The 288,358-nt window shown below is 42.4% G+C and overlaps 8 protein-coding genes and 2 long non-coding RNA genes across 18 annotated transcripts; 4 read left to right on the top strand and 6 right to left on the bottom strand.

The window, feature by feature from the left end:
- Positions 1-31,437: 31,437 nt before the first annotated feature.
- On the bottom strand, positions 31,438-34,370 carry zfp36l2 (zinc finger protein 36, C3H type-like 2). Of its 2 annotated transcripts, none has more exons than XM_026190305.1 (2): positions 33,914-34,370; positions 31,438-33,714 (listed from the first exon to the last, which is right to left on the bottom strand). In XM_026190305.1, exons 1-2 carry the CDS (start codon positions 34,001-34,003, stop codon positions 32,503-32,505), a joined length of 1,302 nt encoding a protein of 433 aa, XP_026046090.1. In that variant the 5' UTR covers positions 34,004-34,370; the 3' UTR covers positions 31,438-32,502. The 2 variants fall into 2 exon arrangements, with proteins under 2 accessions (XP_026046090.1, XP_026046091.1); XM_026190306.1 differs by having other exon boundaries at positions 31,438-33,711; positions 33,914-34,367.
- A 2,304-nt stretch (positions 34,371-36,674) lies between these two features.
- thada (THADA armadillo repeat containing) lies at positions 36,675-155,024 on the bottom strand. The gene is made up of 38 exons (XM_026190295.1): positions 154,958-155,024; positions 154,606-154,688; positions 154,345-154,454; positions 153,864-153,994; positions 153,520-153,668; positions 153,385-153,417; positions 153,237-153,285; positions 152,849-153,042; positions 151,319-151,413; positions 148,913-149,136; positions 148,069-148,784; positions 147,736-147,890; positions 147,506-147,661; positions 147,265-147,372; positions 147,058-147,181; positions 145,664-145,809; positions 145,310-145,538; positions 145,093-145,228; positions 144,855-144,991; positions 144,548-144,679; positions 144,089-144,249; positions 132,091-132,200; positions 128,119-128,251; positions 125,965-126,087; positions 125,668-125,790; positions 125,389-125,480; positions 114,814-114,903; positions 107,742-107,873; positions 94,899-95,067; positions 79,591-79,694; positions 76,773-76,855; positions 61,072-61,451; positions 57,936-58,060; positions 55,244-55,316; positions 54,133-54,283; positions 53,897-54,019; positions 39,595-39,770; positions 36,675-37,321 (listed from the first exon to the last, which is right to left on the bottom strand). The coding sequence occupies exons 2-38, from the start codon at positions 154,676-154,678 to the stop codon at positions 36,998-37,000; spliced, it is 5,769 nt and encodes a 1,922-aa protein (XP_026046080.1). The 5' UTR covers positions 154,679-154,688; positions 154,958-155,024; the 3' UTR covers positions 36,675-36,997.
- plekhh2 (pleckstrin homology domain containing, family H (with MyTH4 domain) member 2) lies at positions 153,041-195,103 on the top strand. 8 transcript variants are annotated; one of them, XM_026190297.1, is made up of 31 exons: positions 153,041-153,098; positions 154,066-154,142; positions 158,768-158,908; positions 175,058-175,120; positions 175,206-175,355; positions 175,598-175,681; positions 175,810-175,891; positions 176,052-176,237; positions 177,777-178,702; positions 179,730-179,805; positions 179,901-179,995; positions 180,181-180,340; positions 182,374-182,510; positions 182,854-182,967; positions 183,150-183,236; positions 183,347-183,505; positions 183,612-183,692; positions 183,810-183,989; positions 184,258-184,366; positions 185,187-185,299; positions 185,422-185,601; positions 186,151-186,248; positions 186,596-186,773; positions 189,232-189,387; positions 189,475-189,572; positions 190,089-190,230; positions 190,498-190,634; positions 190,923-191,052; positions 191,359-191,445; positions 191,757-191,906; positions 193,631-195,103. In XM_026190297.1, exons 2-31 carry the CDS (start codon positions 154,134-154,136, stop codon positions 193,814-193,816), a joined length of 4,494 nt encoding a protein of 1,497 aa, XP_026046082.1. In that variant the 5' UTR covers positions 153,041-153,098; positions 154,066-154,133; the 3' UTR covers positions 193,817-195,103. The 8 variants fall into 8 exon arrangements, with proteins under 8 accessions (XP_026046082.1, XP_026046086.1, XP_026046087.1 ...); XM_026190301.1 differs by lacking the exon at positions 154,066-154,142 and having other exon boundaries at positions 153,079-153,098; XM_026190302.1 differs by lacking the exon at positions 154,066-154,142 and having other exon boundaries at positions 153,083-153,098; positions 158,780-158,908.
- A 1,974-nt stretch (positions 195,104-197,077) lies between these two features.
- On the bottom strand, positions 197,078-199,885 carry epcam (epithelial cell adhesion molecule). Its single transcript, XM_026191058.1, has 9 exons — positions 199,526-199,885; positions 198,828-198,935; positions 198,471-198,732; positions 198,316-198,381; positions 198,161-198,224; positions 197,971-198,069; positions 197,693-197,890; positions 197,565-197,606; positions 197,078-197,466 (listed from the first exon to the last, which is right to left on the bottom strand). Exons 1-9 carry the CDS (start codon positions 199,581-199,583, stop codon positions 197,443-197,445), a joined length of 921 nt encoding a protein of 306 aa, XP_026046843.1. The 5' UTR covers positions 199,584-199,885; the 3' UTR covers positions 197,078-197,442.
- A 16,093-nt stretch (positions 199,886-215,978) lies between these two features.
- Positions 215,979-219,308, top strand: LOC113035110 (uncharacterized). The gene is made up of 2 exons (XM_026190417.1): positions 215,979-216,990; positions 217,303-219,308. Exons 1-2 carry the CDS (start codon positions 216,729-216,731, stop codon positions 218,709-218,711), a joined length of 1,671 nt encoding a protein of 556 aa, XP_026046202.1. The 5' UTR covers positions 215,979-216,728; the 3' UTR covers positions 218,712-219,308.
- Positions 219,309-223,498: 4,190 nt separating this feature from the next.
- Positions 223,499-228,499, bottom strand: LOC113035381 (tumor-associated calcium signal transducer 2-like). The gene is made up of 8 exons (XM_026190921.1): positions 228,424-228,499; positions 227,875-227,982; positions 227,518-227,779; positions 227,363-227,428; positions 227,208-227,271; positions 227,018-227,116; positions 226,687-226,927; positions 223,499-223,518 (listed from the first exon to the last, which is right to left on the bottom strand). Exons 1-8 carry the CDS (start codon positions 228,482-228,484, stop codon positions 223,499-223,501), a joined length of 921 nt encoding a protein of 306 aa, XP_026046706.1. The 5' UTR covers positions 228,485-228,499.
- Positions 228,500-241,948: 13,449 nt separating this feature from the next.
- On the bottom strand, positions 241,949-243,484 carry LOC113035540 (uncharacterized). Its single transcript, XR_003274357.1, has 2 exons — positions 242,381-243,484; positions 241,949-242,170 (listed from the first exon to the last, which is right to left on the bottom strand). It is a non-coding gene; the product is annotated as an uncharacterized LOC113035540 (long non-coding RNA).
- Positions 243,485-244,625: 1,141 nt separating this feature from the next.
- Positions 244,626-245,118, bottom strand: LOC113035312 (uncharacterized). The gene is made up of 2 exons (XR_003274337.1): positions 244,916-245,118; positions 244,626-244,801 (listed from the first exon to the last, which is right to left on the bottom strand). It is a non-coding gene; the product is annotated as an uncharacterized LOC113035312 (long non-coding RNA).
- A 12,013-nt stretch (positions 245,119-257,131) lies between these two features.
- LOC113035576 (mucin-4) lies at positions 257,132-276,874 on the top strand. The gene is made up of 20 exons (XM_026191233.1): positions 257,132-257,165; positions 257,588-257,755; positions 257,961-258,140; positions 258,905-259,496; positions 259,627-259,776; positions 260,640-260,857; positions 261,334-261,409; positions 261,832-262,122; positions 262,447-262,683; positions 262,776-262,928; positions 263,180-263,358; positions 264,919-265,105; positions 265,202-265,321; positions 265,406-265,525; positions 267,781-267,801; positions 267,917-267,978; positions 268,077-268,263; positions 268,782-268,907; positions 269,125-269,263; positions 275,094-276,874. Exons 1-20 carry the CDS (start codon positions 257,139-257,141, stop codon positions 275,233-275,235), a joined length of 3,375 nt encoding a protein of 1,124 aa, XP_026047018.1. The 5' UTR covers positions 257,132-257,138; the 3' UTR covers positions 275,236-276,874.
- Positions 276,875-283,183: 6,309 nt separating this feature from the next.
- On the top strand, positions 283,184-287,176 carry calm2a (calmodulin 2a (phosphorylase kinase, delta)). Its single transcript, XM_026190255.1, has 6 exons — positions 283,184-283,289; positions 284,150-284,180; positions 285,190-285,333; positions 285,437-285,543; positions 285,626-285,761; positions 285,913-287,176. Exons 1-6 carry the CDS (start codon positions 283,287-283,289, stop codon positions 285,939-285,941), a joined length of 450 nt encoding a protein of 149 aa, XP_026046040.1. The 5' UTR covers positions 283,184-283,286; the 3' UTR covers positions 285,942-287,176.
- The last annotated feature ends 1,182 nt before the right edge of the window (positions 287,177-288,358 follow it).

Raw genomic sequence — 288,358 nt, forward strand, 5'->3', positions numbered from 1 at the left:
ACTTGATCTCCCTTGAAAATGATGGCTTAACTGCATCACAAAGTCAGGAGGACGATAGCATTTGATAGGAATTTGTCAGCTTGTCACAGTTAGAAAACAGAACACTGAGGAAAAGTTGAAGTAAGTATTCAGCAAAAGAAACATGAAGCAAAGAAGGTGAAGGGTAAAAGAATAAAAGGAACTACAACAGTTACCTGAAGCAAAATAAACTGGAACTTGAGAGGGTTGAGCGACATTTAGCTAGCAAGTACAGAAACCTGCTTGCTAATTAGCATAGAGTTGCCACATACATCTAAACAGATAGGTATAGTTAGCTGTATATAGCTTCTATTAAATTGTGTATCTGAAGCTTAAATATGAATTTGCATTTATCAAAGGAAAGTTAATTAGGTAGCTTTAAAGCTGTTGGCAGATTGCTATTGCTAGCTGTTAATGTCAATGTCATGTCTCAATAAAGTATCAGCAAGAAAGCAAATGAAACTTTTAATAAACGATGGCTGAAGTAGCTCAGCTAAAACATTTTGTTGAGCGACTGAAGTGTCTGTTTAACTGTTAACAAAAAAAAATAAATTATATAATGAAACTTGTATGTTTTGGATACTTACTAAAACAATATATGAAAGTAATGAGAAAGTGGCCACTTTCATGAGTAAATCATGTAAGCCTTATATGATTTACTCATGAAAGTGGCCACTTTCATGAGTTAAATCATATAAGTTTTTACTATTTCTTTTCCGTATGGGTATCATCAAATATAAACTGTGGATCCAGGGAACTTTTGGGGGATTTTTGTGATTTTAAAAAGACTAGCTAGCAGAGCAGCAGTGGCAGTAACGTAAGACCTTTAAACTCTTTAGATTTTTGAGCATTTTTATGAGTTTGAGAATTTCCCTCTCGGGAAGACAATACAGTTTTTTATTTATTGATATAGCACAGACGGTGTCATTTGAATGCTCCAGACCAGCAAAATACCTACATTTCTGGTTTCGTAGAAGTTCTCACACTTGCTGATGATCAGGTAATAAAGTGCGTCTGATTAACAACAGATGGCTGATACTTACCCTTCTACCCTCTCGGCTGATAATAATTAAGTTAGCTTTTTAGAAATGTTGAGTGGTTTCTTTGCCTCTGCTGTTTTTTTAACAGGTTTAGCATTTAATTCCATTTCTGACAAGAATGTAAGAAAACACAGCTGGCAGGTCCATTAGTAGCTTGACTCCATCAAGCCAGTTTAAGACTTTATATTTAAACAGTAATTAGGTTATTGCATATCCATCATTACTGTATTGGTCTGTTTTTAATCTTTGACTAAAAATAATTTTAGCTCTGCTTTTCTTCTAATTATTCTCTAACAGTGAGCTTTGTTCTGAAAAATTGGTTGTTTTTACTTTTTTTGTCATAGATGATAATTTACACTAGTTTTTTAATTAATTAACAAAGACACGTTTTGGAAATACATGTTTCTATTGAACAAAACAAGAAAAAAATCTCCCAGAAACCGTTCATTCCTGTGGGATGAATACCTAAAAAATCTCTGACCCAATAAAAACAAAGCTTCCATCCACCCTGAGTCATGAGTTTCCTGTGACAAGCTAAACAACACCACATGGATAAGTGGATAACAGGGATTGGGGCGCATTATAATGTAGTTTCTCATAGGATTTTTCAAAGGTTCCTGCATCAGCCTGTGGCACTGAAATCAACATTAATATGACTGTGTAGGATGACTCCTAGGCAATGTATTGTACACAACTAACCACGAAGCATACAATCTAGGTCACAAGGAAGTCCCGAGAAGGACCTAATGTTGTTTTCATTACTGTTTGGAGCTGTTTGGACCATAAACAAAAAAGACCCCAAAAAGGTATGAAATTATTATTATTACATTTCATCAAAAATCAGATTTAATTTCATAAAGTCCTCTGAGAAATCTTAAGCCATTTCCCAAAAGTCACAAAAGTTTCCTTGAGTTTGTACAATAATTGACAAAAAGACGTCAAAGAGTGATTCAATAAATCTAAATTAACTCAGCTAAAGGGTGGACTTTCCCTTTTTTTTTCTACCTCTCTCCACGTTTCTTTCCTCATGTGTGTGTCTCTGTCTCTAGCTCTCTCCTCTCTGCCCTCTTTTGTGTTTCCATGGTCTCATGATCGATCAGCACACACTGAGAGAAGAGGAGGGTGCAGTCAAGGTGGCTGTGACGTCAGATTCACTGAAGGTTGCTATGTCGACGGCGGGTGCGGCAGCAAAGTCAAGAGAGAAAGGGGTGGTGTGATATTTCCCATTGAACCAGTGTGTGTGTGTGTGTGTGTGTGTGTGTGTGTGTGTGTGTGTGTGTGGGGTGTGTGTGTGTGTGTGTGTGTGTGGGGAGGCGTGGGGAAGGGGTCATGTGGCTGTGTTTTTATTACAGTGCAGTGATGATCCGGTCATATGATGGTCAACACCTCAATACCACACATTACCCAGCTAGGTACATATAATCTAGTTTCAAGACAAACTGTATATTTACAGAGCAAACCATATGTAGAGCAGATGTTCTGAGAGGGAGACTGAACATGTGAAACGAGCAGCAATTCTTCCCTACATGTGCTTTCTGTTGAATGTAGCGTCACATCTAACCTTGAAAAGCGCTGAGATGGACATAATCCAGTACAAAGTCATCTGAAAAGTCGCACTTGGAAAATGTAAAACCTCGAGGCCCTCTTGTGCTCTTCTAAACATGACGGTGTTTGACAGCTACCCTCGACTGTCCTGGTTTTGTTGACTCCCATGTTGAAGCAAACATTGCTTTTCGCAAATACCGCCTGCCCCACTTCCACGAAACGCTATCATACGTGTGATAAAGTCCCGTGCCGCCATGTTTTCCCCCAAGGACAAGCAACGTCTGAGAGGTTTCAGGAAAGTCTGTAAAAGTTATGTGTGGAAAAAGATGTGTTTTTGCCGTGTAAAAGTGTGCATGCGTGTATGTGCGTGTGTGTGCACACTGAGGTACACTAATTACCATGTGCTGCGATCAGCTGTGGCCCCTGAGGCCTGCAGGGAGAATTCCTCTGTGGTCAGTCAACCCCAGTTGTCCTGTCTATCTCTTTCCCTCTCTTTTTGTCTCTGCCTTGCACACACACACACAAACACACAAATGCACATGGTGAACTCAGTCACCCCACTCATGCCACTCAGGCACGTCATGTAGAGGCCCCATAACAGAGCGACTGTGGGAGAGGAACATACATATACACTTAGACTGTCATTAAGTTCTGTGCTGAACAAGCATAGAAAGACATGAAACCCAGTATTGTGGGTAAAGAGCTGGAATCAAACTTTTGACTGTCTAGTAAAGTGACCTACATACAGTAGTGGCAGAGCGAAGTAGCTGTGCCAGAGGGCTTTAATTTGGATGTCTGCCAGGGAGTTCAGATAAGACAAGAATGAATAGCTGTATTACTACAATGGCTTAGTCTAGTGTCTCTCAGCTAGCTGCTTACCGTCAACTATGTTGATCGAATAGATAGTACATCAAAGCTGAAAAGAGACCAACACACAAGACAGTTAATCAGATCAGTACCATTCATTTTATAGACCAGGTCAAACCGCCGTCTAGAGAGGCAAAATCTGTTTTTTGGAGAAGTGACACAGTTGCTGCAGTCTAAATGGGAAACCCACACTAAGGGGAAATTATAGTTTCAAGGTGGCTGTCCATAGCTGCCCATCTACCAGGAGAGAGTGACAAATATATGTGGTTCAACCAATCTGTAGGCTACTCTTGCTTGTCTTGTTGTCCATTAGCTCTAGAGAAAGTTATATAACCATGTATAAAAATAATGACAACTTTCTGTACTTTTCATACTGTATTATTGTTGTTTTTGTTGCGAGTCTCCTATTCCTTGTAAACCCTACAGATTCTACCTTCTCTGTTCTGGCCTATTTATCAACCAATTATACCACGTGCATTTGGAATTTTCAAGTACTACATGGGACCACGTTTGTGTTCTCTGTAGGCTCTCTATAGGCAAATACATGTGCATATGGACATAATCATGATACCATAAATTAAGCATTAGAACTGTATTGACATGTAGGTTTGCACATCTTCCAATAAATTGCTACACCTATTTCCCATTTTTCTGGAAATGTATATTTAAAAAAATGAGGGGTCAAGAGTTTTGCATAGTACTGTAGTATAGAGTAAATGTGATAGGCTAAATAGATGTATGCATCTGCTGAGTGTGTTTACCCTGTGGGCGTTAGCTCCATTAGAGCCTGTATCTTATATCTTTAGCTGTCCTAGGGGAAAAGCAAATATATCTCAAAGCTTATTAAGCTTACTTTGCTGTGTCAGCTTGCACAGACATAGTTCAAGTTCATACATGTGTAGTGCGCATACGAAGGACACCAAATCACACCACAGGCATGTGCACAAACACCTACATTTCCACTCAGTCAGGGTCATCGGGACAAGAGATTAGCAGCTGTCATGGTTAAAAACATAAGCTCTGCAGTGGCCCAGCATAGTTAAATACTAGCATGAAGGAATCCAGGTAACCACACACTGACCTCCCAGACCTCTAACATACGTGCACCAACACACCGTGCCTCTTTGCCACCTGTTGGGAGTGACAGTGCCACGTCTTGACCCTAGCTGCTTTAACCTTACATAGCTCACCCTCTCGCACAAATAGCTTAGGTCTTTTAGTTAATGCTTGACGCCTACAGACAGACATTTAAAGCCTAAACAATGCAAAAAGGGAGTTATTTATGTGCGTTTTAATAATATCCACTTGTTAAGTGATGACACATCAACCCTGTTTGATGTGTCAGCTAGCTCTTACTATGTTCACTGTTGTCTTTTTAAGATGTTGAAACGCTAAGTATCTTACTTTATTGAATATAAATTAACTTCCTAAAAAAACAGTGGTTGTTCTCTGTCATTCTTACTTTTTATTAGTACTGTTCAGTAGGAAAATGGTGTATCATCTTTAGATGGAAGTTAGCAAGCTAACTTGTAACTAATTTTAAAAGAAATATCTAAAAGTGGCGCAATTGTTGTATTCATAAGTGACCAGGTTTATACGACGGACATGTGTGTCCATTTTAGGTAACATTGGTCTACAGTGTAAAATACAAACAACATAATAACACGCTAGCTAGCTAGCTGCATGATTCTAGCTAGCTAGCTAGCGTGCTAGGCTAAAATCTCTGATGTCAGCATTTCATACTTAAATCTAAAGTCACCTCATAGTTTGACACATATGTGGTTTCTTTCATAATAGAGCCTTATAATAAGTTCTTATACTAAGCAGTATGCTGTTGCCTTCATTGTTTTAGGCATATCTACTTTATAACCCATACAGACATACGACTGTTTTTCCCTTTTCTCCACTGCTTCCTTTAAACCCAGAATGGCTACACATCAGTGTTAAGATGATGTTTATGAAGTTGGTCCCTAGTGATTAGTTAGGGAAAATCAAATCAGCTGTTTCATGGAAACTGATTAAAATATTTGATATCAGGCTAATATCCTCTACATGGTAAATATGACAGGAAAACTAGCTACTTAAGACAAAAGACAGTTTAACCTGCATGATTCTCCCTTTGAGCAGTTTAATTTCTCTTTAAAATGAATATGAATTGCCCTATCTCTATCCCTCTCGTCCTCTTTCTACATTTCTTCCTTTCCTTCTGGTATTACAGCAAAGGAGGCTGAGGCAAGCCCTCCACAGCCGGAGGAAAACCACACAAAGCAAACACGTTCTCCCCGTCTCACACACTCAACCAAAACCAACAAAAACAGTCGTTTGAAAGTCACGCGCACTGAAAATCATCCATGCTCAAATAGTGTTCAAAAATAATAGGTAGTACTATGGCCATCCACCCTCAACCCATACGGCTCCAAAACTATATGGATGTCTGGCTTCAGTTTAACCAGTGGTAAAAACAGTCTTCCTGTATGTCAAAAGCATCTCTTTAAGAAAGGACGAGCCCTTCTGTGGTTATTCTTTTTTTTGGTTGACTAAAATAAAAATATTGTAACCTGTTAACCTTTCAGGATCAGAAAAGAATCAGTCTTTCCAAAGGACTGAAGAGCCATTTTCTTGTAGGACAGTCTTTTGTTCTGAGTGTAGGGATAGAATGGGAAAAAGAGAACAGACAGGGAAATATGATAGAGGGAGAACCCTGCACTGTGAGGAAACCCATGTGTTCCCCTGACTAGTGATGTACCGATAAAGACTAAATGGAAGTGGTGTTGTTTTCCTAGAACAGCAGAATGCGTGGTGATGTGGCCAGGCCCCAAGAGAGTTCAACTGAGCGACGCATTAAGGCGGGTTTATTTCCCATGACACCTCAGCAAAAGGGAGAAGCCTCAGTACACTCACAAGTGTGAATTCTTACAATGAATTTACTCATTCTGCAGTAACTTTATCTTAAACACATCTATATCTGCCAGTTGCGAAGACTTTATAGTTCTTTTCTAATTACTCCTTCTGCAGTCTTTACATACAGTCATAAAAAAAGAAAAACACCAAGCACAACATTTTGCTTCCATAGGAATTAAGCGGGTCTTAAAAAGTCATTGGTACTGCCCATAGATCTGGGAAGAAATCTAATCAATCCACACGAACAATGTCCTTTAGCCAGATTTAACCGGTTCAACTTTGGTGAAAACCTAACACGGCATATCAGCACAAACACTCATGACAACTGTCAAGCACAGTGTTGTAGGGGTAAGAATTTGGGTTTGTGTTGCAAGTACCAGAGTATCTTACAGTCATTGAGTAGACATGAACCAAAGTATTCTAGTGTCAAGTTAATGAAACCACAAGATGGCCTCAAATTTGAGGCCATCTGTCTGACAGATAATCTTTGCTGAAACTGGGTCATGAAACAGGACAACGATCCCAGGCACAGCAACAAGTCTACAACAGAATAGAGATGGACCGATCCGATATTACGTATCGGTATCGGTCCGATACTGACCTAAATTACTGGATCGGATATCGGAGAAAAATAAAAAATGTAATCCGATCCATTAAATATCACGAAAGCACCTCACAAAACTTGCAACACGCCGTAACTCGCCTCAGAACGTCGGAGCAGTATGCATCACGTGATAGAGCAGCTGTGGCATGCGGGACCTGTCGGTGGTCTGGATAGCATTTGGAGCTTCGCTAGCAACCTGGCATTTCATCTCCGACAAAGTTATCCCCGAGAGAAGTAAAGCAAGTGTGTAAGTCCATCTCTGAATGTTTGTAAAGCATTCCCACGTTAAGCTTAACGAGCGACTGCCTCTCCCTCTCCGGCTGCTACTTCAATCGTGAAACTGCTAATGATCAGCTGATCGGCTTTTCTGTTGTGAGTCTCTCTTGTTTGTTTTTGGTCCACTTTGCGCCAGAAAGAGCAAACCAGCGGCTGAACAACAGCAGCACGTTTAAGCTTGATAAGCTGTTGTTACAATTTATTTAATATTACTTTCTACACCAGGATCTTTTTCTACGTAGCTGACGGCTGGTAACTGTGCAGGGGCGGATCTAGCAAAGTTTAGCCAGGGGGGCCGATAGGGCATTAACTGGGAAAAGGGGGCACAAAGACATACTTTTCTTTCTTATTCTCATTTAAAATGTCTAGCTTTTAATAAATAATTATCTGACACCCAAAGTTTTAATTTGATGTAAAATGAATAGAAGTCAATTACTGTATATAGTGACTATTAAGTCTAATATATATACCCTAGTAAGCTATAGTACATTTTCCTTTGGGAAGGTACCATCTGTGCAGTCTGCAATTTTGTTGAAGAAAGATGTTGAATCTATTTAATATTTCTTGAAAAATAATTGATTTCTGTGCATTTTTTTTTCACACTTCATCAAATTAAGGTTGATTACGTTGATTAAGCATCATGAGGTGGAGCGTGAGGGGTGGTTCCCTATTTTTTATTTATTTATTTTTGTTGTTGCTGGGAGTTGGAACCCTATTAGTTAGGTTGCTTAATATTTACGCTAAGTACTCTTTAAAATACCAGAATAGGGAGGATGGTGTAGGTCTAAGTTTATTAGATTGATCAGTATTGCTGAACTATGAAATATTTTTTTTGTATACAGGTATAACAGAATAGCTTTAGTGTAGTTGTTGTTTTAAATTTGAGTATGAACTTGCAGACTTGCAAAATGCAGCAAGATATTTTAAAAAACAGTTTTGTTGATTAAAAAACACTATATCGGATTCATATCGGTATCGGCAGATATCCAAATTTATGATATCGGTATCGGTATCGGACATAAAAAAGTGGTATCGTGCCATCTCTACAACAGAATGGCTGAAAAAGAAAAGAATCAAGGTGTTGCAATGGCCCAGTCAAAGTCCAGACCTCAGCCTGAAATGCTAACATTATGTTAAGAGAGCTGTGTATAAACAAATGCCTGCAGACCTCAATGAACTAAAGAAACGTCGGCCAAAAAGTCCTCTACAATCAAATAAGAGACTGATTAAGTCAAACAGAAAACAATTACTTCAAGTTATTGCTGCTACTGAAACATGAGATCTACTTTTCCACACACTGCTTCTGCATTTTGATAAATACTGAGAGTGCAAGATGTGATGAGTTGTTGTTCATCTGAGGTTGTATTTACCTAATTAAAAGCAGATATTTTTATTAGGTTTGCATATGGAAACCTAAGAATTTTTAAAATGTATTTATTTTTACCATGCCTTTACTATTTCTCATTTAAAACACGTAATCTACTGCTAACATTACTTTAAACTCATCTACAACAACACAAAAACGTAAAACTTCCTTTACATTCACCCTTTACCTATTAGTGACAGAATTCTTTGCTATTTTCAATGGAACCCGAGCTGTAGGTAAGAACATGTGTGGGTTTTGTGTGGTTTGTATGAAATGACACTTTAAGGTCATGGTATGGAAAAGAACTTGATGTTCATCTTCATTTGAAACACACGATGACTGTGTGGTCAGCAGGCTTAAGGCAAAAATGAAAACAGCCAAACTTGTCACTTGATCCAGTCCTGCAGTGTGGCTAATAACGTCAGAGATAGAAACAGGCTATCACTACTTACTCCTTAAAATTAAAAAATTTCAGCAGATATTGTAATATTCCATCACATTGGTCTTTAAGTCCTACTGGACTCTCAGACTGAAGATGAAGACCCTTTTTATTCTTCCTCAGCAAAATGCCTTCGTTACCCACGATGCAACTTAACCACCAACAGCTCTGTTTTTTCCTGTATCAGTACAATTTTCCCAGCACCTCGTAAGCAGACTTTGTGTTTAAAAGTGACCCTTTAAGTCACATATTTAAAACTGCATTTTCTTGCTTTTGTTACATAGTACTGTGAGCTCAGTTTGGCCTATCTTTATTTTTAGGCGTCTTTATGGAAGTAATAAGTTCTTGACCTGGAATATGATGTCAGTGCCATAATGCCAAAAAATTGCAGTTCTCTAAAAAAGACTCCCCCCACCCCCAGGTTTCTTGCATTAAAGGGGAGTTTTTCGTTCCCACTGTCGCCAAGTACGTACTCGTAGTAGGCCGTTTGATTTTTGAGGTTTTCTCGTTATTATTCAAACGCCTTCATCTTAGAATATAAAGCACCTTCAGGTGACTGTTGTTGTCATTTGACTTTATAGAAGTAAAACTGGATTTAATAGTCATTTATCCATCATTATATACAGTCTATAATTCCAGATCAACTATGAACACTACTATTCACAATTATCTAAAGCTCTGTGACCACATGGGCTAAAACGTTCAGAGCAGAGGCCCTGGTTTGATTCTCGACTGACTAGATCTGCATGTTATCCCTGCACATTTCCTGTTCCTCTCCACTATTGCAACCAAATATAACTATCTTAATCTCCCCTAAAAGAAAATACATATAAACAGGGCACAGTACTTCTGAAAGGCCAACTCTAATTTTCTTTTGACTACGAAGAAAAAAAACATATCTTTGGCTTCATAACATTAAAATGTTGGCACAGAGTATTCTGATTATGCCTCGCTGGAGACAGGAAAATCTTTGATCTCGTGGCCTGTTGTAACAGAGTATGTTATCCATTGTGGGCAATTATTTGCAGCAACTTCCTTCTGATTGGAAACCCTGCAGCTGCCCAGAGCATGCTCCCATTCCCAGCAGAAACCAAACACACTCCAGCTGATAACTGTATCAGGAGCCCAGAGCAGATATGACTTTAACCCCACAGAGACCTGCAGGGGTCGTGCACTTGTGAGGGTCGGCTGGGGTGAGGGGATTGGAAAGCCGTCGGAGGTTAAAGGGTCACACTGATGGGTGCACGCAGTGATGCAAACTCTTCAAACACACACACACATGTGGATGAGAGGTTTCGACGCGACAGACAGATGTTGTGTCCAAATTCCAGCTGTTACGTACCTGGCTTCTTAGGCTTGATGCTGACACACTTGCATACTGATACTCACTCATTTGCACACTCACTGTCTCATCCATTTGTGACTCACCAGATTTATGTTGTTGCAAGACTTCAGCTTGTGTTTGTGTGTTTGTGTGGGGATGTGTTTACCATCTGGAGGAATGTACAGTATTTGGTAATGTGAAAAGCAGCCCTCAGTGGTCACAAGAGGTACAGACACACTCTGTTTTATTGGATGGACCATAGAGTCCTCTGTGTACACCCAGGGGCAGGAGTGAGGAATTTAAACGCTTTAACATGCTGCCACACTGTTGGGGATCTAACACTGTGTGTGTGTGTGTGTGTGTGTGTGTGTGTGTGTGTGTGTGTGTGTGTGTGTGTGTGTGTGTGTAAAGGGAATTCCAGCATGTACCTATCTATCTATGTTTGACTGTTAGCACGTTTCCCCGAATCAGACATAAAAAATACTTCTTGTGTCAAGAAATCTGTAAAAATAAATAATTAAGTAATAATAAAAACAATCTGCGCTTTAAATGTTCCTCTCCTGTTATTTCTTATCAGCCTTCACTGTTTCCAGGGCACATAAGTATTTCATCATGTGTACTGCTTATGTTTGCGCAGTGGGGCTTCTGGCATTAGTGAGTCAATAACTACAGTACTGTGTGTGTGTGTGTGTGTGTGTGTGTGTGTGTGTGTGTGTGTGTGTGTGTGTGTGTGGCGCAGTTTCAGTTCAAAGCACTGTGCTTGGCCTGTGGTTGTATTAAAGCTGGTTGAGAGCACCAACGTGGACACCTGTGTCTCCTATCGTGTTACATGCATGCATGGGAACACACACACACACACACACACACACACACACACACACACACACACACACACACACACACACACACACACACACACAGGATAATCTTTAAAGGTGAATATAGGTCAGTGCAGCAACCAGAGGTGGAGCGGCCCTTGACGTCAGATCCTAGTAAGCGTGTCACCCCATTGCTACAATGTCAAGTGCAGTTTCTTGCCCTCTTCCATGTGCAGTGTTGGGGAGTAACGGAATACATGTACCACCGTTACGTATTTAAAATACAAAATATGAGTAACTGTATTCCGTTACAGTTACCGTTTAAAAAGATGGTATTTAGAATACAGTTACTTTGTTGAAATAAATGGATTACACTGTTTCCTGGAATGGATTTCCTGTTTCATATTGTGGCGGGTCAGGACTGTTTGGGTTTTGTTTGACAGCTACGTTCTGTTGTTCCAGGCGGCAGCGTTACGGTTGCCATGGTTACAGGGTGACCCTCTCTCTCTGCGTGTTTCCTGGGTGAAAGAGGCCTTTTTGTTGTTGTTGTGCTAAGCTAATAGGCAGAATGTAGCATCATAGGCAGTGTAGTCCGTGCTGCAGGGAGAATGGACTGCCATACCCGTTATGTGTCTGTGAGCGAGGGAGGGAGAAAAAGGAAAAGTACGAGCTGTCATCGAGCAAAAACGGGAGCTGGAAGCATGTAAATATAATAATAACCACTTCAGCCAAGAAGAGTGCCTGACGAGCCCAGTTGTAAGTAAATTAAGACTCGACTGTACACTGTGTTCGTGTTTTCCTCCGAAACAATAAGTTCCGTTGGAGCAGCCTTTCAACGCCTCTCTCTGTCTCTCGCTAGCAAAGTTGACCCACACAACAAAGTAAAGCTATTTTTCGGCTATGAGCCGACAGGGACCCCGCCGTATTAGCCAGAGGTCCCTTTACTACAGTTCGGAGTCGCGGACCTTCAGTAACAGTAATAAATCACAGCAATAGTACATTCATGTAGTTGTAAACAGCATGATAATATATTAAGTAATCCAAAGTATTCAGAATACGTTACTCTCATTGAGTAACGTAACGGAATACGTTACAGAATACATTTTGGGGCATGTATTCTGTATTCTGTAATGGAATACATTTTAAAAGTAACCTTCCCAACACTGTCCATGTGCACCTGCTTGTTTTGCGATGGAGAGCGTGGCTAAATGTGGCACCAAGCTTTGGCGTCAGAGCAGATCCGAGGTAACTTCCTTACAATCCAATGCCAGACTTGATTTGACCATTTTCCCACCAAACCTGATTATATCACTCTACTTCCAGCGGTCACATGATCACATGAGTAACATTAATTCCAGGAAAACACAAGGCAACTGAATGTTTCCTGCATGATTTGATTGCTTGGTTGGAGGAAGGAAGAAAAAAAAACACATTTGAACAGAATTTATTAGCTTTAGGGCACTAAAGCTCTCCAGAGATAACAATAACATGACTTGGTATTTAGGACATTCCTAAAAAGTGCAGAGCAATATAGAGAGCCTCTGTGTTTTCTATTAGCAATGAATATAATTTGTCTAGGTACACTGTCATAGCGATATCCTAGATGCGATTCCTACTCCTGCATTTATTTTGTTTTTTGACAGGCTTCATTTTTCCTATTGTGTCTTTTTAACTACAGTGGGGCAAAAAAGTATTTAGTCAGCCACCGATTGTGCAAGTTCCCCCACTTAAAATGATGACAGAGGTCAGTAATTTGCACCAGAGGTACACTTCAACTGTGAGAGACAGAATGTGAAAAAAAAATCCATGAATTCACATGGTAGGATTTGTAAAGAATTTATTCGTAAATCAGGGTGGAAAATAAGTATTTGGTCACCTCAAACAAGGAAAATCTCTGGCTCTCACAGACCTGTAACGTCTTCTGTAAGAAGCTTTTCTGTCCCCCACTCGTTACCTGTATGAATGGCACCTGTTTGAACTCATCATCTGTATAAAAGACACCTGTCCACAGCCTCAAACAGTCAGACTCCAAACTCCGCCATGGCCAAGACCAAAGAGCTTTCGAAGGACACCAGGAAAAGTATTGTAGACCTGCACCAGACTGGGAAGAGTGAATCTACAATAGGCAAGCAGCTTGGTGTGAAAAAATCAACTGTGGGAGCAATCATCAGAAAATGGAAGACATACAAGACCACTGATAATCTCTCTCGATCTCGGGCTCCACGCAAGATCTCATCCCGTGGGGTCAAAATGATCATGAGAACGGTGAGCAAAGATCCCAGAACCACACGGGGGGACCTGGTGAAAGACCTGCAGTGAGCTGGGACCAAAGTAACAAAGGTCACCATCAGTAACACACTACAACGGCAGGGAATCAAATCCCGCAGTGCCAGACGTGTTGCGCTGCTGAAGCCAGTGCATGTCCAGGCCCGTCTGAAGTTTGCCAGAGAGCACATGGATGACACAGCAGAGGATTGGGAGAATGTCATGTGGTCAGATGAAACCAAAGTAGAACTTTTTGGTATAAACTCAACTCGTCGTGTTTGGAGGAAGAAGAATACTGAGTTGCATCCCAAGAACACCATACCTACTGTGAAGCATGGGGGTGGAAACATCATGCTATGGGGCTGTTTTTCTGCCAAGGGGACAGGACGACTGATCCGTGTTAAGGACAGAATGAATGGGGCCATGTATCGTGAGATTTTGAGCCAAAACCTCCTTCCATCAGTGAGAACTTTGAAGATGAAACGAGGCTGGGTCTTCCAACATGACAATGATCCAAAACACACCACCCGGGCAACAAAGGAGTGGCTCCGTAAGAAGCATTTGAAAGTCCTGGAGTGGCCTAGCCAGTCTCCAGACCTCAACCCCATAGAAAATCTGTGGCGGGAGTTGAAAGTCCGTGTTGCTCGGCGACAGCCCCAAAACATCACTGCTCTCGAGAAGATCTGCATGGAGGAATGGGCCAAAATACCAGCTACTGTGTGTGCAAACCTGGTAAAGACCTATAGTAAACGTTTGACCTCTGTTATTGCCAACAAAGGTTATGTTACAAAGTATTGAGTTGTATTTTTGTTATTGACCAAATACTTATTTTCCACCCTGATTTATGAATAAATTCTTTACAAATCCTACCATGTGGATTCATGGATTTTTTTTTCACATTCTGTCTCTCACAGTTGAAGTGTACCTCTGGTGCAAATTACTGACCTCTGTCATCATTTTAAGTGGGGGAACTTGCACAATCGGTGGCTGACTAAATACTTTTTTGCCCCACTGTAACTAAATTGTCATTATCAAAATGTTACTGGTGTTGGTTTCTTAAGGAGAAGTTTAGATCTGTGAAAGACTGGTGATCTTATTCCAAAGTACCCTCTCATATACATAACACATGGGAAAACAACTTTTAATGGGAAAGGAATGCAAGCTTAAAGTTTTATAGTGACCTGTAAAAGTTTGAAAGGACTATGAAAATATTTCTCTTTCTTTAAAAAGCACTTAAGACAACAGCCTAAATTGTGTTCAAAACCTGTGCATGGCTCCTCAGTAACTTTCCGTTTGAAATTTCAATCCAAATGATTTATACTGGTGCTCTCTGTGTGCCAGTGTCCAGAGGAGGGGTAGGGAATTAACTTTCCCAAGGGCCACATGAAAATCTGGGACCGTTGTGGAATAAACTGAAGTCAATTCAACTCTTTAGTAATTTGATTTTTTTATACAATACTACCAGTAAGAGTAGATGTTACAGTTTTGGCAATAAAAACTTGAAATGTCAAAATCTTATCACTATTTATTTTGCAAAAATAACTGAACTGTATGTACATTTTCTTACAATTTCAAAAGACTTAATTTTTTTTATTGCTGGTGCTATTTTGTATGTAGTTTCATGACTTTGTCTTGACTCCTCGTTTCAGTGAGAGTAGTCGAGTCTGTTGTGGGTTTGAGTGTGTGAGGTGGAAATGGGAAAGACAGTCACACCGACAGCAAAGGATCCAGCTTCTGAGAGCTCTTGGAAGAAACTCCGAACATCTTTCTTTGGTGTGGCCACAGTGATAGTTTCATATCTGTGTTCACTGCTACGCCAAATCAGTGGCGAATGAATGTGCAGTGAATGACCGTGTATTGTAATTAACACGTCAGTATCACGGAATGAAAAGCTGTCTAGTAACACGAGTCACGAGTCACTCTGCATTATTTATTCAGCAGAAAGTCTTCACACTTGGCTTAAATTCCTATGAGCACATCATCTCTTCTGTAAAGAGCTTTACAAGAAATTTTTTAAAAAAAAATCTGTAAAAACATCAGTAAATTTAAACCTCAGTACTGGAAACGACTTCTGCGAATATGGATTCACATGCCAAGATGTTTGACAAGGGATTAATACTGAGTCCAGAGAGCTGCTGAAACACTCTAACCGGTAATGAATGACTTCACAGATTTCTCTGGGAGTGAAAAAAAACTGTTTATCCAACACTTTTCTAATAAACAGCTGCAGATGAAAAGACTTAAATTGGAAGTTCTGGCTTGGTTGATGGTGCTGGGAAGCTGCAAAAACGTGTTTACACAGTGGCAGATTTGCTGCTTTACTGGCGGAGAGATCTCAGACCTCATTTCCTCTAGAGAGCAGGGGTCCTTGGGGATTTCTGTATAGCTATGGGGCAAAGAGGGTATAATGTTTTCCTATCTATATTATTCTAGTCAGCTATGGCTGTGAATGTTTCCATCTGGAAATGACCATTTGCCTGACGTTCTTGGCATGATACCGCTGCCTCTGCAGGTCTGACAAGCTTTAAGAATTTACATGTAAAGTTGCTATAATAAATATTTTATGATAATAACGTATGAATGCATCGAGCCTCAAGCTTGTTAGTGTTTGGCATTTTGAAGACAGAAGTAATATATTGGGAGGGCTCAAATTTTCAGCTAAAGCTAGCAAGCTTGAATAGACAAATGTAATGCACAGACTCACATATCTGATCATTATTAGTGCAAAGTAACAAACTGACAGAGTTTCTCTCACCTACAGTGAACATCTTGAAACTCATATTATTTCTGATATTGTTTTATTAAAGCTAAAAAACAACAACATGCCAATGAAAGAAGCCACGCCTGTAATTTTAATGTTCAAATGGGACATTTATAAGAAATTCAACAACCATACAACTGTTATGAAGAGGAAAACAAGCCAAGTGGGGTCAAATAGTTTTTTGTAGGCTGTAAGCGTTGTTAGGAAACACATGTAGTTTAAACACGGCCGCGCTTCGATTCTTGAGAACAGCATTTTGTTTCCTTTTATCTCAAAGTTACATGATTTTAAATTTGATTTGATTTGATTTGACTATCACTAACAGCCACCTTGATGTTAGTGATAGTGCTATGTAGCTGCACAGTTTAACACGGGGGTAAGTAAGTAAGTAAAAAAATCACATTTTTAATAAGAACTTTTTATTTTAATAGTACTAGATAAGACATTTATACAACAAAAATGATTAAAAAATAAGTAAAAGAAAAGAAAAATTACCCAAAAGCAAGTTTAAAAAGATAAAGAGGTCATACTATTTCATAAACATGTGACTGCTGAGTATAGCATCGTCAACACAACGCAATGGTATTTTCATGCCAGTGTATGTTCTACACCAAAGAGATGTCACTTCTTTCCACCTTTCTATGTAAAAATGCATCATTTGAAACATTCCTAACAACAAAATCTTCTTGTTATCTTTAAACCTTTAAAGCAGAGGTCCCCAATCCCAGTCCTCGAGGGCCGGTGTCCCTGCAGGTTTTAGGAAAATGTTCATTTTATTTTGCAATTTCTTTGGGTTTTATGAGGGTCAAAAAAAAATCACAGTGATGATGTAGAAGACTCCAAAAATTGAAATAAAAAAACTCATAAACTTGAGTTTAAAGGGTTAAAAAAAACTGAATATTTTATTCACAACACAAAGAACCTGTCAGATATTTAAACTGCATACCGCATCTTTTACAACAGCGTGACTTCACAGTAATTCAATTCAATTTTATTCACAAGAATCACAAGAACAGTTATGTTGTAAGATTTAAAGAGATACACAGAAAACAGAGAAAACCACAACAGTCAGATGGCCCCTTATGAGAAAATCCTTTGGCGATGGTGGGAAGGAAAAACTCCCTTTTAACAGGAAGAAACCTGAACAAGGCTCAGGGCGGGACAGCCTAAACAAAAAAATCTGGCAACCAATCTCCTCCGATCCCAGATGTGAACGTTGCACTGTCCCAAGTTTTTTCAGACGTGTTGCCACCATTAAATTAAAATTGAGTTCATATTTTCTTAAACCGTTGCATTTTCACAGATTAAACATTTCATGTTTTCTACGTTTTACTGTGAATAAAATATTGGTTCCTTAGATTTGCAAATCATTGCTTTCTATTATTTATGATAATGGTGTGCAGGGTGTGAGCGGAAGATTGAAATCATTATCAGACAGCTGTGAGAGGAAAACAGTGATCCGCAGTCATCTTGTTTCTCTGATGAGACACTCGTGACTTTGTGCAGGCCTCTTTCAGTAAATGCTGTTAAAGTTTTCCAACACAGCCTCTCTTGGAAACGAACGTTGCGTAAGGCCCGACGCTGGGTAAATAACTGATGTATAGTGACACAGACGCAGGAGAGGCAGACCGAGATTCAGGTCAGGCAGTCGAAACACCGAACAGCCTAATGACTCGCCATCCTCGCACACATTAATGCCATCAGTGCAAAGTGTGTCACCTGCACAGCGCGTCTGAACTAATCAGGTGGCACTGGTTTGTGGTTTAGGCTGTAATTCAGTTTCTACAAATAGATGTTTTTGTGCATGTGTGAAGCGTGCTCAGAGTCTTTGCTTTTTCTAACTTTATGATGGATTTTTATCACACATGACTAAAAAAAAAAAGAATGAATGAATCACAATGAGTGTAAAAAACATCCACTTTCCTTTGTTTCAGGACACATTTTTCTCTGATTAGTAACATCCACTTTCCTGTTTGGACTTGGGGTGATTTGAGGTCGCTGAGTGTGTGTTTATAAGGTGACTCAGCTTTTTAAATAAGAGATTATTGAGGGTAGTTCCACAAGCTCGCAGTAACAACAGAGGTATGTGCGTGAGTAGGGATGGGTATCGTTTAGGTTTTATCCGATACCGGTGCCAAATCGGTACTTTTGAAACGGTGCCGGTGCTTAAACGGTGCTCAAACCGGTGCTTAAAGAATGGAGAACACAAACTTTGTCCAAAAACCTCTCATGTTCAGCTGTTTTTTGTAAAAACATAACAATGTTAGCCTTTTCTGCAGCTATGTGGCATATATGGTATCACTCTTGGCTGGAAGCAGTGCTTAAACAATGGAAAAAACACAAACTTTGTCCTAAACCTCTGATGTTTAACTGTTTTCCACTTTTTCTTTGGTCATTTTAGCCTTTTTGGCCAGGGTGAAGGGAGTATCTGCCATCAAACAAGAGGACAGCCGCATGTAGCTATGATGATGTTTGCTAGTTCACCTTACATGCATTAATGTAATAACGTGGTTAGCCTACTCAACGTAAATTACACTCGAACAACATGAAGCTACTCACGCAGAGAAGAACGGCTGCTGCTGCATCATCATCATTTCTGCTACACTGGCAGGGCTAGGGGCCAGGACTCTATTCTTCGGGTTTTTGGGGGATGTTGCTCCGGGTCCGATAACTGGCAACCCACCCGACGTGCACGGTGTGAGGTCTCGCAGCAAGCTATCAAATACGGCGCATTTCTCGGGTTTTAAAAAAAAACGCTATGCGTCGCCAGGTGTTTCATCGGATTCTTGGTGTTACCTCCTTTGACAGTATCACAGTATCAGCTTAAAGCACTTGTTGCAGGCTGCTGAGTTTGCATATTTTGCTGTGAAGTACAGCCAGACTTTTGACCGCTTCGCCTTGGGCATTTTTAATCTGTAGCTCTGCTCTAAAAGAACGTACGTACCTGGCCCCGCCTACTATCCTCGGAAACGTAAAATGATTGGCTAGAAGTTTATCACAGCTCAGGAAAAAAAGCACCGAAATAAAGCACCGAAATGTGCGCTGCTTTTCGGTCTGGTTACTACCGTTTATGTCAGATGGCACCGGACACCGGTACCCATCCCTATGCGTGAGTGTATGTGTGCTGGTCACTGTGTACGTCCAATGCAAACAAACCCAAACAGAGAATATGCACTGGGGTGGATATGACTCATCTTTAAATACCAGATTTCTGTATTATTGGAGTGAAACGCACCATTGAGAAATGTTACTGGGTAAACTTCACAGGAAACAGCTGATGATGTTCGCTGACACCGTGGAGGTACGGCCGCATGGCGCTGACCTAAAACAAAAAATTAAGTAAAAATCCTCCTAAATGGCTGCACACAAGTTTCAGATTGATCATTCAAATAAACACAAGTTTGTTTATAAAATGAAATCTATCTTTATTTACAGTAAATAGAGGTGTGTGTGTGTGTCTAGTCCCAGGTGAAAAACACACACACATGCACACAGATGTATATACAGAGTGTGTAAATGAACGCAGGAGGTGTGTTTTCTCGCTCCCCAATGGTGTTTGAGTAAGCAAGCACACACATACGCGGGATTTGCACAGTTTGTGTGCATGTGTGTTGCTGCAGAGAGTGCCCACCTCTCTAGTGTATGAATGAGTGTCCTGAAAGTGCTAGATAAAGGTGGTCTGTGCTGTAGCTCTGCTTCTCTGACCCTTAAAAAGGAGGCATTGATGGGAGGACCGGCTCAGCTGGCTGCCGCAGATCCAGCATCCTCCTGTAATGTAAAGGCAGAGGATGTACGGATGCAGCACGGTGGAAACAGGTCGACACATCCGTGACACAATGACACTGTGAGGGAGGGATAGAACCACTGTGAGACCCGCAACAGTACCAGCTCTGGGAGGGGCGGCCATTTGTCACAACCAGTTGGCGTGTGAGGGGAAGCATTTCTAGAAAACAGGACTGTAGACTCATTTTTACATCATCGCTGCAAATCAGAACCTGATGATCAGTAATTTGGTCTCGATCAGTGAATCTGAACCCCGTGGTGAGTGCTATGGTAGTCGGGTATTTCTTATATTTAATGTTTGTGTAGTACTTGTGTCTTCTCAATAAGTGTGTGTTCTCTTTGAACCAAAGTAGCTGGATGCTACTGGTTACAAACAAAGGAGACAGCACGGATTATAAACTAGGAGGCCTCAAATTAGGTCCAGTGAAAACATCTGTAACATCTGTAAACCCAAATGAATTAAAGTGATTTTTAAAAACACATCTAAATAGGAGGATTTATCCAATGTGTGTGTGTATGTGTGCACTACATGATCATAGCTCGAAACATGCAGTAAAAGACCAGCAACAGTCCAGTCTTTATTGTGCAGGTCACACTGCCGCTTCTCGGGGGAGCACCCAGGTAGGTAGTTACCCTCAGGGAGTCCCCAGAACTGTTTGTTTTAAAAGTGGCAAATATTACCAGTTAGTTCTGGGACGCAGATCGCGATTGCATTGGCTGATTAGGGTGTTACCAAAATTTGATTTTCCCACGAGAAATGTACCTGATGAGGCAGGATTATCTGATCACAACAACTAATGCAACGGCCGTCGCGGGATATCGCTGGCCTCAACAAAGGTCGTCTTTCATCATCACGAGAGCATGATGAAACTTTCTGCCAACAGAAGAAGAAATGTGCGGTTATGTTGAGAAATGAAACGGGGCGATCTAATGAGCTCGGTGGGGGGAAAAAAACTGCGTTGAATTAGAAGGAGAAACAGAAACATCATTAGCGAACACACAAACGTTCATTTCCTTTGGCTGGCCAGCAGATTGTATCAACATACGGCTTTTGTTTGAAAGCCACAGATATGAAATATGGAGTGAGTAAGAGCACTGCATCTAGACCGAGAAGTACTAACCAACACCCCTCCTCCTCTTATACCACACACACACGTACACACACACACACATACACACACAGAGCAACACACTTTGCCTTACCAGAACCACATCCGGAGTGAGCGACCCTTAGCCCCCTTTAAATTTCTGCCAGATGCAGGTCACACCTCAAAGGTGCACTGAACTCTGTGCCTTGCTTGCATTATTTCAGCCAGCATTCATGTATTCATCCTGCCTGAAGGATATTAAATGATGCATGAGATTAACATGCAAAACATTATATATACTAATAGGTGCCTGAGGACACGGCCCCAGTGCTAAATGTTGATGGCAGGGTAAATAAAAAGCTAACAATGGCACAAAAGATCACCAAAGTGCCCAAATTTATGCCTTAATGTTGTCTGAAACTAATTTTCTGGCATATCCATCAAAACTTTCACTAACAATGTCTTGCTATGAATGGAACAGATCTGTGGATCATCAGAATCTGACAGGTTCATGGACTATAAATATATTTTCAAGCTAGTGCAATGAGTAGATGGTGATGCACTGATACTTTTTCCCATTAGCAAAAATCTAATTGATCAAACGCCTTTGATATTTAAACTTGGGTGAGATGGATGGTCAAACCAAGCTCAGACAATATTACCACTTATTTATCCTTCAGAGGTCTAATAATTCTAGTCTGAAAAATATGTTTTGGAGAATTTTAAGGATACTTTTGGAGGCAATGGTGGCACAATGTTGTGACAGTTAGCATTGCTGCTCACAGGAACAAGGTACTGGGTTCAAATCCATCAGCTGGCTTAAGCTTTTTTCTATGTGGATGTTCCCCCCATGTCTGCGTGGGGTCCTCTCCAGGTACTCCACCTTGCTCCCACAGTCCAAAGGCATGCATGGGTTAGGCTTACTGGTGATTTTAAATTAGCCATAGGTGTGAATGTGAGTGTGACCGGTTGTCTGTGCGTGTTAGCCCTGTGAAAGATTGGTGATCTGTCCAGGATGTATCTCATCCCAACCGTGAAAGTACCAAACGATACCAAGAACATACCAAACGAGCCGTACAGCGACACAAACGCAGCAAACAGCCTACTTTGCACCATGAAATATTACCTTACTAATGGAGAACAATGATTAGTACTCAAAACTGATCAGGACACACGAGCTATTTGTAGGGCAGGGATGTCAAATTCATTTTACATTGTGGGCCACATGCAGCCCACTTTGAACCCACTGTAAAATGCTGAAAGTTCTGTCATTTAATGGTTTATCTGCAGTATAAATGTGTATAGGGGAGGTCTTTTTCACTAGGAAATGCTGTAAAACCCATGAAAATACAGTTTAAAATTCCAGAATTTTTGCCCTCCTTCACTTATTCCAAAGCCATCCAGTGGAGTCTCAGACGGGCCAGCTCGTAGGCCTTATGTTTCACACTCCTGCTGCAGGGCAAGTCCCTCCTATATCCTCAGCTATAAGGTCATAACTATATTATAGTGTTTTTCCAGTCTGTATGATACTTTGTGACACAGTGCAGTATGAATATGGTGCTCATAAAGACTGATAGCGGGCCTTCTGTCTCGCTGCATAACAATCAAAGCCTGGCCGTGACCCTGGGTAATCAGTGAGCGACCGGGCTCATTCACAGCCTCAGCTACGCCATCCCCACACAGCCACTCTCTCAACACAGTTATGCTATTTGTACAGTATAAACATTTTGGATGATTATATGCAATTACCTAGTGCAGCGCGGACATCCACACATGGACTCGCACAAACCTGCACACACGCTGACCTCTGGGATTCTCTTCCATGCTGAAAAGTGTTTCCGGAGAAATAAGGCGGTAATGATAGAATTCAGGGTCACACTCGCTGCCAACATCCTGTCCAAATAAACAGTCCTATTAAATATTTTCGTGTCAGTCTCCCCACTTATTGCCATACTCTACAATCGGAGTCTGCGCTCTCAAAACCACAGCGCTGACCGTGAGGATTCGCTCACGTGTGGCTCTCTATGACACCAGCAGTCAAAGAGAACGACACCCAGAAAGTGTCAGCACGCTAGACGAGGGCGTACCGATCCAACTATCGATAGTATCGATAGCAATGCAAGTATTGCTACTGGATCGACCAAGCGCAACAGGACCGATGCTTTGTTTTTGTCCGCCAAGTTTGGGATTGTAGTCAGCGAAAGGTGTTAAATTAAGTTTTGTTTTAAATTTAGAAATGAAAAAATATACATCAAACATGCAGCATGAAAGCTGTCTAAACATTTTTATGCTGAAGTTCATGTCTGTTGTATTTCTAGCCTACAGCACATCATAGCCAAAGTCCTTTAGATACATATTTTTATTCCAGGTCTCCAAAAAGGTGTGTTTTGTTGTGTTGAATAAGCTTTATAACTTCAAAGTATCAGTATTGGTATCGGCAATACTGGTCCTGTATTTACTTGGTATTGGATACCAAGCATTCACGTCTTTACCCGGGCCCATCGCGCTGCCTCACAGAGAGCGTGCTCGGAGCCCAGGCACGCTCTGAGCACAGCCCTTTACAGAAGTGGTCAGGAAGTTACACTCTACACACTGCGTTTCTCAAACACATGGGCCTGAGGTTTTCACGCCTGCTCTGGCTCTCTTGTTTTTTTTTCACTTTGTGTGGGTTTCGCATCTTCTTTGCGTCAGGTAGAGGGGATATGGCACGTACAGAGCAGAGACAGCCATTGTTGCCCTCAGCTTCCTCTCTTACACATACTGCTGCTTGAATAACACATACTTTCTTTCAGAGCTGAAAAGGAGAAACCATGAGTAAGAAAACATCCCCCTTAACTTCTGCTTTAACTGATAATTGCTGCTCTAACTATGGCAAACCTTAGTCGGATATTGCAACATAACACAGACTGGTCATACTGCTACTTTATCACCCCGGTTAGCGTAGACAAACCTTAGCAGTGCATAAAGCCACCGTCCCCATAAAAAGCCAGTTCCTTTGTAGGTGATTGCTGGCGGACATCCGCCTGAACACGCGACCCTTATATTTACCACACCATCATATGTCTATAACGGTTCTTCGCTCACCTCATAGTTCATATATTTACCATTGGTTCACTTAACCTTTGCCTTGCCAGAGAGAAACAACGTCATGTAAAAAAGAACGCTTTCACGGGGCCTCTGTGCAGTTCTGTCAAAAACTAAGAAGAACCCAGGATTCAACAGAACTTGAAGTAATCATTTTGTGTTGGACTTCATCAGCTCCTCCCATCAGTGGAAATGTTTTACGAGGTTTCTTAGATCATTCAGATGTAGAGGCATTTGTTTATGCACAGCTCTCTTACGGTCCTGCTACAGCATTTCAGTCAGGTTGAGGTCTAGACTTTGACTGGACTGTTTTAACACTTTGATTTTCATTCTCGTGCCACATCTACATTTACAGTGCTGAGCAAAAGTCTTGAGCTACCCCATTCTTATGTTTTGCTAGGAAAAGAGATATAGGTGTAGTAATTTGTTGAGACGTGCAATATTTGGAAATGCAGGATAAACTGCAAAAACAGTTTGTACAATTCTAACGACCACCTCTGTTCTTCAGCACAGCCGGAACTCTCTTAGGCAAGATTTCCTTTAATTTCTTTAAGTCGTCTTCAGAAAAGTTCTCCAGGCTGCTTGAAGGACATTTAACACTCACTCAAAGTGCTTTATACAACATGCCTCATTCATCCAAGAAGTGTTTTATGCCTTAATGCTTTCTATCTAACATTCACAGATATTCACACACTGGTGAATGCAATTAAGTGCAATTTGGGGTTCAGTATCTTGCACAAGGATACTTTAGCATGCCGACTGCAGCAGCCAGGGATCAAACTACCCACCTTCCAGCTAGTAGATGACCTGATCTACCTCCTGATTTACCACTTTTTAAGGGCTACCTGCATTCATTACCAAGATATGCCAAGTTTTATGTCAATTTATGTCTTTCAACTGTGTTATCTCTGGCATCTTTTGTAGATTCTAGACTAAAGAAATGGAAGCAAAGTGTTTAAAGACACAATTTAAACTTAGTTCTTTGCTAAGCTGTTTGTTATGTGGCGACACAGCACTGGTTCATCCCTGAGTTAGGTGATTTTTTTATGTTTAAAGGATTCATAGGTCGGTATTAAGTGGCTAAATAACATTGCTTTGAAAATGGTCCAGTAGAAGGACTGCACAGCGTACACTAAACCTTTAGAACGCCTGGAGAACTGTTCCTCAAGGCCATGTAAAAAAAATTGCAACAAACTATGGATCCTTGGAAACAAAATACAAAGAAATGAGGAGTGGCCCATGACTTTTGCAAGGTACTGTGTATATCATTTAAGGTAGGACGTGAGTGCATAAGTCGAGGTATAAACAGGGGTTTTTATGTATACATCCTATAGTGAGGATTTTTGCACTGTAAGTAGTGGGCACTAAGCCATCTGGTATGTTTCCGCTGCAGATTACAGGCCAGCCAAGAATACTCAAGCCTCTGAGAAAAGCAGCCAATGACAGAATTAGAGCCAGACCAGGTTAGCATGTCTGTGGACCTCATTAACCATGCCACAGTGAAACGTCCGCCCACGTGTTCAACACGGGCTACTTGATTCTTGATATATCTGCACACAGACTGACTTGCCTGAGAAACTGTTCCCCGGGCCCTTTATGGTATTTACACCCTCTGGATTATTTACATTGGGGAAGAAATAAAGAAAACATGTTTTATGAGAATGTTCCAGCCGCAAAGACGTGATGTCAGTGCTGCAGCCTTGTGTACAGGATAAGGCGAGGCGCACAAACACATCTCCCATCTTTCTGTCGTTTGCAGAAAATTCAAAGCGAGGACCGACCGCCTCTCCACGACTTGGCCCAAAATGTGGACTCACAGACGGAGCTCAGAGCCGGAGGCCTGAACGAGAGCCAGGTGCTAGTGTTAGCAGACTGTGGAGAGACCAAGGGAAGTGCCTCATCCGACAAACACACACACAGCGAGAGCACCGAGAGAAGCAACGCGTCTTCATTGCTCATATACATACACACTCTCAATGTGGAGCCACAAGCTTTAGCAGTAAACACTCAGGCCTCTCACAGGATGCTCTGTAAATATTTGCAGCTCGGCATGCATTGAAGGGAGAAGGACACGGCAGACCAGGCAGAACATGACTGGCCTCAGCCAACTGCCTGCACCCAACACACTCCAGCACATCCCCAGGCTTGAAATGAACTCGACAAAAAAAAGAAGAAGCCCAAAACATGACCTTATTCAGCATCCGCACGCTACAGCCTACCTTGGTGATGTAAAGTGGGACCTTCTGTCAGTGGGTACAGAAAGGCGAGGGAAATATTTGCTTAAGCGGGTGGATTATTATGCCGCTGACATTATTACAGTGTTTATGCATAAAGTAACATAAAAATCTGCTATAGACACAAGCACACAGGCATTAATTACTAAATAAAGACGCAGAAATTTCCCTCAATTTTCTCCAAGATCCCCATGACTCAGTTCTTACTGGAGCCATCAAAGAATGTGAAAGGAAGGAATGTTTTGGGTTTTTTTACAGAAAAGAAACGTTTTAATGTAGCTGATTCATAAGAAGTGCGAAGCTATTTCAGCTTCAGAAGCAGGGCACACCATAAAGTAGTTTGAGAAGCACTGCCTTAAGTCTGATCTCACCTGAAAATGTAATCATTTACATAGACATGTGAGCAGCACTGTGCACCTGCAGGTTGTAACTTTGACGACCTTTACATGCGCTGGAGCTAAAAAGAAAAACAAAGTTATATAACAAGTCGGGGATTCACCATTTAGTCTGGGATTCTGTGTCAAAGTTAGAAAACTTCGTATAACTATTTTTATACAGCGCTGACTACTGATGCTAAAGTGAAATTAGCATCAGTAGCGCTTCAAAAGCGCTTCAAACTAACTACCGAAAGGACGGTGGCCTTGAGAGGTCAAACGGAGTAAAACTGCAGCAAATACAAAAAAATACAAAAGCAAAAGACACCCCTCGCCCATACAGCCCACACACGTTATTAGGGAGACAATAACGTGATGTTTTAACTACCGCGTGGTCGTGTCCCAGTGTTTTATTCACGGTGCCAGCTGACAGAAACATTTGCGGAGGGAGGCCGGGCGGTCAGGTTGTGCCGTAGGTTGTGACTTGTGCGGTAAATCTACGTCGTAACTGAAGATATAACGATTACCTGATGTGCACCTTCCAAGAAACGTAACTTCATTCAACGCAGCAGTTACGACGTAGATTTACTGCTGAAGTATAAATCCTCAGTAAGTGTTCAACATAGCTGCCCAGTAGTGAGACTTGCTTATGGAAGGAGTTTAATCAAACTAAAAGTACAGAAACTCGGTGGGAACACAGTTGCTGCGTGTGCAGCTGAATAAAAGCTGTTAGTTTACACCTTTGTACCATTCGCCCTCTTGAGATTAAAGCACTGAATTAAAACCACAAGCAAAAGTAAACCATGGCTCCCACACCAAACTGCCACTTCAGCACAGTTTAGAATATATAGCAGTTGCCAGCGGCTGTTTTCTTTTAGGAAAGTAAAAAGAAAAAGAAGAGCCCATCTCTTTATTACAAGTCAGTGTACCATCAAAATGATTCTGATGCTGTTATTTGAATGTAAAATAGTTACAGGCCACACAGGACTTCAGATCACTGACAGAATGGATCCCTTGTCTGTCTTGGCGGCCTTCCTGTTGCCTTAAAAAGGACTTGGATATCATCTGCCTTCATGTTACCTCAAGTTATGACCAAATAAACAACTCCAACTTCTGACTGGGCGCTTCTGGAAAGTGTGACAGCTCCCTGATCCTGAGCCACACCGTCAGCTGGGTGGAGCTTCATACCCTGTTGTGACACATGCACACATTGTTTCATTGTGAAACCAGAGTAGGGTCACAAAAAGTTGACAATCGCAGGTAATCGGTACAAAAAGGGGACTTTCGAGGGTTGATTTACACCCGTGTGACTCCGAGGCCCGGAGCTGGGTGGAGGATAGGGTGGTGGAGGGGAAGAGGATCCCTGCTAGAGTGAGAAATGTTTACTTTCACTTTAGTTATAAGTAGCAATTATAGCTCGTTAAATAAAGGAAACATTTTTTCCTTTAATCTTCTACTTTTACAGCTAAATCAACCTGCAGGGAAAATCTGGCCACATGGACGGTTAAGGTCTGATCAGAGTCTAATTAGAGCTTTGTGACATAAAAAATGATCAGAGCCTCTGCTTTCTGCTTTCTGTTTGGCAAGCTTCCACCCATCTGGCACCCATATATTCTACGACAAAAGTCTAAAAAGTTATACGCCATTACTGCTTGACCCCAGGTCTGGGCTTAGCATGCCAAAACAATACCAGGACGAGCGTACGGCTTCCCAGAGCGGCAGCGCGGAACACAAATAGCAACTTCTAGAAGCCACCGAGCCGCCTGTGTAGGGGAGAAGGGAAGCTGAAGGAGGAGGAAAAACAGCAGGACGAAGAAGAGGTGGAAATGGGTAGTGGCCAGGAAGCTGGACTCTTCCTGCCCTAATCACAAGTCAGAGAGTGTTTCCTTTCATTGTACAAGCTCCAGAACCCATTAGCTAGGCCGACCCCTACACACAAACACACTCTTACATACATACACATTCTTCATAGGAAAAGTTCATCTTACTCAGACATAACATATATGAACGGGAGTACATTCCCTCAATCTCTATATGTAGGTTTGTTGAGTGAAACTCAGCCACACAAACACACTCTGAGTCACAGGTACGCGATCCTACTTGGCAGGGCCGCAGCACATTGTGCAGCCCTTTGGCTCTGCTCTGATAAACACTTCATTATGAAATCCTGAGGACACAGTAAATATTTGCAGAGGCCCTTATCAGCCTGCCTTATCTTGGCGTGAACTCCAGGCACCGCATGACTCCCGGGCCCTGTATTTTCTTACTGCCTAAGAGCAATGCCACAGAGAGCTGCTCTTCTTTGAAAGCCTCCTAGAAACCCGCGCACCACGACAGCGGAGGCCAGCGCACGCCGGGGCTTTCGCCTCCGTCTAGACGTGAGCGAACGTGGCACTCTGATGAGAAGCCGGCGAGCCTGGATCAGTTTCTGAAGCTGGTGAATTGCAAAAGTTTACTAGCTCAGGTCACTGATAGAAGAAACACGTTTACAACTGCAGAGTTAATCAGTTATGGGCCGATGGCTGCTGCTGATACAATAATCTGTGACCTGAGAGCACGCCGATGTCACTCATACAGTTAAAGGGTAGCTATAGTGCTCATTTCAAACTCCATAGCTTGATTAATGGGCTATAATAGAGTTCTTAATGATCATACATTGGGCCTTAGTGTGTGTGTGTGTGTGTGTGGCAGAAAACGAGGAAAAGAATAAAAAGTCTCTGGAAAGTGCAACACAAGCACATTTATTTTTTTATTGAAGCAAGCCATGACTCGGGTAAAATCCTAGAGAACACTAAGGGTTAATGATTCACTCGTCATCCTCGCTGCTGCGCTCGCACTTGAGCATTTTCATTCCCCACAAAAAGATTTCCTCTCTAAACTTCTCACATGGTTTTGTTTAAATAACTGCCCGAGGCTCTAAAAAACAAAAACTACGATTAAGATCCGCTCAACAAAGAAAAAAAACAACAACACAAACTTGTTGATTCGTCTTCTTCCTCTGCATTTTTTAATCAGAATTACGAGCCCCAAGATTTAACTTGTGACTCTGGACTACACTCCCAGAACTAAATATCAGACCAGTACTTTTATTTTTGATGTCTTAAAGGAGACCTATTCTGTAATCGCTGTAAATCAGCTCAGTTTTTACAGTGCTGGTCAAACCTTTTGTATGTGAAGGGCAGCCAATCAGGATAAAGCTGGCTTAAAGAACTGGGGGAAACAGCTCGTTGGCAGATAGTCGGCGATTAGAGCCTCGGCCCAAAGCCAGTATGAAGCAAGAAAGCTAGTCCCAGATTAAAAACAAGGAGCTGGAAGTGAGCAGGATATCGTGCTTTAACTTTGTGTGGCACTTCTTCTGCAGTCTGAGGGTTGAGAGTGCCAGTCTATATCACGTATATCGACATAATAAAGATTGAAATCGTATCCTCCCACGGCCCAGTGCCTCTTAAGTTTTTCATTTTGAAAATTCATTACGCAACACCATCTCCAGTTTGTTCTGTACCCCTTTTCCATGTTTGCAGTGAACTTTAACAACCGTTGCAGAGAGCATTTACACATCCGGAGAAAGGGGGGGGCATCTCAGCAGCACTGGGGTAAAACTAGCTGGTCAGCGCTTTGACCGTGTGTGACATCATCATACATTTACAAGAAGTCAGAGTCTGAAACTTTTTCAAAAGATGTTTTTTTTTTTTTTTTTTATTGGGAGAACTACAAAAAAATGTACAGTACAAAGTTAACAGTCTCACACTCAATTTGTAGTGAACTGACCCCCCCCCAAAGAAAAGAACACAACTCTCGGTTGTCTTTTTGTCCGTCTTTTTTTTTCTCCATTTTTTTTTTTCTGTGTGTTACATTCAAAAAGCTTTACTTCTGATAAAGTAGTCAAAAGTACATAGTGCGCATCCCCCTGTACCTACTATGTACAATCCAAATGTGTCCATCCAACTTCCCTCTCCAGCAAACTCAACACTAGATTTCAATATTTTAAAAAAACCAAACAAAAACGAGGAATGGGGACTTTGAGAAAGTTTACAGTTGTGTTTTTTTTTTTTTCTCCTTTCTTTTTTTCCTGTCAGAGTGTCTGGAGTGGTAACAACCTCTAGAAAAAACAAAAATCCAACACTACATTCAGTTCCATCTGGATTTATAAAAAGATGCAATGTAGGAAAAATACTTTATTTGGTTAATTTTAAGGCATGTCAAGATTATGAACCCCATAGGCACTACACAATAATACTGGGGCACAAGGGATTGCTACATTCTTTAGCACGTGGCTGGAATCACAGTGTGACCTCGTGCAAACAGAAAATGAAAAAGGAAAAAAAAAAAAATACTTTTTGGTTAATTTATTGACTCGGATTCTTTGTCACTGAAGTCTGATCTAGATCAACGAAAAGAGGAACGAAGGTTTGGACGGTCTATGACAAACCATTGTTTATACATTCTACAGACACATCTAAATAAGGATCCTCAAAAAAGAAATTAAAAAAAAAAAAAAAGAAAGCCTTCTACAGCTCTGACACACAACCTCAGGAGCAAACAGCAATCACGCAAACTTTTAATAAACGTAAACAAGGAAACAAAATTAATGAAATAAATATCACATACGTTCTCTTAAATTAAGATTTTTTTTTTACTCATTTACAATAAAAATAACCAAGTGAAGTTACAAAAAAGGAGAAAAAACAATATATATATTACTGTGAAAAGAACATACACTCCACTTTATGCAGATTAATAATGGCGATCATAATTTAAACATAAAAGAATATAGATCTATTGCTTCATCATACTTGATAAATACAGTATGGACACAAATTACCAATGTAGCCTATACTTTTTTTCACAAGATAATAAATAAGTTAAATAGTCCATAGCCAGTTATGCACCGCTATGTAAATCACTCAAAAAAAGAAGAGAAAAAAAAAAAAGAAACAGCTAAAAAAATATATATTCAACCATCAGCAGTGATTTCCCCAAACAAGCCCAACTCAAGAGTGCTTTTTAACCAAGCAACAAACTACACTAACCAAACGAACCACTGGGTGGCGCTGGGTGAGAGACAGATCTGGAATGGAAGTTGAAGCTTTCAGAGAGGAAAGAAGAAGAGGATGAAAAAAAAAAATGTTACTTTAAGTCAAGGCATTTTCTTGGCAGGATGGGAGGAAATCTGAAACCGCTTACAGTCTCTTCTTCTTGTCAAGTCATGTTACACACACACACACACACGCACGCGCACACACACACACACACACACTTAATCCCAGGAAAAGTGTGGCTTGCCTGATAGAGCAACAATAAGGGAGAAGAGGGCTGCCATGAGCCCTTGGGCAAGGCACTGATGGAATGCCTTCTGTTTGCTATCTAAGTTTTATTACAGCTATATTACATATAAAGAAAAAAAATACTAGACTAATGCCAGGTCAAGGACACTTTAAACTGAAGCTTTATTGATCTCTGCGGGTGAGACTCTCCTCTTGCCCCCCTCCAGCGAGGTCGGAGCAGGGTCAGCACCTTTAGAGCTGGTAGAGATTTTAAAAGTCTTGCACGAAGGCACTTCAGCAGGGATGGATGCTGCTGAAATGAGGGCAGTGGGGTGGGATCCTGGGATCCTCTGCTTTGAAGGACAGTCTCTCACTCACTGACAACCCACCTCCCCTGACTCGTCCATCATAATCCATATGAAAAAAAAATAAAGAAAAAAGAAAAGTGTGATTAGTCATCTGAAATCGACAGCCTGCTGAAGATTGGCAAACGTCTTCCAGCGTCCAGACTCGGGGACTCGGAGCCGCTGAGGCTCCCGGAAGAGCTGAGGGACCCGCTCGCATAGCTCTCCCGGTCAGAGAGCGAGTCTGGCGGGCTAGGAGGAGGATCGAACACCGGCGACTCGTTGAGGCGGCGCAACGCCTGCAAGTGGCTCATGTTGTAGGTCGGCGGGGAAGGTGGGCACACGCTGCTCTGCACGTTCCCGTAGTAGGCACCGGCGGAGTGGTTGTTGGCGTAGCTGCTGCTGGTGTGCACAGTCAGCGGGGCCAGTAAGGCTTTTAGGTCCTGTCCGGGGAAAGAGAAGGCACTGTTGATGCACGGCACGGAGTTCGGAGACAGAACGTCGTCGTTGTAGTAGCTGTGGGCGGAGGTGCAGGAGGAGGCTGAGGTGGGAGGCGGAGGGGTCCGGGACGTCGGGCTGTCGAGCAAGGGAGACTCCAGTCCGTGGTGGGTGGAGAAGCCGGAGAAGCTGAGACTGTGGTGAAGCTTTGGTCTGTCCCTCTGGGTGTAGCCGAGCTGCTGCTGCGGCGGCAGGACCTCTCTCTGGCCGTAGCCGCAGAGCTCGCGAGCCGATCTGGGCTCCACCGTCTGCACGTTAGCGTTGGCGGGCGGAGCGGGCCGGCGCTCGTCGGCGTTGTGGATAAAGTGACAGCGGGGACCGTACGGGCAGAAGCCGATGGTGTGGAAGGTGCGGCACGGCTCAGTTTTGTATTTAGGGTGGCGGGACAAGCTCCTCAGCTCGTGGTAACCGTGAGCGAACTGACATTTTTCGCCGTACTTGCAGGAGCCGTTCTCCTCGAAGGGCCGACACAGCTCGGTCTTGTAGCGGGTGGAGTTGATCTGTGAGCCGGGCTTCTGCTGCAGCACGCCGCGCTCTCCGTTCTCGCTGTAAGCGCGGTCGCGAAACTTGTTCTCCTTGTTAATGAGGACCGTGGCGCTGCTGTTGCTGCTCGGCGTGTTCTCCTTGAGGCTGTCGTAGGTGCCCATGGAGAACTTGTTGCCGTTGTTCATCGCCTCCACGTTGCTGGTCGAGTTTCTGCGGTAAAATCCCGGCGTGAAGGCGCCGCCGGAGCCGGGAGCGCCAACCGGAGCTCCCACCGCCTTCTTGTCCAGCATGCTGTTGATGTGGAGGGCGTTCATGTTCATGCTTTTATCTTGCTGCTGGGAAGAAATGACACCAAGTTAGCGTCTCAGACAGTTAACTGCGTTACTGTTTTGAGCACATGGCATAAAGACTGCGCCTGCAGTATTTACAACTTGTTGCAGTCGAACACATGCAAACTGTGCACAAGTTAGTACGCCACTTCAAGCACAAAACTCATTCAGAACAAGAAAAGACTCTCAAAGCGTCAAACTTTACCTTATAAAGCATGTCCATGTCGTAGAAAGCTGACAAGACGGTCGCTGACATCTCTTTTGCCCAAACTTGCTGCCGCACTGACTCTTTCATGGAGGACCGAGCAGGATCCTTGAATGCGACGAGCAGTAGTTTGTGCCACGACTGGTTTTTGGTTGTGGAAAAAAAAATAAAACTTTTGAAAAGTTGCTTAAAAAGCTTCTGTGCAGGTTTAAGTCCGTGAAAGAAACAGGAGGGAGGGAAAGAGGGGGGTTAGGTTTGTGTTGTTGAGTTGTAGGTGGTTTTATTTCCTCCCCTTAAGAAGCGCTGAGCCAGAGTGCTTTGCTGGGAGCTCTAAGCCTTCGTATAAATGTTGCGTGGCCGGGGAGGGGCGAGCTCAAGTCGGCGCAAACTTTTTTCGAGGAGCCGCCTCCTCCCCGAGGAAAAAAAAAAACTTCCATTCACCGGTTGGCCGTCTATTCTTTAACACCACGCCTTGAAAATGAAATACAACTCCAGCCCAACCCCCCCTACAACCACCACCCTCTCACGCCCCCGAAACTTTTTTTTTATTTTTTTATTTAAATTTTTTTTAAATCACACAATTTTGTGGAAGCTGGTTTTGCTTTTTGGGCTCGTTGAGAAAGAATGTGGCACTCTACTATGAATGCGTGCCAGCCTGCAGCGCATTAGCGAAGCTCGCTGTCGTAAATAGAGGGAGGTTTTAAGGCTCCTGAAGTCCTGGGATTTGAACCGACAGTCTTCTTTTCTTGTGCACTTAGAAGCTGACACATGTATTTGTAATGGAAGGAAATTCAGCCTCTCCCTGCTTCTCTGCCTGTGGATGGGGTGAGACCACAAGTATGAGCGCAGAAAAGACCAGTCAGAGTGCAGCACAATTTTTAGACTCCACTGGTTGCATAATCCACAGTATCCACTCTACACACACACACACACACACACACACAGGTTCTATATGCCACCATGATCCACTTTAATCTTGTCACGACTAAACTTTTTTAAAAGTGTTGGCTTTCACCTTTGAAGCCGTCACTCCTAAAGCACAACGTGCAGAGTCATTACTGCAGTAAATAGATTTGTTTTGGTTCAGTCTTTTTAAAGCACTCCTCTAAGTTCCTCTAAAACTTGTTTTTCACCATCCTCCAACCTCAAGAAGGCCCAGACTGTGCAGGAATGTGGTTTTTGTGTGGAGCGACAGAGCAACACTGCCCCCTAGAGAGCAGCAGGGGGATCGGCGAAGGGGGAGGAGGACTGAGGCGCCACCTGCTGACCAGAGCTGGATAAGATTTTAGAGGTCCACCCAGGACAGTTAAACTGGAGCACTATCATACTTTTAACTGATTATTTTTTTTTTAATAAAAGCACAGCAATTCGTATTTCTGCACAAAGAGGTGAAAGTAAAGCTCCTGAGACGCAAAAAAAAAAAAAAATCATTTTTAACATGTTTTTGTCATTTTAACAAAACCTCCCTGCCTAACAATAAAAAGTCCCTTGGTTGTAAAGTCAAAGAGTGCAGTGTGGTTGCAATAAGTCCCCCCATCCTTGCAAGGATGGCAAAATGTTCACATGAAAATGTCAAACTCCTCAAGTCTGCTCTCTGGAGTTATGACAAGATTTTTAAAAAAAACCACAGTGGAAAGATTGCAGAGTTGGCAGCAGAGCACGGGAGCTCTATATCAGGCCTCCGAAAGGCAGATATTTCAGGCAGGAGGGTATTTAAAAAAAAAAAGAAGGAAAAAAGCAACACATATCACCAGAAATGACTGGTTTCTGCAACACTGGTTTTCCATATATTATTATAATTGGAAGAGTGATTCTAAAAGTTTTCCTTCTGTGACATGATTCAGTGTACTGTTAAGGGCTGAATGGTTTGGTTAGAGATGGAAGAAGGGCAAAAAAAAAAAAAAAAGGGAAAATAGCAACAAGCGAAAAACAAGTGACATAAGAGCTTGGAATCTACTACTACCAACCCTAAAATTAGGCTGAGGGCTGCCCCAGGACTATTTGCAAAGTTGTGATAAATAGTTTAATGTGAAGGACAGACACAGCGAGGCTCCTGAGAAATCCCTCGAACACATCCTCGTCCCGCAGAAACCGCTCTCCCTTTGCACGGCTCTGTTTTTATTGGGGGATGTCGAGGCGCTCCAAAACATTACGTCAGTTTTACTGTAACTGGGAACATGGCTACCAGGGAGAGAGGGAGAGAGAAGGGTCCAGCTGAATGAGGGGGCAGCATGGATCCACACACTCAGGGAGGACAGTAGCGTATTGTGCCTGCCTCCTAATTACATAACCGGGAAAACTAGAGGGAAGAATAAAAACGCAGTCCAATGGGAAGAGTCCTGCAGTAAATTAAATATCACAGGAAAATAACACCTCGTATAAACACACAGGAGTCAAAAGCGTACGCTGAAATACAACTCTGGTGACGTGTCAGCGCCGACACAATCGCCGCACTCAAGCCCGAAAAGCTTCAAGGCGCCCGAGTTGTTTTGTTCCAAATTAAAATTCCCTGGTGGACATGGAGAGCGCGGGACGCACTGCGAGCTCAATGCTGACACTGTTGGAAGTTTGTCGTGTGACACATTCCCGCTGATAAGAGAACAGTGCGCCGAGTGTTGTTTTCGCACAAGCCCGGCTTGAATTATTGTTATGGCTCCACAATTGCCAGAAATCTGCACACATGTTCACAAAGTGTTGTTATTATCATCTGCAGCCTCTTTAAAACCATCGTAGCATTTAGAAACAAACAAAGGGAAAAAAAAACAGGACATTATGTTGTATTTTTTCCCATTTTAGCAGTTGGGAACATTGGATTTAAAAAGTACACTAATAACGGAACAGTAATCATGCACTTATGACGCTTCTGGCAGTCAATGAGAGCAACATTTGTAAGACATGAAGTAAAAAACAAAAAACATCAGAGTTCCTTCATTCCCTCCACTTGATCATTAAAAGACTTCACCACAAAACCAGCCTGTGGTCTCCTGTGTCGGGCCATTAAAATCCATTTATGTGATAACTGAAATATTTGGAAGTCTTTTCCCATCGAAAATAAACAATTGGTGCAACTAAAACCGATCTCTTCTAGCTTCTCTGTCTCAGCCTGTCCAGCAACTCTAGAGCCAGAGCGGCCCTCTGCTGACGCAGCGTCAGCCGGGCATGCTCGATGGTGCAGCAGAACTGAGGCAGAGCTGGGAGGGAGTCCAGGGCCTGCTGGGAGCTGAGGGCCTTGCTTTGGGCCAGAGTGTGGATTTGGTTAACCTGGTCCAGCCCAGCAGATCCCGGTTCCTGAGTGTCCTTGAAGGTTAGGATGAGGGAGCCAAGGTGTCTGTGAAGCAGCTTCACCCACTGGATGGGCTCAGCCCATAGGTTTAGATCCCCTTTCTCGAACAGGAAGTCGTCATCGTCCTGGTCAAAAGCAAAATGGAAGTCACTTTACTGGAAGGGAATTTAAAGAGTTTGCTTTCCCCCCTCCCACACCTAGAGCTGGTTGTGTAATACCGATCCAGTTTCCACCAAATCATCAATGAAGAATCTCAATCTATAGCTGCTAAATGTTCCATCACCTTCACTAAATTCACAAAAATCACAACATCTATACTCACATATATGTATTTGTTTTTACTAAAAACAGTTCTGTGTTGTAAGTAAGCCTGTATCCACACAACTCTAGGCTTTTAAGAGCCCTAAAACAGAGACTTTTGTAAATGTTGTTGTACTTTAAAAGCTAGATTTTTGCTGACTTGTCACAATAACTCAAGATATGCTTTCTGCTGCCAGGAGAGACTAACTCTGAAGCTTTACTTTGAGAAAACAATCCCAGGCCTAAAACACTTGATAATAAATCTCCGTGGTTTAGTCACTATCATAAACTGTATATAGAAGACGGACACAGCTTCCAGGCCTGAAAAATGAAGTGCCCATCTGGAAGTGCTTCAGGCTCCTTAGGTTTCCAAAGTAAGTCAGATTATACTGCAAATCATTGTAAAACAAACCTAATACTCGCCTGGTCTATGACCTCTCTTAAACATTTTCCTTATGAGTTTGTGGCCTCAAATGCTAGTTTTTGAAACTATTCATCCAGTTAGTTTCAAGAATCCTGTTCTTGTTGCCAGGCAATCAGTAAAAATCAGAATCAGAATCCTTTATTGATCCCTAAAGGAAATTATGTTGGTTACGGTGCTCCAGTACAAACAGTAACAAAAACAGACAGTACAAGAAGTAAGAAATAGCACAATATATAGATATATATATAGATATATATATATATATATACACACACATATATATACGTATATACGTATACGCTAACGTGTTAGCGCAGTTAGCTCGTTAGCGCCGTGCTGCCCCACGCATGGGCAATCCGCACTAACTCGCTAACGGAGATTTGCCGCGTTAATGCGGTTATGGCGTTAATGCCATTTTAACGAGATTAATGCTGAAAGCACTAGTTTCTTTTAGTCTTATGAAACAAACAGATTCCATTTGTTTTGCGTAGCTATTTAAGTGTCTATTTAAGTGACTGTTGTTGTGACTTGGCGATACTGCTTGGATCACCTGGTTGTTGTGTTTGTGGGGTTCCAAACAGATGTGTTGCCAACAGACTGCCCCTCTGCTCGACAAACCATGCAACGTCAAAACTCCGTAATTAGCATTTCTAATTCCATTTAATGGCCATTATGAATGCAGATGCCAAAATACTAGCAAGTAGCTAAGAGATCGCTAATACGTCAATTGTGCTCTTTTAAGGTCACTCCAGGGCTCGTTGTGGTCCCAGCTGGAGTCAAATAAACGATATGATACAAATAAAGGATACCTTTTACGGTGGGCCTTTATTCAAGCTGACAAGTTGCTGCGATATGGTATCTACCTTGGTTTCTCACTCACATTCCACCCCCAGATTCTCATATCTGGTTTCAAAACATCGAGATGGCCACAGTTAAAACACTCAGTTTGAGGCTTCGGGAGAAGAGTTCATGAACTAACTGGTGGTGGCCCAGTCCATCTTTTATATACAGACTATGGTTGGTGGCCCAGTCCATCTTTTATATACAGTCTATGGTTAGTACGAGTCACAGCGTTCACATTAAACAGATTTATATGACTCAGTACCAAAAACTGGCAGCTCTAAGAACACAATACTTTGGGTTGTGTTTATCTAATCAACCAAAGCTCAAAAATACACGAGCAACTAAACAGATGGCTAAACCAAATGTGGGTACAGAGCAGAAACCTTGATTACTTAAAGAACTCAAATATATTGACTTCTTGTGAGAGCAGAACATGACAGCAAGAGCAAATTGTTCCTGATATTTCACACTTCACAGACACCACATTAACATGAATCAAACTGTGACTTCGTGTCAGTGTGTTAATATAGAACCTAATATATCCACTACACAGCAGTGTCAGCAATTTCTTTCACCCTAACACTTCACAAACAATCCTTGTGCAGCCATAGAAAGTGCAACCTTGAGACGCATCCGTTTACCTAATGAAAATCATTGCTAGCATATGTAGTCTACTGTCTAGCAAACACTTCCCACTGTTTTTTCGAACTGGTCGTGATGTTCTTTTACCACAGTGTTACAGTTCAAGTTGTCCATATGCATCTGCACTCAGGTCACAATGACAAATAAATGAAAATCATGTAAAATAAGAGTTGAGTGAACGACACTCACCAGACTAGAAGCTTCATTTACAGCTGCATCCTGGCTGTGCTCATCCTCCCCCAGCAGCCACTCTGTCAGAGCAAGGATGCCGGCTTGTACCTCCCCCCACATCTCGAACAGCCGACACAGGAGCCCGACGCCTGAATCCAGGGCCGCAGGCGGACATGTGAACACACCTGCCATGTCTGAGCACAGAAGAGAACAAACATTTAAAATCTATGCACACACTGTTTTACATATAAAACACATTTTATACAATCAAGCTCAAAAGGAGGCACAAGGTTACAGTTGGAAACAGGGAGGGATTTTACAAACTGAAATGGTAAGCAAGATGTGTGTGGTGCCAACAAGAAACTTTAAAACTAATGATTTACTACAAATGACATTGAAACATTCAAATGTAAATAATCTCTAAGCTAATAAACACTTTGATAATGTAGAACTTGGATGTAAAAATCACCTGCAAGGCTATAATACACACCTTTGTGCAAAAGTATATATTTTGTTATCAAACGAGGAAATAGATACAGAAACATCGAAGCATGTGCAGACATACATGGATATATATTATAGTTACAATGACCTTCAAAGTCGATATCTGGTATGAACACCTTTATTTTCCAACATAGTCTGAACTCTCTTGTAGGGCCGTGGTTTAATTCATTTGTTAAACACTTTTTAGACTAAACGTGTCATCGTATTAGAAAACTAACACTCTTTTTTGCCAATCAGCTAATTTAGCTACACAAGAAAGGTGATAATACTCTCAGTAGGAAAGAATTTAATGTTACTTTTATTACAGAGTAGCGTCAGGGTCACTGGCAGATGTGTTATGCTAATGGCATTAAAACAGACGGTGCATGTCCTCAGACGACCTCTTTTTAAATACTATATTAGCAGGCCAACGTTTTTTTGTCAGAATGCTACTTAAAGTTACTTAACACTTATATATGACAGCTGCTACATTTAAATATTTCATAATACCTAGTTTGTCTGTAAGAATTTACTATTTGCATTTAGGGCACATGGTTAATTATGTTAATGCTACGCTACTGAGGAGCTGGTGCATGTCTTTTAATTAAACATATCAAATCTAAACAGGTTATATCAGCAATCATGTTAGATTATGTTTATGTGCCCATGAGCTAAATTAGCTACACACCGTCTATGCACAGTTATTAAACATAAATTAGTGCTAAATATTTTATTACAAATTTACAAAATGTTGAACTAACCAGCTGGTACAAGTTGCTGTACTACCACATTTCAATCTGAATTCTTGTAACATGTGACAATCACTAATTGTAAATATATAAAAGTATTTATTGATGCATAATGTTCCGACTAGACATTTAAAGCTAATTCTTCTGTGTTACCAGTGACTCATGTTAATTGGCTGAAAAATGAGACGTGTTCTGCAGACGCTTTGAGTACCTCAACTGAAATCTTAGTCAAGTCGGTGCGTTTTAGCAGATGTATTAAAACTCCTGACAGGGAAAAGAGAAACCTGGTGTTCCCTATCAGGATAAGGGTTAAAAAAATATGGTGGACACACCTAGATTACTACAAGGAAAGCATGAGCCACATACGTATTATAGTATGTTTCTACGACACAGCAGCCCACAGACTGAGCCCATCGAGTGTCATGAAAGGAAAAACCATTACATGTAGTGGTGTGTCACTGAATCCAAAATAATTGAAACTTGAGCTGAAATTTAAAAAAAAAAAAAAAGACTATTTGTAAAATTCAGGCGTTCTACAAGGAAAAATGTGCACACGCATCTCGGCGTTATTCCAAATATGGTGGACGAGAATGACGCCAGGCAGGTTTTGGGCTTCATGACCACTTCATGAAATCATGTTTCCCACCTTGACCGGATTTCCCCCAGTGACCTCCTTGTGGGTTTGTAGCTGCTGGTGTTTGTGAAGTTGCGATGTTTCAATGACACTGTGTTCCAGACTGAGTGTGTGTGTGTGTCCTCTCTGGGTTTGGATGTACTTCTGGGAAACAAAACTATAACTCATACAACCAACCGCCATCAGGGTGTGTATGAGTAGATTCAAAAATATACTTGCACCAATCTGTGCACGCGCTCACACTTGAATTGCAGCACTGCTCCTAACACTCTTGCATGTTAAATTAAAGGACGGTCTCTGTCTGTAAGATGTGCAAATGCAATGTTCGTGTCTTGTTTTAGCAAAAAATGTATTTCTGGCTATTTGTAAGTCCTCGACAAATGGGCCATAACGCACACGTACCCACAGGCCGGCCTCTGATGAGGCCGCAGTGCTGCAAGACTTTAGAGGAAGTGGAAGTGCAAGGACACACACTTCAGAGGGAAAACATAACACATAACTTCATTTAACGGCTGCAGTTGTCCGTGCTGCAACTATCTGACGTGGCGGTTGAGTGTATTGTTCTCCCACCTTGACCATCCTCGCCGCAGCTGACACCAAGATAACACAGAGACTTCAAAAGGCTTTGAGAGCCACTAGCCAAAACATTACCACCAAGGAAAGAGAAGAGGAAAGGAGGGAGGGAGGAGGTATACGGACCCCTATGAGCACACATACAGTTTAAAACACACATGCAGGGTTGGGAACCCAGATTGTTTTTCATCTTCTGAGAGGAGGCGTAAAATCGCAGCAGAGCCCGGAGTCTGAGCGTGGAGGGAAACCCACTCTGTGAACATTAGAGCCTGCTGATTGTAGTGTATTAGAGGAGATTTAAGAGTTTAAGAGCATGAGTGACAAATTCCTTTCTTTACCAAGAAGCCGCCTCTCTCTGGGACAGCCCTGCCTCTGAAGTCAAGTCCCTTACAGCCCTCCCCCGGCATTAAGGAGACATAATAGGAAATTTTAGCTGCCGTTCAATTTATCTGCTTCTCTACGGCGGTTTCACACGTCGCTTAACCCGATTTCCCTCTCAAGCTTTTTTGGCGCAAAAATGCCCCTCTTTCTCAAGGGGATTGTCTTTCATTGCCATTACTGCCCAGTATGTTGGACGCAAGCATTTTAATCAGGTGGTGTCTGGTGTTGAAAGACTGCGAGGCAATTGGCAAATGACAATATCACTGGGTGGAAGAATGGGCTCGGGTAGGATGGGCTGAGAGTGTGAGAGCGAGAGAGGGAGGGAGGGAGTGCCCTGCAGTTGGCATCCACTGGCACACACTCCATCCTCTGGCACTCCTGTAGTACATTTGAGCTGGGCAGGGCAGCAGAGTGAGGGAAAAACTTAACCTTGGAAACAGTGTAACAGTCGCACCATTTCAAGCTTTTTAAACATTTGACCTTTTTGTTTTTTTGGACCTTCACTGAGATCTTTGGTTGCTTTGTTACAGACTGTGGTAACCATGGTTTTAGAAACTACTTCAAACGTAAATCTGATAGAAACAAAACAAACTCTTCACCAGGCATGTGATCTCTTCTTCTCTGGTGGGAAAGTGTACACAGCGGCACAGAAGAGATCTGATGTTGATCTCGTGAACTCATCGCTGCTACTTTTCTTCAGTGGAAGCAAAAGTTTGATACGATTAAAGACTCTGGAAAAACTGGAAGTATCCATCTTCCTTGACAAGGCAATCAAAACCATTACTTTATCCATGTCCATCACAGCATTTTATACTCATTTTTTAAAACTTTTAGCTAAAATACTACAACAGAGGGGGAAGAGTGGGCCCTCTGGTGTCCAACTCCAACCCGACCCTCTGGAAGGCTTTGGAAAACATGAAGGAGCGCATACATTATGAACTTTTAACTGCATTTTCATACGTTTTACAGCTTTTTCCATTGATAATGACAACCCTCATGAACCCTCTTCTATACAGAATTTTATATATATGTGTGTGTGTGTGTGTGTGTGTGTGTGTGTGTGTGTGTGTGTGTGTGTGTGTGTGTGTGTGTCACATCCTTCCTTTTCCTATATGAAGACACCTCAGGGATGCATGTTTAGCTAAATGTCTTTACAGTGACAGATAGGAGAGTCTCACTGGTCCATGATGTAAAAATACTTGTACTACTTTATTACATTTAGCATGCCACATGCTATGGCCTTGAACTACTGGTGTTATTTTACAAATTTGTTCCTTTACAATGACTTTACATTTATTTAGAACTCAGAGGCAACATTGGAGCTGACTTCAAAATGGCCACACATCCTCCTGTTTATATGGTCAAGCTTTATAGCAGAAATGAAGGGTTCTATAGCTAAATTTGCTCTTAATGTCAGCTACAAAGAGAGAAACGATTTATGTATTTAGACTCACCACCTAAACTTATGTTAAGGCTTAAAGTTTTCATCCTTGGAAGCACTTTAAACGCCTGATCTTTGGTAACTGAGTCACCAAACTTCAACTAAACTAAAATCTGTGCTCTAGTTTTGGTGAATAAGATTCTATATTTAGCATTAATTAGCGGGCATCTGTGCATTGCATCCATACAGTTTATGGAGGCCCATTGCTAACAGAGCTTAGCAGACAATACTGTGGATGCTCAGCCTCCTCCTTTAAATGTGGTCACGTCTGGCTGAAGTCACAGCTATGGTCATAAAGCTAAAGTGGAGGCTTAGCAAACTGTTTATGTGCATCTTTTATATACAGTCTATGGGTGTGAAAAACTGGCAGACTGGAACTCATTTTTGGAGTAATTCTTACTTCCCCCCTCATTTTATACCCACTCTCTCTACGGTGACCCTCCGAAGAAGGTAAACAACTCTAAAAAATGTTTTCACAGAAAAAGCGAGCTCTGTAAAAACAGTTTGACACAAAACTCAAGTAATCTGATCTTGCATCGTACGAATTCATTTCCTTCCTTGTTTCAGCCTTGCTTATCATAATAACCGTAGGGTCATAGTATGCTAATCGCTGTCTTCACATTACGTTCTGTTTTCATAGACTCGAACTAAACACAGGATGGCAAGGTCCCCGTAGAGAATCATCAGAGAAAAATCTGTTGAAAATTAAGAAAATGGATACATTTCCAAATGACTTGCTTTTGCAAGACTCAGTTTGGTAAAAAGCAGACATCTATTGATTATTATAAAGTAATTAATAGTAGTATGGTCCTGTTTGTCCTGCTGCAGCCACACAGTTCAATCATTACAGAGCTGAATGAAGAGGCAGCGATAAGACCTGTGTGTTTTAGTAAGAGCACAGGTCTGCACATTACAAACTGAGCCTCTGCAGCAGGTGAAGGGGTGTCAGGTCTCCCATTGTGGGGACATTGAGGGGCAGATGACAGGAATGGGGGTGATCAGTGGGCTGTCAGGGCAATGGGAGAAATCCTGGACACTTCCTGTCACATTCGCTTTGGTGGGAGTTCATTCCTTCAACTCAGCCGCCCACATCTGACAAATTTGTCTTAGACACCCACTCACTTGTACCTGGCCACATTCAGAGGATTTTTTCCTTTAGTTGATCTATCAGTGTTCACCTGAGCCTCATTAGAAATGGTCTCAGTGAACGGTGGCTGTCAGGAAGCCATTCTTAAGCTACGGAAAGGGGAGAAAAGGTTGAGTTTCGCCAAATTACACGAGAATTGGACTGAAAATCTTATGGAGAGATGAACCAAATCAGAAATATTTGGTCATTATTGTATAAAGAGGAGGTCAGGAGACAGAACAGTGAATGTCTACAGCCATCTGTAAAGCATGGTGGAGGTTCTGGGCTTTGGGTTGCATTTCAGGCTACGTCTACACTAATCTGCACAAGTTTGGAAACTGTGTTTTCGTCTAAAAACGCTGGTACATACTATTTTTTTAATCGTTTCCAAGAAGTTGCGGATCCACACTGAAACGGCTGAAAACGCTTATGTTCCTTACTGCGCATGCGTGACACATAAGACGATTCCTGCCTCATTTCTGTCTGCCGTTTACTTTCCGGCTCTTTGAAACGTCGCGGCAAATTGTCGAGGAAAAGCACCAAGTTTGTTAAATGGACTGAAAATGAGGTGGAGTTGTTGCTGTGAGTAACACAAAAGTACAAAGTGCAAAATCAAGCGAGAATATAGACTACAATGCCGTCCTGCATCTTAGCTGAATTGGTCACATGACTGCATCATATGACTAAAATGCATCATTGTTTTCTAAAGGCTCCGGGTTCACATTCCACACTGCGGCGAGAAACCGGCGTTTTCAAACGTGTCCACTTTGGAGAGCGTTTTCAAAAGCTCAGTTTTATTTGCCCAAAAACGGAGAGAAAAAGATGCGTTTTCAAACAAAAACATATTAGTGTGGACGTGGCCTCAGACAGTGGTGTTCAGGATCTCCTCAAAGTTGAAAAGTACCATCAGATTTTGATGCACCACACAGTACCATCTGGAAAACATCTTACCAATGCCCAATCACAGTGCCACTATCAGTCATGGCCTTAAGGTTATTGAAGCTGTGTTGGATCATCTTGGTAGAATTCAATGAAACAAAGAAGAGCTTTGAATGTCCTTCAAGAAGTCCAGAGAACTATTCCTTAAATCAATGACAAGAAAGCTGCCTAAGAGAGTTCAGGCTGTGCTGAACAATAAAGATGCTCCTGCCACATATTAACTTTCAAACTTGTGAGAGCACAAACTCTGTTTTTCCTGTATATCCATGTATGCTTGCACATGCAGAGTTTTGCAGAATATTGTAGACTTCATCAAGTACCAGAGTTCTTGCTGAAGATCTCTGTGTGAAACACACACACACACACACACACACACACACACACACACACACACACACACACACACACACACACACCTTGAGAAGAACAAGAAGTCTTTCTTGTTCACAGCGTGCGCTGCAGATGCTGCAGGAAGCAAAGGTGTGAGATAGTGAGAGAGGTGCAAAATAAAAACACTTTACAGCCCCGGCTTCCTCTGGTGTCAAGATCAAGAGAAACAACAACAACGACAACAGCGAGAAGAGGAAACCAGATAATAAACGTACGAAACCTAGTACGAAACCTCAGCAAGCATTAACACACATATTACGGTGTGGGAGTATTCTGGCAGCCTCATCATCGCAGTCTTGTGTTTATTCAGTCAAACACAAGTAAAAACCGCCTCACCAAGGGCCCAAACAGGCTCCTATCAGTCAATTATGGAAACCTCACCCCACCTATGTGTTTGTGAACTCTCAGCTTTCTTGTCGTTAAAAGCATGCAGTATAACTCATCTGCACAGATCTGTCTTTAAATAGCTTATGTTTGTTTTAACAGGCAAAAAGTAAATGCGTGGATTTCTGTACATGAGATAACACACAGATTACCGGCAAACGTCACAATTAGTCATTCTAGAGGTGATTTTATGTTCTGATCTGTGACTCACCTCCCAGTGGACACTAAATTCAGGTTTTAGTTCTACATTAAACAAAAAAAACTTTAAATGTGCATTAGTTTTAAAACTGATGGAGAAGTGCACTCCCTTCTAACAATTAGAAATGGCATTTTTATGTATTCTGCATGGTCCTGAAAAGCAAATATAAAGAGAATCCGGCTCTGAGTAAACACAGCCACAGATACTCCCGTAAGGGTTGGAGTAAACATTCGACTGACCCACTACTCCTCTCAGATCTAGGTCTGATTACAGATGTTTCACAATAAACGAGGATGCTTAATGAGGCCGATTTACTTCGATATGGTTAGATTGCGAAATACCTACGTTGACACGGTGCATTGCAGTTTTTATCTTAAGAGCACATCACAACCACTACTGTACACTGCAGTGAAAACACTGCACACAGACACACTGCACCAGAGCCTGCAGACACTAGTCATTACTGCAGACATGTGACTTTTTATTTCACACCACCCACCAAATGATTAAAATCTCATTCCCCAGGCTGTCGTTTCGAGTGAAAGACGGTGAAAGCAGCGAAAACACAAATTCTGTCTGTGTGTTTCCACTGGAGGGTGAAATAACTGCCTATTTATTCCAAAAGTAAAGGACCCAGCAGCAAGTCAAACCTTGAGTAATTCTCCTCTGCTTTCTGTGTGCTTTACAACAACGTCTGAGTGACACAAACCTCAGGTTTACTGCGCAACTAAGTGCTGTGCTGCAATAGGAAGAGGCCCATTTCACGAGCGAGCGTCCTTCGGCTCCACCGGGCCATTCGCTTCCGATCAACTGCATCATCCAGTGTAAACAAATGAAAGGCACCATTCTGAACAGCCCGTCGCTGTCTTTACAGTAAGCAAAATAGGTTACTCCAGGTTGTTTGTTTGAATATGGTTCACTGGGATTGGCCTTTAAAATACGGTCCTGTCAATGGAGTCTACTGTATAATGAAGGATAGAACAATTTGCAAAACTTGCATCGTTTTGAAAATCAGTTTGATGTTTCATGGAAAATGCTCAGTCATTTTCTGGTACAGAGCAGAACGAGAACACTGATACCAATCCTGATATCGTTGATGTAAACACAGCATCCGCTAGCAGCGGGTTACCTTGGAGCAGAGGTGTCGAACTCCAGGCCTTGAGTGCCGGTGTCCTGCAGGTTTTAGATGTGTCCTTGGTCCAACACAGCTGATTTAAATGGCTAAATGACCTCCTCAACATGTGTTGAAGTTCCCAAGACACCTGGTAATGAACTAATCATTTGATTCAGGTGTGCTGACCCAGGGTGATGTCTAAAACCTGCAGGACACTGTCCCTTGAGGCCTGGAGTCTCCACCCCTGCCTTAAAGCGAAGAACTGAAGTAGGCAGAACATCCTCCTCCCAGCCAAAACCCATTAATGTGAATAACTATTCAGAAACATTGGCCTCTAACCTTGACGTTAAGGCCGATGTCACAGAGTCAAAAGAGTCCACGATGTTTTAGTAGATCCACCTATGGTATGAATTTCAAAATCCTACGTCACCTTGTTCTCGAGTTATCACGGTTATAAACGTAAATGTCCACACCGAAGTCGCCGCCCGTCTGGTGGGGTGACCCCTCGTGAATACCCCCTGAAACTTGGTGGAGCTCCAGTAAAAGCAGGGCTCTCTACATTTTGATACAGACCCAAATCAACTTTTTAAAAATTGCAAGAAAGAGTGCCGTCTCAGAACTCTGCATGGGCATTTGATGGTATTTGACTATTCTTTGAAGCTAGTCGTGGCAAGCCTGTACCATTTAAGCTTTAACTTTTTAACAACTATTCAAGAATCATGACCAGCTCTGATAAGAATTTTTTTAGAAAATCTGCACATTTTTATATTAAAAATGAGCAAACTTACATTAAATATTTCATACGTAGATTGACCTGTGTGCTGAGCATTTCACTGTTAATCTGCGTGATACTAATCAGAATTCTAATCAAAGCCCTCTTATAGCCCATGTCACAAAGCCCAAATCATCTCAACCGCCCCATCCAAATCCATCTATGCTCTATATATAAAGTCTTCCCTCTGGTCCTGGCCTAAGTCCGTGACAGTGCTGGAGGTCCAGCGAGGACAAACAGAGTTTGATTTCAGACCTAATTAGTCTAGAGGTATTTGGAAGGTGGTGCCAGTTTGCCAGGGTGGGGGGGGGGTGGGGGACAGTTAGATTTGCTCTTCCTATCCAGGACAATGGTTGTGGGTCGCAGCTCAGGGAAGAAGTGAGAGTTTATTTGCCAAGTTTCACTATGAGCTCAACAATGTTCGATACATTTCAAGGAAAGTTTCACTAATGCTGGCTAACAGCAGCTAACGCCAGCGTTTATTAACAGAGAAGTTCAGAAAATCCTCACTGTGAGCTTCACTGACTCATCGACTTGTATCGAACTCCTTTCGCAAAGTTTTAGACGTCGCCACCCGGCACACTGACAGCAGACTAACGTCGCACACTCACTAAAGATGAACGCTCACTACTGTAGCTAAGATGCTGCACATGAATTGGGAGAAAACAGAAGTCAGTTGACCAGAATCTGTAATCTACTGATGTCTAATGGTGAGATTTTACACACGGTCCCTTTAAAGTGAATGGACACAAAGGCTTTATATGTCTAAAGATTTATAGTCTAAATCTGTAGGTACAAAGCAGTCAGAGTGGACCCTAATCTTTGTTAACAATAAAATCAGATCTGTTACCAAAAGTGAGACAACCACCACAGACAGAGCACAGACACAGTGTTTTTAATCTTTAAACTGCTTCCTTAAATTGGGAAAAGGTTTTTAACATTTCCTTATGTTGTGTGTGTTACGTGTTTGTGTGTGTTGTTGAACTGTTCTCTGTTCCCACATTTCTGCCTGTCCTCCATATCAAAGGGCCCGGAGTCACCGCCTCCATCTGAAGCAGCTCACACCTCAGATACTTGACTCTGCAGTGGCAGGTCATAAAACACACACTACCCTTCATGTAACACTGGATGGCCTGAAGGGAATGAGGAAGGCACAAATAGACACACACACACTCTCACAGACACAAACACAAACACAGTAAAGCTGGGTTTTTCCACTGGCACTGCACTATATACTGTGTGTATGGTGTGGAAAAGCATGCTGCACTATTCCTATGCTCTTGGCGCTCTGACCGCAGCGTTAAGGGTTGAGATATTATATTGGTCACCGAGCCAAAGGACTCGCTGCCAGCATCGGGTCTCTGGAGAGGCGGCAGAGAACTTCACCGTTTCAACAACATGTCACTTTGACATTAAAAGCTACCTTAAGCGCCATGGTCGTGTTGTACGTAAACAGTCTTTTAGCCACAGGTCTGTCATGTTTACACCAGCACTGAGGATGTGAGCATTTCCTGCGATATTCTCCTGAATCACAGGTGTCGCCACTCAGAGAAAACCTTCATATCAGTGCAGGTGAAGGAGAAGAAGAAGTCAAAGCCTTTGTGCAAGGTTACATATTCAGAGGCAGACGGAAACAACACCAGACTTTTGCCATTTTAGTTAAAAGACCAATCACAAATAAATCAAATGATAACACAACTTTAATTGGCCTCACAGCCTGCTGCAAAGTCAGCGGCTCAGGATTAATTTAGCACTCCAGGTTAATTCCTTCTTCTCATGTGACCTATACGGTCTACACACACACACACACACACACACACACACACACACACACACACACACACACACACAGTGCATGTGTTCTTCTGGTCATGATGACTTCATTAAATCGGCCTTGGTACTGCCAAAGCACCATGATGTTCTTCAAGCTAACTGCCGCAGATATAATTTTAGAACATTTCTAAGCTTTAAAAGAAGAAAGATGACATATTTTCCCAAGAAAGGAGTTTGAAAAAAAGATAATCAATGGGATGTGATTCTTTTTTGGTTTTCTGCCGTTTTTCATTGCACGAGGAATTCGACTTCCTTGGCCAAGTCGCCCAATCATCTGGTACAAGATCACCAATTTACCGTCTCATTTCTTCCCTTTGTGCGCTGCGTGCTGCATTCCTGCAGTGCGTACGACACGTGCTTGGATAAACTAGGAATTCAGTGCAATTTTCATGATCTTGGCGGTCAGAGCAGATTTTTTGAATGGCTTGGCTGGAGCGTGAAAGGTCACACAGTAGAGTGGAGGCAAACACTCACACTTGTTTTTGTTCCTTCCCCATCGTCCATGAGGAAATGTACGGTATTTTACGGTAAGTGCCAGACACAGTGCCTCGCCCACATGCAAAAAGCTGTCATCTCCAAATGAGCGCTGGACAGAGGAGAACCCCCCCCCCCCCCCCCCCCCACACACACACACACACTGGGACACCCACTCTGTAATTATGCCTATTGTGTTCCTTTCCTGTTGCACAGAAAGAAAAAATCTCCATCTCAGTCACGCTGTGCTGCTGACCTCCTATCTGAATTTTTTTTTAGCTTACAGCTTATCTGACCCAGTCTGGCCTTATATACATAAACACTTATAGCACACACACAGACACACACGCACGCACAGTGCCTTTGTATAAATACTGGTATCAAAACACTTCCAGGGATTTTGAGTTGTTTCCTTGGTACTGAGGTGGTGAAACAGGCTCAGCTTTTAAGGGAAAATTTGGATTTTTTGACTCTGTTTGCTTTTACGGCCACCAAATGAAATAAAAACAGCAAACTGAAATACAGAAAACCCCGTCCCTTATCAACCTTCGGCTAAACCACAGTTCGGGTTGAGTCTTCCCCCATGACTATGCCCCCCTCCCCCCACCAAATCTACAAACAGTGTTGCCATCAGACATTTTTTTTTTTTTTTTTTTTTAAATTGTTTTATTTTTTCAGGCTCTCGTTGTTACAAGATGCTATCAAAGAGGAAAGACACAATAAGGGTGGCTCCTGCAGGGAAGCTGGGAAAATACAGGAAGTGAGTGTTGTGAGGACAGGAAGTCACAGTAAAGCAGTTTGTGAGGGAGCAGCCAGCTGTCAGTCCTCTCAGATAAGCGAGGATAAGAGCGGCACTGGGGTGAATCGGTCTTACCGTTCAGTAAGGCCGGCCGTCGCACAAGTTCTTCAGAACGCAGCCCTCAGACATTCCAGAAACAATGACACATGACCACAAAAGACACACACACACGCACACAGTCCTAACTCTCGCAAGCTGTCAATCTTAGAATTAGCGCCCTTCGTTCCAGGAATGCTCCCCAACCCTTCGTGCAAAATGACGTCATCGGCCCTTTTTAACATTAGCATGTGTCTGTGGTGCTTTTTGTTAGTGTGTGTCTGTTTATATATACACATGCATTATGTATTATTGTTGGTTTGGTGTTAGGGCCCAGTAATTTAACTTTTATTTCATGTAGTCTGTAGCCAACACGGGCAAGCCCGGGCCATAAGAGAAATGTGGGTGTAAGCCAGGAGGCTCTGACTTGGTTTTATTCTTGGACTAGAGTAGCTTTGCATAATTCACAGTTCAAAATTAGCCTTATTTATCTCATAAGGGGTCCTGATGCAGACGTTTGTTTCATCTACTTTCTGAAATGAGCCGTTTCGACTCCCTCTTACATCCCTTCAGCCCAGCTTTGTTCTGACTGACTGTCAAAAACACCTTAACGGCAGGTGGGTAAGGTTTCTGTGCCTGAGATCGTGTTACGAAGATCCATTCTTAGTGACGACATCGAGAACCAGGAGTAGAAAAAAAACTGTGTCAAACAGAGTTCAGAGCTTTTAGCTCACGGGGACTTAAAACTGAACTTTCAATTACTGAGCTTTTAATGTGAGCAGTCACCATGGTAACAGATCTGATCCGGTCTGAACACCAAGACAGAAAAACATTGGCCAGTTTGATAAATTACTATAAAACAGAAATCATAGAAAAAAAAGAGACTTCAGAACTTGAATAAGAATAATTTGATCTTTAAGTTTCTTTCATTATCACAGCAACTGAAAGCAACTGAAAGCTGTCTCTATACTCTTTAGCACACTCAAACTAGAAGTGTCAACAGCATATCTACGGTAGCCCTGAAAGGCCAAATGCTCTCCAACAAGAAAAATACTCCCAAAGCACTCAAAACGCAACACATATGGAATAAAACACAACGGAAAGAAGAAAAAATGCCACAAAAACTCACAAAACCAAACTGAAGATAACATCAAACGTGTATCGACAGTATTATGTGAATGCCTGCACCTTGTTCTGCCGCACAACACGGAAGAATCCTCCCCTTCTTTAAGTGTCCGATCCTTCACGTGTTTTGGTTTCTTTCATTTCCGCCGTCATGTTGTTGTTTCTCCAAAAACACTTTCTTTTGTTTTATAAGTTTTGTTTTTTCCTAGTTCTACTGTGTTTTATTCGACTTCATTAATGTTGATTTTTTTCTATTTGTGTTGTATTTTGTGAAATTCGACAGGTTGTTGACGGGTTGTTTGTTGCAGTGAAAATAACCTCTCAGGGCCACCGTATATTTCAGCTTACTTACAGTACCTGTTTGACATAATATAAACTAAAAGCAGCTTAAAAACAAGAAAAAAGGCTCAAAGTGAACAACAGTATTTCTTGACCTGCAGCAGCTACACTGACCCACTGATGTCACTGCATGTGACATGTGTCCATGCTAACTGACTGTTAGCACGAATCCATCTATGAAGTTATTTGATAACTTCTGTTGTTTTTAGCAAAATTTATAAGAGGATTTTTAAAACGTAGATAAAGAACTGACAGATTTATTATGAATAACCATGCCATGACTCTGGATGGCTTTTAAATTACAGGAGGACCGGATAGGTCACAGAACAACAGCAGTTAAATGCGGCTGTAATTATTACTGGCCAGGGAGTTAAAAATAACCCACATACTCACTCTGCATGATACTGAAGTCACTAAGCACTGCAGGTAATAACAAAATCCACCCACCCAAGTTTTTAAATAGTGCTGGGTACACGTTTATATTAGTTAGTCTGCAAGGACATGCTTATGCACAGCTCTTAGCGTGTACCTGTACTGAGCAGACGAGCTGGCACGTTAAAGATGAAGTCAGACGCTGAATCTCGGACTTCTTGGTCTTCGTCCTGCAGCAGCACGAACAGACTCCTCCACAGTGAAACTGTCGTGAACAGACCTGCCACAGCACACACACACACGGACAGATAGATACTCATACACAAGGTCATCAGCCACAAGCAGCCTCTCACATCAAAGCAAACTTCAGGCTGTTACATTACTGAGGCTCACCCAGTGGCAGACGAGGGCTGGTCAGCAGGGTGGACGTACATTTGACCAGCACCTTTGCGGCCGCCAGCTTGACCTCCGCTGGTCGCTCCTCGCTGCAGCACGAGCACACCAACGCCCCCCACTGAGCGAAACAAGCCACTGCACTCAAACTCTAGATGGTAGATTAATTAGAAAAATACAGTTCAGCTATATATGAATGAGGAAGTTTAACCCACTTCTCACAGATGTATTTGCCACTTGAGCACAAATACAAATACAGTTGCACCAAAGAACAAAGTAAGAAAATGATAACGGCAAGCTTCACATTTTTGTCCACAGCAAGAACATATTTTTCATTCAGAGCATATGGTGGCTGGTGTATGCTTACTGTGAATACCTTGGGACATTGATAAAATAGAAAAGAAAGGATGTGCTATGCTAAAACCCCCCACAACAGTTCGTGAAAGATCTGAGAGCTAAAGAAGCTTTGTAATAATTCCCAGGGATCCAGAGTCTTGCAGAGTCCACAACGCTTGTCGTGGAATAGAGACGGGCATCGGTGCACACACGATGCTTAACCTGCACATCTGTGAAGGCACCATTAATGCTAAACAACATACAGATTATGCTAGTATCCAGATGGTGTCTCTTTCATGGAACACCTTTCTTATTTCAGCAAGGAAATGCCAAACCACATTCTGGTTGTATTCCAGTAAAACGGATAAAAAAAAGAACTGGTTCTAAACTGGTCTGCCTGCAATCTAAACTTGCTATGCACTGGTAACATTTTGGGCTTTATCAAACAATAACACAGCAGAGAGGTTGCACTGTAAGTAAATGGGAAAACATCCTATGTACTCATCTAATGCATCCAGAGTCTTGCTAAAAGAACGTATTTATGCAGATTAACCATTTTCATTTGGTGAAGCAATATAATGTAGTAGTTGAATGTTACCAATACTTCCCCCATATTGGGACCATTGATCTGTAGTAAAGGCATTAATCACTAAAGTAGCAGCTAGCTACAACTAAAAGGGACCAGGACAAGGCTGAAGGCTGGTGGTAACAACCTCCACCCCTCAGATTCTTTGCAGGATTACTACACAGCTGATGATGATGAGCTGGTCGTTACCTGCGGGTCAGAGTTCACCAGCTGAATCCCCAGTTGCGAGGCCAACGTCAGGGCAGCACAGTGGAGCTCCACGCTTGAAAACACAAAACCACATCAACTTCAAAACGGCCCATGCAAACAGTTTGCAGCTTTTACTCTAAAATATTTGTTAGATTTGCAGAAAATGTGACATTTTTTAGTTATTTTTATTTGAGTGAATCGGCCCTTAAATTTGAAACATTTGCACAGTGACAGCATAACGTGCTCCTCAGGTTGTTCTGTGGAAATCATTACCCAAGGCTGCGGCGCCGTCAGCCACACACACACACCTCTCAACTGTATTGACTTACAATCCACAAAAGAAGTGTGCTGGTACTCACCACTACATTATGGGTCACAATAGCCCGAGTGCTATTCAATCACACGGCAGACAAGGGCAACCAGCAACCCGATCTCATCCCTCCCCGGCTCTAATCATAACCCTGGGGCCACTCTGAAGGGAAAGTGGATCCCCGGGTCCAGAGATTGTGGCCAGGAAAAGGCTTTGCAGGGCTAAAAGCCTTTGTAATCCAATCCTTATTCAAGCCTGTATTCTCTTGTCAGGGGTGAGAAAAGTACAGCAGTGGCTTGTCAAGAAAAGGGGCATGTGTGTGTGTGCCAATGCATGTCAAAGGGGCTTAAGTACGAGCACATACACACGAATACTGGAAGAGAGTGTGCCAAAATTGGTTTGTGGTCAAATGCAGAGACGGGCCGGTGACTCATAATCTTTGACAAAAATAATGCTTTCAGCCTGACAGGTGTGAATAATCTAACGTAGGAATAATGGCGTGATGAAGGTCTTTGAGAGAGTACAGATATCAGCTTTCATCCACTTTTTTTTTAATAACGTTAAACTACTCGTCTCTCTGGCTTCGGGACACTTAAGTTATCAAAACACTTCAGCGGTACGCAGCTAACCACGCAAACATCCTGCAGAGAGGACCCTTCAGGTGCGCCCAGGTGCGGGGTTAAGGTGCAGCCAGTGAACCTGTGTGTCACTCCTTCATGGATTCCGGCTCCGAATGAGCCCCGACAACCTGACGGCGACAGCAGTGTGAGGGCTCTTTCACGAACCGGAGAGAGGAAGGGAAAAAAACAGAAAGAAGAAAAACAGAAAATGGAGGAGGAGGAGTGTGTGGTTGCATCTTTGCCCTGTAGTACATTCATGTCTCCATCCATCACATTTAAAAGCTGCCCTGGGATTTACTTGGGAACTGTTTTGACAGCAGGTTTTCAGTTAGGACTCACACAGTTGCCTCCCTTTATAACGAATGTAAGTTTGAGGGGGACCCAGCAGGGCCCGTATGAACGTAGAGAGTAGCTGTAGCTGTCTCCTGTATCAATAACATGTATGAACATAACTTAAGAATGGGAAACGCTGTTAATTATGCATTAAAAGTGGGATTTTGAGGGTTAGCAGCACTGTAAATTTCTGCAGTTCAACATTGTTTACGAGAATTTGAATGCAGCGCAGAAAACTTCTTGGAACTGCCGAGAATTGATGTGGAATTTCACACAGCTGAAAAGCTCCCCCGTTCACTCCCAGCCCCTCCAGGCCTAGATGAGGTTATAAGTGTTTTGAGTTACAGGACGCAGACTTCACAGGCTGTAAACAGCTGTGAACTCTGGGAAATCTGTGAGGTTCGTGGGTAATCACGGGGCTGAAACTCTCTACTTCAGACTCACTGTGACGATGTCAGAGATGGATGTCAGGGCGATGAAAACCACAAGAACCAGAACTTAGACACGACGTCTGAGTTCAAGGGTCAGGAGTAAATCTTTACGGATTCTGAACAGAAATCAAACGATACGCAGTGAAATAAATATGTCTTCAGGCCCTCTATCTTTACTCGGATGGACACAGGTCACCACGGTTTTCCGTGTTTTGCAGAAGGTCATAGTACCTGGCACCAGGTACTTTTTCCATACCTGCTCTGCCAGGGTTGTTAGACTGCATGCCACCGATTGGCTGGTCAGTAGCGTCACTCCACGAGTCATTAGAGTGTCTCATTTCCAAAAATCAAAACCGCCATTCTTGAAACTCGACAACGATGAAAATGGCTACAAAAAACAACGCAGTCTGACGAAAAGCCACAAGCTGAGCAGCAGGTATCTCGTCGCTGTTCGTGTCGCATATTAATTAAGTCATGGGATGCTCAGCAGCGCTGCTATGATGACAGCCACGTACATTAGGTAGTACTGGATTGTAATGGAAAACCAGTCGACCCAGCTGCTGCCGAACAAACAGCAGTCTTCTGGGCCAAATATTAGCAGGACGTCAAAAGCTGCTGCACGAGTTATCAGGTGTCTGTGACGACCATCTAAGGAGGAAACCTGCTAGCCAAGCTTGCTATAACCTTAATTCAATGTAATCTTATTTATAAAGCGCCAACAGCAACAATCAGTTCAAGAAGCTTTATATTAAAAGGTAAAAACCCTACAATAATGACCCCTTTATGAGTAAGCACGTGGCGACAGCGGGAAGGAAAAACTCCCTTTTAATAGGAAGAAACCTCCGACAGAACGAGACTCGGGGAACTATCCCGATCATCTGCTACAACCAGGTGGGACAGCTAATCACTTAGCACGTCTACCTCTTATCGAAATATGATCACTTCTGACATCACGGGGCGGTGTCCATCTTTTATATACAGTAGTTCTTTTTACTGACCTGTGAGCAGAGTTCTGAGCCAATGTTAGGAGGTGCAACAAAACCTCCTCCAGGGACAAAACCCTTGCACCATCCTTCCACGGAAGCTCGTCGCTGGAGCTCAGCACACACAAAACCTGCAGGACCTGAGAGGAGGAACGACATGACAGAGACAGCAGGAAGAGCGAGTAAGTAAGATACTTAAGCAAGATACACACTGATGTCATCAAATCATCCTTTTTCACCTCTCTGCCTCACGTACACACACAGTACCAGAGCTACTGGTGAGGGAAGTTGCTCAGCGTCATCCATCAGCAGAGCTTTGGTGTCCTCTCTGCAGTGCTGCTGGCAAGTTGGCCCAAGGGTATTTTTACCCTTCTAGTCAGAGCCTCCCTATGCACACCCTAACCACGGGTACACAGCTGCCACACACACACACACACACCACACACACACACGTGTGCGGGTGAGCACAGCAGGCACTAAGAGGTCTTGTGTCTACTTTTTGCATCTTAACCTTGTGCTTTTTACTGTGCCCAGTCACTCGTACAGAGAGGCAGGCAGCTCACTGAGCACGAGGCGGAAAAGACCTGTTTTTTTCCGCCGCGCTAGACGCCTGTTAAAACACACACATCCAGGCGAGAACACATGTTGACATTCCAGCTGCATATCTCAATGATTATTATTTCTTTCAAGGCTCCAACCTGTTATTAGAGCTTTAAAATAAAGCTCACTTTATAAGATCTGTGTGGGCAGAGGGCAGGGCGAGCGGGTGCATGCAGCATCTGTGTGTAAACATCTGCCTGCGTGCTGCACTTTATGCATGTGAGCACCGAAACATCGAGGGAGCGAGGGGGGCCCGTGAGGTTTCTACACCGTCATTCTGACTGATTGATCTGATACTAATCAATTACCAACAAACACTGATTACATCACGGCTGATCAGAGAGAAGTCACAAAGTTGCTGTTATTAATCCATTTGGCGAATTTAAAAGCTGTTTTTATTACAGCGTCAATGAAAATAACGTGGTGCAGGAGGGGAGAATAATACTGAAACATACAGATAATTATGAACTCTCTTTCATTCTGCGAAGCATCTTTGAGCTTTGTTTCATTTTATTGTAATTATGTTGCATCGTGAGACTTTAAACAGCTTTTTCTCAGAGGACATTCTTCATGCAGAGGATATCTGCATGAAGAATGTCACAAAAAGCTGATGAGACAGGATTTTTTTTATTCTTATGCAACAATTTATTACATTTTCCAGGTCCACAAATATTTTCCAACATAAATAAATCTGTATGTGAACGACTGACCTTGTTGGACCTTTAAAATCCGCTCTCATTGTAAGCACAAGGACACTTTGTTGAGATATCATTCATGCAATTTACTGCATGTTGCAATAATAGATTTTATTAACTTTACAGGTAAAAACACTGAGCTTAGCTTGCTGTGTTAGCACTGCAAAGTAGCAGAATGGTGAACACTGTGAGGCAGATCATTTGAAACTAAATCAGCGCCAATAGTGGACTTTGTCTCAACAAAAACGCAAATTACACTAAAATTAAATCAACCCAATTATGTAATGAAGTGGAAAATAGCTTGCTAGCATATCTGCCTTTATAGCAATGTTTTGCAGTCATTCAGTTACAGCATACTGCCCCCAAATGGCCTAAAAAGTCTATTTAGCTTTAAGCAAACTGCACACACACTGGCTCAAGAGCGCTAACCTATAAAAACAATGGCTCATAGTGTACACATAGATAATGATAATGACAGATAATAGTGTCCATATTTCAGACTCCTGTTAAAAAGTCACTTTGTGGCACAAAGTAGAGGCCAATACATACAACAGCTCATTTGTACTCGTCAGGGAGGTTGTGGTGGGCGTAGCCTATTCCATAGACAATATTTCATCAAGTCTATTGGTTCCTTTCAACTCCAGTGAGAGTCAGTAAATCACTGGCCAAGAAATGCCAAGACAGTGTCATTATTCATTTGGCCGCAGCATTTCTCTTTAACTGAAAAACTTCCAATATATATAATATAACCCCCCCCCCCCTTCTTTGCAGTACTAATGGGATTATTTTAGTTGTAATCACAGCCATCGAGTGTGTATTTTTCACTGTTCATCCACCCGTCTGTCTGCTAACCCCGACAGCTGCTCTGACCATCTCTGCTGCTTCAGACTTTTACGGCCCGCTTTAACAAGCTCCCGTCTTGCGACATACTCGGCTGCCCACATACTCAAATATACACAGTCACAGTAAAGCATGCCAGCCCAGGCGAACAGACTTTCATAGCTGTAACATGCAAATAAATAGTGACGCCCACCCTGCATGAACAGGCACATTTGTAGTTTCCTGCTATAGTCTGTCCTGCAGGTCTAAAGAACTGGACCAGAGTCCATATATCTGCACGAGTCCTGAAAAGAACACAACTTTCCCTCAGCAGCTTTCCCATAATGCTTCACTGCAGATTAGGCTGAGCTATGGCAACTGGCCCATTGGGTTGGTGCGTCTATGGCGCAGAGGAGGCTCCACTTAACAGGCCCGACACATTAAACGTTAACTGCTGGCCTGTAAAGCAAAGCCTGGAGTAGACACATGCCAGTCTGCAGCGCCGAAGTGCACAGCAGCGCCGAGTGCTGTCAGCTCTGCAGGGGTGTTAACGGCAGACGTGACAGAGCGGGTCCGCTGGCAGCCTGTCCTCTTTGGGAAGAAATACAACCTTCTGTCCCCAAACAGGAAATAGGTCGCATTTTCCTCTCCAAAACCTGTTAGCGAGGAAAGCTACCAAGCCTCTCAAGAGACAGTGTAAGTAAGTGAGCGAGTGAGTGAACCAGCTCACTGCAAGTGTGCTTGGCGTTTCCCCCTGTGGCCGATTAGCCTCTCACGCAAGGCTCTGAGAGATGGATTGGGATTTTAATCAGTTTGTAACCAGTGTCGCTGTGATTCAGGGAAACTGTGTCAGATAGAAAAAAGGAGCTCACCATTCTGTGATGTTAGAACTTTAAGATTATGCTGCTGCTGGCAGCAGGCGTCCACATATATATAAAACAACTAGACGTGTATACAGGCTCCCAAACAAAAAACACAAACAAATGAAACTCCTAGAATACGTTTGTGTAAATCTGTGTGTGTGCGTGTGGTCTCACCTTGGCCAAACACTGTGGGTGAGTCTCATGAAGAGCCAGACTGGTCAGGTTAGACTGGGTGGTCTCATCCAGCCACTCAGGCCTCCTCTTCCTTTCCTCCTCCTCTTCCTCCTCCAGCTTCCTCAGTAGCCCCTCTAATGCCAGCTCCCTCACCTCGTACTGCGGGCACTGCAGCAGATGGTCCAGGAGCTTGGTCTTCAGCTGGGGGCCGTCCCAGAGCTCAGGGAACTCCACACCGGCGCTGAGGCCCACCCGAGCCAGGCTGAGGAGGTACTGGGTGCTGCCAGGCCCAAAGGTGGCAGAGGAATTGCAGGAAGTGACCAGTTCTGAGGCCGTGAGGACGGACAGAGTCTTCTGACGGAGTGTGCCGACCTCTGAATCTGACAAACGCATGAAACATAATATTAGCTGACAGCAACAAACAAACAGTTATTTAAAAGTCATTTTTATTCCAAACTTACAAAGTCAAACTTTTTAGAAACACTGCCATGTAAATTAAAACCGGCCATGTTATCTTCTGCTAGCATTCATCTGATGATATCATACTACAACGCTTTGGTTTAGTGCCACAAACCCACACGGAGCAACCCATTAATAATGCCAGCTGGCTCCTAAATGACTAACCAGCAAACATTTCCCAAACAGCATGGTGTATGTACAAACAGGAATCAGATGAGAGATACAAGTTACTGGAAATACCAGTTTCAAATAGGCCTCCGGAGCTCTGTCACACCTCAAAGTTGCACAGCACTGATACAAAAATAGCCCATCGCACAACCTACAGTATGATTTTATTTCTCGTCTCCATTGCTGCCTCTGGTTCAGATCCAGTATTCCTTTGAAAAAGGCCAAGTTCCTCTTAGAAGGTAGATCTGGTTTCCAAGTGCCTCTTTATCCTACTTGGCACCAAGTAAGCATTAGCCACTTTCTACCAACATGCCTTTGCTGTGAGGGCTTGTTGCTATCAGCGGTCAAGCTAAAGCATTTTCATGAGTGTCTAATATGTAGGGCTGAACGATATATCGCATTTGCGATAATATCGCGACATGATCAAGTGCAATTTTCTAACCGCAAAGGCTGCGATTATACTCTGGACATGTCCAAATTCATGGGCTGCATCCTCCTGAGGCCGCATTTGTAGACCGATTACGTCACAGCGACGTGCCGAAGGCTGTCCAAATTACTACCATATCCCAGAATTCATAGCGCGGCCCAGCCAAACTCCAGTTTCTAGCAATGGCGGCCGCTACTAAGTTTTAAAATTACTCATACTAATCTTTCTGGGTCACAAAATAAACTTTTAAAATATTTTCAGGCGAGAAAGTAGTTGTGTAAACATCAAATATCTGCTCGGTTTATCAAGATATCCCATATTTGCAAAAGTGCTTCGACGTTTTCAGAGGCGTCTGCTACCCACCAGCTCGACAGCTAGCCGGGAGCTCGAGGGTTACTGATGCGGCCGAGAACGGCACAACTCCCGGCACATCATTTTCAGATCACCGCGGAGTTTCGCTGCTCGGGTTAAACGTAATATATAAGTCACTTAGACAACCTAAAAATGTTATTGTTGGGCTTTTTTCAGTGTTTTGTTTGTTCGTGAGTAAATCGGTTTGGCTGAGATTAAAGTTATTAGATTAGATAAAATAAAACTTTATTAATCCCCCGGGTGGGTTCCTCCTTGGTTTTCACACAGCTGACTAAACGTCAAACAGAAAACTTATTAAACAGAAGTATGAGACAGTCGAGAATTTACGCCAGTGTCTGGTTATATTTTAGATAGCAAGAAGCAGACGGCCGAGTTTATTAAACTCCACCGAGACAGCGGTGACGCTAATCAGAACTAGACCGTCCAATTTCACGCCTTTAAACTTTAAAGGCGTGTTTGTGTGTGTGTTTATACAATTGCTATTATGTTTGCACTTTATGTGTAATGTTACTGACTGCAGAGATCAGTAAGATGTGTGTATTTTTTATTTATTAGTTTTATTTATTTAATATTATTTTTTAATTGAATGACTGTCTAGTAGTTCACAGATGTCGAAAAACTGAGTGTGGTAAAGCCACTGATTTTGTTTATGTATATTTCTGCAATCTGCACATTGTACTGACTTTCATTTTAATGTTTACACCAGGGTTCCTTGTCAGCACTTTATGCTCAGATGTTTGTAAGCTAAAAATAAACTATTGTGTATGTTCAAATATACTGTTGTGATTGAAGAAGTTAAATAAAAATGTCAGTCATCAATTCATGCATCACCTCATGTCATCATAACAGAGGTCTGTCTTCCAGGAAAGAACAGTTTAAAATTAATGTAATATAGTATTGGCCATACTATATGATGTATTGCTTGTCTTTGTTTAATAATACAGAAGACAAAGACCTTAAAAAATAATCGCATATCGCATCGCAATCGCAATATTGGGGCAAAAAAATCGCAATTAGATTATTTTCCATAATCGTTCAGCCCTACTAATATGGTATTGATTGATTCATGACTTTTTGCGAGGTCACAGTCACATTATCACAGTGTCACAAAGCCTCATGGTAGTTGTAGTCTTGCTCCCAGTGCACACAAAGTGAGAATCTACAGGATAGATAACCCTCTTAAAGCAGCCCATTGGTCGAGTTCACACTCATGATCTTGTTCTCTTTAGAGCTGTGTTTTTCATAGTTCTGTTTGTTGACATCCTGTCAGTGTGTACTTGATGCTTGGGCTCTCCTTCCCAAAGGAAGACTGTTCAGTGACGTCAGAGATAACATACGAGGAGGACCGCGACACTAAAAGAATCCTGGATGGAAATTTACCGCAGAATTCTGAAAAACTATGATGGATGTCTCCCGACTCGGCCAACACCAAGAAATAAAAACTCTAATTTGCCTTTTCAGACACACCAACCTGGTCCTTGGAGTAACTCTGAATCACGACTGAAAGAGAGCAGGCGATACAAGTTTCCTCCAAAATGTGGCTCGCCTTATCCTTAGTTTTCCAGGCATACTGTATCTACCCTAGGATAGACCCACAACACGCTGGGAAGACTATGTATCTCACCTGGTTTGGGAACACCTTGAATGCAGGTGTACTTTGAATGTACCCCCCAAACTCTCCTTCTTCCCGTTATTATTTTCAGACACTACAATTTCTAAGCAGTTGTATTGCAGTCTGATTTCTTCACAAGCTAAACACACACACACACACACACACACACACACCCCTTTGTGATGTGAACAGATGCATACAACAGGCCAAGCTGAAGAAGCCAGTGTCGTCTGTTCCTGTCTATTTTGACTTTTATTGGAAAGACTGTGTCAGTGTCTGTTTGGAAAAGCCCATGGTTGTGCCAGCCCGGCCACCTGTGAACACGCACCCTCAAGGAGTGATGGACACACATGTGCACACATACGCGCACACTTCCTGTGAAATATAAGAAGAATCCAGAGGCGGGGCAGCAATATAGTAACCCGATGCCATGCTCACACTGTGCTCCTCCCTGCAGTACTGTTTCAAGACTCCACACAGACCCTGCTTTGACAGCCAACTCAATTAGTTTAACACACACACACACACACACACACACACACACACACAGAAAGCTTATGAAACCCAGCGCAACTCAATCTGGCCCCACAGCGCCACTCAAAATGTGGCTTGACAAAAGAGCGGGAAATGCCGCATTCCTCCAGAGATGGGCTGGGTTACCGTAGAGATGGCCAGGTTATTATGGAACCTGATCCTCAAAGGGGGGTCCGAGGCCAAATAAGCATAGCCTAATGGTTATAATGGCGGGGGTAAGGGCACAGTAATGACACCGATGATGAAGGGAGGAAAGAGAAGAGGATGACTGAAGGAGAAAGGGTGCGTGTCAAAAAGAAAACAGCTGTCGGTCAAGGTGGAACGAAGTGAAAAACTGTGTGTGTGCGTCAAAGGGTTTTAAAAACAGCATGTTGCCATTTGCTTGTCATATGCTGATACAGTCAACTATAATGCTCCGATCCTAGACAGACGACAACGCTACATGCACTCACGGCGAGCAACCTGAGACGCAAGAGGCACAAAAATATGTTGAGTGAAGGTCAGAAGAGAAGAAAAAGGAGAAACTGAAAAATCCCAAACCAGGGAGGAAAGGACAGAGCGAGAGAGGAAAAACATCATTAGTCAGGATGCAAAGCTGCTTTTTTATGATGGTCTTTATTAAAACTAGAGTGGCGGAGGAGGCAGGAGCAGCCAAGCGTTGCCCCAGTAAATGAAAGGCGTTCCTGTGAGGGCCATTTCACTGCGATTTTTCATGGCTGATCATAAATAGCCATTGTTCTCCCACAGCTGTGTTTATTTAAAATCGGTGTCTGCACTTGTGTCTCTTCATTACGCTCGTGTGCAAACCTGCAGCTGGACCGTGGCCAGACTCCATTAAGCCGTATTACCATGTGATATTTCGGGATGCTCTGGGATGCGGTCGGGCTCGTGTGACTGCAGCTTGAGAACGGGGTTAATAAACGACACGTAAATGCAGGTCTTAGCGAAGAGCTTTAGTGCAACGTGATGGTGAATTTCACACATTTACAAACTGCTCAAAAGAATGTAAACTACTTATGGAATTAACTGTGAATTTTTAGCCATATTAGCAGCATGGCTCTAATGATGGCGGCACCGATTGTTCAAGACGGAAATATAAAAAACTATTAAATGGAATGGGATGAACAATATGTTAGGTATTGTTAATCAAATGACCCGTGAGCTATTTTGCCATCAGATTAACTAATTGTAAATAATTTTAATCCCAAATTGAGACAAAACATCCCAAGTTTTGTCTCAACATCAGTTCAGAAGCCCGTGACCAGGGCAGATCCCAAGATTTTTAGAGCCCACCGGCCAGAAAATGTGCTGGGGCCCCCCCACTGCCTCAAACCACCATCTGAATATGTACCCAACCACCAAGTTCTTATTAGTCCTTTAACAACACTTCCTGTGCTAAAATAAGATTAAGCCCTTCTGCCGAAGTGATTAAACTCACCTTCATTGGGGATTTTTAAAAACCTTTTAACCCTTTTTGATAAATTATTACATTAATTTTCTGTTTATTGACTAACAGATTAAGTGAATAGTTAATGCAGCACTTTTAGCTGCTCCCTTACTCCAAAGGGGTTGCAGCCATGGATGGATCCCCATATTTTGACCTGACAAAGCCTGATGCAAAGCTCCAGGTCTGAGACCATCACAGAGTATGCTCCTATTCTTAAATCAGGGATCTTTTGCCTGTCAGTGATATTAGCATTAACCACGAACCACACAGCAATATTAGTAACTGATGCAGCGCTACTACTTTATTTAATTCAAATGCCATCCGCTCTACAGCTCTACAGATTTGTGCTGAATATTTGGCTCCAAGGAGCAACCTGATATCTCTAATAATCAAGGGAAGGCAAACAGTGGGGAAACGGCTCACCATCTCTCTTGTCTGAGCAGGACCACCAGAACAGTTCAATTTCTGGGCTCAGAGTGTGCAAAGACATATGAATAAAGAGAATGCTAACCACAGTAAAGCAAACATCGATCAAGGTCTGTGGTTATGCTGATTCCCCCTGCATATCTGTCATGTTTTAGTACATGAAATTCAAGACTTGAACAATCCTGTTTTACCCCGGTGGTATTAGCTTTTCATTGAAGACACCCAAATTTTCAAAGAGTACAAATACTCTGGAGTTCAAATTTTGGCAGTCCGTGAAAAACAACAGAGTGATTGCACACGCAGGAAAATCAAAAGCCTCGGCAGAGAGTGATGCTGCAGAGAACAGAGTTCATATGGTCTCAGACTTTGCTTATCCTGTGTGCACGCAGAAGAGAGGAACACAAGTGCTATATGTGTGATGGTCTGTTTTACACTAAAGGTCAAATATTTGAACTAAACGTAACCACAGCATCTGGTTTAGGTCAACCTGGGCCAACCTTGCAGTTTGTGGTTTATGGGAGGACGGGTACTGAATGGGTGCAGAGGGTCAGCATTCTGCTCCAGGAAACACTGAACTCAACAGCTACATCCAGCCCAACACCAGAATCGTTTTCACCACAGCTCATTTTTAGAAGTGTCACTGGGAAATATACACACTTTGAATATTATGCAATGCCCGAGATCATATGACGAAGGGTGGGTGAGTGTTCTATATAGTCGTTTAAGAGCTGTACCACAAAACTGGGAGAAGAGGCGTGCTGCTGCTCTATTAGCGCTTCCCATAGCCCACTAAAAGCTGGTTGTAAAGACGCTTTGCTGTGTCGAACTAGAGCTCTGGCAAGATGCGTGCACGTGCTCTCACACGCAAGCACACAGCTGGATTTCACATCAGTCTCCACCGTCATTACCCAAACTGTGAAAAACAAACCCCAGACGCTACGTGTGTGTGTGTGTGTGTCTGACAAGTGTGAGAGAGCGGGCCCTCTTATTAGCCTAAAACACCAGCCCCACATATACATCTGTCCTAAAAATAAAAGGACGCTAAAACAAAAAGAGCTTTAAATAATATTTCGGAAAAACACCCCAAAAAGACAAAACATGAAATACAATTTTAGATGAAAAGAGAAGCACTCAAATTGCTTTTTACAACCACTTTTGTTCAACATTTAAGTGCTTTGTGTCTAACACTCTCACTCCGATTAACACATTGGGATCAACTTGGGGATTGTCCAAGGATACTTAGGAATGCAGACTGGATCAAACCAGTTAGCTCCGACCTCTCATGTTTTCTCTACTGGCTGGTTTGCTAACCACAGACAAAACGGTGGGAAAAATTAACCAATGGTTCTCGAGTACGCTTTCTCTCACTTGCCGAGCAGGTCAGAAATCAGCAGAGATACCATATAAGCCACGCCCCTATTAAAAGCCACACACCATTTCGAAGGCTTTTATACATTTCTTTGATACAGAACGTAGGCCAGGTGACTGTGGTGGTGATCCTCGAGATCATTCAGCATTTCCCCAACCCTGCTGTATTTCACTGCAACTGCAGTCAGCCGTTCATCTTCTGCTGTGAGCTGGAGAGCTGCTTCAGGTGACCATACGCTGAGCTCACTGAACAAAATAAGGGCTACAGTTGGCAGCTACTGTCTAAGATGGTGGAGCTCATCTATCCTCCAAGTATTTAGTACTTTTATCTTACAGGTTTAAAATGCTCAATTTTTATTCCCTAAATCTTCGAGATCAATAGTCGTCAAGTCAAGTAGCCTCCTTTTTTTTCAAGCTCTTAAGACTACCATGACCTGGATGACTACAAATCTACACAGACTTGTAGAGAACTAGTTAATAAGCTTGTTTTTTTCTGAACAGCTAAACCACTGCTTACTAATGATCCCTAAGCTTATGAGCTGTGAGCAGTTTGATTCGTGCACCCCAGTTTTATGATTATAACGAGGTAAAACTCAGCATTTCACACAAAAACATTAACGATGAGGTCAGAACACTCAAATAAAATGGTAAATGGTAAAGTCCAAGACATCTGCAGAGTGGTGTGTTCTACAGTATTTCATAGGAGGAGGGTGAGCAAGTTATTCAGCTCTTGGCACTAGACTGCAGATGGTGCACAATTCCCTAGAAAAAAAAAAAATCTTAAGCTAAATGAGTGGAAGTATCCAAATATAGAGCCACACGGCTTACCAAGCTGTCACACATGAACATCAATCAGATGTGCTAAACCTTCTTGAAGCCTAATTATGACAACATGGTTTTTTGGATGCACTAAGAATAAACTTCCAAGGCTTTTTTCTTTTTAATACAGCACTCACACACCACACATGTATGGCATGTACAGCGAATGTGACAGGATGCTATAATGATTCCTCCTCTCCATAATGACTGGGAAGGGATTGCTTTGTAACTGCACTGTAGAAATCCATAATCTTCAGCTGTCTCATTCTGAAAAATGCATACTTTTTAAGTTACTATCTTATTAGTAGGTCGCTTCATTGTTTACAGATTTTTGGAAAGTGATGCGTTCGGGTGGCGGCATTCAGAGAAAAGCACAGTGAGCAGTCAGTCCTTGGAACAACCAGGATGAAGATAATCATTTGCTTTCATGAGAACTTCAAAAATCAAAGAAGCAGCAATGAATAGAGCTTGTAGTTGACTGCAGTGCTGTGCAAAAGTCCTGAGCCAACACTCATTTCTTTGTATTTCGATCGGAAAATAATTATTCTTCAGTACAGCCTGAACTCTCCCCAGGAAGCTTTGGAACGCTAACTTTTTTCCACTCGATAAAAGCTAACGTGAGGGTTCCCGGTGGTTAGGGCCAAATGCAACTGCATGGCAGGATGCAGTAAACGGACCAAACTTCAGTCAGAAGAACAACTGAGATAATCCATCCACGTACGAGGTTAGTCATTAATATACTGCTGCATAGTTACATCGTAAGGTTTTAAAAACTGAGCTTTAAAATGAACAGCGGTAATAAAAACCGTGAGAGGCCGACAGTGATCACTGCCTTCTTTTAGGGGCTTGTTCAGATTAAATAGAACAAGATGCAAAGCATTCAAACACGTTAAAAACACAATAGTCTTAATAAATGCAGAGTAGTTTGGACGCCGAAGCAGGATTCATACGTCGTCACTTAAAGACCGGATTCTGTTCTGTCGGGATGATCATACACTGCTTCAATAATGTTGCAGTCCAGGCTCTGGGGACGAAAACCCATAACTGATATTGTTCCATTGTGTGTTTTTCTATCCACGTATGCTTTTACTGCATTGGCAGAGTGTTTGGGGAGCAACCATTCCTTTAAAAATAGTCAGGTACAAGAAGTGGACAAATAAAATGATTAAAAAAATATAGTTCAAAAGCAAAACTTCCATATGGAGACTGGTTGTGTGAAAAAGTCTGGGTCCTTGGAAACAAACAGTGAGGGGTGGCTCGAGACTTTTGCACAGCACTGTAGATGTTGAAACATTGGTGCATCAGAAAAACCACTCAGTTAAACAAATCATTGATTTTAAAAAGCGCAACGACAGGTATCTGCTCTGAGAAGTTACGATGCCTCTCGCCACTAGCAGCATCACACCTCTGTGACGGGAAGTTTAGGTCTATATGTAAGGTGGATTGGCAGATGACAGCCGTGCTAACTAGTGCGTTTCTGCACTTTTTTGACCTAGAATAGCAGCTGTGCCGCAGTAAACTGTCATATAACCACTCAACCAGAGCGGTACCTAACCACACTCTCACAGGCCTGTAGACTCTGACCTACAAGGAAAGAAAGCTGCTGCTACTAGCACTGCTAAAGCTAGCCACACTCTTGAAACTGCATCCGCCAAATTAACGGCCACTAAAATATATCTGGAGACTCATTTTAGTATTTTGTACTTGTGCATCCACTTCAAGCCAGTCACTGCTAACCAGCTAGCCTTCCTGTTGTGTGTTTTCCAGAGGTGCTCTAGTGGGGGTCCCTGATAACTACTCTGTTTTTAATCACAAAGTAAGCCTACTTAGATAAAAAGAGGGAACCGTTACATGGTTATATTAAATAAATTATATATTTAAATAAGTCAGTTGTACGGGGCACATGCACACTCATGAAAAAGATCTTATGAACGATTCAGAGACAAATCACAGCAACATTTAAAGGATGCTTAAACTGTAGAAAGATCCAATTCCTGGTTGCAAATGGCTAAACGTGCAATATTTATATCAGGGATGTGAGACTGTACATTGAGGGCAGCACGGTGGCACTGTTGCCGCACAGCAAGCAGGTCCTGAGTTCAATTCCACCATCAGGCCGGGGTCTTTCTGTGTGGAGTTTGCATGTTCTCCCCGTGTTTGCGTGGGTTCCCTCCGGGTACTCCGGCTTCCTCCCGCAGTCCAAAGACATGCAGCTTGTGGGGATAGGTTAATTGGATAATCCAAATTGCCACTCGGTGTGAATGTGCGAGTGAATGTGAGCGCGAATGGCTGTCTGTCCCTGCGACAGACTGGCGACCTGTCCAGGGTGTACCCCGCCTCTCGCCCTATGACAGCTGGGATAGGCTCCAGCGCCCCCGCCATCCTGAAAAGGATAAGCAGAAGCGAATGGATGGACTGTACATTGTGAGCCACATACAGCCCACTTTGATCTTGAGTGGGCCGGACCAACAAAACTCCCCTTTCTGCCAGCGTAAAGAAGTTAAACTACACACGTAATCCTTGATCCTTCCTCCAAAGTTTTGCAGTGAGCCGGACTGGACTATTTGCCTGTTTGACAACCCTGATGTATATGAACAGGGGTCTATAAAACTGATTTTGACTTTTTTTCTTGACTTTTCCTCTAATTCTTTTCCTCCTTTTTTCAAGTTAAAAGACTAGAAAATTGAAGATCGTGTCTACAAACAGCACACGAAAACTGATGGGGCTGAAAAGAATTACAGTACGTGTTGCAGTTTACCAGAACAGAACAAATTAAGGCCAGACTCCGGTCTTAAGCGGCTGTTTCATCATCATCATCATGTGAAAGCACACTAATGAAAACAAGTTCATTTTTGTTTGATTTTTACCTCCTGTTAGTGTCCGGCTTCCACTCTCCTCTCTCTCTCCTGCTAAAGCTTTCAGTTTATTTTACTGGCAAGGCTGGAAAGCAAAGAAACAGCAGGCTGGCTGAGGTGGAGATGAAGCAATGGACAGAGGGTTTTTTTTATGAGTCAGCACAGATCAAAGAGCTGGAGCAGAGAAATGTGTGCACACTCATGAACAAAGAGCTGTGTTCAGAGCTGAGAGGAATTGGCTGGTAAATGCAAAGTTCCTACTTAATGCAGGGAGCCAGTTAAAAGAGGGGAGGGAAAAAAAGTAATATTGAAAAAGGGGATTGTTCACCTTCTTTTCCTCTGGTGCCAGGCGCTCTTAAGAGCCTGCTGCTTTCAAATGAACTTCCAAAACCTGTGGCTTTTTAAATCTGATTCAAGTGAGAAGTGCAATTACACAAGAGGAACAGGGGAAGTGATTAGAGGTGAGGAGCAGGAACAAAAAAGAAGGAGAAATAAAAAGGCCACCACCAGAGCGGGTGAAACCAAAGACAGACTTATGATAATAATCGAGGCATTAGAGGTGTGTAAGCTCCAGGCTGCTTATTTAGTTATGTAAGGAGGAGAGCCAAGTCAGGCCAATCTACAGGCTTGTTTGGAGAAATCCTCGGTATTTCCACTGTCAAGACCAACATGTGCTCAGCACATGGCCCACTGAAAACATCGGTGCCCTCCTCCCCTTTCCCTCTTTCCTCTCTGTACAGCACTCCTCCATAAACTGGGTCACAGACGCAACCCCACCATCTGTCACAGATCGCTCGCCTTCGGTTTCACATTCCTCCAGCGTGGAGACCCCGCAGGTCTGCGTGCGTGCGCACATGACCGCACAAGCGTGCACACGGACGCACCAGGAGGCTTCTCTGAACTACCCGATACACGAAGCAGACTCCTGTCAACAATAAGTCTAAATGGAGAGCGCAGTGGTGCACAGCCTCGCCAACAAAAGTTGCACGGTTGTCCGTTCAGATGATGAAAGCTCCGACGTCAAATTCGAAGCAAATGGACTGAAAGCAGCTGCTGCTTGCTGAGCTGGTGAAATGCCGGGCAACGCCGTGACAAGCAGCAAAACTCAAATATCCATCACTCTGTTCGACTAGAATACACCGAACCCAGAAAATATCTTTTAACAAAGAGATTTTACTTTAGTCAGCAAGAACGTTTAAATAAAAGGAAGCTGCAGAGGAAAGTTTAGGAAATTTGGTGGACAGGTGGAGCATGAGCGAGTGGGCAAATAGGAACACCAGATGTAGATCGTTTCATTTCAAGTTGTCAAAGTGGGGATTTTATCTTCTGGCTCCAATTTTTAGTGTTTCTAAGGCAAGCTGGAATGTTTTAAACAGCACAGCAACATTTATGGCCCGTTAGCTAACATGATTTTAGGTTAGTTATAGTTTATTTATTTATATCGCACATTTAATTACAACAGGAGCGTTGACCAAAGTGCTGTACAAGAATACAACATACCTAATAAAATAACTTTATTAGTATTGATGGCAAACACCAAATATGAATTAACAAATAACTCTCATGCTGTATTAAAAGTCAGTAAATAAAAATGTGTTTTAAGATAAGATTTAAAAAGATTGGCAGTAGGAGCCTGTCTGATGTATGGGGGTAAATTATTCCACAGCTTAGGCGCTACGACTGCAAACGCCCGATCGGTGAGGTGAGAGGACGTTAAAGAGAAATGATGTTCAACACTTTAACAGAGGGTAGGATTTTTGGTTTTGTACAATTTTAGAGTGAATAAAAGGAAAAAAAGCTCTTGTAAAATTCATTTGAGCTCTAAGATAACTCCTACAGAAGCGTCAGGACTATGTCCTGTTCACAGTCCTCTTTAGGGTGCCTAAAGAACACCACTTTATTAGGTACACGTTCTTGGTATTATGCTGAACCCACCGTTGTCTTGAGAACTGCCTGAATACTTTGTGTTGTCAATTCAACACATCCAGGATACCAATCTCCTGTTCCACCCCATCCCAAACGTGCTCTGTTGACAGTAGAGGCCATCTGAGTGCAGTGAATTCACTGAAATCTTAAAGAAACCAGTTTGAGATGATCTGAGGTTTATGATATGTTGCGTTATCCTGGTGGAAGCAGGAAGATGGATACACTGTGCTCATAAAGACATGAACATGTTGAGCAACAAAACTCAGATAGTGACTTAAATGACGCTCAGTTGGTGTTGAGGGGTCCAGAGTGTGAAGCACTACACCACCAGCAGCCCGAACTAATGATACAAGGCAGGACGGATCCATGATTTCATGCTGTTTACACAAAATGCTGACCCTACAAACCAAATACTGCACCAGAAATGGACTCGGAGCAGGTTTTTTCAAACCTTCTCATGTTTGGTGAACTCATGCTTCAAGGCTGTTTTGCACTTAGAGATGTTCTTCTGCATACTTTGGCTGCTGACATACTGCATCTGTGTATGTTTCTCCAGCTGCACACAAAAAGGCACTTCAGAGGGTCATTAATATGGCCCCAAAAATCACTGGACATCCTCTTCCCTCCCTGAAGGACCTGTACAGCACTCGCTGTCTCAGGGGGCCACGGGACTGCACACACCGAGGACACCGGGTGTTTCAGCTCCTGAGAGTCAGGCTGCTGAGGTCGTGGACAAACACACTGAAGGACAACTTTTACAACAGCCCTAATCAATGCTAACAGCTCACCTGATTGGCTACCTCCTTGGACTTTTGGGGGGGGCAATAACAATAATAATAATGTGCAATAAACACTCATTCTTTTATTCATTTATTAAGACATTCCTTTTTTTGCTCATACCTTTCTTGCACTTTAAAAAAAACCCACTTTAAGTTACTGTGTTGTGTTTAGTTGCGCGCAGTATTGATGTGGGACACTTTCGTTGTACTATTACCGTATTTTCCGCACTATAAGACGCACTTAAAAAACTTTTTTAAAAATCGACAGTCCGCCTTATGTAGAATAGAATAGCCTTTATTGTCATTGTACAGAGTACAACGAAACTGGAGTGCCACTCCCTTGGTGCAAGTTTCAATAATAAATATAAATGTAAAATATAAAAGGTACAAAAAAAACAATCGTAAGTACTCAAACAATAGTATGTACAATATATACAGGATAGCAGCATTAATATAATGACAGTATGAATAGCAGCATAATATAATGACAGTGACGGTATGGAATAGGTTCAGTTGTTTTTGTGCTTATTTACTACGGTGATAGCTCTGGGAAAGAAGCTATCCCTGAATCTGTTTGTCCTGGTTTTATGTGACCTCTACCGTCGGCCTGACGGTAATAGTTCAAACAGTTGGTTGCTGGGGTGAGAGTGGTCCTTGATGATATTGCCAGCTCTGCTGAGGTACCGAGAGTTTGCAGTGACCTCCAGGCTGGGCAGAGAGCAGCCAGTGATCTTCTGGGCTGTGTTGATGACCCTCTGCAGTACTTTCCTGACTGCAGCTGAGCACCCTGCATACCATGTTGTTATGCCGTACGTTAGGATGCTCTCTATGGTGGCTCTGTAAAATGTCACCAGCAGCCTCTCCTCCAGGTTGTTCCTCCTGAGCACTCTCAGAAAGTGGAGACGCTGCTGGGCCTTTTTAACCACCGCTGTAGTATTTGCAGTCCAGGAGAGGTCATCAGATATCTGCACGCCCAGAAACCTCATGGAGTGTACCCTCTCCACACAGCTCCCGTGAATGTAAAGTGGGGCCGGGTCTGCTCTGCCCTTCCTGAAGTCCAAGATAAGTTCTTTAGTTTTCGTGGTGTTCAGTTGGAGGTTGTTAACTGAACACCACTCAGTCAGTCTGTTGACCTCATCTCTGTAGTCCGACTCATCCCCCCTTGAGATGAGTCCAACCACTGTGGTGTCATCCGCGAACTTTATGATGGTGTTTGAGAGATGGGTAGGGGAGCAGTCGGATGTGTAGAGCGTAAACAGGAGGGGACTCAAAACACATCCTTGTGGAGACCCGGTGCTGAGTGTGATGGTGCTGGACCGGTGGGGGCCGAGTCTGACAGACTGTGGTCTATGTATGAATTCTGGTTGTGCTACTGACCTTGAATCGATTTTATGCGGTGCTCGAAAATCTGTCAAAAAATGTTTTGGTACGACTTTGGTAAGATACAAAGCTGCACCGGTTGATGTATTGCCGGAGCATTACGGCTGCCGTAGTCAGGAGCCTCGCGGAGAGATCTGGGTCCAAAACTCGGTCTTCTTCAGGTCCCACAGTCAAACGAACACTGCGGCATCACTGAGAGTTACAAACTGTCTAAATTATTTTATCTTTAATAAAATGAGCAGCGCTGCTGCTTTACCAGGTGTAACAATTATGTTTAACATCCAGGCATCCATGAAAACAGGATTTATTAAATTTAACAGAGTTAGAAGTTAGCAGGAAGTTAGCTCGCTAATTTCCACCTAAACATGATATACCATGTTCTGACTGGCTAGCTGGTATATAATGATGTGCTACGTTATCACTAGCAACGCAGCTATGTTAGCATAACATAAACACAGTAAAGCTGGAGAATGAATGCAAATGCTTGTTTTTGCTTAATGCGCCTTATGGTCCGAAAAATAAGGTATATTAGGTATGAGTGTGCACTGACAATAAAAAGTTATCTTTTTCTTACAAGTGGCTATTGTTGTCTTCATATCATGTCAAAGCAGTGTGCTCCTTCTCCTTTGACCTCAGTAATCAACAAGGCATTTTCATCCAGAGAAAATATCCAGAGAACTTTCTCTGTAATGATGCCTGTGTGAGGAAATCAGAGCAGATCTGCAGTTTCTGAAATGCTCCAATCAGCCGCTCTGTCCCCAACACCCATGTCACAATCAAAGTCACTTTGATCTCCTTTCTTCCCAATTCTGATGCTCAGTTTGAACTTCTGTCTTAACCATGTCTACTATTTTTGGTGTCATCTTTACAAGTTCAGTAACAAACACCTAAACCATCCTGATCCAGACTGGATCAAAGTGGATGATTAAAATACAGCTTTTTGGCTTCGATGATCAATCTAATCAGCTTGTGTTTTACACACAGACAAACCTTTTCATGTCACTGTATGTGTGTCACCACGTGGTTGTGGGTAGTGTGCAGGACTTGCATTTGTGTCACGCTCTGCATATTTCTGCAGGTCTTCATTAAAACTCCGGTGAAAAGTAGTGATCCCACAATTACTACTCACCTTCCAGAATGCTGATCTCAGGCCCGCACAGGCACACCAACACATCCACAAAGGCTCCTCTGGTCACCACACAACTGTTCTGTCTGAAAAGAGAGAAACACGAGGCCGTCTTTGATCCAGCACAGAAAATTGACTGAAATCGGTTGACCCTCAAAAGCCGTAGAAACATTTAGACACGTTGGGGGGAAAAACAGAGTTTGTGTTTAAGAGCTGTTAATAATGAAGGATCTCTATTATCAAGTAGGCTGCCTAAATGTTCCTAAACTGCTTATCGATTTAAAGAGATAACACTGCAGCCTCCAGTCACTGATCATCTGTTTCCCATTAAGATCACAGACGAAGATTTTCTTCACGAACCGGCTGATGCCTCACCACAAACTGTTGAATTAAGGCAATGGGCATGGCCAACTCGGTGCTGTAACTGAGTGTGGGCTCTGTGGCTCATGCTGCTTTTGCACAGCACTGTACGACCTTCTAACCAGGAGGTGGATAAAATCCATTTAAATACCTTTTTCCCAGCCATATCCAGTCTGCTCCCTACACAAATGTATGCAGCACAAAGTGTTTACATTCACTCAGTAGAGTGTCAAGCTTTAAGCTTTCAATTTAGTTGAGCAAATTAACAAACCTGCCAACATAAATATAACATATAAAGTCACAAAACGCCATAAAATTCAAACATAAGCTAAAGAAAAAACACACCCTGGACCTACAGTTCAACAGTCAAACAAGCGAAACATCTAAAAATTCACCAGATAAAATAAATCAGAGCAAAGGAAACAATCAGCTGAAATGACCACACGGTTGAGTAAACACCTCTCTGAGAGAGGCTTCAAAAACCGAACATTAGAAACAGCCCTGCATGATTTTTGTGTTGCACTGCAACAGCGCGAGTTAGGTGTTCCTAATAAACTGGAAACTTCATACACTGTAAACATCTGAAAGCAGTGGCAGCTTTGTCACATTGGTCACATCCACGGCCTTAATAATCGGGACCCGTCTTATCTGAAAGACCTTATAGTACCATATGCCCCAACACAGCACTTCACTATCAGACTGCTCGCTTCCTTGTTGATCGGTAACAAGTAAGGTCCTGAACGCCTCCTGGGTGAGGCGTTCAGGACCTGTAAACCTGGGATGAGCCCCTGGAGCTGGCTTTGGAGTGCGGAGGTGGCCGGGGAGAGTGAAGCCTGGGTTTCTCTGCTTGTACTGCTGCCCACGGATGGCAATAACAGATGGAGGCATGGATGGTGTTTGTTTTTCCTGCAAGTCCTGAGTGTCAGTGCAGGTCAACACAAGAAGGAAAACCAAAAAAAACCCAAAGCTGTTCATCAGCTAATCAGCAAAACATTTCATCTTTCCACGGAACGACACATAAACCACTTAATTGTACTGACACAGACAAACAGTTACTGTTATTAGTGGGTCAGTAGCTCATGGGATCAGACACTGAATGGCACAGTGATTTGTGTTCTCATTTTTGATGAATCCTGATGGCTGAGAATAGGCCAGAATCATATGAGTTGCCCCCAGCTCTGTCATCCTAGACGGGACTTATTTCCTGAATGTCACAGGAGTTTTCACACAAAGGCTTCAAAAAACGAACGACTTTGTGTTATTCTCTTTTTATTCCTGCCCTGCACATTAGTGAAGTAAAGCTCTCGCTGCTGTCATATTATTTGTAAATGTCGACCCAGTTTATGTGTGGCCGCTGCAAAGTGTGTGCGTTCTATCAAGATTGTGACCACAGCGCTGCAAGAGGCCACAAGTGTGTGTGCGAGTGTGTGCGAGAGAAAACAACAGAGACAGTGTGCGAGCTTGACGTCATGTTTTCATCACTCGGATATTAATAACGCGCACATGCCCCCACATCAGCCGCCTGCACGCTTAATACACGCACGATACTCGAGATGGAGCACGGTGTGTGTATGAGAGAGAGGAGCGACTGTTGGTTAACTAATGACAGATTCTGGCAGCGATGAGTCCTGTGAATGTGAGCTATCATCATCAAACACGCTGTAAGAAGTTGAATCGTTAGATCGCGATCCAAACTACACACTGGAGAAGGTCCTAACAGGCTGACGCCGGCCCTTCACGTCGCCAGAGTCATCGCTGCAGCGCGGACACCCTCGCGGAGCCAGAAAAAGTCCAAAATGACACAACACAAGGATCGGTGTGAGGCCAAAACCCAACACTGACTCAGACCAGACGAACAATGCATTCCATCCTTTTTGGAAGGCGGCTGCCTCAAATTAGTGGTGATCTGGATGAGTTTGGGAGGTTTTCTTTTCCCAAAAACAAAGATACTCTGACCTGTGATGTCCTTAGATCTGGGCGCCGGGCTCCCGGCGCCGGGCGATCAAACGAGCAGACTCTGGGTACGCTCTGGTGAGCAAGAATTCACCTCGTCATCTTAATAAAAGCTCATCAGTGTAACCAAGCAGAGCTAGTAGGGCTAGTGTTGCTAACTCAGTGGCGCTGTGTTATCTGCTGTAGGGCCTGAGCACAGGAGACCTAAACCTGACCTCACACAGAAGAGGAGGAGTTGGTGGGGGGAGGGTGGCAGGTAACTGTGCCCCAACTTGAGGCCTGGACTTTTAGCAGGAGGGCAAGAGGTAGAGGGAAAGTAGGGGGGGGACTGCATGCAGATGGGTCAGCAGGCAGTCTCTTTGAAATGGAAGCCGGGGCAGGACATGAAGCGGACAGGGCTGGGGAGGGGATGTACGGTGAGACAAGGAGCTATTCTTCTGGCGAGGGAGCTGGAAAAGAGGGATGGATGCTTATCTGTGTGTTTGTGTGTGGGCGTGTTTAGGATTACCGAGAAGCGAGCCACATGCGCTGACAGAGAGCTTCACCGATGCCGCTTCCTGCTGGCAGGGGTCTGTGTGAGTCAGTCTGGTAGGAGCGCAAGAGAAACAGCACCTGCAGACCGACACGTGCACACACACACAAATTGAAAAAGACAGAATGGATATTTATTATACAGGAGTCAGAGTCACAGAGAATTATCTACAAGCCTTACAGAAACAGACTAAACTCCACTCATCTTTACATCTTGGCAGAGTGATACATACACATACATGTTACTGATACTCTGTTGTTCGAGTGGTTTTTCCCCTCTTTTTCAACCACATTGTGTGGCAGAGATCTGATGCATGTAGACAGTAACTACTGAATCACAAGCTACAGTGTGTAAGTGTAGATAAAAGATTGACCTTGTAGGACGTGTTATCAGTGAAATGAATCGTGGTTTGCCTTAGGCTCTAAAGGGTAAGCCACGCAATGACATCACACCTTAAAGGGATAGTGTAACATGTTTGGGTTTGCACTCAGTCTTAATAGATTCATTATGAAATGAAGCATCAAACCACTACTGATGGGGATTTTCTACTGTTGGCTATATGACTGCATTTGGCAACAGGGTGAGCTCCTAAATGTTGGACTAAAGGGTGAGAAAACACTGTGCGCTGAATGAAACTTGCGAATCATCAGTAATTACAAGACAATAAATACGAATTCCCTGGAGGAAAATTTACTTGGACACCAACCACGTCTGGACTACAGCACAAATACTCCTCTTTGTCTGGAATTTAATGGTTTTTATGGTGCATTTACAAACCAATCATAAAAAGAAATCTTACATGGGAAATTATTGTTAGACGGGCTTTCTGTCTTGTTTTATTTATTACACTGAGCCAAACAGCCCGGGACGCGAACATGTTAATCCTACACAGCAACTCCACCAACCACTAGTTGCTCAACCTAAATGACAAGAAGATGGTCAGAGTTGTCCCTTTTGATGTTCCCTCTTCTCCAGTAAATACTCAAAGCACACTTTGAAAGGTCAACACGCTGCTTGCTCCAAAGGAGCATCTTTCCATCCTGGCGTGTGACCTCTGGTCTCTGGACAGGAAAGCAAGAAGTTTCCCGATGAAGATTTAATCATTCTTTTCACTTCGGCCGATTTGCCAATGAGAGACTGAGCCAGTCTGCAGCAGGTGGACTGGCGGTTGGGAGTATTCAGAGGCCAGGACACAGGCTGGCTGGCTGGTTGGGGTGTGTATTCTGGGCCTTGGTAAGTATACTCTTTAAGCTGGGGCCATGGCCACAGACCAGTAGGAAGCCATTCATTACGCTATGCAGGGAAGGCAACGTGGGGAAAACCAGGGCGACCACGTAGCACCAAGCCTGGCCGCTGAGTTCTGGCCTGCCCCATCTCATCTCCTGCAGTCTCCACGCCCAGGCAACACCCACTGGCTCACACAAACAGCTTCCACACCTCCAGATCCTTCTTCCTCTCGCTGTCAGCTCTCTCTCAGGGCTTTTCCACCTACGAGAAGCCAGAGCTGGAGCAGATTCCCAAACCAAATATTGAACATTTCCAAGTAATTTTGATTCCCATTATTTCAAACATAAGAATATGTCTTCATTTTCACTGCCAGTTCCAACAAGCTCGGCAAAGGAAGTCATTCTAAAAGTAACCTATCACCCTGTTTGCTCACGGCCATGGTGCCAGACTAAAATAATCTTGTTTACCTGCGTGGATGATGAAATGTTGAATCTATTCTGGTGGGGGTTTAAATCTAGAAACTTCATCAAGTGTCTTTTAAAACTTGCTGGTGCACAGCCATACAGGATATTACAAAATAGTTGAGTTCTAAAGAAAGCTTGTGGGTCTGACTTCTAACTCAATGGTGGCCTTGATTAGCTTACTGATATAAGAGCAGTTAATCATTTAACCACATTATTAAGATTTTATCACTTTGCTAAAATAAAAAAAGAAAGAAAAAGTGCAGATCAAAAAGTACTCCAGAGGTTTTTCGATATGCTTTGTGGTCTGTGCTGTTACTTCCAGTTTAGACAAGCACACGCCTGCTCATTAAAAGTTTGCTTGAGCAGCATCACCGGTTCCAGCACTGGTTCCAGTGTCCAAAGCAGGGAGCTCTGTCTTTTCTCCCTCTCTTGCTGCACTCCACAGTTACACCTCATCCACCGGGTTGGGAAGTCCCTGCATGGGAGGCTCAACCGGCTCAATCCAGCCCGGCACGGAGAAAACCGAAATATTTATAGAATTCCTCCTCCCAAAGACAGAGTGCAGAACTACACCCCACTGTGGGAGGAGATCCCGGGATAGGATCAAGCGTAAATGAATGGGAGACGATAAGACAGCAACACAGAGACCTTCTGCAGGCTTATTTTTGTTGATCAAATGTCCGATTTCTTCCCCCTTGACTGCCTAAATGTGGATTTCCTGCTTTCTTGCTACTTCTTCCACACTTGTAGGAAAATGATCATATGACTTGTGGTCAAATAAACTGGTTCCGACATGAAAAACAAAAGCAGTACTGTGTATTGTATGATTATAATGTATAAGATGCTTAAAGGAGCTTGCACTATTATATACTGACTTCCAGGAATCTTTTAAAACAACTAGGAGACAAGCGTATGTACTGTATACGTATGTATCAGCTCTTTGAATGCTGCAACAATAAAAAGAGATGAAGGTTGCAGACACAGACCGTATAAAACACAGCATGGCGTGTCATAACCTGCATTCTCTCTGAAGACCACTAGATGGCAGGTGCTGTGATTGCAAACAGACCTGTGATCCTATAGAAATGTACAGAATAATGGCTTTGTGTCTTGACCCCTTAAAACACATTCATGCTGAGGTTGTGACTGATGACACGTAATCCAATGAGCAGCCAGTTTCCCAGTCAGACCCATCCATCCTCCACACATCTGTTTTTTCTGAAACTGAGATGAGGCGATTGTGAAAACGTTTGTCTTCGTATATCTAGGTGCATCTTTTATACTGTATGGATACAGCTAGCTGGTTTAGCGCCCACTGTTTATTATTAAGGTAGAAAATAAATGCTACTGTAGTTATGCTTGCTCATTAAATATAAGTTAGACTTATGGGTCTCCTTAGGTGGTGAAGCAATTTCCACTTCGACATGATTTTCCAAGCAATAACAGATATGGTTAGCGGGTTAGCTGTGGCTGCATAGATCAGACAATGTTTGGTTCACATTATTAGCTGATAAACTCATATAAAAAATGGCCGGATACCAAATGAATTCTGGGAGTCTGGATAAATTAGCGGCTAAATCTTAACCACTTAAAACTGGCTTTTGCTATCTGACGGTCTTCTGTGTTAGCAGGCACACTGGAGTTAGCTAACATTAGCCAGAAGAAAGGCAGCTCCAGAGTGGATTTATTCTCAAGCATGCGCATCACATCCTTCAGATTTTCAGAGAAACATACTTCACATTCTTCAGATTAGATGTGACATGTTGTAAGTCCTTCAGACACTATTTGAGGGAATGGTGAGAGTTGGTAACATCGCTGGCAACAAAATACATTAAAATATGAAAAAAGTATCCAGTGTATGTGCTTCTATTTAAACATGGAGGTTTGCAAACATTGCAAATAATTGGCACAGCGGTCTAGTGGTCGCCTCACAGCCAGGAGGTTTTGGGTTTGCATGTGCCTGTGTGGGTTCTCTCTGGGTACTTAAACTTCCTCCCACAGTCCAAAGGCACACATGTTAGGTTTAGAGGCCATTCTAAAAGATCGGTAGATGTGAATGTTAGTGTGAAGGGTTGCAAGTCTGTCTTTGTTGAGCCCTGATTATACTGATTATACTGCGGACATGGACAGCTGGATACCCAACTGCCAATAAGTCATTCCTGTTATTCGTCTCTTTACTTCACTCCTTGAGGCACATTCATAGTTCGTGCATTGTAATGTAAATACTCTGCAGACGAGTCTACATGATCACAAAAAACATGCAGGAACGTGAACACAGACTCTCACGCTCACCGTATGATCGTGAAATTCACATCTCTTCACATCCCAGTGGAGCCGTGGATGCAGAAAGTATAATCGAGGCTTTAGTGCATTTATTCAAAACAGACATATTTATTATATCATATAAAAAGATATTTATCAATGCAGCTGTTTTAGATACTTTAGAACCTCATAGTGCAACCACGCGTCCCCCTATAGCTGTGGATTGGAACTTCAGACAAAAAAAATACAAGAAAAACTTGAATTATGAAAATATCAAACCCTCCTTGTATGCCTTGTTCTCTAAGCAGACATTTAACTGTTTGTGTGTGCCTTTTTGTGTGTTGCAACAAGCCTCATTCTGCTTTTGGGTCCGTTAAAAATAGTGGTGGTGGATGTGAGGTCCCTTCAGACTCTGTTATCAGGCTGCCCTGCCGTCCCTCCCACTGCCGCAACCACAGACTGACCACATGTTGTTGCAAGCGCACATGCGCGCACATGCACAAAGCAAGTGTAAGCGCAAATAATTGCACAGCAATCCGGGGCTCCGTCCAGTAAAACACATTCACAAAGAAACGCATAAATCGGCGTTCACATAAAAGCAGATAGAGGTTAGGCAGAGTGTGGACGCGCCCAATTAGACAAAAAGAGATCCAATAAAGACGAGCTAAATATAAAAAAAAACAAAAGAAACACAAACTTTCCCTTGCCCTGCACGGCCGTATTCTTGCACAAACAAAGCTTATAAATGCACTCCATGTGCATGACTATATCACTGTTAACAGTTATAACAGAGCATCGCAGCTGGCCTCCAGGGAGTTGTTTGTTATTTTATTATGTCCAGAGGCGGGTGTACATACTGGTACTAGCAGCATAGGGGGTGTGCATGTGTGAAGGATTGACACTCAGCTGTCGAATATCCTGCAGTAGTAAAACAGGAGCTCCCTGAACAAGAGGCCAGGGGTTAGTTTACTTTGTACATAACAGAAGTAAAGATCAATGATATGAGTGGACAGCAACTAATGACCATAAACATGAGACATTACATTTGTACTTGGGCAAAACTGACAACTTTAAAATGGCTGAATATATATATACATTTTTAATGGAAACTGTTCGACAATATGGATTGGAAATAAGTGGTAGACAAATCAATTCTGCAGAAGAAAGTCAGGACGTAAACATATGAAGTTTACAGGCATCCAACACTGGTAGGGAAATTGTCTCCAAATGTTGGACACAACACTAAGGCAGGACATCACGATATATCATGATGTGAAGACAGACTAAACATATTCCTAAATAAGGTTTTGGACAAATATAGTGAAGCTCATTATGAATCACATGAAGTCCTTTTGAATATACACTATTTTCTGCACTATAAGGCACACTTAAAATCCTTTAATTTTCTCAAAAATCGACAGTGCGCCTTATGTATGAATTCTGGTTGTGCTTACTGACAGCAAACCGATAGCAGCAACTTCGCTCATGCGCGATTCATTTGCAGTTTTTAACGGGTAGGGGTGAATATCTCCTGCTCTGACATCAGCTTGGGGCGACTGCTGCGTGAGGACTACCTGCCGCCTGTGAGCGTTTTCGCACAGGCGAGGTGCAGATTGAAGCAACCGCTGATTGTTGAGAGTAAGAGCGATACGTGCTTCCATGTGAATAAGTAGTCATAAGTCTCCAATAATGCCAGAAAAAGTCTCCAGATTTGTCGCTAGTCGCTTTTTAGAAAAAAAAAAAAAAGTCGCTAAGGCGGTGTGAAAACTTGCTAAATATAGCGACAAAGTCGCTAAGTTGGCAACACCGCCAAAACTCCGCTTCAGGTCCCAAAGTCAAACAAACACTACGGTACACTGAGAGTTAAAAACTGTCTAAATTATTTCACCTTTAATAAAATGATCAGCGTTGCTGATTTACCAGGTGTAACAATTAAGTTTAACATCCAGGAATCCATGAAAACGGAATTTATTAAATTTAACAGAGTTAGCAGGAAGTTAGCTCGCTAGTTTCCACCTAAACATGATATAGCATGTTCTGACAGAGATTTCTGTAAAAAATGAAAACGTACAGCTCTGCTATCACTTCCAACATAAATGAAGACAGAAAACTAAACAGCAGTGACGTTTGTAGGGTTACTGAAGTTGGGCTAGCTGGTATATAATGATGTGCTACGTGATCGCTAGCGACACAGCTATGTTAGCATAACAAACAGTGAAGCTGGAGGATGAATGCTAACTCTTTTCCACTCAATAAAAGTTAACGTGAGGGTTCCCGATGGTTAGGGACAAATGCAATCGCATGGCAGGATGCTGTAAACGGATCAAACTTCAGTCAGGAGAACAACTGAGATAATCCATCCACAATATGAGGTTAGTCATTAATATACTGCAACAGCACGGAAACAGAGCAGCTGCGAGATAATTCTACATTAATGAATCAATGTTACGGACGAGGAGGAAGCAAAAAGAATAAGTTGAGTAAAGTTTGCCTTATCTGACTGTTTTGTTTCACTTAATGCATCTTATAATCCGGTTCGCCTTATGGTCAGAAAAATACGGTATTCGATAAAGAGTGAACGGTTACAATATTAAATAATGCGATGTAATGCAACCACATTGCATAACCTAGAATTCATACAGCCATCAAACAAAGCCATCCATTGAGACGACTTGTGACTATAGGGGTTGCCAAATGAATAAATCCCTGATGTATGTTGACGTAGTGGGAAAAAATTAGATACAATAAAATGGGTTCAATATAAACCAACAAGGACATAAACCAAGAGTGGTTTATATCTACCACTGTAAGAAATGTTTTGGGCAGTTGCCCACTTTGCCCGGTTGGAACTGCCACCTGTATGTTGACAAAATAGCACAAAACGTCTGACACCAATACGAGACACCTGGGATTCCCACTGGACTGGATATATCTGATGGCATTTTAAAAGCAGGCTGACTGGGTGTGCAGGCGCACACATTCTTTCTCTGGTTCAGCCCAGAGGCTTTTCTCAGAAAGCCCAGGCAGATCGCTGGCTAAAGGCAGCAGTCGTCAGGCCAAAAGAAAATTATTTGAAGACAGCAGAGAAGAATGCACTGAGGAAAGCTACACCAACGCAACTGCTGCCAGAGACGAGGCTACAACGATACTCCGAATTCAAGAGCCTCCTCAGTCTCATTTAGCCTCTGTTGTGAAAATACACAAAGGATTACATGTGTCGAGTTGGCCCTTCTCAAACCACCACAGGCCGCAGCTTTATATGTCTGGCCTGTACCCGGCGCTGTGGGCCAGGGCTGCTGCTGGCGCGTGTCGAGAGTGGAGTCCAGTGTCGGGTTGGGTTAGTGCCGGTCTATCCGGTGGGCTTGTTAAGCTTGGTCCAGATTGTATCAACAGAGGTTTTGGGCAAGACGGGGTGACTGAAGTGAATCCAGTGGTTTTCAGAGATGTTTGATTACCGGGAAGGGGTCTCACCCAGGCCACGCAGAAGACAGCACTGCCCTAAGTGCAACCAATTAATCAGGCTGACCAAATCCGGATGACGTAGAGAGAATCAGGCCAGGACATTGAAGCCTGCCTCGGATGAGTTCTGACTTCTGAAAACGCTGCGTACAGTGTCGGTGTATATCTAGAACTGCAGTGCATGCATGAAAATGTCCTATTTCTATCACACTACTGTAATATATTCTGCACAGAACATGTTATAGTCAAATAAGCTTTCCATCTCGAGGGGAAAAAACAAAACAAAAACCCAGATCAGTCTGTGCCACTAAAAGTGTGTAAAAGGTGAAAATACTGTTGTAAATTGAGAAATATAGTATGGAAATTTAGGACAAAGGCAACTCTTTCAATTCAGTTTTATCTTATTTATATAGCAACAGCAGTCACCTCAAGCTCTTTATGTTGCGAAGTAAAAGTGCTTAATAGGGTTGGGCGATTGGACGAATATATCGACAATCGACGATAGGCTGAGCCCATCGTTGATCGTTTTTACAGGGGCGATTTATTTATTTATTTGCCCATGAGCAAGTTTGCTAATAACAATGGAGCTAATAGAAGCAGTCAACAGGGGGGGGGGAAATAAAAAATTAGTAGCGCTGTTTTAACAGCACTCTCTTTCATCTGCGAGCACATGCCCCCTCCTCAGAGTGCGCCCAAATGCTTGTTGATGGAGCTGCAGAAGCTGGTGATAGCCTAGCATACTCAGCCGGATGGTGGACACGTGCATGCTCATGCAAGTTAGTCATGTTTGGGTACTTTGCTCGCACTATACGTCTGCACAAGCGGCACACCGCTTTCATCCTAAATTGGTGACTTTATATTTTTTTGTTTTTTTTAGTGCTGTCAGCGTTAACGCACCATCATGACGACTAACACGATTAACAATTAACCCACCTGGAGCGCAGACTGAGTCAAAATCCCTGAAATGTCTCCGTCACCGCATTTCGGCAGTTTATCCAAAGTTTGTTTATTCTGCGCTCCAGATTAGTTGAGCGCGTAAAATTTTTTAATCACGTTAATCGTTATGACTGCGCTGACAGCCCTAATTTTTCTGGGAAATTAGTTTATCCATGTTTGGACTTCTGTGTTGTAAACGTGCAAATCAGTCCGTGCATGATTACACTGCTGCGGCCATCAAAAAGTCTGCGCATGCGTGAATATATCGCCCATCGTGGATTATTGGACTGATGTCGGTTGGACAATTTTTACATATCGCCCAACCCTAGTGCCTACAATAATATATACAAGAACCCAATATTCAGATGCCACTGTGAGCAAGCACTTGGTGACAGTGGGAAGGAAAAACTCTATTTTAACAGAAAGAAGCCTTACGCAGAACCAGGATCAGCGAAGGCCGGCCTTCAAGGGACGAGCTTCGAGGCTGATCCATTAAGCTAAAATCAAAGTGCATAAAACCGCAATTTCTCAAGTTGCCTCTGGCTGACTTCAAAAGCAAATCCCTCAGACTCCCATTTTAAAATGTCAGTGAATCCTAATGTTCTGTAAATCCCAGCAGTGACATCACCAATAGGCGCACTGCTGTCTGGATCCGGACCCAGAGGCCGTTCTTTAAGGACCCAGATTTACTAGATTTTGACAGACTGTTTGCATTTTATTCAGAGCAACGTTTCTTGTATTTACAGTAGGCCTATTTTGATCTGCAGAGCCTTTGTCTTTACTTTCCTGACTTTACTACTGGAACGCACCGACTCACTCCAGAAGCAACTGAATGCGGCTTAAACGTGCGGCAGACCAAACGCATGCGTTGTAACTCATCCCATGTGACGCTAATTACCCAATCAAAAGCGTGTGTGAAAACTTCATGAGACGAAATGCAAAAATCTGAAAGATTTCAGTAAATCAACATTACAGCTCATCGATGTACATGTGAGATGTAGTTTAAGAAAAAGAAGCAACAGGGAAACGCAAACTCTTACATTATTAACACATTAACAACTTTATTTGAAGACTTCTACTTCAAAAGTGGACCCTTTAGGTCACTGTGGAAGTGAATAATAACCATTGTTGAAATACTGTTGAATTATACTTTGTTGTATTTGACAGTCAGTTGTTAACTATATACAAACCCTGATACAACCTTTAGGCTACTCTTCATAGCAGAGAGCTCTACTGGATGAGGATCTGGGGTGAGATAGTCACTGTTTATTTGGAGTTTATGCAAGTCAAGTCAGAGTAGTGGTTAAACTTTCTCTGATTTATAATGTTCAGTACAAAAGAATTCTTATAATCGTGCAAAAAAAAAAAAAAAAAACTAGCCAAAAAAAAGTGTCTGATGGAAACATTTCCTTGTATCCGACTTATTACCGCCTGTGTGAAAGTCAGCAGGGTGGCAGAGCCGGCCTCGGTAGCGGTGATGGTTCCCAGCTCCGCGCTCGGCCCACTAACAGTTGTTCTTTGACAATAACAGAGGAAGTCATTTCTCCCTCGAGCAAAAACATCTGCTACCTGTTATACACAAACACACACAGCGACGCACATTAACATACATCAGACAGGTCCCGGGGCCAAAACCAGAATCCTCGTAAGCTCGGTGTAAACAGCGCCAGAGTGTGGCATACATGAACGTGCACACGTACGTGCACACGTACGTGCATGTTGCTAGCGTGCACGCTCGCTCCGCGTCTCTGCAGCTCCAGTCTAAACATCGTCCTTGTTTCTCACACACAAAGCAAGGAGGCTACCGTCTTTATCTGTGTGTGTGTGTGTGTGTGTGTGTGTGTGTGTGTGTGTGTGTGTGTGTGTGTGTGTGTGTGTGTGTGTGTGTGTGTGTGTGTTTGAGAGAGATGCTCCCTTCCACACGTACACTCAGACCTCTATCTCTGTCTTACTAAGTTTAGACCACTTCACCTGCATTGGGCTCTGCAGCTCTTTGCATATCTGCCTCCATCATCTCCACAATGCCCTCATTGTGCCCTCACATTAGCGTACACCTACTCACCTGCTATCTGTAGCCTCGGTATAGATAGTCCCCACAGATAATCAATCCCCGCCGATCAAACGAGTTCATCGTTACTTTATTGAACTCTTGAAACACTCGAGACACCTGAAGCTTTGACGCAGTCATGAAATTATTAATTAACACAAAACAGATGAGCAGAGCTATTCAGAGCTACAGGTGGGAGATCTTACTTACACATCGTAGCATTAATTAGGATTCCGTCCTCGCAGTTTTATCTCATTATATAATGTTATTATAAGTATGACTACAAAACAATACCACTGGCGGGGTAACTGTATAGCAAAAAATAGCGGGCCTAATAACAGCAGCATTATTAATAAGGAATAAATGGAGAATTAAACCCAAATATGTAACAATTCAGAGTAAAAGGACTGATGTTCAACACAACTGTAAGTTAAAAACAGGAAGCGTGATGTATATGTGCTGCAGTGGCTTATTATGTATTCACACTGTGGATGCAGCAAAGCTGAGCAGACAGTGTGTGAGGTACAATGGTCTGGTGTGCTTTCAGTGGAAGGAAAAAGGAAATGAAATGTCTAAGGAAGCCTGTAGGCTTCGGCTTTGCTGTATCCTGTACACATATTTGTGTGTCTGTGCGAATGTGACATACACTACATGTGAGCCGTCTTAGGATGGCTACAAAAAAGGTTCAAATGAAAAAACTGCACGAAGAGGAAGCGAAACGGGGTTGAAACGGACTAAAACTGCCAAATAAGCGGATGTGTGAATAAACCTTTTCAAATTCAAACTCTAATGCAGGGGTGTGATTAAAGAGGGGGCCAGTGGAGCCTGGCTCAAGCCCCTGCTTCTCAGCCTGTGCACTCAAAAAGATCCACATAGCAACAGCTGAGGAACAGTCACCGTGGTGGGACACCAACTTCGTAATTTCTTGGGGTAACCAGTATGCAGCAGCAAATGCTCAAAGAGATCGACTGCAGTAAGAAGCGATTTCAGTTAAAACAGGTTCTAGTGAGCTCAGCTGAAAATGGTTTTAGTCATTTTTAAGTAAAACCTCTATTTAAGAATTAAGGATCATAGTTTCTCAGAATGGAGAAGTGGATTTGTGTCTTGAGAGTATATGGAGCTTGCAAAGATGCAGAGGGTGAAGGTAACAGCGAACCCTAAGCTAGGTGAGTGGCTCCAGCAGGTCCCAGGAACAACATCCAAGATCTCTGTCGGGAGGAGCGCAGTCCAGGAACAGCTAAGATACTGCACATGACTCTCCAGCTCCAAGGCCTCTGGTAGAGGACCCAAGCTTGAAGGATAAAGACCGCCCCGAGGGGCGAGAGGGGAATTGAATGTGGTCTGAACTGCACCTTATAGTTCATAGAGAGCCATGTTACTGTATGACAGATGGACAAAGCCACTGTGACACAGAGTCCTGAAGTCTTTATTTTGGACATGGAGGTAATTGTGTTTAGTCTAAGTTGCTAATCAATGCTATCAAGCCGCTTTAGCAAAGCTGTACAGGTACACCACACAGGCATAGATACCTGTGTCAGTGTTAAGTAACAGGATTTGTTTTGTTAGGTAATTGCATTGCAAGTGATCCAAAAGCCACCGACACCTCAAATGACAGTGAGACTATCGCACTAGCAATCGAGTGATTGCAGCCTCCTGCGTTAGACTCAACCAGCCAGTCAAAGCAGCTACGCCACTAACATCAACATCAAGCTTCAACAGAAAGGCTGAGCTTTATTTAAAACAGATACATCCACATTTGTCAGGAAGAGGGAAATGAGCCTTTTGGTGGAACTGCAGTTCCTAATTTTCAGCTTCAGAAGCTGCCGCCTGTATGAAGCACGCTGTGTACAAAGACTTCACCTGTGTTTATGTGTTACAGTGTGACAACAAAACAAACTGCTGGCGACACATGTAAAGGTGGTGACTTCTAAATGATACAAGTCTGGATTCAATAAGATCCGAGGTGAGGGGAATCATGGGAAACAACAACAAAACAAAAGAATAAAAAGATGAGCAGAAACAGAGGGCACATAGATGAAGATGGATGAAGCTAGACCAGGAGACGTGGGGAAGCTTCACACGTGGCGACCATGACAGGAAAGGAGAGTAAACCGCTCTCCTCCTGAAATCTCCTCTAAGCTTTTAAGAGGCCCACCTCCCCTCCTCCATCCATGCCTTCATCCCACAGCGGACCTCCCTGCAGTCCAGACCGCCGTCCCCCCGTGAGTGTTCCATCTTCTCCAAAAAGAAGTGCACTTTTTCATTCTTTTGTCTCGACCCCCGGTTCCTACCGCTCCACGCCCACCGGCTCCCTGGCCGACCCCATCAGTGGCGTTCAATAAAAAGGCCGGGGAAACTCCCACTCCCCCCTCCCGTGTGTGTTGATATTACCAGCAGACTGTTTGGTTGTGTTTGTCAGAGTGTGATGACAGAACTAAACACTGGTATTTACTCTGCGATAACCGCCTTGTCTGGACAGGCTCTGTGCGGTAACTGAGTGTGTGGGACTGACAGATAATGTGTGTGTTTGCTGAGGTGTGATGCATTGTATCTCCAACTTCTCCGCTGGCGTCCGCATACGCCCCGTCGTGATAACTGCTTTGGTAATTGCGTTCTGCCTCTTCTCTTTGCTGGGTGGAAACGCAAATCGCAGCTCGGGTCCAGTGGTGATGATTGTCATGTTTTCATTTGGAATAAAGTTTATGTTTTGGAGATACACGGTGTGTCCTTGAAGGCTAACAACTGTGATGAATGCATTTCCTCCCTCATAAAACAACTGAGAAGCTCATTTTCATGTAATATGTCATCCCGGCGGCGTTGACATCCGTGTTTACGTGCTTGGAGTCTAGTTTCTTTTTCCTATTCTACATCACACTGATTAGTACATCAAATCCTAGGCGACTTCACTGAGATTTGAAGCTCCCGTTGCCTCGTTTGTCCTCGCCGCCGCGCCTGATGACAGCCCCCCATCTGCCTTTTATAGCTGAGGGGTAAAAACTACATACAATCTAATTTTCCTGACAAGTGAACATGCTGGCTTCATGTATAAATGTGTGCCTTAGCTCTAATAAGCTGCTTCTTTTTTTTTTTTTTTTTTTTTTTTTTTTTAAATGCGCCACAAGTTTTGAAGCATACAAAACAGCCCAAATACGTGAAAAATAAAACCCCACGTTTAGCCCTAATCTAATGCCAGACAAGCAGAAGCCTTATAGCGCCTTCTTCATGCTGAACATGCTTTTTAAACGCACATCTGAACATGAAGCGTTTTGGCACACTTCAGCACTGATTCATGACTCTCACTAAGGCTACGTTCACACTGCAGGTCTTAATGCTCAATTCCGATTTTTTGATCAAATCCGATTTTTTTTGTCTGCTCGTTCACACTACAAATAAAATGCGACAGCAAATGCGCTCTAGTGTGAACCCTCAAAGCGGCCCGCATGCGCAAAAGACGACGTCACACACAGCGCGCTCTGTTTAGACCCAGACCGAACAGTATTGTTTGACTGATGGCCGTTAATATAAAGACTTGTTTCGGACTTTACGTTTCCCAATTTTGCTTTAAGTTATAAAGTTATTTTGTTATTTACATAATAATGTAAATAACCTAATAATGATCCTTATTACTGTTTCAGAGGAGTAGTGCTTCAAAGGATAGTTGCAGATTTCTGTCAGAATCTGCAGATTATACAGTACAAATAAAATGTTCACGTTTCTCCAACATTGTCTTCCCAACAGTTTCACTGGATGGCCAGGAAGCGTTCACGATGTCTTCTCCGGCGCTGATAATTGGCATCTGTCTTGTGTCAGTGACGTAAAAGACGGATTTAATGCGACTTGACCGTTCACACAGCAGTCGCTTTCTGAGACATCGGATATGTATCGGATTCAGTACCACATACCAAAGTGACCCAGATCGGATTTGAAAATATCGGGTTTGTGCCGTTCACACTGTCACACCATGATCGGATATGGGTCGCATAGGGTCAAAAAAGTCTGATTTGATGCGCTTTCGCCTGCAGTGTGAACGTAGCCTAAGAGCTGGAGGCACTCCCAGAGACCTCTGCAAAATCAACTGCCTCTCATGTCTTTGTTTTCCATCACTGCCTTTGGTCTACAATTTCACGCAGCTAGTACAGAATGGACTCTATAGAATACAACTAGTTTTAATATTTGTACTGTGAAAGGTCAGATTAACAAAAGAAATACTTGTGACTGTAATCGGTTGCCAGTGCCTTATGTAATTTTCAAAAAAGGCTTTTCCCACATACAGTCACTGGCTAAAGACTTGTGATTGAGAACTTTTTATCATCCGTGAAACAACACCATCTAAGACGGATTCGTTCCCTTTTATTTTGAAAGTTTAGCTGCTAGGCGGATCCATATTGTGGCCGGCTCAAGCATCTTTCAGGTTCCTCTCCAGTGAGTTTCTTCATCCCGTGGTGAGACTCCGACTCCAGCATCTCACCAATGTGGCAGATTTTAAGTTCAGAGTACAAGGAGTACTGTTGCTAACTGCTTATTGCTCTAATTGCACAGCAACAAGCATTTCATTGTATGATTGTGTACGTGACACGTGACAAACTGTAACAAAGTGTGCCTACTCATATTTGCAGTAGAGCACCTTGTTGTGCACCCTCTTTTCACACGGGCACAGAATCAAAATCCAAAACGTTGAGACAGGCGTACGTAACTTAGAACTGTGTGCTCCTTTGCTGATTCGTACAGAGAACAACCACGTACGAACACACTGAAGTTACTAAGGTTTTGAATCCAACTCTACAAGAATCTTTGCGATCATTAAAACAACACCCCCTCCCCAACTCGGTGTCATCTTTACAAAGTGTGTGTGTGTCCTGGTTTATGCTGGCGTGTGCACGGGAGCAGACCTGCAGCAGAGTGCCGTGGATGCGGTTCTGTTGGAGTTTGGGTCCTGGTTCTAGAGGAAGTTCCTGCAGCAAGGTCTGGACGGTGGACGGGATTTGCGTGACCAGGACAAAGGGGACAAGAGCCCGAGCTGCCATTTCTCTGGTGCGATACACAGCCGAGCGGCCGCATCTGTGGAGCAGAGAAAAACATTAGTATCGTGGAAAAACTGGGGAAAGATGATGGCGGCGTCGTTATGATAATCTTTCAGTATTGCATTATGTAATATATCATTTGATTTCATGGAAAAAGTACTGATGTTTCCTCGCTATCACAAGTCAAAGATTGTTATTCTAACTTTTCTATGACAAATAACATAATCACCACGTATATTATCATTATGAAGTATCGTTATTTTGTTCCCCGACCACATTAAGTCATGGACATATTCTCAGTGATGACCTATGAGCTATTTGGTTTGGACAGTTGGCCGCTATTTTATTGCACTGCTTATGTAACATCTTTTTCTCCCTCTCCTGTTTCCCTCCTCTACTGCAAAGGGAAAAACAAACTGCTCCCAGGTCAGCTGATGACCGATAAACCCTGAATCAAATATTTTAGAATCATTACCTAACCAGCCAGGAAACGGCCTACTACATTTTGTTTTCGCCCACACACAGGCGCAGATGTCTCCAGCTCACGGTCATTTACAGTGTTCGTCGGTGATGGAGGCTGCAGCTAGTCACCCCGGGTGCATGCTAAAATTAACCTTGTTTACATGCTGCTAATCTTTCCTTCTCCGATGTCATAACAGAGCCGATGCATGAGGGAAGGACATGACCAAGACCTGAATGAGATAAAAGGGGGAAGGGTGAGACGGCTCGAAAGGAGCAGAGTAAGAGTTCAGCTACTTGCAGAAACAGATAGCTGGAGTACAGTTCCACGAAAAACAGCCATCACACTGGAAGAAAACTGACACCTACTAAACTGGCTGCCTTCAACAGATAAGCAGGAAAAAGCAAACATAAAAGTCTAACGGTTGCCTCTTGGAGACTGTGTACCAAACATACTGTATGTAGATGTTTCTGAAAGGAACCACAACACCCTGAGTCTTAATAATGCTCATGTACGTGTCACAGTAGACGTTAGAATACACGTGCATTTATATATTAGCACAGACAAGTCACAATGTGACATCCTACAAAGCTGAAAAGCCATTCTGGTAAAAACTGCTAAAAATTGCAGTTCCTCTAGTGTCCACTTGGGGCCATCTCCCCAGTGAGTCAATTACTACAGACTGCTATGCTAAAATACCTAATCTTACCACTTTTAAAGAAAAAACTCAAGTGGTGCATCGAGTCCATTTCTCAAAATCCAGATTATCTCATATCTATCCTGAAATCACTCCATATTGTGACAGATGCAAAACTGCTGAAGCCTCACGGATCCACATGTAGTGGTCTTGTCCCAGTCTTGTTCAGTTCTGGACAGGCGTTTTTCATACCCTGACCAGGATTTTCAGTGTGACGCTGGCCCCCTTCTTGTTCTGTTTGGCATCAGTGGGAATGAGGTGCATATAAAAGACAGGCGTTATCATTCTGTTCCCTGTTGGCCAGGAGGGCAATCCTACTGAGGTGGCGGGACGCTGTGTGAAATATACCATCCAATAAGTCTGTGCTGCAGTTTTGAGGAGTTCTTTATTGATACCTTGTTCCTCAAGTCCAATATTGCACCCATACAGTTCATGGATGTAGCCGTCCTTACCCTTTCCACCCTCCAATCCAAATATAGTCACTTTTTGGCTCCAATAAACTAACATGGTGCCGGCCAAAAATGCTAATGCTGATGTTTCAAAATGTAGAGTGCAAAAACCAATAGGTGATGTCATGGTGTCTATGACAAGCATGCATACTTATTTACATGCAAAAAAGTAAAAAGTGGATCAAAGCTACATTACTGCCGGCCTGTTTAGGGGCTTTCATGGCATTAAAACTGGCTGCTGGGGCCAAAAACGGCCCTCGGCTTTGCTATGAAAAATTCAAAGAAGCTTCCAGAGAAATGTGAAACACCTCTCATGCTGCAGCGGCATGTGGAGGTGAAAAAGAAGCCCATCTTTTTGGCTCTGGTACTGAGTGGAGGCGAGATATGTCAGCAGATATCTGGATAGCACCGTGAGAGCGTATGTTAATAATAAACAGCATCTGTTAAGAGGAAGCAGCAAAGCCAATAAACGATCAAGTGTTGGATCTCCTGGTGATTTGACTGAGAGACCGGGACAAGAAGTGACAAGAAACGTCCAATCGGTATGCCCTGAAACAAAGTGGGGGCTGTTTGGAGCAACAGATCAACTGTTAACAAATGTTTTTTCCACCTGCTGTGAACACACACACATACAGCCAGACAGACAACCAAAGGGCCGTGTATCAAACGCAGACAACAGTTTGCATTCCTGAGCTCTGCACGCCTGCACACGTGAATTTATGAGCACAAACGTCCCACACACAAACCCACCAAATTTCATGCAAACTCCTCACTTTCCACTCGTCCCAGCCCCCATTTGGGCCCCATATGTTAACTATCTGTGCTAATTTGTCCCATTGAAAGTCTTTTGCAAAAGGAAATGACAGTTTGGAAGGTTGTAATTTTAGGAACAGGGACGTCCCCTGTGGGATTCAGTAGGCAGACTGTTGACTGGCCTGGATCAGGCTCATCTGGGCCTCATTTTGGAAAGCTGGGAGAACTGCTTCCTCCACAGAGACTCAAGCATGTTGGCTAAACAAGCCTGAGAGTCAAAGCTGATTAGCAAAGAACCTACTGTAAGCAAATTAAGAAGCAAGGAGTGACAAATTAAACAATTTGGCTTCCTTCAATTATTCATATGGACGCGATCTAGCCAAGCAAAAACAATCCTTCTTTTACTTTACCACCAAAACTCTTTCTTTGTCCTGACTATTTTGCTGTGTGGAAAACCACTAGAATGTGTGTCAAATTAAAAAACATCCGGTATGAACCCGACAAGCATAATCATGGCTGCACGTAACTGTACATGCCTGGTTAGGCAGACAGCCAGCATAATGTAAACGTAATCATGTAAACATAATCATGTTCCCACTGCTATTTATGCTTCTGTCAGTTTTGTGTAGATCTTTGATATTACAACAGCCCGTATGAACTGAGCCATATTCAAATTGCCCACAGGCAAAAACCCAAAGACATCCAGTTAACAGTGAATGTATCAAAAAGATCTCATAACCTAAAATAATATGTGTCAAGTTTTCACCTGGACATCAAACTACACTGAAAGTTACAGAATGTAAGGTTTTCACGTTATCGGCAGATTGCAGTCAACTGACTTCTGTTTTCTTAGTCCTCCCCAATTCAACAGTATAACTCTCGCTACGGTGGCCGCTGTAGGACATATCAAAAACATCAACTTTAAACTACATCTCATAAGTCTGCAGGTGGCCAGTGTGTTTATGTTATTATTTGGACCAGATACAGACCTAACCTGGTGTTTTCCCCCGGATGATCTGATATCCTCGTGTTGGTGTTGTTCCCAGACCATCATGAAAATGTTGTTCCAGGTTCAACATTGCAAGTGACCAATCACATTGTTGTGACGTTATTCCTTTGCACGCCAAGCCATTCGTGCATTTATGAAATTCCAATGTTGCAAGGACAATATCAATTCTGCTTACTGTTTATTAAAGGGTTACGATTAGGGTTAGGGTCAGGGTCCGTTGATCGGCGGACAGAGGCGGTTTCACGCAGCTTAAGTACAGTTTTTTGTTTTACGCCGGTTTTTCCCGAAGTCGCAAAGGTATGACGTCACAACATTCTGATTGGTCACTTGCAATGTTGATCCTGGAACAACATTTAGTATGATGATCTGGGAACAACACCAACACGAGGATATCAGATCAACTGTTTTCCTCCCATCTGTGGAAGGCCTCTTTACTCTTGAAGAGGCTGTAAAACTTTGTGAAAGGTGTCCAATGTGGGCCAGTCATTTAGAGAAGCCCACTTCTGACTGATAACAGCGATGCTGAGGTGAGTTGGTGAAGATATCCTGAACTTTTCTGTGGGTAAGCAGCACTGCTGTTCCTTCCTGTCGTGTTCGGGTCAAATCTGACTGATTTACAACTTAAAACACTCATAAATACTGTTTTGGTTTTTACATCTGATGGCCTCGAGGCCTTATGACATCCTCCACACTATGCAGGTGAACATATGAAAGTGATGATCACCTCTTTCATTGAATGTTGAGTATTTTAATCAACCTTGTTACATATGTGGTGTTCCCGGTCAAGGGTGACCACCATAGGAGATGAGTGGGAATCCACTAAAACCCCCCCTCCCATTGACTGAATGACCCCCTGAAAGACCCACTTTACTACCTACTGATTGACCCACTGCACTGAATTTGGTGGTGAAAAATGTTTGTTATGCTAATTTAAGAGCTGTTAAAACAGGCCAGGAAGACTAAAGTAAGGGGGGGTGTACACAGAACTGGAGGGTTAAAGCTGATGTTATTAGCCTGTGTTCATCTGTGTAGATCTAAGATTACTAGACTCTGACGCTTAGTGAATAAACTCTCATACAATGTGAAAATGCAATCAAACTATTTATCGGAGAGAAATTGTGAGTGTTTTAATGTTTTTAGGTCACTTAAACCAAACGTTAGTCGGAACGGTCTCGTGTCTAATCTGCTGACATTAAGTACTTCTGACAATATCAGGAATAAACAAGTATCTTGTTGCACTATTTCTTGTGTTAGAGCTCTGACTTCGGTTCAGAAGACTTGAGGCTTGAGGTGATGAAGAAGAGGATGATGTTTTAGAAAGATGCCAGTCACACTGTCCCTTTCCTTCAAATTATTATTATTTGGTGAAGGAGACCCCTCTCAGTTAATAAAACACAGGTATGACCCTTCATGTCTTAAGTTTGAAGGTTCAGGCATGAATTTCAGTGCTCTACACAGCACGCAAACTCCTACATGTTCTCTTTTGCACGGCTTTTGGCATACCATCTTGTATCTTCTAATTCTACAGTGCTAGTTTTCAGCAGTTTCATAAACTCCTTGCCGCTACTAGTTGGCCTGATTAGCACACAGGGTACAGCTTCAGTTTACATTATGAAATGTAATCCTGTAATGTGTCAGTAAACTATTTCCTTTTCATGTCAGGCATAGTTCAGATACTGATGGCAAGTTTGTTCTTCTCTAGGCATTTGTTCACCATTCGTCATCGTGGGGAAATGCACTGCATTGCATTAAAAAAACAAAAACAAAAAGAAACTGATAGCAGTCCCTTTTGAAGTCAGTTTATAGGCATTTCTGTGCCCTTTCTAAAGAAATGAGATGTGAGACAGTGCGGGCCAAAAAGGAAAGGAAGGGAGTGGTGCAGGCAGGGTGAGCAGAAATGCCTGGGCTGGATATCACGGGATATAAATCACTACCACAACACTCTGAGGGCTTACAGTTAAGATGGAGAGACAGAGAAAAGGAGAGGCGCTCCAAGGAGATAAGACAAACTGTTTTAAAGACACTGCGGATAGGAATGAAGCCATTAATTATTATAACAAATGTCCGCTTCTCGTCATCCTCCCCCATTTTCTCGTCATCATCATTATTCACTCCGTCATTACGCATGCAGGTGTGACGCTTGCAGAGGGCCCGGCATCGAGGGAATGTTACAAATGTAGTGAGGATGAGGTGGGAGGTTATGAAGATTTAAAAAAATAATAATTTGCTATGCGGTGTAAAGGAGTTATACCACAGTATTTGAGTATGGTGCTCTGGCCTGTCAACAGGTGAAGCTAAGCAACATTTAATCCTTGGAGGTGACGGGTCAGGTCTTATGGAGACGGGGAGCACGCGGTGGGCGACGGCCATCGGCCTCATCAGACACGTCCTGCACACGCCTGGGATAGATGGGTTGGGGGATGGAAAGGGGGTATCGCAGAGAAACATGGCTGGAGCCAAAGAAGTTGTGGCTGGGCTATATTTAACATCTCCAACATGTGGGCTTCATTTGGCTAGATGTGTGTGCTGCATACCTTCTCTGACAGTGCCAGACTCAGCCGAAAGCCCTTTTATTTTCACCCACAAGAGATGGAACTCTAAAGGCATAACTACGAGATTTCACTGAGGTTCAGATTTTTTATTTTTTTAAGAACGTATGCATTCAACGAAGGCAAAGTCACACATTTACAGGTGCAAGTGGTAACGGCTCCAGTTTATGACCCAGTCAGCTTCTGATCACACTTCACTTTCCATTTTCTATGTGTGTCACTAAATATGGAATGAAATGAATTATTCAACAGGTTATTATCAGATGCGAGTTAGATGGCTACCTAGAGCTGGGCGATAGAACGATAACATATGTATTGCAAAATAACTTTTTCTCGATAGAAAAATTAAACTATTGCGATAGGCCTCACCGCTAAAAAAAAAAAAAGAAAAAAAAAAGAACAGCCAATCCAAATTAAGTAGTGCAGAGCCAAACCAATCACAGCTGCAGCGTCACGTCACGTGACTTGTTACGTACAGCACAAGTGCCAAGCCGCACATGTGTATTTGTTTTGGAAAGCAGCCAGCCGCCGTGCCGCCCGGGTATTGGAGGAAATGAGTGCGCCGACTAGAGAAAAATCAACCGAGAGCGTAACCGAAGGTTACCGAAGATAAAACAGATGATGGTTCCAACGCCGGAGAGATTGTCAAACGGAAGAGCCATAGAAGTTCCGTAGTGTGAAGGTATTTCGGCTATTTCAAGTCAAACAGAGTAGCGCGCACTGTAAATTGTGTCGAAAGCAAGTCTGGAAATACAATAAACCGGTGCATGCTCAGTCTCTGACTGGAAGCGCTAATTCGTCATTCGGCTTTTGTCAGACTAAAGTAACTGTTAAAACTGTTTGAAAAGCTAAGCTATACAACAAGGAGAGATTGAGAATTTCCTTTTAGTTCTCAGTTTATTTGATATTGACAAAAGTTAGTCAGTTTTGTCTGTTCTTCAGTAAAACAAACTAAGATTTATTTTTAGAATTAATAATTTCTAAGTGGAATTGACAATTTAGTAGCCTGTTTTGTTTGTTCTATTTTGAAACTTAAACGCTTTAGCGGCTGCCTTTTGTGTAGTTTGCAATATTTGCCTTTATTTTTCTGAAAAAGTCTCATGTTCCTTAAGTACATCTACCCTGTTGAACTTCATCCATCCATCCATTCGCTGGGAAATAAATACTTAAATAAAAACAAGCTGCTGATTATTTCACATTTTACTTGTGAGCAACGGCACATTTAAATCTTACAAATATAGTTATTTGGCTTATATCGTGATATATTGGGGCGATCGTGGCTCAAGAGTTGGGAGTTCGCCTTGTAATCGGAAGGTTGCCGGTTCGAGCCCCAGCTTGGACAGTCTCGGTCGTTGTGTCCTTGGGCAAGACACTTCACCCGTTGCCTACTGGTGGTGGTCAGAGGGCCCGGTGGCGCCAGTGTCCGGCAGCCTCGCCTCTGTCAGTGCGCCCCAGGGTGGCTGTGGCTACAATGTAGCTGCCATCACCAGTGTGTGAATGTGTGTGTGAATGGGTGGATGACTGGATATGTAAAGCGCTTTGGGGTCCTTAGGGACTAGTAAAGGGCTATACAAATACAGGCCATTTACCATTTTACCATATATCGTTATCGCCTGAAATGAAAAAAAACAAAAAACATATCGTGATATGAAAAAAATCTCATATCGCCCAGCTCTATGGCTACCCCATACCTGCATACCACCATCACCCAGGACCTGAAGTGGGAGCCCACCATCACCTCCGTCATTAAGAAAGCCCAGCAGAGGATGTACTTCCTGAGGCAGCTGAAGAAATTCAACCTGCCAACACGGACGATGATGCAGTTCTACACCATGTGGTACGCTGGAGCCACTATCAGGGACAAACAGAGACTGCAGCGTGTTGTGCGCTCTGCTGAGAAGGTGATTGGCTGCAGACTCCCATCTCTGCAGGACCTGTACACCTCCAGGACATTGCGGCGTGCAGCTCGGATCTCAGCTGACCCTTCTCACCCTGGACACAGTCTGTTTGACCTGCTCCCCTCAGGCAGGAGGCTCCGGTCCATTCACACCAGAACCTCTCGCCATAAGAACAGTTTCTTCCCCTCTGCTGTTGGACACATGAACAATAACCGTACGACTATTCCCACCACTAACACATGACCCTACGCTGTGTTCACTGCATCATTCCATGTTTGGCACTGATCACCACCTGCACTCATGTATATATCATGTATATATCTATCTATCTACTTAGCACTTTTAATTCTTATTCTTATTTTTATTTTCATGTCTATTTAAGCTTAATTTATAACAGTATGTCTGCACTGAAGCACCGCAGCAATTTCCTAATGTTGTAAACCCGCTCAACATTTGGCAATAAAACCCTTTCTGATTCTGATGTAGTTCTGCTGGAGGTTTCTTCCTGTTAAAAGGGGGTTTTTCTTTCCCACTCTCGCCAAGCAATTGCTGAAATTACTGTATGGCCTTTACCTTACAGTATAAATCGGCTTAAGGCAACTGTGGTTGTGATCTGCCTATAAAAACAAAAATGAAGTGTTTTGCAACATACGACTGAAGACGTGGATCAGACTAGAAACAGTTACAGAACCAGCCCTTAAGTGTGCAGTCAGACAGAATGTACAGATGGAGGAAAAACCAAATGCGATCAAGACCAGATTACCAATACAGGTGAAATAGTCTTGGAGGTCTCTAAAGATCCTGAGGCAACACGTCAGCGCCTAAAGAGCTGCTGGTAAAAACTTCAAACTGGAAAAAAGAAAGTTAGACTATTTTTGTAGTCATATCTGAATCCAGACATTGTTTAAACATTCTGACACATATCCGTAGTCCAATAACAATTGTCTCTGTAATAAAGGGTACAATGCCAGCAGGAAATGCTACAACTTAAAAGCACTGTTTAATGGAGCCAACTTGTCAAACTGAAAACAACATGATTTTTTAAAAAGGCTAAATATTTGGGGCACTAGCAGCTTTGCATTTCCTGTTCTTTGACTTTGCTATGTCTTATAACCTTGAGCTACACTATTATGTACAAACACATACCTTATTAGCATTACTCATACAACAGGGTTGAACTTGACTGTTTTAGAGGGCAGAGGTTTCACCCTCACACACTAGAGTTTCGTGCAATAAGTACTAATCCTGAAAGATCATTGGGAAGCAGAATGACTGCGCTAACCTGGCAAAGGACCAGTAGCAATAGTTGCCCCAAATCTCCACCTTTAAACATAACAAAGGTTGGATGAAGGAAAACACAAAACAGTCATAACTCCCCTTGAGGTGCAGAGGAACGTGAACATCTAAACAAAATTCTCATGCCAGTTCCTTCAAACAGTTGATGAGAATTTTGCACGCAAACACCAAATGTCACCCTCACCGTGGCACTGAAGACACTGAGGTCAATGCAAAGGGAGTCAGACTACTCCTCTGGGGAGGCACAGATGTTAGCATGAAACTTGAATTCCTTTCAAACTTTGAGTCTGGGCCAAACAAACTAAAAGAGCTGCTCAACACCAGAATATATTATACAGTAAACCGCAAACAATACGGCTCTACCGTTTCACTAAAAATGTGACAGATGTTTATCCAATCTACTTGAAAATTGGAGGATTTACTGCCTGGTTAGTTTGAGGTATTTGGATGAGTGGTTCTTATATTCCAGTTAACAAGTCTGTAGGGTGAAGGGCACTAGCATTGTGAAAACACTGACTCATTTTAAATCTCATTCCCCAAAATCTAACCCTAAGCTTAAGCATCGCAACTAAACTAAACATTAAAAAAAAAGATAGACGTAGCCATGGAGACAAAGAGACCCGCCTGCCAAAAAAAAAAAAGCATGTATACATAAAATCGTTTCGAGGTCAGTAAACACAACCAGAACTCATACATAAGGCACACGGGATTATAAGGGGCGCTGTCGATATTCAGAAAAATCAAAGGATTGATTTTAAGTGTGCCGTATTTTGCAAGAAAAACACGGTAATAACGACGGCCCGCTAGCATGCGCTACCAAAAATAGTGCTTTGTTGTGTATCTGACGGACGAAAGCTAAACCAGTTCCACACTGAAGTTGCAGCATTTTTACAAACCACTTCTACTTCATCCGTTTCATTCAACGATCCGCTTTCGCCCTCATTCTCCATCGCCGCCGCCATGCTTTTTCCACCATGTGCGTATGAAAACAAAGGCACCGCGCATGCGCGTTTTACCCAAATTCTATCACGATATTTCATTTTCTTGTCGTTGCCCAACATTATACCGGTATTACAGTGAACGGTATGATATGGCCCAGCCCTACCAGCCCCTACCAACACACATACAGCACCCACATGCAAGCACTATTATCTAAACCATCAGTAGTGCATTCCAACCTCAAGGTCAAAGCTTAACTCCCTATATCCTCCCAAACACGCGCGCACATCCACACACACAAAGTCGGACGCACAAGCTATCCAGCTGTAAAAATACTGCATCAATCATCTGGCTGGACAATTTACACATCAGATAAACTATTCAGAATAGCTATAGTGACAGAATAGCTTAAAGAAATGTAATGAGAAGGCTCTGCCTTGCACACATAACACAATAGTGATTTCCGTACAAAGTGAAAAAGCCTTCACACCCACCTTTTCTTTGCCACAAAGCATCACCAGCTGTGTGCTTGCATTCCAGAAAACATGAGCTTCAGTCTCCACCACCTTAGTTGTGCTGCTTTTATTTTATACACCTTATCAAGGTGCTGTTGAAGGGTGTAGGCGTGTTAAATGCTGAGATCAGGTATTATTTTCTTGGGATGCCAAATCTTGTGGACACACAAGGTTGAAGCTTACAGTTCTTATTTGCAGGTGCAGCATAAGAACATCTTCCAATAATATTTGTACATTCCTCTAATGGAGAAATGTAACAAAATGAAGTTGTGACTAAAGTTTCCCACTCGCCTGAGAGGTTCACTCTCCAGTAAACAGCGAGTGGATTCAGACGAGCTGCAACGCGAGACAACACACACATGCGCTGCTCGCTGCAGGAACAGCTCACAGTAGATGGGTGTTTTGTCTTAGTGTGGAAAGACACAAAATCCTACAGACGAACACAAAACAATCTCTCTTGTAGCCATGGCGAAACCTTAGATTATATCACAGCGATTGTACCAGTACTGAAAAACGACAATGAATTGATGACAGCACATCCATATCAAAGATGCAGAAACACCTGCGCAAACAACACAAATGAAAGAAGCCTCGCACACACACAAACACACAAAATATTTAGACCTTTGCTGATTGCGAATTGTTCTATAGTTAGAAAGAAAAGTTCAGATAAACTTAGTTTGAGAGGTTTATCACAGCTGAGTGAGCAGGTGTGGGACTCTCTTGGGTTGGACAGAATTCCTTTGGTTACATTTTTTCCTTTCAGACTTTACATAAGCAGGCAAAGAGACTGGAAAAGGCAGGGTGGGATAAATGCTCATTCAAGTCCACTGTTATGAGTGGAGGGATGAATAGTGACAGGAAACAAGGAAACATCACAACGCAGGGACGACAGTCATGAAATAAAAGTCATGTGTGTGCCAATCCAGCACGGCCAAAGTTTCTAATAATGAAAGGTCAGCGTATGAACAAATATTTCCTCTGAGGCAAAAGCACAGCCTTCCCTAAAGCCTGTGCTTTTCTCTGTTAATGGCATAACTGATATCCGGAATTTTGCAATGTCAAAAACAGCTCTGACTGGGAATTAGGGCTGGGCGATATGTACAAATTTTCCAACCGACAATCGTCAGTCCAATAATCAACGATGGGCGATATATTCGTGCATGCGCAGGATGACCGGAGCAATGTAATCATGCACAGACTGATTTGCGCATTTACAACACAGAAGAAGTCCAAACATGGACGAACTAATCCCCTAATTAATTGTTCATTGCGTTAGTCGTCATGATGGCATGTTAACGCTGACAGCACTAAAAAAATATAAAGTCGCCAATTTGGGATTTCTTTGGCTTTAAACCAGATGAAAGAGGGAGACCTAAGGAAGTGTGCAGACGTATGGTGCGAGCAAAGTACTCAAACACGACTAACTTGCATGAGCATGCACGTGTCCACCTGACACTGGCTGAGTATCCTAGACTATCACCAGCTTCTGCAGCTCCATCAACAAGCATTTGGGCGCACTCTGAGGACGGTGCATGTGCTTGCAGATGAACGAGGGTGCTGTTAAAACAGCGCTACTATTTTTTTTTCCTTCTGTTGACTGCTTCTATTAGCTCCATCGTTATTAGCAAACTTACTCATGGGCAAATAAATAAATAAATAAATCACCGTTGTAAAAATGATCGACGATAGCTGATATATTCATCCAATCGCCCAACATTGAGTGCATACATAAAAACATCATTAGAACATCGCTGAACTGACTACCACATCAAAAGAAGAAGATGAATAGAGCGGATGAATCTCCATGTCTCAGTCAGAATGCTTGGTGTGGGTTAAAACATCCTCCACTTCACAGAAAGCAGCCACAGTCCTGACCACCCGTGTCACATGTTCATTGTATGTAAGACGACAGGAGAGAGAAATCCACTGGAGTGTATCAAACCAGCAGAAAACATATTTGGGTCTGGATGCGTTTTGCTTCCCTGGAGACACTGCTAAGTCCCCTGCTTTGTAGAGTCCATGCAGCTGAACTGCGCTGTTTGTGAAACTAACCCACATTTGTAGAAAATCATCAGTAATGGTCTCGGTTGTTGTGACTCCACTGTTTCCACTGTACCTGTGCATGCATGCGTAGATCACCTACCTCATGATGAAGGGCATGAAAGGTGCGAGCCCCAAAGGAGAAGAGGATCCATCCATGGGAGAAGGGTAGAGCCGACTGAGAACCAGCAGCAGCAAGAAGAGACTGGGGTGCAGCTTCACCTGACCGCTGTCACTGAACATGTACACAAACACAAAGACGCACACAATTAACGTTATCTAGAAAGTAAAAGTCATAAATCATCAATGGTAAAGCCGTTAAATGAATGGATACTTCAAGGCGACACTCCTGCCGTCGCTGTAATGGCAGAGAACCGATACACTGAACGCTGTTTTGGATAATCTTCTTCTGACATGATCATGAGGGACTCTGTACACATAAAAGAAGTTGTTAGCAAAGGAAAGGGCCTGAAACGTGGGCTCTAGGACTAACCTTCACCTCTCCAGTGAAGGGTTGTTAACAGCCCATAGATAAATGTGGGGCTTATGCTAACATGCAGTCAAACTCTATGAAGTTGAACTTCAGGAGTCTCTATGGCAGAACTGCACAGTAATTATTTCTTCACTTTCTTGCCCTTTGCTAAGAGTTCATAGTTAAATGAGAATATCCTCTTGTCTATCAGCTAGTGATGTGCAGATCGATCCTGAAATATCGATTCCTCCGATACCAGTCATTTATGTTCTAGAATCGATTCTCACATTACAATATCGATATTTTAGTAATTTAGAGTAAATTTGTAGTTTATCATTAACTACAAATGATAAACTACATTTCATGTGCGAAATACGTCTGTATAAATGTCTCGCCGCCCCTTGGCGTGCGCACTCACAACGATGGCTGAGCGTAATTGTGTGGATGTATTTTACCTCCACAAACAGCTGAGACGTGGTTTGCAATACATGTGGCAAAAAAGTGAGGTGTTGTGGCCGTACTAGGGAGACATTCAAAAGGGCTGTTGGGGGGGGGGGGGATAAATACATTTTACAGTGTTTATTTATAGGATAAAATACGTTAAATGTCACCGTTATTATTGCCCGGCCCGGAAACAGCGGGGGTGTCCAAATTCAGAGGCTGCTTCCACCTGAGGACCCGGCCTTCGCGGTCTAAAGAAAGCCGGGTAGTACGTCACGAGCTCCCTCGGTGGAGTGAAACTCTGCCGTCGGCTCCTTGCTATCTAGATATAACAGGGCGCTGGCGTAGACTCTTCTGTTTAATCATTTTCTGTTTGATGTTTATTCAGCTGTGTGAAAACCCCGGAGGAACCCTCCCGAGGGATTAATAAAGTTTAATTTAATCTAATCTAATAACTTTAATGTCAGCCAAACCGATTTACTCACGAACAAATAAAACACTGAAAAAGCCAAACAATAACATTTTTAAGTTATCAAAGTGACTTATATATCCTGTTTAACCCGAGTAGCGAAAGACCGCGGGGGTTTGAAGACGATGTGTCGGTCGGCTCAGATATTTGAAGTTTACACATTCTCACCTGAAAATATGTTAAAAGTTTTTTTTGCGACCCAGAAAGAGAAATAAGAGTGATATTAAAACTAAGTCGCTGCCGTCATTGCTGGAATTGGCTGGGCCACGCTATGAATTCTGCGATACGGTTTTTCAATTTTGTTGTCCGGGTGGAAAATCGGGGGAAATTCGGGAGAATGGTGGCTCCGGGAGATTTTCGGGACGGGCACTGAAATTCGGTATTGTCCCGGAAAAATCTGGAGGGTTGGCATGTATGGTTGTGGATACACCACTAACCTTGTCAAACACCTCAGAGTAAATCATATCACAGAATATGACGAGCGTATGTTGAGACGAACTGAAGAGGAGGAGAGGGACAGGTGCTGCTAGGGCGAGACAGACGTCTCTCATGGAGCCCTTTAGTGCTGCAGGCAGGCAAAGTGTTCAAATAGGCAGAACTTCAGATTTTTTATTTCTATATGATGAACCCTGCATTATTAAGTAATAAGAACAAGTAATCTGATGCCCTGTAATCATTATGATGCTATAATTTGAGATACAATAAATAAAATACGTTTTTGTACAAAGTATCGGTATCGGATCAGTATCGTCGATACCACCCTGAATATTACTTTGTATCAGATCGGAAAGGAAATCAGTGGTATCGCACATCACTACTATCGGCTGACTATGAAGCTAAAGCAGCAGACGATTAGCTAAGCTTAGCACAGAAAGACCGAGCTAATGAACAGCACTTGTTAGCACAGAACTAGCAGTTAAAACGTTAAAATCGGTGTAGTGTTCACGTGACAGGAACTCGAGGAAAAGCGCTTTTTAGCTCCTGGAATTCATCTATAGTGGTGAGAAATAAACAGTCTGATGTGGCGCTCACTGCAACAGGATCAAACAGTGAAAAGTCACCTGAAAAGCACAGATAACCAAAGTTACCGTGCAAAATTTAACTGGCCTAAATTCCTCTTGCTTTTTAATAGACTCTGCATGTCTAAAACCACCCACGCTCTCAAACAGTCATGTCCTCATCAGTCCTTGAACCGAGCTTTTCACCTCCCTCTTCTCCTCCATCCAAGCCAGCTGAGTCAGAATGGAAAAGTGTCTCTCTGCCAGCGGTTTCACAGTTTCACTCTGACACACTCGCAGGGAAGGAAGCAGGGAGGAAAATAGAGACGGGGAAAGAAACAAGGACTCAAAGAGCAAAATAAAATGAACCTTATGTAGTGTCAACAACAAAGTGCAGCCCCGCTTTGCCTTCACGAGCTTTAGTTTTTCCTGTCTTGAATATAGAAACATGAGGAGGAAACAGTGTTTCAGCTTGACGCTGAACTTTGTGAAGGTCTGCTAATGTGACTGTATCAGGAGAGCAGTACATCCTTTGGGCCCTGTCATTAGTCATGAGGATCTCAGAACGGAGACCTTCCCTCTCGCTCCTTCCCCGAGAAAACATCGTATGCTTTTCATTACTTCGTTAAACAAAACACTCACAGAGAACCGTCCACTGGGACTGCCGCAGATCGGCAAGATGGGAAATGTAATAGCGGCCCAATTAGTAACTGGTCTAATGTGTTTAATGTCACAATTCAGTCAAGCACAGCGGGACAGGATGTGATGTCACAGAAACAAGGGACTGGGCTGGTGGTGGAGAGGGGGGCATACAAGGCCTTGTTGGGATGCAGCTGAAGGCAGAAACATTTGACAGGATAAAAAAGCGACTCTGTGGCATTTAATGCTGTCAGATCCTTCTGTGAATGTTTGCTTTCTCTAACCCAAACTCCTCAATCATCTTCAACGGCCGGGTGTTTGATGAAACAGCCTATTTTTATTTTGTCTCGTTTAGAAAGAGAGTGGAAACAGAGCGCTGACCTTAAGTATATGAATTCTTCATTTAGAAAGGAGTGAAGGGGACACAGTAGCAAAGAGACACCAAAGAAGCTCTAAAGTAAAGTCAAGCTGCAGCTTACGATTTATTCCACTGGTAGACAAATAAATCATCCACTGTGTTTAGAAAATGACTTGGAATATGATCCGAAAACTGTTTTCTTTGGACGTGCAGGCAGAGGCAGATAAGATGAAGCGCTGCTACAAATCAGAGCGGACTAAAAATGCGGGCGGTGACCTGAAATACTTTTGCAGATAAATCTGCTTTGCTACGCAGAGATAATAAAATTTGAAATCTGAAACAACAAGTCGTCTCGGAGCATATATGAGAGCATGCTTAGGCCCCTCCGAGATAGTTTTTTCAAAATTAAATTTAGAGTGAGTGCATATACAAGCAGACACTGTGTGACAGGAGGACTATAGGAAGTACTATAGGAGGTAAAACAGAGGATACCAGAAACAAATGCTACGCAAAATGTACTCACAGGTCATTCAAAACCCTTCATTTAATAATCAGGAATCAAAATAAGAAAGGCACTGGCAGAACACATAAATAAATAAATCTGATTCTTTTGGTCTGGACAGTTTTCTTCCCCCGTGGCGTGTGATGAAGCTGATTTTTAGTTGTTGTTTTTTTACCTTGCTTCCTTTCATTTAAGGAATGAAAGTGAAAGCCATAATAAATAATAACTATTAAATAAGTCAAGAAACGTGCTCACCTGAAGCCCCGGTCACACAAACATCGAGACCCCGCTAAACGACTGAAATTTACATTTTCATTTGCTAGGTAGCTGGTGGTTGCTTGGTGTCAACGAATCTGCATTTCTTCCCCAACAACCGGTGGTTGCCAAGAAGTTGCCAACTGGTCTCTAGGCCTGTGTGAATCTGATATATAACCTGTGACTCTGAGCAGAGATTCGGTTTGCAGACATTGAAGGAAGGAGAAGCCTTAAAGAACAGCAATTGTTTTTTTGTCCCATCACATATACACTGTGATAATACTGGATGCCAACATTAAGCATGAACAGAGTTTAAAAAAAGAAAACAAAACAAGGTTAGCATATATGTGCAAGTAATGTGTTAGCAAAAAGCCGTGGTTTCAGGGATTTTAATCTATTCTCGGATCTTTAAGTGAAGGGATATCTGAGGCTGACAGTGGGTGGATAAGAACTGTGAATCTTTCTCATCTAGAAAATGTCTATCACAGTCTGATTACCTAAGGACCAGACACTCCTGCACCATGAAGGACCCACTGCAGCAGGATAAGGTCTCAGAGTGGATCTGAGACAGTCAGGGTATCACAGTCAGGGTTCGCCTTGTAATCGGAAGGTTGACGGTTCGAGCCCCGGCTTGGACAGTCTCAGTCGTTGTGTCCTTGGGCAAGACGCTTCACCTGTTGCCTACTGGTGGTGGTCAGAGGGCCCGGTGGCGCCAGTGTCCGGCAGCCTCGCCTCTGTCAGTGCGCCCCAGGGTGGCTGTGGCTACAATGTAGCTTGCCATCACCAGTGTGTGAATGTGTGTGTGAATGGGTGGATGACAGGTTGTGTAAAGCGCTTTGGGGTCCTTAGGGACTAGAAAAGTGCTATACAAATACAGGCCCTTTACCATTACATGGAGTCTGTGCGACTTTCTGAAGCAGTCTACTAGGGCCCACTCGGGTCTCAGTGACGCAGGTTTCGTCATCAGTGGGTCTGTGTGGAGCTCCATGTGCCTGCCTGGTTTTTGTGACTGCGTGGACTCATCCACTTAGAATACCTATTGCAATGCGCCCACTATGCATGCTCTCCAGGTGCCGGACTTTAAGTGGAAGTCTGAAATCTAACAGGAATGACTGCTGGGCCGTTGGGTTTCCAGCTCTCCACTTAACGTTCACCGCCGCGTCTCCAAACTCTTTCACGTGTATCACAGGTGCTCGTTGTGAACCTGCTGCTATCTGTGAACAGGATGGTGTGCAAGTGGTTCATCTGCCACTTTTGGCGTTCTTGGGCAAAGGACCTAATGTGATGCTCATGGAGTTCGTTTCTTACTGTTTGACTGGATAAATGTACATGAGCAGCTCTCTGGTGGTTACTTTGTAAATACATGAAATGGATTCACAATGTTTTGTGCTTTCTAACTCAACACATCCATATCCCTGAAGTTCATCTGACTTTGTTTGATACCATGATGAGTATCTTTATCTTCATTTAAGGATAGTATATATAAAATATATGGATATACAGTGTAACGTGTTGCCAAAAAAACAAAAAAGGAGAATGATGGCAGAAAGATGGTGCTTTAAACAATATTTCTATAACAATAAAATAAAAACAGTTTAAACTCATGGTGGGAGTCATTTTTAAGAGGTAAGAATCAGAGTGTAGGGGGTTGATTATACAGAGATCACTGTTCAGCTGTGCAGGCAGTGATAACAGGTCATCTCTCACAGTAACCAGCTGCTGTCAGGGAAACACCCTGTACACTAGCTGCCCAGCATCAAACACTTGGTGACTCTAATAAGGCTTGAATGCCTGTAGAGAGCATGCCATGTGCTGGTCCATCTGCATTGCTTTGCTATCAACAAGTGAAACTGAGCTTTTGGAGCTAATAAAGCTCATAAAGTAATGAAAAGCGCCTTTTATCAGGAGTAAAGACTTCAGAATTTTTTGAATCCATACAGCTATGAAAACTGTTTAATAGTCACTACAGTGAGTATTAAAAGAAGATAATCAGAGTCAGCTTTGCAGGTTTAAATACTGCCACCAAGAATTTTATTTAAAAACTATGATTACAAAGCTCATCAAGGCTGAAACATGCCAACATCAGCAAGACTTGTCTGCATGCAACAACAATGCTTACTGCAGGAAGAAGCACATACTCTGCTTGTCCAGTGTTTTCCATGTCAGGTTGTGTACTACACATCTCGCAGCTTTAGTAATAAGAGGGATTTCTGCAGGAAGGGCGGATTACATAATCCACAAATATACAGCCTTACACAGGTCCAGATCCTGCTTCTATAATCTTTCCTATATCGTTGGCCTATTTTGGAAACACACTCTTTCACGTCTGTTTAAAAAAACCACTAACAGCAGCCCTCTTACCTCCAGTCCTGCAGCGTATGGCTACAGTTTGGTGCGGTTGGTCTGTTTGGGTGGTGCGATACGCTGAGATGTGGGAAGTCAGACAGCCGGGATCTGGTTCCGTGGGAAATTTGCAAATGTTTTAACAAGGGTCGCGGGGTGTAGGGGGGAATTGTGAAAGAGCTGGCCTGAAAGAGCTTTCAATTAATTGGATCCATATTAAGATAAGGCCGCCTGGGCAGCTGTTGGATGACTCATATGCTTTTAAAAAGGGAGTCTGGAGTGAGCTGACAAAGATAAGACCGATGAACCCAAGTGGACCCAACTCTCCACTCCAAAAACTGTAGCAAAATCTCAACAAGACATTTGTTTTATTCGCTCGTAAAGCTCTGTGCTTTGAACAATTGTCTGTCAGCTAAGCAGTTTAGAAAAAGGCCCACATGAGAATTCAATGCAGAGGAAAAAGAGCCGAGCTCTTTGAGAAAAACCTAGCTTCCGGACTGATGAAAAGTTGCGCTATCCTTGCTTCTTCCACCAGAAAGCCTGCCAGTGAAAAGCACCACTGCTTAATCAGCTTAAGCAAACAAAAAAGGCTGTCTTGTAGAGCTGAAATGCAAGTCAAAGTGAACCCATAATAGGACCAAGGATGTGCAAAAAGCCACGGCAAGTGTGCGTGTGTGGATTTAAGAGCGCCGCCTTACCTTTCCACTGTGGCTGCAGCTTCCTCCAGCTGGTTCAGAAGGAACGGGTATAGAGCCGGAAAGCGGGTGAAAAACTCTCGACCCGTCATCCTGCAGGCAGAGAGAGAGAGAGAGCTCTTACAACGACAATCAGAAATAAGGATTCACAAACAAGCATCTTTGATATATTCGGTGAAGTGTATAGTAAAGGTTCCATATAAAATACGATCTGCCAATTCATTAGGTACACCTGCTTAAGCGCTCATAGATGCCAATACCACAATGTATTCAGACGTGTAAACATGGTCAAAATGACCATAGCATGGTTTTCAGAAGCAGGCAGGTATTTCAGAAACTGCTACTCTATGAGGAGTTTCCCACACAAGCATCTCTAGGGTTTACAGAGAATGGTGAGGAAAACAAAACATATCCAGTGAGCAGAAGTTCTCTGGGTGAGAAGGCCTTGTTGATGTCAGTGGACTGGCAGAACTGGCAGTAAAGCAACTACCTGTTACAATCAGGGTATGCAGAAGACCATCTCTAAACACACGTGCAGATGGGCTACAGCAGCAGAAGACCACACTGCTCCTGTCAGCCAACAGCATGAAATTCAGGGTAGAATTCCCATGACAATAGAAGCTTGGAAAAACATTGGCTGGTCTGATGAGCCCCGATTTCTGCCGTCATATTTGGATGATAGTGTCAGCATTTTGAATAAATGACATGAAAAGACGGATCCACCCTGCCTTTTTTTAATGATGTGGGCTGGGGGTACGTCCAGGACCGCTGTAGCACCAACTGAACATCATTTAAATACCACAGTCTACTCTACCTGAGTACTGTACCCGTCAAGTAGCAAAAATGCCAAGTCACAAAGCTTAAACCATGAAAGTGGTGCGGCTCAGCCCCCAAGGACGTCGACCTAGAGGCAGACCAAAGCGGAGATGGATGGACCGAATCAAGGACGACGTGAAGAAGATCGAAGCCGATCTGACCGACGCCCTTGACCGACCCAAGTGGAGACGACTTTGCAGAAAAGCGGACCCTGCAACCGAGCGGGAAAAACGCTAGGAGGAAGACAAAGCTTAAACCATGAAAAAAAAAATGGCTTGTTGAACATGACGATGAGTTTAATTGACTAAAATACCCTTTAAAATCAGCTCTGTCTAATAGAGCACCTTTGGGATGTGGTGGAACGGAAGATTAATGCTACGGAAAACCAAAAGTCATAAGAAACATTTAGAGAACTTGTGGTCACACAGTGTGGTACGACACGTTTCACACCAGGTGGCATCCAGCTTTAACACCACCACCAACAAGGTAGCTGCTGCCCCTGGATTATTTACTAATCACATATATGAGATATATATATATATATATATAAGGGGTGCCACGATACTCGTATCGATATTGAACCATTCGATACAGTGCTTTCAGTTCAGTACGCATATGTATCGAACAATACAACATTTGTAATTTATTTTATCAACTTTCCTTCTGACGATGCTGTCTGTGTGGAGCGCTCAGTGAATCTGCGTTCGACTACTCCGCCTAGGCTGCACTGTCGAGCGCAGATCCACTGAGCGCTCCACACAGACAGCATAGTCAGAAGGAAGAGCACAGGGCAAGCTAGCGAGACAGAAGTTAAGCTCTCCTTGCAACATGGACCCCCCCCACCCCACCCTCATTCAGATCTGGCGTTTGGAATTATTTTGGTTTTCATGTGACGTATGACCCTGAAGGTAAGCGAGTCATGGACTAAAGTAAAACAGTATGTTGGATGTGCCACGCAATGCTCAATTACATGGGTGGGAACTAGTGTGTTAGCACAGTTAGCTCGTTAACGTGTTGGCCGTCTAGCCCCAAGCAGGGGTAGCTCGTTAACGGAGATTTGCCGTGTTGTGGCGTTAAGGTCATTTCAACGAGATTAACGCTGACAGCACTAGTGGGAACACAACGAATATGACTGCACATTTACGCCGACATCATCCTAGTGCAAAGATAAGTGGAAGCAGACAAAAACAACAAGTACGCATGCTACAAACTTTACCCGAGTCATTTAGACAGCCGTTAGCACATGATTCTCCTTATGGGGACCTGATATGTTTAATATTGTGGCGAGCTCAGACAAGGAGGAGACGGAGGTGTCGTTTGGTCTTGCTTCCCGTGAGCTAGCCAGGGAGCACAGCCGTTTATTGACATCTGCAGAAGAACACTGCCGCTAGCTAACTGCTCAGCGCAGCAACCGCACAGCAACAACAACAACAACACACAGGGCGCCCTCTGACCCCGGAAGGACACACCGTTGCAGCGAGAGGGCGTCACCCGTCACTATGGCAACATAAACAAAACATAACTGTACAAACAGAACCCCGAACAGCTCTGACCCGCTACAATATGCTGCTGAGAATATAACCCAGAAGAAGCGGATAGTATAGCTTTTATTTTGGAAAGAGCCATTTCTCTGTAATAAACTCTCTTTTCCAAAGATGAAAAATCGCTAGCCCGACGTCCTGGGGCTAGCGATTTTTCCAGTCGGGCTATAAAATCTATCTCTGCCCTGCCCGTCGGGCTATTGTAGGAAGGAAAACTATATGTCAATGCTTTTGCATTCTTTCGGAAATGTAGCTGGGTAATTATGTCATTGGCATCGGTGAGCCACTGTCAATATGTGACATATTGCAATAGCATTTGAATTTGCGCTTGTTTTTTGCTTTCACTTTGCAATCGCGCGAACTGTGTATAGAGAGCGACAGCACTGATTGGTGAGTGATGATAATTTGTGCACCAATTCCTCTGACATCGTCTTATCAATCGTTAGCTCACTATGCAAACATGACAAGTGAAATCTCCCGCAGCAAGCTTAAACATGTGAGAGGTTGATCGCGCAGAGAATCGCTGAGCTTATGTGAGTGCGTGTGTAAAAGCAGCAGGATATATATTTTAGTTCTGCTGAGCCAAATAAGACAGGTCAGGGTGAAGAAGTGACAGCCAAAGAAAAGCTTACCACAAAACGGAGAAGTTATGACAAATCAGACTATAAGGCAAAAAGAAAGTGCAGCTTTATGGTTTCATGGACAAAAGAATTTCTGTGGCTGCAATATGACGAGCTAAATAACCAGGGCTGCACATAAGTGGTCCGCAGGTGCGCATTCGCTGTCAAAATAAAAAACGCGCACAAGATATGAAGTTGCAACGCGTGTTTGCTTACATAAGATTTTCTGGAGGAGGACAGACATTTGTTTAGAACTCTTAAAGATGTCGAAGAAGCTCCTTTAAGCAATTACTTTGGTGTTCCGCCACCTCCAAAGAAATGTCAGCAGGCTGAACCACAAAAGAAGCACGTATTCTCGGAAAAGTGGTTGCAGGAGGTGAGCTGGCTTCAAACAAATGATGAACGCACAGAGATGTGGTGCGGAATGTGCCGTGAAAATCCCACTCTAGCGGACAAAAACAGCCTTTTATATGGACGCAAACGCGCGTTGCAACTTCTTATCTGGTGCGCTCTTTTATTTTGACAGTGAATGCGCACATGCGGACCACTTATGTGCACCCGTGTAAATAACATAATGTTCTGCCGGGTGTGTTGTTGGTTTTCTCTCGATTTCTCAGTCGACAAGTGCCTTTGTCACTGGGACCAGTCATTTTAAGAAAGGCCCCCATTAGAACCCATGAGAAATGCAAAAAAAAAAAAAAAAAAAAAAAAAAGAATAGGTAGGAAGTTAAAACCCCAAGTTAGTATCATCATGTGGTCCTAAATTTATACACCACTATATAGCAGTTTAAAGAATATACTGTCTTTAATGCTGTTTAAGCTACATTATTTACATAGGTTTTGTGGAGATGCAGCAAAAAGTTTCAGTTGTGATCGGACAAAAAAACAACTTTTCTACATCAGTCAGTTTTGTAATTTGTTTATATAGATTGTATTTGATTCGAGAGGATCCATCTTTCCATCATTAAGGCTCACTGGGACATGTGGTAGAGTAGCTGATATAGGGTAGTGTTTACCCCTTAATTTTAAAGCCCTTGATTTGATTATTAACATAATCAATGCACCCAAATTGCGAAAAAATATCGAACGGTGACACCAAAGTATCGAACCGAACCGTGAATTTTGTGTATCGTTGCACCCCTAATATATATATAATTAAATATACATACATATATGTGATTAATTTCAAGCTTGAAAAGTGCACATTAAAATAAATGCAAACTCAGAGCAGCAGAGGCTGAGGAACTTGCGATCCCTATAAATGGAATTCGGGTATTTTTTCTTGTTTTCCGAGCTGTAATGCAGGACTTCCTCTTGAAACTCGCAGGGGGCAGGCTTAAGCCAAAACTCAAGAAGGCTGCTATTAAACAGTCACAGGACTGCTCTCACACACTGTGTGCTGCTCTGCCTGAAGAGTAAATAGACTCTGACAAGTGAAATATGTGGAGCCCACCCTTTATAGCAGACACTGAAACATTAGAGTAACAAACCTAAAAAAGAAAGAAGGAATAAAGCTGGAAAGTGAATTACTTTTTGGATTGCTTGTCTGCGTCTATGAGGTTTGAAATATTATAGTCTGAAAAATGCTGGATGTAGAGCAAAGGAACATAGAAAGAAGGGTTGTTTGTTTGTAAGGAGAATTATTATGCAAAAAGAGAAATGAATGAAAATGAGCCCCTGTGGAAAAAAGTACTTTACCAGACGCCACTGAGCTAGAGTCGAAGATCGGAAGCAGCTGGGAAGCAAAACAGGAAGGTGATTTCAAGCTACAAAGAGATTCACAAGTAAAGCAAGTATAACGTTAAACAAGAGGACAAATAAAAAAGGAAACTAGTAGTTTTATTGTGCTCCAACTTGAGCTTCATTTACTTAAATTACTGTTAGTTGTGATTAAATTCCTATGTACCAGGAACTCCCCTTCTATAAAAGTGACAAACAGTACCAAGTCGAGCCATAGGCGATGGGGGGAGGGAGGTAATGGAGCGAGCCTCCTGCCAAATACTGAGAAGCTCTGATAAGGAGACGTTCTCAGGATAAATACTCTGTGTCTAAACAAATCAAACCTTAATGTTTGCTTACCCACACCTACAAATGGAAACCGATCTGTGTGTGGATCCATATATCCACTGCACCCCTTTTGCTGTCACATGTTTCTGCTTATGTATTCACACACACGTCAATAAAATGACAAACTTTATATTTAACACAGGCGGTCTCTCTGCTACAACCGCCATTCAGCCTCAGGGCCAATAAAGTTTTTATTTAACTCGACTCATCTAAATAAAGTCATTCCTAAAGGGAAGAGGTCTGCTCTGCCAAGCACTTGATCACAAGACTGGAGAGATCACATAGTGCTTCAGTCACAACTGGATTCTACACTACAAACACACACACACACACACACACACACACACACACACACACACACACACACACACACACACTTTTTTAATATAAAACACACAGTTGTGGTTCTGCACATCCATCCCAGTAAACATGCTGACTTGAATCAGGTCAAATGGGATGAGTGTTTGTGTCCTTTCTTTCTCTCCTTCCCCTGGAAGGCGTCAGAGAAGGAGAGAGGAGGAAGGCGGAAGTGTAGGGCTGTTTGATATAACGATATATATCCGATGACGATATGAAAACGTCTATGTTTCATATTATGCTCTCGTTTGTTTCATGGTGTCGCAAAATAAACTATTTACTGCCATTTTTTTTCCCATCGTTTTAATGGTCACTGTAGAATTTCTTACAGTTCTCTCTTTCTCTTATATTTAATATAACCAACCTACGGACGGGCAAGCGACTGTTTTTATTCGTTGTCGTTAGCAACAAATAAAAACGGTAAAACCATCGCGTGGCTCCGCCGTCCGCTTCTTTATTTTCCACATAAACCTTTCACAATAAAGCTGAAGATTCTGTTGAGAATTTTCAAAATAAACTGAATCAGGTGAAATAGTATGCAGAGCGTTTACGGACGAGAATCTAAAAAGAGCCGTCAGGTGCTAAAAAATAAACCTTAGAACAGGCTTTTCCCCGCAGCACGTCGTGTAATAAATACTCACAAAGAAACTGATGTAACACTCGACCTCAGGTACACGCCGCCCAGCTGAAAACACTGCACGCAAATCAAGTTGCCCGAGATTCACCGAAAATGTAACATTTTTGTGATATATAACGTTGTCGGGACGATAAATGTCACATCGGGATATGAGATTTTGGTCATATCGTACAGCCCCGCAGAGGTGTATGTGAAAAGGTCATGTCTTGTTTGTGGGTTCATAGTTTTTACACCAACAGGTGACGGAGAAAATAAACTAAAAGTATTTTAATAGCATCTGTTTGTCTGGGACAGGTCTCTCTTACAAATGAGACATTGGATCTCAATGTGACTACCTGTATAAATAAAGGTTAAATAATATTTAAAAATACATTTTTATTCTTCTTCACTACATTTCACGGCCAAAAACTGTTTATTTTCAGTTATATTAACTATGAGATATGAATCATGATTCCTGCAGTGCAACAATTTGATCACACAATTTGACTGAAGTGCTGACACGCTTCAATTGATAGAGTTGTTGGACTTTTTCGACTGGAAACAGTCCAATGACAACTTTTAGAGTGAAATTTTAAATTTGCTTCTCATTCTGATGAAGACGGTGCCTCAGAATGACCTTTTTGGCCATTTATAGGAGCGAGAACCACTGAACTAAAATAACTGTCACGTAGCTGCAGCCATCATCAGGTTGACCAGCTACAATAGCACAACAGTGTTTGCGCAATGATACATCAGCGGTTACACACTAGCTCCACACATCCGCCTATAAAAAAAAACAAAACATAATTTAAATATAGCTTGCCTAATAGGTAGTTTCCTTTTGCAACTCTGCACAACTTCCCATTCTGATCGTTCGCACTTGTAGATTTGCAGCGCATTCTGTGAGCGTAGATGGGGAAAAGAGGATGAAATCTACCGAGAAGGGTCATTTGTAAACAAATCTATTTGTAGGTGGGGCCAAAAATGGAGTTTCCCAAGAAAAGTTTCCCGCAGCGAAGTGGCACAAAACACAGTTGGGGTCATTCGTGGTGAATCCTCTCCCTCAGAAAGAAAAACGATCAATCGCACTTCTGCCTTAAGTTTCGATCAGAACAGGCTCTTTGAAAACTGCTGTTTGGTCTCTGAGTTAGTTTGAAGGATGAACAGATTTAAGATCAGATTTGGTTTTTGATTTTTTAGGGGAAGTCGTAGCATTTTCTTACTGCTCCTTAAGCCCATTTTTCTGATAACATATCAAATATAAAGACTACAGCACAAGCAAATCAAACTGTGCTGCTGAAGTTTAAAGTGAGAAAAAACCTGACACTTACTTGATCCCAGAGCATTCCCAGTATCTTAACACCCGGGTTAGCACACACTGAATGGATCCCAGGTTCCTTTTTCCACTGCTATGCCAGAGCTTGTTACAACTGGTAGGTTTTTTTGTTGCTTGGAGTGCAGAGTACAATCTTTGCTCTGTCAGTTTTGTTTATGCTCACGTTTATCTCAACAAACTGTATCGGATCAGCATCACTGTGCGGTCAGCGAGAGGCGAGAGGGCCCAGAGCCTGGAGCTTAGTGGAACGGCGATCGGCAAGCAAACGACGCGCCTGAATGTGAGCAACTTCAGAAAATACACAGCTGAAATTCCCACACACCCCGAAATGCTCAGCCCTTTTAAACACACAAATACACATAATGACACAAATAAACTGGTTTGTGTGAGAAAGAGAGATGCGTTTATGCTCCGGCTTCAGTCGACCAAGAAACACACACACACACACACACACACACACACACACGAATATTAGACTGGACAAGCTGTCACAATACATTTTCTGCTGCCACACTTCACAACCATAAAATCACGGTAATAACACAGACCAGACTTTGGAAAACACTCAAATTCTCAGAGACACAATTATAAATGAGACGCAGCTTTCTGGACCCGCGCGTATTATGACTAACATGCTGCAAGAAGAGAAAAATAATCAGAGACCAAGAACACTAAAAACACAAACATGTACCTCTGAAAGTCAAATGAAAGATTCAGGGATCAAAAGCTAATTCTCTTCACCATCACTTATTATTTGTTATTAACTGTAGCACGCTCACACTCCCACAGGCACATAAAAATAACTCCCTGCATTAATAACGAGAATAAACAGATAAGGAGGAAGTGACTAACAGAGAGCTATGCAGAGGGCTCGACAACAGACTGAAAACACAAGTAAAAGCAGACAAGATAAAGTGCAGCATTGTTAGCTTGGTTAACGTTCAGCGGGCTTCAGTAAGGCAGACAGTAGAAACACAGCACAGGGAACCAGACTGAGCACGACCCAAAACCCTGGGAAACTTTACCCCAGATTATACACGCAGTAACAAATCTCTTCTGAGCTGAATATAGACGCTGAACATAAGTGTCGCACAGGCAGCCAAACAGTACATGCACATTATTACCATGTTTGTTTTAATGTGCTCGGAATATTAGACGGATCCCTGTATCAGTTTCACCGGAGGAAAATAAGCTATCAGTCATGTGAGGGATTTATATATTATGGTTACAAGTTGTGCAAGGCCACTCTGCAGGGTTAGGGTAAGGGCAGTGAAGTAACGCTTAACAAGACGCAGAATCTACAGTCGGGCCAACAGCTCTGTGGTTCTGACAGCATGCTAATATTCTTGTGCTGACAGGCTGATTTCATACAATGTTTTTATTCACAAAAACAAAGCACATAAAGAACAAAGTGGGAGCTGGGATGCAGAGAGCCTAGCAGTGCTCCCATCATTAGTGAGTGGTCTAATCAGCTTTCACCCCGTAATTACCACTGAAAAGGTTGAAAACCAACCTTCACACCAGCCGGATATTCTGCAGCCGTACAGCTTTACAGCAATACATCGAGCTGGCAGCCAGAGGAGTCGAGTCCCCTCGAGTTGTGCTCAATGCCTCCTATCAGGCAACCTGTTCAACTGCCTTGTGATCAAAGGTCGTGAGTGTGCAGCACATCCAAGATCTGGGCAACCAGAGAGCTCCTCACGAACTCCTCTGAACACCAAAGTATTCTTGAGGGAGGCCATCTGCGTGACAGTTCAAGCTGTACAGGACAACCTCAGAGGTTTGTGTTACGCAGCACTTATTAGCAGGTATCTGTGCGCGCTGTGAGAGTCAGAGACAAAATGGAAGATCGCAAACCAACTATCCAGTTATGCTGCGCTCGAGTTACAAACAACAGATTATAAAACATACTTAGAAAGAACACTCGATAAGCACAGGCTATAATTTTTAATTTCAAGGTTTCCAAACACTTGGATGGTGGTTTGACAAGGCTTTGGGAGCCTGTTAGAATTTAAGACTCTTTCTGAAACCTCAGGAACAATCCACAATCTTTCAAACAATCTCTGACAGCAGAGCTGATAACCTTCCAGCTAAAATAACGAACAGATACATTTGTCATTTACACAAGCCAAAACCCATTCTGGGTGACGGTTGTAGATCAGCACATAAATATATCATCGTATCCAACACTCAGCATCTGACAGCTCTTCATCACCTGCGCTGTTGGGACTGCTAGTCTAAACATTACCGTCTTACTGCTTTTAAAGACAAAGTCTTCTTAAACGCCAGGTCTGAAACCAGGATTTCTTTCAGCTCTGCTTAGTTTTATTTATTCTAGAGCAGTTCACAGCAAAAAATGGGTTTATAAGTTAGATCCTACAATATTAAAGAAAGAACAGACATGATCAGCACTTGGTGACAGTGGAGAGGAAGAACAGCTGGAACACTCAGAAAAACAAACTCCTGCCAACACTGGCTGGTGCTGAGAGGAAAAATGTGATCGAGCTCTTAAATTTTTAATAATTCAAGTTTCATAAAACAAGTTTCAGATTTAGTGATTCCATTCTCTCCGTTTTTAATCATCAGCCACTCTGTTCTCTATGTAAGAAACAGAAAAGCACCCCGAGGTGCAAAAAGTGCCTTTTTTGTTATGTTGTTGACCTCATCTGGGAAGACTCAATTACTTTTCATATTATATCAGTAACAGTAATTTAGTTGCAGATTACATTTCCAAGCAAGACTTCCCCCTATTCTGTGCTTCCCATGTCATTTCCTTGTTGATATTCCAGGAACAGAGGAAAACCTGCATCCTGCAGTCAGGAAGCCTGAGCAGAGTGAAAAACTGCCCTTCAGCCTGGGTGGTGTTACAACAGCACCCCTTTGTGGTTAAATGGTAACATAACCAGTGTTTAACTGGGCCTTTTTTATTATCTCGGCTTTAAGAACATGCAATGAGTGTTTGATTGTTGCTGTTGTTGTAGTACAAATATGGATTAATTACATTCATTGAACTGCAAATTTTGATTTAGATTTCTCATTTTATGTCTGTTGAATTATGTGATTTTTTTTGTTTGTTTGTTTATTTTAAGGCAAATAATGCTCACTATTAAACAAGAGCTTTTTTAAAACTAGTATTTGTGACTTTCTTGACCTTTTACGCACTGATGCACACAGCTTGAAACTTGAACGCGGTAGGTGAGTTCAAGAGAGGCACGAGAAGCAAACCTGTTCTTTTTCGAGTGTTCGTCCTTCCCTTTCTTCACGCCAAAAATCCTTGTGATCAGAGTGCTGAAAAGAAGAGTAGAGGAGTTCCTCACCTGGGAAACAAAACAAATGGAGGTTAAGAAATTGGAATACGAAGAGAGAGAAATTATAAAAGCTAATTATCACCATGGGTTAGTGAGTAACCGCCGATCAAGTATGCACTCCAAACGTTGGTTTGTTGTGATGTTCAGATTACAATAAATCGAGGTAAAAAAAAAAAAACAGGAAGTAAAGACTCACTGCCCAGACAGGAGAGGTGAAGCCCAGCACTGCAGCCTGCATCCCTTCTGAGACGAAAGGAACAATGTTTTCCCCCAGACGAGTGTCCCTGTACAGAGCTCTGAGGATGTTCAGAGCATGGACCTGTGAGCCACAGACAAAATTCCACCTTGAATACAGTGTCAGAAACATTAAGGCGATAATAAAAATGACCCTTTGTGCTTTTACAAAAAATTGTGTTCAGGAAATCTCACTTCCTGATCTGTGAGGCTAGATCTGACTAGAATTATGATTAATGAAGCTGCTAGGTGGCGAAACCTGAGGCACGGTGGAGGTGTCAGTGGTCTTGTCAGCAGAAGGCATGGCCAAAGCGATCAGCTCTCTCATGGTCATCTTCAACAGGCTGCAGCTGGACGACTTGGGCTCAGAGGAGAGCAGAGCCTGGGCAAGGGGAGAAAAAAAACAGATAATGCTACTGTGCCCATCTTTTGTTTGTGAGGGGCAGCCAATCAGACGACTTACAGGGAGCTAAAACTGCTTTATTTCCAACTGAGGATGAAGTGAGGGGCTACAAAGACCTCGCATGAGATAAATAAGGATTATTTTTGAACTGTGAGGCTTGCAAAGTCATTTTAGTTCAAGAATAAAACAACAGACATATCCTATTTTAAAGACCTCGCCCATAATGATTTTCTGTTTTTACTGATGAGCCTTTTCAAGAACCAATCACATGATGACATCAGGTGTGATATCCTGTGGGAGTGCTGGTACACTGCAAATAGCCCCTTTGCAGCTACTGCATCCGTCTATTAAATAGTCTATGCTTCAGGGTTTTATCGTGGCCCGCTAAACTGAGTCACATTTATATGGTAATAACAAAAAATACATTCATAAAATCCCATAAGTTAGTCTGTTCTGACAGGCTGACTGAACGAGATCATTTGTATGAGCTCGGAGTGGGAGATGGGAATGCGGGAGTGTGTGTGGAGGTGACGGCACTTTGCTGTGTGAGAAAGAAGTCATCTCTGCTGGAGCTGATGCGAGCCAGATGTGTCTGACCTACCTGGCTTATGGTAAAGACTTAGACCTTGAAGGATAAGATGGAGAGGGTGGGGCATATCTGGCGCTTATGAACTCTGAGGTTAGAAGCAGAGGAAGCCAAGACGAAAAGGAGGGCTAGCCTGGTTCCTATGAACTAGTCAGGACCAGCATGAGCCAGCCTTCCCGGATCTGACTCCATGTCTGTCTAGGAATGTGGTCTGGAGTTCTGCCAAAGTGGCAACTTCTTCTTCTCAGACTTCCTCTGCTTCATTCACCTTCATCTTATCTTCTCCGTCTCTCTTCATCCTCAGTTTTAATCACCCAGCCTACTTGTCAGGCTCTGTCCTGTTAAAGCTCTTCTGTTATGTTACTATTCATCACAGATAATGTTTAGAAAGTCTTAAAAAACAAAAAGAAAAGAAACAGGATCAGGAAGACATCAGAGCCCTTAAAAGTCAATTTCAGAAAGTCGGTTAAATTAATTTAAGACTAATGTGAAGCATCCCGTTCAATCAAGCTACGAGGCGCACGTGCCTCACACACACGAAAACAAGCGAGTCAGTGACATCACCGACGCGGCTGTCTGACCAAAACCACAAAAGAAGAGTAAGCCGCTTCAAAATGACTGCTGATAACATCCCCTCAGTCACGTCTAGTTTCGATATTAGGAATCAAAGGAAGTGAAGACGCGAGCTGAGACTAAATAAGAGTCAGAGACTAACACAGTGTTAGTAATTTGTGGGACTACTGACGGGAGGGACAACCAGAGAGTGTGAGTGTGAGTGAGTGAGTGTGTGAGTGAGTGAGTGAGTGAGTGAGTGAGTGAGTGTGTGTGTGTTGTACGTGAGGGGGGAAAAAAAAGATGGCTAGATTAGGAAACGGAGTGTTCTTCCAGCACGAGTGCTTCACCGGTATGCCAAGAACTGCTTATTGCACTACTTTTGGGAGTAAACAGGAACAAAAACACACAAGGTTTCTATTGCAAACCCTAATTTTGACCAAATGGTTACTGCTTATGGTCCTCGTTTTGTCTTCGGGATGACCGCTGCAGTTGGCAGTGACACATTTCTATTTGCAAAATAATTTTTTTTTTTTTAAATCTGGAAGTTTTATCAGATGAAGCAAGAGAAGCAATCAGCTGCAACAAAGGGTCACTGTGTCCTGAGAGAGTTATACTCATGAAGAAATTGGTGTGACCACCAACATGACCACCACTCTACCGCACACTCTGCAGCAGCCAAGTCACAGGAATGTGATGTTTACTGACAAGCCTGTGGTTTCTGAAGTGTCGGAAATTTAAACATTAGGCTCTTGCCAACACTTAGAGTCAATAGCAAGTCCAGCAACAAATCTGAAACCTTACAAGCACCCTTTGCATCATCTTTTAGCCCATTTGTTCTGTTTATATCTTTAAAAATATTGCTTACACACCTGGATGTAGAAAGGTATTCCAGCGCTTCGTCGCGTGGCGCACAGCTTAGATGATGGGTCGCTGGATTTGACCTCTTCCAGAACCTCAGAAAGCCAGCGAGCAGGAAGCTGCTGCAGGGCCTCACTTCCACTCCTTATACACAAACACACACAAAACAATGACATGGACGTAAGCAACAAAGACTGAAATCTTTTAAGTTTCCCTGTGCACTGTAGTCCACACATGAGTAAAGTCATACTCATCATTTTCCATATACACAAAACCAAAACAGGCCACTCTCATCAAACCTGGATACATGCTCGCATGTTAAAAACCCCGCTGACAATCAGACAGACCCCACAGTAGGTTTTGGGGTTTTTGTTTCAAACTGATCATCTATGAAGCAGCTCTGGTGGACACACACTGATCTGTTACTTCTGTAACAAACAGCTGTTTGACAAAAGCCAAATAAGCAGAGTGGGCAAATTAAAACAATGACATTTGTGGGAAAGAGTAAAGATGTAGTACTGATGCATAATCCAGCCTCACAGTGAGGGCGCAAACATCATCATGCAGTGAATGCGTACTGAAATCCAGTTTTCTCTTTCAGAGTACTTGTATCCAGATGTTCCTTCCCAGTATACTGCTGGTATTAAAGTACTCAATATAAAAAAATATGTATAAAAACAGCCACATGTTGAACAGAGCAGTACACGGCACTTGTTGCAAATAAGAGTGAACACAGACACTGAAACAGTTTGCTAAAATAACCGGCTAGCTGAGCCAGCAAGCTAACAAATACTTTCTTTTTAAAAGCAGGTAGCTGCAAATAATCAATAAACAGTTAAAGTAAAAGGTTTTGAATAAATGTTAAAATATATAACGCAAAATATACACTGGTGAAAAGTTGGCTAAATTATTGACAAAGTAAAAAAGCAATGAATAAATGTTCCAATAATATCCCAAAGAATGTTAATGGTGAAAACAGCTAAAAGGAGGAAAATGGTCACAAGTGTTAGCGTGAGTGGCTTTGTCAGTAATAGATAAATAGCTAAAATGCAAAATAAAATTGGTGCAATAAAATTGTATAAGTGAGAAATACATTCCCAATCAAAAGTTTAAGACAACGTGACAAATGGCAAAAAAAAAATAATCATATAATAAATCACGAGGGACGCTCTCTGCAACATCTGGACAGAGCCAGTGGCCGTTTGACGCCCCTGCACCTCCTGAAGGAAAAAGCACCCCAGACCATTGTGGCGCCGCCTCCACTGTGACGCGTAGAAAAATCTCGGGTGGGATCTGCTTGTTGTGTCAGCAACGTTGGAAACCATCAGGACCAATAAGGTTACATTTTTTCCTCATCAGAGAAGAAAACTTTCTTCCACCTTTCAATTTCAGTGACAGTGATCCCAAACAAACACACCAACCCAAACCAATTAAGCACTGGCCTCTCCCCTCAACATGTGTGGGACCATCTTTACAGAGAATGGGCCAAAGGGCAGCCAACGTCCAAAGAAGAGCTTTGGATGTCCTTCAAAAAGCCTGCAGAACTACTCCTGAAGACTTCTTAAAGAAATGACAAGAAAGTTTGCCTAAGAGAGTTCAGGTATGCTGAAAAGTAAAGTTGGTCATGCCAAATATTGACTTTCAAGCTTGTTATAACTGTCCAAATGGTGTTTTTGCCTTATATACTGTATTTCCATGCATCTATATGGCCCTTCAATAAAGGGCTGCAAATATTATTATGAGAGATGGTCTCAAGACTGTCTGAGGAGCTTGGAAAGAAAGCTACTGAAAGACATGACTATTAAGACATGACGTTCGACATGAACTGACATTAACTATATTTGTTTTACCGCAAAATTACGCTGTTATTAGTAGAACAACATTAAGTTTCTCCACTTCTGTTACAAACACAGCTATTTATGGGACTCGTTTATTTGTGCCTTTTGCACGAACGGTGGTGTTGATTAAGGGGTAAATGAGTTCATCTGACAGCACTGCTGGGGGCATGTCTCAGCACAAAAATGGAAACCACAGCTATAAACAACTGCAGATAGAAATTCACTTGTATAACCAAAGAATTTAGTCAAAAAGAAACAGAAAGGAGAAAGTGAAGATAAACGGAAAGAGTGAATGAAAGAGAAAACTGAGAAGAATGGAGAGACAAAGAGACAGAGTGAAAGAGTGCAAACACAGTGGAACACACCGAAGCCAGATCCCGAGGCAGAGCATCAAAAGGCTGCGGTTAAGCACCCCGCAATCAACACCCCATAACCCAGCACACGGCCTGCATACCATCCACACATTGCTCTTTCCCTCATGGAAACACACACTCGCATCCACACAAGCCAGCGGCAGGACGCACACACTCCCCGGTACTCCTACACACGACCGCTAAAATGTTACACAACGCACAGAGAGCCTGGTTTCTACACAAGAACAAAACAAGTGAGTTTTGTTTTAACTGCTCAGCACTGGGTGGTTCAAAGTCAACACTGCTGTGACGGTTTTGTGGCTGGTGACCCGCCGCAGGGCTAAAGACGTTTTCCACAACCCACCATTGAGGAAAACTGGGAGGTACATGAAAGTGAGAAATTCTTTCATGTCGTTTAGAATTAAAACAAATATTTTCTTCCTCCTCGGGAGAATAATAGAGAGATTATTTCTAGGAATAGCACAGGTGATGAGGACTTTGGCGTCATATGTCACTCCAGCCAAGTTTAACGCTGGCCCTGGCAGCACACTGGCACTGAGGCCAAACCAGGCTATTGCTCTTCACTGAGCAATTTAAGCGCAGGAAAACTGTCATTTTCTTTTCTCATACTGCAAAGAAGTGTTTTGCAAAATGCTGGTTTTCAAAGAAAAAGTTTGAAAATGTTATGAGCTATGAGTTGCACTTTTCTGTTTTTGTCTGAGATCGATTAATCTTTCAGTCTATAAGTTGTAGTTATCATTTCAAGAATTTGCAAGCTGAAGCTGAGATGTTTTTGTTTGATGTAGGACTTCAGGACCTCCTTTATCATATTTTCTGTTTCATAAGGGACCGAATCTTTTCCTGCAGTTTTGTTACGTGCAGAACGTTTTGCTGAAATGAGCAAAGACTTCCCTGACGCTGTCTGGATTGCAGCGTACTTTGCTCAAAAACCTATCCATGTCCCTGGTGCCTTTACACGTCTACAGACTACCCACACTGTGTGCACAAATGGGGACATGCAGTTTAGTAGGGTTAGGTTAACTGAGGATTCTAAATTGGGGCGCTCTGTCAGTGCACCCCAGGGTGGCTGTGGCTACAAGGTAGCTGCCTCCACCAGTGTGTGAATGTGTGTGTGAATGGGTGGATGACTGGATGTGTAAAGCGCTTTGGGGTCCTTAGGGACTAGTAAAGCGCTATATAAATACAGGCCATTTACCATTTTACCATAAATTGGCTACAGATGTGACAGAGTGGCGACCTGTCCAGGGTCGTGACCCGCCTCTCACCCTACACCAGCTGGGATAGGCTTGATTAGGTAACCCAAAGAAAATGGACGGATGGACGGGCACTCATACACCCCAAAACATCACAGATGTCTCTCCAAGATTTTCATGCTGTCCATGATTTAATGTGTTTGACCATTAAAGGGTATTTAACAGTCTGACTCCACTTTAAAGGAGCTGCATGTTTCTTTTAATGAGATCGTCAGAGGCTTGCATGTTCGCCCTGTGCCAGCGTGGGTTTTCTCTGTCACCAGCAGTTCAGTTCTTTCACACCCATGCCTTTCTGCTGGCCATCCAGAGGGCACCAGATTAGAAATAAATCCAATTATCCAGCCTTGATTTATTTAGAGTGGATTATATCTGAAGAACATTACTGAGTATGCTTGCCTACTGCTAATTACAAGGCACAGGGACACTCACTGTCGTGATGGAAGCTAATGCCCATGGCCGTCCAACAGTATCACCTTTCAGTCCATTTATGCTGAATGTGAACACAGACACATACGCACCTGCACAACATGTCTGTGAGGCGTACAAAGCCCACATAAGCCAGTTCGAAGGCGCCACGATGACGGGACTGCAGGAGCTGCTGACGGAAGTACAGGCCTACCCCCTGCACCTGCAACACAGAGAGAGAGAAAGAAAGGAGATCAGCAGCTGAACTGTAAGAGGTGAACTGTGTGGCTGTGTGTGTTCACATAACTTTCCTCCTGCTGCACTCTCCAAATGAAGTTAGTTATGCCAGTTTCAAAGGGTCAAAATGACATAAGTCATGCTATATGCACCCAGTGATGCAACCTTAACAAGGCCAGGCCACGAGCTAGTGCAGCAGATCCTGTTTTCTCAACTGGAGGCCTGCTGGGGCAAAGATTTGCCTTCATGTTCAACAATCATACAGTAGCAGCGCTAGCTTTTAATCACAGGTCTATATGGAAAAGACCTGGAAGCAGGGTTGTTACACTTTGGTTCACAAAACAACTATTGTGTCAATGTGGGATGTTGTGACATTATCCAGAATATTCCGACTTGTAGATGTGTTGCTTTCATCTTTGGCTACATGTCTGTCTATGGAAGGCTTTAACAACATACAGCACCAACAGAAGAAATGCAAAGTAACCATGGATTTCACAGGAGCAGGTTCTATTCATTATAATACTTGCAATTTGAGCGCTTTTGTATTCATTTTAGTACTTGAAAGGAAAAATGTACTTGTAGGATATTTTGATGTACTTGTAAAAATATGTAACGTCACGTTGATTCAAGTCTGCTTCAAACGCATTCATATTACTCAAAACTGGATGAACAGTTTGAAGATTTGACATCTGAGAGTGGAATTAACTGATGAGTCGGATGTCAAAGCGTAACTTAAAGAGTTGTTGCATATCTGAAAGACACAGAAAACACATTTATTGAAAAGGAAAAAAAAAAAGCTGTTGGTCAACTTACTGCAAACAGATTCACCAAGTGGCTCGCTGTAGTTGGAGGTTCCCACAGTGACGGTGTCATGTTAGTTCTAGTGTGCTACGTTTTATCTTTCATTGAAACAATGAAGCATTTAGATCTGAGTGGATCCACCACAGTGGACTTTGTCTTTGTCAGCGCATGAATCAGCCTTTAAAGTCGAGCAATTATGTCTAAATACATCCAATAAACTCAATACAATTTCAAAACAATTACCCACCCACCACACTCCACCCTTGAAAATGACACAATTCCACTCGTGGCTCATTGAATGGTGGTAAAATGAACCATTTGGATAACCAGCTTGGTCATTTAGACAATTACTCAGAGCCTCACAGCTTCCAGCTGAAGGAAAAAAGCAGCATGGTGTACAAAAAATGGTTCTTCGCTACATTACCTAATCCCACTTTAGACTTTCCTCTGCTTGGCAAAGCTGCAACACTGGCTGCACTCTTGTTTTAGAGACACCACTTAGTTTTCAGCCAGGGAGCACTCTGCTCGTCAAGCGTGAGAGCGGCATGTCAGTAGCGTGACAAGTGTGTTCAAATAAGGATGCTGAGACATCCACATAATGGCCACTGTCAGTAAAACCATCCAGTTAGTAATAGTGTTAGCAGCATTATTCTAACTATACACACACACACACACACAAGTCAGTGCTGTTCCTGCAGCAGTGTGTAAACTGGCGAGTGTGTTGCAGGTGAGGCGGCAGGGCGAGGCGGACGCAGAGCTCCACGGCCCTGTCATTAAGGCTGTGGTATCACCGCCACCACAGAGGCAGCCAGGCCCCGACTTAGTCAGGGGTGGCATGGAGGGCACAGGGAGGGGTGACGAGGACCCAAAGCACAAACATAAAAAAAAAGAAATAAAAAAAAAAAAAAAAAAGAAAGAAAGAAAATACCCCGTGTAAAAAGAGAAAAAAAACATCCCAACAGCCCCTTAGGGGATGTAGGGTTAGACACAACATCTAAACTAACACAGACTCAGACCCACACATGAACCAGAAATATGCCAGTCACTGTAAACTTCAGCCACGAGCCCTGATGTCACTGAAGGAAGAGAAAATGATGCATGAAGCTGGTCTGTAAGAGGAAAAACAGCAGGAGACTGCGATGAAACAAAAATGCTGCACGTGAATTAAAACTATGTGCAACATGAAAATCATACAAAGATAATAAATGCGGCAAAGATGAAAGGCTTAGACAGCCCGTTTCTGACCACGTGACTGGTCAATAAACTCAACTGACCCTGCAGACCTAAAGTGGACTAACTTGGACACCAAAGTATGGACTGTGTAAACCACAGCCTACCAAGCCCAATGACTTATCACACTGGTGGCCAGAGTGGACTCCCAGGACAGGCCTGACCTCACCGGGGTAAAAATGGCAGCGACAGTCACTGTTAAGATGGTCCCTTGCTGCCGGGGCCCAGACCGCTGCGGTGCTGAGCTGGGCCGAGCCGGGCCGCGGCTTCGCCTATTTAAAGCTTCCCTTTCGAAGGTTCCCGTCTGTGTAACTGTTTAAAAAGGGCCGAGCAAGCTTCCTGCGCGGGGCAGGAGGGGGCAAAGGGGGGGTGCACTTTATTTAGATGTCAACTTCCTGTTTGCAGCCTAGCCCGTTTCCCAGAAAAAACTTCCATGTGCGGAGAGAGAAGTTTCCCAAGTCTAATTACATGTATGGCTCGGCCGTGACAGTGACCCAAATAGCTAACTTCTCCCCCGATGGCCCCGGGTTAGACGGCACTCTCACCATGTTTGTTGTTGCTGCTGCCACTGCTCAGTTTCAGTGAATTATTTTTTGTCTTTACTACATGTCTCAGTAAGTCCTCATACCAATCTCCCTCTGGACTCTCTGCTGCTTAAAGGAAGGACTGAAGAGCACGAGCTAATCATTCCTGCAAGACCCCACAAATTTAATATAGCACACTATATACTGCACACAATTCTTTATATTAATAACTCCCTACTGCACATCACAATTTATTTTTTTTTTAAATCTCTCATACTTTTCTTCTTTTGAATCTTGTATTTTCCTTTCCATTGCATTTGACACTTTACTAATAACAACGTACCTTTCACAGGTATTGATACATTTCTATAAAGTCTATTATGCTCATTTCCAACTCCATGTTCTTAGACTTTATCTGCTACAACTCTTAATAATAATAATAATAATAATAATAATAATAATAATGGATTGCATTTACATAGCGCTTTTCTAGGCACCCAAAGCTCTTCTTCCTTTTAGCCTGCTTTCTTTTGATTGGCTGTCATTTACAATCAGATGGTCTAAACAACAGGTGGGTGGCGCTTTTGCATTCACAACCACAGCTGCGTGCTTGGGATGACCATATTAATGATATCCTGTTTCACTGACCTACAGATCCATAGTTAAAACAAGTCTGAAAGGGAGTGAGAGCAGTCTGCAGCTTCTGGCTCACATAAATACCGCCTTTAAGGACGTGTGCAGTAAGAAGGTAGTTCATCTACATTTAGAGGTGACGTGAAGCTCTTTTGTACACCTTGGTTATAAGTCCAATGGGTGATAACTGATTTGCAAAAACAACATGCAAACCATGCTCTCATGCTTTTCAGGGAGAAAGTTCTTCCCATTTGGCAAAGCAGCTAGGAGACTGATGCAGTGATCTGTTTCTTTCTTATTTTATTGTGAAACACACATTTTCTACCATTTTGTTTGAAAAAGCTGTCGATGTGAAATCAGCCATGCTCCATAGGCTGGAATGTTTGCAGTGATTAATTTTATGTAACTGCTTACTGCAAATTATGTAACTAACGTTGTATCTTGTACTAACTCGGCAACCATCCAAACATTTCAGTCTGTGTCCAATCAAAAAAATATGATGTTGACATTTTCTGCTCAGCACTAGTTTTGCTTGTATTGACAGAAAATCCATCTGCGAAACAATCAAATGTTGTTTTAATAAAAGAGTTTAAGTTCGCAGCATAATCATTGTGACTTCTACAGTACATAGCTGACCAGATTAGGAAAAGCAAAAAGTTGACAATCAGTGGTTTTTATTCCTTGGTACAGTATTTAGTCAGCCACCAATTGTGCAAAGATGAGAGAGGCCTGTAAGTTTTATCATAGCTATACCTCAACTATGAAAGACAAAATGAGAAAAAACAAAATCCAGAAAAAAATCACATTGTCTGATTTTTAAAGAATTTAATTGCAAGTTATGGTGGAAAATAAGTATTTGGTCACCTACAAACAAGCAAGATTTCTGGCTCTCGCAGACCTGTAACTGCTTCTGTAAGATGCTCCTCTGTCCTCCACTCGTTACCTGCATTAATGGCACCTGTTTGAACTCGTTATCAGTATAAAAGACACCTGTCCACAACCTCAAACAGTCACACTCCACTACGGCCAAGACCAAAGAGCTGTCAAAGGACACCAGAAACAAAATTGTAGACCTGCTCCAGGCTGGGAAGACTGAATCTGCAATAATTAAGCAGCGAAGTGTGAAGAAATCAACTGTGGAAGCAATTAGAAGACATATAAGACCACTGATAATCTCCCTCAATGTGGGGCTCCACGCAAGATCTCACCCCGTGGGGTCAAAACGATCACAAGAACGGTGAGCAAAAGTCTCAGAACCACACACCTACTGAATGACCTGCAGAGAGCTGGGACCAAAGTAACAAAGGCTACCATCAGTAACACACTACGCCGCCAGGCCAGACGTGTCCCATGCTTAAGCCAGTACTTGTCCAGGCCTGTCTGAAGTTTGCTAGAGAGGATCGCTGTTGTTAGAATGTATTTAATATTACTTTCTACAGCAGGATCCTTTTCTGACCGGCGCAGGATGATCCAGAAGAGGATTGGGAGAATGCCAGATGAAACCAAAACAGAAAATTGGGGTAAAAACTCTACTTGTTGTGTTTGGAGGAGAAATAATGCTGAGTTGCTTTCAAAGAACACAATACCTACTGTGAAGCATGGGGGTGGTTTGCGGCTGTTTTTCTGCAAAGGGACCAAGACGACTGATCTGTGTAGAGGAAAGAATGGAGCCATGTATCGTGAGATTTTGGATGAAAACCTCTTTCCATCAGCAAGGGCATTGAAGATGAAACATAGCTGGGTCTTTCAGCATGACAATGATCCCAAACACACCACCCAGGTAATGAAGGAGTGGCTTCATAAGAAACTTTTCAAGGTCTTGGAGTGGCCTAGCCAGTCTCCAGATCTCAACGCCATAGGATAAATCTTTGGAGGGAGTTGAAATTCTTTGGGCTGGGCAACACAAACATCACTGTTCTAGAGGAGATCTGCATGGAGGAATGGGCCAAAATACCAGCAACAGTGTGTGAAGACAGAAAACATTTGACCTCTGTCATTGCCAACAAAGGGTATATAACAAAGTATTGAGATGAACTTTTGTTATTGACCAAATACTTATTTTCCACAATAATTTGCAAAGTAATTCTTTAAAAACCAGACAATATGATTTCTCTGGATTTTTTTTCTTCTCATTTTGTCTCTCATAGTTGAGGTATAGCTATGATGAAAATTACAGGCCTCATCTTTTTAAGCAGGAGAACTTGCACAACTGGTGGCTGACTAAATACTGTTTTGCCCCACTGTAAGCAAGCTTGTGGGATCTCTTCCTGTCCCTTTGTTAAAGTGTAGTCCATATTCATTCTTTAGGAAGCCCTAAAATGAAACTCAGGACCCCACACCACCTTTGACAGGTAAAGGTGGTTTTAAAGCGTATATTTTTATTCCATTGTGGGAAACTCTGTGGATGAACTCTTATTTTTAGAACTTAGATTTTCAAATAAAGCATTGCAAAGTAAATATTATGTACAAGAGAGCAAATATATGGAGATGTCAGACAATGCATTCAGTGTGTGTGTGAGACTGCGCGTGCATGCCTCTCTGCCTGTCTAAGGATGTGGGTGTGTTTCCCTCTCAGACGCAGAGCAGGCCAAACACATGGTCTGCCTCCTCTTTGTAACCAGTGCTCTGAGCTCCCAGCTATGCCAAATATGCTGTCAAACTCCAGCTGACCAGCTACTTCGGTGGTCTGTGTCAAACACACACACACACCTCTTATTGCAAACTTTCAGGTGTTGTAGATTGAATTTTGAATGGATAAGGATGACATTCAAGTCTACACTCAATTTTTTTAACATAAAAAAAAAAAAAAACTGGACTCTTTCATTTACACAAGCATTCAAACCCTTAGATGTTGCTGTTGTCCTGTTTGCTTTCATAACGTGACTGGGGGCCACATGTGACAAGCTCAATTGATTACACATAGTTTAGAAAAGGGCGAATTGTGCGTATACAAACTCACCAGTTCACACTGCATATTAGGACACCTATGATAAAAAATAGCCATAAATCAGGGTAAATGTACCAAACTACCAGCGTTTCGGCTAAAGTTGCCTCCCTAACCAAAGCGGTGAATGGTGAATAGGCGATTTTTCAAAAATCAGCTGTAGTGGTTTTTGACTTGGCCTGTTTCTCCTTTTTTGGTCTGATGGTAAATAACATGTTCTTCTATTTCAGCTGTATAAGGCTGATTGGCAAACAGCTTCTAAATTACATTCACCTTTTGGTATTTTGAAATATATCTTAACACTCAAAATATTAAATAATTTGAGATCTGAGATGGGGGGGGAAAAAAATGTGAACTTTACAATGTAAAGACTTTCTGAAGTGACTGTACAGAGCAGCAGGACAGCTTCCTAATTTCTTTACTTCTTGCAAACAAAAAACTGAAAAAAAATGTTTGTCATCTTGAAAAACTCGAGAAAGTTGGAAAGGTCTCAACCTAAACGCTTAAACATAAAAATAAATTAGAAAGGAATTAAAAGAAATTACAGCATCACTGCCAGCTGCTCTTGTTGCCATGGTTTCACCCACAACAACAGTGCAGAGCTGCTAGCCAGGCCAACAAGGATGTCACACAGGATGCTGGTGAGGACCACAGGAGGTGTCGAGCTCACACACGTTTTTGGAAGGAGTTGTGTTTCGGTCACACAAACACTACACACATGCATGTCATCACTGCGGTAGGGCAGCAAGACTTTGTACGCAGAGACTTCAGCAGATCCAACTTCCCAAACCCTTTCACAATCATCCTACTGTCTGTCAATGTGAACAGATTCACTATCGATGCGCGCGCGCACACACACACACACACACACACACACACACACACACACACACACACACACACACACACACAGTGTGAAACTGATGACAACTGAATGAAGATAAAAGAGCTCAAGTTCAGATTTTCCTTGTCTGCCTGCGTTTGTTAAATAACTGCTTATTTAAGCAGTTATTTTGTTAACTCTGTTTTCCTGGGTCTTTTCACGTGTGCTATGAATAAATCTTTTTTTTCGGTACCGGTACTAGTTTTATTTTGTTGTATTTATCCGCGACACCTTAAAAGGCCGGTCTGTGAAAATATTGTCGGGCACAAACCGGTCCGTGGCGCAAAAAAGGTTGGGGACCGCTGATCTACACGCTTCTCACATCGCCTAGATTTAAAATCAATGTCACAACAATAAAAAGAAAAACATTGCAGAATCTCACAGAGTTGCGAAAGCATCATGAAGCATATGAATCAGAAAAAAAGTACAAATAGAACCAAAGTGTGAAATCCACAAGCTGCTTCAGAACACACAGTATGTGCCACAGATTGTACGTAATTGTTAGCCAACACTGCTCAAGATGCTGCAGGTTAACCTGCAGTCCAAAACAAAGAAAAACCACCCATTCAGCACATAAAAGCCTCTGATCCTTCCTGCTTTCTCTCTCAGTGTAAATACACTGTCAACAAGCAAACACACACTCATTACCCCCTACAAAGACAAACACAGCCTATGTCTGGTACCGTTGTTATTATGGACGCTCACATGCTGAAACACTCAGACAACTATTCCTGTGTGTGTGTGTGTGTGTGTGTGTGTGTTGTTGTTGTTTGCAGTGCTCTGTCTTTTCCTGCTGGTGGTGGAAGTGATTTGGAAAGAATGCAGTGGAAAGGGAGAGGCGTCGTGGCCGTTAAACCAGCGGGATTGGGCCTCAAATGAAAGCGCGGTGCTAACGAGGGCGGATGCTAATTCAAGGGCCTCCTGCTGTGGGGGTCTCTCTCACACACACACACACACACACACACACACACACACACACACACAGCATTCCTTTCTACAGAATTCACAATATACACAAATAAACTGTATAACCGTACACTGTTTTCCTTTCTTTCTTTTTTTAGCAAAGAACTCATACTGGGATAGCAGAGTGTAAACGGTTCCCTTTCAGTCGATTCACTCGGTACAACACACAAGTATGGGATATAACGCCCTCGCGTGTCCTGGCTGAAGAAACCTTTATTCACGCCTTTAAAGCCGATGACGTGTGATGACACGGACGGCCCCGCCTGCCCATATAGCCACTGTCATCACAGTCATCCCTCAGTTCTTACGCTCTTCACTTCGCTGAGAACACCTCTGTTGAGTTGGGCTAGCTAGCTGCTGCTAGTTAGCTCCGTTGTCTGCTGACTTGAACTTAGCTTAACTGCCACTGTTTGTGCATTGCCATGGTTACCGGTCCGTTGGCATGCGTTGCCATGGTTACCGGTCTGTTGGCATGCATTTACATGCGTTGCCATGGTTATGACCCATTGCCGTGGTTACCGGCCCGTTGCCATGCGTTTAAATGCGTTGCCATGGTTACGGCCCATTGCCCTGGTTACCGGCCCGTTGCCATGCGTTGCCCTGGTTACCGGCCCGTTGCCATGCGTTGCCCTGGTTACCGGCCCGTTGCCATGGTTACCGGCCCCTTGCCATGCGTTTACATGCGTTGCCATGGTTACCGACCCTCTCTCCTGATGGCCACATGCTGCCTGATGCTGCCTATTTTCCGAAGATCATGCCTGCATCTTATAGCTCAATGGAGTTTGAGTGTCTGAGCTTTTGCTCCCCTCCTTTTACATCTGAGGAGCAGAGGATGCAGCATTCTCTTTGTCCAGTGCATGTGCTACACACCTACATTGAGCGCACTCAGACTGTGTGTTTATGTGACCAGCTGTTTGTCTGCTTCATTAATCCAAATAGAGGTAGAGCTCTGTCCAAACAGAGGCTGTCCCACTGGATTATAGAAGCTATCTCACTGGTGAGAGCTCATTCCACCAGGGGGATGGCAACCTCATGGGCTCTTTTTAAAGGGGTGCCTGTAGCTGATATTTGTATGGCAACTAGTTGGGCATCACCACACACTTTTGTGCGGTTTTATTGGTTGGACGTTACAGCCCCTTCGGTGGCTCATGCTGTCATTTCTGCTGGGTCTACCACTCACTAAGGATGTGGTGGTCCGATTCCGGTTCGGTGGCTCCTCTGTGGGGCGTGTATATATGTCCCATACTTATGTGTTGTACCGAGTGAATTGACTGAAAGGGAACGAATAGTTATGTCTATAACTTCTGTTCCCTGAAGGATAGGAACGAGTTACAACACAAGGTGGCCCCACTGAGCAGTTTGGCTCGGTGAAGAGCGGCTATCGAACTGAGGGATGACAGCGGCTATATGTGCAGGTGGGGCCGTGCACGTGTCATCGCACATCATCTGCCTTAAAGGCGTGAATAAAGGTTTCTTCAGCCAGGACACACGAGGGCGTGATATCCCATACTTATGTGTTGTACCGCGTTCCTTTCCTTCAGGGAACAGAAGTTATAGACATAACTATTCGCTTTCTAGATCCCGCATGAGACCCCAGTGGAGTCCACATTCAGGTCAGGCGTTTGTCTTTGTAGATTGTATGAAATCAGTAATAACAGAGAGGGCTTCCCTATCCTTGGCAGCACGCTATAGTAACAAAGCTTAGCTGTTACAGCTTGGTTATATATATATATATATATATATATATATATATATATATATATATATATATATATATATATATATATATATATATATATATATATATATATATATATATACACATATATATATATATATGTATATATATACACATATATATATACACATATATATATATACACATATATATATATACATATATATATATATATATATATATATACATACATATATATATGTATACATATATATATATATATATATATATATATACATATATATATATATATATATATATATATATATATATATATATATATATATATATATATATATATATATATATATATATATATATATATATACACATACACACACACACATACATATATACATACATATACATATATACATACATATATACACACACACATATATATATATACACACACATAAGGAATGGGGACAAGGCAGAGCTGAGACGTGACAGCAGTGTTTGAGGACGATGTGACACACATCCACAGGCCCTGACATAAATTAATACACTGGAGGGAGCAGAGCTTATGCTATTTTAAATGTCATTTCTTATACAGGTTAACTACAACAGATAGATTAAGAGGTTTATGCAATTCATACTGACATGTAGGGATGCACTGAGTAATATCAATGCTCGTCTTTCACTACATTCACAGTCTGGATAATTCTGAAAGATCATTGTGACAATAAAAACAGAACGTTTTGGCAAGATAACTGCCTTGTTTGCATGTAGGTGCTACCCAGCGTTGCAGACTACATCTACATGCTGTAGTCATGCAGCAGTTTTTTCCCCCTTTCACTTTGGGCCGTTTAACATTTATTCAATTATTCATAAAATCAGCCCCTGACTGTCACCAATAAGTTCTTGTTCTTTGGACCATCCCTACTGATTTGAGTCAGCATCTATGCCTAAAATCCAACATCAAACATGAAACAAAATAATTATAAAACATATGACCTACAATGTTAATTTTTAAGGTAAAAGCTGTGCTTAAAATCTATGTGTGAATGTATGAAATATTTTAGTTTTTCACTGGCAAGAAATAATATGAAAAGACTGAAGCTCACATGGTTTGTCTTGTTTTCCCAGACGTGACTTAATCCTCGTCTTTTTTAGCCGAATTTTTCTTCTTTTCCAGGACTACAATTAATCCATGTCTGGGAAACTGGGTGATAGTGTTTGTCTGACTCTTAATACTTTCCCACTTCCACAGCTTGTTTCTGTTATTGCACCCAGGTGCATTGGTTCTAATTGGTAACGATGCAACAGTCTGACTCAATGTTTCACGTAGTTTGGAACAACAATGGAGCATTATGTTAATACGGACGAGTGGGATATGTGGGGCTTTGAATACAAACAGGTCACTGTGGTACTCAGACTCTGGTTTTTTTTAAAGGGACAGTCTGATTATTAGAAAAGTATACCAGACTATTACCAGCTTATCTTTTACACACGCTCAGAATAACTCCTGAGCGTTAGTTCGCCTGCTGGTACAAACATATTGCTCGATACTCGATGTAGAAGCTAGCTATCTAACCTTAGCTTATTTGCTCACCTGTGCTAATTGTGCTGGCAAAATACTATCTGAACCACAGCATGTTTGCTTGGTTGTCCTCATTTCAAGTCTGTTTTTGAATACATGGTCTGAGTTCAAATCAGTGACTAACTCATTCTAAGTTACTGTTAGCTAGTGTTCCTCATTTCCACCGATAGGAACAGACAGACTGATATTAAGGGAACTCGCTCAGGAAACATGACATGCTTTTAATTTATGCAAAAAAATTCTACCTGCATCACACAGAAATCACTCCACAGGTTGCAACTGAGAGTCAGGAAGGTCTATTATTACTAACAATGTCTGAATGATTTGTAATATAACTTAAAAACATCTAACATTTGAAAACTGTCACATTTAACTAGCTTAATAATTAATTATAGCTTTGAATGAACAATTACTTGATGTTTTACATCACTGACCCTGGCCCATAACCTGCTAATCAAACTTCTATAAAAAAAGTTCACAGTCAGAACAATTTTATTTTCATATTTTCAACAACAGTAATATACCTAACGTGCTGAACTACCCTCTGTTGTGTATGAGATAAATGCAGTAGTAGGATGCGAGGGGTGTATGCATTGGTGTCTGGGGTCTCACCTGTTGCTCTGTGATGAGCCCGGTGTGCGTGCACACGTTGTCATTGGTGTAGTGCAGAGGCAGGCTCTGACACAGCTGTCCGAGCAGCATGGCCACTTCCTTCATTGTCCGCCAGCAGCACACCAGCACCATCTGAGCCGTCACCCTATAGCCCTCACCACCTACAGCCAGCACATGCATGCAAGGTTTGGTTGTCTTATTAAGTAATGTGGCAAACTAAACCTCTGTATGCAGTCGAAACAGGAAGTCTCATACTGTGCTCAAATTCAATATTTCTGTTTGATTGTGTTACACATTAACACTATTCAGTTTCCATTATGACTGTGAAGTTGCACTTGTTGCACTTGCAGGGTCCAGACTGTGCATCGTGTAAAGTTACCACATGAAACACTTCCCTCACCAGGAGATCACAGGTACTGCACTTAAAGAGCCAAGATACCAGGGAAATGTTTACATTACCTGTGTCAAGTGATGGGGTCTGTGTGTGATCGTCCCCCTGCTGTGTCTCCAGCTCTCTTGTGCTGGTGAAGAAGTCGTTGGTGTCCCTGGGCTGAATCTCCTGCAGGATCTTCTGCAGCCCTGCTGAGGTCTCTGTCCAAAACACAAACAAGGCAAGCTGGAGTTTTTTCATCTGATTTCAGTGTCATTTTTGTGTTATGCATGTAACAGTTTCTCTATTTGTGTTCCAGGGTTCTTGTAATTTCAGCAACTGTTTTCCTGATGAATTCTACAGTGTAGACTTGTAGTTATACTGCACATAGAAGACCTGAGTCATTATCCATGGGGATGAGTCCTTCTGGAGAGGAGCTCTGGACTACAGGGGAGACCACGTCAGACATCCTGTAGCACACAGCAACCAGCTCTGACACCAGGAATCTCCACTGCTCAGTCTGACTCAAACTCCTAAACACACACACGCACGCACATATATACACATGTAATAATCCCATGATAAGAGATCGTGGCTAATTTGAATATTGTGTAGATGCAATTCTTGTTCTTACTCTGTGTTTAGATGCTGCAGGACAGCAGTGATGCAGTGAGCTCTGCCATAGAGAGGAAAGGAAGCAGCTGCCTGCAACAGAGATGCCTCTGCCCTCGACACCTCAGACTGCAGGCAGCGCAGCAAGAACTGAACCACTGAGGACAGAAAGCAGCACAGTTCAACATACGCTATATGCACATGAAATTCTGAGGCTGGTCTGCAAACGTGGATCTCACCTGCCAGAGTGTTGAGCTCCAAAATGAGCATATCAGAAGCCTGGGCTGGTATGGAAAGAGGCTGGTAATCGAGGCCTTGCTGCTGGGCGCAGTGCAGCAAAGACTGGCTCAGGTGTTGCTGGGGGAGCAGCAGGTTGAGGAGGTGGGCAGCTGTAACGCTGTCAAAAGGTTTGGTGCTTGTACTAAGGTCCAAAGCAGCCTGAAGAATGGAGCGCATCCTCTCGGGCACCTGGAAACAAAGAGACCAGAGATCAATGTCTGCACTAAACAAAAACAAGAATTACAAAAATCTAAGAAAAAAAAGTTTTTTGTTTTTGAAGTAACAGAAACTTTTATTTAGACGCGTGTCAGAACCTCAAGTCCAACAGCTGATGGTGGGAGCTGCTGTATTAACGACGAGGCGAGCTGTTTGACTTCCAGGAAATTGCTGGCGACACAGAAGAGGACGTTCTGAGCATATGTAGAGGTCACAACTTCACCGAGGGCGAAAACATCAGGCTCTGAGAAAACACAGGAGGGGACAGTCTGTGACAACAGGCAGAGTATGCAGCTGACGCAGCTGGAGCACCAGGCTGGCATCAAAATAAAGAGGCTGGCCAGCACCAGACAAGCTGCTGGTTCAGGCACATACATACATGCATTGTGCCAAGAATCACTGTTACTGCGTCCTTGAACACAGCTCTGGACTCCAAACTGTTGCAGCATATCAGAGCCCAACACCACCATCTTTCCGTTTTACCACCTGAAACAGTTTATTAAAAGTTGAGTCTCAGATGGCAGTTTAGCCATAAGGAACTTTAAGGGCCTCATTCTGGTTTTCATTCATTTCTCTCATTTACACTGTTAGAATGATGAACGCTCATGTTAAACATAGCCCAGGTTTTAATGCTGCATTTCGATGTCGCATTAACTCAGCCAGTTAATGCGAGACAAATCCAGCTGCTCATTAAAGCTTTCTGCTTTGATCAGAAAAGAAAACATTGGTCCATACACCTGAAAGCCCAGAAAACTCATTGTGAATTCTGTCTCGACTCTTCGGATGTATCCGTGTATGTCCGCGGTGCCGATGCTGCGCTGAGCGGACAGCTCCTGAAGCTTTTGAAGTGTCGAAATTTGGAAATTTCAACATCGCTTGAAAAAAACCTGCCAGCTAACAACATCCCTCCCACCGGCAGGCTAAGTGATTTTTAGCCAATTACAAGTTGAATCTGGTAGTTTGGGTTGTTAGATAAGATACCGTCATTAAGAAGCAGCACAACTAATGTGTCTATGCGAGCTAATTTGCGATGTGCACCGCTGGCGCGGCCATTTATTTTTTAATGCACCTTCCTCAGGTTAATTCACTGCGTGTCGTGGCATCAGTTAACCCTTCGCGTGCCAGCTGTGGCACGAGTGCCCAGGGTTGCCAACCCCCATCCTATACGGTCCTCTCAGCTCTAAGCACAGCACTAACTTCCTTTGTGTTTCTGTCTACAAAGGCGGCTCAGTTAGAGGGAGAGGAGTTAAAACAGCTGGTTTCAGATGAACAGAGAAGCTGTACCAAGGCCCAGTTAGAATAATATGGATTATTTTGAACTCTGAATCATGCAAAGCTACACTATTTGGGATCTTGAAATAAGGCCTCAAATCCTGATTAACATGCATGTAATCCTTGGAGTCTAATACAGCATATTTACACATCAGTGAAGTTTTAGTTCAGTGTAGTGAGCAATTTAGTCAAAACGGTGACTAGCGAGCAGCTGATGTACCAGTGCTGAAGCTAAAGAGCTGACCCAGCAGACCCAGCAGATGCAGAGACGTGAGGCATTTAGAAAAAGAGGCTCCAGGGAGCAAAACTTCCAGCAGCCTTTCACACAGCCAGCACAGGAACGCCTGCAACAAGACAAATAAATTCATCAGACAAAAATATCAACACTATTGGAAAAAAAAACAAAACAACTGAGTGTGTGGTTTACCTTGTACTGACGTAGAGTGTGTTGGTCTGTGTCTCCCTCGTCCTGGTCTCTCTTCTGGCTCAGTCTCTTCTGCAGCAGCTGAGTGCTGTCCTTCACCCTGCAGAGCAGCTGTGTAGCAGAACATTCAAAGTTTCATTAAGTGCCGATTTCAATGTTTTCCTCCACGTAAATCCACAGCCTGCTCTGCTCAGCAAAAGCATTTCCAAACATTAAAGACAGCCTCGGGTGTAAGGCTGCTAACCTTCTTTAGCAGGCTGACTGTTTGCTGTCTGATGCCTGGTGACTGGCTGTTGAGGTTGGGCAGGAGGAAGTGGCGGATCAGGTCCATTTCCTGTGAGGTCAGAACCTCTGTGCTGCGGTGGCTCTCACACACCAAGCCCAAAGCATCCATCCTCACCTGAACAGTGAGAGATGAATGCATAAGAACACTTGCAACACTTGCATCTGCTTTGAGGACACAGACAGACTTACCTGATCATGTTTGTGTATCAGAGCTTGTTGGAGCAGGGACAGCGGCACTAGTCCTCCCCACAGACCACCCTCTGTGGACGGTATGACTCCCTGGGCCCTGGCTGCCCGTAGGCACGTCATCAGAGCGCCTAGAGCTCCTCTGCTGCCAGCAGAACCTAATAAGAACAGCAAAATAGCAGAATAATATTATGGCTTATTATTTGGGACTGCAATAGAATATACTCTTTGACTGCATTCATAACAGTTTGTCAAGCTGAGAGACATTAATATGCATTTGAGAAATAAGGGTTGAGTGAAAACAGCTGCAGATGTAAAGGACATGCAAGTCTTTACCTGTGGGTGCCATGTCCTGCAGGGCCTGCACCATGTGTGCCAGACTGGAGGGGCTACAGCGTAGCAGCTTGGGGAGGAAGTAGTCCAGGATGTACGTTGTTTGGTCCAGCCTGGATTGGCACAACACATGCAGCAGAGGAGTTACCCACGTCTGGTGCCAGCACTCCATCCAAGCCTCCGCCTCTCCCGCTGCTGCACCAGCCTCTCTCGTCAGCTGTGCCTTGTGGCTGACAAACAGCCTTTCCAGTAGGTCGCTGGCATACGGAGCTAAGGTCTGGTCACCCATCAAACCCAGGAGACATGAAGGCAATTGGGGCTGGATGTTAAGCAGATACCCTGCCCCATAGAGCTCCACCAGGCAGCCTAAGGAGCCAAACTTACCCCTCATATGCCACTCAAGCCCTAGTAGATTATGAGTCAGGTCGGTGATGTACGGATCCTCGATGGGGTCAGAGACGGACGGGCTGGTGTGCTGATGGATGAGGAGGTGGTTGCGGAACAAGGACCGGGTTTGGTGGCGGACACCATCCAGCGGATGCTCCCAGTGGGAGTAGATGTGCTCCAGCAGGTGTCGCTGTAGGTCAGAGCCTCCACTCAGGGATTGCTGGAGGCTGGGAGGACACAACTGTGTCTGCCCCTGCAGGCAATCCAGGGCAGCCCCACTCCACAGAGTCAGGACCCGAGCCACCACCATGGCTGTACTCGACTCCTTTATACTATTGAAAGGAAAAAAAACAAAAGCAAAACTTAAAATAAAAGTTGTAAACTGCATCCCAGCACATTCCATTTCATCAGAATCTGGAAAAATATTCAGAATAGAAATTGGGTATCAGAGCAGAGCTACCTAACATCTAGATCCAGCAGTGTGTTTGGGACCAGCAGCAGCAGCTGTTCCCACTGTGGTCCTGGTAGGGCAGCCTTCCAGCTCAGCATAGCAAGGGCACCGTGACACAGATACAGAGAGACACCCGGTGGGCGTCCGCCGCTGCACAGACCCTCACACCTCTGCTTGAGCCACTGAGGAGCCGAATCCAAATCCTGCACAGAGCTACGCAGCAAACTGCACACCTACACACAGCATAAAAGATCCCCTTTATAGCCAGAATCTATGATTTCATTATTTAATGCAGTTCACAAACATAAATAAACATTTTATTTTACTATAATTGCAATCTAAGTAAGTAAAGTTTATTTATTAAGCGCTTTACATAGACAGGCAGTCACAAAGCGCTGTAAACAAAGATTAAAATAAACAGAATGTTAAGTAACAAAACAGACAATATACACAATATAAAAGGTTCAATGTAAATAAAATTATTTGAAGAAAAAAACAACCTAAAAAGCATTGATCAACAGAAAGCTTGTTTAAACAGTAAAGTTTTTAACTGCCTTTTAAAGGATTCCACAGAGTCAACCAAACGGAGCTGTGGTGGTAAACTGTTCCACAGCCTGAAAGGCTCTGTCCCCTCTCATCTTCAAACTCTGTGAGCGGAGACAGCGAGCAGCAGTGTCTTTTGTAAGAAGCTTGAATAAATAATCTGGGGCCCGGCCGTTTAGTGCTCTGTATGTTAAAATAAGAGTTTTAAAACGAATTCTAAAATCAATTGCAGGGCTCTAGACTAACTTTTTGACATGGGCGCACCGGTACGCCTAACTTTAAAAATTTAGGCGTACCGGCACAAAAGTTAGGCACACTCCAATTTTTCAACCGCACCGCTTAACACCGCAGTTTTACATGTGCACTTTCTTTTTTTTTTTGGGGGGGGGGTCCATACAGACAATATTCATTTCTAAATTATTAACAAACAAACTTGTGCTTAAAGTGCTTTGTCAATATTGTAGAAAATGTTAAACTTAATCATCATCTTGGCCTCCTCTGACGACATGTTTGCTGTTGCATGCTGCTGAAAGGCAGTGGGGAGAGGGGACACTTGGGCAGTGCATTTATCGCAGCATATAATGTGTTTTCTGGATACACTGTGCTTTTTCAGCATTCAAATATTGATGGCACCGTGTCAGAGCACTGGCTATGAATTTCAGACAGATCAGGCCTTAACTTAACAAAAAAGTTATCAATAGTTCTTTTCATCTTTTCTTATTACCCACAGCTACAGTACATCCACTTCTGTCAGGCCTAGGCTGCTCACTAGGGCTGAGTATCATCACTGATTTCTATAATCCATTCAATTCAGGTTCTCAAAGTCCTGATTCGATTCAATTTAGCCTCAGACAGTCAGAAATATTATAACTCTGATCATGTATCAGTACTGATACATGTGAGACTTCATCAGAATTGTGAAAATCACAGCAGATGCCTTTGTGTGAAAGTTACTGAGAATAAAACAGAAAAACATGAAGGAGATTTTCCTGGTCTGGCTTTTTATAGCAGATAACCATAAAAATATTCTGCAATTTTGCATAATTTTAAGAAATTTAAATTTCTTCAGTATTGAACAGCAGAAATTAGGCTTTCTTGTCTGAGGTCATTTAAGTGAAAAAAGAAAAAGACAGCGCTGTAAACAACGCTAGACTGGTGGGTAATAAGCGAATGAATTTTTTTTTTTTTTTTTCCACACAGGTGCGACCAAATATTTATTTTTAGTCGCACCACTGAAAAGTTTGATCGCATTTGCGACCAAATTGGTCGCACTCTAGAGCCCTGAATTGGGTAAAGAATATAAAATTGAAGTAATGGGAGCACGCTTGCTAGAACGAGATAGTAGTCTGACTAATGCATTTTGTATAGATTGGAGGTGAGAAAGGGATGATTTGTCCAAGCTGGTAAACAGGACATTACAAGAATCTAAACGCGATGACACAAATGCATGAACAATTTTTCCTTAAATGAAAGAAACAGGAACAAGACAAAGACTTTACTGCGAGTCAAGGCCCAGAGAAGAATCAAATATTACTGCAAGATATCAAATATTTGACTTAGCAGAAGGACAGTAAGAAGCAAGAACCTGACTGATTTTGGTACTTCCTTCTGTAAGCAATAATGTATAACATTATTGCTTACAGAAGGAAAAACAACAACAACACAGAGATAACTCATTAATTTCAATGAAAAAACCTTATAAATAATTTGACAGTATGAGACCCAGTATTGAGGGACTACAGCAGCTCAATATAATTTTTATCTGAAAAAAGGTACTACTTAAGTTTAGATTTGTATATGAAGAAACACTACAATTGTAATTTATTAGTGTTATATGGTATACATAGAGTGATAAAAGTCCCTTTCACTCACCACTGATGCAACATCGTCTCCAGAGCCCATAACAGACCTGATCAATAACACCACAGCCATGCCAGCTGTGCTCTGGACAGACTGGATGAACTCCTCTAAAGACAGGAAGAAGAACAGAGTAGAGACAAATCAATGAAAAAAAAAAAGTATTCCATGTTTATAAATCAATTAAGCTTTACCTGCATAGCTACAGTGTGTGTGTGTGCGTCCATAAACTACAGCAGTGATGATGCCTTCACTGGTGTTGTGATAACTTTGTTCAGTAGAACAGAGGCTGCTTGAGCTAAATGTTAGAATCCTATGATGGTTTTTTTGCACACGCGGCCCTGAATACACACAAACATCAACAGTGTCACTTTCTCTCATTGTTCTGAATTGCACTACGAACACCCTCTCTATGTTAGTCCTTGCTGTGACTGAAATCAAGAAAGAAAACGCACTATTAAAGGTTCGCTTCAGCCTGTTTGCATCACAACTGAACTTGTTTCACGGTGTTACATCCTGGGAGGCTGTGGGAATGTGTGGGCGTGGTGTTGTCTTCTCCCTCTCCTCCTCCTTCGTTCTGGCCCCTCCCTCTGCCCCTGCCTTCTCCTTTAGGTCACACCTGCTGCTCATCTGCTCTCATTACAACCAATTACCCTCAGGGGTGATATAAGCTGGAGAAGAGCAGTGTGGAAGAGGAGGGAGAGGTTTCTGGTGGATTTCCTCTGTGCTGGTCAGAGTGTGCTACTGGCTTAGGTGTGGAACAGCCTGCTGCGTGTGGCCAGCCGTCTGGTGTGTGGCTCTTTGTGAGTAGTGCTTAACTGAGCAGTGATTGCCCATGAGTGACGGCAGCCTTCATTAGGTTGTGTGGCCTGCCCCGATATTGTTTGCTAGCAGCGTTGCTGTCTCTTTCTGTTGAAGCCTTATTGTTGCTTCCTTTGTTGAAGTGGTCATTACCACTTTGGGTTAACCTCCCTGATTTCTCATTAAAGCAGCGGTGCTGTCTCCTTTTGTTGTTGCCATTTATATGATTATTGAGGTGTTTGCCTACAATAAAGATCTATTTTATATTAAATACCTCTGCCTGGTGTTCTTTTCATTCCACCTGGATCTAACTGTTACTGTCCCCCACCCTCATCGCCTAGCTTTTAAGTGGGGACGTAACACACGGATTGTTGGAAACAGTATTTGATTAGTTCATCAACCTGCCCAAAGTACTTTTCTGAGCCTGGATCCTGAGTTATACCAAATCCTGATAATATCACAGGGAACAGTTGCCACATTCAGGGTGGGAGAGGGGACAGGGTCACATGGACACCATAGTGTGTGTGGTCAAAGCTAGAAGGTAGAACTGGGATCTGTATCCTCCCTCCCACTGAAATCTACACCTGTGACACAAAATGAATACCTAAAATTTAAGTGAAAAGGTCTTGGATTCAGTGACTGATGAGGACAGCTGCCTGTTTTCCAGTGAGATGACGGTGGATCTGCATGTTTGCTTCCAGCTGTTTGTTCTCTGCTCGTCTTGTTAATTCCTAACTTTCTTACCATCAGTGAGGATGTGTATGTAGCAGCCCAAGAGGTCACCCAGTGTGTCCTGCAGCCTGCAGCAGTCCTGTTGGGCCTGTAAAACCACGCTGATCGTGTCCTGAGACCTCTGGACGACCAGCATGGAGGTCTTCACTGCAGCTAGACAGGACTGCATCAGCTGAGCCTGGGCAATGTGGCGTCCTACAAGACCACTGGGAAAACAGCAGAGGGCGACAGAGGCACACAATTTGATACAAATACAAGGCTGGTAAGATTTTCTCATGTATCAATGTTTACACAGAGGATATAAACCTACAAAATATTGAAATCAATGAGCACCAGCTAGAGTCCAATCAATGAAAGAGACTGGAAGTGTGATTTGAGGGATAAGAGCATGCCTCCATACCCGTTTTGATGAAGGTATTCACTCAGCGCCTTGTGAAGGAACTGCAAAACTACACAAGAGAAGAGGACTCAACGGGATGAGATTGAGACATTAGCTTTCCTCAAAAATACATGAAGTTAAAGCAGGTTAAAATAAGGTGGATACTAACCTTCCGGTAATAGTTTGTTAATGCAGCTCTCACCTGTAGATGTACAATTTTGCCGTGATTGGTACTTATTTATAGCACATGAACTGTTGTTTGATATTAGCAGTGATCACACAAAGAGCAAAAGTAACCACTAACCGAGAGGGAAGCCATCCAGACAGGCAGTGATGGAGTCGACGATGTGGGGATACTGGTCTGAATACGTGCTGGAAAGACAATCAGACAAGCAACCAGCCAAGCAGCTCACAGTCTGCTCCTGAAGCCAAGCTGGTACTGAACCCAAGGCACTGAGAAGTGCAACACAGACAAGTTATTTATCTGAGGGCCTCAGAATTGACGAAGAACAAACAGACACATAAGAGAAAAGATAAATCAGCTACTATGGCCTCTTTACATCTTCTCCCTTAAAACCACAAATAAACAGCTGCTCAGGCTCAGCTTGTCCACAAATGAATATAAAAGAAAATGAAGCATATGTCTACCTTGCAATGGCTCTTCGGAGGGGGTTCTTGGACTGCAGGGAGGTGTAGACCACAGCTAGCGTGTGTAGACAAGCATCTAAAAGAACTCCGCCCATTTGCTCATCACTCAGTGCCTCCAGCTGGGACCCTGCCTGATGAAGTATGGAAAACAAACAAACATTAAAACCTGGAGAAGTGAAAACATTTATGATCTCATTTACAGTGGTACCTATCAAAGGGTGGGATGAATCGGGCAGCAAGTGAACAGCTGAGCTCTTGGAAGCAGGAAACATGGGACGTGTAAGTATCGGAGAGACCGACATACGCTGATCTCACACGTCTGTTCCACTTTACCACTTACTAGACCTAAACGATCTGCAGCTAACATCTTGCTTGGATATCTTAGTCTTAGTTGCATTGAATGCTCAAGCAGAGTAGAAAAGCACTATATAAGAACCAGTCCATTTATCACACTATTCATACCGTTCTATACCAGACAGACCTTTTTAACCAGCTGGATCTGCTGCACCGGCTCTGTCAGCTCCAAACAGGACTGCAGGGTTTGGGCAACCTGCCTGACTCCATCTTCTCCTCCATCAACCGAGAGGGATGCTGGGAAAAGGTCAAAATAAATATTATAAGACATGCGTAACATCCAATGAAGGGTACACACAGTGACTGCTCTACCTGCAATGTATGATGAGACTTATTTACTGTTATAATAACTTTTTAGGCACAGTTATTTGTACTTTTACTCCCTTACCTAACAGCTTGTGCAGTTTCTCCTCATCCAGCGCCACAGCCTCCACTTTGGAAGTCTTCTTTTTCACTACCATGGCTCTGCCTCTGTGTGAGGAGCAAACATACAAACATAATTTAGAAACAACCAAACAAAATAGGAGCTTATTTACTGCTTGAAATTCTTGCTGCTAGATGTTAGCCAACTACTGCTAGCTGCTCGAGACTGAATACACGTGCAAAATGAAAGGCAAGACCGATACAACAAACCCTCAAACAACAAAACAACAAACCGCGGCTTTACTAGAGCAGCTCTACACGCCCGCAAAATTAAATGTAAAAAGCATTTAACTCTGTTCAGCATGTGCTTTACTCACTTGAGCCCTTCAGCTTCAGCTGGTAGCTGTGAATAGTGTCAAGCAGCACTAAAACCTCTTACTTCCGAAACGTTTTTTCAGAATAAAACACCCATTAAATATCGTGCCCAATAAAACAAACAAAATAAAGCTTATATGTGACCTTTAGCAATATTTTTGTTTTTATTTAAATGTAAAAATCAAAATTTTGACTTTCAGACTCTGAATGTGTACTTTTATGTCAGCAAACTTTTACTTTGACACCAAACCTTTTGAGCTTTCTATGGTGTTGTCGCATGCCTGACGCTCATGGGGCCATGCCGCACATAGTAGACGTCACTTCCGACAAAATGTCTGAGCCCGCCCTCAGAAACTGAGCTACCCGAGAAGTGGCGCTCGGGATTTTTATTGGTGGATGACACACGTCAATCAAAGGCAGACGTTCCTTTCCGGCGCGGCTGAGCAACTCCTACCTAGTTTTTGATTGGACGTTTTTGATGAAGCCACACCTTTAAAAGAAACGCCAGCCCTTCGCCAACTTTGCCCGAGAAGCGCAATGAAAACCTCTGGGAAAGACAGAAATTCATCGTTTTAAGCCATGAATTAGCATTTTCTTCAGAGGAATAACAGCAGATAAAGAAGCGCTGGACTCGACATGACGTGAAGCTCCTCGTAAAGTGTCTTTACATTAATATTATTAAGGGTAAGTCGATGAAAATGGATGGTTTTAATTATTAGGAAATGAATTATCTATTTTAATAACGGTTTAGCAGCAATGTGCATTAACAGTCATGTCAAATTGATAATAACTTAAATAGACTAATGAATTTTGTTTATCAGCACTAATAAAACCATTTTTTGTAGGGAAATGAAGAAATGCTATTTATGTATTTAATTAATAGCTGTTTTAAAAAAAAAAAGATAAGTTTAACTTTTAATATTTGAAAGTCACCCCGCATTAACGTACTCACAAACCAAATGTTTAAAATATCCCTTAGAAAGTGTTCTACCACAGACATTGTTGCACCTCATCACCTCGGTTTTCTTGACTGCTACAAACTGTTTTGAGTCTCTTCAGAAATACTTGGGAAAGTAGATGGACTGTTAGTCGGGGAAACTGGGCAAGTCACAGCCGTCTTTACTCAGTCACAGGATGAGCTTTCTGACAAATCAAACAGCTACTCTGTGAGAAAACATGCTGTTTGGCTTTAGGTTTTGGGGTTCATGTGCTCAAAGTAACAGTATGTTTTTATTTCTCATCTTGAAAAGTTTTTTTAAAAACCTTGTGCAACAACTACCATATGTAATAATTGTTGATTGTTTAATAATAGTAATAATTGTTTGGTAAAATAACACAAACCTGAAACTAAACTCAGAACTGTTGAGGCTCAATTTGGGGCTCAAGTTGTTTTGATGAGAGTATACAGGATGAACCCCTTTTTTAATAATTTACAAAATCTTTTTTTTTATAATATTTTCAAACGAAGGAAGAAAATAAGAAAGAAATTCCTAGTCCAAGACAGAAATTAGGAATGTTTGAAAGAAGAAGGTTAGAGCTCAGACAGCTGTAGTGAAATGTGTGAGGTGCAACAAACTAGCACATGATGCTGACATTTAAGGGATGGCATAAGGGGATCAGTTTGGTTAGTCAGATACGGGTGGTGTTAATGAGTAAACATGGTCATTTATTTGACTTTGGTTTTTAATAAGAGGAAAAATACCTCAATATTCAAATAGGTTAGTGTTCGTGATAATATTGGACGTATTTGAACTCTATTTGAATAATGTAACTGTCTGCAGCTCTGCTTTAAATTAGCATGACATATATTCCCTGGTGACTTTGTTAGGTACACCTGTTTGATATCTAATCAGCTAATCAAATGGCAGTAAATCGGTATATTTAGGCATGTAGACATGGTCAAGATAGCCTGCTGAAGTTCAATGGTGATTCAAATGAGGCATGAGCTCATGTCAAAGGTCAGAGGAAAAGACCAGACTGCTCTGAGCTGATATTAGGGCAACAGTAACTCTAATAACCGCTCGTTACAACCAGGGTGTGCAGAAGAGCATCTCCGAAACCACAACACATCCAGCCTTGAATGTTACAGCAGTGGAAGACTACTAAGGGTGCCACTTGTATCAGATTATCAGACAGGAAACAGAGGCTGTAATGAAAATGGATCACCAGAACTGGAAAATAGAAAGAAAAAAAACCATTGTCTGGTCTGAATACGTTTGGGGATTTTCTTACCGATTATTGAGCATGCATCAACACATTGTCTGGTCTGATTTGTTTCAATTTCCACTGCCGCAGGGTTAGAATTTGTTATAACAAGCATGAAAACTTGGATCCACCCTGCCTTGTAGCAACTGTTCAGGCTGGTGCTGGTGGTGTATTGGTCTGGAGGACATTTTGACCACAGTGTGCATATCTCCTGATGGCTACTTCCAGCAGGATAACGCACCAATGTCACGAATCTCAAATCATCTCTAACTGAGAAGTGAGGTAGCTCACTGCACTGAAATAGTGTCCACAGTCAAGAGAGCTCCTTTAGGAAGAGGTGGAAAGAACAGGAGGTTGACATCATAGATGTGCAACCAACAAATCTGCAGCAGCTGTGTAATGCTGGGGCTTGATTCAAACACTTTGTAGAATCTATGCAATAAGGCGGTTGTGATGGGAACAGGTGGTCCAAGCCAACAAGCAAGATGTAGATGTAAGTGACGTATCAGTGTATATACCTCTGAAACGTGTTACGCTCAGCTGATAAGTTTTTTAAACAGTCAAAAGATTTTATTCCATCAGAGTCAATTTGATGTCCTGTAAACCTTTATTTATAAAAACAGAATAACTTCATCAGCACACCACATCCAAATGAGTCCCGATTGTGTCTGTGTGTGCTGATTCTGACTTTGACCAACAGGAAGTCTGAGAGAAAGATTGCAAAAGAAAACACTGGGAGCCGGGCTTTAGGGGTCATTTTTGCTTTAAGATCATGTGTGCTCCAATATCGCAAATAATGACTAATATTCTAATAGGATGTTGTTTATTTACCTTCAATATGTAACCAGCTGAAGGGTGGTGTTGTAGCTAAACAGAAACATTTTGAATATTACAACTGCTATAAAAACACCAAGTGTCAAATTCCAGCATATTTAATGAGATAGCAGCGGATAAATGTGTGATACGTGAAATGTAAATTTAGAATACAAAGCATTTCTTAACGTTTATAGCTTTGTCATATTAAACTCCATCCCCTCAGTCCCTCGTGCTGTTTTGTTTTGTGGAGTGAGACTCGTTTTATTCCTTTCCCCTCGTCAGTGTTTACCACAGCAAACAGGCAGCAGAAATAAGCCTGTGGAAACTACTTTATGGCCTTCCTCCACACATGCTTGTAGTCTCTTTGCGAGGAGGCCAGGCTGGTAATGAGAGGTTATTACTAGGAAGAGAGAAACCCAGGCTTTCTATCCAACATCACAGACGCTCTCTCTCTGCTGCCTGTTTTCCTACATTAGTCGTGGAAAATGTGATACAAGTGTCTTTTGGGGAGGGTGTCGAGGTGTTTTGGACTAATAGAGCTGTTTTCCTGTTTGTGAGTGATACGCCCACTGCCCACACTGGTCCAGCTGGGCTACACCCTGGAATATTTCAGGTGCTGCCTGGCTGGTGCCAACACATCTGGTCAACAACAAGCCTCCTGACCATTTTCTTTCATGTCTGTGTTTCTTCATCTGCTATTATGGAGATAATGTAAAAATGTTAAATGTCTGCACAAAAATGTTTTGCTACACATACTGTACTGTATATACACTCTGTGTCTCACTGCTTAGGGTATTTTTCAGAGGGATATGGCGGAGGGGGAGGAGGCGATGAGCCAAGAGGACTGGAAGGAGAAGTGTGTGGTCCTGGAAGCACTGCTCATGAAGTTCAGAGTGCAGATCATCAAGATCCGAGAGCTCACAGCAGACAAGGTTGGCTTGAGTACATTCATCTTTGCGAGATAACCCCGGTCAAAGGAACAGGTGCAAAGCTATTTTGCAAGAAAAGCTATGCTGATGATTGACAGGCAGATACAGTTTGTTGTATCTGAAAGAGCAGAGACGTGACGCCAATACCGAATTACGGCAATGCTGAAAATGCTGTCATATGGAAATGATACGGTAAAATATCCCAGCTGGCCATCATCGGTCCAACAAACAGAGACTGGCTGTCTTTTAGCAGATGTGTGTATGCGGCACGCGAATGACATTTTCAGAGAAAACTCCCTTAATTGGGATTAATTTGGTTTTAAAGCTGAAGGATGAGCTCGTCAGTGAACGAATACTCCAAATATGATCACAGACTGTATTGTGACAGATTACATTTTTTGTAGTGTTGAATTGTCCAGAAGGCAGACCAATGCAATACCAAAATAAAGAGGACGAAAAGGAAAGAAAAAAGCGACTGTCAGTTGACTCGGCTACAGCCAATATCCAGTCGCCTAACCTAACTGGAATTTGTTTGAAGATAATGCTGAATTAAAACACACATTACTAATAAAACACTGGATCCAATGATTATCCTTTTCCCATGGGTGGCTTGTGTATCTTGTAGTATTACACTCAACACTTAGCAGACTTTGACCTCTCCTTCAAGACCAATTTGAAGGTCAGAGTGATAAAAACAGCACGTAGAGCTGTTAATTCTATGTGTCTTGCTGCCATTGTTTATTATTAACAACATTTAGAGAAAGATACAGGTATATGGGGATTCTAAATATCACATTATAGTTTGCTTCCAACTCTCCTGTCACATTTGACTCCTGAACTCACTTTTACATCGCTGCCTTTTTTAAGTTTACCCCAAAATGTGTTACATCTTTAAGGAAAGTATTGTCAGGAAAAAGAGAAAGAGCTGCCTCATCTCGTCTTGCTTTGACTTCTGTAGTAGCCTCTGCTCTGGTGTTACCTCGTCATCAGTTGGCCGACTGCAGCTAGTCCAAAACGCTGCAGCATGGCTCCTAACTGGCACACGCAAGTGAGATCATATATCTTCTATACTTGCATCATTACCTGGCAGCCAATCAGCTCTTGAATTGAGTTTAAGATCTTAACACTTGTTTTTAAGACGTTGCATGGACCAGCCCCTACATATCTTGCTGATCTCCTAACCTGGTATTCTCCCCCAAGATCCTTGAGGTATGCAGACCAAATGCTTTTGGTTGTCCCTAGGTCCAGACTAAAACACAGAGGAGACCAGACATTTGCCGTGACTGCCCCCAAACTGTGGAATACATTGCCTTTGCATATCAGGTCCTCCCCGACAGTGGATACTTTTAAAATCCATCTAAAGACCCATTTTTATTCTCTGGCTTTTGATTCATCATTAGTTTGTTACCATTATTCTTTCTATGGTTGTATTCTCTTCTAAAACACTATTCTGTTTTTCTTTTATGTCCTCTGCTTTGTCCATTTTGTTGTACAGTACTTTGGTCAACACTTGATGTTTTTAAACAAGTGCTATATAAATAAATTTAAACTTGAACTTAAACTTAAACTTGAACTAGTTAGTTAGAAGTAAATTGTCCAGTTCTTTCAGAATCAGAGATTATGCAAACAAACTTATGTTCAAGGGCAACAGACAAAGGAAGTGGTGCTGCTTTGACACACTATAACAAATGATCTCTGGGAAAGGGAAGAAGGTCCTCGCATGTATGGGAAGATGATGCGCATTCTCAAACTGAGTGGTGGTGTGTCTGGTGGGCACAGAACGGGCCGTCCCTCCCAGCTGGCCGACACTGGGCAGGCCCAAACTGCTCAGTGGCCTAGATCTAAAGCGGCTCTCCAGGGATGCTGATTAGAGCTCTAATGTAAACAGCAGTCTGACCACAGGGCTGCGCTACGAAGTGCATGATGGGATTGACCCAGCTCCAGTCAATTACAGACTCAAAGTAAGCTCAGCTGGACAGCAAAACAAACTCCCGGAGAGACTTGGAAGAGAGATTGGCTTCGGTGGGTTTTTGCAGCCCACGTAGCACATGTGAAAGTCTCTGCCGTGTATTTTTGGCTCTATCCATCCTGTTTGACAGGTTTACGGCCTTTTTCCACTCAGCAGTAGAAAACACACTGTTAAACACACCATAACATGCACTGTGTTTTTCTTCTTTGGTGTGTTTACTCAATCCTAGCTCTGCTCTTTGGAGGTTACATGCCGTGTAAAAACAAAATATAAGGTGAAATCAGGGAGATGAATCCACCTGACAGAAATTTTGAAAAATTGAGGAAATTGTAGTAAAGTTAGAAATCATCCATCACTCAGTTTTATTAACTGCTTATCTAACTGAGGGTCACAGGAGGGCTGGAGCCTACCCACAGACAGGCTGGCGGTTTGTCAAAGGGGGGGTCAAAATGCTTTTTTAAGTTACCTCATGGATCAGTTTAATCAATCGGAAGCTTCCACTGACTTATTTTTTGCTACGTAGCCACATGGAGGAATTTTACAGGGGATTTGTTAAGCTTTTTCTTATTTTTTTTAACTATTTCTCTAGTTGTCTCGTCCCCTTCAGCCTCAGTTCTGTTAGGAAGCCAGTTCTGAGAACAGAAGCAGACTTGGTCTTGGTCTTGATGGGGACGACAGAGGCAGCTGTAGTGTGTAATCTTGGTAGACATCAACAAAGCCTTTATCCTGCATTAAACTGTTGCTCAGCACCCTGTAATATTTGGTCAGTATGACTGCTCTAAATCTGATGAAGAATAGCAGTAATCCTTAAGTCTTGACTGCACACCAAAGATGACTGATGTCATTTCCCAAGGATCCAGAGTTCAGTCAGAGTTCAGCAGCATTTCTAGAAACACCAACACAAATAATGATATTGAGGAAAAAAAACAAACCCTAAAGCACATGTTAGTATTCAAGTAAAGCCAAATAAGTTTAATCTGAACAAACAAATATGATTCTGAATCATCCTTTAAAATTCCCAGTCTCATTCAGATCCCTTTTAAGCACTTATTTTATTTGATAAAAAGTTTAAGCGCAGTCCAAATGCTGTGTACGCGTACTGTGTAATGTGTTCTGACTTTGCTCATGTGGCTTTGTTGTGTAATGACCGGTCAACATGTTTTCACTGACCTCGTAATGCTCTGAGCTCATCACGTTAACATCCAGACCCCTGCTGATGTGTTTTTCTCTGCTGTGGCTCCCACCGCCTCAGCCCGAGCTTGTTGTTTTTAAAGCCGTGTGGGGGCGGATGCACGTCACTGCAAAATCCCCCTAATATCGCTTCACAGAGGTAGACTCATAAACCAGTGAGGAGTGGGTTTAAAAGAATTAATTAGGAGCAGTGATTCATTCTACATTTCAGATTCCCAAATAACTGGTGCTAAAAAAAACTGTTTACTGTTTCCGATGTATTGATGGCACTGCAGCATGTGCAAAAAGGCAGATCGCAGGTTGTGGCATATAACCCTGAAAGAGGTAAAATGCTGGTAATACTGTAAGATCTAGAAAGTGCTGTTCCTGAAAAAGGTTCAACAAACTATGAGATTATTCCATCAAACTCTGAGCTGAGTTAGTTCAGTCAACCCCGAGTATGAGCTGAGCGTGCGTGATTCACTCTGGCAATGGATAAAAAAAAAAGAGGGGAGTCTCCATTTTAATCCAGCCGACCAACATCAGTGGATGTCCATGTGGACTGTGATATTTATGTTATGTTATAATTTAATTAGACTGGACCTCTCTGTCATCAGTAAAACATATGACCCTTTTATATTGTCTGTAATCACCATGTATCCAACTTCAGTGGGAATCATTAGACGGAGCCCGAATCCTAATTTTATATTTGACAGAAACTGAGAATAAAAATATGGAGAAACAGGTCAGATACAGTTTAGTTATGGACCTGAAATATGCGTTAGAAGCTCTGTTCGACATCATTTAATAGCCATGTTTCAATGTGTGGACACTTTTTCATATGAAGTGCAGTCAGAATGCAGTTACACTGTCTGCAGCCTGCTTTGTGGTTATAAAAATGCAAGGTACAAAAAGAACTCCTGCTTAACTGGGATTTCAGTGTTTGTACAAAAGTAAACTTTTGCAAATGAATGTGCTTTGATACTTTATGGACAATGAGATAAAACAGAGTGTCAGTCAGCCGCTGCAACAGCAGCAGGATGGGCGGAGCCAGAGAGAAACAGTCTGTTACCCCGGTAACTGAACCAAAGTTTAACTTTGACGCTGAACTTTAGAAAAGAGAAACGGACCAAAATCTACAGCTGAATTAACACTAACAAAGACGGGAAAAATGGCAATGGAGAAAACTACAAGCACAGAACGCCACATTCAGAGCAACCTTCAAAATAAAACAGGAAACACATGGAAACGAGACAACAGCAGGGTCAGTGGCTCGTGTTTATTACTGTATCGAAATGTTCACGCAGATCCAGCTGCAGAACATTCAGGCTTGAGTCAGAGCAGACGCTGTGCTGGATTGCTCCGGGTCAGTGTAATACGACAGGCCGTCCGTATCAACACGCAAACAGAATGAAAATTTGTAGAGGAAGGGTTAAGGGGTCAGAATGACCATTTTTGGGAGAGGAATGCAGGAGTAATAGGAAAGGGATTCAAGACACAAAGGAAGAGGAAAACTAAGGAGCCATGGATAATTACATCTGCAGTGGGTACAATATATGTCCATTTTTTATTTTATATTTATTTTTCCTTTTTGTTATAGTTTTTATTATTGATCAACCATCAATATGTTGCAGTTTCTTGTGTTTCTTATTGTAGGTTTCCTCCCTCTTTTTTGCAGAATTACCTTGAAAGAGGATAACGAAGGTTTTGAATTTGCCGTTCCACAAAACTGGAGCATGAAATGAATTGACGGCAGTCTGGGTAGACTTGGCAAATTACTGAAATCCTAGAAAGCCTGTATGAGGTGACTGAGAGGGAAAACGGGGGAGGAAGAAAAAAAATGAAGCCTTGTGTAAGGATTGAACTGCCCAGGGGAGGAAATACCCAGTTTAGTGTGTGTGTGTGTGTGTGTGTGTGTGTGTGTGTGTGTGTGTGTGTGTGTGTGTGTGTGTGTGTGTGTGTGTGTGTGTGTGTGTGTGTGTGTGTGTGTGTACAGATATTTGGATTTGGGAGGCATGTTAGTTTTGGCCAGCGGGGTCTCTCAGCTGTAACAGTAGGCTACACATCTCCTTATGAAGACAACGCGACCATGTGTGTTACATTTTCTATATATCAGCCTTCACCCTCCTTTTTTTTTTTTTAAAGTAATGCATTCATTCACTTCTTCTCTTGTGTCCATGTGCCTGTGTGTCTGTCTCAGGAGAGATTCTCAACCTCCCTATAAAGTTTTGGAAAAGAAAAAGACAGGATGCTAAATGTTAAAATGAAGTAGCGATAAAATCAAAACAGACAGGAGGTGAAATTAGTGGTCAAAGTTAGGGAGGTGTGGCCACTTGACTGGCACATGCCCCAGCTTCACCAATTCAGACCTTGAAAATGGGCCTGTTGGCTGTTTGGAGCGTTTTAATTATATTATCTGACAAGTTATTTGTGTGGTGCTGTAAGCACGGCCGGAGATACACAAAGAGTATGTTTGCATCAGACGTGTTAGGATATCAAAGATAATACATAAACACACACATATTATGTTGCCACAGTATATGGGTCCATATTCTGATTTGGCACAGGTTCCTGCCAGATCCCCTTCCTGACACAGTCCTCCCATTTATCCAGGCTTGGATAGTCGGATAAATGTGTTATCCTCCAAACCATTGTTTCCATGGCTTTATGTGATTGTCTTTGTGGATTCCCTTCTTCTCTTTTAATTACAGTTAAGACCATTGTTTGTTATTTCAGATGCTATTCTTTCTGTTAGTATTTGTGTGTCTGTAGTCCCACATGGGATATCTGGTCACCCTAAACACATCCCCTCCAAGATGTTTATGTTTAGATTTTGATATTTGACACTTTAATATTTTATCTGTCTGTTACTTAACATTATTTAAAGGTACAGCTGAGTATTTCCCAGCTGCTGTTAAACAGCTTGAATCTCTCAAGCTCCAAGAATATTCAGTGTTCACTTTGGTCTTCTGGATGTAGTTCTTGTCCAGAAACGTATATTTTTGGTCCTTGTTGTGTTTGCAGACAAAGTGAGAACTCAGTGTTTTGCTGACTGCTTGAGGTTTCATTTCAAAATATTTTAAAATATCCTTTTTGCCGAATGATTTCTTCGACCTTGACAAGATTTCCACATCATTGCACAGCAGTGGTTTCTGCTATGGCTCTATAAAAAGGTCAGTGTTTGAGCGGGCGAATACTATCGACCCTCGAAAATGTTATCTGATAACTTTATTCAAAAGAAAACATCATTGTGGGGCCCAAAATGCTAATTTTAATGCCTCAAAATGCAGATTTGAGACACCAATCAGTGACGTGATATGAGAGAAAGTGTCTCAGTTTAAGCACCGCGCACAAAGCTTTCCGCTCCTTCTTTGCTACACATAAACATCCGCTTGCAGTTTTAGTCTCTGGCTGCCCAGTCACAGCCACATAGATGCCTACGGCTAACCATAACATTTTCAAACAGATGTTGCTTTTCCTCATGCGTGTCCGTCTCCACTTTGCACGTGCTGGGGTTCTGTTTTTTGGACAGCTATGGTATGTGCCTGCCCCAGAGTGTGCCAAAGGAACTAGAGTTTATTGTTAGATTGTAAGGGAAGCCCAACTGGCATTGCTATATTTTTTTAAATCATATATCTATTGTTACAGTGGTGGATCCTCATAGTAAATGTGGTCAAAGTTTCATATAATGAGGTCAAACTCTGTACAAGTAATTCCTGTGGCCCAAAAGCTGCATACTGCACGCTCTAATAGGTCTGTTTCAGAGGCTTTTCCTGCTCTTCGGTCTGTTTGAGGTCACAGAGAGCTAAAGAACTAACATGGCCATCTCACACACACACACAGCTCTGACTGGGAGCACAGAAGCCCCACCCGCCTGATCAGAAGAAAATGGCTTGAAGTGAAGCAGAAGCTAAAACAGCTGATTTCAGACTTTGTGTGAACTGCCAGAACCATTCAAATAATAATTAAGATTATTCTGAACTGACTGTCATGAAATGAACGTTCTAGATCCCCTATGAAATGTAAAATATATGTCCTTACTTAGTTGCTTGTACTTAATCTGTCAATAAAAGTCTTTGTCAGCGTTAGCCCCCGGTGCAAGTTACCATACTTGGTGTAAGTCTGTGGTGTTAAACCTGTTTTAACTGTAAGGTAAGCACTGTGGGTCGCAGCCTACAGAAAGAGGCTTTGTGAGCTGGCTGTCTGGCCTGCGGATGGAGTGGTGGGGGAGGGATGGATGGATGGAGCGAGTTCAGGGGGAGGTTGGCCACAGGGCGTCAGTTGTGGAATTCCAGGAATGGAAGTTGAACTGGATTTCAGATTTTGCATTTGGACGGGGAGTCGACTGCAGAGGTGATAGACCTGAGGCTGAGGGAGAGCACAGAGATCACGTGTACGTGAGCGCCAGGGCCGGACGCGATGAAGCGGCAATAGCAGTGCTCGTATTGTGCCTGAATACAAAGAGAGTAGCAAGGCGTTACTCTTATCCCGTCCTAAGTGAGCTGTACAGGATGTGACACACACACGCCCAGGTTGGGTTCATCCTATATATAACATCATGAAGCAAACACACACTTACTCGAATGCTCTGATACGCAGCAGTTAATGTGTTTAAGCCTTTGTATACACTGTTAAGTGGTGTGTGCGTAAAAGTCCATGTGCGTGTCGACTCCAGCTGTAGCCTACAGTATACATGGCCTGTAATTAACATGGCGTGCTCAGCCAGATGCTATATCTGTCATTGAGAGAGGCACATGTGGTCGGTCGTTTGTGGTACAGCAGAGGATCTATATAGGGAAGAGAAAGACTGTGCATTTGTGTGTGTGATACGCATTGACCTTTATTCGTGTCTGCTCTTCATCGCAATGTGCTTTTTCCTGTAGTAAAAGTAATCCTTAAAAGTAATGCTTCTGAGGTTCACAGGGACAGCAGCAGTAGGTGAAGAAAAGTTTGCAGCATCTGTGTTATTGTTGGATTCATCACAGTTTGTCAGTTTTATCAGGACAAAATAGATCTTCAAAAACCAGATGTGCAAAAGCTCTACCTCAACTGTCCAAATACTGAGTTGAATACACCCACAGCCTTTTTCCATATGTGGAAACGCAGTGACATAATCCTATAAATTCTTCTTCCTAGAATCCGCTTCTGTGAAATGTTGTTCAAATGTCAGGTGGAACAGCGGTTGTGTAAAAGGCCTCGCTTCCACTTTGGTCCAGAAAACGTTGCGCGGTGGAAACAGTGTGGGTGTCTGGCAGGGTGTGGCTTCCCGGCTTTGGCCTGAGCTTGGTCCACTTCTTCTGGTCTCTACAAGTGAACAGAAGCTGGGAAAACTGGAGCTCAGCCATGCCTGTCTCCAGGCTAAAAACAGATGTCGCTCTTCACAGCGGTTTCCATCAAGTTTGGATATGGCAGCTACTAATTTAAGTGCTAATTTGTCGATTTCTACGGAGTAACATAAGACAAGGAGCTATTCACAGCGCATAGCTGATGTGACACACGAGTGTGTGAGCTGGCTGCAAATAGAATGATACTTTATTAGACTTTTAAAGGAAGAAATCATTTTTGATTAACATAAAAGCAACTGATACATTTTCCTCAAAAAATATAAAAATTTTAATAATTGTAAAACATATTTTTTAAGCGAGTGATGGAGACATCTAAGTCCTTCAAGAAAACTTACATTGCAATCCATACAGTATTAGAAGGATGTTCAGCACACAGAAACCCCGTTCATTGTTCCTGTGAACAGATAAAATTGCCTCAACTTTACCCCACAAAAAATGTTTTTTGCATGTTCCCACTGTGTCTGTGTGGGTTTTCTCCAGGTCCTCTAGTTTCCTCCCACATGGAGTTAGTGGGGTTGGTGATAATACATTTCCCGTAGGTGTGAATGTGAGTGGGAATGGTTGTCTCTCTGTGTTAGCCCTGTGACAGACTGGTGGCCTGTCCAGGGTTTACCCCACCTCCTGCCCTATGGTTGCCGTGCAACCTTAAATTCGATAAGCAGAAGATAATGGATGGAAAGTGATGCCAGTCCATTCTCTTTGTTATTATTAATAAAAAGGAGCAGTGGTGTACATGTACTATACACCACATGTTAATTACAGATTAATTTTTTTAAATGCATTTTGTACATATGTGGACATGTCGAGGAATATTTTTGCCATGGTGGTTGCTACGCAGACAGTTTCCATCTATAATCCTGCATATTTTCCTGCTCTAAGCTTCTGAGGTTGGAGAGTTTCCTCAGAAGACAGTGGTTCCTACGCTGCTTCCGGCACTCTGAGCTGAGGAATTTCAGAGGAATGTTGTTCATCAAGTCATCCCTCTGTCTCGCTGCTCATTCCCACAGGTTTTTTTTAAATCTCATGTCTGTGTGTGTGTGTGTGCGTGTGTTTAATCCGTGTGACCTTTTGCTGTTGTTTTAGCACACTCCTGCTAGCTTCCACATGTAGTGCTGTGATCTTAGCACACAAAGGGCTACTTGTAACATTGGCACCTCATCACCATTATGTAATGGTTAAAGGCGCTATATGCAGCACTTCTACAGCCATGAAAAGACTTTATAACAATGTTGTAAACAAATTAATCCATCCCTAGCCTCCCAGTTACAAGTTCATGAATGAATGAATGAATGAATGAATTGAAATTTATTTCAGTCAACAACAACAGATTATAATTTTACATAAAAGTACTCAAACAGAAACCGAAAAAGGAATAGGGTGAAGCCTTATGGCTTATACTTATCCTATCCCTTACCCCCATAGAAATAATCAAATCCTTAACCAAGAAAATAAATAACATTGATAAATAAGTTGTATAACAGTTTGAAAAGAAATCAATGATAAATCAACACAAAATTTTTTTTAACAAACCAAATTTCTATAACCTTGTATAATACTAATTTTTAAAATCTTCCTGAAGAATGACAAAGAAAAACACATCTTCAGTTCATCATTAAGTCCATTCCATAATTTCACTCCCAAAACTGACACACATCTATACTTAACATTGGTTCTCACTTTAGGCATTTCAAACTTATAAGACCCCCTTAAATCATATTTTCCATCTCTTAGTTGAAACATACTTAAAATACAAATTGGAACATTCTTTTTCATCACACGATATATCATTTCTAAAGTTTTAGAATATATAATGTCCATGAATTTTAACATAGATGATCCTACAAAAAACTGGTTGGTGGACTCCCTATATCCAACTTTATTTATTATTCTAATAGCTCTTTTTTGCAATTTAAATATTGAATCCAAATATGTTTTGTATGTGTTCCCCCAAATTTCTGCACAGTAGGTCATATAAGGCAAACAAAGGGAAGTATACAATAAATAAAGGCAGTTCTTATTCAAAAAATCTCTTGTTTTATAAAGAATAGAAATAGACTTGGATAATTTTCGTTTCACATGTTTTATGTGGGGCTTCCAACAAAGTTTATCATCAATAATTACTCCTAAAAATTTTGTCTCATATACTCTTTCAATTTCAACATTATTTAAATTCAATTTTACTTTAATATTACTTTTACTACCCCCAAATAACATAAATTTTGTTTTACTTTCATTCAATGATAGTTTATTAATTACAAACCATCTATTTAACTTCATGAGTTCTGTTTCCACTGTTTTCAGTAATTTCTTTATGTCTTTTCCAGAGCAAAATAAGTTTGTATCATCAGCAAACATCACATATTTTAAAGTATCACTGGCTGTACAAATATCATTTATATAAAGTGAAAATAACTTGGGTCCCAAAACAGATCCTTGCGGAACTCCACAAGTTACTTTTCTAAGTTTAGATTTCATGTTATTATTACTCACATATTGGAACCTATTATTCAAGTAACTATTTAACCAAAATTGTACAACACCTCTTAAACCATACCTTTCACACTTCCGTAAAAGTAAAGAATGATCTATCGTATCAAAGGCTTTACGTTAATCAATGAACACACCTATTCCAAACTGTTTTTCATCCACAGCCGTTGCAATATTTTCAATAAATTCCATCACAGCTAGAGATGTTGAGCGATTTCTTCTGAACGCATACTGATGATCATTCAATAAATCATATTTATCAATAAAAGAATCTAGTTTGTTTGCAAATAGTTTTTCAAGAATCTTTGAAAACTGAGGCAGTAAAGATACCGGTCTATAGTTTGACACAATCTGTTTATCACCAGTTTTATATAGTGGGATCACTTTGGCAATTATCATTTTATCTGGAAAAATTCCAGTTTGAAATGATTTGTTACAAATATACAGTGGGGCAAAAAAGTATTTAGTCAGCCACCGATTGTGCAAGTTCCCCCACCTAAAATGATGACAGAGGTCAGTAATTTGCACCAGAGGTACACTTCAACTGTGAGAGACAGAATGTGAAAAAAAAATCCATGAATCCACATGGTAGGATTTGTAAAGAATTTATTCGTAAATCAGGGTGGAAAATAAGTATTTGGTCACCTCAAACAAGGAAAATCTCTGGCTCTCACAGACCTGTAACGTCTTCTGTAAGAAGCTTTTCTGTCCCCCACTCGTTACCTGTATGAATGGCACCTGTTTGAACTGATCATCTGTATAAAAGACACCTGTCCACAGCCTCAAACAGTCAGACTCCAAACTCCGCCATGGCCAAGACCAAAGAGCTTTCGAAGGACACCAGGAAAAGTATTGTAGACCTGCACCAGACTGGGAAGAGTGAATCTACAATAGGCAAGCAGCTTGGTGTGAAAAAATCAACTGTGGGAGCAATCATCAGAAAATGGAAGACATACAAGACCACTGATAATCTCCCTCGATCTGGGGCTCCACGCAAGATCTCATCCCGTGGGGTCAAAATGATCATGAGAACGGTGAGCAAAGATCCCAGAACCACACGGGGGGACCTGGTGAATGACCTGCAGAGAGCTGGGACCAAAGTAACAAAGGTCACCATCAGTAACACACTACAACGGCAGGGAATCAAATCCCGCAGTGCCAGACGTGTTCCGCTGCTGAAGCCAGTGCATGTCCAGGCCCGTCTGAAGTTTGCCAGAGAGCACATGGATGATACAGCAGAGGATTGGGAGAATGTCATGTGGTCAGATGAAACCAAAGTAGAACTTTTTGGTATAAACTCAACTCGTCGTGTTTGGAGGAAGAAGAATACTGAGTTGCATCCCAAGAACACCATACCTACTGTGAAGCATGGGGGTGGAAACATCATGCTATGGGGCTGTTTTTCTGCCAAGGGGACAGGACGACTGATCCGTGTTAAGGACAGAATGAATGGGGCCATGTATCGTGAGATTTTGAGCCAAAACCTCCTTCCATCAGTGAGAACTTTGAAGATGAAACGAGGCTGGGTCTTCCAACATGACAATGATCCAAAACACACCGCCCGGGCAACAAAGGAGTGGCTCCGTAAGAAGCATTTGAAAGTCCTGGAGTGGCCTAGCCAGTCTCCAGACCTCAACCCCATAGAAGATCTGTGGCGGGAGTTGAAAGTCCGTGTTGCTCGGCGACAGCCCCAAAACATCACTGCTCTCGAGAAGATCTGCATGGAGGAATGGGCCAAAATACCAGCTACTGTGTGTGCAAACCTGGTAAAGACCTATAGTAAACGTTTGACCTCTGTTATTGCCAACAAAGGTTATGTTACAAAGTATTGAGTTGTATTTTTGTTATTGACCAAATACTTATTTTCCACCCTGATTTACCAATAAATTCTTTACAAATCCTACCATGTGGATTCATGGATTTTTTTTTTTTCACATTCTGTCTCTCACAGTTGAAGTGTACCTCTGGTGCAAATTACTGACCTCTGTCATCATTTTAGGTGGGGGAACTTGCACAATCGGTGGCTGACTAAATACTTTTTTGCCCCACTGTATGTTAACGGCTGAAGGACACTATGAAGAACTTCTTAAATTAGCGACATGTCAAGGTCGTCACAATCCGTGGATTTTTTACTCTTGAATTTACTCACCACTTCTACAATGTCACTCTCACAGACTCCACCAAGAAACATTGAGTTACATTTACAAGAAGTAGAATCTACTTCATCATTTCCTCCTGGTACAGAAATCTCTTTTGCCAAGTTGGGACCTACATTAACAAAGTAATCATTAAATTCATTAAGTATGCTCTCAGTATTCTCAATCACTACATTACCTCTTGTTACAATACGTGTTGGAGAACATGTATTATGTTGATTTTTTATTATCCTATTTAATACACTCCAGGTAGCCTTAATATTACTTTTATGTTTTTGAAGCAGCTGTTCATAATATCTTTTCTTTTCGTATCGCATAATAGATGTTAATTTATTTCGATATTTCTTATATTTGTCTTCATTTTCCTTTGTTCTATGTGTCAAAAAAATCCTGTATAACCTATTTTTATTTTTACGGGCTCTTTCCAGACCTTGTGTAAACCATGGTTTTTTCTTTTTATAATTTTTAGAAAACTTTTTAATTGGACAATGGCTGTCATAGATTGACAAAAATATATCCAAAAACGCATTGTATGCATCATTAGTGTCTTCCACATAAACTTTTTGCCAGTCATAATTTTCTAAGTCTGTTTTAAAAGCCGCAATTTGTTCTGGTGTTTTTATTCTACCACTGTAATCCATTTGCTTTTCCTCTTGAAAATGAAGTTGATTGTTCATTTCAAACACTGAAAAGACAGGCAAGTGATCACTTACATCTGTGACTAACAGTCCACTATGTATCTTGCCGTTTATCTTATTGACAAAAATATTGTCGATCAAAGTGGCACTATCCATCGTTATTCTGCTCGGCTTTAGAATCAACGGATGGAATCCAAAACTAAGCATTGTATCAATAAATTCTGAAGTCTTATTATGGTCGTTTGCCTTCAATAGATCAATGTTAAAATCACCACAAAAAAAAGTCACCTTCTCCTTGTGTTTTTCCAATATTACAGAAATTTCTTTAGTAAACCTATCTATACAGGATGCAGGTGTACGATAAATGCAGCTAACTAATATGTTTTTCGAGCTTTCAACCTGAATTTCAATGGTTAAACATTCCATCAAGTTATCAATCACAGCAGTCATATTGTTAACAACTTTACATTTAAGATGTGAAAAAACAAACATAGCAACACCTCCTCCTCTTCTATTCTTCCTATTTTGCCAAAACATTTCATAGCCCTCTAGTCCATCTTGCAATTCTTCGTCGTCATTCAACCATGTTTCTGAAATTGCTACCACTGCAAACTTATTTTGGAATTGATCAAGATACGCTTTGATTTTAGAAAAATTACTGTAAAGACTCCGACTGTTAAAGTGGATTAATGAAAAACCTTTTATCTTGGGATCCAACTCTTCCCCATTATAATATTCACATGTCATATCAACATTCTGATAGAGGTGGATATCTGGATCAATACTATTGTCCAACTCATAAAATTTATAATCATGAGATCCAAAATATTCCATTCTTTGCCTTTTTTTGTTCACACATTCACATGCATAGTTATTTTTCTCACACTTATCAGATATTGTTCATATCACAGTCAGCAACACAATTCTTTTCTACATTGAACTCTATTTTGTTTAAATCTCTCAAGATCTGCAATGTCTCTGACAACAATTACTTTAGCTTGTTCTGGTGTCCCATTAAGTCTTATGAATACCTTACAGTTCCTGGTCCAGGTATCTTGGATGTGCCTTTCCTTCTTCAATAGTCTTGCCTGTCGTGCAATTTCAGCATTTCTCTTGGTGAGATGCTCATTCACATATACGCCGGTTCCCTTTAACTTCTTTCCCATCTTTAACAGTTCAACTTTATATTTCCTGTTCACAAATCGTAGTATGATAGTTGGCATCTTGGTATGTTTTTGTGGAATAGTATGACATGCAGCTATGTTTTTGCTATCCAAAAGAATATCTTTGTCTTTGAAAAACTGAATAACTTGCTGCTCAAGCAAATCCTTTTCAGCTCTTGGTGCATCTTCCCCCTCCTTGTCACCTGCTGTACTCCGTGCATAGGTGTAGTGATTTGTCTTCAGTCCAGAAATAATCACATCTTCCATTCTTGTATACTGCTCCAAATCTTCAACTCTTTTTTCCAGCTCTTCAATCTTCTTGTCTTTTTCCTTAATCACAATCTTCAGTTGTCTTACTTCTTCAATTAAGTCCAATAGTCCTGCTTGCTGTTTCACCACCTTACTCAATTCCTCTGACATGAAGTTAAGAGACTTCTTAACTTCTTCAATATCTTCTGTTAGCCTCTTAGTTGTCATGTTTCTTGATCACCAATTTAAATTCTTAGAAGACAAAATTAATTCCAGGCTCCAGGTAATCCAATAAGCCAGGTGTTACTTGTAGAGCACATGTGATGAAAGAAAGGGACCCTAAACTTCAAAGTTTGTGGAAATACTCACACAAAATGAAGCAAAACTTCTTTGTGAAGATACAAGTCTTAACCAATCTTTTGGATGTTAAGTTCTTTTCGTGATGTTTGTTGGATTGCTAAGAGTAACAAACACAGTTTTCCCAATCAGCAGCCATCTTGGTTTCAGCGTGCACTGAATGACACCTTATCTTCATCACGAGGAAGATAAATAAACTAGCATTGTAGGTTGCTTAACATCTCAGTAGTTTGTGTTAAAAATGGCTGCAAATGAATGTGAATCTATCTGAACATAGCATTCCTTCGAATAACAGAACCCAGCTGAATCGCATCTGCTCCTTTCTAGCGTGGCAGCGTTATCTTGAGTGGAGTTCTCGTTAGGCATGCAAGACTTTCTTTGTCTTTATTTGGTGCTGTTGTGTTTGGCTTCAGGCTCGAGTGGAGTGGATATTTCATCTCCATGCATTTGCAAACATTTGCAGTCTGGATCACTGAAAGGAAACTGATTACTAATTTTAGATCAGACGGGGTTACTGTATGTTTATGTGGTCCTTGTGTGAACATGTAACAAGACTAGTAAGATATTAGGATTTATTTATTTTTAAAGTCCAGTTAAAATAAACTTTTGCTTTTCCAGATTCAACAACTGGAGACGCAGGTGATCGATGCGGAGAAACGGGCGTTCACAGCTCAGCAGCAGGTGAGGACCAGAAACACAAGTTTGTTTGTCTTTCCTTTCGACGTGTCGGAATGCGATTATGTGAGTACATGTGTGATGATTCCAGGTGCAGTGGATGGAGGAGAAGCTCAAAGCAGCAGATGGTCAGTCTGGAGACTCAGAGGTGCGTCTGTTTCAGCGGTGCCAGGAGCTGCAGGCGTTAGTGCAGGAGAAGGAGGATGTAATCGCACAGCTGGAGCAGCAGCTGGAGGAGCAGGTAAGAAAAAGCACACGCATAAAGAATTTCAACAGATGCGATGCCAGTGGAGTAATTCATAATCCCCTTTTTTTAAATTTAATACCACGTTTATCTCTATGAACACCATCTTTAACCTCCTTACTGTTCACTTATGTTTCCCTGCCCTTGTTCTCTGTTTCGCTTCGTCTAAATCTGCCCTTCTTATTCCAAAATATATTCACCCAGAGAGACAGACGGCTCATTTTTACTTCTTCCAACAGAAACAGCTCCGCCTTCAAGATGCCAAGGCGGTGGAAGAGAAGGCAGCTAAGATCAAAGAGTGGGTGATGCTGAAGTTGTCAGAGGTAAATCTGTGTGTGCGTCAGCTGTAAAGGCTCCTAAAACACAGATAAGAAAGACACGGAAATCTGGAAGATAAGTTAAAGTATTTAATGTGGTTGCTGGTTTATCTGAGAACATGTTTGTGCTTCAGTTTGAGGTAGAGAATGCAGCATTAAGAGAAACCAACAAACAACAGGAGGCTCAGATTTTGGAGCTTCAAAAACAAATACAAGGTATAAGCTTTTGGAACTTTGTTGGAACATGTTAACATGCAAGTTATTTATGCAGGTTAAAACTCCTAAATGCCTGCTACTAGCAAATACAGATTTATCAATGCTAATACATTGTAAGCACACGCTGCAGTATGCGCATGACTGTTTGCTGCTTTTGCAGCCTTTGAGCAGAAGTGCAAGGGTGGAGCTGGAGCCCTGTGTAGGCCAGGTGAAGCCCAGCGTCTTAGCAGCCTGACGTTCGGCTGCTTTCAGGTGAGAGGGAAGAACCCGCAGGTCCTGACTGGACCAGCGCCGTCCCAGAAGACCCTGAGCACACAGGGGGAGACAGACGCCAGGGACAAAACGGGTAAGTCCCCACACAGTCACGCAGCTATGGATAATGAAAACAGCATCTGTGAGTGGTTAGATGGGACTCTGGGGCAGAGCTGGACACAGGATGGTAACTATCTGAGTGAGGTCATAGTCATGCTGTATTAAGGAAAGTATTTGCCACTGGAGTATTTTATGGGCTATTTGGAGACTTTTAATAATAATAATAATAATGTGTGATAGTTATATAACATAATAACATCACTGATAGTTAGAGTAAGAATGTGAAGAAACAATATAGTTAAACTGTGAGATACTAAGATTCTTCAGTCATAATTGTGCAGATCTATTTAATGTGGTGCTGGAATTGTATTAACATTGTTTGCCAAACTGGTTTTAGTGTGTTAGAAAGCCAACACTCACTAATTAGCTATAAACACACAGCATAGCAGAGGCTGATGAGAACAAGAATTGGTTCTCCTAGTGTTTGGTCATAAACCAAGTATTGTAGAGGAAGAGCTGAAAGCTTTAGTCAAAACAAAGCATTTACTAGATGGTGTTCCTGGGCACAAAGGTCCAGAAAAACACCCTGAAGAGGGGCTAAAAGTGGGTTGAAGAGCTGGAGTTAATGTACTGCTGCTCAGTGATCAGTGATGTGTGTCAGGTGGGTCAGAACGGAACCTGGAGGGAAGCCACAGGAAAGGCATTCACACATAGGGGAGGATTTACTAACTGGGGGGAGTTTGTGTGATGCCGCAATTGCAGATTTGCACGAATGGGGTTGGAAAGTTCTGCAGGTGATCTACAAAAAATGGTCTAACTTACAGACAAAGATACAGCCAGTACATTACAATAATAACCAGACTTCTAACAAGCTGCTGTGGTGCAGAGCATTAGTAAATCTGGCCCGTGAACACACTTATTATTGCAGACCTCATTAAATATGTATTTAGATTCACTTTCAGATCCCGCAAGTCAGCCATAATATAAAATGCGGTCAATAAAAATACTTTTTAAAGCGCCTTGCAGTGTTTTTGAGTTTTACATTGAAATGTCTGTCAAAATGTAGTTAATGAGACTCCAGAAGATCAGAAGTGTCTTAAGATTAATATCTGAGTCTTTCAATATATAATACTCACTTTAACTAATACACAGCATTACAGGGCAAACAGGAAAAGGATGAGTCAGGATCTGACAGTAAATGATTATTCCTGTGCTTTTTACACACTGCACTGGTCAGATGCAACACAGATGTCAGGTTTGCATGGTGAATGCTGCCTCCACCCGAGCTGTCAGATGTATTTCTGTTTGTAACATTAGCACTAGCGTAGATTTGCAAATTCACCAGAAAATAAATGAGGGAGAGAAATTAGATCAGAGAGAGGGGGCAACTATCCCAGAGGAACAAATCCTTCAATTAACTTATTTAATTTGAATTATTTAACTTTCTTTCTTTTTTTTGAAATACATAGTTCACTTAAATTGTAATCTGTAATCTAGAAAGATCTCAAATGCTTCGTCTTTAGTGCTCCACCAGCTGTGAAATTATTACACATTTTTATGCTTTCTTTGGCAGATAAAAGTAGTAAGAAGACATCCTCATCAGTGACAGATGGTGAAGTCCATAAACCGAGCCAAACTGGACTGCTGTGTTCTCCGCTAGAGGATGACGGTGCACCTGAAAGCTCTGTTAGCAATGCATCTGGACCCGAGTCCCGCCGCGTATTGTCTGTGCTCTCCAGTGCTGCATCAGTGGAGGAAGAAGTATGTGAGAGCAGAAGCGGAGCGTGTGTTCTGGAGTTCAGCCGGCCCAGCAGTGAGACCTACCTGACAGCTTCAGACGACAGCAGCTCTCTGTTTGACGATGACATGCAGCGTACAGAGCGCCCCAGCTTTAGCCTGCTGGAGCCATCAGATGGAACACTAGCAGGGTGTAAGAATGACGAGGAGGAGGGACGCACGGTTAAGTTGGAGGATTGCACCTCTGAGGAGCTCAACAAACGATTCCAGTCACAGAGACTTGACTCCTCATCATCTTCCAGTGAACCTAACACTCCCAGCCCCATCCTCACACCAGCTCTCACCCCTAAACGGCCCAACCTGCCCCAGGATCCAAAAGACAACCCCGCCTCACCCAAACAGCCCCGTCTGAGGACTCCTACGGGGTTCGGGTTGATGAACGTGTCTCTGGCCAAGAAACACCTAAGCCAGCCGTCAATCAGCAGTGAGGCAGCACATGGCCAAACGCGTAATGCACTCAGCATGCTGCGCCCCCTCCAGCCTCAGGAAACTGATGTTGATGCACAGCAGGAGGTTGGAATGGAAACGGGCAAAGCCACAGTTCCCGAAATCCTTCCCGGCTCACAAGCAGCAACCACCGTGCCATCCGCACCAAATTCATCAGAACCTGGGACAGAGATGGGCTCAGAGAGGTCAGACTGTGATAGCACCACACCTGGCAGCAAACCTCCTACTCCACCTTTACACAGGCTCCCCTCCTGGGTAAGACTGCCCTTCATGTTAGGCACACCAAGTTGTGTTTTTTTTTTAATTGCAAATTTGGCACTGGCAACAAATTCGAAAACAAATTCCCAATGTTCAGCTAAGTATGAATAAAGAAATCAAATATGTTTCTTACAGCAATCAATCCTTAATACATTGGAAAGCTGCTAATGTTTTAGGCAATTTGTTTATTTTTTTACAGAATTTGTTTTTCCTGGATAAAGGAAACAATATTTTGCACTACTGTGAAACACAAATAGTCCTTCATGAAGTCCTTCATGTGAAACATTACAATTTTAACCACATATTTTCTTCTAAGTGTTGGACTAAGTACAGGAACTTCTCCATGTTTGTAATTCTGTTGTTTACACTGCCATCTGCTGTAAATGTGAGTAAACAGAAAAGTTTCAAATAGATAAATTCAGTGATTAGAATTAGAAAGCTGTCTTAGCAATGGGGCGGATAACAGGGTTTAAACAGAAAATTAACTGAAGCCCAAAGTGAATAAATAGTAAAAAATATCCAGTCAAAATAAATAATAGTAAATTAATGGACATAAAATGAAACAAAAAGTTAAATTAGCATACTGAATTGGTAAAATTGTTAGCTAAATTGCTAGCTTTAACAGCTACAATGCTAAACAAAAAGCTATTAAGTATTAGCTAATGTACGGCTAACGGCTAAAGTACTAAGCTTAAAGTAGTAACAGTTGAAATTTTTATGTAAAAATAACTTAAAAGCACTGAAGTCGCTAAAGATTAAAAAAATGTATTAAATTTAAATGCAAATTAAAGTAATGGGCAGGTTGTTGAGCTACTTGCTACTTCTTGGCTAAACAGCTGAGAGTCAGTTTAAAGGTAAGATGAGCTCTTGCTCATATTATTAACCAGGAGTTGCCTTCATATACTGAAGGTAGATGATATACAAAAATAAATATAGTGTATGCACTTACAGCTTTTAAATGTTATTATCTAATGGCAGGCTTGGTTTTAAAATTGACTAATGACATGGCACATTTTCTTTTCAGGAAAGTCGTATATATGCTGTTGCTAAATCAGGAATCAGACTGTCTGACACTTCATGCACAGACCTGTCTAACAAAGGTAAGAGAGTGGGTAAAAAACAGGTCTCCCTACTTAGTTGACAGCTTAGTCTGCTGTAGTGGTTTCTAATAAACAAACTGTACTTTGTGTCCTAGACCCATCCCTTCAGTCTTCCTATCCAGCCTTTGTAATGTACACATCACTCATCTATAAAAACATGACTACACCAGTTTACACTACTCTGAAGGGGGTAAGTATAAGAGTACAAGGCCATGTTTAATTGTAACACCTGTACATTCCCCCACTATCTATTTGATCACTTGTGAACTTGAAAAGAAAATGCTTTTTTGTTTATAGTTAACAGCAATTGTGTCACCAAAGTGGATTCTAATATCTAGTATATGGCTCTGAGTGTGTGCCATTTTCAAATTGCAGAAAGCTACTCTGCTGAGCAGCAGTCCCTTCTCAGATGAGTCATCAAGCTCTGAGGAGTCATCTAGTTCAGGAGACGAGGACGGCTCCCTGTGCAGCTCCCACACCTCCTCCAGCTCCAGAAAAGACAGCAGCCCAGGCAGCCCACGCTCTCTCAAGAGAGGTACAAACAACCACTGCATATAAAAGATGGACATAGCCTCTAGTTTTGCATTGTGACCTTACCCATTTTAAGTTTTTTATACCCCTGGTACTAGATAAGATACTAGAGATGGCACGATACCACTTTTTATGTCCGATACCGATATCATAAATTTGGATATCTGCCGATACCGATATAAATCCGATATAGTGTATTTTGTAATCAATAAAATGTTTTTTTAAAATATCTTGCTGCATTGTGTATAAGTTCATACTCAAGTTTAAAGAACAAAACAAAACTAAAGCTATTCTGTTATATCTGTATGCAAAAAATACACTGCACCCAAAATATTTCATAGTTCAGCAACACTGATCAATCTAATAGACATAAACCTGCACCATCCTCCCTATTCTGGTATTTTAAAGAGAACTTAGAGGAAATATTAAACAACCCAGCTAATAGGGTTGCCAACTCCCAGCAAAAAAAATAAGGAACCACCCCCCACCCTCCGCCTCGTGATGCTTAATCGACGTAATCGACTGTAATTTAATGCAAGTGTAAAAAAAAAAAAAAAATGCACAGAAATCAATCATTTTTCTACAGTAATTAAATAGATTCAATATCTTTATTCAACAGAATTGCAGACTGCACAGATGGTACCTTCCCAAAGGAAAAAGTACTATAGCTTACCAGGGTATATATTAGACAATAATGGACTTCTATACATACCAGCTGTCAGCTACGTGGAAAAAGATCCTGGTGTAGAAAGTAATATTAAATACATTCTAACAACAGCTTATCAAGCTTAAACGTGCTGCTGTTGTTTATCCGCTGGTTTCCTCTTTCTGGCGCAAAGTGGGCGATAAACAAAGAAGAGAGACGGACTCGCGACAGAAAAGCCGATCAGCTGATCATTGATCAGTTTCACAATTGAAGTAGCAACAGGAGAGGGAGGGAGAGAGAAGAAGAGGCAGTCGCTCCCAGCTTTCACTGGGAATGCTTTACAAACATTCAGAGATGATCTTACACACTTGCTTTACTTCCCTGGGATAGCTCTCTCAGAGATTAAATGCCGGTTTGGAAGCAGGTAGCGAGGCTCCAAAAGCTCAACCAGACTGCCAACAGGTCTCGCACGCCACAGCCGCTCTATCATGAGACGCATACTCCTCCGACGTGCTACGGTTATGAGCTGGGTTACGCTATATCGCAAGTTTTGTGAGGTGCTTTTGTAATATTGAATGGATCGGATTATATTTTTTATTTCTCTCCGATATCCAATCCAGTAATTTAGGTCAGTATTGGACCGATACGTAATTTTGGATCGGTCCAACTCTAAACCATACACTGTGTAAGAGCATCACACAGATCTATATTAGTACCATACTCTGTATCTCATTGTACAACTGTATAGTAACAATAAAGGCATTCTATTCTATTCTATTCTATTCTACTAATTAAAATACTTAAATTTCACTCACCAAATTAGACAGGCTATGAGTCCAACTGACCACTTAAGGTCAGCTGCCATTTTTTGAATTGTTAGTACACTTGTCAGGTTCAGTCGTTAAGAGAAACATAATAGTTTTTAAACCCAGATAATTATGTTATCCTGTTAAATTGGTACCATCTGTTATAACGTTACAGACAGGCAGGACTAATAACATTTGCTGCACACTAATGCTGCAGTTTTATTATTAGCCATAGCTCCTAGCTACTAACTCATTTATAACTAAATAGCTAATGTGGCTATCGTTGACACAGTCAGTGGTTCTGCATGTTTAATTTGACACAACCCTCCCGGAGAGCACTAGCTTGTGAACCACAGGCTAAATTTGTAGCTATTGGCTAACTGCTTATAGCTAAATAGTTTTTAGTATCAGTTAGTATTTGAGAATTGATTTTAAGACTGATATCTGTGGGGATGGACTCATTTTTGGAGCTAGTCTCATGTGGCTATCACAGGACCTGGAGATTTAAGAAGCTTTTTTGTTTAATTCTTCACCTCCAAAGACTGACTTTCTCTGTTTTTCATGTGTGAACTTACTGTCCTCAAGCTGTGTCCGTGGCGTCGATGACATCAGAGTGTGACTATGCCATCCCTCCTGATGCTTACTCCACTGACACGGAGTGCTCGGAACCTGAGCAGAAACTGCCCAAAACCTGCTGTTCACCCAGTGACAACGGCAAGAGTGTTAGTGACAGCTCAATACTTTGGTCCACTGTTGTTAGTTTCCATGCTTTAAACAATGCTGACTGGTTAAGTTACATCATTTGAAGCTAATTTTAATAAGCAAACTACAACTGAAGTCTTTGAGGTAACTCTAAGATTAGAAATTGATGCGACCGCATTACTGAAGTACCTCTACCTTCAAAAGCTATTTGAGTAGTGACTTTGTTTTTTCTGCTCACAGCATGATGACATCATGTTTTTGAACCTAAGGCTCATTAGCCAACATTTAGTTAATTTCTCAGGTCTGTTTCATTAGCGGTTCTCTTTGGTGCTGCATAAAACTGAACAGTGTCACAACCTTTAGGAGCCAATGGAGAAGTCAGGCTATTTGCTGAAAATGGTCAAAACCTGGAAGAAGACCTGGAAGAGACGCTGGTTTGTCCTCAAAGATGGAGAGCTGCTCTACTATAAGTCACCGGTATGTTGGTTTCAACAACAAAAGCTACTTTTGGCTTCTCCGCATGGAGAATGGAAACGGGCGGTCTTCCTGTCCCAATCACTTCATCTACTTTTTCTGGATTTGAAACGTTTTTGTTTTTTCCTTTGTTGAGACTCGTGGCCAACAGGTTAACAAGATTAGGATTTCTGATTCTTCCACAGAGCGATGTGATCAGGAAACCTCAGGGTCAGATCAAGGTCAGCGCCACCAGCAGCATCGCCCGTGGCGAGGGCAAGCAGATTCTCCAGGTGTTCAGTCTTCGATGAACGGCCACAATCATCTAACATTTCTAGATCTTTTAAATCCTTTCCTTCACATTTTCACGTCCACCTGGGCTTTTATTTATCCTTGTGTGTAGATAGTAACAGGAAAGCGCGTTTACTACCTGAAGGCGGACTCTCCTAACCTGCTCGAGGAGTGGCTTCGGGTCCTGCAGAGCGTGCTGAGGCTGAAAGCCGCCAGTCCTCTCTTCACTCAGCCGGATATTCGCCCTGGCATGAAGGGACTACTCATCAAGGTCCCTGCATCAAAGTTTAATCATTTTCTAATAGCACAGAGAAAATGGAACAATATTTCACAAAATTCTGTGTTTTACGCTCCGATTTGTACTTCCTCTGCTGCAGGTGAAACACGGCTACTCTAAGCGGGTTTGGTGTGCTCTGATCGGCAAAACGTTGTACTACTTTCGCAGCCAAGAGGACAAGGTGTGCATCTGTAGAAATACATCTGTAGCCTTTGTCAGGAGCAGGTGATCAATTCAAAACTGACCTGAGCTGTTACTTGTGACTGAACGTGGAGCGCACGTCTGCTTTTGTTTCCAGTTCCCGCTGGGTCAGATTAAGCTGTGGGAGGCTCGGGTGGAGGAGGTGGACAGGTCAAGAGATTCAGATGACGACCTAAAGGCATGCGGGCGAGGCCTACAGCCGGCACCCTTCACCGTTGCCATCCACCCACAGGAGCAAGGACCCACTTACTTGCTTATTGAATCCTGCCATGAAAAGGTCAGCGCGGGACTGAAAGGTTGAACTTTTCTGTTCTGTAAGGCAGGCAGACCCGTGTATCTTCTGACCATGGCGTTTAAGCTCATGTGTACAGTCATTTTTCTGTACTGCAACAAATCTGCTCTGAGACTGAGAGCAGCTCCATGAGAGGGGCTTCCTGTATTTTACTTGAAGCTAAAAACCAATCCAGTCAATTTTAAACTACAAACTGATGATTATGCATAATTATGTTTCCTGTTGTGATTTTGTCTCTGGGATCATTGTGTAGGAGTCGTGGCTGTACCATCTGTCTGTGGCAGCAGGCACTACGGTGGGCAAAGTTGGCACTGAATTCGAACAACTGGTGGGAAAACTCTTCCAGCTGGATGGAGATCCAAGTGAGTACAAACGATTTTGTCTTGTGTTGTGTTTTATAGTTTTGTTTTACTTGATGCAGATTTTTTCATACTTTCTCTCATCCACAGATAATTTTATTGCGACTTAAAATGTCTTATGTCACAGTGTTTTCCTGACCACAAACTGTGTCCTGCACACGTTTTACTGCATGTGAACATATTATTTTATTGGGCATCTATTTGGTCGTCAAAATGGTGCACGTACAGTTACCTCTAGGGACATTAAATAGCCCTGCAGTGTACACTGAGGGTACGTTTTATTTGTAGGGACAGAAATTAACTGTAGCTCGGGAATTTCTTAAGTAGAAGCAAAGATTGTTTTTCTTTCAACAGTGCTTTATTTTTCAAAGTCATTCAGTAACAGCTCGACAACTACAGCCTCACTTTGGAGTCTGCAGTTAGAGAGACTTATGTGAAATACAGTAGGATTTGTTGTCCTCTGCACAGAGTTGTAGTTGAATTTAAGCACAGTGAGCATTTTTTTTGTCAAGAGACTATAATTAGACAGAAAACAAAGCAAAAATTCTTAAAATATTTATTTTTGTGCTTAGTTTTTGCTCGTTTTTGTTTTTCTTATTAATGCAGGGACGTTATTTGTCAGGTCACGTTTACAGCAGTGCAGTAATAAAGCTCAATAATAAAAATGCATGCACCACTGTCTGTTATTGGAGGTTGTTTTGACAAATTTGACTCAGCTTAGTTCAGTTTTGGAAGTACACAACATTGTTTCTTTCATTTTTATTTTAGTTGCTATTCCTTCCGTCTTTTACTCTTATGACCCACTCTCCTACCTACCTTTCAGACTCTCAGATTTGGAGACATCCCATGTTGTGTTTCAGCAAAGAAGCCTTGTCATTTCCTCTCACCACCCTGCCCTCACAAGCTCTGCAGACAGAGGCAGTGAAACTCTTCAAGGTACCACAAACCTCCACATGTTCGAATAAAAAATGTAGTCACTGAATGTTTCTTCTATCAAATAACTAATTATATCAAAAATATTTTCTCTCTTTTAAACTCTCTCCATCACCGCCTCTCAGACTTGTCAGCTCTTCATTAACGTGGCCATCGATGCTCCGGCCATCGACTACCACGTCTCCCTGGCCCAGAGTGCCCTGCAGGTGTGCCTGGCCCACCCCGAGCTTCAGAATGAGTTTTTCTGCCAACTCATCAAGCAGACCCGCAAGAGGCAGCCACACGGCCATCCGGGACCCCTGCAGGTTTGCGTTCTCACCACACAGTGGCAGCAGCAGTATGCATTGTTAAGTGGAAAGGCTGGCAAAAAAGGCGTGGTATCATCAGGGTTCACTGACCTAACAAATATCAAAACTGCCTAGAAAGGAGATCTTTTAGTATCTATTACTATACGGGTCAATTTTAGAAAAGTGCCGACATAAGAGAGGCAAGAAGAGTCTTGCCTCTCTTATGTCGGCATGAAAACCTGTCACTCTGTGGTAATCTTCCATAGCCAGTAACCAGAAATACTGTCAGAGGGCAGAAAGAACAGCAGATTCCAGCGTGTGCTGATGTCTCATTCAGCTAAAAACCAAAACACTGTGTCACAGCACGATCATCCCTGTACATGAATGAACTCAGTGTAGCTGATTAACAGGAACCAGTATGGCCACTTGTTTTATGCTTTATACGAAACAAGGAAACAGTGCAGTCTTAAGTCTGTCAGCTGTGGTCGTGCATAGAAATTCACCGAGTCATGCATGTGACAGTTTGTTAAAGATGTGGTGACTGAGTGTTTGCACGTCGCTCTCCAGGGCTGGCAGTTTCTAGCCTTGTGTGTGGGACTGTTTCTGCCACAGCACCTTTTCCTCTGGCTGCTCCAGATCCACCTCAAAAGACACGCAGATGCCAGGTGAGAAAACACAGGGGCCCTGAAAACTGACACAACGAAACAAAGCACAAAATACAGCCAGTGTACTGTGTATGTACCATCTGGATAGATATGCTCTTTGCACTCGAGCACTTCTTTACCTCCTTCCCAGGAATACTGTATAATAAATCAGCTTGAATACAGTTATAATATTTTGGGATTGAAAGACCGAGTTATTTCATAAGCACATATTTATTCTCTTTCTCTTTTATTTTACTGATGGCTGTTTTCATTTCCTTTGCTTTGAGATCTGAGTTGCTTTCAGGGAATTTTGGCTATAAAAATGTTCACGTATCTGTAACTAAAGAGTGGCTACATTTTGTCCTCAGGACAGAGGTGGGTAAGTATACCATCTACTGCCAGCGCTCCATGGAGCGGACACAGCAGAAGGGCGAGAGACAGGCCAGGCCTTCCCGTATGGAGATTCTTTCGATTCTTCTGAGGAATCCCTATCATCACTCCCTGCCCTTCAGTGTGCCCGTGCACTTCCTCAACAATACATACCAGGTATAATAGTCACTCACTACACAGAAAAAACAATGATCAACGGCTGCCTGCCTCCAGTCCTAACAGTTTAATGATGTATGTGGCAGTTTGAGCACCGCTATTTTTCAACTGACAGTAAAACAATACCATATACACCATTTTAAATCACATGCTGTGAGTCATGTGACCCAGTTAAACGGATTTACAGTTGTGCAGGATTATGGTATATGTTTGAAAGCCATTCGACCTTTGCCTCGGCTCTTTAATAAACCGTAACAGAGTCACTTCTGTAATGTTTTCTTGCACTAGATGATAGCCCAACCCCACTGACAGATACTCTGCTGAGGGGTGTTTATACAAGGATCCACTGCTTTTCTACCTTTAACCTCATAAAATCATGCTACTGAGTATCACTTTTCCAGAACTATGTTCTTTATGGTTGGTTAGTGTCCAATGTGAGACTTTCCCTGTTCACTTTTCCTTTTTTTGCTTTTCTATAAAGAGCTATGTACACATTAAGGCATTTAGGTCATATTCTACACAGACCTGTGTACATCTAAATCCTCAAATATCCACTTTATTGCGGTTACAAGAAGTGCCGAATTGTCCAAAATGTCAAGTTTTTTGTGATGCAATAAACAGGAACCAGTGCCCTAAATGTTAAACCGGAGCCATACATGAACTGTGGCTCTGTTTGTGGTTGTTGTTGTTGTTGATATCGGCTTGTTTTTTGTGCTGATTTGCATGTTTTTCCTAGCTTAAACGATGGTTGAGTGAAACTAACTCATCCACGCTTGATTCTTGCTAACTAACTATGAGATATGAGAAATACGAGAAAAATGCCAAATATTATGCCTTTTTGTCATCAAAGTCACACAGAGATGTTTATCTGTTCACTTTGTCCCTCCGGGCACCATCGTCGCTCTCTTCGCTTCACTGCTCCACCCAGTATCAAGCTAACCTTGCATCTCTCCCCTGGGTGTGTGTGTTTCCCTTTGCTACCTGCTTCCTGGCTGTCCCCGCCTATACATACTGGAAGTGATGAGATCATTACCTTTACATGTATTAACAGTTCAGGACTCAAAAACAAACAAAGCTATGAAACCTGTTTTGTGTCTGTTTGTAATCGATGTCAAGCTTATTGTGTGAGAGAATAAAGTAAAGGCAAAACATAAATACCCTGTATTATATAAAGTTCGTTTCAAGATATTTTTAATTTTAATTACATTTTAAGATTTTTTAATTTGACAGCTTTGATAATTATTTGTTATCGTTATGACCCCGCTGCTCCCTTCATTTTGAGGTTAACCATGGAGTATCCACCCTAACGTCCAGAGCTTCACGATCCTCTCAGAATGAAACAGAGCAGCTTTCTTTAACCCTAAACTTTTAGCGCCTCATTTTATTTATTCACAATGATCACCCCTTCCAAAAAAAGGCAAATTCTGCCGTATCTGCTGTGGATATCTTATTTGTATTACCCCAGAGTAAAAATTTGCATTTCTTGCTACTAGTTTGTTTAAACATGTTTAACTACTCCATGTCCATGTTGATTGCTGTGTTATATGGACTATGAAAACTTTTCTGCCCAAAATGCTGGCTCATTTAATTCCATACATTTTTATTGCATAAGTACAATGTTACATTTAAAGGGATCTGATCAAATGAAATTAACTTGGTTGGTATAAATTCAGTTTATACCAAGGACATTTTTTAAAAGTCTTTTAATAAATAAACATTTGATCTTATCTGTTTATTGAGGGTGAAAAATCTCTTTTTGAGTGTAACCTATAATTATTGCTGGCGAGACTATGTAAATATATATTCCAGAACTTTCCAAGCCAGCATATAAAATCTATGTTAGATTATACTTTTGTGTGCTTTGTTATGTGCCTGTATTAGTAAAGGAAAGCTTGCACTGAAGTCATTAGTGCAACTTTGACGTTACTGACGTTGATGTTGGATATTTCATTATTCATTGAATAACCAGGCAAATATAAATTATTCATGATATTCATCCATAATATGTAATGTATAATGTTAACAGAACAGAAGATCAAAGACCAATTGTCTTGTGTTTTTCTGTCTGTGAAGTTTATTTCTGTATCGGCACTAATAACGCGGCACAGTCAATCATCAGCGGGAAGAGAAAAATCTGTTCAAACCGTTGCTGTGACAGGAAGTAGATGCATTTTCACACATGCGCACAACAATTCATCTTTCCATATCAGCCAGTCATAACACCTGTTAAACATTAACAGGTTACCTGAGTCAGTGTCGATATATCACAGTTTCTGTAAACAGCATTTAAAGTTTAACACCATGCAGATGTTTTGGGTCAGAAATCTTGTTCTTTTGAGCTGAAGCTTGACCCGGATTTATTTTGAAAACTCTGAAGAATCATTGCACACTCAGATTAGATTATTGCGTCTTCCACTTATGCATTTAATTCCTTGTTCACCTACACCTTGTACTGTAGGTGGTGAGCTTTGACGCCTCAACAACGGTGGACGAGTTCCAGTGTCGTCTCAACCAGGACACCGGCATGAGGAAAACGGGACTTTCTGGCTTCAGCTTGTACACCGATGACCCCACTGGACGGTCGCTGGAACACTGTCTGCAAGGAGGCCTGAAGGTGCGCCTTTTAGTCATGCGGTGATTACTTTAGGAAGATTGAAAAATCTGCGTTTTCCCACACAAAGGTGTCTCGTCTCATGTGCAGATTTGTGACATTATCTCCAAATGGGAGCAGGCTTCCAAGGAGCATCACACCGGCAAGTCGGAAAACACCAGGACTGTCCGCCTCACCTACAAGAACAGGTAGCGTCCAAACATCAGGTTCAACAGTTCAGTGTTGAAGTAATGCTCATTGGGATAAAAGAGTTTGTTAGCTATTCTGCTTATTGAGGGTCACTAAAGATTACAGCTGGGTGAGACACACCATGGATGCCAAGTGGTCACACGTTGCATAAAAGCTTTTGTAAAGCTTGAGTCTGTGTCCTGTGTAGCAAGTTTGAGAAAAAAGGACGAATGCAAAACAAAACATTGAAATAAAATATGCTGCATTGATTTCAACCCCTTTTATTTCAGTCTGTCTGTTGCAGTTCAGTCTTAAATAATTAGAATTCTTGATTATATTTGATGGCATCGCTCTTCACTGTAAATTAAACTAGATGGCGGATCAGAGGCAGACTGCATATGAAGATCAGGATTTGTTGTCACCACACAAAGAGACTGGAGTTACTGCCTGGATTACATGTTTCTCTCAGGAGGATTTATCGCCCGGTCGCTTTGTCCTCATATCAGTTCTCTTTAACTTTTCCTCTCCATCTTCAGACTTTACTTCTCTCTCCAAGTGAGGGGGGAGTCAGAGAGGGAGAGGTTACTGCTGGCATATCAGACCAATGAAGCCATCGTAGCCGGACACTTTCCTGTCAACAAGGAGCTGGCTCTGGAAATGGCCGCACTGCTCGCACAGGTCTGATATCAAGTGATTTTTCTTTTAACTCACTTCTTGCGTTTCATATCTCTTTCACAGCGTGTGTAATGTGGCCTGGCTTTATGCAGTGGTTCATGTGTAACTCAGGCCCTGGTCTAAAAACAGTGATATCTGCCACATTTTTCGGCATTTTTTAATGTAATTTATAGCTGAATAATGCCACATATGTCGTATCCACTCCTGGAATAAAGTGAGACACAGAGCGTGAAGAATTTCTGAATACTTGCACTGCGTGTTTGTGTACAGGTGGAATTTGGAGATTTTGAGCGTCCCTTCTCCACCTCTGGATCGGCCCAGACTAAGTCTAATCAGAACCTGAAGCAGGTGTTGGACAGATTCTACCCCAAACATTACCGCAGGAGCACATCTGAGGAGCAGCTCAGGTACCAGACACAAAACACACCCTGAGAAACAGTGGCTTTAAATCTGAACTCACGTCCTACTTTGTAGTGCATGCACATTATCTGTTTATGCTTTTATAGTCTTTTATTACACCTATAACATCAAGGTTTCCACCCCAGAAAGCAGCTTTGTGACTGCTTGTGTTTTATTTTTCTTTCATCATACAGTACCTGTCTTTGTGTTCTCAAGTCTTTAATGGTCAAAAAGAGACTTACAAAACTGTAAATGCTTTAAAAGCAAACTCTATTTTGTCCTCGGCTTTCCCTCAGACAACTGCTACAGCGTCTCTCTGCCCGCTGGGCTTCACTCAGGGGTCGAAGTTCACCAGAGTGCGTCAGGATCTACCTGACCGTAGCCAGGAAGTGGCCGTTCTTTGGTGCCCGACTGTTTGAAGCAGAGGTGAGCATGTGTGAGCAGTAATCTGTTTGTAAATAAAGTTTATCTTATCATCTCAGATACTGAATATATGTTACAAATTACAAAGAAGTAGCATGAATGGAGGCCAACATTTAAACTAAATAAACTGTCAGTGTGCTTCAAAGAAAAGAAAAGAAAAAAGTAGGGGACAAAAACTTGAAATAGGTTTCTTTGCATTGTTTCCCACTACAGTGTCAACAGTATCTGACAGAGTGAGTGCTGCAGTTTTTCGACACATCGTGAAAACATGCTCGTAACTAACCTCACCCTCTGTTCTCTCTGCTTTAGTCCATCACGCCCTCTCCGGACCCTGGTGTTCGTGTTTGGCTGGCTGTACATGAAGATGGTGTCAGCGTTCTGGAGCACAACTCCATCGTGAGCAGCTTTGTGCAACACAGTCTCAGAAACCTGCATAGGAAAGATTTCTCTGCTTTGCTGCCGTGATTTCAGATTAACAGTTACTTAGTCGTCATGTGTTTCTTCAAACTCCAGAAGTAAACATTTGCATACGGTGTAAAATCACTTTTAAGTATCATAATGTAAAGCACAGAGCGTTGCATCGTTTTTGATGTCATTGTTGTTTCTTTAATCTTAAAACTGAGGCCCAGAATTCAGTTTTTACATTTCACATCCTATTTTTTAATCGAATTCTGTTACTACAATTTATTTTTGTGTCTGGTACTCAGAAACTGCTGGTGTGCTACTCCTACAAGAACCTGATGACATTTGGAGGCTGCAAGCAGGACTTTATGCTGGTGATGGGTCAGAACGTCGGCACTAACGCCAGCAAAGACAAACCTACAGAGAAACATCTGTTTGCTATGGACCCCTCCAAGGTCAGTGAGAGGGCCAGAGGGCGACAGTCCAGGCGGCCAAGCAGAGTTTGTATTCTTAAAATGGATGGCACATTTGTTGTCGTAGTAAAAGTTAAAACTGTGTCACACTGCTGCCTTTCATTCCACTCATTCTATCTGAGTATGTGTCAGTACATGTTGCAAAACAACAGGACAAGTTAGACAATTAACTCCTGCCTGACTCTTGGTTACGTGTAATGAGTGGAGTCGACCAAAGTGAAACAGAACGTAACAGATTTCTCTGGGAAATTAAAGGCACGACACAAAGAAATAACAGAGACATTATGTAAAAGATGTTCGTCTAATTCTTTGTGAATCCTTCAGGTGAGTGTTTTTGGTGTTAGCTATGTTGTTAATCACAAAATGTGTGAGTTTAGTGTTTTTTTTAAGAATGCCTTTATTAGTTTTTAACATCCATCCATTTCTTGCACTTAGCCAAAGGTTGTGGGGAGGGTGTCATGGGAAGAGAGGCAGGGCACACCCTGGATAGGTCTATACTATTGCAGGCCTAACACAGAGTGAGACAGACAACCGTGCGTGCTCACATCCACACCAACACCCAATTTAGAATCATCAGTTAACACTACATTCATGTCTGTGGTCATTTGTGGGAGGACGCTGGGGCGATCGTGGCTCAAGAGTTGGGAGTTCGCCTTGTAATTGGAAGGTTGTCGGTTCGAGCCCCGGCTTGGACAGTCTCGGTCGTTGTGTCCTTGGGCGAGACACTTCACCCGTTGCCTACTGGTGGTGGTCAGAGGGCCCAGTGGCGCCAGTGTCCGGCAGCCTCGCCTCTGTCAGTGCGCCCCAGGGTGGCTGTGGCTACAATGTAGCTTGCCGTGAATGTGTGTGTGAATGTGTGTGTGAATGGGTGGGTGACTGGATATGTAAAGTGCTTTGGGGTCCTTAGGGACTAGTAAAGTGCTATATAAATACAGGCCATTTACCTGTAGAGGCAGAACACGCAGGCTCCACACAGCCTGCCGGTGGATTTGAACCCAGGGTCTTTTTACTGTAAACCAACAGTGCTAACCACTGTTCCTCTATTCTCCAGTTCTCTATAGAAAAAGGGAAGAAAACAAACTGTTGAACTTCACAGAAAATCACAGCAGAACAAATACTGCATGATTCAAACAAGTTCATCTGTTTTACCTTCTTTTAAAGCTAAAGCTGTGTCTTATCCATTGAGTAACATTTGGTCTTTTTAATTTAAAACAATGCTACTGTCTTTTTGACATTAAAAAAAACAGAGGTTCGTTCATGTCTATACTACATTCTTTGGATACAGACAAAATAAAAATGTCTTGGGTCTGGTAAATGTTTCATGAATGTCACTTTGGTGCTGGAGTTAGCTTCATGTTTGAATCTTTTACGCTGACAATTTGGCTCAAATCCTTTAGCCGCTGTGCATTTCTTACCACGTTATAAACAAATGCAAACTTGGCACTAGATAATGTATTTATAGAGAAGACCTGAAACCCACACCTAGGGCTACAAACAAACTTACTTCATCTATCTGAGGTCACAGATCAGGGTTGTTTTCCTTCCAGTCGACTTCTCTCTGCAAACAGAGGACTTTCCCTCCTGCAGATCCTGCAGATTCTGCACTGGCTTCACTTATTAGATGCAAAGACCATGTCCATCTTTTATATATAGTCTATGAGATGTACAAAAACTGGAATGCATCTCTGTTTTTGTTTTGTCCACAGATCAGGGAGATCACGCTCCTTATTTTCAGTTACATCAACAGCGCACATCAGCAGAAGGCCGCCGCCCACCACCTCTCTGCTCCGGCCCTGATGGTGGCCCAGCCCGTAAGCCTGAAGAGCAAAGAGTTGAGGAGCAAATCCCCACCAGCTCTGGGACGCCCCAGCAAGGCCCCCACTCTGCTGTGATGGCGCAAAGACTTACACCCTGGTCTTAATTTACATTAGAAATGTAGGATCTTTAGCTGCATGGTTTCATCTGCGCACTTAAGCCCAGCTAAATTCTAATAAGTGGAACGGTTACCCCTTCGTGACGAGCCGGGCGCTAACAAAAACGTATCTGTTGAGTGCAGTTTAATATCGCAGACCAGCTGAGGTAGCAGCAATTTGCAGGTATCACCATGTAGCGCCTTGGTACCTTCCTCAGAGAACACTTGATGAGATCTGTGGCTCAAACTGGAGCTAAAGGCTTTATACAAAGGTACAATGGGGCCAAGAAGCACTAAGAGGCTTTGCTTAACATTTTTTGTGTCCCTAATGATTGTGTTGCTTTCATTTTGTCACTCCAAGGAGAAAAATCAACAGTATTTATTGACAGACTGAGCAAATGTTCTGAAACGTCTCTATCAATCAGTGTTACCTGGTACATTTCTGTGTGCATTCAGTTAATTTTTGTATTCCTGTCTTTAGAACGTAATGCACAGTGCAGAGGAGGTAATGATCACTTGTTATTAAAAAAAAATCCTTTAAAGAGGGCGCCTGTTGTTTCCTGCCTTCCTGTAGGGCAGAGTGGCCCCAGCAGGAAGTGAAACTCTTAGTGTTAAAGTGATGCATAATGATGAAAGCGAGAGGCAATAACAGGTAACCAGATGGAAGTGGAGCACAGCTGTTTAAAATGTGTTTAAACCACCTCATCTGGGGCTGTGTGCTCCTTTTTGCAGTAGATGTGAGGAAAAGAACTGTGGACTTGGTGGGTTGTGTTGTTGTAAAGGAACCAGATTGTCCTCTTTGTGCTCCTGGTTACTGAACAGCCAGGAGAGTGGTAAAACTTTAATCATGTACAAATACATAAGGCCTTTCTGGTGAGGTCAGTGGATTGAATCAGCAGGAGGTTTCGACTCAGAATGTTACTTGACAGCTTTCGTGGAAGTATGGAAAAGTGTGCTGTTTCTTTATGACACACATTCCTCTATACTGAGTCCGTTGCACAGTTCGGTGGCCATCTGCTACAACTGCCCCACTTTAGGTATTAACATATAAAATCTTAGGTATTATTTTAAAAAAAAACCTCCTTGTTTAGCTGTTATGAAGTCAAAATTTGGCATTTTAACACTTTTGTATCCAGCCTCAAGTGGCCATGTGAGGAACTGCACTTTCCATTGGCTTCATTTTATTCTGCCCAGAAGGTTCCAGTCCAGTCTAATCATTCATCATAAACTTTCCACCTCCACACACACACACACACACACACACACACACACACACACACAGAAAAATCCTCGGTTCATGTCAGGGACAATATTGAAGGTAAATGAAAACTGTGCTGTGAGCAGGTCAAACTGGAAGACAGTGATGAAACACCACTGCCCATTTTTCCAGTAAACAATATGGTGAGTAAACATTCACAACGGAGCCTTGATGGCTGTCAAGTCTGAATGAGAAAGCAGTTTTAATTGAAAATGTGTGGATAATAAAAAAAAAATCACACACACTAATGGCTAAGGGGTCTTTTTTTAGGGAAAATTCAGCAGTGTGAACTCAGCTCTAAGAAATGTGTATTTCTTAAAAAGTATGTAAAAAGAAGGTGAGAAGATGTAGGAAATGTGTTTTTAGCATGTTGTTGAAAACATCCGTTGGTCACTGAACAGAGATTCCAGAGAACTGTAACGTTTTTCTTTGTTTGCTGGTGTGACAGAACACGAAACCGAATCTGATATAAACCTGAAGACAAACTGGATAGGCATGACAGTTTAATGTAAGGTACTCCTAGTATTATCTTGATCCGGTATACAGTGAGAATAATCAGGCTCTATTTATTTGTGACATGGAATACATGTATCTAAATCCTGGAAATCCTGTGTGCTGGAAATGAAAGTTTGCTTGAGCCACGGGTGTAAATCCCAGACAGTCATATAAAAATCCTCACCCTGTAGGAAACTGTATAAATCTATAGTAAGCTTTAAATTCGCCCCACTGAAGCAAACTGAAGACCGACATGTCGGTACCTGCAACAGGTGCCTCACAGCGAGCGGCACACCTTCATTCCTGCAGTCTTTCACAGAATCGAGGGGTGGGGGAGGGTAAAAGGAGAGAAGCTATATGATACCTAACCTGGCTGAACAAGTTAGAGATCTGCTTTTGTGCTCCTGTTGCTATGGAGCTAGAGAGAGGGGGCGGGGCTCACAGGAGGGTGCTGGGTGAGGCCAGAGGGAACTAAGGTAGAGCAGGTGACTGATACTGTGCTTTATGTGGGGACTGAGGTTAAAAGAAAGTAAGTCAACTGCTGATGTTGAAAACAGAATGCAAATGCATACAATAAACAGGAAGGTATACTTCTTTAGGTCAGTATTCTTTCAAATGTGCTCCAAGCTTCAGGAAGGCTCCACACTGAAAAAGTGTAAACAAGCACGGCCTCCTCGAGTGCTAGCTTCACAGACCACAGCTGTACAGAACCAACCACATACTTCTTGCAATACAAACATGTTGCAACAGGAAACCAGGCGGTTTATTTATGTATTCAGATTGATAGATAATGCCAACTTCAGTTTGTTTGATGAGACGATGTCTGCCATTTTAGTCCACTTGGACTTTGGCCCTTTCACCTGACTCAGTCAATCATTCCTGCCCTAACATTTTAAACCGAGGGCAGTCTCAGTACAAGCATATGCATGCATTCGTGAGTGAGATGGAACCTGTCCGACAGGTTCAACACGTCACCAAACGACTCCTGAGCGCAGCTAGAAATGCCTACCTATAATAAAAGGTTGTCCGTCTCACCTGAGGCAGTGTGACACACAAAAACAAGTCCTTTCCATCTTGGCCATAGTGGCACAAAACTGCTAAGAGCTGTGAGTTTTGCTTAACATGCAAAAGCCTACTGCAAAGCACATTCACATGATTCCTGCCACACCCGTGCAGTAGCTGATCTCCAGCAGACCTGCCCCCTGTAAACAAAGTGCCTGTTACGAACAACGACTATCGGAGCAGCCATCTTCCCAGACAACGGAGGCTTTACACTTCTAAGGAAATACACCAAAAAATGTCTGAGAGGTGGAGTATCGAGGAAGGGGGGGAGAATAATTAAAAACCCACACAACTTTAAATCAGCTTCGATCATCTCATCATGTTCAGCAGTTTTCAGAGTAGTTTCCTCCATCTTGTTCCCATCCCCCACATTTAGTCTGGTAACAGTGGAAAAATACAGCCAAAACATCAAGAAACCTGCTTCAGTGTCTTTTAAAGCATGTTTTATTAAAAACAATCCAAACAAACACAATAGAAAGTAAGAAACTGTACACTCTATGATGTGGAATTTAAATTCTAATGTTAAAATGAGGCATGTCAGGCACACTTTAAAAATGCACAGTACTTATATGGCATGTAGACCAGAGGGATGATGCTTTAAGACTTTACATGATTTATAAATAAATTGTAGCAGTAATGACACCCCAACAAAGAAAACAGAAAGGTGATTATTCATTTACAATCTGCAAGTCTCAAAAGATAAAAATGGCACGCTCCCACAGCGAAGAAAACAAAACAAGGTAATCCAAAAAAGGCGATTGTATGCGTCGACTCTTCACACTCTCTCTGCTTTACATTTGCTCCATCTCTCTTTGCTGAATTGGAGGAAAGAGCAGACACACACACAAAAAGTTAATACAATGACCCTTTCTCTCAAAAGATAAATTTACCAACAGCAGGTCGTTTATCTCACCTGAGTTTTTTTGTACTTCCTCTGTCGCTTCTGGAAAAAGAACTACAAACACAGAAGAAACCAAATTATGGCTTGAAGAACAAATGTTAAAACAACAAACGACACTTCTGACATGCCGATGCGCTCACCACAGCCAGCAGGCCAGCAATCACAGCCAGCACCACCACCACGATGACGGCGATGATCCCGCCTGTCAGGTGCTTCATGGTCATGGTCGGGGGCTCCTCGTCCACATAGTACACGATGATCTTCTCCATCATCAGAGTCTGCCCACCCACAGAAGCAGTAAAGTTTTTCTGCTCAGTAAACAGTGGCAGCGCCTTCACCTGCAGAAAGTCACATGAAATGATGAAGTTAGCCAGTGGGTCCATTATACAAAACGTGCACACACACAGGTTGTACATACGTCTTTCTCCATGTAGTAGGCCATTCTGGACAGGTCACTGATGCGCTCTCCTTTTGGCTTAGTCACATCAACCACAATCATGCGAGCGTCTGGGTCATACTGTAGAATGACAGGATGTTAGTTAGCATGGCAGTGGTGCTTTTTGCTTTGTTCTAAATTACAAACAGTTTTTTGTTGGACTGTCACTCACCTGAATCTCCTTCACCAGGCTGGAGTCAAGTTTGTAACGGCTGTTAAGTTCACTTGCAATAGCACTGTTTTAAAAAACACATTAGGATGGTGAGATCTGGAAATGTCAGCCTCAGCATGTTTCTTAACTTTTAATAAGAGCTGAAGTGGACTTACGCCTTCAAATTGTCTTTATTCACGTTGGTGGGCCCCTCCTTGTGTGTCAGCTGAAGACGGACCCAGCTGGAAGACGGAATAATAAAATAAAGAAATGTTGAATACTTGAACTATTCATCCTCACAGCAATCCTTCACTATAGTGAAATCACTTACTTGGTCTCCACCAGCTTCTCACACTTGAGGGTCTGGTCTCCCTTGTCAGTCCGACGGACTCCAGCGCTGTTGACGCACCAGCACACATCTGTGTTGTTGCACTGCTTGGCCTTGAATTTGCCGTCATTCTCACATTCAGGGTCATAGATGCCATCGTTGTCCACAATGGCGGTCTCATGTTGCTTTCCTCCAATAGTGCGAGTGCTCAGGCCCCTTCTAGCTCTGTACATTTCAGCTTTCATCAAGAAGCACTTGGGGACCACTGAGGGGGGAACAAAGTGCACACCATGAGCAGGCTGGAGTGTCAAACAGAGGACATGAAACAGGAAGGAGCCCCTTTACCACTTCTAAACTTACATGCTGTGCAGACTATGGGCTGTTTTGTACCATTACCAATCAGAAGAGTACATGAACATGGGGGTCCGTCGCACGTAGCCCACTTCATAGTGGCACATGTTGGTGGACCTAAAGAGGAAAAAACACCACCACACTAGCAGGTTATTAACAGGAACTCAAATACATAACCACATTACTATACTGTGACTTCCCGAGGCTTAACACACACACACACACACACACACACACACACACACACACACACACACACACACACACACACACACACACACAAAGCTGGAATGCAATAGAAAGATGAATCTTTGGTATGACAGTGTTTGAAAAGATTTAGTCTTTTGTCTTCCTTATAGCTCGAAACGGAGACGTTAAATCGTACAGGTAGACCGGCAGGTTTGCCTGGGCGTTGGTTTCTCCCCACAGAGCGGAACAAACCTTCCCAACCCCCACCCACCTGAACTAGCTAGTGTTACATTAAAAACAGATTTTTGGTCCAACTCTGGCGGCTAATTACATTATTTTAACAAATAAAACAAGCAAAACTACATCTCATAGAAAGATAATGTATCTATGTCTTAAATAAAGCTGGTTCAAACTTTAAAAATGTTTGTTTTTGCGAAAACTTCCATCAAATCTACGTCAAAATGAACTGTGCGATTTTTCAGCCGGATACAATTTTATATCAAATTTAAACTACTTACACTGAGCCGAGGCTCCGACCGCGAGAGCGGCGAGAACAGCAAAAATCCACATTTTCATGATCAAACAAAAAAAGTCTTCGTCTGTCCGCTTCCTATGCGTCCGTCTCCCGCAGAGGTCAAAGACCGAGTGAAGAATGCCCTCGACGCGCCCAACAAGGCTCCTTTTCTCGGCGCAGGTGTGTCCCGGTCAAACCTGTTTTAGAGAGGAACTAAAGCGCGCGCACTCACAGGTGAGACGAGGAACCGAACGAGCGCGAGCACACGCTTAAAAGTTGAATTCAAATTCAAAGCAGAGCTTATCCTGGATTATATTCCGTTTGGTAGTTGTTGCACACCTGATGGAGGAAGGACCTGAGCAGTAAAATTTATAAGAGAATTACTCTCATGACGTCAGGCTAATTTGCATAGGCGGCGCAGTGCGGAGTGGGGAGGGGGCGGGGGAAACGCACCTATATCCGGTATGACCATATTTGCCCTCTCAGTCTCTGTTGAGATATTTTCATTTTCAAATCATAAATAAATTTAACGTTTACCCTTGTGACGTCATCGTCTTGTTATATTTATCAAAAATTATCTGAAACTGGTTTAAAATTTGGTTGAATTCATCTTTAAATACCTTTAAATGCCTATGTAACCATCGGCTTTTAGTGTTTTGGGTTCACTAACACAGAAAGGAGTCCGTTAGGAACTGCAGGGAACTGGTTATTAACGTGTTTTCCCCTCTTTTCCCCTGTTTTCCGTGTTGATATTTTCCTGACGTGCTTGTTGAGTTTCGTGTAAAACATGTAGAAAAAGGCAAACTCTCCTAGGCTATAGAAGCCATGTCATGTGGTGTTGATTCATATCATAAACTTTACTTTTAAACAAATAAAAGCGTTTATTATAATTATTATTCTCAACGTATTTTGTTGTAAGACCGCCATCATAATATTCCCGCAACATTTTGTGGCAGATAACTAGAAATCCCATGTTGCTACACTGAAACTACCTAATGGTGTAGTTTCACTTTAAAATACATAGTGTTGTTCATGCAGATGTTTTTCCTTGTTATGAATTGTGAAACACCGCGATGCGATGACATCATCAGCAGGTATCTAACAGAAACCGGAGAGGGAGAAAACATTTCTCAGGTGTTGTGAGTCACATTCTCACGGATGAGTCACAGCCTCGGGTCTCTGTCTGAGAGATACTCTCACCAGCTCTGCACAAATCCTTTCCTACCTGATCTAGCTGGGATCAAGTGGCATAAAGTGTTGTTTTAAAAGATTAAACTTTTAAGTTGGGGACAGTTCTTATTTGGGCTTCATGCACAGCGAACCAGACGAATGCTCTGCTGCCACCTATGGCACACAGTGTGCTTTTTGTGTTTTTCCTGACACACCTTTCTTTTTCATGAGCATGTTTACAGATTGAGAATCTTTAACTGCCTCTTCTTCAGTCTGGACAGTTACCCGTTTAAAGAAGACAGTTGTTAAACACTTAAAACTTTAGCAGGGTTTTATATGTCACTCCAGAAACACGAAAGGAAACAAAGACACATATTGGAAAGAAATCGCTTCACTAGGAAAAACTGAAAAAATGTGTTGCATGTATTTCCCAATTAAAAAACACGCCCTATTCTTTTTGTATACCATAAACAAAGTGCTTTCTTTATATTTTTTAGACATAAATATTGTCTACAAGCAGATACTTGTGATTAAATGTACAAAATTTGGTGGTAAGGAACAAAAGGTCTGCTTTTAGTGTGATCGCTAGTGTCCGAGCCAATCTGACAAGGCCGAGAAGGTAAACAGTTTTTCAAAAGTCTAATGGATATCATGCATTAAATTCAAAATGATATAGATCTTTATTTCAATTAGTAGCTTTTTTAATTCATCTGCATACAAAAGCCGTGCCTATATGAAACAGGAAGTTGTAGCCCATAACTACTAAGTACACAGAAAGGTCAGGCGAACACCAAATGGGTTTCCAGATTTGTCATGAGAACAACATATTAAATCTTTGGAACTAAATGTAACAAGAAAGTGTGATGTCTGTCTGTTTAAAGACACCAGATCGTATCTGCAAGTGGTGTAAGTCTTTCATATCGTGCACCAAAGTTATTATAGTTTACTAAAACTAAACTGGAAACTACATGAAGCAAACCTCCACCGACACAGCTCACTCACTGGTATTTATTTTGAAGGCAAGAGTGTCGTATTTATATATATTTTCTATATATTCATTTTGTTTTCTTTGTTCTTTTTAAAGAGGAAAAATAGAAGAAATATGTATGTAGCTTGTTACAGCTTCTTTTATTTTATTTGTATATATTTTGCATATCTTATATTTTTACTTTATTTCTCAAATGCTGTGTCACTGGAGAGTGCCATACAATAAAAATGTTTACAATTTTTTTTTTTTTGTAAAAACATGGCTTTGTGTGTGCACTGTAAAAAAAAAAAAAGCACTACAGTCATTTCAGAAACAAATGGTTCGAGATATTTGTGCTTCAGTTTTGTTGCTGGAGGTTCTGGTTTTTTAATTGAAGGCACTAATTAGCAGGTCACTGTGTCACTGTGCCTGGATGACGCTGGTTAGCCTTAGCTGGTAACGTAGCGCTCCATTCTCTGGTCACATTTAACTTAAACAAAAAGGAATTGCCTTTTAGCTACAATAAAAATGAGGCCGATTCATAAACACAAAGGTTAGCCAAATTGTTCAAAACAAGTACACATAGGTGCAAAAGTATCAGTCTTACAGCTTTTCGTATTAGCTCTACATACTAGATATTATAATCTCATGTCTCTCATTACAGTCTGTGATAAACTATTAGCTGTAATTCCAGCTCATGGCAGACATTTGCGGTAGGAGCAGCACACAAGTAACAATAGTTGTTGTGTAAGGAGTGACAGTCTGAGTAATGAACAAAATAACACTGAAACCAAGAACAAAAGGACAGCTCACTGTCATCGTCCCAGGGTTTCCTGGATTGTCTGTTATTGTTTTTCCTTCACTCCTCACCACCAGGGTGGAGTCTGGCTCTGGTCCCCGCCTCAGTACTCATCTGTTCAGCTCTACTCACCTGTCTGCCATCACTGATAATTACACACATGCCATCCATTGCTGCTGATTACTCCTGCACTACTTAAGGCCTTGGTGGAGGCTGACTTGTTGTTGAAACTTATGGTTCACCATGGCTAAAATGCAGCGAGAATTACAAAAGGTGGAGGGGTGGGCTCTGGAATGGGGGTTTAGGTTTTCTGTTTCAAAAACAAAATGGATTGTTTTCACACATAAGAGAATAAATTGCTAGTTGAGTCTCAAGCTATATGGGAATGACATAAAAAAGGTTGATTGCTTTAAATACTTAGGTATTTGGTTTGATGAACGGCTTACATGGAAAATGATATTTTACTATGTTTAAAAGGTAATGACTGGGGTGCAGATAGGACAACATTGAGAGCTCTATATGTAGGTCTCATTAGGTCAGTGCTGGATTATGGGTGTCTGGTTTATGGTTCAGCAGCTAAAACTTTGCTAAATGACCCGGACAGAGTTCAATATGAAGCTCTGAGGTTGTGTTGTGGGGCTGTTAAGACTACTCCAGTGGCTGCTCTGCAAGTGGAAATGGGGGAGCAACCATTATAACTAAGGAGGCGTCAAATTGCTTTGACTTACTGGGCAAATTTGAAGGGACATAGTGAAAGTCATATAGCGCAGAGTGTAGGCCTACTTAAGCCTTGCCAAGAAAAAGGGATTGGGCTATAGGGAAAGAAGTCAACAAGATGGGATTTAGTGGCACAGACCTTAGCCCAGCAGTAGCCTTGTCAGTGTTGCCACCTTGCTTATATGAGCAAATAATTCCTGACTTCTATTTCCTACGTAAGGGAGGGGGGGTGACTACAAGTGTTGGATAACAGAGTGGGTGTTGCATTTGTTCTCCCAGACATAAGTTTCGTGGCGAGTGAACGAATTACAGATGATTTGGCAGTTTATACTGGGGAGCTTGTAGCAATTTTACTGGCTTTGACCTGGATGGAGGACGCACCAATAGGGAGGTATTTGGTTTGCTCGGACTCTAGCAGCGCACTAGTGAGTATAGATAATGTCTTTGAACTCTAGACAAGATATTGTTTTTGAGATATTTCATTTATTGTAAAGAATTAAACCTAGAGGGATAGAAGTGGTTTTCTTATGGGTTCCTGCGCATATCGGTGTTGATGGTAATGAACAGGCCGATAAGTTTGCAAAAGGTGCAACAAGAAGAACTCATGTAGGTTTGACTGTAAAATACAGTAAAAGTGAGGTGAAAAGTATAATCAAGGTAAAGTTAAAGGAGAAGTGGCAGGCACAATGGGACAGGGATGGGAAAGGCAGTTATCATTATAGCATGCAGAAAACAGTCAGGCAATGTAGAAGAAGCTTTAGAAGTAGAAGAGACGAAGATATAATCTCGAGAGTAAGATTTGGTCACACAGGCTTGAATAGCACACTTAAAAAGATGGGCAAACATGACACAGGGACTTGTGACTTCTGTGGACAAGAGACATTTGAGCATGTAGTGTTGGAGTGCAAAAAGTACACGCGAGAAAGAGAAGTATTGAAGTCTGAATTGTAAGAAAATAGTGTTCAGTGTGTTCAGGGTGAGGGACATATTTCAAAGGGATGCAGGGGATGTTATTTATAGGGCAGTGTTTGGCTTTTTAAGATCGACGGGTGCGTATCCGAGGCTGTAGATTACAAAACTGTTCCGACCCACACTCCATTCCAGAGGGTGGTGGTAAATGCACCTAAAAGTTGTTTGCCAACCGCCATTAAAACGTAGGAGGAGAAGAAGAAGACTTGTTGCTGGAACTTACAGGGTCAGGGGACGGATCACCCTACATTAGATGTACTTAGACCTTGCTGGGAGAAGGGCGGGAGGGAGTTAAAGAGTTTTGGATGGGTGAAAAGATAAGATAAGATAGAACTTTATTAATCCCTCGGGTGGGTTCCTCTGGGAAATTCGATTTCCATATATATATATATATATATATATATACACACACACATACACGGCCGTAGCGGTTCCGAATGACAGCAATATCAGGAAGAAGGAACACGAGAAGCTGGAGAAATACCAAGGGCTCAGAGAAGAGCTCGAGAGGATGTGGAGGGTGAAGGTAACGGTGGTCCCCGTGGTAATCGGAGCACTAGGTGCGGTGACTCCCAAGCTAGGCGAGTGGCTCCAGCAGATCCCGGGAACAACATCGGAGATCTCTGTCCAGAAGAGCGCAGTCCTGGGAACAGCTAAGATACTGCGCAGGACCCTCAAGCTCCCAGGCCTCTGGTAGAGGACCCGAGCTTGAAGGATAAACCGCCCGCAGGGGCGTGCTGGGTGTTTTTATATATATGTATGTATATATATATATTAGGGGTGCAACGATATTCGTATCGATATTGAACCGTTTGATACAGTGCTTTCGGTTCGGTACGCATATGTATCGAACAATACAATTTTTTTCAATTTTTTTTTTTTTTTTTTTTTTTGTGTCCCGTTTGGATCTATAGCCATCAGAATTGTTGTCTTGAGGCCAAGAAAGATGCCAAGAGGATTTATTTTAAGTGGATCATCATATTGGTCCATTTGATTGACCTTTATTATAATTATGAATTTATTTTATTTTCAGTTGCAAACGGGACAGACATGACTGTGGGATAGGACAGGGGGAAAGAATGAAAGAAAGAGGGGGAGAGAAAGAAAGAAAACCAAAGGGGAGAAAAAAAAAGAACAATACAAAATTTGTAATTTATTTTATCAACTTTCCTTCTGACGATGCTGTCTGTGTTGAGCGCTCAGTGAATCTGCATTTGACTACTCCGCCTAGGCTCGAGAGTGCAGCCTAGGCGGAGTAGTCGAACGCAGATTCACTGAGCACTCAACACAGACAGCATGGTCAGAAGGAAGAGCGCAGGGCAAGCTAGCAAGACAGAAGTGGACCTCCCCACCCTCATTCAGATCTGGCGTTTGGAATTATTTTGGTTTTCATGTGACGTATGACCCTGAAGGTAAGCGAGTCATGGACTAAAGTAAAACAGTATGTTGGATGTGCCATGCAATGCTCAATTACATGGGTGGGAGCTAGTGTGTTAGCGCAGTTAGCTCGTTAACATGTTGGCCGTCTAGCCCCAAGCAGGGGTAGCTCGTTAACGGAGATTTGCCGTGTTGTGGCATTAAGGTCATTTCAACGAGATTAACCTGAAAGCACTAGTGGGAACACAACGAATATGACTGCACATTTACACCGACATCATCCTAGTGCAAAGACAAAAACAACAAGCATGCTACTAACTTTAGCCGAGTCATTTAGACAGCTGTTAGCACAGGATTCTCCTTATGGAGACCTGATATGTTTAATATGCTGCTGAGAATATAGCCCAGAAGAAGCGGATAGTATAGCTTTTATTTTGGAAAGAGACATTTCTCTGTAATAAACTCTCTTTTCCAAAGATGAGTGATTCCTCAATCAGATACAGGGCTCGCAATATCGCTAGCCCGACGTCCCGGGGCTATCTCTGCCCTGCCTGTCGGGCTATTGTAGGAAGGAAAAATATATGTCAATGCTTTTGCATTCTTTCAGAAATGTAGCTGGGTAATTATGTCATTGGCATCGGTGAGCCTCTGTCAATATGTGACATATTGAAATCGTGTTTGAATTTGCGCTTGTTTTTTTGCTTTCACTTTGCAATCGCGCGAACTGTGTATAGAGAGCGACAGCACTGATCTGTGAGTGATGATAATTTGTGCACCAATTCCTCTGACATCGTCTTATTAATTGTTAGCTTACTATGCAAACATGACAAGTGAAATCTCCCGCAGCTTAAACATGTGAGAGGTTGATCGCGCAGAGAATCGCTGAGCTTATGTGAGTGCGGCAGGATATATATTTCACTACGATGACCTGGATGACTGAGAACCTTCACAGACAGATATATATTTTAGTTCTGCTGAGCCAAATAAGACAGGTCAGGGTGAAGAAGTGACAGCCAAAGAAAAGCTTACCACAAAACGGAGAAGTTATGACAAATCAGACTATAAGGCAAAAAGAAAGTGCAGCTTTATGGTTTCATGGACAAAAGAATTTCTGTGGCTGCAATATGACGAGCTAAAAAACAACACGCACAAGGGTTAGGGTTAAATTTAAAATATATATGTTAAAATATATATTTATAATTTTAATAAATGACAAATTAAAAAGGCATGAACATTTTTTTGTATCGAAAAAATATCGAACCGTGACACCAAAGTATCGAACCGAACCGTGAATTTTGTGTATCGTTGCACCCCTAATAAAAAAAAAAATATATATATATATATACAGACACACATATATACAGAGACAGATATATAAATACAGAGACAGATATAAATAAAATATACGAAGGGGATAAATAGAATAAATAGGAATAAAAATACAAGTGAATTGCACATTTCAAGTATTGAGGTCTATTGCACTGTTGACTATTTACAAAAGGTATTGCACAGTGAGGTGAAGAGGCACTACAGCTTAGTTGTCCCCCCCTCCTTTGTCCTCCTGTTTCCCCTCCCTCTCCCCTCCAGAGAGGAGTTAAACAGTCTGATGGCGTGTGGGACAAAGGAGTTTTTAAGTCTGTTGGTTCTTGTCTTGGGGAGAAGCAACCTGTCACTGACTCTTCTGGTTGTTTACGACCGTGTGCAGAGGATGCCCAGCATTGTTCATAATGTCCAGCAGTTTTTTTTAGTGTCCTTTTCTCTGCCACTGTCACCAGAGTGTCCAGCTTCATGCCGACCACAGAGCCAGCCTTCCTGATCAGTTTCTCCAGCCTGGATGAGTCCCTCTTTGCTGTGCTGCTCCCCCAGCACACCACAGCATAGAAAAGTACTCCAGCAACCACCGACTGGTAAAACATCCTCAGGAGCTTCCTGCAGATGTTAAAAGACCTCAGCCTCCTGAGGAAGTACAGTCGGCTTTGGGCTTTTTTATACAGGTGCTCTGTGTTGCATGACCAGTCCAGTTTATTGTCCACCCACAGCCCGAGGTACTTGTACTTGTTGACCACCTCCACCTCCTCCCCCTCTATCTGAACCGGCAGTGGACCTTCTCTGGACCTCCCGAAGTCCACAACCAGTTCCTTGGTCTTTGAGGTGTTGAGTTGCAGGTGGTTTGTGTGACTCCATGCGACAAAGTTCCTCACCAGACTTCTGTACTCCTCTTCCTGATCATCCCAGATACACCCCATGATGGCTGTGTCGTCTGCAAACTTCTGAATGTGGCATAATTCAGAGTTGTAGCAGAAGTCAGAGGTGTACAGGGTGAAGAGAAGAGGGGACAGCACAGTTCCCTGTGGTGCTCCTGTGCTGCTGACCACAGTGTCAGACGTGATGTCCTTCAGCCTGACGTACTGTGGTCTGTCGGTGAGGTAGTCGGAGATCCAAGCCACCAGGCAGGGGTCCACCTCCATCCTGTTCAGTTTTTCCTGAAGCATACAGGGCCGGATGGTATTAAAGGCACTGGAAAAGTCAAGAAACAGGATCCTGACCGTGCCTTTTCCCCCATCCAGGTGTGAGTGGGCTCTGTGTAGGAGGTACAGGATGGCATCCTCCACTCCGACACCCGCCTTGTATGCAAACTGTAGTGGGTCCTGGGCATGTTGTACCTGTGGTCGGAGGAGGTTGAGGAAGAGCCGCTCTAGAGTCTTCATAAGATGTGACGTCAGTGCCACCGGTCGGAAGTCATTCAGCTCATTGGGCCGGTTCCTTTTGGGGACCGGGACGATGCAGGATGTCTTCCATAGGGCGGGCACTCTCCCCAGTCGCAGACTGAGGTTGAAGACTCGTTGTAGCGGCTCCCCAAGTTCAGCAGCACACGCCTTTAGCATCCTAGGACACACCTTGTCTGGGCCTGCTGCCTTTCTGGGGCGAAGCTTCCTCAGTTGTCTCATGACCTGATCCACTGTGACACTGGGAGATGTTGGGGAGGGGGGGAGATGTCTTGCTGCTGAGAGAGGGATTGGAGGAGGGGGGTGGTGGGGGGAAGAGCTAGAGAACTTAAATTGGAACACTTAGACATATGTCAGCGAGTGCTGAGGCCTGCAATCCCTCCATGGTTACTTCCTGAAGCAGCTGTAGATTTTGCTTTATTGTGCCAGAAGAGTAAGGACAGGACAGGCGATCTAGACTCAAATATAGTTCAGGGTTACATCGATCAGTATTATGGTTATGTGCAAGTATATACGGATGCTTCAAAGAAACCAGCTAATCAAGTGGGGGTGGCAGTAGTAATTCCAGACTTTATGGTAAAAATTGGGAAGAGGATTAATAATGGATTGTCTGTGTTTACAGGAGAAATGATAGCGATTCTATTAGCAGTGCAGTGGGTGGAAGATTTGAGGCCTTTGAAACCAATTATTTGTTCAGATTCAAGTGCAGCCTTGGTCAGTCTACAGAATGGTCATTTGAAAGGTAGGTCAGATATTTTAATAGAGGTTCAGCAAACTCTTTTCAGGATACATATGATGGTCTGTCAGTAGTGTTTGTATGGGTCCCGGCTCACTAAGGGGGAATGAAGCAGCGGATAGGTTAGCAAAGGAAGCCGCTAATCATAAGATGGTTGATCTGGCGGTGAATTTTGGTCAGGAGGAAGTATTATTAAGCTAGAAATGAGGGGTAGATCAGAATCAGAATCAGAATCAGAATCAGAATGGGGTTTATTGCCAAATGTTGAGCAGGTTTACAACATTTGGAAATTGCTGCGGTGCTTCAGTGCAAACATGCTGTCATAAATAGCACTTAAATAGACATGGAAAAAAATTAAAGTAGGGATAAGAATTAAGAGTGCTACGTTGAAAGATATATACATGAGTGCAGGTGGTGATCAGTGCCAAACATGGAATGATGCAGTGACACAGCGTAGGGTCATGTGTTAGTGGCGGGTACAGTCATGTGGTTATTGTTCATGTGTCCAACAGCAGAGGGGAAGAAACTGTTCTTATGGCGAGAGGTTCTGGTGCGAATGGACCGGAGCCTCCTGCCTGAGGGGAGCAGGTCAAACAGACTGTGTCCAGGGTGAGAAGGGTCAGCTGAGATCTGAGCTGCACGCCGCAGTGTCCTGGAGGTGTACAGGTCCTGCAGAGATGGGAGTCTGCAGCCAATCACCTTCTCAGCAGAGCGCACAACACGCTGCAGTCTCTGTTTGTCCCTGACAGTGGCTCCAGCGTACCACACGGTGATGGAGGAGGTGAGGATGGACTCGATGATTGCAGTGTAGAACTGCATCATCGTCCGTGTTGGCAGGTTGAATTTCTTCAGCTGCCTCAGGAAGCACATCCTCTGCTGGGCTTTCTTGATGACGGAGGTGATGGTGGGCTCCCACTTCAGGTCCTGGGTGATGGTGGTACCCAGGAAGCGGAATGAGTCCACAGAGGTGATGGGGGTGTCAGTCAGGATGATGGGGGGGAGTGGGGCTGTGTGCTTCCTGAAGTCCACAATAATCTCCACTGTCTTCTGGGCATTCAGCACCAGGTTGTTGTGGCTGCACCAGGACACCAGACGTTCAACCTCCCTCCTGTAGGCAGACTCATCCCCGTCCGAGATGAGTCCAATAACGGTGGTGTCATCTGCAAACTTGATTAGCTTGACAGACTGGTGGGTGGAGGTGCAGCAGTTGGTGTACAGGGAGAAGAGCAGAGGAGAAAGAACACAGCCCTGAGGGGAGCCGGTGCTGATGGTCCGGGAGTCCGAGACATTCTTTCCCAGCCACTGTTCTGCCAGTAGATGGCAGAAACAGTGGGACGAAGACAGGAGGGGAAGGTGGTTATATAAAATTCAAAGGGGGGTGGGAGTGAGGACAGCCAGGCGAGAGGAGGTGGTGGTGTCAAGACTGAGATCTGGACATACGGGTTTGAATTCTACACCATTCTTGATAGGGAAACATGCCTCAGGGAAATGTGATTATTGTGGAGAGGATGGAACTTTGGAGCATGTTATTTTGCAATGTCGGAAGTATAAGGAGAGGAGACGAGTGGCCCAAAGTCTCAGTAGCATTGCTATGAAACTTGATCTTGTTGGGTTATTACAGGAGTCGGGGGATAAATGTTATCAGGCCTTGTTTCAGTTTTTGAGAGAAGGAAGGTTGTTTGGGAGGATATGAAGGTTTTTTTTTTGTTTGTTTTTTGAGCGTGATTCCTGTCCACACTCCATACCAGTGGTGGCGGTAATGCACCATGCAGTTGTTTGCCAACCGCCAATAATACGTACAAGAAGAAGAAGACTTGTTGTTGGATTGTTGTGCTAACCTGTGTCAGTGTAACCCAGCTCACCTAGTGATTTCTTCATGCGCTTTGCTAACGTTGACTTTCCCCTTGTGTATGGACTTCCCTGAACCGCTTCCCTTCTTTGTGAACCCTGAGTGGATAAGGGTCCAGCTTGGGCTGGAGTGGCTTTTGGATTATTGTGAGTCACTGGCAGTGTGAAAAGGAGTTTGGACCTTGCTCTGCACCCCCTGCCCTGCCCCAGAACAGCACTATATGGATATTCTCACCTGGTGTCACTTTTATAAATAAACCCCCTTTTGACTTTCATTCAGACTGAGTCATGAACCTTGACACTCACAAAGATTATGTTGTTAGTGACACAGATGTAACTAATAACATGAATGTGTGAGGCCCCAAACCTGTAGTTCAGGTATTTGTGGTCCAAATCTATTCTGTCTACTAAGTGATTCTAGAAATGTGTCCAAAAGCTGCATGAATAAGTTTTGGTTCCCCCATAAGATTTTTATGTTTTATTATACAGAATTGTTTAAGTAGACTTTTTTTAGTAACAGTCAAAGAGCACACCTTTTACCAGTTTAGACATTCCTCAGATTTTGGCACATGTTGACATGACAGCATCACACATCCATGATGTGAGTCTCTGGTTTCACTACTTCCCAAAGGTGCTCTATTGGACTGAGATCTGGTGACTATAGAGGCCAGTGGAGTGCTGTGAACTTGCTATCATGTTCACCAAATCAGTTTGAGATGATCTGAGCCTTGTGACATGGTGCGTTATCCTGCTGTAAGAAGGCAGAGAAGATGAGTACGCTGTTGTCATAAAGTGATGGGAATAGTCGGGAACAAGACTCAGTTAGGCTGTGGTGTATAAACAATGTTCAGGTGGTACTAAGGAGCCTAAACTGTGACAAGGTCAGGTCAGACTTTACTGTAAACAACCATGAATCTGTTCTGCCTTTTATCAGTGGTTCAGACAGCTGCTGGTGGTTCAACATGTATTTTTCCTTGAGGTTACCTGGTGTGTGGAGGGACAGAAACTGTGTGTGAATTACCAATAGAGCTTCTCACACTGCAGGTTCTGGTGTCCCTTGTCAGTTCGACGAACTCCAGAGTTGTTGACGCACCAGTAGTGATGGGTAGATGAGGCCTCGTGAAGCGTTTCAGCACATTCCCCAAACTGTATCGGCACAGTTTTGCTTTTTTGCTCCATACTGACACCTGCTGGACCTTAAATATCATTGCAGGCAACTTACTTGAGACTCACAACAGGCACTGATTCAATGACCTAGTCATACTTATATACACTGTATACACGGTAAGGTATTGTACTTTCCATGGAATCATTTTATATCTTCTATATTACAAATATTGTAGACATCTTTAAAATATATTATGAATGACATTAAGTGAAAATTAAAATGAAAGTATTGTGAATGTAATATTACCCATTTGACTCAGTTTATTATAAATTTCTATTCAGAAAAATAGGTTTATCCAATGTTTTTGCATTCAGTCTATTGCGGTTGTTTTTTTGTTTTTTTTTATACACCATTTCCCCAGCTTTGGAAACTCACAGGAACAGATGAAGCTGGGGTACACAAAAGCTGTAAAGCCAGGTGGATAAGGTTCTGATAAGATGTCTTCCTATTCCCCCAGTACGTTACACTCACTCTCCACAATACTAAGGGGTTGGCAGTCTGGTTCATCCGTTTCACTCAACAATCCGCTTTCCCCCTTCTCGTTCTCCGTTGCCGCTGTGCTTTTTCGGCACTGCGCATGCGTGTTTTACCCATATTCTATCACGATATTTCATTTTCTTATCGTTAGCATTGTACCGGTATTACCGTGAACGGTAGTGATGTGCGATACCACTGATTTCCTTTCCGATCTGATACCAAGTAATATTCAGGGTGGTATCGACGATACTGATCCGATACCGATACTTTGTACAAAAACGTATTTTATTTATTGTATCTCAAATTATAGCATCATAATGATTACAGGGCATCAGATTACTTGTTCTTATTACTTAATAATGCAGGGTTCATCATATAGAAATAAAAAATCTGAAGTTCTGCCTATTTGAACACTTTGCCTGCCTGCAGCACTAAAGGGCTCCATGAGAGACGTCTGTCTCGCCCTAGCAGCACCTGTCCCTCTCCTCCTCTTCAGTTCGTCTCAACATACGCTCGTCATATTCTGTGATATGATTTACTCTGAGGTGTTTGACAAGGTTAGTGATGTTGCCACAACCATACATGTCAACCCTCCAGATTTTTCCGGGAGAATCACGAATTTCAGTGCCCGTCCCGAAAATCTCACCATTCTCCTGAATTTCCCCCGATTTTCCACCCGGACAACAAAATTGAAAAACCGTATCGCAGAATTCATAGCGTGGCCCAGCCAATTCCAGCAATGACGGCAGCGACTTAGTTTTAATATTACTCTTATTTCTCTTTCTGGGTCGCAAAAAAAACTTTTAACATATTTTCAGGTGAGAATGTGTAAACTTCAAATATCTGAGCCGACCGACACATCGTCTTCAAACCCCCGCGGTCTTTCGCTACTCGGGTTAAACAGGATATATAAGTCACTTTGATAACTTAAAAATGTTATTGTTTGGCTTTTTCAGTGTTTTATTTGTTCGTGAGTAAATCGGTTTGGCTGAGATTAAAGTTATTCGATTAGATTAAATTAAACTTTATTAATCCCTCGGGAGGGTTCCTCCGGGGTTTTCACACAGCTGAATAAACGTCAAACAGAAAATGATTAAACAGAAGAGTCTACGCCAGCGCCCTGTTATATCTAGATAGCAAGGAGCAGACGGCAGAGTTTCTCTCCACCGAGGGAGCCTGTGATGCACTACCCGGCTTTCTTTAGACCGCGAAGGCCGGGTCCTCAGGTGGAAGCAGCCTCTGAATTTGGACACCCCCGCTGTTTCCGGGCCGGCCAATAATAATGGTGACATTTAACGTATTTTATCCTATAAATAAACACTGTAAAATGTATTTATCCCCCCCAACAGCCCTTTTGAATGTCTCCCTAGTATGGCCACACCTCACTTTTTTGCCAAATGTATTGCAAACCACGTCTCAGCTGTTTGTGGAGGTAAAATACATCCACACAATTACGCTCAGCCATCGTTGTGAGTGCGCACGCCAAGGGGCGGCGAGACATTTATACAGACGTATTTCGCACATGACTATGAAAGGCGGAAGAGGAAGTAGTTCCTTTGAATGTAGACAATCCGAATGTTATAGTTTCCTTCCACTGTGTTCCTGTTAATGATAAACTACAAATTTACTCTAAATTACTAAAATGTCGATATTGTAATGTGAGAATCGATTTTAGAACATAAATGATTAGTATCGGAGGAATCGATATTTCAGGATCGATCCGCACATCACTAGTGAACGGTATAATATGGCCCAGCCCTACTTGGGGACCACTGATGGGGGAACAAAATGCACACCATAAGCAGGCTGGAGTGTCAAACAGAGGACATGAAACAGGAAGGAGCCCCTTTATCACTTCTAAACTTACATGCTGTGCAGTCTATGGGCTGTTTTGTACCAATACCAACCAGAAGAGTACATGAATATGGGGGTCCGTCGCAGATAGCCCACTTCATAGTGTAGAATAAAAAGGGGATGTTTTTTCCTCTTCTAGTTTCATCATTTTAATATGGCACTATTAGTTCATTAGAATCATATAACCAGCTTTGCATTAAATATATACTGAAGTTTTGATCTTACATTAGCCTTTGTACTACAGTGATTGCTATAACTCTAGTTTGATTTTTTACTTACAGGTACCAGAATAATAATATGATCTTTCATTGCAGATGTGACCATGATCAACTTATACATATTGCAGTTTGTTGCTTATTATAGAGTTGTGCTCAAGTTAATTAAGGGTTAAAAGCTACAGTCAGCGTGAATGTCTGACTGATCTATTGAGGGGAAAGGCTTCGAGCATAGAGGGCCGCACACGCTTACATACCACTGATATCATATTATTCTTTGTGGTCTTCTATTCAATTATGTTTTGCTAAGTTTAAAGTGGTAGTAATTAAATGACATTGATTAAAATATTAAATGCCTGAGTCAGTTTCCGGGCTTTTTTAGAGAATCAGTGAAAAGCATAAATCATCACTTTCATGTTTAATCATTAATGATTGAAATGAACTGAATAACGTTTAGAAGATTTGTTAATTTGTTTGTCTTTTGTTAAAAAGAGTGGTTTCAATAATTTCAGACACACCTTGCAATTGTGCTTATGATGAGTTGGCACTTGGTCTTTTGAAGGTCATAAGCTTCGTTCGGCGTGATGGTCCGGACTGATATATTGCAGGTTTTGACTTTGAATGCAGAGGGCTAAATGCAAACATGCTTACACAGCACTTATACGATGTTATTCTTGGTGATCTTGTACTCAGTTATGTTTTTTGTTATGTTTTAAGTAGTGGTAGCTGACCAAGCATTATTCATTTAGTATTATACACTTGTTTTAGAGCAATACACACTGATCGTCTTAATCAATGTGGAAGTCCTTGTAGTTGCAATGTTGTGTCTCTGCAGGGGACAGATGGCTCCAGGAGATGGGGGGCAGTCAGCGTCTGCCCTCGGGAAGGAGACAATGTTATTTTTCTGTGTTAAATAAAACTGTCAACATTGATTGTATAACACCTGTCATTACGCATGAAGGGGTGTTCTAATACCCTGATTTTTACAAAACTATGGAGATGTGTTTTTTGTGATGAGATCTGAGGCTGTCTGCATACAGTTTCCATCTCCCACGTGTGTGACCATTAAAATCATCGTTTGACTTGACCCGGCCGGACCAGTGTTGTTATTGTGGTGTTTCGTCCGGGATATTGGGGTGGAAGTCGGAGGTTTGGACGGTCCGAGGTTGTCGAGCGGACAGGCACGGACCAGGGATCTGATGTGAGTGGGCTCCGCTGGTACATCTAAAGGTAAGGCACTACCTGTTGAGTTGATTCCCAAATTTTGCCAAATTGGGGTGCATTAAATTAAAAGTCTACTCACTGAAGTTGCTGGTGGGTGTCTGTTTTGACTTTGATGAGGATCCCCGTGTGTGTGTTATGCAGTTAAAGTCGGTAAAGAGTATTTAATGAAGTTGAAAAAGTAGAAAAAATGTTGGGCGTCCAACATAAATTTGGAACAGTCTATCATCCTCAGTCTCAGGGGAAAGTAGAAAGAATGAACCTAAATTTGAAAAACAAATTGGCAAAAATCTGCGCGCAAACAGGGCTAAATTGGGTCGCAGCCCTGCCGGTTGCTTTGATGATCATAAGATGTTCTGTTAATCAATCCACAGGTTTTACACCATATGAGCTGCAAACCGGGAGACAGTTTCCGGCACCTTGGACGGTGGGCTCGGTCGAACAGGACACAAAAGGGAACAGGTCTCACGCAGACTACTGGAACGAGTTGAAGGCGCTTGTATCCAGTTTCACAAAACAGGTGGCTTGTGAAGGGCCCACAGGAGGAGGAGAGGTCCCGGACGCGAAAGCAGTGTGGCTGAGAGTTATCAAACGCAAGTGGAAGGAGCCCCGCTGGACTGGTCCATACGAGGTATCGGCCCGGACGGCGACAGCGGTCCAACTGAAGGGGAAAGGCGACACCTGGTACCACTGGACGCAGTGCGCGGCCGCGCACGAGGGCTTGGTGGGGAAGGATCAATCTCCACCCAACGCAGGTGAAATTGAGAGGCAGAATAAACCCTCACACCTGTGCAACGGGCCGACCGGTGGTCTACCCGGAAGGCCGAAGAGGGGAGAGCAGCCTAGGAGGAGGTCGCCGCGCCAACGAAAAGGAGCGGTACCACACTGAACACTTAGAACAAAGGAGAGGCTCTGATAAAGGGCTTTGAACTTTTTGCTACATTACAACATTCACATATCACCATGCCATCACAACAATCAGACACTCCTGATGAGAGAAAAGTTTCAAAAGTTATCACAATGTTCAAAATTACCATGGGTTTGATGTCAATTATGTTACTAATCACAGCTATTTGTTTTTTGATTTATTTGTTGCAGACTGACCCGGGAAACCAGTCTGAACACGGAGGCCATGCCGGCCCGGCGTTGTTTGATACACCACTTACATCACGCGTGATCCTTAGTGACTTAAAGCTGTGGGCAAGAGCGAAGCGCGAGGTCTCTGGTAAAAAAGGATGAGTGTCTCAGCACATATGGTGGTTTAGAATTAGATTATGTTATCGGCTAGGACCAGAAAACGAGCTTAAACTTCAGAGGGATTTCAGTCCATCTGGAAATGTGTTAACTTTATCATTGGGGAGTTGGCATCGGAAACAATCTATGTATTTAATTTTGGGGGTGGAAACTGCAGGGGTGGATCCAAAAGGGTTAATTAAAGTTAATTTCCTAGAAAAAACTAATCCTGTACCGTCAGGTAGAGAAGAAATGACAACTCGCGTGTTTTCCAGTTCCATAAGCTCTGTTGTATCTGTTACAGGGCAAAAGGGGAGCGGGTCGTCGGAGGCTACACCAGAAGAACACGAACCAAGGGAGAGGCGAGTAGTGTCGGTGGACTATACCACACTGAAACCTCAGGATTTGATTGAACGCGCCACCGGGTTCAGTGACAGTAACATCTGGCTGGACTGGATGGCCCAAAATGCTAGAGAGCAGAAAGTGGCTAATTGTGTAGCTTGCGCTTCTGCAAGGCCGCGTTTATTTATAGAGCCTGCACCGCTGTATCCAGATGATCAGTGGGGCTATGATTGTATGTTGCGAATGACTAGAGGAGCTGTGAATACGGGGAACTGCACTGTGTTGTCCAGTCTGTTTCCCCCTATTGGCAAACTCACGCAGGTAGGGCCGTTTATGCCCAGGAAAGATAATTATACGTGTTTTACGTTTTCCACAGATAAAGTTAAATACCGGTTGGGGGAAATTGACCCCAGTTGGTGTTCGGTCACCCAGACGGGGAGGACCACCAACAATGTGAGTGATGCAGCCACCCTAATTGGGACGTGGGCTAGGAGCGGGCTGTATTACTATTGCGGACACAGGACTCTATTGGTTCGTGTTCCTCTTGGGAGCGTGGGGACGTGCGCGATGGTGAGACTAGGAGCGCCACTTATGCTAATTGGAAATCAGGTAAAAGCGGTTCCCCCACACAACACACGCACATTGGCAGCCAGGCGCAAAAGACACATTTTGAGGAAGAGAGGAATTCATGGCACACATGCCTATGACCCTAGGATGAATTCCCCCACCTGGATAGACTCCATTGGAGTGCCCAGGGGGGTTCCAAATGAATTTAAACTTGTTGATCAAATAGCAGCTGGGTTTGAAAATATTCCAATAATCTCTTCTTTCTTTCCAGTGACCCCAAACAAGAACGTAGATAGGATCAATTATGTTCATTATAATGTACTGAGACTCTCTAACCTTACCAGAGATGGCATGGAGGGGTTGGCGGAGCAGGTGGGTCCGACCTCGTTAATGGGAGTGCAGAATAGAATGGCTCTTGATATGTTGTTGGCAGAAAAGGGGGGCGTCTGTTCTATGTTCGGAGATCAATGTTGCACCTTCATTCCAAATAACACTGCTCCAGATGGCTCGGTGACCAGGGCACTGGAGGGCCTAAAGAGCCTTTCTGAAACTATGCATGATCACTCCGGTGTTGATAATCCGTTGGAAGGCTGGCTGACCTCAGTGTTCGGACGGTGGAAGGGGGTTATGGTCTCGGTCATGCTTTCTTTGTCTATTGTGGTGGGTATTATGGTTACTTGTTGTTGTTGTCTCATCCCTTGTGCCAGAAGAGTGTCAGAAAGTATGTTTGTGAGGGCAGTGGACCCCAGAGTTATTACCCCAATGTCCATGATGCCAATGATGAATGTAGAACTGAATGTGTAGGCCGAGGAGGGACACAACTTTTTTAGTGACCTCTGGATTCTCCAGAGGTCATCAGAGGGAATTGTAGAATAAAAAGGGGATGTTTTTTCCTCTTCTAGTTTCATCATTTTAATATGGCACTATTAGTTCATTAGAATCATATAACCAGCTTTGCATTAAATATATACTGAAGTTTTGATCTTACATTAGCCTTTGTACTACAGTGATTGTTATAACTCTAGTTTGATTTTTTACTTACAGGTACCAGAATAATAATATGATCTTTCATTGCAGATGTGACCATGATCAACTTATACATATTGCAGTTTGTTGCTTATTATAGAGTTGTGCTCAAGTTAATTAAGGGTTAAAAGCTACAGTCAGCGTGAATGTCTGACTGATCTATTGAGGGGAAAGGCTTCGAGCATAGAGGGCCGCACACGCTTACATACCACTGATATCATATTATTCTTTGTGGTCTTCTATTCAATTATGTTTTGCTAAGTTTAAAGTGGTAGTAATTAAATGACATTGATTAAAATATTAAATGCCTGAGTCAGTTTCCGGGCTTTTTTAGAGAATCAGTGAAAAGCATAAATCATCACTTTCATGTTTAATCATTAATGATTGAAATGAACTGAATAACGTTTAGAAGATTTGTTAATTTGTTTGTCTTTTGTTAAAAAGAGTGGTTTCAATAATTTCAGACACACCTTGCAATTGTGCTTATGATGAGTTGGCACTTGGTCTTTTGAAGGTCATAAGCTTCGTTCGGCGTGATGGTCCGGACTGATATATTGCAGGTTTTGACTTTGAATGCAGAGGGCTAAATGCAAACATGCTTACACAGCACTTATACGATGTTATTCTTGGTGATCTTGTACTCAGTTATGTTTTTTGTTATGTTTTAAGTAGTGGTAGCTGACCAAGCATTATTCATTTAGTATTATACACTTGTTTTAGAGCAATACACACTGATCGTCTTAATCAATGTGGAAGTCCTTGTAGTTGCAATGTTGTGTCTCTGCAGGGGACAGATGGCTCCAGGAGATGGGGGGCAGTCAGCGTCTGCCCTCGGGAAGGAGACAATGTTATTTTTCTGTGTTAAATAAAACTGTCAACATTGATTGTATAACACCTGTCATTACGCATGAAGGGGTGTTCTAATACCCTGATTTTTACAAAACTATGGAGATGTGTTTTTTGTGATGAGATCTGAGGCTGTCTGCATACAGTTTCCATCTCCCACGTGTGTGACCATTAAAATCATCGTTTGACTTGACCCGGCCGGACCAGTGTTGTTATTGTGGTGTTTCTCTTGTCTCCATCCCCAATATTTTGAACCTTAACAATAGTGGCACATGTTGTTGGAACTAAAGAGAAAGAGGAAAAAAAAAACACCACCACACTAGCAGGTTATTAACGGGAACTCAAATACGTAATAACATTACTGTTCTGAATCAGAATCAGAATCAGAATACTTTATTGATCCCTGGGGGAAATTATTTTTTGTTACAGTGCTCCATTTTAAACCAACATTAAGACAAGACAGACAATACGCTAACTAAGAATAGTACAATATATACATATATATACATACATACATAAGTCACTTATAAATAAATATTTGGAAAAGAAACATGTGTAGTTGTAGCAGCAAACAGTGTGTTAAGTGGATGCGTTGTACAGGGAGATGGCCACAGGCAGGAATGATTTCCTGTGTCGTTCAGTGGTGCTTTTCGGTAATCTCAGTCTCTCACTGAACGAGCTCCTGTGACTGACCAACATGTCACTGTGGGAGGTGTTATCCAACATTGTCTTTATCTTGGACAGCATCCGCCTCTCCGACACCACCTTGAGGGAGTCCAGCTCCATCCCCACAACATTGCTGGCCTTACGGATCAGTTTATTAAGTCTGTTGGCATCTGCGACCCTCAGCCTGCTCCCCCAGCATGCAACAGCATAGAGGATCGCACTGGCCACCACAGACTCATAGAAAATCCTCAGCATTTTCTGGCAGATGTTGAAGGACCTCAGTCGCCTCAAAAAATAGAGACGACTCTGGCCCTTCCTGTAAAGTGCTGTGGTGTTTTTAGCCCAGTCCAGTTTATTGTCAATGTGTACTCCAAGGTATTTATAGTCCTCCACAATGTCAACACTGACCCCCTGGATTGAAACAGGGGTCAAGTGTTTCCTGGTCTTCCTGAAGTCCACGATCAGTTCCTTGGTCTTTGCCACGTTGAGCTGCAGATGATTCTGCTCACACCACGTGACAAAGGAGTCGACCACAGCCCGGTACTCTGTCTCATCATCCCTGCTGATGCATCCAACCACCGCAGAGTCATCAGAAAACTTCTGAAGATGGCAGGTCTCTGTGCAGTGGCTGAAGTCTGTGGTGTAGAGGGTGAAGAGGAAGGGGGAGAGGACAGTCCCCTGTGGTGCCCCTGTGTTGCTAATCACCTTGTCAGACACACACTGTGGGAGACGTACATATTGTGGTCTTCCTGTCAGGTAATCAACAATCCAGGACACCAGAGAAGCATCCACCTGCATCGCTGCTAACTTATCACCCAGGAGGGTCGGCCTGATGGTGTTGAAAGCACTGGAAAAGTCAAAAAACATGACCCTCACAGTGCTCGCCGGCTGGTCCAGATGGGTGTAGACACGATTGAGCAGGTAGATGATGGCGTCCTCTGTTCCGAGACGAGGCTGATAAGCGAACTGAAGGGGATCCAGATGTGGTCTTACTATGGGTCGCAGCTGGTCCAGGATGAGCCTTTCCAGGGTCTTCATGATGTGGGAGGTCAGTGCCACGGGCCTGTAATCCTGGGGGCCACTGGGACGAGGCGTCTTTGGTACAGGGACGAGGCATGATGTCTTCCACATCACCGGGACCCTCTGCAGACTCAGACTCAGCATAAACAGTTTATGAAAGACTCCACACAGCTGGGGGGCACAGGCCTTGAGGACAAGGGGACTCACTCCGTCTGGTCCAGCAGACTTGCCTGAGTGAAGTCTCCTCATTTGCATCTCAACCTGGTATTGAGTGAAGGTGATGGGTGGGGGAGGGGTGTCAGGAATCTCACAGGAGGCAACATGTGAAGAGAGAGGCTGGCACAGTGGTGTGGCTCTGGATTCCAGGCTGACTGCAGGTGAGGTTGTGGGGGTGGGAGCAGACACTGTGGTGTCGAATCTATTGAAAAACAGATTCAACTCGTCGGCTCTATTCTCACCTCCCTCAGCTCCCCTGCTGTTGGTTGGCCTGAATCCAGTGATGGTCTTCATGCCCCTCCACACCTCTCTCATGCTGTTCTGCTGGAGTTTCCACTCCAGCTTCCTCCTGTAATTGTCCTTAGCCTCTCTGATCTTGTCCTTTAGTAACACCTGGACCTTCCTCACCTCCTCTTTGTTGCCCCCTCTGAAAGCCCTCTTCTTGTTGTTGAGGAGGGCTTTGATGTCCTTAGTCACCCACGGCTTGTTATTTGGGTAACAATGAACAGTCTGAGCTGGAACAATGGAGTCGGTGCAGAAAGTTATGTAGTCTGTGATACACTCAGTAAGCCCATTGATGTCCTCGGCGTGAGGCTCACAGAGTGTTTCCCAGTCGGTCACCTCGAAACAGCCCTGTAGTTCCGCTATTGCCTCCTCTGACCACCTCCTAACAGTCCTGGTGGTCACAGGTTCCCTCCTCACAATTGGCACATAGCGGGGGGTGAGGTGAATCAGGTTATGATCTGACCTACCAAGTGGGGGGAGGGAGGAGGAGCTGTATGCATCCTTGACGTTAGCATACAGTAAGTCTAAAGTTTTCTCTCCCCTGGTGGGACAGTCCACATATTGTTTGAACGTTGGTAGTGTATTGTCCAGTGATACATGGTTGAAGTCACCCGAGATCACAATAAAGGCACTCGGGTGCTGAGTCTGTAGCCGAGCTATGGCAGAGTGGATAGTGTCACATGCAGCTGTGGGGTTAGCAGAGGGGGGAACATAAACAGCCACCAAGATGACGTGAGAGAATTCCCTGGGTAAATAATACGGCCTGAGTCCAACAGCACACAGTTCAGTGTCCGGGCAACAAATCCTTTCTTTGATTGTTATGTTGGCAGGGTTACACCACCGGTTGTTAACTAAAACAGCAAGCCCACCTCCTTTACGCCTTCTGTGACTTCATGAAGCATAATTTTTTATTTTTAAAAGATGCAGTATTATATAAGGGTGAATCTTTTGGCTGTGAGTCCCAACACAGCGGAACAAACCTTCCCAACCCCCACTCGCCAACAAAACTAGCTACAGCTTTTTGGTTCAACTCCGGCAGCTAATTACAATATTTGATCAAACAAAACAAGCAAAACTACATCTTATAGAAATATATATCTATGTCTTAAATTTAAATTTGTTGTTGTTGTTTTTCTGAAAATGTCCATTAAATCTAGGTCAAACTGAACTATGCATTTCTTTTCAGCAGAATAAAGTTTGTATCAAATTTAAAAATAATAATATTAATAACAATAATACATTTGATCTAAAAGCGCCTTTCAAAACACCCAAGGACACTGTACAAGAAAACAAACGTAAACCACTCGGAGTATAACTCAACTTAGAATATAATCTCACCCAGATGAAGTCTAAAACATAACATGACAGCTTGTCTTGACCATGTCTACATACTGCACTGAGTTCCTGCCATGTGATTGGCTGATTAGATATTTGCATTAACAAGCAGTTGATGCATGCACACTTCCTTTAAAAATAAGAGAGAGAATGTTTTTTTGTTGTTGTTGTTTTTTCCATCTGTCCCGTTTCGTTCTTTAGCCGTCAGAATTGTTGTCTGAAGGTCAACAAAGATACCCAACGGATTTACAAATGGATCATCACGGCTTTGCCATATTGGTCCATTTGATCGACCTTTTTGTTATTATTATTTATTTTATTTTATTTTTATTTTCAGTTGTTACAGACGGGACAGACATGGCTGGGGGATAAGAAAGGTAAAAAAGAAAGATGAAGGAAAAGAAAAACAGAGGGGAAGAGGGACAGTGAGAAAAGACACTTAAAAAAATCTCCCGGATCAACTGTTGAGAGAAAAAAAAAGAGAAAACAAAAAAGAGAGCAGCATAATAAACCCAACACCATCACATCAATCTAGCTATGTGTAAAAAACAGTAAATACTAAATATTGAATGTTGTTGTGCAGCACGTAGGACCAACAGCGCACAATGTGCTTTGAGGTAGCAGCCAAGAAAGGTATGGTTTGTGTCTATGAACAGTGCACACCTGTGTGGATGAGCGCGCTTGTATTCAAAAGGTTTCTCCATGTAACGATCTGCTAGCCGGTGTGGGGGGCCATGGCCCCGTCCCCCAGGGCATGAAGCATGCATGGAGTACATCCAGGCCCCAGACATCCAGAGGCCCCAGAGTGTGAGAGCCCAAGGAGGACCACCAGAGGGGCATCCGTGCCACCCTTCTGGGAAGAGCAAAGGAGAGCCCCTGACGAAGGGTCACCAAGCAGCTACGGAGCAGAAGCCAGAGGGGGCTGCAGTGGCGTGCCCATGGGCTCTGCCGGCAGCCAGCTGTGCCAGAGTGAACCGAGCCGCAGGCCCAGAGGGCCCCCCAACCGAGTCACGGCGCCCGGGCCCATGTTTTACGGTGAGCCGGTACATACCTGAGCGCCCAGCCCTGGACACCAAGAACCACCAACACACCGACGCCTGAGGGCATCAGCCACTGGCAGGGAGTGTGGTGAGGGCAGAAAGGCCTCCATAATTTGGAGGGCCTGAGAGAGAATGGTTCATTTTATTTTCTAGTGGGAACACACATGAACACAAACCATAAACATACCCGAAATCACAGACTCACACATACCTTTGTACATTCATTTCATTACCTCAGCTACTTTTTGCACAACCCACTGTCATTGTTGCATGTTTCTATTGCACCGACTAGTGTATGCATCGTTCTGTTGCACAGTTTTTGGGTTTTTTTTTGCATACTTGCACTTTATGCAGTCCTGTGCTGATTTACTGTTACATGTAGCACCATGGTCTCAGTGGTTGAAATGACAATAAAGCCACTTGAGCTTCTTTTTTAAGTTATATAAAAATAACTACTCATACTTAAAAACGTAGCCTCCTAGCTTACTTTAAGGAAGCTTGTAGGACAAGTTTGGAACTCTGTGTGAAGCCATACAGGCTATTTAATGCATCCAGTCTGGATGCCAATTAGCCAACAGCTAAATTTGGCTTTTTCAGCACCTGCCTGAACAAGCATGCAGCATAGCATAGCATAGCAGATCGTTACATGGAGAAACCTTTGGAATGCAAGCATGCTGATCCACACAGGTATGCACACAGGTGTACACACGGGTATTCACAGACGCGGACTACAGCTTTCTTGGCTGCTGCCTCAAAGCACATTGTGCGCTGTCTATCTTGCGTGCTGCACAATATCGTTTATTATTTAGTATCTACTGATATCTACTGCTAGCTAGTTTATAGTGATGGTGCTGTTTTTTTTATTATGTTGCTCTTTGTTGTTTGCTTTCTCTTCTGTTTTTTTTCTCCATACAGGTGACCCAGGTGTTTTGTTTTTTTTTGTTTGTTTTTTTTTTCTTTCTTCCCCCCCTTCTCACCGTCTCTTCTCCCCTTTGGTTTTCTTTCTCTCCCTAAAAAAAAAAAAAAAAAAAAAAAGAACAAGGCACAACTTGCTATTGCAATAAACTATAATCTAATTGTCCACACCTAACTCCTCTTGCACTTAATCTATAATAAAATGATGACAGAAAAATGTTATAGCCCTGCCTTTAGTAGCCTCACACAGCTCCTGCTGTTTCCTCCTCAGGTCCTTACCAGGCATGTCTGCACAATGTTATATCATGAGTAATATTTTTTTAAATCCAGCTAAATAAAACACACACATGCACACACAGTGACATTTTAGACCTTGTTCAGAATACTGTATATACTATGGGCATCATGGTGCTGATCCAGAATCCTTACATTATTATTTATTACTAGAGCTACAATAATAAAGCAATGAGGAGGGGGAAGTAATAAATATGAAATAATGTATTTATGATGATTCCATTTGTTTCACTATCCACTCTGTGCAGGGCAAAGCTTATTACATGTTTAAACTGTAGAGATACAATCATTTTACTGCTGTAAAATCCAACTTTTGTCTTATTTAAAATATAAATCTAATATAATCTGCTTCTTAATGTATGTTCTTTAAAATACAGCTTGTGTTTTTTAATATATTATAATAATTATTATGTGGACATGCATATTAGATCGTTTTTTAGTGAAATATAATCCCTCCAGAAAGGCCGGAAAAGCCCGGAAACTTACTTTAAAACTAAATATGTTCTAAATACTTTAAAACTAAATATGTTCCCTAAAACGGTGACAGAGCTACAGACCCATGACAGCCTTGCACAGGTAGCCAGCAGCTATGACCAGCACTACCTGTGCAGTTAATAAAAGGACAGGTAATGTTTGTTGCGCTGTTGCACACACAGCACGCTCGTTTGTTTCAGTTCGTCATTTGACACAAGACAACTTACCAACGTGTACGTAATAAGCTAATACTCCTGGGTGCTACACACTACAGTGCACGCTGTACACCTACTTACTGGGTTTGTTGCATCAGTCTGTGTCTCTGAGTTAACTTGTGTTTCTCCTACAGCTTCGGACCGCAAAAAATGCGCGTGCTCTTTGTGAGCTCGTTCCCGGCTCGTAACCAGCGCGTTCTGCCGTCAAGGGCGATCATTGGTTAAATGTGATCATGTGACTGATGCAAGCCAGATCCTTTTATTTAGCAAAACTGTGATTAATAGTTAAATATTATTGTTGAGGGGCACAGACAAGACTCCGCACGCACACACACATAAAATAAATAAATAAAAAAAATTTAAAAGTTGCCTCAACAAAAGGGCACTTTGGGCACTCATCAGGAAAGGGGCGGGTGCTCAAGCCCCTCTAGCCCCCCCCCTCTGCACGTGCCTGCTCTACAAATACACTCGCCACAGCAATCACAGCAATCACAGCCAGCAGGCCAGCAATCACAGCCAGCACCACCACCACGATGACGGCGATGATCCCACCTGTCAGGTGCTTCATGGTCATGGTCGGGGGCTCCTCGTCCACATAGTACACGATGATCTTCTCCATCATCAGAGTCTGCCCACCCACAGAAGCAGTAAAGTTTTTCTGCTCAGTAAACAGTGGCAGCGCCTTCACCTGCAGAAAGTCACATGAAATGATGAAGTTAGCCAGTGGGTCCATTATACAAAACGTGCACACACACACAAACACACAGGTTGTACATACGTCTTTCTCCATGTAGTAGGCCATTCTGGACAGGTCACTGATGCGCTCTCCTTTTGGCTTAGTCACATCAACCACAATCATGCGAGCGTCTGGGTCATACTGTAGAATGACAGGATGTTAGTTAGCATGGCAGTGGTGCTTTTTGCTTTGTTCTAAATTACAAACAGTTTTTTGTTGGACTGTCACTCACCTGAATCTCCTTCACCAGGCTGGAGTCAAGTTTGTAACGGCTGTTAAGTTCATTTGCAATAGCACTGTTTTAAAAAAGACATTAGGATGGTGAGATCTGGAAATGTCAGCCTCAGCATGTTTCTTAACTTTTAATAAGAGCTGAAGTGGACTTACGCCTTCAAATTGTCTTTATTCACGTTGGTGGGCCCCTCCTTGTGTGTCAGCTGAAGACGGACCCAGCTGGAAGAGGGAAAAATAAAATAAAGAAATGTTGAATACTTGAACTATTCATCCTCACAGCAATCCTTCACTATAGTGAAATCACTTACTTGGTCTCCACCAGCTTCTCACACTTGAGGGTCTGGTCTCCCTTGTCAGTCCGACGGACTCCAGCGCTGTTGACGCACCAGCACACATTTGTGTTGTTGCACTGCTTGGCCTTGAATTTGCCGTCATTCTCACATTCAGGGTCATAGATGCCATCGTTGTCCACAATGGCGGTCTCATGTTGCTTTCTTCCAATACTGCGAGTGCTCAGGCCCCTTCTAGCTCTGTACATTTCAGCTTTCATCAAGAAGCACTTGGGGACCACTGAGGGGGGAACAAAGTGCACACCATGAGCAGGCTGGAGTGTCAAACAGAGGACATGAAACAGGAAGGAGCCCCTTTACCACTTCTAAACTTACATGCTGTGCAGTCTAAGGGCTGTTTTGTACCATTACCAATCAGAAGAGTACATAAACATGGGGGTCCGTCGCACGTAGCCCACTTCATAGTGGCACATGTTGTTGGACCTAAAGAGGAAAAAACACCACCACACTAGCAGGTTATTAACAGGAACTCAAATACATAACCACATTACTATACTGTGACTGTACAGTATAGTTAGTATTATATAAGAATGAATAAGAATATAAGAATGAATCTTTTGGGTGCTAGTCCCAACACAGAGGAAGAAACCTTCCCCACCACCAACAAAACTAGCTAGTGTAACATTAAAAACAGCTTTTTGGTTCAACTCTGGTGGCCAATTACAATATTTGATCAAATAAAACAAGCAAAACTACATCTCATAGAAAGATAATTTATCTATGTCTTAAATAAAGGTGCTCTGAACTTTTAAAATGCGTTGGGGGGGGGGGGGTTCGTTTTTGTGAAAATTTCCATTAAATCTACTCAAACTGAGCTGTGGCTTCTTTTTAGAATCAAGTTTGTATCAAATTTAAACTACTTACAGCTCTGAGCTGAGGCTCCGACCGCGAGAGCGGCCAGAACAGCAAAAACCCACACTTTCATGATCAAAGGCGAAGAAAGAAGTCTTCGTTTGTCCGCTTCCTATGCGTCCGTCTCCTGCAGAGTCCGAACGAAGAATTCAGTCGAGGCTCCGGTGGGCGTAAGTTCGTTCAAACGAAAGTCTTCAGGAGAACGCAGCGCGGTGGTTCTACAGTATGAACGGAAGTGTACTTGATGACATCACAGCTTAGCTTAGTTTTTAATGCCATCCCCCCTTAATTTAACTGTGATTAATATTTGCAATGGAAAGTACAACTGGTATGAAAAACATAACACGAAGTAAAAGATTTCTTTAAGAAAAAAAAAGATCATTTATAACGTTTATAAGCACTTTTTCAAAAATTCCCTTTTACATATGATCTCTTTCGCTCTTTCTTCCAGTATGGAAGTTCTTCCAGGATGTAAATCAGTAGTGTTAACTGAAAGATAATTCTCTGTTTTTTATTGAGATGTGAATCTCACCCTGAAAATTTCAGTTGGTACTAAGGAGCCTAAACTGTGACAAGGTAACATCAAGGAAAAATACATGTTGAACCAGCAGCAGCTGTCTGAACCACTGATAAAAGGCAGAACAGATTCATGGTTGTTTACAAGGAAGTCTGACACTACAGCAGCAGAACTCAAGACTAATCAGACCAGAACATTTTAGTGATCTTATGTAAACTATAACCTCGGCTTTCTGTTCTTTGATACCAAGAAGATTTCCCTCACACCATTACACCACTACTGGTAGCCTGAACCATTAAGACGGAAAGGGGCTTTCATGTTGTTCATGCCATATTTGGATCGTACCATCTAGATGTTGCAACAAAATCGAAACTCATCAAACCACATTATTGTGGTGAGCACATGCAAACTGTAACCTTAGTTTACTGTTGTTTGCTAACAGCAGTAGCACCCGGTGCAGCCCATTTGCAATTCATTTAACATGAATTCAGAGACACTCTTCTGCATAACGTGTTTGTAACGAGTGGTTAATTGCGTTACTGTTGCCTTTGTGTCACGCTAAAGCGGTGTGGCCATTTTCCTCTGACATCAGTGTTTTCTCTTAGACCATGTTCTGTCCACCCAAAAGATGTTTGTGTGTCAAAATCCCAGTAGATCAACAGTTTCCAAAAAACTCACCTGGCTGGCATTAACAACTATGCAAGGTCCCAAATCAATTAAATTAAACCTTTCTTCCCCATTTTGATGCTTGGCTTGAACTCCAGCAGCTCGTGTCATGGTGAGCTGTGCGGCAAGCAAGGGTTGGAACAAATGCAGGACTCTGAGACACAAACTTTAAAATGAACTAAAAACAAAGCAGATGAAGGAAACAAAATAAAGACAAATTAGAACTAACAACTGCAGAGACTTGAGACCATGGAACTACAACACACAGCTAACGTGGAGGATGTGACAACAAGCAGGGAGACTGAAGACTTAAATACACAGGCAGGATAACGAGGGGACTGGAACAGGTGGTTACACAACTGGGACTAATCAGAGCTGACAAGACAGGGAGGAAGCAAAACTAAATACGCTGAACACAGTCTATCAGAATAAAAGAGGAAACAAGAGACACACTCTAAACATAATGAAAGAATGACTAAGAACCCGAGACCCACACCGTAACAGAAACTCGTGATCAAACTTCTGATCAATGATCAAACGAGAACAGAAAACTTCAAGAAAACAAACATAAACCACTCAGAATATAATCTCACCCAGATGAAGTCTAAAACAGAACATGACAGCTTGTCTTGACCATGTCTACATACTGCACTGAGTTCCTGCCATGTGATTGGCTGATTAGATATTTTTATTAGAAAGCAGTTGAACACATGTACTTAAAAACTTGGCTGGATGCATGCACACTTCCTTTAAAAATAAGAGAGAGAATGGTTATTTTATTTTCTAGTAGGAACGCACATTAACACAAACCATAAACATCCGAAATCAGATTTTATCTGATCTTCACTAAGAGACTTTCCTCCTGAGTTACAGCAACCCCAGAATATCCACAAGCCTTTTCTACTCTGTACCAAAATCGATAAACTCAAAGGCTTAAACAGGACCAGAGGACTCAGAAATATGAGGTGAGGAAGGATCGACTTTATTCTGCTTTTATTTTATTCTTTTGTTGGGGGCAAGGCACTGTCATGACTTAGAGTCACCCAGCCTCACGTAAAATAATCGTTATTGCGTTTTACTAATGCACTGATATTTTTATTAAAAATTAATGTCAGCTTGAATATATGAAAGCTTCACTGGAGTGTTACATGTGTCAGTTTGTGACATACTTTGGCAAATACAAGTGTACGTTAACTGTGACCTGCTGTCAAAGTCGTTTTGCATCGAGGTCCACATCCAGCCCACTTTAATCTTAAGTGGGCCGAACCAGAGAAACTCCCCTTTGTCTCAGTATAAAAATGTTTAACCATGCCTTTAATCCCCTTTAATATAAAAAGAAGTGAAATTTCAAGAGTGTTAACATTTAGATGGTAAGGGATTACTTTAAAAAAGCATTTTTTCAATTTCCTTTAAAAATTAAAAAAAAATTGGACAAGGAGGACGAGATGCATGAACAGTTGGGGGCTCCTCATCCACGTAGTAAATGATGATCTTCTCCATCATCAGGTTCTGCCCATCCACAGAAGGAGTAAAGCGTCTGCTCTGGTCAGTAAACAGTGGCAGCATCTTCACCTGCAGAAAGTCACGTGAATTGACGGAGTTAGCCAGTGGGTCCATTATACAAAACGTGCACACACACAAAAAGGTTGTACATATGTCTTTCTCCATGTAGTAGGCCATTCTGGACAGGTCATAAGTGCGATCTCCTTTCACCTTCTTCACATCAACCACAATCATGCGAGCATCTGTATATGTAACCACATTACTATACTGTGACTTAAAGATGTTTAAATTAAAAAAAAAAAACTTTCAGTATTATATAATGTTAGATTTGTGTTCTCATGAGTAAATATATTGATTTATTTTATGTTGGGAGAGACGTTTTTCTGATTGTCATTTTATTTTGAAAGAGATTTTACTTTGGTGATTGTTTTTTTCATTTCCTCTTCCTGTTCCGTGTGTGTGTTCAGTTGGCGCGAACTGCTGCAATGATGTATCGCATTCCCTTCCTGTGTTGCTAACAATAAAAGAAACGGGCAAAGTAATCAACCAAGTGAGTGTATTATTAAGAGAACATGGCCGAAGAAGAAGAAAACTCTTCAAGCTCAACATATAAGGATGAATCTTTCGGCTGCTAGTCCCAACAGAGCGGTACAAACCTTCTAAACCGCCACCCACCAACAAAACTAGCTAGCATAACATTAAAAACAGCTTTTTGGTTCAACTCTGGCGGCTAATTACAATATTTGGTCAAGTAAAAAGCAAAACTACATCGCATATAATCATAATATATCTATGTCTTTACTTTGAAATGTGTTTTTTTTGGGGTGAAAATTTCCATTAAATGTGCATTTCTTTTCAGCAGAATAAAGTTTGTATCAAATTTAAACTGCTTACAGCTCTGATCCGAGGCTGCTACTGCGAGAGCGGCCAGAACAGCAAACATCCACATTGTCATAATCAAACGTGAAGGAGAAAGTTTTCGTCTGTCCGCTTCCTATGCATCTGTCTCCTGCAGAGTCAAAGACCGAATGAAAAATTCCGTCCACGCACCCAACAAGGTTACTTTTCTCTGCACATGTGCGTCCTGGTCAAACCTGTTTTGGACAGGAACCAAAGCACAGGTGAGATGAAGAACCAAGTCCGTATCGTTCTACAATAGGAACTGAGCTGTACTTGATGACATCACAGCTCAGCTTAGTTTTTACTGCCAGCCCCCTTAATTTAACTGTGATTAATATTTGCAATGGAAAAACATTACATTAAGATTTCTTTAAGAAAAAAAATGCGCCTGCCTAGACGATGCAGAATAGATGCTGAGTTTGTTACACATACAGACACTGATAGCAGTGCAGAGTCTATCACTGCTACATGTAACCAGGGTAACCAATTATGCAGTTAAAAGGGACCAGACACTTAAATCTTAGTGAAAGGCCATAAAACTGTCCCAGTTTTCTCAACAGTGGACAGAGTTAATGAGCCTGCGCAGTATCTGTGGCTGTTTTATCATCCAAGGATTTATTACTGTGTCATTCTGTGACGTGAACAGGATGTTTAATTGATGGCGCCACCATGTCACTGGTGCTAGAACTAACTGCCACGTTTCAAAACACTGTCCCTTTGTCATGAACTGACCTTTGCTGCAAATTCAAGTGCAGACTGAAATTAGGGCTGAAAAAATACCTGCTATCACCCTGCGGCAGCAGTCGTGTGGTGTTGTAAGAATGAGGACCCAAAACGTTGGCACTGGCTGTGATGCGAGCGAGCTTTATTGCAGACGGTGTACACAACAAAAACGAGGGAAAAACCAAAACAAAACCTGAACTAGGAACAACTAAAGAACACCTCTCTATGACTTTCATAGAGATAAGGTACCGCTGTACCAGACTCAGTGCCTGAAGAGATGGCTGAGCAGGTTTTGATGATGAATCTACTGGATGACACATTAGTTGACATTGCACAGATCAAACGTTGGACAGCTAAGGATGTCTTATTGTTGCAAGTTCGTGAGTACACCTTAAAAGGCTGGCTTGTTCAGACCGGGGCCTGTTTCAAGCCATATCGACAGAGAAAGCTGGAACTGAGTGTGAGGGATGATTGCGTGCTCTGCTGAGCCCGACTAATTATTCCCACCAAAGACAGAGACAAAATATTGAAACTCCTGCACCAGACTCATACAGGCATGTCGAAGATGAAAGGTTTGGCAAGGTCTTATGTATGGTGGCCTGGGATGGATGAGAACATTGAAATGGAAGTGCAGGCATGTGAGGAGTGTCAGAAACACCACAAGTCTCCACCTACGGCACCATTACACCCTTGCGAATGGCCGGAGTCACCATTGTCCAGGATCCAGGGCCTTTCCTCGGGGAGATATTTCTAATCATAGTGGATGCTCCTTCCAAGTGGATGGACATTTACCCTGTGAAATCCTCTACATCACAGGTGACTATAGAGAAACTGCGACAGAGTTTCGGTGTGTTTGGACCACCTAAAATGTTAGTTTCAGACAATGGAACATGTTTCACAAGTGCTGAGATTGAGTCATTCATGAAGCAGAATGGCATTGACCATGTGAGGTCAGCACCTTTCCATCCTTCTTCCAGTGGGTTGGCTGAGAGGGCGGTCCAGTCCCAGGAGGGGATGAAGAAAGTAAAAGGTGATACCTTGCAAACCAGACTGTCCCAATTTCTGTTCAGTTATCGCATCACACCGCATGCCACTACTGGTTTATCACCTGCAGAGTTGATGATGTCACTGAGACAGCAGATATTTTCAGGAGATATTTATGAATGCTAATTAAAAGATAAAATGATCTTGCAGGCCGACAGGTTAACCCAGAAATGTTTCCAAGTGGAGATCAGGAACCAGCTTATGAGCCTATTGGTGGACTCTGGGACTTACTGAACAATCTTTATCTTGATCTCTATGATATCATTTTTTGGAGGCTGAATGAGCTATTAGATTAAATGGAGGCACGATATGATGAGGACTTTGACACTGACTTTGACAATATCATTGAGAACAATGTAAACATTCTCAATATTAATGTGAGAGACAATAATGCCAATGTTGACCACAATGAACTGCATGATGATCATAATGCTGTTGTTGTTGTTGGCATTGAAAGTGATGATTCTGATGAGGCATTTGAAGACTGTGTGGATGTTCACCAGTACATCCCAGAAGAGGATCCTCAGCCAGCTGTATCCAGGAGGAGGTCTAGAGAGATGGATGAAGAAGATGTGGAACCAAACAAAAGAATCAGATGGAGCGAGGAGTTTTCTGATGATGACTCTGACTTCATCTCTGCTTGTGACACTGATAGCGAGGGCTGTCCTCACGTTGGTAATATTGCTGATGAGGACATCAATCAGCAGGTAACAGAAGAAGAACCGCTGCCTGGTGGATCCACGAAAAGGTCCAGAAAAGAAGATGTAGATGAAGAAGAGCGTAACAGCAAAAAATCCAGGCTTGCAAACTCTGATTCGGGGACTAGCTCAACTGTCTTTTCCTCATCTTTTCCTTGTTTTGATGTAAGAATTCCAGGATCCAGAATTTAAAAATATGTAAATAAGAAAATATTTAAATTGATTTTTTCTGAGCAACACAATCAAACCTCTAAGATGTCACTAGAAGGCTTCAGATCTCTTTCACCTGTGCTGAACAGGTGAATAGAAATAATTTTGCCATCTTTTGTCTGCAATAGAGAGGACAATCCAGGGCCTCTGGGTCTGTTCCACTTATTGTGTGTGAACTGATACATCAGGGCAACATGGGTGTTCCCCTTCCCAGAGGTTTAAGATGTCAAGGCAGTGGACAGTATGATGCGATGGGCTATTGTACCCAGAGGGGTGGAGAAATCCAGGTAGAGTTGGAGGAGAAGAAAGCGACAGAAGCTGCTCGAGAAATAAAGTTTTACCTTGTGAGGAAAGAGCAGAGAAAGAGAAGGATCTGGAGGTGGTAAGCCCACACTCTCTACCCCATTTCAGACTTAAACAGGACCAGCGGACTCAGAAATATGAGGTGAGGAAGGAGCTCCACTACTTTATTCTGCTCTTATTTCATTCTTTTTTTGGGGGCAAGGCACTGTCGTGACTTAGAGTCACCCAGCCTCACGTGTAAAGGTAACGTAAAATAATCGTTATTGCGTTTTTTATTGAAAAATAATGTCAGCTTGAATATAAATAAAGCACGAAAGCTTCACTGGACTGATAGTGCCTCGTTACATGGATCAGTTTGTGACATTGGCAAATACAAGTGCACGTTAACTGTGACCTGCTGTCAAAGTCATTTTGCGTCGAGGTCCACATCCAGCCCACTTTAATCTTAAGTGGGCCGAACCAGCAAAATGCATTTAATCCCCTTTAATATAAAACAAAAGTGCAATTTCAAGACTTTTTCTTCTACACAATAAAGAAATGCTGCTCAGAAAATGTTTTTCCCCCCCGTGGACTCCAGTAATCCCCTGTAATCGGCACATTAGTAATACAAACCAGCTAAAGCTACAGGTAGTTGTTAAATACCAGGAGGGGTGAGAAGGGTCGCTCTATAACCTTTTACAAAACCTGCTTTTGAATGAATTAAATTCATAAATATATTTTGCATCATTTTTACAATCTGGGAGCAAATAAAGTTTGAAAAATACAATGTGGTTTTTTATAGAGGTGGGAAGTACAAATTCTACATTACTGTACTTTCCTTGAGTATTTATCTTTAGGTAATTTTACTTTTACTTCCAACACTTCAGCTTAAATATCTTTACTTTCTGTATGCATTTTTTCCACCTCTGGCTTTCACAGAGGCTTATATGTTGCACTATTTCTTAGAAGGCTGCCACTTATTTTGGTCTTTTTTCCTTTTTCTTTTTGCAGCTAAACAAAGAAGATATAATATGTTCACAAGCCTGTCTCTTTTACTTTGGGCTGTGTAGGGAATATCTGTTTCCATGTTTAGAGTCTTTGTGCTGTGCTAAGCTAATCAAGTACAGCTTGACATGAGACTGGTATTTTTTTTTAAATAAACCTTTTTACTCACAGAAAGTGTAGAGTACGGAAGAGCAGACCAATTAAAAAAAATCAGAGGACATAAAGTTTTAGCAAGACTGAGAGCGTTCGTGGCAACGGACTTCTTATTTGTCATTTGTTAAAGCAGGACTCCCCCTTAAACAAGATTAATATGATTTACACTAGGCGTGCCCATATTGATGTAACTGGAGTCAGCCTCAGTACTGACTGTCCATCCAGAACCTTCTCCTGAGACACAGACAATAGTGTTGCATGCCCTGGAGACAGTCTTAACATTTAGATGGTAATCTGAGCAGAAGAAACGGGATTGTTGGTATTATTCTCATAATTTAGCTCAGCTGTACTCTGAGTCATTTCCCATAAAAATGCTTTGGTGGCGGGAAAACTACATGACATTATGCCAAGAAGATTTTAAACTAAAGCCCTCACCTCAAAACTAACTCACAGTTGAAACTCTGAGTTTAATTTATCAACTATAGTTACATATGTAAAAGGAGCCAATACTTATGTTTCCTGTGATAGGTGTTCATATTAAAAAGGTCAAAGTTTAAAATACTGAAAACCTGAGCAAGTGTATTTGTTGGGTCTGTCTAGCACAGGCCCACTGCTGGAACGAGACAATTTAAAAACACAGCAAAAGCATTGAACACTGCTGATGTTATGAACACTCTACACACGAGTCAAGATGCAGAAAAACTGCTCACGGAAACGCTGCACACTCCAGTTATCACAGTTATCATAGTTCTGTTTCCCTCTCTTTGATGAGTTCTCAGCCAGCTCTCGATCTGATAATGTGTAGCTTGCTAATCAGCTCAGAAGAGACCACAACGCAACCTCACACAGGGGTTGCGTGCTTTGCCCACAGTGGCAAAGACCTGCACTTTCATATTCAATTCAGCTTCTCCATCAAGTAGTTTTCAGCCGCTTCATACAGGGTTCAGCATATTAGTTGTTTTCGCAGGTGTGCTCTATATCTCAACAACGGCTCATAATAAGACGACAGTCTTTCAAACAGGTCAAGTGCCTCTATATGGCAAGCCGTTAGAGCCATAAATCGCCACTTTCCTAACCCGTTTGGTTAAGAAATGGCGTAAAAAACGCCGTTTAATTATTCAAAACGCCGAAAAAAGCGGCGTTCTGTTCCGACAAACGCCGCTTTTTCCGCCACTCGGATGGCGCCCTGAACGCACCATCCGAGTGACGTAAAAAGCGGCGTTCAAAGACAGACGGAAACGCCGTTTTTTACGCTACTCGGCACAAAACGCCGTTTTTATGCATCTTTGAACGGCGTTTTTTACGGCGTTCTCTGCCAGCTGTAACGGCGTTTAAAACGGCGTTTTATTGAAATTATGCAGGGCACTCCCCATGGTTCCCTCATCCAATTACTTTCAACTCATTTCACCCAATCAAAGAAGAGGAAGTGCAGACCACACTAATGCATCACCGATTCACCTTGCTGCTAAGTGATTGCCTATTCAGTACCAGTGCTTGTCACAGTATTCACTTGTATTATAATCCCACTATGCATTTTGATGTGTTTAAGGCATGATCGAGCAAACAAACGACAGAATACTTTTTCTGAAACCTTAACTGTGTTACCTGTTATGGCAGCTAACAGGTAATGAGCAGAGCTAGCTCTGCTCATTTCTGAGCTTCTTTCTTATTTTCCTCTTTACTTCTCTTAACCTTTAACTTATGTTTTAGCAATCAGATCCTGCCATCTTGCATTACCGCTTCGTGCTAGTTATGTTGACTTTTCTCTTCTTTTGTCTCCACTTTTTTCACCCGTGTTTGGACACTCGGCGCATGGCTCCTTTGTTTACATTAGGGATCAGCTGTTAGCGCTGCGCCCTGCAGCTGCGCTACCGGCAGACAGACCCTACATCCCCAGTGAGGGAAGAAACGGGGGTGATGTCTCCCGAGGACACCTCACACACCATCTCTCCTTCCTGTAATCACTTTAAATGTGAGATCGCTCCCTGATATGATTGAGGAGCTAATGACGCTAACCCGGTCACAGTGGCAGTATCCCGGTACTCCCTCTGTGAGTAGGCTGCCCGGCTTCCAGCTGCTGCGGGCGGACAAGACGAGAGACAGCGGTGAGAGGAAAGGAGGGGGGCTGGCAGTAGTGATGGGCAGATGAAGCCCCATGAAGCACTGAAGCTTTTCATCCAATTGGTTCACCCCAACGCGAAGCTTCATGAAGCTTCATTTGCTCTAGCAGGACACCTACTGGACGTAAAAATAATAGCTGGCATGAATTTGAAGAGTGTGGCATTTTGCACACAGCCTGTAAATGTCAACAACAAAAGGAGTGTGTAAAACACCTATAGTGTAGTGATGGCAGTATACTGTGTATATTTATGCTGGCAGTATGGAAAATGATTATTTGCGGCAAAGTTCGAACCGCTTCATGAACCAGTCACGTGGTACAGCCGGGCAGCGAGGCTTCGGACGTCATCATTTTCAGCTCCTCCCATAAATGAAGCAAGCCTCGATACGCGCTTCGCGGAAACGCCCCCTCCATTACTCGACACACGCTCCGAAGCCTCGATACAGAACGTCCCATCACTAGCTGGCAGTGTTTGTTAAAGACGGTTGTGGTATCTCTGGGCACATCGCTGTGAAAGAACAACTCTGCAACACAGACATTGCGCTATTAGCGGTTAGCATCCGTGGAGGTAGCCTGTGACTCTCTGTGGTCCGCAGACTGCAAACGCAATCTCCGAGAGCTCGTCTTCTAATATCAGGGGACTTTAATCATGTCTCGCTGGACTCCACACTGCCCACCTTCACCCAGTATGTGACCTGCCCCACCGTAGGCAATAAAACATTGTACTTAATGTATGCCAATGAAAAAGTGGCATACAGTTCATCACCTCCCCCTGCCCAGGGAAGATCCGATCGTAACCGAGTGCGTCTTGTCCCTGTGTGTGCAGCCCTTACTGTGCAGGGAGCCACTAATCACCCACGCAGTGCAGAGATGGTCCGCGGAGGGCATATAAATAAATAATAAAAGCAAGTAAATGACAGTATGCTCTTTCTGAAACAAACGGAGACCTTAACTTTTATCAAAATCAGAATCAGAATCAGAATACTTTATTGATCCCTGGGGGAAATTATTTTTTGTTACAGTGCTCCATTTTAAACCAACATTAAGACAAGACAGACAATACGCTAACTAAGAATAGTACAATATATACATATATATACATACATACATACATAAGTCACTTATAAATAAATATTTGGAAAAGAAACATGTGTAGTTGTAGCAGCAAACAGTGTGTTAATTGGATGCGTTGTACAGGGAGATGGCCACAGGCAGGAATGATTTCCTGTGTCGTTCAGTGGTGCTTTTCGGTAATCTCAGTCTCTCACTGAACGTGCTCCTGTGACTGACCAACATGTCATGGAGTGGGTGGGAGGTGTTATCCAACATTGTCTTTATCTTGGACAGCATCCGCCTCTCCGACACCACCTTGAGGGAGTCCAGCTCCATCCCCACAACATTGCTGGCCTTACGGATCAGTTTATTAAGTCTGTTGGCATCTGCGACCCTCAGCCTGCTCCCCCAGCATGCAACAGCATAGAGGATCGCACTGGCCACCACAGACTCATAGAAAATCCTCAGCATTTTCTGGCAGATGTTGAAGGACCTCAGTCGCCTCAAAAAATAGAGACGACTCTGGCCCTTCCTGTAAAGTGCTGTGGTGTTTTTAGCCCAGTCCAGTTTATTGTCAATGTGTACTCCAAGGTATTTATAGTCCTCCACAATGTCAACACTGACCCCCTGGATTGAAACAGGGGTCAAGTGTTTCCTGGTCTTCCTGAAGTCCACGATCAGTTCCTTGGTCTTTGCCACGTTGAGCTGCAGATGATTCTGCTCACACCACGTGACAAAGGAGTCGACCACAGCCCGGTACTCTGTCTCATCATCCCTGCTGATGCATCCAACCACCGCAGAGTCATCAGAAAACTTCTGAAGATGGCAGGTCTCTGTGCAGTGGCTGAAGTCTGTGGTGTAGAGGGTGAAGAGGAAGGGGGAGAGGACAGTCCCCTGTGGTGTCCCTGTGTTGCTAATCACCTTGTCAGACACACACTGTGGGAGACGTACATATTGTGGTCTTCCTGTCAGGTAATCAACAATCCAGGACACCAGAGAAGCATCCACCTGCATCGCTGCTAACTTATCACCCAGGAGGGTCGGCCTGATGGTGTTGAAAGCACTGGAAAAGTACTGGAAAAGTTATGTTTGAAAACTGAAAAAATACCGTTTTACTCAGTTTAAAGTAATACCACTGTATAATAGCCTTCAAATTTAATAATGTTAACAGTATCTCAGGAATATTTTTGCCCTTTCAACATGCATTAAAAAAATAGATATACAGTTTTGAATCAGACCTGTATGTACGTTTTCTCAAAAGTGACGTAAATAAGTAATCTCAAGAACATGAAATAATAGTTTCCCATGTAAACTGGAGATGTCCTTGTCAATGTCATCAGAGTACTGTGGATGTCTTACACGAATTTGAAACATAAAACCAGAGTGGCACATGACAGTGTTGCACATAACATAACTAGTTTATATGACATGAAGTTATAAAAAAAAAAAAAGAATCCATGTAACTTGGTAATGGCTTCTTTCTGATAACTGTCGGCTGCAGTGTGCATTATCTTGACAAAAGTATAAGATACTGAACCCACTGATATGATGTGGTGGAGGAGCACAAATACCTGGACACCCACATATATACATTTGCTGAACTGGAAGATCAAAACAGAAGCTGTACACAAGCAGTGTATGGGCAGGCTATTTTTTGTGAGCAAGCTTGTGCAGCGCACTTTGATGTGTTCTTCTTGGATCAGGAGAGCAAGCTCTGTGATTGGCTGCACTTCGGAAGCTGTGGTGGAGAGGAAGTGAGTGAACAAACTGCCATGCATCATGGATATTCCTCTCAATCCACCTCACCAGGTACTTCTCTAAAAGTGTGACTCAGGTCTGTTGCCCCAAAGGATACAGGAAATGTTAGATATTTTAGTATTTTGGGAGCATGTACTGAATACCTTTTTTGATGATATTATACAAAGGACCCTGTTTCTGCAATGCCCTTTGTTTGAACTTCATCTCCTCTTGCTGCGACCCCACGGGCAACTTCCTTTGGCCTGCTGGTCTGGAAAATCCAACAGTTCATCTATATGTAAAGAAGGCACTTAAACTGGAACAGGCATAGCTGCGTTGATCCTGCTGTGGTATAGTGGGACAGTGCATTCCTCGAGTGCACATCAAGTTTGCAGCCTGCTAAAGATCACACACCATTGATTATGTGCCTTTAGGTATATATGGTTAAACATTTCCTAATGCAAATAACTACATGCAGTATTCTACCATGTGCAAACTTATATCACTAAAGGATTCTAACTGTCTAGTGTTTAATGGACCTGTCAAAAGTATGTTGAGATTATAGAAGGCCCCTTTCAGAGCTAGGGGGAACTTCCTTATATGGTTGTAACTTGTAACTTGAAACTTGTTGACACACGAACCCTTCTGCCTATAAAAACCCTGCACAGAAGAATAAACTTTGAGTTGATTTTGGGAAAGCAGTCTCTGTATCATTTTGTTCTCCCAGGCTACTCCCGGCGCTGTAACTAACCCGCTGAACGGCATACCTGAGCTTACTTTGAATAATTAATCTTATACAAAACTCTGCTTATCGCTGCCCACGTCTCGAAGGAAACTCGATCCACGGATGACCCGGAAGGAGAGATTTCTTTCAGGAAATGCACTGATTTCCATGACAGAATTCACAACAACACAGACACAGGTCGGTTCTTTGAAACGGGTGTTTATTACTTGGGCCTTCTCTCCTTGGCTTCACCATCACCAGTACGGGAGGACAGGGAGCGATCTCACATTTAAAGTGATTACAGGAAGGAGAGATGGTGTGTGAGGTGTCCTCGGGAGACATCACCCCCGTTTCTTCCCTCACTGGGGATGTAGGGTCTGTCTGCCGGTAGCGCAGCTGCAGGGCGCAGCGCTAACAGCTGATCCCTAATGTAAACAAAGGAGCCATGCGCCGAGTGTCCAAACACGGGTGAAAAAAGTGGAGACAAAAGAAGAGAAAAGTCAACATAACTAGCACGAAGCGGTAATGCAAGATGGCAGGATCTGATTGCTAAAACATAAGTTAAAGGTTAAGAGAAGTAAAGAGGAAAATAAGAAAGAAGCTCAGAAATGAGCAGAGCTAGCTCTGCTCATTACCTGTTAGCTGCCATAACAGGTAACACAGTTAAGGTTTCAGAAAAAGTATTCTGTCGTTTGTTTGCTCGATCATGCCTTAAACACATCAAAATGCATAGTGGGATTATAATACAAGTGAATACTGTGACAAGCACTGGTACTGAATAGGCAATCACTTAGCAGCAAGGTGAATCGGTGATGCATTAGTGTGGTCTGCACTTCCTCTTCTTTGATTGGGTGAAATGAGTTGAATGTAATTGGATGAGGGAACCATGGGGCGTGCCCTGCATAATTTCAATAAAACGCCGTTTTAAACGCCGTTACAGCTGGCAGAGAACGCCGTAAAAAAAACGCCGTTCAAAGATGCATAAAAACGGCGTTTTGTGCCGAGTAGCGTAAAAAACGGCGTTTCCGTCTGTCTTTGAACGCCGCTTTTTACGTCACTCGGATGGTGCGTTCAGGGCGCCATCCGAGTGGCGGAAAAAGCGGCGTTTGTCGGAACAGAACGCCGCTTTTTTCGGCGTTTTGAATAATTAAACGGCGTTTTTTACGCCATTTCTTAACCAAACGGGTTAGGAAAGTGGCGATTTATGGCTCTAACGGCTTGCCAGAGCTGCACCTGCCTGCGTGAAACCGCACGGCATAGGCGTTGCTCTCTTTCCTTTATAAGCCTGCGATTAACCGCACGGCTCAGGTCCGCGTGAACCCGCGCAGCTACAGCGCTCTTCTTTGTACAGTACTTACTTGGTGCTGTTCTTGCATTAATCTCGAATCCCGTCAATCACCATCCAGCGAGGAGAAAAAACAGACAGCTAATCCACCGGCCCGATGACAAATTCTCACGTCTCGGGACTTTACTACAGGAACTTCTATACGTCCTGGCTGACGTCTTTCGGCGTGTCTCTTTTTCCCCTCGGTGGATGTCAATTCTAGGGATCCGGCATCGAAGGACCAATTAATGTTGGGTCTGTCTAGCACAGGCCCACTGCTGGAACGAGACAATTTAAAAACACAGCAAAAGCACTGAACACCAAGTAGGCAAAGTTCTTCTTGTTACTCATGCATAAGGGAGACCTGCTTGGAGCCAAGTGTCGTTGCAGCTCTGCGTCGCACCACTTGACCTCCGTCAGACTCTCAGCCAGGTTCCCCATAGCACTCCTTTTATTGTGGTTACATGAATATGCATAGGGTCATTAACACATAACATCTTACATAGGTATACATGTGAACAAAGAATACTGTGAGTGTGTGTGTGTGTGTGTGTGTGTGGGGTCAGAGTGTGACCCCATAAAGACTTCCCTAAACCTGCTGGTCTGGAAGTCCAACAGTTCATCTAAACAAAAGGCACTTAGACTAAAACAGATATAGATACGTTTATCCTACCATAAGACAATAAGAGAAGGTACGACCTCTCCCATGCTCCCAGAGTGCTCTCTAATGCACACAAAGTTTGCAGACTATCAAGGATCAAACCTCTACCAATCTACAACTAATTATAAAACTCTAAGCATATATGGTTAAATATTTCTAAGCATAAATGACAATCAACAATACAAAACCTAACAGTATTCACAACCAATTTATGTGAGCTGAAAAAACAGAAATTAGTGTGTTTAAAACACTCTAATACTTTCTCCATTTTTTGATTTGCATACCATCAGTGATAGGAGATACCTCCAATTCAATCCAATTCAATTCAGTTTTATTTATATAGCGTAAAATCACAACAACAGTCGCCTCAAGGCGTTTTATATTGTACAGTAGACCCTATAATAATAGATACAGAGAAAACCCAACAATCATATGACCCCCTATGAGCAAGCACTTTGGTGACAGTGGGAAGAAAAAACTCCCTTTTAACAGGAAGAAACCTCCAGCAGAACCAGGCTCTGGGAAGGGCGGGGCCATCTGCTGCGACCGGTTGGGGTGAGAGAAGGAAGACAGGATAAAGACATGCTGTGGAAGAGAGACAGCGATTAATAACAAGTGTGATTCAATGCAGAGAGGTCTATTAAAACATAGTGAGTGAGAAAGGTGACTGAAAGGGAAAAACTCAGTGCATCATGGGAATTCCCCAGCAGCCTATGACTATTGCAGCATAACTAAGGGAGGATTCAGGGTCACCTGGTCCAGCCCTAACTATATGCTTTAGCAAAAAGGAAAGTTTTAAGCCTAATCTTAAAAGTAGAGATAGTGTCTGTCTCCCGAATCCAAACTGGAAGCTGGTTCTGTCAAGGTTGGCTGAAAAAGAAGCCAAACGCTGGACTTTTAGAATGGAGAAAGTGTGTTTATTTACAGAGAAAACAGTGCCAGTAATCCACAGTGTGTGCTCTCCCAATTCCCCGTGCTGTGATTCCTCTCCGTGATGCGTGGTACTGTTTCGTCCTCCTCAGTGCTGTGTTCAACAGTGTGCTGCTCCCTCCACACGTTTGCGTAATCACCCTGGAAACAAGAGATGCCACGATGAGTGCCGTCCCATCCACCGACAGACAAAACACATTAACCATTCCAACAAGAGAGTAACTGAAAACACGATTATACAAGCTGAGCACTAACTGTATTTCTAGATTAATAATCCTGCGCTGAGTAGAGCTCCTTGATTAGGCAGATCAGCAACAGGTGAGTGATTGTCACAGGTGTGGCTGGCTCCAAGGCAGGGACTCTGCAGGCCTGGTGGGGCAGCAAAGCTGACATAACAACACACAGGGAAATGAGGAACCAGGGGCCCGTTCTTCGTACGTCGCTTACTACATCCAAGATCAAATGACACATCCAAGATCAAATCATCGCGCTAACCGTGAGCTCGCTAATCCGGTTCCCCGAACACACCTGCTGTTGACGATTACTACAGCTGGACGCAGGAATGTGACATCACTGGGTGTCGTAAAAGGGGCTACGCATCGATAGTAGAAACATTGATCGGCAACCCGCTGATTGGTCGGCGAAAATGTCCAAGGGGCGTGCTCGGTATTTTCCGGCAGCAGAGCAAGAACTCATGAGTGAGGGATTTCAGGAGTTTCAGAGTTTAATTAAAACGCAAGAGAACACTGCAAAGGCTGCAAAAGCAAGGAGAGAGGGCTGGCAGAAAGTCGCTGACAAATCAAACTCGTAGGTAATTTAATAATAATAATAATAATGGATTGGGTTTATATAGAGCTTTCCAAGGCACCCAAAGCGCTTTACGATACCACTATTCATTCACTCCCACATTCACACACTGGTGGAGGCAGCTACGGTTGTAGCCAGGCTGCCATATCGTGCCATCGGCCCCTCTGGCCAACACCAGTAGGCGGTAGGGTAGATCTATCATATGACACTATATTGTCCAATATCATATGGCATTATATTATATTATAATGTGTTATATTATATCCCCTTTCACATTAGAGCCACAACAGGACCCACAAGAACATGGGAACAAGTAAAAGTGGAATACAGGAGTATTCTACAGAATGGTAATATTTATCTCTTAGATTGCTTTGCGTCTCTTGGCAAGGTAATACTGGCCTGTAATACTCTGTTAGTTTGTTCATAACAGCAACCAAGAAAAGGGCAGAGGAAAAAAAGACAGGTGGTGGTCCTGCACCCCCTCGTCAACAAGTTGGTTAAGTAAATAATACCCTCACGGGAATATCGATATCTCTCTATGAGCACACTGTCGCGCTGAGCTAAAGGATCCTGTCTATCCCGTAATATACGCTGAATTCTGAAAACTCTCCTTATCAATCTTGCACCTTCCGCAATGGGTTGGTCGCGTATACGGACAGGACATGGCTGCGACAGGCTTCCCAAATCCACCTTCGCTTTTATAGCCGTGGTCTCTCATCTTGATTACACGAAGTAATTTACAATTACTACTCTGAAATATGAATTACATCTGTAATAATCACATACATGTAATAGAATGTTAATAGTACATTTCCCTTTTTTAGGAAATGACCTGTATGTATCTGTGTGACATCAATAAAAGGATCAAGTGCTGCATTATCTTTAGTTGCATTGATAATATTTATTTATGGTGAAACAGTGGAAAAATATCGCTGTTGCTTTCGTATAAATGAAGCGGACATACCTGCGTGGCCGCGATCTAATCCTGTTTACATAAAGTAAACCTGCTCGGGAGCAGGTTTACGCTTACGGCTCTGTTGCTATGACAGCAAGTCCCGGATGAGCTTCGGGGAACCGACTGATCCAGGATCACGCGAAATCGTCAACAATCTAATCCGGCTAACCTACTTAGCGAGGTACGAAGAACGGGCCCCAGGAGCAGATCGCACCACAACCATAAATAATTAAGAAAGACGAATAAAACTCATAATATTCATTCAACTCAAAAATAACACATGATCCCTGGGTCACAGACTCAGACCCATGACAGGTTCCACAGAAGAGGGGCCTGAAAACTGAAGGCTCTGCCTCCCATTCTACTTTTAAATACTCTGGGAACAACAAGTAGGCCTGCAGAGCGAGAGCGAAGTGCTCTAATAGGGTGATATGGTACTATGAGGTCATTAAGATAAGATGGGGCCTGATTATTTAAGACCTTGTATGTGAGGAGCAGGATTTTGAATTGAATTCTGGATTTAACAGGAAGCCAATGAAGGGAAGCCAAAACAGGAGAAATCTGCTCTCTCTTTCTAGTCCCTGTCAGGACTCTTGCTGCAGCATTTTGGATTAGCTGAAGGCTTTTCAGTGAGTTTTTAGGACTTCCTGATAATAATGAATTACAGTAGTCCAGCCTGGAAGTAATATGATCTGCACCAAGTCCCAGTAATTAAGGAGGTTTTTTAGACCTCAACCAATCAGCAAATAATACCGGCTGACAATATTGCCTGCCATTGTTAGCTATTTGCCATTTTATCGGCGTTGCAATTTATCAAAGTTAAAAAATGGTTTTAAAGTAAAGAAGAGATGAGAAAAACACATTTTAACTATTTTATGAGGGTTGCACAGTCTTGATCACCTTTTTTTGAATAATGGAGACATTTGAACTCTCATTCAGCAGCCTCGCCCAGTTTTAATGCGACTTAAGGAGAGTTCCTGGTATTTAGCCTGTAATGAGGTTGTCCTCTCCACTCACATTAATACAGCATTTTCAAATGCTCAAGACATAAAGACACAGGAATATTTATTTTACTATGTAATGCATGTTACATAGTGTTACACAGTAACATGCATTACAACAAAACAAAAAAACAGCAGACTTCCTTTACTTGACTTCCTTTAATATGTAAAATCAATATTCCGTGGTGTTAATACCAGTGTTTGAAATGCCACAAATACAACTACCCAGCTGCTGAGCAATCGGTGATAAGTGCAAGTGAGTAGTTTAAAAGAAAACATATAACAAAGGTTATAAAAAACGGTTCTAATTTTGTGTGTCCAAATAAATTTTAAAAAGTTGTCTCATATATTGGAATATAGTACTTTTAAATCCCCAAATACTGGTATCCAAAATCCATTAAAAATCCTATAGCTGTCAGCTGTAATTACTTTTAACCTTTAATCATGCAAAGGAAGTAGAAAATATGGCAGTGGAATGGCGAACTGTGTTTCTTTCAGTTTACAACACAAAGAGGATGAACAGGTCAGGAAAATTAAAAAAGAACCTAAAACAAAACCAAAAAACAAATGAATAAATAACAAAAGTGCTTCACTTTTTTCATTTTGTAAATCAGGATTATCAGAGCAGAGCATTGTAATTACCTTAATTTCTTATTACTTCTCTGAAGTCAACAAAAAACTGAAAATTTTGTCATCATAATGCCGAAAATTATAACGTCATCAACAGAAATGATTTTTGCTTTTTGATCTTTAATACCATCAGCCAGTTTGTGCAGCACATGACATTTTTTCAGACGCCAAATAACTGCCAGATCTTACAAGTCCACAAAATCGATTTCTCATTGTGAGACAAAAGACAAATTAATCACACAAAGACCTTTAATCGGGTTTGGGGCGTTTATTTTTAGGTGAAATGAAATATTTGCTTTAAATATAAAACTCAATGTCTTCATTTATGGTAAAACCAGGTTGGAATATTTAGGCATGCTATGTCTTAGAAAGTGTTACGATTACTTTGACATTTCTTTTATTAAGTGAATGCATTAACTATAGGAGATCTAATTTCATGGTATGATGTAGCCATAGTCAGAGGCGGAGCCAGACATTTGAAACACCCGGGGCTTAGCCCTAAAGGGTAGTATGCATGTGGGATTTTTTTTTTTTTTTTTGGGGGGGGGGGGGGGGGGGGTAGAAATGACTGAAAGATTAATAGGCTCTGTTTTGACTTTTGTTCAAAAAAGAATGACTTCATATAGGGAAATATATATATCACATGTGCAAGACACCTTAAACTAGTTTTTTAATTAAGCAGCGAGGCAGAACAAGGTCAGGGCTGTATCAAGACACGAGGACTAAACCCCAATTCAACCAGACCCAGAACTGATCCGGAATTAAAACAGGACTACAACAGTTCAAAACCAGGACTACTTAGGATTTAACCAAGACAGAACCAGAATCAGAACTAGATGATAGTAGCACTAAAAATCATCATAGACCTGCACTACACTTATTTTTTTAATTCTACCAAAGTACAATATTTAGATTGAGAAAAGTTTATATAATTATTTAGCCTTGTTGTGCAAACAAGCCTGCAAAACATAATAAATATAGAATTTGAAAAATAGCAAACCTAAAAAGAAACACTAGGTACTAGATACATGAGTACCTATGATACGGTGATACTTTTGGTAAACAACCATTTGACTAACATGTGTGTCTCACCTGCTCTTGTTCATCTCTGTTCTGTCCTCATTCTCCATCTCCCTCTCTCTCCCTCCCTCTCTGTTCCTCTCTCTCCCTCTTTGTGCTGACAATCATCAAATATACAGTTGAAACCAGATATTTATGTACTCTTCAGATCAAAACACAAACACTTTTTTAATTGTAAGATCAAATCAGACTAAATGTTTATTGTTTTAGATTGATAAATATAAAAACATATTTGTTAACTTTGAGAGTAAAGAGAGAAACTATCTGTATTTCTTAATTGCAAATGGCACCAAATTGTATTCAAACTGAGCCACATTTATGGAGCTCCACAGTTCTTTTCCTGGTGTTTTGGTTGATATCTCTTGATTTTCCCATGTCAAGAAACAGGCTCTGTGTTTTGCCTTATATGCATCCACAGCTGTGCCACCAATTTACTCACATGGACTCTACTAACCTATCAGAAGCTTCTTCAGCTCAGAATGGAATCGTCTGGAGTTTCTTATTAATTAACAAACTTAGTGTACATGTACTCCTACATTTGATGAAAGTGATAAAAAATAGACAGCTCTGTCTCTCTTTATTCTGACATTTAACTAATTCAAAAGATATTTCAATATTTATCTAAAACAAAAGTTTAATCTAAATTGATGTTGTACAGTAAAAATGTTTTATGTTTTCTCCCTAAAGTGTAAATATCTGGTTACAAATGTGAATATCCTGCTGTGTACTGAAATCCCTCTTGTTTTGCATAGAAATATACTGAACAACATACAAAGCATAATATATAAAATAACATTTACCTGAGTTTTTTCTTTGAAAGAAGCCTCTAATGTCCATTCTTATATTTCAGTACATAACTGAAACCGATTTAGTCGGGGAGGGTAACAACTGAAAATATGAAATAAACACACGTAAGCTAAGACTCTCTAAAAAATAGCATTTGTTCGGCTTTTCATTTCGCCATTTGTTGATTCACTTGAAGAGCAAGTAAAATAATATTGGTCAAGTGATCAGTTTCATATCAATCTTTCGTGATGCACCGTCATATTTACATTATTTGTACGGTACGAATGATTTGCTTTGGTACCTTGTCAAACTTAAGCTCTCCTTAGTATGGCTGGTTCCGTCTCTCCAACAGCGCACTCACGGGCAGCAGCTCCCCCCGCCCCCTCGCTCAGTCGCTTAGTGCCTGAGCTCGGATCATACCAATATCAGGGGGGGATTCACGCACAGTCGTAAATTCCCACAGTGTGCACTATGTGCTTCGAATATTGTGTGTACTTTTTGTTTTATACAGTTGTCAGCCAGGCATCTAACTATGAAAAAATTACACTCCAAAATACCCCGGGCTTCTGACAAAACAACCCGGGCTTAAGCCCCGTAAGCCACCCCCCCGCTCCGCCCCTGGCCATAGTATATTTTTAGGAACTCAACAAAAACATGTTTTTTCTTATTGCAAACGACAGTCCTACTTAGATGGTGAGTCAAGATAACCCCATAGGTTTATTTGTGTTAAATCGACCGTAACAATGATGATGAGTGATGAAAGTAGGCCTGTAAGTAGAGTAAAAAAGGTAACACATGCTCTCTGGTTACAAAAGCCTAGTTACACACCAAAGCTTGACAAACAAACCTGGATGACATTTCACCTCACTCTACATAAGGTAGAAACTGAGGCCACTTGGGTATAACATGGGTGTTTATCTGTACTTAGAGAGCTATAAAATGTCCAAGTTGGATGAAATTCCTCTCTCCTTACCTTTGTATACCTTTGTATGTACTCTTCTTGTTTATCCATTGTCCAAGAAGAGTACAGAATGTTTCTAGAAAAAGTATATTGTTGCATATGCTACTTTAAATAGTTATGTTCCCATAATTTTCTTTTCTTTGCCTTCACAGGTTTTCACTTCTGTGGCTGTTCAGTCTATTTGCAGTGCTGGATTACTGCGGTGCAGGTGTCAGACTTCTGCATAATACTTTCAGGTGACACATGATCAGGTGCATCTTCTTTCAAGCTCATTTCTTGTCTTTATGTCTTTTCAGTTGATCTGAGGGACTGTGAGGGAGCAGGCAGCAAATGTAACCCCAACGCTGACTGTATAAGGATCAGTAACACCTTTACCTGTGCGTGTAGAATGGGCTACCAGGGCGATGGTCTGACGTGCAGCGACATCGACGAATGTGGCAGTGGCTTGAACAACTGCCACAAACAGGCAGACTGCACCAATACCTTAGGCAGCTATAACTGTGTCTGCCGCAGTGGATACACTGGAGATGGTACAACCTGCGAGGACGTAGATGAGTGTCAAAGAGACAACGGGGGTTGCCATGAATATGCCCTCTGTACTAACTTTGAGGGAGGACGAAAATGCCAGTGTAAAAGTGGCTTTAGTGGTAACGGCTTTCAGTGTACTGATATTAATGAATGCACAACACCGAATATTTGCCATTGGAACGCCACCTGCACCAACACCCCAGGGTCTCACGTCTGTGCCTGTAATCCTGGTTATAAGGGCAATGGAAAGTACCTATGTCTGGATGTAGATGAATGCTCAGAGACTCCAAATGTGTGTCCTTCTGGACGTGGCTACAGAGGTTGTAGAAACCTGCCTGGATCCTACAGTTGCGTATGCAGCCCTGGCTTTGAAAATATTGGAAGGAATTGTGTGGACATCGATGAATGTGCCGCTAGCACCTGCAGCCGTTTTGCAGATTGTGAAAACAGCTTAGGGTCATACACGTGTACTTGCAAAAGTGGCTTTGCTGGGAATGGGCTGACATGCGTAGACATAAACGAATGCAATGGAAACAATGCATGTGACCCCAGGGCGGTGTGCATCAACAGGATGGGCAGTTATGAGTGCTCTTGTCCAGTTGGTTTTCTTGGAAACGGAAGACAGTGTAACGACATAAATGAGTGTGAAAGAACTAACATCTGTCCTTCTACCACTACCTGTGTGAACACTGGTGGCTCGTACTACTGTGACTGTGGCCGCGGCTTTATCTTTAATAACTCCCAGTGCATTGACGTGGATGAGTGCGTGCCCGGCCGCTGCAGCCCCTACGCAACCTGCACGAATTCACCTGGGTCCTTCTCTTGTCAGTGCTTGGAGGGATACAGGGGGAACGGTTTTACCTGTGAGGATGTGGATGAATGCTCGCAGGCTAAGCAGTGCCACACCAGTGCTCTGTGCATTAACCTTCCAGGCTCCTACAACTGTACTTGTCAGGTGGGTTATTCTGGAGATGGGATACAGCAATGCAGGGATATAAATGAGTGTTTGGTGGATAACGGAGGTTGCAGAAACAAAGCTACGTGTGTCAACAATCAGGGATCCTTTTCATGCCTGTGTCAGCCTGGCTACGTCTTGATTAACCGTACTCTTTGCCAGGATATAAATGAGTGCAAGGAATTGAAGAATCCCTGTGGCGTGAATGAAGAGTGCAATAACACCGACGGGGCGTACCAGTGTCCATGCCGGGTTGGGTACTACCGCCCTGGTAGCAACATGAATTGCATCGATATTGATGAGTGTAAAGACAACCCATGTCATGTCCATGCCACGTGTATCAACACGCAAGGCTCATACACCTGCACCTGCAAGAGTGGCTTTGTAGCAAACGGCACTCAGTGCGTGGATGCAGACGAGTGTTCTCAGAAGGATATATGCCACGCACGAGCAAACTGCACTAACCTAATAGGGAACTTCTTATGCACTTGTCAGGAGGGTTTCAGGGGCGATGGCTTCTTCTGTCAGGACGTGGACGAATGCTCCATCTCTAATACAACCTGCCCCGCTTTCTCAACATGTATCAACTCGGCCGGTTCTCACGTCTGCTCATGTTTGAATGGTACAGTGGCCTTTAATAACACTTGTGTGCCACCCAGCCCACTGTGTGACCCTGCGTGCGACAGTCGCGGCCTGTGCCACCGTTCACCAACTGGATACCAGTGCGTTTGTGACCTGGGCTACACGGGCAATGGACTGACTTGCTCCGACATAGACGAGTGCCAGAGGGAAAATGTTTGTCCTCAAAATGAAATGGAGTGTAAAAATATCCCAGGATCATTTTCCTGCACCTGCAAACAGGGCTACACTCTCAATGGAACTCAGTGTGTCGGTAAAACAAACTTTTCATATGTCTCACAATTACTCTGTCAAGGCATGTTTAACACTTTATTATAAAGTTAACAAAACAAAATTCTCAATAATATAAATGCGTATCTCTCATATACGGTTTGATTGGGCTTTTTATTCAAACTGTTTAAGAAACCAGGCTTAATACTGATTAACAAACCACCCGCTCTTCCTGGATCCAGAATAATGAGTTACTTCATTTATAGTATTCATTTCCTAATATTTGGCGTCCAATGTGGACATCACATTTTGGGTTGTCTAGACTAAAATACAAAATTTTGCTCTACAAGGGCCTGATATACACTTACAAGGACGTTATACCGCCACTCTTCTATCTGAATTTAAAGCGAACATCCTTATATGCGGATCGAATTTTTCTCAGAAACAAAAATCAGGTTAAAAAAAAATCACATAATTCTTTGTTTTTACATTCATCAGGTCCCAATCAGCTCAAATAGCAAAGAGAAATTAAAAATGCATGCTGTGGAAGAGTTTGTGTCTTAGGAGGTTAAACTTATATGTATTTTATCTCACTTCTAGATTAAAGTTTGCATATAACATTTTTTTAATCTATATTATTTTCCTTTTTTTTTCTACCCTACCTTACACCTCATTTCCTGTTACCTTTGTAGATGTGAACGAATGTGAGACAGGTCAACAGGATTGCAGTGAATTTGCTAAGTGTGTCAACACAGTGGGCAGCCATTCCTGTTTCTGTCTCAGCGGTTTTACGGGTGATGGAAAAAACTGCTCTGGTAAGTAATAAATCCTCATTTAACCTTCAATTGGAAAAATTGGTTCTTTTGCACCAATCAGTGGACTTTCTTTGAGCTTTTTTTTTAGCACCATTCGGAGCTGTTTCGCTGACACTGTCCCATTTTGGATAAATTATAGACTTCGATGAGTGCCAAGGCCAAAACGAAGGATGCCACCCAGCTGCCAGCTGCACTAACACACCTGGATCATTCTCCTGTGTCTGCCCACTTGGCATGGAGGGAAATGGCTTTGACTGTCAGGATGTGAACGAATGCCAGGAGAATAGTACCCTGCCACACAACTGCAGCGCCTTAGCTTTATGCCTCAACACCAACGGATCCTACCGCTGCCAGTGCAAGCATGGATACCAGGGTGATGGCTTTGTGTGTGATGATGTGGATGAATGTCAGCTGGTCACAGCCTGTAGCAAGAACATGACGTGTAGCAACATTCCCGGATCGTACACCTGTTCATGTATCTTGGGACGGGAGTACAACAAGGGAACATGTGTGAATGAAACAACCTGCCTGAACGCTAGTGCCAACTGCCACCCACTCGCCAAGTGCCTTCCACATGAGGGTTCCTTCTACTGTCAGTGTGCAGATGGTTATGAAGGAACAGGAACTGACTGCTGGGATGTGGATGAATGTGGCAAACTACAGCATCAAATCTGTCCTGCCTTCTCCAACTGTTTCAACACAAATGGTTCCTTCATCTGCACATGTTGGAGTGGTTTTCAAGACAACGGGACGCACTGTCTGGATATAGATGAATGTGCGATGGGTGACTTCCCTTGCCCTGACAACAGTACCTGTACTAATCTAGAAGGGAGCTACAAATGTACCTGTGACCCTGGTTTTACAAGGAATGGCACTCTGTGTGTGGACATAGACGAGTGCTCACTTGGCCTTACTCTGTGTCCTAAATTTTCCAACTGCTTAAACACAATTGGATCTTCTTTTTGTAAATGCTGGGAAGGTTACCGAGGAAATAGCACTGTCTGCGAGGAGATCAATGAATGCCTAGATAACATTACCTGTCCGGAACATAGCAGGTGTATCAACACCAATGGTAGTTACCTGTGTCCTTGTGACAGAGGATTTTCCAGTGTCGATAACTTGTGCGTGGACATTGATGAATGTAGTAACAAAGAACTAGGGGAGCTTTGCACCAATGGAACATGTGTCAATGCTATTGGCTCATATTTCTGTGAATGTGTCGAAGGATTCTGGAGTAACAATACGGAATGTGTAGATGTGGATGAGTGCTCAAACTCTTCAGTGTGCCAGCCCCATTCCACATGCGTCAACATCCACGGGTCTTACGACTGCCCCTGTAATGAAGGGTTCAAACTGAATGGTACTGAGTGCCAGGACGTGGATGAGTGTCAGGAACCAGAAAACAGCCAGTGTCCAGAGCACTCATTTTGTAACAACACCATAGGGTCCTTCCTCTGTCGGTGCTCTCCGGGGTACAAAGCCATTAGCTCAGGCTGTGAGGATATAAATGAATGCAAAGACACCAACGCCTGCCGCTTTGACCAAGTTTGCAAAAACCTGCCTGGATCATACAGCTGCTCTTGCCCATTGGGATATCATGAAGAGAAGCTGGCATGTGTTGACACTGATGAATGCAAGGATTCACCTTGTCACCCAGTGGCACATTGCTTGAACACACCTGGATCTTTTTCATGCCACTGCCCAACAGGTTTCAATGGAAACGGCTCCTGGTGCAGAGACGTGGATGAATGCGCTGCCTTGAGTAAACCATGCCACCCTCTTGCTCACTGTCACAACACCCCAGGCTCATTTGTTTGTATATGTATGCCAGGGTTTATGAGTTTGGGGCCATTGTGTGTGGATATTAATGAATGCAATGCCATGAATGGGAATTGTCACTCTGCTGCCACATGTATCAACAATGTAGGAGGTTTTAAATGCTCGTGCAATCAGGGCTGGAAGCCCACCAATGACAACGGTCATGGAAAAGAAGGATGTGCAGACTTGAACGAGTGTGCGTCACTCCATCCATGTCGTGGGGAATCGTCCTGTATTAACCTACCAGGGTCTCATACCTGCTCCTGTCTGAGAAACAGCACATTATGCAGAAGGATAACTATGACGGGTTGGCTATGTCTTAGTTAATCACCTTAATAATTATACACTGATGTTTGTGTTTGAAATGTGAATATTTTCTTATTTTACGTTCTCAAAACTTTCTTTTGGTCAAATTATGCATTATCTAAACAAAAGGTTTTCACTGTGCTACAAGCATCTATTAGACCTGCTGGCAAGCTAAATTTGGAAATTCTATTTGAAGCTGTCACAATCACTTCAAAAACAGCCTGCAAATAATGCTAAGCCTTGAAATTAATTCATGTAACTTCATTAAAATATATCGTGTAATTAAAAAGGCGTTTGTTAGTATACCTGCGTTGCCTTACTGATTAAGCTAACATTCCTGCAAAATGAGAAAACAAAACGAAAACAAAAAACAAAGAAATAAGAAAACCTTACCTTTATTTACACGTTTTCAGTCGATGGTTGTGGATTCAAAGTGCTTCCTTATATTACCACTGAGGTGGTTAAATATGTTTATCTAACACAATGTAGATTAGGCTGCTAGCTGAACGTAGTGTTTTCATTGGGAGAAACACTTCGTCACTCATCCAAGTGACTCCTTCAGTCCTCAGTGGAGACTTGGATCAGTGACAAACACTACCTTCAGATTAAAAGAATCAACTTTATGTACCTTTCTGTCGTTTCTGGATGATTGAGCATGCTTTAAGAAAGTTTTCAGCATGTTGTATTAGCAAAAAGGACAATAGTCTAGCTCACAGCATGTTGGGGTAGCAGCAAAGCTCAGTCGGATTACTTTTAATGACACATAAACAATCAAAACAATAATTGTGCATGTTTACAGCAAACTGATTTGGATAGTTGATGACTTTAATATGTTCACATTAAAATGTAACTTATTAATTTTCTGTTATTCCCCCCACAGAGGGAAATCTGTTTCCCTATGGAGATGATGTCGGGGATAATGAAGTAAACATAGACACAGAAGATGGAAATTCTCCATATATCACACCACCAATGGGCTTCCCCTTCATGGGGAAATTGTACGACAGAATTTATGTGAGTTCTTACTACGATTATCTATAAATACTGGAACAAAAGTGCCCAATTTATTATAATGTTGTAGAACGTTCCTTCAAAGTAGCAGCAACTAATGAGTAAATCGTGATGCAAATGCAGTAATATAATAGAAACAACACATTTCAGAAACGAGAATGACATTTTCTTACTTATACATTTGTTGAATTACGCATACTGTACATGCAATGTACTAATTGCAGCAGGGTATTAGCCACAAAATATGCAAATAATGTAGATTTTACTTAAAGGTTTACAGCAGTGGGAGTTCTTGCACTCAGCTCTTTATAATGAAGTAAATATAGTGAGGAGAGCAGTAAAATTAGCCATAAATATCGAGTTTCATAGGAGAAGATTGGTATTTTAATGTGTGTCTGATATTGTCTCTCCTTTTGTTTTCTTAGTTTTCTGATAATGGGCTTGTCCAGTTTCAATCTGTTGTTGAGAATGAGCAGTATCTCCTCCCATCTCCTTTCGCCAGTGGTTTCCCTGACCACATGAACTTGACTTTGTTAGCTGTGTTCTGGGATGATGCAGACCTCACTCAAGGGAATGGACGGCTCCTCTATCAGGTTCAATGCCATCAGATGTCATTGTTGAGCTAGGATCAAAATGACTTTTGAAGTTCATTTTACATGATTTTGTTTGGTTGAAACAATAAAGTAAAACCGAGACAAAGAACAACCTAGTTTTCTTTTAAAGAGATACAGCTTACAGAGCAAACTCACCACGGTGTACTTGCTTTGTTTTAATACTCCCTTTCTTGTTAAATGTTAGGAATACCACACACGGAATGTGTCAGATGTCTACTCCCAGGTAGTGGTTAATCGTACGGCTGAGGAAGTAACAAAATTTGAGCACCTGAAAAACAAGCCAGCTTTTACCCCTGCCTGGATCCTCAAAATCACCTGGGACGATGTGATGCCTGTCTCCTTCCAGAAGGTCAGCTTCTCAGAGGTGAGTGTCAGCCAACACTTGCATTCTTATTTTATATGGACATGTCACACAAACATTGCATATGGTCATAATCAGTAGTTTCATAAGAAAGCAAGATAAAAAGAGCAAAAGTGGGTTTTGATGTTAATGATGTTTGTAAAAGTTTTGCTTTATTATACTATTTTCAAAACTACCAAACTCCGTCTCACAACAATGCAGTAACATGCTTTTTTGTGTGTGTGTTTTTTTACTATAATACTGGGCTAAATATGTTCACATTCATAGTGTTTACTGGAAAAGTTAATGACCAGTTTATAATCTGAACCTCTGATTCAGGCTCTACCTGTTCCTGAAAGCTCTTATGTACCAGTTCCAGTAAAAGGTTTGATTGAGCAGGGAGTGCAACTGGTTACTTGTCAGATTGACCTCATTTACGTGTTATTCTTTTATGAAACGTGAGCCTTTTGAACAGTAAGCTGAAAGAAAGGCATTCAGTCCTGAGTCCTGGAACATGCTGTTTTATTTAGCTCTGGTGCCACCTTGGGGCTGTGTTGCCCTGAAGGACTTGAATGCAGAGTGCAGTGATATCTGCTGCCACCAGTCTTCATCAGATCACTTTTACACTGTATCTAAGCTCTTGTTGCTCTTTTGTACTGACAATACTAGAAGCAAAGTACATCAAAACAAAAGCACACATTTATTAGCCACTTTGAATAAGTGATTGAATTCATTAAATTTACTTTTTGTTGCAACATGTTGAGTTAGTTAAAGTTTGTTATTTTTAGAGCAACACTTTCCAGTGTATCCTGACCACAGACGGAGCGCGTTCCTTTGCCCTCCTGCGATACGGGGAGATGAAATGGGGCCCAGGTCAGAGAAAATACCACGATGCTCTTATCGGCTACACAAATGGAAAGCTGTCTATCAAGGAAATCCCAGTCCCTCCTGAAAACCTCTTTGGCCCTGGGGGAAGATACAGGCCTCAGCAAGTGAAAGGAACCATGGGGAACTTAGGCCAGCTGGTCTATGATTTGACAGGACCGACGGGGTCAGACGTAGATCCTGGCTTCAGGTGCCAGGAGTGGGCAGTGATGGAGCCTGATCCTGATGAGTGGACAAAAGGGCTGCCTGCCTGTCCCTGCACACGGAACCAGGTTCTGGAGGATCTGTTATTTATGCAGGATACATCTGTGCCTAGTCCAACTGTGGTGAAGCTGAGGGGTCAGCGGTGGGGGAGTGCACAGGGGCAGACCTTCCGCTCAGTCCTGTCCAATATATATGGCTCAGGGAAGAGGTGTGTGTATGAACCTGATGGTGCCCTGCTAGCTGGATACAATGAGCGCTACTTCTCTGGATACAGCATACAGAAACATATTGGTAATACAGGCATTTTCAGCCACAAAACTAGTATAACTACTAACTAACATATTAGTGTAATGTACAAACTTGTCACGGCCGCTTGATGAAATAACACGACTATGCTATTTTATTAAACTTCTCTCTTCAGATGACGATCTCCTGCCCTTTCAGTGGTGTTGTATGGAGTCTCCACTTTGCCACTTTTACCTCGACAAGAGGCCGCTGGACCGCTGTCAAGGTTACAGCTGGACTAGACCTGACGGCTTCACCCAATCCAGGAAGGTGACACAGGGTATAGGTGAGCGGCTGCTCCATTTTAAGAAAAACTAATACATATCAATCTGTCTGTATAAGTAAGTGTCACGGCTGAGAAGCCGGTGTGTTTTTGATGTGGACCCAAGTGGATGACCGTTAACAAAAGGCGAGTCGTTTATTTTGCCCAAAAACATGAATACAAAAGGCAAAAAATGAACAGTGACGAAAACTGAAACGAAAACCCAAACTAGTAAAACCTAGAACTTTCAAAATAAAACAGAAATATAATGGAATGTAGACATGACAACACAAGCTTGACAGTAGACATGGAAACACAAACACATGACTCACTGGGGAAACAGAACAAAAAGAGAGACATACTGGAACAGATAAGGAAGACAAAAGCACGGCATAACTACACGTTAAACATAGAGGACGCCCATATGGAAACGATATACATAAATCTTATAAAGTTTCTTGCGTGAAACTTGTATGAAAAGCATACAAGAGTGAAAACAGATATAAGATCCCTTGAAAAATTATATAAATGAAACTTGTATGTTTTGGATACTTACTAAAACAGTATATGAAAGTAATGAGGAAGTGGCCACTTTCATGAGTAAATCATATAAGCCTGATATGATTCACTATATGAAGTAAGCCAAGTCTTTTTTTCTATTTCTTTTCCATATGGGCAAGACAGACAGAAGACTGGAAAATACTCATAAACACATGGATGAAATAAAAACTAGAATAAAACTCAACTAAACCCTGACTAAATAATAACACAAAAACTTAACATTATTGCAATCTAACATAAAAAAATCTAAAAGCTGGGTCACAGGCTCAGCCCCTGACAGTAAGATGTGAAAAACTTTTTAATTTCTCAATCCTCCCCCCGTGCAGCAATGGTGTATGGCAGCCTCCATTTCATCACCTTCGATGGGAGAACGTACTCCTTCAAGGCCCTGGGAGAGTTTGTGATATTGCGTCTCTCATCTGCCACCGGCTCTAATATCTTCACCCTGCAAGGACAGATTGACAGGCTACACCCAGACGCGAACAGGATCACTGAAGTCCCAGCGGTGGTGCGCATGGCTGCCTTCTACCAAGGCATTGGCAAGGTCAGGATAAGAGCGAGAAAGTCTGTGTGCGCTAAAGGAATAGCTCCAGTTGGGAAAGCATACATATTCACTTCTGGGAGTTAACTCAGGAGATGGATTTTTAGCTTAAGCGAGATTTTCTAAGCTAAACTTATCATCTCCACTTCATTATAAAATGCACATGGCAGTAATCCTCTAACTTTCGGGAAGTAAACAGATGATTACACTTTCTTTATTTTCCATAAAAGAGTAGAAATCTGCTGCACATAGATCTATATCAATTTGACTGAACATGTGCGATCATCTCTGTTGTGGCAGGTACATGAGGTTCAGTGTCAAAATCTTTAGGCAGTAATGAATTTATCTGAAATCTTAATTCCATATTTTTCCTATGCTTCTTTCGTTGCAAGATGCATGCAGGCTTAAATAGATATTAGATGATACTGTTGATATTCCATGGATGAACCAAGCTCCAGATAAACATTTGAAATTTTCAGATTGAATGGAGGAGTTCAGAGAAGGACAGCAGACTGCGAGTTTTGGTGGATGACGTTGAAGTCCCAGTCACCGTTGGTAATAATCACCACACACATCTCAAGTGTATATTTTTATTCTTTAAGTGTACTAGAGAAGCTTTGCATGCCGCTGGTGGGTGAGGAGTCTGTGATCACAGCCTGAGCCGTGTGCCTGAGATGACCAAATAAGGCTCATTCAAAGTGAGCAAAGTGAACCAGTTGGCTCAGAGAGATTTCCTTGTTATTACCTCATTATTTTAAATTTTCAACACATTTAATACAATCATCCATCACTGTAACAGTGTATACATGACTAAAAAGGAGGAAAAGCAGTAATAATAGATCCCTTTTAAAAAGTATGTAACAATTATATAACAGTAAATCAGGCACGTGTATGAAGTATTACAGATTTGAAACCTATTATAAACAACACATTACAGTCGTAACTATATGATGCATATATGTTTGCTGTCCATTCAGGTCTTGTACATGCCAGTAAGAATAACTTTGCAGTGCGCTGTACCGAACTGCAACGCTGCGCGGCTGTGTATGCCAACGGCCTCCACGTGGTGGTGTGGCGAAGTGGGGGTAGCAATCAGCTGTGCGCCTTAGTGGAGGTTCCTGAGACCTTCTTCAACCGCACCGTGGGTCTCATGGGCCTCTGGAGCGCCAACCCCTCTGATGATTTCCTCATGTCCGATGGCAAGGCCATTCGCTCGACGGATGTCAGCACCCCTGCAGAGGAACAACTGCATCTCTTTGGTTTGTCCTGTGAGTGGATCATTGCTGTTTTTAGAAACAGGTTGGGGCATTTTGAGAATTAGCTTAATACAAATCATTTCTGAGAGGAGTGTTTTTATTTGATGTTCATCAGTTTGTCTGAAGCACAACTCCAAATGAATGCTATGCTGCCACTAGGTGGCCATTTCTGGCCCAAAGATAACAGGAGATGAAGCATAAAACAGAATTTGCTCATTTTAATGGTGTATGTGTACTTTTAAACGATGCAGTATAATTTTAATCGTGTGTGTGTGTGTGTGTGTGTGTGTGTGTGTGTGTGTGTGTGTGTGTGTGTGTGTGTGTGTGTGTGTTTAGGGGCAGTCCCAGGCCCAGAGAGCCTATTGTCCTCTCTAACTCCTATGAATTCACTGGTGGTCACCCCCACTGAGAACCTGCTGAAAAGCATCAGTCCTGCTGAGATTGAAGAGCTGACAAGAACCTGTAAAAGCAGCATGCAATGTGTCCATGACACACTAGCAGCCGGTGTTCCTGAACTGGGCCAGGAGACTCTGAAAGCTGAGACAGAATTTCAAAATCTGGCCCTGATCAAAGGTAAACTCGTCTGAACTCGTCTCTAAAAAACAATGGTGCATTTTTATCACTGACCTGTAATAATTAGATACAGTGTTTTTGTGATCTGGCAGGTAACATGCCTCCCATAGTGACACAGCCCACAGTGATCCGCTCTCAGGTCAAATCCCAGGTCAGCGTTCAGATCATCGCTGAGGATGCCAACAGAGACAACATCACTTATTCGCTGCTCTTACCCAGGCCTCCCCAAGCTTCGATCAACAGCGGTGAGACACCTACTCAGACTCTCCGTAACGTCAACAGATGACATGTTGACATTTGTTAGAGGGATGGAGAGGCTGCCGCTGTAGCCGGCAGTGCAGTCTGTCAGCAGATGGGACATTTCAGAGCTGAGTCAGTAGACTGTAATGCTGAGAGTGACTAGCACAAGACACAAAATACACAAAACATGAAAAAATATGAATGGCTGTTTCAGTGATGTAGGTGTTTACAGCCTCTTGTGTTCTCTCCTGTCCAGGTAATGGCTACCTGACTTGGACCCCTCTAAGTACCCAGCCTGTCCAGCTGAGCATCAAGGTCAGTGACAAACTGGGCAGCTCCCTCTTCACTCCCATCCTGCGTGTCTGCAACTGCCTCAACGGAGGAACGTGCCAGTATGACAGCATCACTGAAAACCATCTGCAGGGAAAGTTTCAGGTGCTCTATTGTCTCAGTTGAGCTGACACTTTCATCTAACTGCAGCATTTCTTGTCATGGCATTCATAATTTCTGTTTACAAAATTGCAGCTTTGTGCCAGTGTCAACTTTGAACAGCGATAAGCAGGTGTAACTGAAGATGATGTAGCGGCAGCCCTGACAAGAACTCATAGTATACTGAATGTTAATCATCCCTAAACGAACAAAAATATATGTATTTATATCCTCCTACTCTTTGACTAGGAGGTGTCACAACACAGGCAACTGTAGCCAGTGTTGCCAACTTAGCAACTTTGTCACTATATTTAGTGGGTTTTCAGACCCCCTTAGCAACTAGCGACAAATCTGGCTACTTTTTCTGGTGTTATTGGAGACTTATTTATGACGACCTTTTGACGTGAAAGCGCATATCGCTCTTCTCAACAAGCAGCGGTGCTGCCGTGGGCACCTCACCCGTGCCAAAGCGCTCACGGGCAGAGGATAGTCCTCCCCCAGCTGCTATGAGGGCAGCAGATGTTCACACCTGTGGGTCCAAACTGCAAATGAATCGCACATGAGCGAAGCCGCTGTAAAAGAAAACGCAGTCAGTTCTTTTACTGTTATGCCGTTTTGTGGATCACAAGGTTTAGAACTGCTTATAAACACACACACACACACACACACACACACACACACACACACACACACACACACACACACACACACACACACACACAAAGTAACTCCACCAGAGTGCCTTTTTCAGGTAACTTTTGCCGGTGGAAGCCTTGATAAAGGAGCAAGGTTGGAATTGTTACATTAAAAAAACAATAATTACTAAAAGAAATTTAATTTGTAGTTCTAAATAATTCTAAATGCATTTAGGATGTTTTTTATTCACTTTATGTCTCTTCCACGACGTTATTTTTCTCTCCTACAATGTAGGTTACAATTACATTAGCATGACCAACTATGCAAATTAGGCGATGATGTCATTTAGCAACTTCTAGTGACTTTTAGGACAACCAATAGTGATTTTCCTTACTGAGGACTTGGCAACACTGACTGTAGCTAATAGCTGTCTGTTAATACCTCTGCTAACTTAAGTCACTCAACTGGACACTTCAACTATGTTTCTGCTGTTAATGCCTTTTAGCATTATTAACTGACCAAAAACATGGCTTGATGTTTGATACAGACTCTTCAAAAATTAGTGCTTGGGTTTCTAAACTGTTTAACAGGAATTTGGACCTGTGCAATAGAGGCATACACTTTATGGAGCGTGCTAACCATGCTCGCTAACCATGCTCACTAGTTAGCTGATAGCTTAGCACTACACTCTCTTCTAGGTTGTTTTTTCCCTGAAAAGACTAAATACCTCCTTCAAAATGTCCAGTCCAGTCCTGAAACCAGTGGGCAACCTCACAGTAGCCACAACTGTGTTTTATTTACAGTCTGTGGTTTGGACCTTCTTAAGGAAAGGGCAACCAATCTGAAGAAAGTTAGTTTATTGAAAGGGAGGGCAGCTTTGTGGTGAAATAGGAACGCTATGTGTGATCTACAATGTGCCTAACCTTCCAGGTGGTGGGGTGTCTGTGTCCAACGGGATTCAGTGGGAAATTCTGTGAGAACACTACAGATTTATGTCGAGGCGAGCCCTGCTTCCGAGGAGTGCAGTGCCGATCAGAGTCTGGCCAGTTCACCTGTGGTGAATGTCCTGATAACACTTTCGCTAATGGGAAAAAAGGATACAAGTGCTTTGAAAGTAGTATGTAGATTTTTTTTTACTTGTCAACACATTATCACCTTCTAAAAACCACCATGACTGACCCCATAATTTCACCCTGCACCTTCCTTTTCCCAGACATGTGCATCCCTCCTTTTCCCTTCCCCTGCCACAAATATGCTTATTGCAACAGCACAAAACAGAGCTACACCTGCACATGTATGGAAGGCTTTAATGGAGATGGACACAACTGCACAGGTAGTGAGCACTCAGCACTCGAGCATGAATAATAATGCAGCTTTTTAAAACGTCTTCACTTCATTCTTTGTGTCTGTATTATAGATGAAGACGAGTGCGAAGAGATTCAGAACTGTCAAAATGCCAAGTATGAGTGTAAGAACAAGCTTGGCACCTATGAATGCATCTGCAGATATAAAAACTCCAAGGATGATAAAGGATGTGGTACGTTCACCCTCACATGTAGTGGACTATTGTGGCAGTCAAAGTCTAAATGTCCATAAATGCATTAGAGTGAGTCAGATGACAGTTTGCAGATACTCATGTAGCTCTAGACAGGTGTGTAATTTGTCAGTTGTGTAATGTGAGGAATAAACAGTTTTGCGCACAAATAGCAAGCCCCAGACATTATATTTAATATTAATATTTACACTTATAAGTGTAGAGGCTGACACAATGCACTTATTTAACCTATAAGAAAAAATTGTCTTGAGAAAAAATAAAAAACTAAATAGGTTTTTCTAAGTCTTAATGAGATCTTAACCAGTTTCATATGGAGAAGTTTTTACTTAGCGAGTGAGTTGGTTAATGACTAGTTAGTGACAAAGAGTACTTCCTCTTTTTGATGACCCTTTTAAACTTTCTTTGAACTGTGGAAACTTTAACAGGTGTTCAACACATAGCTTCCACTGTAGTTACTATAATACCTCTAAAGTTACAGCAGGAAATCAAATAAATGTACACGCACTAGATTCAAAAAGCTTCAACAACCCTGAAACAGCAAATGAATCCAAACCATTTATCGTCTTTTACTTGGAACCTATCCCAGCTAGGGGAGGTCACCAGTCTGTCGGCTATCACAAGAGACAAATGAGCATTCATGCTCACATTCACATCTACAGATGTAGCTGACATACATGTCATTGGTCTGTGCATAGGAGGAAGCTAGAATACCTGCGAGAACATGGGAACTCCACATGTAATAAATACAACAGAGGATTTAAATCCAGGACCTATTTGCTATTCAGTTCAATTCAATTCAGTTTTATTTATAAAGGGCCAAATCAAAACAACAGCAGTTGCCCCACGGTGCTTTATATTGTAAAGTAAAAACCCTACAATATTCGAGAGAAAACTCCAACATTCAGACAACCCTCTATGAGAAAGCCCATGTCACTTTATAATGCTGGGTACAAAATGATTGTTTGGCTAAGGATAGTACAGATGTGCAAACATCCTCTTGCCAGCTGATACGACTCATATTGAAGCTGCTGACAGCTGGATCATGCTAAAGGAATTCAACTCTTCAATTCAGTTTTATTTATACAGCGCCAAATCACAACACTGTTGCCTCAAGGCGCTTTATATTGTAAGGTAGACCCTACAATAATACATACGGAGAAAAGGCCAACAATCATATGACCCCCCCTATGAGCAAGCACTTTGGCGACAGTGGGAAGGAAAAACTCCCTTTAAACAGGAAGAAACCTCCAGCAGAATATTAAATTCCGTTCTTTTGAATTCTTTTGGCGACAGAGAAAGACTGAACTCAGAGTGGTCAAGCAGAAAAAATAATCTTTATTTTGCATTTCCGGAAATGGAGACCCGAACACACGAACACACACGCTCAGGTCTGAATTCTTTGCCAGCTAAATCCGTATTTCTGCACTACGTCACACCGACACACAGTTTACTTAGTTCCGCTTTTTGTTTCTGGTTTATTAATATGCCTGTGCAGCTCTGCGCTAAAACTTCCTGTTCTCTGCAAAAGCATGCAGTTTCCTGTCAGTACTTTTGGCTCAGATTCTACTCAGAGTTGGCCCTTTTAGACTGGAAGCAAACTATATTAAAAGCAAGTAACAATAAGCACTAAATAAGCACTAACAATATATTAATTTTGTGACAAGAACCAGGCTCAGGGAGGGGCGGGGCCATCTGCTGCGACTGTTTGAGGGTGAAGAGCGGAAGATAGGGTAAAAGACTCACTGTTGAAGAGAGTCAGAGATTAATAGTAACTAATGTTTAAATGCATAGTGACATATAAACACCAAGAGAAAAGAGGTGAATGAAGAGGAAACCCCCAGCAGAATAGATATATTGCAGCGTAACTAAATGAGGATTCAGGGTCACCTGATCTTATCAAAAGGGAAAGTTTTAAACCTAATCTTAGAGATATAGTGCTCTACATACTGCACTGTGCAGCTGAATTCAGGAATCAAAACAGGAATCCAAAACTGGATTATGACCATGACACTTTCTAAATATGCTCTAACTCATGGTGCCTACTTCCATCATTTATGTACAGCCTATTGATGAAACTGACTCTCTTAAAAGTGATGGAGTATTACAATCACCTCCACACTCAGAAAGGCACAAATTGAAGTTGCTGTAGTCTCTGCATATGTAAAAACTGTAGTTGTGCTCTACAGCAGAGCATACCTGCTGGTTTATTATAACTCAGCTAATGTGTTTCTCTGCAGGTGACTCTCCTAATCCCCCAGGTAAGCGCACCCATATAGTTTCCCCTGTAGCTTCATCACAGCTCACCTGTTCCTCTGGTGTTTTATGGAAAATTATTATAGCAAAGATGCTTAAAGCTGCTCTCTCTGCCGACAGGCTATAACATGTTCAATGTCTCTGTGACCTGGAAAAAGAACGCAGCTGGTGGGATCCAACAGGTGTGTTTGTACATCAGAGATGTCTGGTAACACGTTCATCTGTAACAGTAATACAGGTTTATCAGTAGTTTACAATCATAATCTCTTTTTTCTCTCAGTTGAATGAGATGTTAACCAGAGGTTTTACAAACAAGTATTATAACATCACCGAGATCAATCAGGGATTCACACCAGATGTGCTCGAATATCGAATCAAAGTGTCCAGTGACACCCCCCACTGGTACATCACAGACTACCTGACCAGAATCAGCAGCCACTATGGCATCCATGCCATAGAAGTTAATGGTAAAATATCTTTTATCTGTATATGCGCTGTTACTAGTGTGGATGCCGATTATAAACACAGCCAAAGTTTCAAGTAATGAGGTCAGAGCATGCAAGAGTTCAGGCTTCAGACTCCTCTAAATTCCAGGTTTCTCAAAGGTTTTAGCCCACTTGTTTCTGTAAGATGTCAATAATATAGCTGCAAGCAGAGAAGCCACACCCATCCAGCCTTCTGTTTGTGAGGGAAAGCTAATCAGAAGAAAGTTGGTTTATATGCACACAGCTTGTTTAAGACAGACGATGAACTGGAAAGCTGCACGGAGACATGGCACAAGATAAATAAAGATTATTTTTAACTTTTAATCACACAAAAAATCTACTCAACTGGAGTTCAGCATTAAAGACATTAGCATAAACGCTGTTGCATGGACGACACATACATACTCTGACGTCATTATTTGGATATTTATGCGTGTATTTTTGTGTATTTTATTAGCAGAAGCATAACAGTGTTAGTAAGACTGTTTCCCTGCCTACAGACGTGGATGAGTGTAGTAGTAACGAGTATAAGTGTGACCACCCTGCTCTGTGCACCAACACCTACGGTGGCTACCGGTGTATTTGCAACGAGACTGACGTGAATAAACGCCAGTCCTGCATCATAGGTGAGAATCTTGTGTCCGTCCTGGTTCTACATCAAGTTACCAAATTAGTAACCTTCAAAACGCTGCTCAGGTTGCATAGCAACCATTGTTTGATAGAAATCTCACTCGTCTTCCTTTTACTGAGTTGTATGTGTTGTGTCTGAGGCTGAGAGATCACGGGCCTGTAAAGACAAGACAAAGTTTTTTATTTGGCTCATTAGTGGCTGATCTATTACAGAAAGAGGCCGAGTGGGAGACACAGAGGTAGACCTGGTCCTGGGGCTGGTTCTGGGCATCTGCATCCCTCTGCTGCTGCTGCTGCTCCTGGCTGTTCTGGCCTGCGTCTTCTGCTGCCGCAAGAAGACTGTTACTGGAGAGTGAGTGACACGAGCTTATATACAGTTTTAAATTTATACATAACATGAATGCAAACTGAAGTATAAAAGTTAGAGTTTTCATTGACTAACACTACATTTTGATAGCTAAGAATTAATGTTCCATGAACTCACTGCCCTTTAAGATCCAAGAATAGCGGCGTTAATTTCCAGTGTTTCTTTTTTTTCATTCATATGACACTGTTGTCTCCTGGCGCACAGTGAGCACCATGCATCAGGCCTCATGTGTTCTGGTCTGTAATGAGCTTTACAGCCTCACAAAAGCTGTGCTGAGACAAAGCCTACAAATTAGCCAGACCTTCGTGGGGCACTAAAACTCTAATGAATAAATATAAAACACGCTTTCAGGTGGGTCAGCAGCTCCTTTGGGCAGGGTGAAACGAGGTTTATTGCAGGTCATCAAAAGATATACTGCTGCAAGGAGTGACCGGGCCAACATGCACATACACTGCTTGCGCACAAACACAGTTACACACTGTGCATTTCAAGGTACAGTAGTCAAGTAGGTCTGCCCAGAGACAATCTTCTGCAGCAACTTGAAGGCTTTAAATCCTGTCTGCTGTTCTGCTGCTGCAGCACTGTCGTCCTCCTATTTAACTTCTCAGTTGGAGTACAGACTGCCCACTCTACTGCTATATTAAACAAAGACACTTCCTACTAACAGCTTTGGGCCGAGTTATGAAACTGCACTTGGGTAACACTGAGGAATAGTTACGGGTACAATAAAGCCTAAACCAGTGTATTGATGGGAGGAGAACATTCATCGGTGGAACAAATCATTCAGGTTTTATTTATAATTAGAGACAATGTTGGCTTTCAGCAAAATGTCTAAAACAGCACTGTGAATCAGTCAGCTATTGCAATGTTCTAAAGCAGGGATGTCAAACTCATTTTACATGGTGGACCAAATGTATCTAAAATAGATGTATAAAATTACAGCAAAAGTTTGGTTGCTAGTTTTTTGCTAATTCACAGAATAATTTTTGTTTTTTAACCTATTCTTTAGTTGCTTTAGTGCAGTATGAATGACCACGTGGGAGGTCTTGATCAGTAGGAAAACCTGTAAAACTTATGAAAACACAGTTAGAAGTCCAAAATCTCTACCCTTCTTAACATTTTCCAGTTGGAGTCTTTTGTGGGCTAAATCTAACCCCGGGTCTTATGTTTGATGCTCCTGTTTTAAAGAAATAGCTTAAACCTTTTTTGAAAGGGAAACTACTGACTACTATTTTCTTGTGTGCTGACTTACCTGAGAAAGTTACTACGTTTATATCTGTGTGGTAAATATGAAGTTACAGAGAGCAGGAACGTAGCTTAGCATGAAGGCAGGCAATGGGGAAACTGCTAGCTGCTAGCTTTATGTATAATTTGGTATTGAAAATATACCCAGTATATCAGGTATCGAATTTTGTTACATGTTGATGTTAGATGTAGGTGTTGGGCACTGGGGGCACAGGCTTCAGAGTGGTCACTGTTAGACTAACGAAGGCATGAGGTCAGAAGGGTGTGTCCATGGACTATGATGTTCACAGATCACATTGTAATTTGAGAGCATGAAAGGCAGTGGAAACAAGACTGAATACATGTATGTGAATAAGAGGGCAGCAGTATCTAAAGTCATGTAACAGTGAACGTACAAGGACTAGAGGTAGTAAAGATGGATGAGTTAAATAGCTGGGGTCAACCATCCAAAGCAACAGATGCAATGCACAATGAAGACAGTGTGGATGGGGTGGAGTGGATGCAGACGAGTATTAAGGGCGGTTAATGACAAAAGGATAGAAAGTTAGAAAGGGTTGACATGGTTTGGACATTTGAAGAGGAGGGGTAGCAGATATACAGGGAGTGCAGAATTATTAGGCAAGTTGTATTTTTGAGGAATAATTTTATTATTGAACAACAACCATGTTCTCAATGAACCCAAAAAACTCATTAATATCAAAGCTGAATGTTTTTGGAAGTAGTTTTTAGTTTTAGCTATTTTAGGGGGATATCTGTGTGTGCAGGTGACTATTACTGTGCATAATTATTAGGCAACTTAACAAAAAACAAATATATACCCATTTCAATTATTTATTTTTACCAGTGAAACCAATATAACATCTCCACATTCACAAATATACATTTCTGACATTCAAAAACAAAACAAAAACAAATCAGCGACCAATATAGCCACCTTTCTTTGCAAGGACACTCAAAAGCCTGCCATCCATGGATTCTGTCAGTGTTTTGATCTGTTCACCATCAACATTGCGTGCAGCAGCAACCACAGCCTCCCAGACACTGTTCAGAGAGGTGTACTGTTTTCCCTCCTTGTAAATCTCACATTTGATGATGGACCACAGGTTCTCAATGGGGTTCAGATCAGGTGAACAAGGAGGCCATGTCATTAGTTTTTCTTCTTTTATACCCTTTCTTGCCAGCCACGCTGTGGAGTACTTGGACGCGTGTGATGGAGCATTGTCCTGCATGAAAATCATGTTTTTCTTGAAGGATGCAGACTTCTTCCTGTACCACTGCTTGAAGAAGGTGTCTTCCAGAAACTGGCAGTAGGACTGGGAGTTGAGCTTGACTCCATCCTCAACCCGAAAAGGCCCCACAAGCTCATCTTTGATGATACCAGCCCAAACCAGTACTCCACCTCCACCTTACTGGCGTCTGAGTCGGACTGGAGCTCTCTGCCCTTTACCAATCCAGCCACGGGCCCATCCATCTGGCCCATCAAGACTCACTCTCATTTCATCAGTCCATAAAACCTTAGAAAAACCAGTCTTGAGATATTTCTTGGCCCAGTCTTGACGTTTCAGCTTGTGTGTCTTGTTCAGTGGTGGTCGTCTTTCAGCCTTTCTTACCTTGGCCATGTCTCTGAGTATTGCACACCTTGTGCTTTTGGGCACTCCAGTGATGTTGCAGCTCTGAAATATGGCCAAACTGGTGGCAAGTGGCATGTTGGCAGCTGCACGCTTGACTTTTCTCAGTTCATGGGCAGTTATTTTGCGCCTTGGTTTTTCCACACGCTTCTTGCGACCCTGTTGACTATTTTGAATGAAACGCTTGATTGTTCGATGATCACGCTTCAGAAGCTTTGCAATTTTGAGACTGCTGCATCCCTCTGCAAGATATCTCACTATTTTTGACTTTTCTGAGCCTGTCAAGTCCTTCTTTTGACCCATTTTGCCAAAGGAAAGGAAGTTGCCTAATAATTATGCACACCTGATATAGGGTGTTGATGTCATTAGACCACACCCCTTCTCATTACAGAGATGCACATCACCTAATATGCTTAATTGGTAGTAAGCTTTCGAGCCTATACAGCTTGGAGTAAGACAACATGCATGAAGAGGATGATGTGGACAAAATACTCATTTGCCTAATAATTCTGCACTCCCTGTATTGAACAACAGATGTTGAAGCTGGAGCTGCAAGGCAGGAAGAGAAAGCGAAGACCACAGTGAAGATTCATAGATGTAGTGAAGGAGGATGCTAGCGCTAGGGTGAGACAGATAACCCCTTCCCCTTCTTTATGAGCAGCCAAAATAAGAAAACTGGTTCACAGGTGCAGGGAATTAGAGCTGTGAGGAAGACACACATTATTTGCGCTTTCTTTATGAGCTTGCTTTGTCTTTAATTCATGCAACTGACTTTTAGGTTGTGTATTTTTCATCTAAAATATTGACTTTAGTTTTTTCATCTCAATGGACTGGAAATGACTTCAAATTCCCAAACATGTTTTTGTTTATTTATTTATTGCTAGTTGCTAGATTCTGGTTCACAGAGTGCTCCAGGAAAGAAAGCAAGAAAGTTACAATTTACACCTTATTTTTTGGACTTTATGCGCCTTATAATCACCGGTGATTATAAGGCGCATAAAGCGAAACAAAACTGTCAGATAAGTCGAACTTTATTCAACTGATTCAAAATAACTCTCAACATTGTTCAGTTGTAACACAAAAAGTGTAGAACAATACACTCGCTTTTTCAGTTCATTCCTCTTCCACAAATCCATCAAATTCTTCATCTTCAGTGTCTGAGTTTGACAGTTGGGGAATTTCAGCGTGTCTCTTAACAGGTGCCATTTCGGGGTCCTTATACACACACCATAATATTATGTTGAAGCACAGTAGGTATTACTCTGCAAGACTCCTGACTATAGTAGCAGTAATGCTCCGACAATCTAGCGGTGCGGCTTCATAGCTTACCAAAGTACCACATAAAATCAGTTCGAGGTCAGTAAGCACAACCAGAATTAATACATAAGGCACACTGTTGATTTTTGAGAAAATTAAAGGATTTTCAGTGTGCCTTATAGTGTGGGGGGAAAAAACTGTATTTTGAAATGTCTTCTTCAAAAAAAACCAACAACAAAAACTGTAGTTTTTGATCTTTTTAAGCTTTTTATATTATGTGTTTTTTATGTAGTCCTTTCGATGACCTGATATATCCAGATAAATATTAAATATATATCTGTGTGTGTGTGTGTGTGCGTTAAAAAGTGCACCGCAGATCTGTTTATGACTTCCGCACGGACGTAGAGCATCCAAACAAGGTAATAGAGTGGCTTGCTGTTGGTTTTCTGAGGCCCAGGATGTAGAGCAGATCAGCTACTGACTGGAAGGTTGGTGGTTCGATCCTTGGCTTCCCCAGTCTGCATGCCAAATATCCTTGGGCAAGATACTAACCCCAAGTTGCTCTCCGATGTGTCCGTCAGAGTGTGAATGCATTCACTGAAGTGCAATTGGTGAGATTGCACTTGAGGATATATTGTATGAGTTGGTGTGAATGGGTGAATGAGGCATGTTGTATGCACACTTTGAGTACTCCGAGAGTAGAAAAGCACTATATAAGAGTCTGACGTTTGCCATTTACCAAGAGACAGGGAGGGGACGGTACAAGCATTCTGAGATTGTTAAAGTAAAGTGAACAATAAAAATCCAGGGAGGTAGTTATCATGTTTTCAGAGAAAAACAGATACTTGGATTACTTAATAATATGATTGTAGTCCTTATGATAGAGCAGCTATAGTTTTATTTCCTTCTTTTCACTTTTTCCATCAGGCTGCATCAAATATCTTATAAAATCAGCTCTGGATATAACATTTCAACACTCCGACTGCAGTTTAGACTGAGCAATATCACAAAATTAACTCTAATAAAGAAACAAACAAAGGGTCTGAGGAGGTTTGCACATTCAATTGGCAGCATTACAAAGAATCACTTGGCAAGATATGTGTTTTTGTTTTGGGTCTGTTATTCACAGAATGACTCATGGTACAGCAGGTTCCACAGCCTGTACCTCATTATCATTGAGGATATACATATTTGCACAAAGAACAACTGTAATTATATACCATCAGACACCAGTGAATGGCTAATCAGACGACGGTGAATCTAGAGAGCCATTCGGGATGTGTGTTTCATGTTTTTAATCAGCTTTAGCCCCAGATTTCAACCTCTTTCAACACTGTGCTGGAGCCTGCATGAATATGCATGAGTCAGTGAGTATTCCACAACAACTGCTGCCCATCCAAACATTTCCATAAATTTGACTGAAATTATTGTCTATTGTGTGGAAACGTGGACGGGTATTAATCAGATTAGAAGAAAATACAGTAGAATCTACAGAGAACACCTGCTATCGATAGAGGTCGATGCTGCAACCAGGCTGTACTACATATGGACCCATTTAATCCAAGACTCTGCCACCATCTCCTTGTCTGGAAAAATGCACATATGAATACAGAATCATGACCTGTAGACTGCGGTGATTTCATGTTTACTTCTTCAGTATGACTGGCCTGTGTGTTTTCTTCCAGAATCCCCCACCTGTATCCAAACTACATCCCGGAGCAGTACAACCCTCCACCCTTCAACTATTCAGACCCGGCTCTGCAGTACATTACTCACTGCAGCCCTCGAATCCTGGACAACTACGTACCAAGGCAGCGCCATAGATAGCACACGCTTACAGCTGCATACATCTCACGCACATTTGCATCTTATCAACCACAACATTAAAACCACATACAGTACACAATTGTGTATGCCACCCTCGTGCCCCAGATCACCTCTCAGCCATCAGCGCGTCGACATGGGACCTCTTGATGAGGCGTCTTGTGGTCTCAGCTGTGGATCATTGCGGCTGTGGGCTGTTTTAGGGCATCCTGTGGACTCTGTGGAGTATGAAACTATGGGTCAGCCTCTTTTTGTTGTTATCTTTAAGAAATTGCTGTGAAGTCATGGTGTATTTTTCTGCTGGGGAGGAGGCTGCCGTCGGTGAGGTGCTGGGGCAGAATGTTGTTCATTTCTAGTGTCTTCTCATCTTGATGCACTGTAAGCATGAGGTGTAATTGAGCGCTGGTTTTGCACTTATTTGTTCCTCCGTGCTTGTTGCTTTCACTTCCACTCAGTTTATTCTGTAAAAACAACTTGGTTGGTTAGGGTTAAGGAAGAGATGGTGGTTTTGGTTAAAACGTACCCCCCAGCTATGTTTTTGACACATGACGAGCGACAGGGGATGGCTGCTCAGTGTCTCTTATGCTACATGCGTCAAGGCATCCATGCAAAGGAGAATGAGCGCAAATTAGTCCTGTATGATAAACATCACTAATTCACGCCCCAGGGATGCCAGAGGGCTGTCACTTTCCCTAACAGTGGTTTTAATGTTGTGGCTAATCATTAGGTGTTTAAAAATGTTGAGATGACAGATTTTGATTTATCCCATCACAAAGAAGTAATCAAACCCGAGTGACTTTAAAAGACAGTTATTTCCAATCCTCTCCATTGATCCAGTGAAGGATGTGCCAAGATCGACAGTTTAGAGTCAGAGTCTTACCCAGCAGAATTCGACAACCTCTTGGCTGGAGACGCTGATGAAAAGTAAACCACTGCAGTGGTCCTTGGTTTCCAGCTGATCCAACGCCAACAGCTTGTTTGATAGCAACATTAGCATTTGTCAGAATACCCGATGTCAGGATCTGCTCACAATAAATTAAGTAAAATTAATCCCTACTGGCAAAACCAGCAGCACTCATACCCAGTAAAACACAATGAATTCAATTTGTGTTATTATTCTGCCGAGACTTCAATCCATGAAAAGTAGATGTCGCTGTTTTTTAAAAGGTATTTATCTGCTGTGAAAGTGACACCCTTTATTGTTTATTGATTGACTGTGTCCCAATAAATTTGACAAAGCAAGAGTGATTCAGTGCTGCAGCTGGAAGCTGTCAGTCGTAAAACCTCCCAGACTCTGCAAGTAAGAACCATTTCTAAGTCTAAATAAAATGCCACTTTAGCAACCCTGTGATATTGTTTCAAGAGCGGAAAGGGTGGATGCAATGAATTTTGCTATTGCATCAATCATGTCACTTTATAATGCTGGGTACAAAATGATTGTTTGGCTAAGGATAGTACAGATGTGCAAACATCCTCTTGCCAGCTGATATGAGTCATACTGAAGCTGCTGACAGCTGGATCGTGCTAATAGAATTCAATTATTCAATTCAGTTTTATTTATACAGCGTCAAATCACAACAGTGTTGCCTCAAGGCAACGTAGACCCTAAGGTAGACCCTACAATAATACATACAGAGAAAAAGCCAACAATCATATGACCCCCTATGAGCAAGCACTTTGGCGACAGTGGGAAGGAAAAACTCCCTTTTAACAGGAAGAAACCTCCAGCAGATCCAGGCTCGGGGGGGGGGCTCTCTGCCGTGACTGGTTGGGGCGAGAGAAGGAAGACGGGAAAAACAAGAAGTGAAAAGAAGTGTTTCCTTAAACATTTAAAGGTAATATAGGCGGGTTGCTCACATTCTTAAATCAAGCACTTTATGAGAAAAGAGGACATTAGCCATTATAGTCACCATATCACATTGAAATAATTACAATTAGTGCATCATTCAAAGCTAAAGCAACAGTGCCAGTTAATTAGGAGATGTCATTAAGTTATCAATAAGCATCTGAACTGTGGTGGAAGTACTCTGTCCAGCCTGTGTGCACAGTTAGGAGAATTGAAAATGAGCTTTTCTTCATTCACAGTGTTCATGGAAGTAAGTTAAATTTGAATTCTATGAGTGAATTTTCAGAGTAAAACAACTCATTATGTATTAGCGTATAAGCAGGATAGTGTTGGTCAAAAAAGGTCTAAATTTTAGCTGATTATGTATTTTATGCCATGGATGGTAATAAGGGCGTCAGCCTTTGGGGACATGGGTTTTATGTTATTTAAACAAGTGGACAGTCTAAACAACCACAACAGTCCTGTAGCAGTTTAATCTTTGCTGCCTGTAACAAAGAACCACACCTACTCAACCAATCGGCAGTTAAAAGATTTGTATGCTTGTTAGTTAATATGTTGAACTGAAAGGAGAGGTACTCTGTAATACTGCATGTACATAAAGTTTTGTAAAAACCTTCAGTAAAAGTTCCAAAGTATTATCCACAAAGTGTACTTTAAATAAAATAAGTACTTACAGGCTTAATGCTCCCTTTCTGACTGTTTATTAACTATATCTTTGTATCCTAATGTAAATTAAATGTAACCTCATACTTATATTTCTATACAGCACTTAGCGAAATAGACAGTTATTTTCCAGGATTGCATTTGATTAGTATTCCTTTCACAACTCTTCATGCAATTCCTGCTCCTACCACCAGGGGTCAGAGCTGAGACTTTCCACACAAACTGGCTCAATCACATTTGTTTACGAGCTGGGTCTGAGCAGAAACAGCACTCCCACAGCTTCACATAAACGCACACACAGACAGCCTGACACCTGTTCTGCAGCCTTCATCTGGAAGCGGCTGCAGCATGCAGCAGAGAGAGCTACCCCCTGCAGAATGAGATCATCTGAAAGGGGGCACGGAGCGAGGCAGCCCTGCAGGTCCCTGCCACTGCGGAGACAGACTTGGCCCGCACTCCAGCAAGGGTCAAGGACGCGAGAGCTGCTGCAACTCTCTATCCCGTCACTTCTTTTGCACACCAGAGAAGGTGCTCGTGCACAGAAATGCCCCTGCCTAACCTCTGTGATGCTCGTTGATTCCTCTGGTTTCACTTTCTACAGGGCTGACTGAGAGAGTAAACTGAGATTACACCCACACTACACAGAACATTTGTACGGGGAACTTCTGGAAAGAAAGAAGCACAGACAACAAGCTGAGCTCCTGACCCCTGCGACCCCTGTGCGAAAGCACGGGTAGCACCTGTGAGGATGAATTCACCTTGGCATCGGAGCTTTGTAGTGCCACCTTTCTGGATGGTTCCAAGCAGCACTGTGCTGCTGAAGGCTGCAGTGTTTGAACTCTGCAGCAGACAACCTGGAGGCGAGCCAGTGAGAGAAAGGGTGGAAGGGAGAAGGGCAGAGTTAGACAGAGTCAAGGAAAGAGTTTGTGTTGGGGCGGGCGGGTGGGGGAATTGCAGGAGGGAAAATAAAAAGCCAGCGAGTAAAGATAAACTGTAGTGACTGTAGTGACAGCCAGTAAGTGGTTTTGTCCTTCAGATCCTATCAAATAAAACTACTAGCATGTGCAGGTTTTGTTTTTTGGTGGAGGGGGGTGCATTCCACTTGATTTAGTGCCAGGCTTTACAAACAGTAACACATTTCGGGAGGAGGGGGTAGGAAACTAAGTGCATGCTTAACACTATATCCATTTCATCACAACATGATTGAAATAGGCAGGGAATCACAGGCCCAGACCAAATCCTCTTATACGATTTGAAGCCATTAATCATTTCTGCCTCATGATGTAATTTTGAAAAACAAGTCTTTTCTCAGTAACAGGTAGGCCAGGGTGCCCTATGGGATTGACTCATGAGCGGCTAGCCCATTGTTAGACCTTATATGGCTAATACCCTTATTGAATGGCTATAAAGCCATTCTTGCTGACAGGGAATGGTTTCCAGCGTTACTGAATGGACCAGATGTCTGGCCACTGTGTGCTGGGAACTATTGCTAGTAATCAGGAATTATTTGCAGAGGCTGGTCAGATGTACAGACAGGTGACAGATTAAAGGAAAAACCCAAACCTTTGTTCCTAACAAGGGGTCAAAGTACAGTGACATGTACCTATGGCATGGGAGGGTTTTAATTAGAGGGAAATGCTGTAAATCAATAGAGAGATATTCCAAGTAGTCACCTTTTTTCTCTTTCTATCCTGCTAACAGCGGTCCCTTCCATGTGTCATGATCTTTGCAGGAAACCGATCTCAACCCGCTTGAACACCCAGTGATGCAGTTCAGTTCAGTTTTAGTTGTATGGCACCAAATCACAGCAGTGACTTCAAATTACTTTATATTATAAGATAAAGACCCTACAATAATAGAGAGAAAACTCCAACAATCAGCTCCCTGTGAACAAGCACTTGGCAATAGTGGGAGGGAAAAACTCCCCTTTAACAGGAAGAAACCTCCAGCACAACAAGGCTTTGGGAGGGGCGGCCATCTGCCACAACTGGTTGGGGGTGAGGCGAGGAAGACGGGACAAAAGATACGCTGTGAAAAAGAGACAGAGAGTAATAGTAACTAATGATTAAGTGCAAAGTGATGTATATGCATAGTGAGCAATAAGAGGTGAGTGAAGAAGAACCACTCGTTATATCAGCATATAAGCCTAGACTTAACTTACTGAGGGTTCGGAGTCATTGATCCAGCGCTAACTACTTGTTTTATCAAAAAGGAAAGTTTAAGCCTAAAGTTAAAGAAGCTGGCTCCACAGAAGAGAGGCCTGAAAGGTGAAGGCTCTGCCTCCCATTCTGGGAGAGAATTCACCAAAACACTATAGAAAAATGGTGCTCCATCCCTCCAGCAGAGAGCCACATACTGTGAGAATCAGTGCTAAGGAACAGTGAAGCTATTTCAGACACCTTCTTGAGATACTTGTTTTTCCCTTGAATTTTCTCCTCATAAGAAGATAAAATAAAATACATACATGCACAAAACGCACCCTTCCCCCCTGCTGTTTGACCATCCCTGCATGTCAACATACACAGTTGCATTCAGATGTTCTAACACGCTCTCCAAAGCAAACAGGTGCAGCGCCCGATGTGTACGTTGCTGACACGATGCAAAAACTCTTTTCACTACTGGCTTGACACACGGCTAACAGCCATTCTCTGCCATGAAAGGCAATCCTCTCACTTGGCACTGAAACAGCAGGTGCATTACAAATCCTCATCCATTAAAAATGGCGCCCGCGTCTTTCGGTTACACAGGTAAACATCGTCTCATATTTGTCACCCGCGGTTCACATCCCTCAAAGTCCTCGCACAACTTGCTTGAAAGCTGTTTTGTTTGAGAGCCTATGCCAGCTACCATAGGGCGAGACGCGGAGTACAGCTCGGAGAGATCACCAGTCTGTCGCAGGGCTAGCACATAGGATGTAAATGGCTGTCTCTTAAAGCGCTTTGGGTCCGCTTCTGTTGTTTAAACATGCTATAGGCTATAAATAGCATTTCCAATAAGGTAGTTTATTTAACACAATTCAGTGGGCTGCATACTGAACCTAGAGGATAGAACAAAGTATCCCTCCTATTGTACTGGTATCATTCCAGTACCAATAGCAGCATTGGTATCCATACCATCAATATCTGGATCGATCCACCCACCTCTAAAGCTAACTGCTGTCAGTGGGAAGGAGCATTAACGTGTTGGGGGAAGCAATGTATTAATGAAGATGGAGGGCTGACTTGAGCTGATTTCCACTGAACTAAAGCGAACTTTGACCCCTGCAGTACAGTAATGAAAACTGCAGTATTATAAAAAGAAAACAAGCTCTGGGCTGGGCAGCGTTTGATAAGAAAGCAATACGTGAGGTAGTTACATATTCACAGAGCTGATAAGAAGAGGGGAGACGTAATATGTGCTAGTGCCCTGCAGTGGTTTGAGCATTGTGATTAATCTGAGCAACTAAATAAATAATAAAAAAAAATAATACCCCGGAGTTAACACGATACCCAACATCCATAATGCCAAAACATGCCTGCAACAAATACTGTATAGTGTTCCATGTTAAGCCTAGTGTTCATTTTAAAGCCTGCTTGGCTTACATCATGGAGCCTGGTTTCAAGTTTTATAGACCATTAAGTAACACCTCTTTAGTTCCAGTATGCCCAATCCTTATTAAAATCCAGCCCGTACATACCTTTGACCCGGAACGAGGCGCTCTGAGACCTGGGGGGCATTGAAAGTCACTTTATCAACCAATCAAACAGCCGATACTGCACATTAGATAAAGTGTAGCTATAGAAACCGGGGCAGGAGGCCAAAGTGGAAAGCTATTATGTTTTTGAAATATTTATGGCCCAACAGTGTACCATTGTGTCTAAAAAGGTCTTATTAGAGCAATTCCCCATTGACGTTCCTTAATAACGTGAGAGCTGAAAGCAGTTAAATGTCTGCGGCATTGACAAAAGTGCATAAAAGTCCACATTGTCCTGTTTGCCAAGTGTTTTTAAGGAGACGCAAAGTGAACAGTCATCGCACATGGATCAGCTTAACTGGTTCTTGTGACCGATTCAGGCTTCTGTGCCGTCACCTCTGGCATTGCCTAATCTGCACAGTGACAAAAACCTCAATAGGGGAAAATAACAAAACAGAGTTCAATGAAAAGAATCCAGTACGATTCAGATTAGTTACTTTTTGTTTCGCAATTGCAGAGTGGGCTTGGCCGGCTCATTCTGAGGCTGCTCAGCGGCTCACAGGGCACGATCAACAGCACTTCTGTAAACAGCCCAGATGGAATCGGAAAGCACTCTGGGTCATCATTTCTTCCATATAAATGTGACAAATTCTGCTTATGCTTATAGTGTGACATTCGTCTCTAATAATAAGAAGAACTGGGAGAAAGGCAGGGGGTTGAGGCTGTTTAGGCACATTGGAGATTCTAGTACATTCCAGAGTTGTTCTTCAAATCTTTCTCCTCACACATCTCTGTCCACCCTCCTCCACCTTCTTCCCCGCCGTCTCCCACGGGGCCAGGGTAGAGACAGGTGGTCACTGGGAGACAGGAGAGCAGTCAGGCATAAGCAATCAGGCTATCAGATACTCCAATCCACACCAGCAGCAGCACAATGAGACCCGAGCATCATCTGACAGCAACAGACCCACTTACATATTACACATCTAAATGTGCACAGTGCACACACTCGCACACATGCATGAGCTGTAACACCTAACTATTAGACCCAAACACTCCATCCCTGACGCTGCATCTAATTATGCATAAAATTCAAAGTGATGAACACTTGCACAGCAGAAAGGAGGAACGCAGGATCAGTCTGGGGTAACCTTGTAACAGCCATTTAAAACAGCATGGCTATCAGCACACTAATAAAATATAAGTAATGCAATCAGAAATGAGAAAACTGCAGTAATGGAATAAATAGAAGCACAAACTGGGTCAGTGCTAGCTCATTTACAAGTAATCATTTTTCTTACTGGTAGCTAATTACTTATCAGAATTGTGTTATTGTGCTTCTCTGAAGACGTTGCCCATATGTATACACACTATGCAACAAGCTTGTCTGCTGTGCCTGTGGCACTGACTGAGATGTCTATGGATAAGATGCAGCGGCAGCGCAGACCATGGGAGTGACGCATTGCAGGTACAAACAAACCAATCAGAAAGCGCGATTTCTTTCGGCTACAGCTTGTGCCCCATCACGTAGTAGCAGAAAGTATTAATCCGCCGTTATGTAGACCGCAGGGGATACGCGGTGTGATTATAAATATCAGAGCCGAAACCTTCACAGCATTCATAGATGAATGTTTAACTTGTTTCTTGTTCTTACTGTATAGATATCGATTACGATTTTTAAAATAATAATAATTAGGGACCTGTAGAAGAGGCGAGTTGGCGGATTGATATTAAAAAAGAGGAGGAGTTTCGAATAGCCGTTAAAGGCGAGTCCAGTTGCCTCTGTGTCAGTGTGTTCATAGAGAGTGTTGAAAGCTTATTCGGCTTAGGGTTATTACGAATTTGTCGTGAACCAGCCACTACATCTACATCGAAATGGTAAGGGAAATAAGACTGGCTTTCATTTGCGTGTTGGATCCGTTCGTAAACCTCTAACCCGTTATTTTTTTTTCCGGTCGGAATGAACGGAAATAAAACGTAACTCAAAAATGCCTGCTGTAACTACCGCATTGCTAGCCGAGTAAACGTCTTCTTTACAGTAGATAGGCAAAACTAACCCGTCCGAGGAAGCTTCTGTTTAGTCTGAATGAAAGTATAACGTCTGTTGAGCACCGTTTACGCATTTACACTTAAAATGGTGCATGTGCGTCGAGTGTCCCAATAACGTTGCTTTTTATGGCAGTTCAGCTGCGTCCTAGCTAGTGTCCCGCCTAGTATCCTTTAACCGAGTAAGCTGTATTGTGACTATTTGCTAAACGCGGTATTACTTGCTGTATTAGTCACTCATTGTGCTGAACGTGTGTGGCGTTGTCTTGAGTTGATGAACCGGCATGTAATGGTAGCTAGCTAAGTGCGGCTCTGCCTAGCTAACGTTTACCGCCAAATTGTACAACATTAATTTTATACCGCAAATTTGGGGTCTTCGAAGATCGCTCCAATATTTCGCGCAATTGCCAATGGCGTGGCGATTTTTTTTTCTTTCCTTCTTCTGTAGGACAAAGTGTTGGCTTACAGTCAAGAAAATGCCTTTGTGCAAATTTACTGGTAGTACTAAATATTGCTGTTGTAATAACATAATTTTCGTCAGCTGTAGCAGCTGTGCCAAAACGCGGCTGTAGATTTGAGAGAATCCACGTAAACCAGCATGGGGGGGTTAAGTGTAACGCGAGGCGTGTGTATATTTTTTATTTTTCTTGTCTGGCATACTAAAAGCTGTTTTTTGTTCGTGTATATTGCAGGCTGATCAACTTACAGAAGAGCAGATTGCTGGTAAGACATGGCTGCATTGATCTTCTACTTTTCCTCATAACTGCAAGTGGCCTACCTTATGGATCTTTGCATCCCATTGCAGTGGATTTATACTTTTGCCTTTTAAGGCGTTCCACAGAGCAGCCTGCTGGTCATAAAACTGGAATGAAAGAAACCGCTGTTGCTTACTGGCACTGGAGCGCTTAAGGACTCCCTCATGGAAAACTTTGCATTTTCATGGTTGCCATGTAATAAATGATGTAATCTGAAAGAGCTGTGCGTTCTGGCGAGCTGTTGGTGCTCACCTTTATATGCTTGCGTATGGTGTGAGGTACTTGCTCATGAAATGGGAGTGCTACAAGAACATTTGTGGTAGTATACTGGGCTTGGTGCGCTGGTATGCTACAATAAGGTGTTATGTAAATAATGCAGGCCTGTAAAGTCTATAAAGATGATTCATACGATTTAGTGGCTTCCTTATACCTTCCCGCATGACCTGCGGCTTGTCCCACGGAAATCGGTCCCTGTTGATATTCCCGCTGTGCACAGCAGGCCCTCTCTGTCAGAACAAAAAAGGGGTGTTGCCCTATGTGTTTGACCCTGGAAATGGCAGGGCAGGTTCATAGTTTTCCTGACACTGACAAGCTGCTGCACGCCACTACACATTTCCCGTTGGCCTCATCACGCTTGATGAGTGTGTCATTGTTCGTCATCCCTCAGGGCTCCACCAAAGCTGCACGGGGCTGTCATTTGTCGTTGATGTAGCACAACTTTGCCCTCTGCTGCTCCGCCTCGCGGTCGGTGCTCTTGTTTAGCCAGAAACTTGTAGTTGGAACTCAAGAGGGTCTCATCAGTATCTCGGAGTTGATTTATATGGACATTTAATGATACAATTATGAGCTTGGTCTTAAAAGTGGGCTTTGACATGATGTTGTGGTGTCTTGCCAGTTGTTGCCAATTGCTTTACAGGTGTGGTTTTTGTTTTGTTTTTTCCCCTCACTAAAAAGCCAACTCTCTTTGTTGCAACTAGAATTCAAGGAGGCCTTCTCACTCTTTGACAAGGATGGAGATGGCACCATCACAACCAAAGAGCTGGGCACAGTCATGCGCTCTCTGGGCCAGAATCCCACAGAGGCAGAACTGCAGGACATGATCAATGAAGTGGATGCTGATGGTGAGAACTCGATCAAACCTCAAAGGCTTCCAGCAGTTTACAGTCACTGTGCTAGATGTCAGTAGCTCAAATGTGCTGCTTCTTAAAAATTTCTTTTCTTCAGGAAATGGAACGATAGACTTCCCAGAATTTCTTACCATGATGGCCAGGAAGATGAAGGACACAGACAGCGAGGAGGAGATCAGAGAAGCATTCCGTGTCTTTGACAAGGTAAATGCATCCAGCCGCTCTAGTGTACATATGCACTGTAGTTTGTAAGAAGGGGAGCTCACTGACTGACCTGATTTCTCAGGATGGGAATGGCTACATCAGTGCTGCTGAGCTGCGCCATGTGATGACAAACCTTGGTGAGAAGTTGACTGATGAAGAGGTGGATGAAATGATCAGAGAAGCAGACATTGATGGGGATGGACAGGTCAACTATGAAGGTTGGTATATAGTTCTCTATTAGTGGGGGGGGGGTTGTTGTTTTTGTTTGTGTGTTTGTTTGTTTTTTTGTGGAAAAATTTTGGGCTGACATTTTAAATGTAAAATTTTATAATTTTTTATTTTTTTTTTTCCCCCTCTTCAACCCTGCAGAGTTCGTACAAATGATGACGGCGAAGTGAAGGCCTTGTACAGATTTCGTATATAAATAATTTGCCTTTTTTCTTTGTGTAATTTATCTGTAAAATCTTAATAGCCCCTATTCATCCCTGCCCCTTCTGCTGTCCAAAGGAACTGCATGTAAACTGCATAGGCTCTTGTCCCCATGTCCCTTTCTTTTGCTGTCATGGTGTTTTGGAGTGACAGAACGGTCATACAACCAGATGCCGTGGAGGCCCCTGGAAGCTGGAGAACTTGGAATTTTCCTGTTATGTGCTCGGGGCCCCCTCCACGCATGGTGACATTGGAAACCTGTCAGCTGGTTGTCACTTGGCAACACTGTTGGCATGGAAACGATGTAGAGAAGTTGAAACTCTGCATGGACTACGGACAAAGTATATATGGAAATCTCAGCATTGCACTACTGCAAAAAAATGACACGGGTGTATCTCCTAGGTACTCGTACAAACTCTTTTTGTATCTGCTGTTCTATATACCAGAAAAATGACAAGTTTTACCATGCTTTTTAATGTTTTACTCACTACTTTTTTTTTTTTCTTTTTTTTTTTTTTTAAATGACCACAGGTCAAATAATCCATTCCAAGTTGTATATTTTTTTTTTTCCAATAAAATTTACAATCTACCCATATTTGAAAATTGTCTTGTTTTCGGTTATGGATTGTTGAGTTTGTATACCCTGTAATAATTCCCATTTTGTATTGAAGACAGGATGCTCCAGTTTTGATAGGTTTGGTTTTTTCTTTTTCTCTTCTTGTTGCTTGGAATACATGAGATGTTTACCAATTAAGTCCCCCTGTTAACCCCCCTCCCCACAGCACTGAGGAGCATCAGCCAATGCCTCTTAATGTTCAGAAAAGCTCACGTCAGATGTGCATTGTCATTAAAATAAAAGCACTGAGTGGGATCAAAGGCTTCTATTTTGAAGTACACACAATGGTACTCGAAATTAGATTAGCCTTGTACTGTCCAGCTCGCCCATCTGACTGCATAGGCCGTGTGTTAGAGCCAGCACAGCACCATGTAGGACCTGACTGCCTCATGTCTTGCGTGGCATTTGCCCCCAATCATAAGATGTGGGTGACTGAACATGTATCAGAAACCATGGTGTAAATAGGTGTACCTGTGTGGGACTCTTATTTTCTGTTTTATTTCTGATGAGTTTGTTACAGTAGCTTGCAGAGATACCAAGTTTGTTATTTTGATGAATGACAAAATAAAGCTCTATTGTGGACCTCTGTGCTGCCTCCCGTGTGAAATTTGTTTGTTTTTTGCAGCCCATTTTTTGGGGGGGGGGGGATGCAATCACCGCACTTTGAAGATGTGCATCTGGCTTTTGCAGCGTTGCAGTAAATGTGATGTTGCATACAGCTAAGTTTATTGTTGTTGAATCCACTGGTGGTAGGGATCAAGGAATCACCTTGTAATTTGCATTTCTAATACAAATATCTGCACAAATCAAAATATGCAAATACATTTTAAAACAGTGTGCATACCTTAATGAGCTGCTGCAACTGGGTGACTGAAAGGAAACATGTTCCAAACAGGAGCGCTGACAGGTTAAATGATAGGATGATCAGACGACCTATTCAAGTAGGGAATCCAAAGACTGACAGAAGATGCTGGGTGTTCTCAGCTGTCTAAAATTTGGATCAGGTCCCAATCTTTTATAATGAAGGTTATAAAAGTAACACATACAGGTAGATGGGAAAGTGTCAGGTCAGAAAACTAAGCTAAAAAACCCAAACGTACAATTTAATTTTTCATTACTAGGGATGATCTTGTTCTTGATTTTATTCCAACCATATCTATGACGAATCAAAATAATTTAACTGAGTTTGCTGGATGCATGTACCTGAAAGCCTGAATATTTAGTACAAGTATTTTTGTGTCATATGGTACTGAACAAATGTCTGGAACCGCTCCTTATATATTTGTATTTTACGTCCAATGATCCAGACTTGTACTTTTAATCTATGAAAAATGTCAAAGATATGTTTGACAGGCATAAAGTAGCTATTTTGCACCAACAAGCTGAAAACTTGTTGACAGTGTGAAGTGTGTCCTTGAAAAACTGAGAAACCTAGACAAGTCGGGGACGGAAGAAGTGGCAGCTTTCAAAATCAATAGCATGTGGAGAGGATCTGAAAGTCACTTCCTTAGGAAATAGAAAGCCGGCAAAGACTTGACACAGACCTGAGACCTGTGTCTGGTGCTTTGGTTGATCCATCTATGTTTCACTGAGGCCTCATCAGAAATACCCTCAGTGGAGTGGGTGGCTGTCGGAAGATCATTCTCAAGGAAAGGTAACGGGGAAAAGGCTGCATCACCAAATTACACAATAACTAGACTGAAAATCAGAAGCAACAGGTCTCATGGAGTGATGAATCCAAATGTAGAATCTCTGGTTCAAATCATCATC

The sequence above is a fragment of the Astatotilapia calliptera genome, chromosome 13 (genome assembly GCF_900246225.1).
Source record: "Astatotilapia calliptera chromosome 13, fAstCal1.2, whole genome shotgun sequence".
NCBI lineage: Eukaryota > Metazoa > Chordata > Actinopteri > Cichliformes > Cichlidae > Astatotilapia > Astatotilapia calliptera.

Coding starts and splice junctions, on each gene's coding strand:
- zfp36l2 (XM_026190305.1), bottom strand. CDS start 34,003: ATGAAAGAGTCAGTGCGGCAGCAAGTTTGGGCAAAAGAGATGTCAGCG. Junction 33,715..33,913: donor ACATGGACATGCTTTATAAG/GTAAAGTTTGAC, acceptor ATTTCTTCCCAG/CAGCAAGATAAAAGCATGAA.
- plekhh2 (XM_026190297.1), top strand. Junction 176,238..177,776: donor AGACGCCAGGGACAAAACGG/GTAAGTCCCCAC, acceptor TTTCTTTGGCAG/ATAAAAGTAGTAAGAAGACA. Junction 185,300..185,421: donor AGGCAGTGAAACTCTTCAAG/GTACCACAAACC, acceptor ACCGCCTCTCAG/ACTTGTCAGCTCTTCATTAA.
- thada (XM_026190295.1), bottom strand. CDS start 154,678: ATGGTAGTGAAAAAGAAGACTTCCAAAGTGGAGGCTGTGGCGCTGGAT. Junction 147,891..148,068: donor GCAGGACATGGCACCCACAG/GTAAAGACTTGC, acceptor TGTTCTTATTAG/GTTCTGCTGGCAGCAGAGGA. Junction 144,680..144,854: donor CCCCATGGATAATGACTCAG/GTCTTCTATGTG, acceptor TGTTTTGGACAG/AGACCTCAGCAGGGCTGCAG.
- epcam (XM_026191058.1), bottom strand. CDS start 199,583: ATGAAAATGTGGATTTTTGCTGTTCTCGCCGCTCTCGCGGTCGGAGCC. Junction 198,225..198,315: donor AATAAAGACAATTTGAAGGC/GTAAGTCCACTT, acceptor TTTTTAAAACAG/TGCTATTGCAAGTGAACTTA. Junction 197,891..197,970: donor CCTACTACATGGAGAAAGAC/GTATGTACAACC, acceptor GACTTTCTGCAG/GTGAAGGCGCTGCCACTGTT.
- LOC113035110 (XM_026190417.1), top strand. CDS start 216,729: ATGCCATCACAACAATCAGACACTCCTGATGAGAGAAAAGTTTCAAAA. Junction 216,991..217,302: donor AGCGAAGCGCGAGGTCTCTG/GTAAAAAAGGAT, acceptor TATCTGTTACAG/GGCAAAAGGGGAGCGGGTCG.
- LOC113035381 (XM_026190921.1), bottom strand. CDS start 228,484: ATGAAAGTGTGGGTTTTTGCTGTTCTGGCCGCTCTCGCGGTCGGAGCC. Junction 227,117..227,207: donor GCCTGGTGAAGGAGATTCAG/GTGAGTGACAGT, acceptor GTCATTCTACAG/TATGACCCAGACGCTCGCAT. Junction 226,928..227,017: donor CCTACTACATGGAGAAAGAC/GTATGTACAACC, acceptor GACTTTCTGCAG/GTGAAGGCGCTGCCACTGTT.
- LOC113035576 (XM_026191233.1), top strand. CDS start 257,139: ATGGGGAAATTGTACGACAGAATTTAT. Junction 265,322..265,405: donor AGATGGACACAACTGCACAG/GTAGTGAGCACT, acceptor TCTGTATTATAG/ATGAAGACGAGTGCGAAGAG. Junction 267,979..268,076: donor CAGCTGGTGGGATCCAACAG/GTGTGTTTGTAC, acceptor TTTTTCTCTCAG/TTGAATGAGATGTTAACCAG.
- calm2a (XM_026190255.1), top strand. Junction 285,544..285,625: donor CATTCCGTGTCTTTGACAAG/GTAAATGCATCC, acceptor CTGATTTCTCAG/GATGGGAATGGCTACATCAG. Junction 285,762..285,912: donor TGGACAGGTCAACTATGAAG/GTTGGTATATAG, acceptor TCAACCCTGCAG/AGTTCGTACAAATGATGACG.